At 45.2% G+C, this 288128-nt stretch overlaps 3 protein-coding genes across 7 annotated transcripts; 2 read left to right on the top strand and 1 right to left on the bottom strand.

Moving 5' to 3' along the window:
• Positions 1–23765: 23765 nt before the first annotated feature.
• On the top strand, positions 23766–41688 carry EPCAM (epithelial cell adhesion molecule). The gene is made up of 9 exons (XM_004029200.5): positions 23766–24228; positions 28133–28240; positions 28479–28719; positions 29905–29970; positions 31694–31757; positions 33637–33738; positions 34450–34650; positions 39838–39882; positions 41240–41688. Exons 1-9 carry the CDS (start codon positions 24153–24155, stop codon positions 41279–41281), a joined length of 945 nt encoding a protein of 314 aa, XP_004029249.3. The 5' UTR covers positions 23766–24152; the 3' UTR covers positions 41282–41688.
• Positions 41689–59847: 18159 nt separating this feature from the next.
• Positions 59848–167164, top strand: MSH2 (mutS homolog 2). Of its 5 annotated transcripts, none has more exons than XM_004029201.5 (16): positions 59848–60472; positions 65505–65659; positions 67191–67469; positions 69523–69669; positions 71363–71512; positions 73538–73671; positions 86699–86898; positions 100281–100390; positions 117758–117881; positions 121381–121531; positions 125682–125779; positions 129699–129944; positions 131034–131238; positions 132969–133216; positions 135563–135738; positions 137645–138094. In XM_004029201.5, exons 1-16 carry the CDS (start codon positions 60262–60264, stop codon positions 137813–137815), a joined length of 2805 nt encoding a protein of 934 aa, XP_004029250.1. In that variant the 5' UTR covers positions 59848–60261; the 3' UTR covers positions 137816–138094. The 5 variants fall into 5 exon arrangements, with proteins under 5 accessions (XP_004029250.1, XP_055233817.2, XP_055233818.1 ...); XM_055377842.2 differs by lacking the exon at positions 137645–138094 and adding an exon at positions 167033–167164 and having other exon boundaries at positions 60129–60472; XM_055377843.2 differs by lacking the exons at positions 71363–71512; positions 137645–138094 and adding an exon at positions 167033–167164 and having other exon boundaries at positions 60137–60472.
• On the bottom strand, positions 164019–226409 carry KCNK12 (potassium two pore domain channel subfamily K member 12). The gene is made up of 2 exons (XM_004029202.5): positions 224700–226409; positions 164019–176548 (listed from the first exon to the last, which is right to left on the bottom strand). The coding sequence occupies exons 1-2, from the start codon at positions 225088–225090 to the stop codon at positions 175647–175649; spliced, it is 1293 nt and encodes a 430-aa protein (XP_004029251.1). The 5' UTR covers positions 225091–226409; the 3' UTR covers positions 164019–175646.
• Positions 226410–288128: the final 61719 nt, after the last annotated feature.

Raw genomic sequence — 288128 nt, 5'->3', positions numbered from 1 at the left:
CCGAGCTGTAAAAGGACTAAGTAAGCAAAGGTGCCTGTGAGAACCTCTAAGGCACCTGCTCGTCCAGTCTGCCCTCCACACTGAGAGCAAAGCGTAAAGGGGAAAGGCTTTCACAACCAGCTCAAGCCCCCAGCCCCTCCTTTCGGGGTTCTTCCCTGCCTTTCAGAGTCTCCCCTCCCACTTCTCCTTTGGATCTCTGGGCGAACCTCTTTCCTTTCTGCCTCCATCTTAGCATTTATGCCTTAAGTTGCTATCCCTATGCTGAAATAAATTCATTACAGAAAAGTATGCTCCCTGATAAATGGGTATCACGTAACGACCAATGGTGAGAAGGGAGATAGTTTTTGTTCTTTGATGTTGTTTAAAAAAATTGCAAATGTCATGATAATGAAGCCAGTCAAGAAGACAAGGTGAAAGCCAGACAGAGATTCAGGTCCTTGCATGGCTGTGGAATCCATTTCCTCTGGGTACAGTGAAACTACTTCCCCAGCTTCCATTTATGATGATTTCCATTTGGAACGTTTGTTACTCTTTCTCTCTCTTTCTGTCACACACATGGGTACAGTGAGAGCTAGATGCAGTTTAGAAACCAAATCTCTGTTGAACAGACTGTTAATTTAAATTTTTGAAAAAAAGGAAAAAGGAATAAAAATTCTAGTTCTATAGTTCAGTGTTGAGTTTATTTTCCTTGTCTTTTTATTAGGAGTTTTGCCTTTGTCTCCTACCTGCTTCTGTTCCTCTCTGATTTCTCTTGTGGCTGATAGAGAGGAATTTTGGTATTGCATGTTCTTCTGAGACTCCTGGCGATGCTTTCCCAATTATAGAGCGAAAATTCTCATTATGAGGCCAGTTTTAAAAATGGCCAGCTCGGCAGATATAAGGTTTTTCATGGTTGTTTAATTAATCTGTAATTAGCTCTGAGGGCACCACTTTTCTTTAATTTTGTTTTTGTTTGTTTCTTTGTTTGTTTTTGTAATGGAGATATTTACCTACAATAGGCTGAACACAGTGACTCACACCTGTAATCCTATCACTTTGGGAGGCCAGGCTGGAGAATAGTTTGAAGCCAGGAATTTGGGTCCAGCCTGGGAAACATAGTGAAACCCAAGTCTCAAATAAAAATAAAAATAATAATTTACATACAATAAAATGCACAGCTCTTAGAGGTACAGAGAGTGTTGACAAATGCATACACATGTATAGCCCACACCTCTATCAAAATATAGAACATTTCCATCACCTCCTAAGGATTTCCTCATGCCTTTTCCCAAGGGAGGGGACTCCCAACTCCCTCCCTGTTCCAGGCAACTTTGTTCTGATTTCTGTCACCATAGATTAGCTTTGCTTGTTTTAGAATTCTGTATCAATGGACTAATACAGTGTGTACTCTTTTATATATGGCTTTTATTACTTAGCATAATGCTCTGAGGTTTCTCCGTGTTGTTGCAGATATCCGTAGTTCCTTCTGACCTTCAAAACAAAGGTACCTTTGATGGAAAACCCCCACAATTTATTAAGTGCCCTATGTATAGGATCTGTTCGTAGGCACTGTGCTTGGTGTTGAAGAAGTGCAGTGGCTTTCTTCTGTGTCAACTTAGCTGAGCTGGAACATTTCCCAGAATTCCTGTCCCTGTATATTCTGGGTTAGTGTTGGCTACAAGAGAAATTTGCAGTGTTTGGAAGGTGTAGGAAACAGCAGCCTTTTTTCTTTTTTACTGCTCTGAAGATAAAGCGCAGGCAGCAGGCACTGAGGCAGCTCCCACGCATTGTTCCAGTGATGCTTAGTTCACCAGCATGAGGCTGTATCTGGACCGCGGCTCCTCTAGCCCCATCAGAACTTCATCAGCACTCCTAGCATGTAGGTTCAAAGTGGGGAGAAGTAGACCTGGGTTCCAGTTGTCCTCGTGAGTTTCCATGTGTCCTCACTCTCATTCGAGTCCAGCTTTCTTTTCCGACACCAGTGAGACCACAGAGACTTTAGGCTAAACACTAGATACAGAGGCAGCAGTCTTGTTGTTTTCCACCAGTTCCCACAATTGTGTGATTCTATATCATCGCTATATAAGTCCCTTATTCTCTATCCTTCCTAATGGCTCTGCTTCTCTGATCAAATCCTGACTGATTCAGGAGAGACATCAGCATCCATGTGGACAACACATCCAGCCAAACCAACTTGGCCTCCTGGCTGCTTAGATTTGGAACCCATTCGTGGTTACCTGCTATCCACTTCCGCAGTCCTCTGCTGCAGCCACACACTGGACACTAAGAACCCTTGGAACTGCTCCACCTCTCCATCTCCCTGCTCAAATTTCGGGTTCCTCCCATTTTCTTACTCCCTTTCTCTCACTTACCTGCCCTTGGACCTCATCTAGAATTCCTGCCCTTGGCTTCTCCTTTTTGTCTCAGTCCATCAGCCTCCTCCAGCTTCCTTGTATCTCCTCTCCAATCTATACCTCACTGAATATCACCTTACCCACTTGCCTGCCAGGAGCTTCGGTGCTGTTAAGAAAAATTATTGGCTGGGCACAGCGGCTCATGCCTGTAATCCCAACACTTTGGGAGGCCGAGGCAGGCGGATCACCTGAGGTCAGGCATTCAAGACCAGCCTGGCCAACATGATGAAACCCTGTCTCTACTAAAAGAACGAAAAATTAGCTGGGCTTCGTGGCAGATGCCTGTAATCCCAGCTACTTGAGAGGCTGAGGCAGGAGAATGGCTTGAACCCAGGAGGCGGAGGTTGCAGTGAGCCAAGATCGTACCACTGCACTCCAGCCTGGGAGACAAGAAAAACTGTGTTTAAAAAAAAAAAAAAAAGAGAGAGAGAGGCCGGGCACAGTGGCTCATGCCTGTAATCCCAGCACTTTGGGAGGCCAAGGTGGGTGGATCACCTAAGGTCAGGAGCTCGAGACCAGCTTGACCAGTATGGAGAAACCCCGTCTCTACTAAAAAAATACAAAATTAGTCAGGTGTGCTGGTGGTCGCCTGTAGTCCCAGATACTCAGGAGGCTGAGGCAGGAGAATTGCTTGAACCTGGGAGGTGGAGGTTGTGGTGAGCCGAGATCGTGCCATTGCGCTCCAGGTTGGGCAAGAAGAGTGAAACTCTGTCGCAAAAAAAAAAAAAAAAATTTATCCAAAACTTGGAAACAAGAAAAGAGGATGACTGCATGTCCTTTCAAAGTTGTTTAACGTGGTTTACAGGCTCACTCAAGGATTATTTAATTATTTAGAAGAATAAATCCTCTTAGAACCCTGGGTTTTTAGGCCAAAGTCTCACCTATTTATTTTCTTTTTTTTTTCTTTTCTTTTTTTTTTTTTTGAGGTGGAGTCTCGCTCTGTTGCCCAGTCTGGAGTGCAGTGGCACAATCTCAGCTCACTGCAACCTCTGCCTCCCGGGTTCAAGCAATTCTCCTGCCTCAGCCTCCGGAGTAGCTGGGACTACAGGCACATGCCACCATGCTCGGCTAATGTTTGTATTTTTATTAGATACAGGGTTTCACCATGTTGGCCAGGATGGTCTCAATCTCTTGACTTCGTGATCCAAACACCTCGACCTCCCAAAGTGCTGGGATTACAGGCGTGAGGCACTGCGCCTGGCCAGCCTCACCTATTTCATTATATTCCCTTAAATGTACAGTCATGGGTCACTTCACAATGGGGATACATTCTGAGAAATGTGTTGTTAGGTGATTTTGTGGTTGTGCAAACATCATACAGTGTGCTTACCCAAACTTGGATGGTGTAGCCTGCTACACAACTAGGCTATACGGTGTAGCTTATTGTTCCTAGGCTATAACCTGCATAACATGTTACTGTACTAAGTACTGTAAACAGTTGTAGCACAATGGTAAGTATTTGTGTATCTAAACATACTTCAACAGAAAAGGTACAGTAAAAATATGGTATAACAGATTAAAAATGGTACATCTATATAGGGAAGTTACCATGAATGGAACTTGCAGGACTGGAAGTGAGTGAGTGGGTGAGTGAATGTGAAGTCCTAGGATATGATCGTACACTACTACAGACTTTATAAATGCTGTACACTTAGGCTACATGAAATTAAAAATATATATTTTTCTTGGACAGGCATGGTAGCTCATGTCTGTAATCCCAGCACTTTGGGAGGCCGAGATGGGTGGGTCACTTGAGATCAGCAATTCAAGACCAGCCTGGCCAACATGGTGAAACCCTGTCTCTACCAAAAAATACAAAAATTAGCCACATGTGATGGTGCGTGTATGTAGTCCCAGCTACTCGGGAGGCTGAGGTAGGAGAATCGCTTGAACCTGGGAGGCAGAGGTTGCAGTGAGCAGAGATAGCACCATTGCACCCCAGCCTGAGCAACAGAGTGAGACCCTGTCTCAAAATAAATAAACAAATAAAAATAAAAAGATGTCCAGTGCCTAATCTAATCAACATTGATTGGAAAGGCAGATGATTAAGCACAAATAAAGCCTGTTTAGTCAAGAAATTTACTATTGGATACATAAGATGAATCTATATATAAAAATGAAAAGGCAATGTTAGAGCTATGTAGGAATGAATGCAAATTAATAAAATGTCATTGGAGTAAGAACAGAACTTACTGACAAGACAAGATTTCCATTGAAATCTTAGTGTGTGTGGCTTTTTTTTTTTTAGATGGAGTCTTGCTCCGTTGCCCCGTCTGAAATGCAACGACTCGATCTCTGCTCACTGCAACCTCCACCTCCCGGGCTTAAGCAATTCTCCTGCCTCAGCCTCCTGAGTAGCTGGGATTACAGGCACCCATCACTACATCCGGCTAATTTTTGTATTTTTAGTAGAGACGGGTTTTCACCATGTTGCCCAGGCTGGTCTTAAACTCCTGACTTCAAATGATCCACCAGCCTCAGCCTCCAAAATTGCTGGGATTACAGGCATGAGCCACTGTGCCCAGCCATCCTAGTGATTTTTTTAATCAATATATATATATATATATATTTTTGAGACGGGTCTCGCTCTATCACCCAGGCTGAAGTACAATGGCACAATCATGGCTCATTGCAGCCTCGATCTCCCAAGCTAAAGCGATCCTTCCACCTCAGCGTCCCAAGTAGCTGAGGCTACAGGTGTGTGCCACCATACCCATTTAGTTTTTTTAAATTTATTTTTCTTTTGTAGAGACAGGGTCTCACCATGTTGCCCAGGTTGGTCTTGAAATCCTGGGCTCAAGCGATCCTCCAAGGCCTCCCACCTCAGCCTCCCAAAGTTCTAGGATTATAGGTATGAGCCACTGTGGCCCCTCTAGATTTTTAAATGATGTTATTATTTGCAGTAATTCTTCAATTCATAGGAACTTAATCTCAGGGCACAGCAAGAGATCAGAACTTCAATGCATTTTTTTTTTTTAATTTTTTTTTTGAGAAAGAGTCTCACCCTGTCGCCCAGGCTGGAGTGCAATGGTGCGATCTCAGCTCACTGCAAGCTCCGCCTCCTGGGTTCATACTGTTCTCCTGCCTCAGCCTCCCGAGTAGCTGGGACTACAGGCATCTGCCACAACGACCAGCTAATTTTTTTTTTTTGTATTTTTAGTAGAGACAGGGTTTCACCCTGTTAGCAAGAATGGTCTTGATCTCCTGACCTCGTGATCCACCCACCTCGGCCTCCCAAAGTGCTGGGATTACAGGCATGAGCCACCGCGCCTGGCAATGCATTTTTTAAATAACCATTTTTTCCCATACCGTTGAATGAATTATCCATCTCTTTCCAGGGGAATGAAATTCCCCTGTAAAGATGAGCCCTTAACTCACACCTCTAATCCCAGCACTTTGGGAGGCTAAGGCGGGCGGATCACTGGAGGCCAAGAGTTTGAGACCATCCTGGCCAACATGGTGGAAACCTGTCTCTGCTAAAAATGCAAAAAGCAGTCAGGCATAGCGGCATGCATCTGTAGTCTCAGCTACCCGGGAGGCTGAGGCACTAGAATCACTTGAACCTGGGAGGTAGAGGTTGCAGTGAGCCAAGACAGTGCTACTGCACTCCAATCTAGGTGTGGAGAGACACTCTGTCTCATTTAAAAAAAAAAAAAAAAAAAAAGACGAGCCCTCAATTACAAACTTCTTTTGGAATCAATCAGAAGTTATTAAGTGCTATAGTTTGTCTGATGCAGAAGTAAACATTTAAAGTTTTGACATAAACTTTAGGGTTGGCAAGAGCATTAAGTGAGTTAATGCATACATGTTAGCTATTACATCACAAATTACTGAAATGTTGTAGTTTAATGTCAAATTATTACAAGTTGCTAAAATAGGTTTGCATGGCAATCTAAAGTACAGTAAAAATAATGCTTAATTATTAGCCAAAGTGCTCTCTCAGCTAAAATGTTTACTCATTGGTCTGCCATGAATGCTTTCAAATAACAATCATTCTTTTTGGTGCTCAGGAAAAGATCAGTATCCAGACTTAAATTTGGGAGCTCTGAAAGGAAAGCAATGAACTTTCCCTCCAACACTTTTGGATGTTTTTATGTACTCCCTCAACCCCATGGGCCCCCACGGTACCCTCATGATACTTTTGGGAGCCATGATGTCTCTTTCTTCTGAAAAGCTCAATGCTGCACTCCGGTACTATTGCCTGATATTAATATGTAGTTATTTATTTTTTAACTTTATGTGTATGTCTGATCCCTCCCAAATGGGATGGAAGCTCCTCAAGAACAGGATCTGACTTGGCACAGTGGCTCACGCCTGTCATCCCAGCACTTTGGGAGGCTTAGGCAGGAGGATCACTTGCACTCAGCAGTTTGAGATCTGCCTGGACAACATGACGGAACCATGTCTCCACAAAAAAACACAAAAATTAGCTGGGTGTGGTAGCGCTTGCCTGTAATCCCAGCTACTCAGGAGGCTGAGGTGGGAAGATTGGTTAAGCCTGGGAGGTTGAGGCTGTAGGGAGCCATGATTGTGCCATTGCACTTCCAGCCTGGGCATGACTCTGACTAAAAAAAAAAAAAAAGTAAATAAGTTACAAATTAATACCATATGAGCCTGTGCTTCAGTACAGTGATTAGAAAGGTCCTAAAAGGCCCTGATGCCTGAAATATGTCTCTCAAAGACATGCTTCTGTGCCTTAGAGTCTCCACTATTGCTTACTTCTTTTATTTTTATTTACTTACTTATTTATTTATTTATTTATTTTTGAGACAGAATCTTGCTCTTGTTGCCCAGGCTGGAGTGCAGTGGCGTGATCTCAGCTCACTGCAACCTCTGCCTCCTGGGTTCAAGCAATTCTCCTGCTTCAGCCTCCCAAGTAGCTGGGATTACAGGTGTCTGCCACCATGCCTGGCTAATTTTTTTGTATTTTTAGTAGAGATGGGTTTTCACCAAGTTGGCCAGGCTGGTCTTAAACTCCTGACCTCAGGTGATTGCCCACCTCGGCCTCCCAAAGTGCTGGGATTACAGGTGTGAGCCACCACACCTGGCCATGTATTTATTTTTTTGAGACAAGGTCTCGCTCTCTTGCCCAGGGTGGAGTGCAGTGGTGTGATTATGGTTCATGGCGGCCTCAACCTCCTAGGCTCAAGAGATCCTCCTACCTCAGCCTCCTGAGTAGCTGGGACCACAGGCACCACCACATTAGCCACCACGCCTGGATGATTTTTTATTTTTATTTTTTGAGACAGAGTTTTGCTCTTGTTGCCCAGGCTGGAGTGCAATGGCGTGATCTTGGCTCACTGCAACCTCCACCTCCCGGGTTCAAGCGATTCTCCTGCCTCAGCCACCCTAGTAGCTGGGATTACAGGCATGTGCCACCATGCCCAGCTAATTTTGTATTTTTAATAGAGATGGGGTTTCTCCATGTTGGTCAGGCTGGTCTTAAACTCCCGACCTCAGGTGATTTGCCCACCTCGGCCTCCCAAAGTGCTGGGATTACAGGCGTGAGCCACTGCTCTTGGCTGATTTTTGTATTTTTTGTAGAGATGGGGTTCCACCATGTTGCCCGGGCTTCGCTTGCTTTTTTTAGATAAAATGTTGTCTCCAGGCCAGATGTGGTGGCTCACACTTGTAATCCCAGCGTTTTGAGAGGTCGAGGGGGGAGGATCACTTGAGCCTAGGAGTTTGAGACCAGCCTGGGCAGTATAGTGAGACCCCTGTTTCTACAAAAAATAAAAACTTAGCCAGGCATGGTGTTTCGCACCAGCTACTTGGGAGGCTGAGGCAGGAGGATTGCTTGAGCCCAAGAGGCTGAAGCTGCAGTGAGCTGTGAGTGCACCACTGGACTCTGGCCTGGGCAAGAGAGTGAGACTCTGTCTCAAAAACAAACAAATGTGGCCGGGTGCAGTGGCTCATACCTGTAATCCCGATACTTTGGGATGCTGAGGCGGGCGGATCACTTGAGGCCAGGAGTTCAAGACCAGCCCGGCCAACATGGCGAAACTCCATCTCTACTAAAAATACAAAAATCAGCCAGATGTGGTGGTGTGTGCCTGTAGTCCCAGCTACTCGGGAGGCTGAGGCACGAGAATCACTTGAACCCGATAGGTGGGGGTTGCTGTGAGCCAAGATCATACGAATGTATTCCAGCCTGGGTGATAAGGCAAGATCTTGTCTCAAAACAAAAAACAATAACAACAACAACAACAAAAACACAAAGAACAAAACAAAACAAAACCAAAGAAACACAAACTTTGTCTCCAGAAGGCCTCTATTAGAATCTAAATACCTAACCTTCGAGGTGTAACTCACTAGCACGTTGTCTCTCTAACAGTTTCCTAGCAGACAGTTCAGGTCTAGGATTGTATCCAGGGACAGAGCTAGAGAAGCCGGAGCCCCACTGTGGGGATGCTCATGAGGCAGACCCCTCAGGGAGGCCAGTGAACAGATGAGTCCACTGGGCTGAGCACCTTTGAGATGGGGCAGAGGAACACCCAGATAGGTTAAAGGGCATCTTGACACAACCAGAGTTTATCTGTATCATAGTCTTCACAAACCAAGCCAGAACCCAAGCCAGAACCGCATGAGAGTGAATTCCCATCTGGCTTTGGGGGACAAATGACTCATCCAAGACTACACTCACAGCGCTGAGTGGTGACTGGGAGCCATTGCGCTCTGCTGACTGCTCCACTTTCAGAAATACTTGCAGATCTCAATTATCTAATTGCAATTGCAATGAGAACCAAAGCAGGGGAGCAGAGACAAACAATTTCTGAGGTAACCAGATGGCTTTATTAACTCAAGTTCTCACCTAAAATTGCCCTCAAGAATCCTGTGGGAATGGGTTGCAGTAGTGTGGCCCTGGATTCACAACCGGCACAGCTTCTGAATTCTGAGTGATCTGTACACAAACACACCTCTGCCTGGGTTACACGGTGAGGGCCTCATGTACATAATCGCAGCATGCTTTCCTAGAAATCGCTTGGTAGCGTGATGGGTGGGATTCAGAAGTCAGCAGGAACCCAAAGTGAGTGGAGAGGTCATGGCCATGAGTCAGAGGCCTCTGTCCTTCAGCAGCCTCCAACAGGAAGCAGACAGGGAAGGTTCCTTTAGTTACAAGGGCTTGGCTGGTTTATTACTTTCATTCTAATGGGCGTTTTTATAAGACATAAGCAAAGTACGAAATATTTTATAGCCATTCAGAGAGGAAGTCCGCCACACATTTCAAAGAATGAATGCCCTCTGTAAGGATAAGCAGCTAACTACAAGCTCCTTTTGGAATTGACTAGAAGTTATTAAGTACCAAAGCTTATCTGATACTCAAATAAATATTTCTCTAAGTTTTGACTCCTGAGAGGTAAACTTCAAGGTTGACATCACCGAGGCTATGTGGTATACTAAAAGGGTGTGGGATTTAGAGTCTCACAGACCTAGGATCAAGATTTATGGCCACCATTCACCAACACCAACAATAGGATCTTGGGTTTTACTTAATTTTGGTTAACTAGTTTTCTCATTTGTAAAATAAAAATAAATGATACCTAGCTCACAGTCTCTGTGAAGATTAAGTGAGATAATATGAAAGAAATCACATTGTACTTACCAAATGTTTCGTGTTCTTTTCCTTCATATGTGTTAAGCTGAATTAACAAACTACTAAGGAAGATTTCTTTTTTTTTTTCCCCCTGAGACAGGGTCTTGCTCTGCCGCCCAGGCTGGAGTGCAGTGACATGATCATGGCTCACTACAGCCTTGACCTTCACCCCCCAGGTGCAAGCCATCCTCTCGCCTCAGCCCCTCATGTAGCTGGGACCACAGGCATAAACCACCATGCCTGGCCAATTTTTTTTATTTTTAGTAAAGACAGGGTCTCACTGTATTGCCCAGGCTGGCCTCAAATTCCTGGGCTCTCCAATCACATTTGGGATTAGGTAAAAAATTAAAAACAAAAAAATAAAAAAGAACTTCTGGGCTCAAGTGTTCCTCCCACATCAGCCTCCCAAAGTGCTGGAATTACAGGGATGAGTCACAATGCCTGGCCTAAACCACTTACTCTTTTCTTTTTTTTTTTTTTTTGAGACGGAGTTTTGCTCTTGTTGCCCAGACTGGAGTGCAATGGCACAATCTTGGCTCGCTGCAACCTCCGCCTTCCTAGTTCAAATGATTCTCCTGCCTCAGCCTCCTGAGTAGCTGGGATTACAGGTGTGTGCCATCACGGCCAGCTAATTTTGTATTTTCAGTAGAGACGGGGTTTCTCCATGTTGGTAAGGCTGGTCTCGACTCCTGACCTCAGGTGATCCGCCTGCCTAGGCCTCCCAAAGTGCTGGGATTACAGGCATGAGCCACCATGCCCAGCCTTTTTGTTGTTGTTGTTGTTGTTGTTGTTGTTGTTGTTGTTGTTGTTGTTGTTTTGAGACAGGGTCTTGCTCTGTTGCCCAGGCTGGAGTGCGGTGGTGTGAACTTGGCTCACTGCAACCTCTTCCTCCCAGGTTCAAGCCATTCTCCTGCTTCAGCCTCCCCAGTAGCTGGGACTACATGTGGGCACCACCGCACCTGACTAATTTTTGTGTTTTTAGTAGAGACAGGGTTTTACCATGTTGGCCAGGCTGGTCTCAAACTTCTTCTTTCTTTCTTTCTTTTTTTTTTTTTTTTTTTCCTTGAGACAGAGTCTCACTGTGTCACCCAGGCTGGAGTGCAGTGGCGTGATCTCGGCTCACTGCAACCTCCACCTCCTGGGATCAAGCAATTCTTCTGCCTCAGCCTCCCGAGTAGCTGGGACTATGGGCGCACACCACCACATCCAGCTAATTTTTGTATTTTTAGTAGAGATGGGGTTTCACCATATTGGCTAGGCTGGTCTCGAACTTCTGACCTCAAGTGATCCACCCGCCTCAGCCTCCCAAAGTGCTGGGATTACAGGCATGAGCCACCGAGCCCAGCCCTACTAAGGAAGATTTCTGGCCAGTAGCCAAATAGGACTTTGAAAATCTTTAAGAGTAGGAAGAATCTAAAAAATAATCTTCAAAAAAGAAAGCAGCATGTTTCATGAAAATGTGTACTTATGTAGAACTGGTAGTGGCCAGCCAATGCTAATTCTACTAATTCTGTGTACTAGAGTTATCTATGTGGATATCTAGAAACTCCTCGAAGGAATGTATGAGGATGGAGAATTCATCTTGTTGACCATGAATCTCTACAGAACTAAGTACAGAGCCTTATAGTTTGATAATTCATTAAAACAGAATCATTTTGTATCCCCTTCCCACTAACTGGTTCTGAAATACCATTCTCCTTGGGTAATTTTGTTTTTTTGTTTTTTGTTTGTTTGAGACAGTCTCACTCTGTTGCCCAGGCTGGAGTACAGTGGTGGGCACTATATCGTCTCACTGCAACCTCCACCTCCTGGGTTCAAGTGATGCTCCTGCCTCAGCCAACCGAGTAGCTGGAATTACAGGCATGTGCCACCACGCCCGGCCAATTTTTGTTTTTTTAGTACAGACGAAGTTTCACCATGCTGGGCAAGCTGTTCTTGAACTCCTGGCCTCAAGAGATCTGATTGCTTTGACCTCCCAAAGTGTGAGGATTACAGGCATGAGCCACTGTGCCTGGCCTCTTCAGGTAATTTTGGATCCCCTAGAGGCTCACTCACAGGCCGGCTCTCACATTTTTGCCCACACTTTATGTTCAAAACATGTATCAGTGGTTACCTATGCTTTCGGACAGAATATTCCTACAAGAGTGAGCCAGCTTGCACCACAGACAAGCCAAACTATGCCTGTGTCCTTATCTATAGCTGCATAATCCCAGTGGTTAGTGATCTCCATTCCATGGACCCCGTGCTGTCTCATACAAAGCATTTCGTACTTAAGGATAGAAGCAAACTGCCATGTCCTCTATGCCACGATGCTTACTAATCCTTCACCACTCTGAGATCTTCTTGGAGCTATTTATAGCTGATTTTCCTGGGCTGACTTTTGACCAAAGAGGAGATGGAAACTTTGTTCTTAACAGTGCTCCCACTGTGTGATTCAACTTGGCTGCATTCCAGCAAGTTCTGTGAGTTGTTAATGGAGGTGAGAAAGGAGTGGGGTGGGGAGTCACAGGGATGCTAACTGTAGATCTGCTTTTTCTCTTTTTTTTAAATGTTTGTTTTTAGAGACAGGGTCTTGCTCTGTTGCTGAGCCTGGAGTGTAGTGGCATAATCACGGTTCGTTGAAGCCTCAAACTCCTGGGCTAAAACGATCCTCCCACCTCAGCCTCTCAAGTAGCTGGAACTACAGGTATGCATCACCAGGCCTGGCTAATTAAAAAAAAAAAAATTTATAGAGACAGGGGTCTTGCTATATTCCTCAGGCTGGTCTCAACTCCTGTCCTCAAGCAATCCTCTGACCTTAGCCTCCCAAAGTGCTGGAATTTCATTGTAAGCCACCATGCCCAGCCCTGCAGATTTGCTTTTTTTTTTTTTTTTTTTGAGACGGAGTTTCGCTCTTGTTGTCTAGGCTGGAGTGCAATGGTGTGATCTCTGCTCACCGCAACCTCTGCCTCCGGGGTTCAAGTGATTCTCCTGCCTTAGCCTCCTGAGCAGCTGGGATTACAGGCATGCACCACCACGCTCGGCTAATTTTGTGTTTTTAGTAGAGACGGGGTTTCTCCATGTTGGTCAGGCTGGTCTTGAACTCTCAACCTCAGGTGATCTGCCCACCTCAGCCTCCCAAAGTGCTGGGATTGCAGGCGTGAGTCACAGCGCCCAGCCTAGATTTGCTTTCTATAAGACTTTATATTGTCATCCTCATCACCACTATTTTAACAAGCTCCTAGTTTACCTAATAAATCCTACATGAAACAGAAATGTGGTCATTATTGGCCAGTGCAGTGGCTCACGCCTGTAGTCCCAGCACTTTAGGAGGCCAAAGCGGGTCGATCACAAGGTCAGGAGTTCGAGACCAGCCTGGCCAACATGGTGAAACCTCGTCTCTACTAAAAATACAAAAATTAGCCGGGTGTGGTGGTGCACACCTGCAATCCCAGCTACTGGGGAGGCTGAGGTGGGAGAATTGCTTGAACCCAGGAGGCAGAGGTTGCAGTGAGCTGAGATCGCGCCACTGCACTCCAGCCTAGGGGACAGAGCAAGACTCTGTCTGCGCGGGGGGGAAAAGGAAGAAGTTTGAGACCAGCCTGGCCAACATGGTGAAATGCTGTCCCTGCTAAAAATACAAAAATTAGCCAGGCATAGGCCGGGTGCGGTGGCTCACACCTGTAATCCCAGCACTTTGGGAGGCCAAGGCAGGCGGATCACAAGGTCAGGAGATTGAGACCATCTTGGCTAACACTGTGAAATGCCGTCTCTACTAAAAATACAAAAAAATTAGCCAGGTGTAGCGGCGGGCGCCTGTAGTCCCAGCTGCTGGGGAGGCTGAGGCAGGAGAATGGCGAGAACCCAGGAGGCAGAGCTTGCAATGAGCCAAGATCACGCCACTGCACTCCAGCCTGGGCAACAGAACGAGACTGTCTCAAAAAAAAAAAAAAAAAAATTAGCCAGGCATGGTGGCTGGCAGCTGCAATCCCAATCCCAGCTACTTGGGAGGCTGAGGCAGGAGAATCACTTGAACCCGGGAGGCAGAGGCTGCAGTGAGCCACGATCACACCACTGCGCTCCAGCCTGGGTGACAGAGCAAGACTCCATCTCAAAAAAAAAAAATATGGTTATTACTTTATCTATTCACAACACTTCCCTACAGACTCCTGGAGTTCACCTTCTTTCCGTAAACAGGGAACCAACCAACAGACACGACATGTCCTCCCTCTCCCACTACTCTATCCACATTCTTGGTTTCCTTTTTTCTTTCACTTCCTTCTGGAACTTGAGAGCTTGTTTGGAGGTTCTAGCAGGGGAGCACAGCTACTTGTATACCCTTGACTGAAGACCAGTCCTCTATCGGGGCTGGTCGTCCTCTTCGACCTAGCATGCAGCTTCGGGAGGGACGCACATGGAGCGGTGAGAGAGGAAGGGGACACCTACCTATCCAGCCAGATCAGCTGAATCAACCCTGGCGATCAATGAGGTGACAGATGCCATAGGAACCTTATCAATCCGGGTATTCTGAGTCAGTTTCGTGTACAGTGATGATGATGATTATGTATAGCTCAGCCAGACTATGACACTTGACAACTCCCTCATCCTGAGTAGGAGTACGAATAAAATTAAGTTTGTGACATTCAGTTCATTCTTTTTTTTTTTGAGGTGGAGTCTGGCTCTGTCACCCAGGCTGGAGTACAGTGGTGCAATCTCAGCTCACTGCAACCTCTGCCTACTGGGTTCAAACGATTCTCCTGCCTAGCCTCCCAAGTACCTGGGATTACAGGCACACACCAGTATGCCCGGCTAATTTTTTTTGTATTTTTAGTAGAGACGGGGTTTCGCCATGTTGGCCAGGCTGGTCAAGTGATCCAACTGTCTAGGTCTCCCAAAGTGCTGGGATTACAGGCGTGAGCCACCACGCCAGGCCTGTTTAGTTCATTCTTACTACACACCTTGATTTTCCATGAACATCTCAGGAATCAGAACATACAGATAATTCCAGAAAGGAGAGGAATCTGTGTATTTTTCCTCTTTTGTTTCCTTATTATGCCTTGTGAGAGGCCAATGCATGAGTTTTTAACTAGCTCCATGAGAACCCACAGAGACAGCATCGTTTGACCCAGTCTGGTTATCAGAAGAGGGAAGTTCCTTATAATTGTGTATGTATACCTGGTTGGTTCACAGATGTCCTTAAACATGAGAACGACTATGTCTGAAAAAAACTCTCAAGTTTCACCGGGGCTGTTGCACACCCTATAAATGACCCATCATAAAGACCTCACCCCTCTCTGATAGGATAAGGCAAAGGTTAAGGTCCATCCTGTTAGCCACACTCTATTTTCCTTCTAGCTAGGCCAGAACATAATATCTGGAACCAACTGTTCTCTCTCTCAGCTGGCTGTAAGAATGCTGTATGCTTTTTTTTTTTTTTTTTTTTTTTTTTTTTTTTTTTTGAGACAGGCTCTTGCTCTGTTGCCCAGGCTGGAGTGCAGTGGTGTGATCTCGGCTCACTGCAGCCTCTGCCTCCTGGGTTCAAACGATTCTCCTGCCCCAGCCTCCTGAGTAGCTGGGATTACAGGCACACGCCACCATGCCAGGCTAATTTTTATATTTTTAGTAGAGACAGGGTTTCACCATGTTGGCCAGGCTGGTCTCGAACTCCCAACTTCAGGTGATCTGCCCACCTCGGACTCCCAAAGGGCTGGGGTTACAGGCTGTATGCTTTTTATAGTGTTGGGTGGTTAAGTCTTACACAAAGTAAATGCCCAGTAAATACTTATCACTGGTCATGACTCAACCATTCAGGTTGTTACTAAGCTAAGACCAGTCACCCCATAGTCCCTGCCATACCATATGCTCCCAGAGAGAGCACTTCTGGCCCTCCCTATGATGGCTGCCACCACCACTACTTTGTGGGGAAGAATAGTCATCCTGACGGTTAGTCATCCCTAACCTTTGGTCTAACTATTCACAATTCAGTTTAGGCTGATTTCTCTTTGCGCCTTATATTCCTATGTGCCTCAGTCACTAGAAGAATAAGCCTTCTAGATCATCCAACATGGATAGATCATCAACAGTGGATACTATCCCAGTACCCTGAGTCCACTGCTAATCTGATCAAGCCCCTCTCCCTCTCCTTCCCAAATTCTTCCAATGTGCCTTTGCAACTCCAGATCTGTCGCCATCAAATGTCTTTGTAGCCTCGTCCTCTTCTTTGAATGTTCCCTTCACCACTTGGCAATAAATGAACCTGGCTGTCCCTGAGCACCCCATCTCCTGAGCAGTTCTCTGAGGTAGAAGCTGCTTTACTTTTCCCCTGACATTTCAGGCTCCCAAGGGCCAGGGGGTATAGTAGGTTTCCTACTTGCCATTTCCAAACTATTCCTTGCCTCTCCTCCTTCAGACACCCTGCTTCTTTGAAGCCTCTCTGATGACCTCCTAACCTTCCAGCTCACTTACTCAAGAACTCCCACTGTCTCAGTTCTTCAACTGTGTCTGACACCATTTCTCTCTTCTCTTGTCTTCACTTCCCAACCTCACTTAAGTTCCAGGGCCCAGCATTTTTATTCCACATTTGCAAATACTGTCCACAACAATCTTATCCTTCTCTCTTCTATCATATTTTATTTCTAAACAGAGTCTCGCTCTACAATAGTCACTTTTAAAATTATTTATTAGCCAGGCGAGGTGGCTCATGCCTGTAATCCCAGCATTTTGGGAGGCCGAGGCGGGCAGATCACCTGAGGTCAGGAGTTTGAGACCAGCCTGGCCAACATTGCGAAACCCCATCTCTACCAAAAATACAACAATTAGCCAGGTGTGGTGGCACGTGCCTATAATCCCAGCTACTCTGGAGGCTGAGGCAGGAGAATTGCTTGAACCTGGGAGGCGGAGGTTGCAGTGAGCTGAGATCACCCCACTGCACTCCAGCCTGGGCAACAGAGCGGGACTCTGTCTCAAAAAAAAGACTACCATTCAGACCATTCAGCAAACTCCAGCGCCCAGGCGGCCTGGTCCTCCATCTCACCCTTCGCTCCATCTTGCCCTTAGCCTGAGCTCCCCTGCACCCTGCTCCTTCTCCCCCTGGCCATTTGCGGTCACAGCGTACCAAGAGAAGAGGACGCCACCTTCCCGGTCTCATCCCTACTCAGGTGTGCACCCTTTGCTAGGGCCCATGCCTCCACCCAGGTCAGAGCTTGGAGATTCACCCCCTTGCTTTCACGTTTAAATAAGATGCAAGCAAGGGCCGGGCGCAGTGGCTCACTCCTGTAATCCCAGCACATTAGGAGGCCGAGGCGGGTGGATCACGAGGTCAGGAGATCAAGACCATCCTGGCTAACACGGTGAAACTCCGTCTCTACTAAAAATACAAAAAATTAGATGGGCGTGGTGGTGGGCGCCTGTATATTCCCAGCTACTCAGGAGGCTGAGGCAAGAGAATGGCGTGAACCCAGGAGGCGGAGCTTGCAGTGAGCCGAGATCACGCCACTGCACTCCAGCTTGGGCAACAGAGCCAGACTCCGTCCCAAAAAGAAAAAAAAAAGATGCAGGCAAAAGGCTGCTGTAGAATATGCGCTGCACACTTGCTCATAAGCACTTGGTAGAAGCACATAATAGGTGCTTAATATTTACTGAAAAGTCTAGTACCTAGTAAGTGCCCAAAACCTGGTGAAAGGCCAGGTGTGGTGGCTCACGTCTGTAATCCCAGCACTTTGGGAGGCCAAGGCGGGTGGATCACCTGAGGTCAGGAGTTTGAGACCAGCCTGGCCAACATGGTGAAACCCGTCTCTACTAAACATAAAAAAATTAGCTGGATATGGTGGCAAGCGCCTGTAGTCCCAGCTACTCGGGAGGCTGAAGCAGGAGAATTGCTTGAACCTGGGAGGCGGATGTTGCAGTGAGCCGAGATTGCGCCACTGCACTCCAGCCTGGGTGACAGAGTGAGACTCTGTCTCAAAAAAAAAAAAAAAAAAAAAAAAAACACACAAGCAAAACCTGGTGAAAATAAAGCACCTGTCAACAATGCTTGGTGCCCAATGCCTGGCACTTAATATATGCTCCATGAGTGGCAGTTATAATTGTTGCTATATTCTATCAGCGTTCCAACTAATTGACATAAACTTCACAAATATGCTGAGTTGGCCAGGTGCCGTGGCTCACACCTGTAATCCCAGCACTTTGGGAGGCAGAGGTGGGAGGATTACTTGAGTCCAGAAGTTCAAGACCAACCAGAGCAAGATGGCAAGACCTCCAACTACATTAAAAAAATAAATAAATAAATAACATTCAAACTCCTAACCTTTCCTTAAGGCATTGTATAAGCTCACACCTGTCCTCTCTCAGTCACCACATCTCCTCTCTCAATCACCAAACTCCAGCCCCATTGACCTCCTTTCTGTTCTTCCAGCACACCTTGTCCATCTTATCAATAGCAATATGACACATTAGGTCAAATGTGTTCCTGAAATCAAGGTAGGTTATTATTTAAAGCAGTAGCTCTCAGTCAAAAGTGGTATTGCCATTCTCAGAGGGCTGGGAAATGTGTGGAGGCTTTTTTGAGGACTATCAAAGTGACTAAGGGGATTGAATGGGTAGAGGTTAATCGCCATGAAACGTTATGAAGAATATCCTATCTAAAATTCCAATAGTGCTCCATGTAGAGACATTTAGTGCAAAACATTCTTGTGTCCACAAAAAGACTTGTGTAAGAATGTTCATAACAACTTTATTCATAATAGCCCCAAATTGGAAACATCCTGCATTTTGCTAATTTGCTGCATTACGTCGTCGTCGTTGTTGTTGTTGAGACGGAATTTCGCTCTTGTTGCCCAGGCTGGAGTGCAATGGCAAGATCTCAGCTCACTGCAACCTCTGCCTCCTGGGTTCAAACGATTCTCCTGCCTCAGCCCCCTGAGTAGCTGGGATTACAGGCATGTGCCACCACACCCAGCTAATTTTGTATTTTTAGTAGAGACGGGGTTTCACCATGTTGGTCAGGGTGGTCTCAAACTCCCAACCTCAGGTGATCCACCTGCCTTGGCCTCCCAAAGTGCGGGGATTACAAGTGTGAGCCACTGCACCCGGCCTTGCTTTTAATTGTAATAGATATCACTTAATAAGCGTCTACATGTTAATTAGCTAAACTTTAGTTTAAGTGCTTACTATATAGTGCTTTATATTTTACAAAAGAATTTAAAGTGGAAAAAGATATGAAAAAGGGCTTTTTTCATGGTAAAGGGTTAGAAGTTTGGTTTTTGGAAACAAAGCTAATTTTTAGGCTGGACGTGGTGGCTCACACCTGTAATCCCAGCACTTTGGGAGGCTGAGTCCGGCAGATTACTTGAGGTCAGGAGTTTGAGACCAGGCTGGTCAACATGGCAAAAACCCATCTCTACCAAAAATACAAAAATTAGCTGGGCATGGTGGTGCATGCCTGTAATCCTAGCTACTCAGGAGGCTGAGGCATGAGAATTGCTTGAACCTGGGAGGCGGAGGTTGCAGTGAGCCAAGATCCTGCACTGGACTCCAGCCTGGGTGACAGAGCGAGACTCCATGTCAAAAGAAAAAAAAAGTTGGCCGGACGTGGTGGCTCACGCCTGTAATCCTAGCACTTTGGGAGGCTGAGGTGGGCAGATCACTTGAGGTCAGGGGTTCCAGACCAGCCTGGCCAACCTGGCAAAACTCCCGTCTCTACTAAAAATACAAAAATTAGCTGGGCCTGGTGGCACGTGCCTGTAATCCCAGCTACTTGGGAAGCTGAGGCAGGAGAATCGCTTGAACCCAGGAGGCAGAAGTTGCAGTGAGCCGAGATTGTGCCACAGCACTCCAGCCTGGGTAACAGAGTGACACTTCATCTAAAAAAAAAAAGACAAGTTAATTTTTAATGACAGATACAATGACATGGTAGAAATTCTACATATACATTTACATATTATATATATATTAAGTTGAACTCTGAATGTACAGATGCAAACTATTGTTATAAACTTAAACCAACCAAATATTATCCCCCACTCTGTGGAGTATATCCTATGAACCCAGGTTCTTTGGGATATGTGAGAAAAACTAATGAACAAGTAGCATAAATATAAAACTATTAACAAAGAAGATCTAGAATAGAGAGGGATTTGCTGCATAGTGGTTAAGGACTTTTGCTCTTCATTATATATAAAGGACTTTTGTTTTCTATTCATCTATTACTCATGGGATAACAAAAATTTTTAGAACTGGTAGTCTAATTTTATATATATATATATATTTTTAGACAGAGTTTTGCTCTTGTTGCCCAGGCTGGAGTGCAATGGCATGATTTTGGCTCACCACAACCTCCGCCTCCTGGGTTCAAGTGATTCTCCTGCCTCAGCCTCCCAAGTATCTGGAATTACAGGCATGTGCCACCATGCCCAGCTAATTTTTGTATGTTTAGTAGAGACAGGTTTTTACCATGTTGCCCAGGCTGCTCTCAAACTCCTGACCTCAAGTGATCCACCCGCCTTGGCCTCCCAAAGTGCTGGGATTACAGGCGTGAGCCACTGTGCCTAGCCTGAAAATATTAATAAATGTGCTTAAATATGGCACTAGAACTACAAAAGATTCACAATTAAAACATAAAACGAGTAATTTTGAGCAAAGAATGACAAATTGAGAAGGTGTTAAAGAGGTATTAAAATAAACAATACCAGCTGGCGCTGTGGCTCATGCCTGTAATCCCAGCACTTTGGGAAGCTGAGGCGGGTGGATCACCTGAGGTCAGGAGTTCAAGACCAGCCTGGCCAACGTGGTGAAACCCGGTCTCTACTAAAAATACAAAAACTAGCCGGGCGAGGTGGCAGGCGCCTGTAATCACAGCTACTCGGGAGGCTGAGACAGGAGAATTGCTTGAACCCAGGAGGTGGAGGTTGCAATGAGCTGAGAACACGCCATTGTACTCCAGCCTGGGTAACAAGATTGAAACTCTATTTAAAAAAAAAAAAAAAGGCGGACACGGTGGCTTGCACCTGTAATCCCAGCACTTTGGGAGGCCGAGGCAAGAGGATCACAAAGTCAGGAGATCAAGACCATCCTGGCCAACATGGTGAAACTCTGTCTCAACTAAAAATACAAAAATTAGCCGGGTGTGGTGGTGGGCACCTGTAATCCCAGCTACTCAGGAGGCTGAGGCAGGAGAATTGCTTGAACCCAAGAGGTGGAGGTTGCAGTCAGCCAAGATCATGCCACTGCACTGCAACTTGGGTGACAGAGCAAGACCCCATCTCAAAAAAAAAAAAAGAAAAGAAAAAATACCCTGGATCAGCTGGGTGTGGTGGCTCAAGCCTGTAATCCCAGCACTTTGGGAGGCTGAGGTGGGCAGATCACCTGAGGTCAGGAGTTCAAGACCAGCCTGACCAACATGGAGAAACCCCATCTCTACTAAAAATACAAAAAATTAGCCGGACGTGGTGGCACATGCTTGTAATCCCAGCTACTCAGGAGGCTGAGGCAGGAGAATTGCCTGAATCCGGGAGGCGGAGGTTGTGGTGAGCTGAGATGATGCCATTGCACTCCAGCCTGGGCAACAAGAGCAAAACTCTGCCTCAAAAAAAGAAAGAAGAAAAAAAAAGAAAGAAAAGAAAAAAATACCCTGGATGTATACTCAGATACAATGAGTCAGAGATTAGTCTGTTATTTTGTCATTTATTTAATAATTATGCTTACTCAATTCACTTTATTGTAATTAACAATAAATAGCTGTCCAGTTATAAGAAGATGAAGTTCTCCAGATTAGGTAAACAGATTTAGACCTCAGAATGGAACATTTTGCCTTTAATAAAGCCACAATAACCAGTTAGTTTATTCTTGGGAAAAGTATATGTAATTTGGAGAAAGGCAAACTTCCTGAAAACATCCAAAATTCAGCAGACAACAAAAATCTGGTTAACTTGTTCTTGATTTGTTAGTACTATTCTTTTTTTTTTTTTTTGAGACAGAGTTTTGCTCTTGTTGCCCAGGCTGGAGTGCAATGGCGAAATGTTGGTTCACTGCAACCTCTGCCTCCCAGGTTCAAGTAATTCTCCTGCCTTAGTCTCCTGAGTAGCTGGGATTACAGGCGCCCGCCACCACGCCTGGCTAACTTCTTGTATTTTTAGTAGAGACGAGGTTTCACCATGTTGGCCAGGCTGGTCTCGAACTCCTGACCTTAGGTGATCCGCCCGCCTCGGCCTCCCAAAGTGCTGAGATTACAGGCGTGAGCCACCGTACCTGGCCTAAATAGCTTATTTCATATACCAAGTGAAATTTAAATTATACAAAACAAATTATAGAGGTACTTAGAACAGCATGACTATTTACATTAATCAACTTGCCGGTACTTCAACAGAATACAACATAGAAATGATTGTTTTAATATAAACATAAGCTTTGATTTGACATACACTTGTAGAAATTAATCAGACTTAGCCGAATCTTAAAATTGCTTTTTTACCTTTCCTCTTTTTCATTTTTTGAGATGGAGTCTTGCTCTGTTGCCAGACTGGAGTGCAGCGGTTTGATCTCGGCTCACCGCAACCTCTGACTCTCTGGTTCAAGCGATTCTCCTGCCTCAGCCTCCTGAGTAGCTGGGATTACAGGTGCCTGCCACCACACCTGGCTAATTTTTGTATTTTTAGTTGAGATGGGTTTCACCATGTTGGCCAGGATGGTCTCGAACTCCTGACCTCGTGATCTGCCCACCTGTGCCCCCAACAAGGTGCTGGGATTACAAGCATGAGCCACCGTGCCCAGCCTCCTTTCCTCTTTTTAACTCTTACTTTTATGATTTCTTTAGTGGATAAAAAGCTTTTAAAAAATAGGTTACAATGATATTACAGCTAACAAAAAATAACATTTAAAAACACTAAATAGTATATATATGAAGCATTTATAATTATTTTAATATTGTAATAATATAGTGTGTTGTGATTTGAATTCATTTGCACGGAAATCGATTACTGTCCTTTCTTTCTATTTCCCTATATTTTCTTTCCGAAGGCGTCATCAACATTGTTCTTTAATAGTAACCAAAACCCGAAATCATCTCGGTTCTCAGTATTTGGCTCTGTGGGAACACCTTTTCTTTTCTCTTTTTTTTTTTTTTTGAGACGGAGTCTTGCTCCTGTCACCCAGGCTGGAGTGTAATGGCACGATCTCTACTCACTGCAACCTCAGCCTCCCCAGTAGTTGGGATCACAGGCATGCGCCACCACGCCCGGCTAATTTTGTATTTTTTAGTAGAGACGGGGTTTCTCCATGTTGGTCAGGCTGGTCTCGAACTTCAAACCTCAGGTGATCCGCCCGCCTCGGCCTCCCAAAGTGCTAGGATTACAGGCGTGAGCCACCGCGCTCAGCCTGGGAACACCTTTTCTTACATCTTCAAGTGCCAGAAATGCTTATGAAAACGAAAAAAGAATTATTAAGAGTAATTATAAAGAAACACTCATTTTCTTCCCAAGAGAGCCAAGATTTCTTCTTTCCTCTTCTTTTTTTTTTTTCTAATTTCAAAGGAGTATAATTAAATTGCCAGGTAAAAGCTCAAAGGTCTTTTTTATAGTGTTCTGGAAGGTTCTCTGCTTGTGTTTGTATTTCCTTTAGCCTCCACGTTCCTCTATCCAGTTCCCGCACCCTTTCCCCCAGGCCCGGTTCTTCAAGGCTTCAGAGCAGCGCTCCTCCGGTTAAAAGGAAGTCTCAGCACAGAATCTTCAAACCTCCTCGGAGGCCACCAAAGATCCCTAACGCCGCCATGGAGAGGAAGCACCTGGGGCGGGGCGGAGCGGGGCGCGCGGGCTCACACCTGTGGAGGGGGCCGCGCCCCAACGGCAGCGCCGGGGCTGGGGGAGGGGAGCCTACTCACTCCCCACTCCCGGGCGGTGACTCATCAACGAGCACCAGCGGCCAGAGGTGAGCAGTCCCGGGAAGGGGCCGAGAGGCGGGGCCGCCAGGTCGGGCAGGTGTGCGCTCCGCCCCGCCGCGCGCACAAAGCGCTAGTCCTTCGGCAAGCGAGCACCTTCGACGCGGTCTGGCGACCCTGTCGTCGCTGTCCTCCCGACGCGGACCCGCGCACCCCAGGCCTCGCGCTGCCCGGCCGGCTCCTCGTGTCCCACTCCCGGCGCACGCCCTCCCGCGAGTCCCCGGCCCCTCCCGCGCCCCCTTCTCGGCGCGCGCGCAGCATGGCGCCCCCGCAGGTCCTCGCGTTCGGGCTTCTGCTTGCCGCGGCGACGGCGACTTTTGCCGCAGCTCAGGAAGGTGAGGCGCGGACTTGGAGCAGAGTTGTGGAGCTGGGCTGGGTGGGGGGCAGTGGTCCCCGGCCCTCGGCCCCCGAAACGGGAATAATAGGGAGGGGACCAAGAGGCCGCGCTTTCCAGCCTGGAGACCGGACGGTGCGGCCGTGCTCCGGCCCAGGCCCTCCGCGCGGTAGGAAACGGCGAGGCGGCGCTCACTCGCGCCGTCCCGGGGAGCAGCCTCACTTTGCAGCTTTGCTCGCCTTGGTAGGGAAATGGCCTTGGGCGGAGGCGGGGGACAGGCAGGGAACGGAATGGCCACGTCCAGGTTTCCTGCGGCCACCGAACCGGTGCCTCGCGCCCTGGCGCACCCACGTCCTCGGTTCGGGGTGGACTTGGGGTTCCAAAACAGCCCCAGCCAGTGGCGGAGTCTTTGCGACAGGGACCAGCGGGCTCGCCCTTGTGCTTGCAGCGGGCCCCGGATGTGGGCCTCAGGCGGGGACAGGTGCCCGCAGGGAGGCCTCCAGGGCCGCTATGCACCTGCGCGCGGCAGGCGGCCCGGACTACACAGGGCGTGTGGGTGTTTTCCCTTTTCTAAGGATCATATGAGTAATGCCAAGCTTATTGTAGGGAACGCAGAAATAATAACCGTAAAGAGTAAAAACATATAATCCCAGCATTTTGAGAATCCCATAATTAGTAATTAGGTGTATCTTTCTTTCTTTTTATTTATTTATTTAATTTTTTGAGACTGAGTCTTGCTCTGTCGCCCAAGCTGGAGTGCAATGGCGCGATCTCGGCTCACTGCAACCTCCGCCTCCCGGGTTCAAGTGATTCTCCTGCCTCAGCCTTCTGAGTAGAGTAGCTGGGATTACAGGCGCGCGCCACCACCCCCCGCTAATTTTTGTATTGTTAGTAGAGACGGGGTTTCTCCATGTTGGTCAGGCTGGTCTCTAACTCCTGAGCTCGTGATCCGCCCGCCTCGGCCTCCCAAAGTGCTGTGATTACATGCGTGAGCCACCGTGCCCGGCCTATTTTATTTTTTTATTTGAAACAGCATTGTTCTGTCGCCCAGGCTGGAGTGCAATGGCACGATCTTGACTCATTGTAGACTACGCCTCCCGGCCTCAGACCATCCTTCTGCGTCAGCCTTTATGCCTGGCTAATTTTTGTATTTATTTATTATTATTATTATTATTATTATTATTATTTTTGAGACAGAGTTTCGCTCTTGTCGCCCAGGCTGGAGTACAACGGCGCGATCTCATCTCACTGCAATTCAGGCGATTCTCCTGCCTCAGCCTCCCGAGTAGCTGGGACTACAGGCATGCACCACCACGGTCAGCTGATTTATGTTTTTTGTAGAGAGGGTTTTCGCCATGTTGGCCAGGCTGGTCTCGAACTCCTAACCTCAGGTGATCCACCGACCTTGGCCTCCCAAAGTGCTGGGATTACAGACGTGAGCCACCGTGCCAGCCGAATATTTGTATCTGTAGAGACGACATCTCGCTATGTTGCCCAGGCTGGTCTCGAACTCCTGGGCTCAAGTGATCACTCCGTCTGGGCCTCCCAGAGTGCTGGGATTACAGGCGTGCATCACCACACCTGGCCTTAAAAACAAGATTTAAAATGGTGACTGGTATGTTGCACCGTTATTCAAATGTTAGACATGTAGTTTGATTTCAGTTTCTCTTAACTGTGGAATAAACAACTTGGCTGCCGTCTCTCTCTCTCTCTCTTTTTTGAAAACAGTGTCTCCGTCTGTCGTTCAGCCTGGAGTGCAGTGGCACATTTACATGTCACTGCATCCTCCATTTCCCAGGCTCAAGCGATGCTCTTACTTGGACCTCCCAAAGTGCTGGGATTACAGGCATGAGCCACTGGTCCAGCATCTCTTGGTTTATTTGTAAGATGGTGCCTAGAAGTGGAGTGGCGTTTGCCAAAGCTCTCTGGAAGGGCTTTTACGCTTTCACCAATGGAGTGGCCTAAATTCAGTAATTATACTCTCAAAGTAATGCAGTTTTAGTCAACTCATGTTTTTCTGGCTTCAATCTGGGACTACGTACTTAATGTTAAATTGCTTTAAAGTGGTCATAGCTGCTACAGGTTTGTGCTCAGAAAGTCTGCACCTGACTGGTCTGATTTAAATTTCACGCCCCTTAGGGATGAACAGTGTGTTTTAAACAAGTACAGGATGGGGCTGCAGAAGATTTAAACGCTTGAGAACAAGTGCTGTATTTTCCCCTTTTGTGACCCCAGTATTGAGTTTAGTGTTGGGCAGATTAAAGGTGGTTCATATCGACTATAACTTGAACAGGGAAAAATTGAAATCAACTTAGGGTACTTGGGATACGAAGGGTCAATACAAAAACTCTGGTTTGTCGTGCCAGCTTTTTCTTTTTCTTTCCTCTTCAGTTGAACTGAGGAGATAGTTTTTGTTTTTAATGATTGTGCTCTTTTAACTAGACAAAAGGAATTAGATAGTCTTGCCAATTTGAAGTTAAATGAACTTTTGAGGTTGTTAAGGAGAAAACTATTAAACTGACATCAATAATCCAGAATGGGCTGCTTAGTATCACTTTCCTTATCAGGTACTAGGATTTAATTTAGTTTGGAAACTCACTTACAGGGAGGACTATAACTGCAGTTGAAAGTGTAATTTTTCCAAGATATAAAATGGTTTAAAGATTGAATATATTCCTGTTAAGCCCCAAAGGAAACATCCCTCATTTAAGAAAATGGGGTGGGAGAGCGAGAGAAGGTGAGGATTCACAGATCCTAGAATTGGAATAGTTGATTTTTTTTGTAAAAGAGGCAGTGACAGCCGGGCATGGTGGCTCACATCTGTAATCCCAGCACTTTAGGAGGCCGAGGTGGGTGGATTACCTGAGGTCAGGAGTCCTAGACCAGCCTGACCAACATGGTGAAAACCCGTCTCTACTAAAAATACAAAAAAAAGCTGGGCGCGGTGGCTCACACCTGTAATCCCAGCACTTTGGTAGGCCGAGGCGGACGGATCACGAGGTCAGGAGTTTGAGATCAGCCTGGCCATTATGCTGAAACCCCGTCTCTACTAAAAATACAAAAATTAGCCAGGTGTGGTGGCATACCCCTGTAGTCCCAGCTACTTGGGAGGCTGAGGCAGGAGAATCGCTTGATCCTGGGAGATGGATGTTGCAGTGAGCTGCGATCGTACCACTGCACTCCAGCCTGCACGACAGTGTGAGACTCTGTCTCAAGAAGAAAAACAAAAAAAGGCAGTGACTATCAGGGATGTTACTTAGCAGGACAGGAGTGTGGAAGGAGCTAAGACTGGGAGTTTCACAAAGACAAAGCTAGAAATGATACTTGGAGAGCTATGTTCTTGTTTTAAAAAATTGTAGCAGGAGGCCAGGCACAGTGGCTCATGCCTATAATCCCAGCACTTTGGGAGGCTGAGGCAGGAGGATTGCTTGAGGCCAGGAGTTCAAAACCAGCCTGGGCAACATGGCGAAACCCCGTATCTACAAAAAGTTAAAAATTAGCCGGGCATGGTGGTGCATGGCTGTAGTCCCAGCTACTTGGGAGGCTGAGACAGGAGGATCACTTGAGCCCAGTAGGTCCAGGCTGTAGTAAACCAAGATTGTGCCACTGCATTCCAGCCTGGGCCACAGAGTGAGACCCTATCTAAAAAAAAAAAAAACAAAAACAAACAAAAAAAAACAGGAATGCATGCAGATTAAACTATGTGTCTGTATACAGTATGCAAACTTTAGCAAGTGCCAGGCACTTAGGCAGTAGTCTATAGCTGAAAAATAAAACATTCAGGACCACTTTTTAAGGTTTTGTGTCCTTGTAACTTTAGGCATTATTATTACAATATAACTTAGCTGGGACATGAGAGTTAATAGATCCACATTTTAAAGTAGATTTTTTTTTTAATTTTCTAGAATGTGTCTGTGAAAACTACAAGCTGGCCGTAAACTGCTTTGTGAATAACAATCGTCAATGCCAGTGTACTTCAATTGGTGCACAAAATACTGTCATTTGCTCAAAGCGTGAGTAAAATATCCTAATTACCTGTAAGCTTTATTTTGACTTAATACTTCTTTAATTGATGTGCCTTGAGTTGGAAAGAGTTTTATTGGCTTACATCTGAATCATGTTATAAAGTAAGTGTGGGAACACATACATTTCAACTAATCTTTGACCCTGGAACTTTAGAGTTAATTTTTTTTTTTCCCGTAATTATGAAATCAGTTAGTTTTCAGTTTGGCATTAAGGTTTCTTTTTCAGTGGCTGCCAAATGTTTGGTGATGAAGGCAGAAATGAATGGCTCAAAACTTGGGAGAAGAGCAAAACCTGAAGGGGCCCTCCAGAACAATGATGGGCTTTATGATCCTGACTGCGATGAGAGCGGGCTCTTTAAGGCCAAGCAGTGCAACGGCACCTCCACGTGCTGGTGTGTGAACACTGCTGGGGTCAGAAGAACAGACAAGGACACTGAAATAACCTGCTCTGAGCGAGTGAGAACCTAGTGAGTGGGCCTGCCAATACTACTTGTTTTCATGCTGTTCAGATTCATTTAATTAAATTTATTTTTGATTATGTAATATGATTTCATGGTTTAGAATTCAGAAGATATGAGTGTCCAGTGAAAAGCTTCCTTCTCATTCCATTCCCCCTCGCTACCCAGTGGACCTCCACAGAATTGATGTTATTGATTATTCTATAACCTTCCAGAGATAGTTGATGAATTTGTTATATATCTGTTTTATTATTTTTACATAAATGATAGCATACTAGGTATAATTTTTCTTTTATATCTTTACTTAACATTATTCAGTATTTCATAGTTGCATTAGTAGTAAATGTATGTAATTTAACCTATGTATTTGCTCATTGATTGTGTTTTAAAAGTGAGATATGCTTGTTTTAGGGATTGTTTAATGAAAAGGCACAGAAACCCACTCACGCTAGCTTAAGCAAAAAAAGACTTCATTGGAAGGGACTAGAAACTGGAAAGGATGTCAGGACCAAAGTGGGCACTTTGTTTTTCTGTTTTGGTCTTCTGGAGCCTCGTTGTCAGTTTTCTGTTTGTGCCCTTTCTTTTGTTTTTTCTTTTTTCTTTTCTTTTCTTTTTTTTTTGAGACGGAGTTTCCACTCTTGTTGCCCAGGTTGGAGTGCAGTGGCACAATCTCAGCTCACTGCAACCTCTGCCTCCCGGGTTCAAGCAACTCTCCTGCCTTAGCCTCCTGAGTAGCTGGGACTACAGCTATACCACACCTGACTAATTTTTGTATTTTAGTAGAGATGGGGTTTCACCATGTTGGCCAGGCTGGTCTCCAACTCCTGACCTCAGGCAATCCACCCACCTCCACCTCCCAAAGTGTTAGATTACAGTTGTGAGCCACCATGCCCGGCCCTTTCGTGCCTTTTCATCTTTTCAGTTGAACAGGGCACGACACTGCCAGCTAAACTTTGACTTAATGTGACTTTATGTATTGTGTCCAGAGAACAGAGGGTCAATATTAGAAAGGGTGTTCCCTCCTGGGTGTGTCCTTTATGAAGGATGTGTAAGGGAAGAAATTATAGGAATAGCTACTGCATAAATTTTTTTTCTTTTCGTCCTTATAATTCGAGAATTTTAGGATTAGCTTATGAGGAAAATAGTATGAAAGACTGAGTTACAGTCAACTGACATTGTCTTTTTACTTTATAGCTGGATCATCATTGAACTAAAACACAAAGCAAGAGAAAAACCTTACGATGGTAAAAGTTTGCGGACGTAAGTGCAATTAAATGCATCATTTTATTCTTGCACGATTGGTGACTCAAATCTTCCATCCTACACCATTAGAAAAACCAAGTCTAAATGCTTTTTTATATTTCTGAAAAATAAAGTTACTTGAAATAGAGTTGCAAGAATAGCACAGAGATTCTAGGAATACACTTCACTCAGATTCACCAATTAACATTTTGGCACGTTTGCTTTTTATATGTGTATGTGTGGATGAATATGTGTGTGTGCTTTACATCAGTGTATCTATGCATGTATAACTATTTTTCCCAGAAGCACATGAGAGCAAGTTGTAGACATCAGGCCCCTTTACCCCTAAGTACTTCAGTGTATGTTTTCCTAAGAACAAAAGGCATTCTTTTATATAAACCACTATACAACTATCAAATTTAGGAAAATTTTTATTTTTGTTTTAGACGGAGTCTCGCTCTGTCACCCAGGCTGGCGTACAGTGGCGTGATCTCAGCTCACTGCAACCTCCGCCTGCCGGTTTCAAGCGATTCTCCTGCCTCAGCCTTCCAAGTAGCTGGGACTACAGGTGCCTGCCACCACGCCCTGATAATTTTTGTAGTTTTAGTAGAAACAGGGTTTCACCATATTGGCCAGCCTGGTCTCGAACTCCTGAACTTGTGATCCTCCCGCCTCCGCCTCCCAAAGTGCTGCGATTACAGGTGTGAGCCTCCGTGCCCGGCCAGGAAATTTAACGTTATATCACGTTGTGCCCATTTTCCCAATATTGTCCTTTGTAGTAATTTTTCCCCTCTGATTCAGGACCCAGTCCAAGATCATGTATCACATTTAGTTGTCATGACTCTTTAGTCTCTTTTAATATCGAACAGTTTCTTGGCCTTTCTTTGTCTTCCATGAACTTGCTATTTTTAAAGAGCATGGGCAAGTCATTATACATAATGTCCCTCAAATTTTGATTTGTCTGATGTTTCCTCCTTTTTTTTTTTTTTTTCTTTTTTTTGAGTTGGAGTTTTCCCTTTTGTTGCCCAGGCTGGAGTGCAATGGCGCAATCACGGTTTACCGCAACCTCTGCTTCCCGGATTCAAGCGATTCTCCTGCCTCAGCCTCCCGAGTAGCTGGGATTACAGGCATGCGCCACCATGCCTGGCTAATTTTTTTTTATTTGTAGTAGACACGGGGTTTCTCCATGTTGGTCAGGCTGGTCTCGAACTCCCGACCTCAGGTGATCTGCCCACCTCAGCATCCCAAAGTGCTGGGATTACAGGCATGAGCCACCTCACCCGAGCCTTGATGTTTCCTCTTAACTAAAAACAGGTTATGCATTTTTGACAGGAAAACTACTTAAGCGATCTTTTGTCCTTTATAATACTTCACATTAGGAGTTGCATGATGTCAGCTTGTCCCTTTACTAATAATGTAAACTTTGGTTAAAGTGGTATCCACCAGGTTTTTCCACTGTGAAGTTACCATTCTCCCTTTGTAATCCATAAATAATCTATGGGCAGATACTTGGATACTACGTAAATGTTCTTTTTCTAATTAAACTGGTACCCAGCAGTTTGAATATCAATGGATGATTCTAGCCTGAATCAATTATTATTATGATAGTTGCAAAATGGCAGAAAAATTTTAATTTTAATGACAATTTTAGACCCTGAGCTGTCTGCTTAAAGAGTAGTGCTTCTTACTGTTGTGTGGTACAAACATTTTTTTTTTGATACAGATTTTAAATTCTTTACAGTGCACTTCAGAAGGAGATCACAACGCGTTATCAACTGGATCCAAAATTTATCACGAATATTTTGGTATGATTTTTTAATAAGTGAGCTTTAGCAGACAGTTGGTGAGACAGTATGTTTTGAGTATAAGGACAGCCAGTGATTTAAGTGGTGGTTAAATGCACTTACTGGAGCAACAGTTTTGGATCTGGGTACTTAATGTGAATTTCCTGTTACTGTTTTTTTGTTTGTTTGTTTCTTTAAGACAGCCTATTGCTCTCTTCCCCAGGCTGGAGTGTCGTGGCAAGATCTCGGCTCACTGTAACCTCTGCCTCCAAGGTTCAAGCAATTCTCATGCCTCAGCCTCCCGAGGAGCTGGGACTACAGGCACATGTCACCATGCCCAGCTAATTTTTGTATTTTTAGTGTCGACGGGGTTTTGCTATGTTGGCCAGGCTGGTCTCGAACTCCTGGCCTCAAGTGATCTGCCTGCCTCAGCCTCTCAAAGTGTTGGGATTACAGGTGTGAGCCACCACGCCCAGCCCATTGTTTTTGCTTATCGTTGTTTTCCTTCCATAGCCTTTGAAAAGCCTAGTTTTACTCCTAAAGAAAACGTAGTGTCTCTTAGTATCCCTAAAACATTTGAGTTTTCTTATCCTGGAGAACCTGTCCCTGTGGATGAGCTCCAGTAACATCTTAAAGTAAATATGAACCAAAATTACTTTTGGTAAATATAGTTTTGGTGCATATTTACTTTAGGATGTTACTGGAGCTCCCATCTTCTCTGCTTTAAGGAACTAGTCCTTAACTAGTTAAGCCCTTACTTAACTCTTTAAACTCTGGTTTAAAAAATAAAAAGAAGCTTGAATAGTGTGACGGAACTCTTTAAAGGCAGTATGAATTTATTCAAGAGTCTTTAGAAAGAATATACTTTTTTTTACTCTTTAAAAACAAAATGATGGCCGGGCACGGTGGCTCACGCCTGTAATCCCAGCACTTTGGGAGGCCGAGGCAGGTGGATCACAAGATCAGGAGATCGAGACCATCCTGGCTAACACAGTGAAACCCTGTCTCTACTAAAAACATACAAAATAGCCGAATGTGGTGGTGGGCGCCTGTAGTCCCAGCTACTCGGGAGGCTGAGGCAGGAGAATGGCGTGAACCTGAGAGGCGGAGCTTGCAGTCAGCTGAGATTGTGCCACTGCACTCCAGCCTGGGCGACACAGCGAGACTCCGTCTCAAAAACAAAACAAAAAAACAACATGGAAAATGCATACTGTGTTTTACCTTGCATTTCTTTTTCTTTCTTTCTTTCTTTTTTTTTTTTTTTTTGAGACGGAGTTTCGCTCTTGTTGCCCAGGCTGGAGTGCAATGGTGCCATGTCGGCTCACCACAACTTCTGCCTCCCAGGTTCAAGCGATTCTCCTGCCTCAGCTTCCCTGGTAGCTGGGATTACAGGCAATGTGCCACCACACCTGGCTAATTTTGTATTTTTAGTAGAGATAGGGTTTCTCCATGTTGGTCAGGCTGGTCTCGAACTCCAGACCTCAGGTGATCCGCCCACCTCAGCCTCCCAAAGTGCTGGGATTACAGGCATGAGCCACTGCACCCGGCCTTACCTTGCATTTCTTTAGTAATTTAGTTTTAAAGTAGTTCTAATCCAAATAAAATACTTTCATATCTTATTTAAAAATCTTTTCAATATAAGAAAATTCTGTTAGGAAAAATTGTACATTGTAATTATGTTTGGTTGCATGGCTGTCTTATTTCCCTTTGATAGATTTAGAGACCTCCCAAAGATTTCTTGATTAGTGATAAACTTAGTTATCCACTAATGGAAAGGAACAGTGATGCATGTAGATTATAGAAAATCAAACACTGAATATTCTGATTCTCAATTAATGTTATTTTCAAATGATTTTGATTATATTAGTATTAATTTGTATTATTCAATTTTTTTCCCCAGTATGAGAATAATGTTATCACTATTGATCTGGTTCAAAATTCTTCTCAAAAAACTCAGAATGATGTGGACATAGCTGATGTGGCTTATTATTTTGAAAAAGATGTGAGTATCATCTTCTTTATTCTTGTGTTCAGGGATGTAGTCTATCATGCCTCAATGAATTAAATATATTTCATCACCTTTTTATCCACTTACAGATCAACCAAATGGTTCGCTGCTGCCATTAATTTTGTCCTCCCTGTCACTCACATGCATCTTGCTTGTTTGTATATTTATGCCTCTTATCAAATTGTTCTGCCTAAAATATCTCCCCTCTTTCTTATAATTCTTATTTATTATCTACTTGGTGGTTACTTAGTTTGTGCATATATGCTCCCCTGTGATATTTATAATTTACACAAATAAAAGTCTGTTAAAAAAGACTGTGTAACTGATATGATTAAAATATTTTGTTTAAACTTTAATATAGTGAGGTATTTTCTGCTGAAATATGAGGTTTGCTTCAAAATAATCTGGGCGGGGGTGAAGGGAGAAAAGGAAGAAAAGATGAAGTAAGAGAGGCTATGTGTTGTTGGCCTTGCATCTGGGTGATAGGTACATGGGCGTCATTGCACTACTCTTTCTACTTTCGTGTATGTTGAAAGGTTCCTGTAATAAACAGTTTTTTAAAGTTCCAATAGATTAGATTGTTATCACTAAAACCATAAAGATTCTTGGCAGAGGTTCTTTTGGCATACAATTTGTATGTAATTATATGTGGCCGTGGTTGGTTTTCTTAAATATTTTTAATTCCTTTTCTCCTTTTCAATACAGGTTAAAGGTGAATCCTTGTTTCATTCCAAGAAAATGGACCTGACAGTAAATGGGGAACAACTGGATCTGGATCCTGGTCAAACTTTAATTTATTATGTTGATGAAAAAGCACCTGAATTCTCAATGCAGGGTCTAAAAGCTGGTGTTATTGCTGTTATTGTGGTTGTGGTGATAGCAGTTGTTGCTGGAATTGTTGTGCTGGTGAGTACAGAACAAGTAACATTTCATTTAAGGGTATATTTTTTCGAGAAAAAGTAATAATGGCTGGGCGCGGTGGCTCACACCTGTTATCCCTACACTTTGGGAGGCTGAGACAGGTGGATCACTTGAGCCCAGGAGTTTGAGACCAGACTGGGCAACATGGTGAAACCTTATCTGTACTAAAAATACAAAAATTAGCCAGACGTGATGGCTTGCACCTGTGGTCCCATCTACTTAGGAGGCTGATGTGGGAGTGGTCAGTTGAGCCCAGGAGGTCAAAGCTGCAGTGAGCCATGATCACACCACTGCACTCCAGCCTGGGCAACAGAGCAGGACCCTGTCTCAAAAAAAAAGAAAAAAGGAAATATGAAAAAGTAACATCCATATTCCAAAACATTCAGGGAAAAAATCTTCATTTTTAAATAATTTTTTTATGGTGAATGAATCTATTGTATTTCTGGTCTCTTTTTACAAAAGTCATTTTATGAAGCAAGAAAAGATGCTAATAGTAAAAAGCTTGTGGCTGTGCACCTCACAGGCCAGTTAAATTGCCATCTAGCAGCAAGTGTCTTTCAGTTCTCACTGCAAACAATTCAACACCTAGTGCGAAATACCTGAACCCCCAAACCACTCAATAAGATGAAACAACAGAACACAAAGTTAACGTTGGCCATAGAAAAGAGTTAAAAGTGATATGTGAATCAATACTTCCAAGTAAAGATGAGCAAATTGAATTTAACAGTGCTTCAGCAAAAGAATGTATTGCTTGAAGAAGTAAAAGGTTTATTTTAGGAATGTAAGGATGCTTCGGTATCAAGAAATCTTACTAACACTGGCCAGGTGCGATGGCTCAGGCCTGTAATCCCAGCACTTTGGAAGGCTGAGGCGGGTGGATCACTTGAGATCAGGAGTTCGAGACCAGCCTGGCCAACATGGTGAAACCCTGTCTCTACTGAACATACAAAAAAATTAGCTGGGCGTTGTGGCACATGCCTGTAATCTATTCGGGAGGCTGAGTCAGGAGAATAGCTTGAACCTGGGAAGCAGAGGTTGTAGTGAGCCAAGATCATGCCACTGCACTCTAATCTGGGTGACAGAGCAAGACTCTGTCTCAAAAAAAAAAAAAAAAAAAAAAAAAGGCCAGGCACAGTGGCTCATGCCTGTAATCCCAGCACTTTGGGAGGCTGAGGCGGGTGGATCACCTGAGGTCAGGAGTTCGAGACCAGCCTGACCAACATGGAGAAACCCCATCTCTACTAAAAATACAAAATTATCCGGGCATGGTGGCTCATGCCTGTAATCCCAGCTACTCAGGAGGCTGAGGCAGGAGAATCACTTGAACCCAGGAGGTGGAGGTTGCAGCTGAGATCATGCCATTGCACTCCAGCCTGGGCAACAAGAGTGAAACTCCGTCTCAAAAAAAAAAAGAAATCTTACTAATACAACAGAATTCAGAAAGAGGTTTGAGGGTATTTGGGAACTTAGATTTCCAGTTCAATCAACCATGTTTGGCTATCCATCTGGAACAAAACGGAAGTTGAATTCCTATTTCACTCCACCAGGCTGGCCATATTGCCCAACTGTGTGAGGGTGGCATGTCCAGAGCACAGTAGTAGGAAAGGAGTTGGGCAGTGTATTCATTTTCAAAGACATTTACATATTTAAAAATACAAAAAAGTAAACTCCCAAGAAAATTAATTGAGGGAATGTTTGTACAACCTTGTGATAGGGGAAATTATGTAAGGCAAGAAATCTGGAATCCCTGAAACAAGAGATACATATATGTGTATGTATATTTTGAGAGAGGGTCTTGCTGTGTCACCCAGGCTGGAGTGCAGTGGCATGATCATAGCTCACTGCAACCTCCAATTCCTGGACTTAAGTAATCCTCCTGACCCATCCTCCCAAGTAGCAAGGACTACAGGTATGTGCCACTATACCTGGCTAATTTTTTAATTTTTAGTAGGGACGAGTTCTTGCTATGGCTGCCGAGGCTGGGCTTGAACTCCTAGGCTCAAGCAGTTCTTTTGGCTTAGCCTCCCAAACTGCTGGGATTACAGGCATGAGCCATTGCACCTAGTCCTATATATATATATTTTGGCTTCATTAAAATTAAACATTTTATATGGCAAAGAAACTGTAAAGTAAAAAATATCAATGATGGGCATGAAAAAAATATGGCACATAAAGCAAAAATGGATATTATACATAATATACAAAGAGTTCTTACAAATTGATGAGGAAACCTAAAGAGAGAATGACAACAGGTAGGGATAGACAGTTAATAGAAATTTCAGATGGCAAATGAACACAAGTGGTTAATGCTGGAAGTCTAATTGTTCTGTAGACATAAATGAAAACACAAGTGCAATAAGGAAGCACATTGAGTTATTGTATCATAGCATTGCTTGTAAAGGTGAATCTGGCCAGGGGCGGTGGCTCACGCCTATAATCCCAGCACTTTGGGAGGCTGAGGTGGGCAGATCACCTGAGGTTGGGAGTCCGAGACCAGCCTGACCAACATGGAGAAACCCCGTCTCTACTAAAAATACAAAATTAGCCAGGCATGGTGGTGCATGCCTGTCATTCTGGCTACTCAGGAGGCTGAGGCAGGAGAGTCGCTTGAACCCAGGAGGCGGAGGTTGTAGTGAGCCGAGATCATGTCATTGCACTCCAGCCTGGGCAACGAGAGCAAAACTCTGTCTCAAAAAACGAATAAAAACAACAAAAAAAGTGAATCTGGAAAATAGCCTGAGTGTGTTTCAGTAAGAGAGTAAATTATGTTTATTGTATCTACGATAGGGAATAATGTGAATGGTGAATGAGTTCGATCTTTATCTTTGGATCTGGAATGGTTGCTATGATGTTGATACAGGCTGTGCACAGGTGGTGATGATACTGCATGGTCCCATTTTTAGACCCCAAAACTTAGATGCATGTGTTTATATATGATATTTGTATTAGTGTGGAAAAGGAGGATGTGGAAGAATGCACACCAAACTGTTAAATTTCTTTCTTTTTTTTTTTTTTTGGAATGGAGTCTCGCTGGCCGGACGTGGTGGCTCACTGCTGTAATCCCAGCACTTTGGGAGGCCAAGGCGGCTGGGTCACGAGGTCAGGAGATCGAGACCATCCTGGCTAACACGGTGAAACCCTGTCTCTACTAAAAATACAAAAAATTAGCCAAGCGTGGTGGCGGGTGCCTGTAATCCCAGCTACTTGGGAGGCTGAGGCAGGAGAATGGTGTGAACCTGGGAGGCAGAGCTTGCAGTGAGCCGAGATTGCACCACTGCACTCCAGCCTGGGTGACAGAGCGAGAGTCCATCTCAAAAAAAAAAAAAAAAGAAAAGAGAAGGAGTCTCACTGTGTTGCCCTGGCTGGAGTACAGTGTCATGATCTCGGCTCACTGCAGCCTCCACCTGCCGGGTTCAATTGATTCTCCTGCCTCACCCTCCCGAGTAGCCGGGACTACATGCAGAAGCCACCATGTCCAGCTAATTTTTGTATTTTTTGGTAGAGACAGGGTTTCACCATATTGGCCAGGCTGGTCTTGAACGCATCACCTCGTGATCCGCCTGCCTCGGCCTCTCAAAGTGCTAGGATTACAGGCATGAGCCACTGTGCCCGGCTTCTTCTTCTTCTTCTTTTCTTTTTTTTTTTTTTTTTTTTGAGATGGAGTCTTGCTCTGTTGCCCAGGCTGGAGTGCAGTGGCACGATCTCGGCTCACTGCATCCTCCACCTCCCAGGTTCAAGCCATTTTCCTGCCTCAGCTTCCCAAGTAGCTGGGACTACAGGTGTGCACCACCATACCTGGCTAATTTTTTTGTATTTCTAGTAGAGATAGGGTTTCACCATGTTGGCCAGGCTGATCTTGAAATCCTGATGTCAGGTGATCTGCTCACTTCGGCCTCCCAAAGTGCTGGGATTATAGGCGTGAACCACCATGCCTGGCCTAAACTGTTAAATTTCTTTAAAGATTATTCATTGTTTCCTTTTTTTCTTTCTCTTTCTTTTCTGTTTTCTCATTGGATCCAGCGTTGTTTTTGATTTTGCTTTTTTTGTTTGTTTGTTTGTTTCACTTGTCGTGGTAGACTTTTTTTTGTTTAGTAGTGAAAGTTTTTATTTTATTTTATTTATTTATTGAGACAGAGTCTCCTTCTGTTGCCCAGGCTGGAGTGCAATGGTGCATGATCTTGGCTCACTGCAACCTCTGCCTCCCAGGTTCAAGCTATTCTCCTGCCTCAGCCTCCCGAGTAGATGGGATTACAGGCGCCTGCCACCACGCCTGGCTAATTTTTGTATCTTTAGTAGAGATGGGGGTTTCACAATATTGGCCAGGCTGGTCTTGAACTCCTGACCTAAAGTGATCCACCCACCTCAGCCTCTGAAAGTGGTAAGATTACAGGCATGAGCCACCATGCCTGACCTATTTTATTTTATTTTAATTTTTTTTTAGAGATGGAGTCTCACTCTGTCGCCCAGGCTGGAGTGCAATGGCGCCATCTCGGCTCACTGCAACCTCTGCCTCCCGGGTTCAAGTGATTTTCCTGCTTCAGCCTCCCAAGTAGCTGGGATTACAGGCGACCACCACCGTGCCCGGCTAATTTTTTGTTTTTTTAGTAGAGTCGGGGGGTTTCATCATGTTGGCCAGGCTGGTCTTGACCTCCTGACCTCAAGTGATCTGCCCACCTCGGCCCCACAAAGTACCGGTAAGCCACCATGCCCAGCCCAACTTATTTATTTTTAAGAGACAGGGTCTTACTCTGTAGCCCAGGCTGGAGAGCAGTGATGCCATCTCCACTTACTGCAACCTCTGCCTCCTGGGTTCAAGCAATTCTGGTGCCTTATCCTCCTGAGTAGCTGGGACTACAGGTGCATGCCATGACACCTGGCTAATTTTTGTATTTGTAGTAGAGATGGGGTTTCACCGTGTTGGCTAGGCTGGTCTGAAACTCCTGACCTCAGATGATCCTCCCGCTTTGGCCTCCCAAAGTGCCGGGATTACAGGCATGAGCCACTGCACTGGTGTGAAATTTTTAATTTAAGAAGCAATAAATGTTTATGGATAGATGTTAAAATTAGTTTTTTTCAGATCAAAATTATGTCCATTAAAAGCATATATGTCTGTTTAGATAACCTTTTTTTGAGTAGCAGTCCTAAAACAATAGTTGTCTTTCTTCCACTCAGGTTATTTCCAGAAAGAAGAGAATGGCAAAGTATGAGAAGGCTGAGGTAAATGGATTACTTACCTAAATAGAAAGGCCCTGTTGAATCTCTTACTCCTAATCACTCTACCTTCCTACACACTGATGCATTACAGTTATACTGGAGTCCCTTTATACTGTTGTCTTTAGGGTCTTAGGGACAGTCTTAGAATGTACTCTTACCTAAATCTTCTTGCGTGAGTTCCATGGCAGATCACCATCTGTTTTCTGCCTCATAGAAGAGTGGAATGGGAAGCCTATGGTTTTTATTTTACAAAGCGTCAGCATCTAACAGAATCTTCTAAAGGCATACTCCAGTGGATTCACCTTGGAGAAACTCATTGTGACTGATGATCTGATTTATTATCTCTATGCCAGTGAGATAATCATTTAATATGAACTTAATTTGTCATAATCTATTGTGTACTAACTAGTCTATACTAGTGTGACATCAAAGTGTCAGATTGTTAGTGTGTTTCAGTCCCTTGGAATTGAATATGAACACTTATCCTTGAACCCTATCAATAACATTTTTCATATATCTATGAATTTTTGTGTATCTTTGTAGTTGTATATGGGCCACTTACTAATATTTTAGCAAGTAATAAAAATAGAAATGTAAAGGAATATTGGAAAAAATCTAATAGAACCAGAAAGTTCTAGCATTTTTTTCCCATTCTGTAGTAGGTCATCTGGTTTATTTGGTTTGGTGACCGCAAGTCTAGAAGACTAACCCTGAATTGAATGGTAACAGACAGGCAGAATAACAATGTAGTGTTGCAGTGCAGAGCAGTACAGACCTGGGTTTGGCTGGGCAAAGTTATATAACTTCTTTAAGCCTCCATGTTTCCTCATCTGTAAAATGAGGATAATAGATAGTATGGACCTGTTGCAAGGATTAAACATAATCATTGTAAAGTGTTGGTCCCATGCTTGCCACATAAGAAAATATTTGTCAACAGAGTGGTAGTCGTCATTATCATTGTCTCAGTTTGCCTGTAACTAGTTGTGTGATCTGAGACAAACACTAATTTTGAACTTGAGTTTCCCCACATGTAAAATGAAAGACTGATAATAGAAAGTAAATCAATTTTTTCTAGCATTAAAAATAGTATGCATTTAATAAAAATCTTAATGATCTAGCTTACCTCCAACTTGCCCTAGTCACTTTGGCGATCTTGTCTCTAAATAGAACCTTGAAAACACTTAAATGTGTGTTTCCTTGCAATATAGCTTTTTCTTTTTTTATTTAAATAAGTCTTATAAATGTGGGAAAAAATTATCTTGTGTTCCTTTAATTTCATTTTTATTTAATACTATTTTCAGAATGAACAAAAGATTGAAAAATTATTTAGAATTTTTTTCTGTGCTTTTTCCTGTTTCAGATAAAGGAGATGGGTGAGATGCATAGGGAACTCAATGCATAACTATATAATTTGAAGACTATAGAAGAAGGGAAATAGCAAATGGACGCAAATTACAAATGTGTGTGCGTGGGACGAAGACATCTTTGAAGGTCATGAGTTTGTTAGTTTAACATCATGTATTTGTAATAGTGAAACCTGTACTCAAAATATAAGCAGCTTGAAACTGGCTTTACCAATCTTGAAATTTGACCACAAGTGTCTTATATATGCAGATCTAATGTAAAATCCAGAACTTGGACTCCATAGTTAAAATTATTTATGTGTAACATTCAAATGTGTGCATTAAATATGCTTCCACGGTAAAATTTGAAAAACTGATTTGTGATTGAAAGCTGCCTTTCTATTTACTTGAGTCTTGTACATACATACTTTTTTATGAGCTATGAAATAAAACATTTTAAACTGAATTTCTTAACTTTGACATTTCAAATTTCTTCTTCTTTTTCTTTTCTTTTCTTTTTTTTTTTTTTTTGAGATGGAGTCCCACTCTGTTGCCAGGCTGGAGTGCAGTGGCACAATCTCGGCCCACTGCAACCTCTACCTCCTAGGTTCAAGCGATTCTTCTGCCTCAGCCTCCTGAGTAGCTGACTACAGGCGCCCACCACCATGCCTGGCTAATTTTTGTGTTTTTAGTAGAGATGAAGTTTCACCATATTGGCCACGCTGGTCTGGAACTCCTGACCTCATGATCCACCCACCTCTACCTCCCATAGTGCTGGGGTTACAGGCGTGAGCCACCGCTCCCGGCCTCTTTTTTTGTTTTTGTTTTGTTTTTTCTTTTTTTTTTTTTTTGAGACAGGATCTTGCTCTGTGGCCTAGGCTGGAGTGTAGTGGCGCGATCTCAGCTCACTGCAGGATTCAAGCGATTCTCCTGCCTCAGCCTACCAAGTAGCTAGGATTACAGGCTCCCACTACCATGCCCGGCTAATTTTTTGTATTTTTAGTAGAGAAAAGGTTTCTTTTTTTTTCTTTTTTTTTTTTTTTTGGGGTGAGACAGAACCTCACTCTGTTGCCCAGGCTGGAGTGCAGTGGCACAATCTCAGCTCACTGCAACTTCTGCCTCCCGGGTTCAAGCAATTCTCCTGCCTCAGCTTCCCAAGTAGCTGGGACTGCAGATGTGCACCACCATGCCTGGATTATTTTTGTATTTGTAGTAGAGATGGAGTTTCGCCATGTTGGCCACGCTGATCTCGAACTCCTGACCTCAAGTGATCCACCCATCTTGGTCTCCCAAAGTGCTGGGATTACATGCGTGAGCCACCGTGCCTGGCCCTATTTACTCTTTATTAAGTGGAAGTGGATCATCATAAAGGTCTTGATCCTCATAGTTTTCACTTTGAGTAGGCTGAGGAAGAAAAAGGGTTGGTCTTGCTGTCTCCGGGTGGCAGAGGCAGAAGAGGTGGAGGAGGTAGAAGGGAGGCAGGTGCACACTGGGTGTCAGTTTTATTGAAAAAAAATGTGTTCAAATGTACCCGCACAATTCAAACCCATGTTCAGGGTCAATTGTAGTTGTGACAGACCCAGTGGCCCACAGAGTCTAAAATGTTTATTGGAAATGTTTGCTGACCCCTGCTCTAGGATGCTGGGGGAAAGCTATTCCTAGGTAGGTGTCTCAGCAGACATGGAAAGCAGCCTATAATATTGCTGCAGCAGGTGGGGTATGGAACAGATGCTCAGGGAGGCTGCTGGCTGCTATCCACTGCAGGCCCAGAAGCGTCCTGGAGAAGCCACCCCATGCTGCAAGAGCCAGATGATGGAGCAGCCCTGGATGCTGCAGGAGCCTGTCAAGCCAGGACACCAGAGCTAGGAAACAAAACCTTCCTTTTCAGTGCCTCTCTAGCACCCTCTGCTGACAGAGCTTCAGATCCATTTTCACAGAGAGGTGCAAAGGGTGAATTTGTTTTTTAGGTTTGTGTGTGTGGTTTTGTTTTTTTTTTTTTTGAGACGGAGTTTTCACTCTTGTGTCCCAGGCTGGAGTGCAATGGCACGATCTCAGCTCACTGCAACCTCCACCTCCCAGGTTCAAGTGATTCTCCTGCCTCAGCCTCCCAAGTAGCTGAGATTATAGGCACCCACCACTACACTTGGCTAAAATTTTTTTTTGTATTTTTAGTAGAGGCGGGGTTTCACCTTGTTGGCCCAGGCTGGTCTTGAACTCCTGACCTCAGGTGATTCACCTGGCCTGAATTTGAACTAAGAGGCAATAAGTTAATAACTGGCACACTCTTCAACCCGTTGCCTTCTAGACTCTGTCCTGTCTCTTCTGAAGCTACTTTCGCTAAGGTCAACACTGACCTGCTAATTGCTAGTGATCCTCTTCCCCCAGTGTTGAATCATTTGCTTTCTCTGCAGCCTGTCACCAGGATGTCTTCCCCATTCTCTACCCCAGTGTGTTTTCTTTTTTTTCCTTTGGCTTCACTGGTATAAATCTCTCCTGATTTTTTTCCTCTTCTACTGATTCTGTAATACTGATGTTCCCAGGATTTGTCCTTAGTTCTATTTTTCCTCCCTTTTTCTTCCTGGAGGATTTCATCCATTCTCTTGCCTTTGTTACCTTCTGTGAGGCTCAATGAGAACAGAAGCATCATCTCCATTTCTATTCTTTTTTCCTGAGATCCATAGTAAAGTATGTATATTTCACGTAACTAGTTTTTAATGATTTGATCATCTTCATCCACAAACGTATTTTATAGCTTGTATTCTCAGAATCAATTGATGGCATTGCCATGAACCAAGTCCCAAATTCCTTCTCTTTTACTTCCTCCATTGTTTTAGTCACCAGACCCTGTGATCCTCCCCGAGAAATAAATGCTCCTCTAATCTGCCTTCTCTTACACACTTTCCCTGGTCTCTTTATAAACAATCTACTCCCTCTCCAGCCCAAACCTCATATTGCTCCCAGGATTATTTGCCTAAAGTTGATCACAGCACTTTTTTACAACATAAGATGTACCCCTTTCCCCTGCCAGAGGGGCATATTTAAAGCCTTTCAGTCTGGCCCTGTAGTGTGAACCTTTTCTCCTTTTGTCTGTCTGGCATCCCATTTCCTCTGCAATTTGGGAAGAATTATCTGCATGTTTTGTAAGAGCCAGGTCTCTACCTCCCTCTTTAGAAGTTTAAGGGCAGAGATCCTCTCATGGCTCTCAGCATCCAGGGCACAGGCACACCCACATAGGACTTGGAATCTTGTGATGGAAAGAAGTAAGAACAGTTGAGAAAACACACATGGGCAGTGGTGGCATGTGACCAATGGCAGTTATAGGCATGTTGCAGTGGTGGCATCCCAGCCCTTGGTCATCTCTGCCCTACACGACCCTGTGGCCATCCAGCTGTGGTTGCTCTGCTTGGCCTCCCTTGGCTGCTGATTCCTCTCCCCTCCCATTGCCAATACCCTGCTCCAGAGCTTTATCACATGCCTGGATTAATTTAATTTCTGACTTTCCCAATACCAAATTCTCCCCACTCTCAATCCTTTCCCAACATCATTCCCAGAATAACTAAAATCTAGTCACAATCTACCTTATTTCTCACTGTACCTCCAATACATCAAATTTTCCTGCATTTAAGATTTCCCTTCCCATTCCTCAAATGTTCCTTCCTTCCTTCCTTCCTTCCTTCCTCCCTCCCTCCCTCTCTCCCTCCCTCCCTTTCTTCCCTTCTTTTTTTCTTCTTTTTTCCCCTGGACAGGTCTTGCTCTCTTGCCCAGTCTGGAGTGCAGTGGCACAAACACAGCTCACTGCAACCTCTACCTCCAGGGCTGAAGTGATCCTCCCGCCTCAGCCTTCTGAGTATATATAGGATCACAGGTGTGCACCACCACGCCTGGCTAATTTTTTAAATTATTATTATTTTTTTTTGAGTCAGAGCCTTGCTCTGTAGCCCAGGCTGGAGTGCAGTGGTGCAATCTTGGCTCACTGCAACCTCTGCCTTCTGGGTTCAAGTGATTCTTGAGCCTCAGCCCCCTGAGTAGCTGGGATTACAGGCGCCCGCCACCACACCCAGCTAATTTGTTGTATTTTTAGTAGAGATAGGGTTTCACCATGTTGGCCAGGCTGAAATAATGTTATAATTTTTTTGTAGAGACAGGGTCTCACTGTGTCGCCCAGGAGTCTCGAACTCCTGGACACAAACCATCCTCCTACCTTGGAGGATGCAATACCGAAGTGTTAGGATTACAGGCGTGAGCCACTGTGCCTGGCCCCTCTGTCCTTTTATACCTTGACTTGGGTTCTATCCTGCCTTTGCTTATGTTCTTTCTTAGGCTTGGGAAACCCTCTGCTTAGTCAAGGCCTAGCAGAAGATCTTCTTTTACAAATCCTTTCACCACTTTAACCTCATCTTTTTCTACTATCAACACTCACAGCACTTTTGGTAGATATACTTTCCCAATTCTTTCCTATCATCCTAAGACATGTTCCCCCTCCCTCATTAAAAATTCCCACTGAAGGCTGGGTGCTATGGCTCACGCCTGTAGTCCCAGCACTTTGTAGGCCGAGGCCAGCGGATCACCTGAGGTCGGGAGTTTGAGACCAGCCTGACCAACATGGAGAAACCCCGTCTCTACTAAAAATACAAAAAATTAGCTGGGCATGGTGGTGCATGCCTGTAATCCCAGCTACTCAGGAGGCAGAGGCAGAGGCAGGAGAATTGCTTGAACCTGGGAGGTGGAAGTTGTGATGAGCCAAGATCACGCCATCACACTCCAGCCTGTGCGACAGAGCAAGACTCCGTCTCAAAGAAGAAAAATTCCCACTGAAGGCAGGGTGTGGCAGCTCAAGTCTGTAATCCTAGCACTTTGGGAGGCTGAGGTGAGAGGACTGCTTGAGGCCAGGAGTTCAAGACCACCTGAGCAACATGACAAGATGCACAATCTCTAAAAAAATAAAAATAAAAATTCCCACTGATCTTAACCTTCTAACAAGCTACCATTCCCATCTCTCTTTTTCCTTCTTATCAAACTTTATTTTTTATTTATTTTTGAAATGGGGTCTCAGCCTGTCGCCCAGGCTGGAGTGCAGTGGTGCAATCTTGGCTCATGGCAACCTCCTGAGATGGGATAATTCCCTTGACCTTGACCCCCTTCGTGGGCAGGAACTGGAGTGGCTCCTTTCAGCCCACTGCTGGCCACTTTTTGGAAGAGGAAATGTGTGAGCAAGCAGTGTGGGAAACAGAGTGAACGAACGCTGGAACTGGTTGGTCGGTCCTCTCTGGCGGGAGCAGGCTCTGTACAGCCCTGGCAGCAGCGTCCAAGCCCCTGCCCTCTTGGCACCCGGGTTCTTGTCTGGCGTCCAGGAAGAATCAGGACAAATGAATGGATTGAAGGGGTAGTGTATGTGGAGGATTTTACTGGGTGATGGAAATGGCCCTCAGTGGGATGGCAGCTGGAATGAGGATGGTGCAGGAGGTACCCTCCGAAGTTAGCTGCGTCTGCAGTCTCTGACACTTAGTAGCTTCTCTGCTCGCTGCTCAGGCGCTTATGTTGCTCTGCCAGCTGAAGTCATTATGGGCACAGGATAGGGGCGTGGCAGGCCAAAAAGGTAACATTTGGGCAGAAAAATGGGGTCAGCTGTTTTCACTTAGGGCCATGGTTCCAGGCCTTAGGGGTGGGGTTTGGCCAGTAGCCCAGCCATTCTATATCACTCTGCCTCCCAGGCTTAAGCCACCCTCCTAACTCAGCCTCCCAAGTAACTGGGACTACAGGAACCCACCACCAAGTCTGGCCATTTTTTTTGTATTTTAGTAGGGATGGGGTTTTGCCATGTTGGCCAGGCTGGTCTTGAACTTCTGACCTCAGGTGATCCACCCACCTCGGCCTCCCAAAGAGCTGGGATTACAGGCATGAGCCACTATGCCCGGCCCCTTTCTTATCAAACTTTAAAAGGGAACTAGCCCATTCTGCTTTCAGAATGAACTGTTCAACCTATATAGAGTTTCCGTTCCCCACGTCAACCAACCAAAGAGCTTTCTCAAAAAAAGACTTAATGGCTGGGCGCAGTGGCTCATGCCTGTAATCCCAGAACTTTGGGAGGCCGAGGTGGGTGGATCACCTGAGGTTGGGAGTTCGAGACTAGCCTGACCAACATGGAGAAACCCCGTCTCTACTAAAAATACAAAATTAGCAGGACGTGATGGCACATGCCTGTAATCTCAGCTACTCAGGAGGCTGAGGCAGAAGAATTGCTTGAACCCAGAAGGCAGAGGTTGCAGTGAGCTGAGATTGCCCATTGCACTCCAGCCTGGGCAACAAGAGCGAAACTATATCTCAAAAAAAAAAAAAAGAAAAAAAATTCAGATCCTTTGTCTATTTTTACTTTTTATTTTATTTATTTAGAGACAGGGTCTCGCTCTGTCCACGCTGGAGTGCAGTGGCGCGATCTTGGCTCATTGCATTCTCCTCCTCCTGGGTTCAAGCCATTCTCCTGCCTCAGTCTCCCAAGTAGCTGGGATTACAGGCACCCACCACCACAGCTGGTTAATTTTTTGTGTTTTTTTTTTAGTAGAGGGTGGGGTTTTTACCATGCTGGTCAGGCTGGTCTCAAATGCCTGACCTCCAGTGATCCGCCCGCCTCAGACTCCCAAAGTGCTGGGATTACACGGGTGAGCCACCATGCCCAGCCGCTTTGTCCATTTTTAAATTGAGTTCTTTATCTTCGTATTATTAAGATGTAAGATGTATATGTTCTGGATACACAAGTCTATTATCAAGTATAAGTTTTGAAAATAATTTCTTGGCTGGATGCAGTGGCTCACGCTTGTAATCCCAACACTTTGGGAGGCCAAGGCAGGTGGATCACTTGAGGTCAGGGGTTTGAGACCAGCCTGGCCAACATGGTGAAACCCCGTCTCTCCTAAAATACAAAAATTAGCTGGGCGTGGTGGTACACGCCTGTAATCCTAACTACTCAGGAGGCTGAGGTGGGAGAATCGCTGGAACCCGGAAGGCAGAGGTTGCAGTGAGCCGAGATTGTGCTGCTGCACTCCAGCCTACATAACAGAGCAAGACTCAGTCTCAAAAACAAAACAAAACAAAATTTCTCCGATAAATAAATAAATAAGTAAATAAATCAGTTTCAACACCAGCTGGTGCGGGGGGAGGGCAGAATGAATGGAAATGATTTCTCCAAGAAAATACAGAGAACATAAAAAGATACTCAACATTACTAGTCATTCGGGAAATGCAAATCAAAACACAGTAAGATACCATTTTCCACACACTAGGATAGCAATAATCAAGAACACAATATAATAACAAGCATTGGTGAAACTTTGGAGAAGTTGGAACCCTCATACATTGCTGATGAGAAAGTAAAATGTTGTAATTGTTTTAGAAAATATTTTGGCAGTTACTCAAAATGTTAAACATAATCATATGGGTTGTAGTTTAACATAAGTATTACAGTTAAACATATGTTAAAAGGCTGGGCCTGGTGGCTCACGCCTGTAATCCCAGCACTTTGGGTAGCTGAGGCAGGCGGATCACCTGAGGTCGGGAAGTTCCAGACCAGCCTGACCAACATGGAGAAACTCCATTCTACTAAAAATACAAAATTAGCTGGGCGTGGTGGCACATGCCTGTAATCCCAGCTACTCGGAAGGCTGAGGCAGGAGAATCGCTTGAACCCGGGAGGTGGAAGTTGCGGTGAGCCGAGATCTCGCCATTGCACTCCAGCCTGGGCAACAAGAGTGAAACTCCGTCTAAAAAAAAAAAAAAAGTTAAAACTATGAGCCAGCAATTCCACTTCAAGTTATACATCTAAGGGCAATAAAAACATGTCCACATACAAACTTGTACACAAATGTTCACAGCAGCATTATTCATAATGGCCAAAGAGTGGAAATAACCCAAATGCCTACCAACTGATGAAGAGATAAATAAAATATAATATAGCCATGCAGTGAAATATTTAGTAATAAAAAAATGTGAAGTACTGATACATGCTACAACATGGATGAATGTTAAAAATATGCTAAATGAAAAAAGCCAGTCAATAAAGGCCCTATATTGTATGATTCCATTTATATGAAATGTCCAGAAGAGGCAAATCTATAGAGACAGAAAGTAGATTAGTGGTTGTCAAGGGCTGGGGAGGAGGATATGAAGAGTGACTGCTAATGAGTATGAGGTTTCTTTCTGGAGTGACAAACTTCTAAAATTAGATTGCAGTGATGATCATGCAACCCTATTAATATATTAAAAGCTATTGAATTGTACACTTTAAGTGGGTAGATTGTATGGTATGTGAATTATATCTCCATAAAGCTGGGTTTTGTTTTTTGTTTTTTTGTTTTTGTTTTTGAGACAGAGTCTTGCGCTGTCACCCAGGCTGGAGTTCAGTGGCGCAATCCTGGCTCACTGCAACCTCCGCCTCCTGGGTTCAAGCAATTCTCCTGCCTCAGCCTCCTGAGTAGCTGGGACTACAGGTGAGCACCACCACGCCTGGCTAATTTTTGTATTTTTAGCAGAGATAGGGTTTCACCATGTTGGCCAGCTGGTTTTGAACTTCTGGCTAACATGGTGAAACCCCATTTCTACTAAAAATACAAAAAATTAGCTGGATGTGGTGGCACCCTCCTGTAATCCCAGCTACTCGGGAGGCTGAGGCAGGAGAATAGCTTGAACCTGGGAGGTGGAGGTTGTAGTGAGCCAAGATTGCACCATTGCACTCCAGCTTGGGCAACAAGAGCAAAACTCTTGTCTAAAAAAAAAAAAACCCACACACACACACAAGATTATTTAGGCCAAGTGGGGTTGCGCATGCCTGATGCCTGTAATCCCAGCACTTTGGGAGGCTGAGGCGGGCAGATCACCTGAGGTCAGGATTTCAAGACCAGCCTGGCCAACATGGCAAAACCCCATCTCTACTAAAAAAATACAAAAATAAGCCAGGCATGGTGGTGCAAGCCTGTAGTCCCAGCTACTTGGGAGGCTGAGGCAGGAGAATAGCTTGAACCTGGGAGGCGGAGGTTGCAGTGGACTGAGATTGAGCCACTGCACTCCAGCCTGGGTGACAGAGTGAGATTCCGTCTCAAAAAAAACAAAACAAAACAAAAAAACCCAGCCATGTTGGGGTGATAATTTTACTGGGTTCTATCAATCATGCTATGTCTTCCAGTTATATTTTTGCAAAATTCCTCTTAGTTATTTTCAGAAATTCAGATTCCCATGTGGGAGTGGAAAGTATATAAAATATCTGTAAGACAACTGAGACATGAATAATACAGGGTTGTTGTGGGAGAATAGAAAACTCCAGGCAGGAGGCCGGGCATGGTAGCTCACACCTGTAATCCTGGCTCTTTGGAAGCTGAGGCAGGCAGATCACCTGAGGTCAGGAGTTCGAGATCAGCCTGGCCAACAGGGTGAAACCCTGTCTCTACTGAAAATACAAAGATCAGTCGGGCGTGGTGGTGCACACCTATAATCCCAGCTACTAGGGAGGCTGAGGCAGGAGAATTGCTTGAAACCTGGAGGCGTAGGTTGCAGTGAGCTGAGATTGCACTCCTGCACTCCAGCCTGGGCAACAGGGCGAGACTCTGTCTCAAAAACAAAAAAGAAAAAAGAAAATTCCAGACAGGCATTTCATATGACTAGTAAAAAGGAAACTGTTGAAATAGCTGCATAAGCTAGAGGCTGATTAGACCCTGAGAACCAGGATGTGGGCCAAGCTGGCTAGGTCCCACTGGATGTAACATGACACTGGATTTGACCTAGGTTTCACCTGGAACCTCATTGTTCGCTCATTAACATACTCAGTCACACCCCCTCGGCACCACGACAGTTCTGAGAACACCTGTATTTGGTGTAAAAATGGGTGGCACCACAGTTCAAGAAATCTTCACCTTTTTCCAGAAATCTTCATGAATATTCCACTCCTAGGTAAAAAAAAAAAAAAAAAAAAAAAAAAAACGAAAAAAAAACCCATAAACAAAGAGGCCAAATGCAGTGGTTCATGTCTATAATCCCAGTACTTTGGGAGGCCAAGGTAGGTGGATCGCTTGATCCCTGGCGATCGAGGCTGCATTGAGCCGTGATCGCTCCACTGCAATCCAGCCTAGGCAACAGAAAGATACCCTGTCTCAAAACAAACAAACAAACAAAACAGAAAAACAAAAACCCATAAGGATAGAAACCTCAAACCCCATAGCATGACATTCTTGAGTATGCTCACACTCCCCTTTCTTGAGTGCGTACTTCTCGATTTGCAATAAATCTCTGTACTTTCACTATTTTCCAATTCGTCCCTGAATTCCTTCTCATTTGGTGTCAAGAGCCTGGACACTGGCTGGGGTCAAAGTCCCACTGGAATCGTGGGACCTCCCCTAGTCCCCCGGTATCACAACTGTTTGATATACTTTTTTTTAAAAATATTTATTTATTGGCCAGGCGCGGTGGCTCATGCCTGTAATCCCAGCTCCTTGGGAGGCCGAGGTGGGTGGATCACCTGAGGTCAGGCATTTGATACCAGCCTGGCCAACATGGTGAAACCCCGTCTCTACTGAAAATACAAAAATTAGCCAGGTGTGGTGGCGGGCACCTGTAATCCCAGCTACTCGGGAGGCTGAGGCTGGAGAATCGCTTGAACCCAGGAGGTGGAGATTGCAGTGACTGGAGATCACGCCATTCCACTCCAGCCTGAGTGATAGAAGTGAAACTCTGCCTCGAAAAAAAAAAGACCGGTGTGGTGGTGCATGCCTCTAATCCCAGGTACTCGGGAGGCTGAGGCAGGAGAATTGCTTAAACCCCAGGGGCAGAGGTTGCAGTGAGCCGAGATCACACCATTGCACTCCAGCCTGGACAACAACAGCAAAACTCTGTCTCAAAAAAAATAAAAAAGAAAAAATTATTTATTTATTTTTGAGATGGAGTCTCACTCTGTTCTCAGCTCACTGCAACCTCTGCCTCCTGGGTTCAAGTGATTCTCCTGCCTCAGCCTCCCAAGTAGTTGGGATTACAGGCATGCACCACCACACCAACTAATTTTTTTTTTGAGACCGAGTCTCACTCTGTTGTCCAGGCTGGCGTGCAGTGGAGCAATCTCGGCTCACTGCAACCTCTGCCACCTGGGTTTAAAGCGATTCTCCTGCCTCAGCCTCCCCAGTAGCTGGGATTACAGGCGCCTGCCACTGCATCTGGATAATTTTTGTATTTTTAGTAGAGATAGGGTTTCACCATCTTGGCCAGACTGGTCTTGAACTCCTAACCTCGTGGTCCACCCACCTCAGCCTCCCAAAGTGCTGGGATTACAGGCCTGAGCCACCGCACCCAGCCTAATTTTTGTAATTTCCTTAGAAATGAGGTTTCACCATGTTGGCCAGGCTGGTCTTGAACTCATGACCTCAAATTATCCACCTGCCTTGGCCTCCTAAAGTGCTTGGATTACAGGGATGAGCCACTGTGCCCGGCCCTGGCCTGATCTACTTTGAATAAGAATTTATCAGCCAGGCTCAGTGGCTCACTCCTGTAATCCCACTTTGGAAGGGCCTGGGCAGGTGGATTGCTTGAGCCCAGGAGTTCCAGACCAGTCTTAACATGGTGAAACCCTGTCTCTTCTAAAAATATAAAAATTAGTGGGGCGTGGTGGCCTGCACCTGTAGTTGCAACTACTTGGGAAGCTGAGGTGAAAGAGTCACCTGAGCCTGGGGAAGTGGAGGCTTCAGTGAGCTCTGATCATACCACTGCAATCCAGCCTGGGCGACAGTTAGACCCTGTCTCAAAAAAATAAAAAAATAAATTAAAAAAAATTTATCATGAACAGTTAATACATGCACATGGTTGGAAACAAAGGATACTGTTAAAACAGTTTCAGCTGGGCACAGTGGCTCACACCTGTAATCCCAGCACTTTGGGAGGCCGAGTTGGGTGGATCATGAGGTCAGGAGATCGAGACCATCCTGGCTAACATGGTGAAACCCCATCTCTACTAAAAATACAGAAAAATTAGCCGGGAGTGGTGGCAGGCGCCTGGGAAGGCTGAGGCAGTAGAATGGAGTGAACCCAGGAGGCGGAGCTTGCAGTGAGCCGAGATCACACCACTGGACTCCAGCCTGGGCGACCGAGCGAGACTCCGTCTCAAAAAACAAACAAACAAACAAAAAAAGTTTCTTAGACAAATTGATTACAAGTGCATATCAAATTTTAATTTCAAGCTTATTTCCTTTCCAAGCAGGCTAAATATTCCTCTTAGACATTTTGTAAAAAAGAAGCATATTAGAATCATCAGTATTAGCCTGGAGAAAGCAAACAATGTCTGGAATCATTAGCTATCTTCTAAGTCTAGTTAAAGGTAACTGTCTTGTGCCAAGGCTGACAGTGGGCTAAATGAACTGTTTTTTTTTGAGACAGGATCTTGCTCTGCTGCCCAAGCTGGAGTGCAGTGGTGCTATCATAGCTCAATGCAGCCTTAAACACCTGGACTTAAGGAATTTTTCCACCTCGGCCTCCCAAGGATTACAGGTACATGCCTGGCTGGTTTTTTAAACTTTTTTTTTTTTTTTTTTTTTTTTGAGACAGAATCTTGCTCTGTTGCCCCCACTGGAGTGAAGTAGTGTGATCTTGGCTCACTGCAACCCCCACCTCCCGGGCTCAAGCTATCCTCCTGCCTGAGCCTCCCAAGCAAATAGAACTACAGGCATGTGCCACCAAGCCTGACTAATTTTTGCATTTTTAGTAGAGACAAGGTTTCACCATGCTGCTCAGGCTGGTCTTGAACTCCTGAGCTTAAGCGATCCTCCCACCTCAGCCTACCAAAGTGCTGGTATTACAGGCATGAGTCGCTGTGCCTGCCTTACAGTTTTTTGTAGAGATGAGATCTTGCTATGTTGCCAGGCTGGTCTCCAACTCCTGGGCTCAAGTGCTCCTCTGGCTTCAAGTCTTCTAAAATGTTGGGACTACAGGCATGAGGCACCATGCCTGGCCAACTCATTAAAGTGTATCAGAAATGGTAGTAGCTTCTCTAAAGGGATAGCACATGACATCAGACTATAATACTCAGGTTTGAGGCTGGGTGTGGTGGCTCACACCTGTAATCCCAGCACTTTGGGAGGCCGAGATGGGCAGATCACTTGAGATCAGGAGTTCCAGACCAGCCTGGCCAATGTTATGAAACCCATCTCTACAAAAATTACAAAAATTAGCCAGGTGTGATGGTGTGCACTTGTAGTCCCAGCTATTTGGGAGGCTGAGGCAGGAGAATCACTTGAAACCAGGGAGGGTGGAGGTTGCAGTCAGCCGAGATTGTGCCACTGTACTCCAGCCTGGGAGACAGAGCGAGACTCTGAAAAAAATAAAAATATAAATATAAAATAAATAAAACTCAGGTCAGAAACACATCTTTCTCAGTATACAGTCTTGCTGCAGATTCTGTAAGCACACAGACGGTTAAGCATACAGAATCTGGAAGAAGACTAGATTCTAGTTTTTTTTTTTTTTATTTTTTATTGATCATTCTTGGGTGTTTCTCGGAGAGGGGGATTTGGCAGGGTTACAGGACAATAGGGGAGGGAAGGTCAGCAGATAAACAAGTGAACAAAGTTCTCTGGTTTTACTAGGCAGAGGACCCTGCGGCCCTCCGCAGTGTCTGTGTCCCTGGGTACCTGAGATTAGGGAGTGGTGATGGCTCTTAACGAGCATGCTGCCTTCAAGCATCTGTTTAACAAAGCACATCTTGCACCGCCCTTAATCCATTCAACCCTGAGTGGATACAGCACATGTTTCAGAGAGCACAGGGTTGGGGGTAGGGTCACAGATCAACAGGATCCCAAGGCAGAAGAATTTTTTCTTAGTACAGAGAAAAGTCTCCCATGTCTACCTCCCTCCACACAGACGCGGCAACCATCCGACCTCTCAATCCTTTCCCCACCTTTCCCCCTCTTCCACTCCACAAAACCGCCATTGTCATCATGGCCCGCTCTCAATGAGCTGCTGGGCACACCTCCCAGACGGGGCGGTGGCCGGGCAGAGGGGCTCCCCACCTCCCAGCAGGGGCGGCCGGGCAGAGGCGCCCCCCACCTCCCGGACGGGGCGGCTGGCCGGGCAGGGGGCTGACCCCCCCCACCTCCCTCCTGGACGGGGCGGCTGGCCGGGCAGAGGGGCTCCTCACTTCCCAGTAGGGGCGGCCGGGCAGAGGCGCCCCTCACCTCCCAGATGGTGCGGCTGGCCAGGCGAGGGGCTGACCCCCCCACCTCCCTCCCGGACGGGGCGGCTGGCCGGGCGGGGGGCTGACCCCCCCCACCTCCCTCCCGGACGGGGCGGCTGGCCGGGCGGGGGGCTGACCCCCCACCTCCCTCCCGGACAGGGCGGCTGGCTGGGCTGTGGGCTGACCCCCCCACCTCCCTCCCGGACGGGGCGGCTGGCCGGGCTGAGGGGCTCCTCACTTCCCAGTAGGGGCGGCCAGGCAGAGGCGCCCCTCACCTCCCGGACGGGGCGGCTGGCCAGGTGGGGGGCTAACCCCCCCACCTCCCTCCCGGATGGGGCGGCTGGCCGGGCGGGGGGCTAACCCCCCCACCTCCCTCCCGGACGGGGCGGCTGGCCGGGTGGGGGGCCGACCCCCCCACCTCCTTCCCGGACGGGGCGGCTGGCCGGGCGGGGGGGCTCCTCACTTCCCAGTAGGGGCGGCCAGGCAGAGGCGCCCCTCACCTCCCGGACGGGGCGGCTGGCCAGGTGGAGGGCTAACCCCCCCACCTCCCTCCCGGACGGGGTGGCTGGCCGGGCGGGGGGCTGACCTCCCCACCTCCCTCCCGGACGGGGCGGCTGGGCGGGCAGAGGGGCTCCTCACTTCCCAGTAGGGGCGGCCGGGCACAGGCGCCCCTCACCTCCCGGACCGGGCGGCCGGCCAGGCGGGGGGCCAACCCCCCACCTCCCTCCCGGACGGGGCGGCTGGCTGGGCTGGGGGCTGACCCCCCCACCTCCCTCCCGGACGGAGTGGCTGGCCGGGCAGAGGGGCTCCTCACTTCCCAGTAGGGGCGGCCGGGCAGAGGCGCCCCTCACCTCCCGGACAGGGCGGCTGGCCGGGCGGGGGGCTGACCCTCCCACCTCCCTCCCGGACGAGGTGGCTGCCGGGCGGAGACGCTCCTCACTTCCCAGATGGGGTGGCTGCTGGGCGGAGGGGCTCCTCACTTCTCGGACGGGGCGGCTGCCGGGCGGAGGGGCTCCTCACTTCTCAGACGGGGCGGTTGCCAGGCAGAGGGTCTCCTCACTTCTCAGACGGGGCGGCCGGGCAGAGACGCTCCTCACATCCCGGACGGGGCGGCAGGGCAGAGGTGCTCCCCACATCTCAGACGATGGGCGGCCGGGCAGAGACGCTCCTCACTTCCCAGATGTGATGGCGGCCGGGAAGAGGCACTCCTCGCTTCCTAGATGGGATGGCGGCTGGGCAGAGACGCTCCTCACTTTCCAGACTGGGCAGCCAGGCAGAGGGGCTCCTCACATCCCAGACGATGGGCGGCCAGGCGGAGACGCTCCTCACTTCCCAGACGGGGCGGCGACCGGGCAGAGGCTGCAATCTCGGCACTTTGGGAGGCCAAGGCAGGCGGCTGGGAGGTGGAGGTTATAGCAAGCCGAGATCACGCCACTGCACTCCAGCCTGGGCACCACTGAGCACCGAGTGAACGAGACTCCGTCCGCAATCCCGGCACCTCGGGAGGCCGAGGCTGGCCGATCACTCGCGGTTAGGAGCTGGAGACCAGCCCGGCCAACACAGCGAAACCCCGTCTCCACCAAAAAAATACGAAAACCAGTCAGGCGTGGCGGCACGCGCCTGCAATCGCAGGCACTCGGCAGGCTGAGGCAGGAGAATCAGGCAGGGAGGTTGCAGTGAGCTGAGATGGCAGCAGCAGCTTCGGCTCGGCATCACAGGGAGACCGTGGAAAGAGCGGGAGAGGGAGACCGTGGGGAGAGGGAGAGGGAGAGGGAGAGGGAGAGGGAGAGGGAGAGGGAGAGGGAGAGGGAGAGGGAGAGGGAGAGGGAGAGGGAGAGGGAGAGGGAGAGGGAGAGGGAGAGGGAGAGGGAGAGGGAGAGGGAGAGGGAGAGGGAGAGGGAGAGGGAGAGGGAGAGGGAGAGGGAGAGGGAGAGGGAGAGGGAGAGGGAGAGGGAGAGGGAGAGGGAGAGGGAGAGGGAGAGGGAGAGGGAGAGGGAGAGGGAGAGGGAGAGGGAGAGGGAGAGGGAGAGGGAGAGGGAGAGGGAGAGGGAGAGGCTGGATTCTAGATCTATCACTTACTAGCTCTGTGATCTGGCGCAAGGCCAGGCAATTGAATTTTAACCTGTAGGCCCGAGATTTCTTTCTTTTTTTTTTCTATGGAGACGGAGTCTCGCTCTGTCGCCCAGGCTGGAGTGTAATGGTGTGGTCTCGGCTCACTGCAACCTCCGCCTCCCGGATTCAAGCGATTCTCCTGCCTCAGCCTCCTGAGTAGCTGGGATTACAGGTACCTGCCACCATGCCAGGCTAATTTTTGTATTTTTAGTAGAGATGGGATTTCACCATGTTGGCCAGGCTGATCTTGACCCGCTGACCTCGGCCTCCCAAAGTGCTGGGATTACAGGCGTGAGCCACTGTGCCCACCAGAGATTTCTAAATTGAGCTGATTGTCAGGAGCATCCAGGGAGCTTTCAAAAATGATTCCAGGCTGAGGCTGGGCGGGGTGGCTCATGCCTGTAATCTCAGCACTTGGGGAGGCCGAGGTGGGTGGGTCACCAGAGGTTGGGAGTTTGAGACCAGCCTGACCCACTTGGAGAGACCCCATCTCTACTAAAAATACAAACATTAGCTGGGCGTGGTGGTGCATGCCTGTAATCCCAGCTACTTGGGAGGCTGAGGCAGGAGAATTGCTTGAACCCAGGAAGTGGAGGTTGCAGTGAGCTGAGATTGCGCCATTGCACTCCAGCCTGGGCAACAAGAGCGAAACTCCATCTCAAAAAACAAACAAACAAACAAACAAAAAACAAAACCAAAAAAACAAAAAATGATTCCAAGCTGGGCATGGTGGCTCACACCTGTAATCCCAGCACTTTGGGAGGCCGAGGCAGGCAGAACAGGAGGTCAAGAGATCAAGACGAGACCATCCTGGCCAACACAGTGAAACCCCGTCTCTCCTAAAAATACCAAAATTAGCTGGGGGGGGTGGTGCACACCTGTAGTCATAGCTACTTGGGAAGCTGAGGCAGGAGGATCGCCTGAACCCGGGAGGCAGTGAGCCGAGATTGCGCCACTGCACTCCAGTGTGGTGACAGAGCCAGACTTCCTCTCAAAAAAACAAACAAAGGTTCCAAGGCTCTACTCCAGAAATTAAGACCCATTATGTGTGGGCTGGGCACAGGAATATGTTTAAATCCCCCCCAGGGTGATTCTGCTGCTGAATTAGGTTTTAGAACCACTTCCATGGGGAAAGGGTAAACTAAACTGGAGAATGCAAAAACCTTTTTTTTTTTTTTGAGACAGAGTCTCACCCTGTTGCCCAGGCTGGAGTGCAATGGCGCGATCTCGGCTCACTGCAACCTCCACCTCCCGGGTTCAAGGGATTCTCCTGCCTCAGCCTCCCAAGTAGCTGGGATTACAGGCGCCCACCACTACACCCGGCTAATTTTTTGTGTGTTTTTAGTAGAGACGGAGGTTCACCATGTTAATCAGGCTGGTCTCAAACTCCGGACCTCAGGTGATCCACCCGCGTTGGCCTCCCAATACGCTGGGATTACAGGCGTGAGCCACTGCGCGTGGCTGTTTGCTAACATTTTAAAATTTCAACCTTCCTCTTCCTTAACTGGTCTTCCCCTACCCGCCCTCAAGACGGGGTCTCTCGCTCTGTCGCCCCAACTGCGGTGCAGTGGCGTGAACATAGCTGACGGCAGAAGACCTCCTGGGCTCAAACGATCCTCCTGGCTCGTGCTCCCAAAGTACTGGGATTATGGCGTGTGACACCACGCCTGGCGTCAAACGTTTGTCTTTTTATTTATTTTATTTTGTGTTTTTTGAGACAGGGTCTTCACTCTGTCGCCCACGCTGGAGTGCAGTGGCACAATTTACGCCTCACCGCAGCCTCGACCTCCCGGGCTCAGGTGATCCTTTCGCCTCAGCCCTGCTAATATCTGGGATCACAGACGTGGGTTTTACCATGTTGCCCAGGGTGGTGTCAATCTCCTGGGCTCAAGTGATCCGCCCACCTCGGCCTCCCAAATTGCTGGGATTACAGGCGTGAGCTGCCGCGCCCTGCCACAAACGCTTATCTTCTAACGTACCATTTCATTTACTTGCTATATTCATTATCTGAATCTTCTCATATTGGAATGTAAGCAGAATAAAGGCAGTGATTTTTCTTTTTACTGGCGATCCTCAGAGCCAAGAATAGTCTGGGACATAGGCCATATAAATGTTTTCGAATGAGTGAATCATCAACGAGTGGATGAAACGATAATGTGGCTAACAGGCAGCAGTAAGGAGGCTGTGTAGAATAAACCCGTAATCCCGATGTTGGCAGTTTGTTTAAAAAGAAAAAGGGAGGCAGTCGGAGAGGGGCACACGTTTTAACAAAATACTGGGAGGAGGAGGAAGGTTAGTTTTTTTTTTGTTTTCAAGTTTCCTTCTGATGTTACTCCCATGCTTCCGGGCACATTACGAGCTCAGTACCTGCCGGAAATCTCCCACCTGGTGGCAACCTACCCTTGCATACACCCACCCAGGGGCTCCAAGCCTTGCAGCTGAGTAAACAGAGAACTCAGCTCTACTAAGGATGCGCGTCTGTGGGTTTGCGCGCGACCTAGGCGCAGGCATGCGCAGTAGCTAAAGTCACCAGCGTGCGCGGGAAGCTGGGCCGCGTCTGCTTATGATTGGTTGCCGCGGCAGACTCCCACCCATCGAAACGCAGCCCTGGAAGCTGATTGGGTGTGGTCGCCGTGGCCGGACGCCGCTCGGGGGACGTGGGAGGGGAGGCGGGAAACAGCTTAGTGGGTGTGGGGTCGCGCAGTTCCTTCAACCAGGAGGTGAGGCGGTTTCGACATGGCGGTGCAGCCGAAGGAGACGCTGCAGTTGGAGAGCGCGGCCGAGGTCGGCTTCGTGCGCTTCTTTCAGGGCATGCCGGAGAAGCCGACCACCACAGTGCGCCTTTTCGACCGGGGCGACTTCTATACGGCGCACGGCGAGGACGCGCTGCTGGCCGCCCGGGAGGTGTTCAAGACCCAGGGGGTGATCAAGTACATGGGGCCGGCAGGTGAGGGCGGGGACGGCGCGTGCTGGGGAGGGACCCGGGGCCTTGTGGCGCGGCTCCTTTCGCGCCTCAGAAAGTGGGCGGTGAGCAGCCTCTCCAGCGCGGAGGCACGGGGGCGGAACGTTGGTGCTTGTGGGGATTCCGCCGTCCCCAGGTTCTGCTTGGCTCCGGAGGGACGCCCCCCTCAGCCCTGAAACCCGTGCCTCTCCAGCCGCCCCGGATCTGAACTTGTGATCACGGAGTGTTTACGTCGTGCCAGGCATTTTAATGCATTGTTCTAGTTCATTTTCCAGCAGTCGCATTCCTCGCCTTGGCCCTACATGTAGCGCTCATTACAAACACGGCCAGAATCTCTTATTAACAAACAGCAGCCAGGAGTGAGATTTAAAATAGACTGGGGGTTTAGGAGACCCTTTTATGACACTCACGTAATTCTGCTCCCACGACGCTCCCATTTATACCGCCGGTCCAGCTAAGGGGCTGGTAATGGAGCGCCGTTGAAGAGGAGTATGATGAAGTGGTCAGGACCAACGGACTCTGGAGCTGGGCTGCTTGGGATCAAGTCGCTGCCCCTCTGCTTATTAACGTGTGACCTTGGGCTAGTCATGGACGCTATCTGCTTCAGCTCAGCATTCATTGCTCTCCGTCACCCGACCCCATCTATCCAGGATTATCTCTCTCTGGAAAGCTACAAACGTCTCACCCTATGTGGGCCAAATGTTCTGGATAGGCCTAGTTAACCTCTTCTCTCCCTGTTTTCTTTGCGCTTTCTTGCAGCTATGTAGTTATGCTAATGAAAAGAGCATCCTGGGGGGAGTAGAGTTGTGGATTCTAGTCCTGACTAGAGAACTAGTGCAAATGCGATACTCCTGATGAAAAAATGTTTCATTCGTTAGATATACATGTGTTAGGCAGGGTTATGGACACTAGATGAAAAAAGAAATACCTCTACTTTCGTAGAGATCACTATTGGACAGCAAGGCAGAAATAATTACAATTCAAGTTGGAGGCTTATGGAGGTGAGCTTGTAAGAGGTTACAAGAGGCGCCGAGGCAGGATCGCCAAAGACGGAAGACTTTGGAAGAGTCTCATACAACGGAAGAGGCGTTATATGAGACACCAAAGTCCACGTTGAGTCTTGGTGGACTAGAAGTTTGCTAGGGAGAGGGCTTGAAACGAGGTAGATTGGCGTTGCTGGTGTAGAAAAGGAAGGTGAGGAGACTGGCCCAGGTGGGTGGGGTTAGATGACCAAAGGCTTTTCCTGTGGTGTTGAGCTGTTGGAATTTTATGCTGTAGCCAATGAAAAGTCTGAATTTTTTTTTTTTTTTTTTTTTTCTGAGACAGAGTCTTACTCTGTCGCCCAGGCTGGAGTTCAGTGGTGTAATCCTGGCTCACTGCAACCTCCACCTCCTGGGTTCAAGTGATTCTCCTGCCTCAGCCACCCGAGTAGCTGGGATTACAGGCACGTGCCACCACGCCTAGCTAATTTTTGTATTTTTAGTAGAGATGGGGTTTCACCATGTTGGCCAGGCTGGTCTCAAACTCCTGACCTCAAGTGATCCACCCACCTTGGTCTCCCAATGTGCTGGGATTACAGGTATTAGCCACTGCACCTGACCTACGCAGATTTTACATAAGACTTTAAAACAGGTCGGGCGTAGTGACTCATGCCTGTAATCCCAGCACTTTGGGAGGCCGAGGCGGGCGGATCACAAGGTCAGGAGATCAAGACCATCCTGGTCAGGAGATCAAGACCATCCTGGCTAACACGGTGAAACCCTGTCTACACTAAAAATACAAAAATCCCAGCACTTTGGGAGGCCGAGGTGGGCGGATCACGAGGTCAGGAGATTGAGACCATCCTGGTTAACACGGTGAAACCCTGTCTCTCCTAAAAATACAAAAAATTAGCTGGGTGCGGTGGCAGGTGCCTGTAGTCCCAGCTTCTTGGGAGGCTGAGGCAGGAGAATGGTGTGAACCCGGAAGGCGGAGCTTGCAGTGAGCCAAGATCGTGCCACTGCACTCCAGCCTGGGCAACAGAGCGAGACTCCATCTCAAAAAAAAAAAAAAAAAAAAAAAAAGACTTTAAAACAAATTATAAGAAAGGACAGGCCAAGTGCAGTGGTTCGTTCCAGCACTTAGGGATGCCAAGGTGGGAGGATAGCTTGATGCTAGGAGTTGAAGACGAGCTTGTGTAACATAGCGAGACCCATCTCTACAAAAAAATTAAATAGTTATCTTTAGAACTTATGATTTTTATGTGTAGACTCCATATAAGCAGAGGGTCTATGCTTATTCACTATTTATTACCTTCCATAGTCCCTGCACATATAATAGGTGCTTCATAAACAATTTAATGAATGAATAAATTACTGAGAAAACACTGGAAGTTTTTGGGTTAGCATTGTGTTAGGTGCTTGATATGGTTTGGCTGTGTTCCCACCCTTATCTTATCTTGAATTCCCACGTGTTGTGGGAGGTACCTGGTGGGACATAATTGAATCATGTGGGCGGGTCTTTCCTGTGCTGTTCTCCTGGTAGTGAATAAGCCTCACAAGATCTGATGGTTTTAAAAACGGGAGTTTCCCTGCACAGACTCTCGCTCTTTGCCTGCCGCCATCCATGTAAGATGTAACTTGCTCCTCCTTGCCTTCCTCAATGATTGTGAGTCCTCCTCAGCCATGTGGAACTGGCTGCGGAGTCATTAAACTTCGTTCTTTTGTAAATTGCCCAGTCTCAGGTATGTCTTTTTTTTTTTTTTTTTTGAGACAGAGTCTGGCTCTGTTGCTAGGCTGGAGTACAGTGGTGCAATCTCGACTCACTGCAGCCTCCGCCTCCCGGGTTCAAGCGATTCTCCTGCCTCAGCCTCCCAAGTAGCTGGGACTATAGGCGCATGCCACCATGCCCAGCTAATTTTTGTATTTTTAATAGAGACGGAGTTTCACCATGTTGGCCAGGATGGTCTTGATCTCTTGACCTCGTGATCTTCCTGCCTCGGCCTTCCAAAGAGCTGGGATTACACACCCAGCTGGGTATGTCTTTATTAGCAGCTTGAAAACAGACTAAAACAGTAAACTGATACCAATAGAGTGGGATGCAGCTGAAAAGATACCCGAAAATATGGAAGCAACTTTGGAGCTGGGTAACAGGCAGAGGTCAGAGCAGTTTAGAGGGCCCAGAAGACGACCAGAAAATGTGGGAAAGTTTGGAACTTCCTAGAGACTTGTTCAATGGCTTTGACCAAAATTCTGATAATGATATGGACAATGAAATCCAGGCTAATGTGGTCTCAGATGGAGATGAGGAACTTGTTGGGAAGTGGAGCAAAGGTGACACTTGTTATGTTTTAGTAAAGAGACTGGTGGCATTTTGCCCTGCCCTAGAGATTTGTGGAGCTTTGAACTTGAGAGAAATGATTTTGGGTATCTGGTGGGAGAAATTTCTAAGCAGCAAAGCATTCAAGAGGTGACTTGGGTGCTGTTAAAGGCATTCAGTTTTAAAAGGGAAACAGCATGAAAGTTTGGAAAATTTGCAGCCTGACAATGTGATAGAAAAGAAAATCCCATTTTCTGAGGAGAAATTCAAGCTAGCTACAGAAATTTGCATAAGTAATGAGGATCCCAATGTTAATCCCCAAGACAATGGGAAAAATGTCTCCAGGGCATGTCAGAGGCGTTCATGGCAGCCCCTCTCATCACAAGCCTAGAGGCCTAGGAGAAAAAAGTGATTTCATGGGCCAGCCCAGGGTCCCCATGCTGTGTGCAGCCTAGTGACTTGGTGCCCTGCATCCCAGCTGCCCCAGCTGTGGCTGAAAGGGGCCAACCTAGAGCTCAGGCCATGGCTTCAGAGGGTGCAAGCCTGTAACCTTGACAGCTTCCAGGTGGTGTTGAGCCTGCAGGTGCACAGAAATCAATAATTGAGGTTTGAGAATCTCTGCCTAGGTTTCAAAGATGTATGGAAACGCCTGCATGTCCAGGCGGAAGTTTGCTGCAGGGGTGGGGTGCTCATTGAGTTCCTCTGCTAGGGCAATGTAGAAGGGAAATGTAGGGTCAGGGCCCCCACACAGAGTCCCTACTGGCGCACTGCCTAGTGGAGCTGTGAAAAGAGGGCTACCGTTCTCCAGACCTCAGAATGGTAGAGCCACAGACAGCTTGCACCATGTGCCTGGAAAAGCTGTAGACAACGCCATCTCATGAAAGCAACCAGGCAGGGTGCTGTACCCTGCAAAGCCGCAGGGGCAGAGCTGTCCAAGGCTGTGGTTGCCTAGCTCTTGCGTCCACATGACCTGGACGTGAGACATAAGAGTCAAAGGAGATCATTTTGGATCTTTAAGATTTGACTGCCATGCTGGATTTTGGACTTGCGTGGGGCCTGTAGCCCCTTTGTTTTGGCCAATTTCTCCCATTTGGAATGGCTGTATTTACCCAATTCCTGTACCCCATTGTATCTGGGAAGTAACTAACTTGCTTTTGATTTGACAGGCTCATAGGCAGAAAGGACTTACCTTGTCTTGAATGAGACTTTGGACTGTGGAATTTTGAGTTAATGCTGAAATGAGTTAAGGCTTTGGGGGACTGTTGGGAATGCATGATTGGTTTTGAAATGTGAGGACATGAGATTTGGGAGGGGTCGGGGCAGAATGATATGGTTTGGCTATGTCCCCACCTAAATCCCATCTTGAATTCCCATGTATTGTGGGAGGGACATGGTGGGAGATAATTGAATCATGGGGATGGATCTTTCCCATGCTGTTGTGATAGTGAATAAGCCTCATGAGATCTGATGGTTTTAAAAACGGAAGTCTACCTGCACAAGCTCTTTCTTTGCCTGCTGCCATCCATGTAAGACATGACTTGTTCCTCCTTGCCTTCTGCCATGATTGTGAGACCTCCCCAGCCATGTGGAACTATAAGTCCAGTAAGCCTCTTTTTCTTCCCAGTCTCGGGTATGTCTTTATCAGCAGCATGAAGTCCAGCTAATACAGTGCTTGAACATGTAATATCTCAAATCTGTAATGTACTTTTTTTTTTTTAAGGAGCAAAGAATCTGCAGAGTGTTGTGCTTAGTAAAATGAATTTTGAATCTTTTGTAAAAGATCTTCTACTGGTTCGTCAGTATAGAGTTGAAGTTTATAAGAATAGAGCTGGAAATAAGGCATCCAAGGAGAATGATTGGTATTTGGCATATAAGGTAATTATCTTGCTTTTTAATTTACTTATTTTTTAAGAGTAGAAAAATAAAAATGTGAAGAATTTAATTGTGTTTTAGTATTTTAAGTAGATTGTGATAGTAGAATGGTTTGAGACACTTTAATAGCAATTAGCGTGTGGTTTTTAAAAAGTTGCGGTTTGGCTGGGCGCAGTGGCTCATGCTTGTAATCCCAGTATTTTGGGAGGCTGAGGCAGGTAGGTTGCCTGAGCCCAGGAGTTCAAGACCAGCCTGCCCAACGTGGTAAAGCCCCATCTCTACTGAAGATAAAAAAATTTAAAAAAATTAGCTGGGGCTATTGGCACACACCTGTGGTCCCAGCTAATCAAGAGGATGAGGTGAGAGGATCACTTGAGCCCAGGAGGTTGAGGTTACAGTTTAACTTTCAGAGGCCAAGGCAGGAGGATTGCTTGAGTCCAGGAGTTTGAGACCACCCTGGGGAATGTAGGGAGATCCCATCTCTATAGAGGGATAGATTAGATAGATAATTTCTGAGGGGAGGGGAGGGGAAGAGAAAGGGGGAGGGCCAGGGAAGGGAAGGGAAAGGGGAGGGGAGGGCAGGGCCAGCAGTAAGGTCATAATAGAGACATGTATCTGTAAGATCCTTATAATAGGTGAGGATGGCCACAAATTAGCGCCACAGATTTGTATTTTTAGTAGAGACAAGGTTTTACCATGTTGGCCAGGCTGGTCTTGAACTCCTGACCTCAAGTGATCCACCTGCCTTGGCCTCCCAAAGTGCTGAGATTACAGATGTGAGCCACCATGCCCAACCACAAGCATTTATTTATTTATTTATTTTGAGACAGAGTCTTGCTCTGTTGCCAGGCTGGAGTGTAGTGGCGCCATCTGGGCTCACTGCAAACTCTGACTCCGTGGTTCAAGCTTTTCTCCCGCCTCAGCCTCCCGAGTAGCTGGGATTACAGGTGCGTGCCGCAACACCTGGCTAATTTTTGTATTTTTAGTAGAGATGGGGTTTCACCATGTTGGCCAGGATGGTCTCGATCTCCTGACCTCATGATTCGCCTGCCTTGGCCTCCCAAAGTGTTGGGATTACAGGCGTGAGCCACAGCACTCAGCCAGTTATTTTTTTATAAGAAAACATTTTATTGGCCAGGCGTGGTGGCTCACACCTGTAATCCCAGCACTTTGGGAGGCCGAGGCAGGCGGATCATGAGGTCAGGAGTTCGAGACCAGCCTGGCCAACATGGTGAAACCCCATCTCTACTAAAAATACAAAAATTAGCCAGGCGTGGTGGTGTGCGCCTGTATTCCCAGCTACTGGGGAGGCTGAAGCAGGAGAATCGATTGAACCCTTGAGGCAGAGGTTGCAGTGAGTTGAGATCGCACCATTGCACTCTAGCCTGGGTGACAGAGCAAGACTTCATCTCAAAAAAAAGAGAAAACATTTTATTAATAACGTTCATCGAGTTTGGATTTTTCCTTTTTGCTTATAAAATTTTAAAGTATGTTCAAGAGTTTGTTAAATTTTAAAAATTTTATTTTTACTTAGGCTTCTCCTGGCAATCTCTCTCAGTTTGAAGACATTCTCTTTGGTAACAATGATATGTCAGCTTCCATTGGTGTTGTGGGTGTTAAAATGTCCGCAGTTGATGGCCAGAGACAGGTTGGAGTTGGGTATGTGGATTCCATACAGAGGAAACTAGGACTGTGTGAATTCCCTGATAATGATCAGTTCTCCAATCTTGAGGCTCTCCTCATCCAGATTGGACCAAAGGAATGTGTTTTACCCGGAGGAGAGACTGCTGGAGACATGGGGAAACTGAGACAGGTAAGCAAATTGAGTCTAGTGAGATTCCAGGCCTAGGAAGGGCTCTTTAATTGATATGATACTGTTTTATTTCAGGAAAAATAATAAAAAAACTCTTATTTTTTGTATCTAATTGAAATAATGTTCTGATGTTTACAGAAACTTTGTATATTTAATTGGACATTAGAACAAGCTGTTTGTTGTGTAAGATTTATTTTACCTCAGCTCTTTTCTCCCCCCTTTCCTTTCTGTCTTGTGTTCCAAAAGAGTAATTATTACGGTAAATATTACTGTAATTATGGATTTATCAAATAAGATGCAGTTCTTTAGCATTTTTTGATAGTTCGAGTGGAACTTTAGCCTGTTATTTTACTATTTGTTGTATTTTAACTAAATTCTGATTGTGTCTTTTTTTTTTTTTTTTTTTTGAGACCGAGTCTTGCTCTGTCGCCCAGGCTGGAGTGCAGTGGTGCGATCTCGGCTCACTGCAACCTCCGCCTCCCAGGTTCAAGCAATTCTTCTGCCTCAGCCTCCTGAGTAGCTGGGATTACAGGTGTGTACCAGCACACCCAGCTAATTTTTGTATTTTTAGTAGAGATGAGGTTTCACCATCTTGGCCAGGCTGGTCTTGAACTCCTCACCTCGTGATCCACCCACCTCGGCCTCCCAAAGTGCTGGGATTACAGCCATGAGCCACCATGTTCGGCTTTGATTGTGTCATTTGTATAGGCATGTGGTTTATTATTTAGTTATTTCTTTTTTTTTTTTTTCTTTGAGGTGGAGTATCACTCTTGGTGCCCAGGCTGGAGTGTAATGGCGTGATCTCAGCTCACTGCAACCTCTACCTCCTGGGTTCAAGCAATTCTCCTGCTCTAGCAGGAGTAGCTTGGGATTACAGGCATGCCCCACCACACCTGGCCAATTTTGTGTTTTTAGTAGAGACAGGGTTCCACCATGTTGGTCAGGCTGGTCTTGAACTCCTGACCTCAGGTGATCCGCCCACCTCAGCCTCCCAAAGTGCTGGGATTATAGGCATGAGCCATGGTGCCCAGCCTATTTAGATTTTTTTTTTTTTTTTTGCGACTGAGTCTGACTCTGTCACCCAGGCTAGAGTGCAGTGGCACGATCCACAATCTTGGCTCACTGCAGCCTCCACCTTATGGGTTCAAGCGATTCTTCTGCCTCAGCCTCCCAAGTAGCTGGGACTGCAGGCACATGCCACCACGCCCGGCTAATTTTTGTATTTTTATAGAGACGGGGTTTCATCATATTGGTCAGGCTGGTCTCTAACTCCTGACCTTGTGATCCGCCCGCCTTGGCCTCCCATAGTGCTGGGATTACAGGCGTGAGCCACAGCGCCAGGCCTAGATATTTCTTAAGGTATGTATCTCCCAAAGATTCTTCACTTTTTGTGATCCTCAAGTACCATAACCACCGCTGGAGATAACACATGTGATGGACATTTTTAGCATAGATTGTATCTAAGCAACTTTCCACAAGTAATATTTCTGTTAAGGGTTGTTATTGTGGCCGGGCGTGGTGGCTCACACCTGTAATCCTGGCACTTTGGGAAGCTGAGGCGGGCGGATCACCTGAGGTCAGGGATTCGAGACCAGCCCGTCCAATGTGGTGAAACCCTGTCTCTACTAAAAATGCAAAGGAAAAAAAAATCTAGCCAAGCATGGTGGCTTGCTCCTGTAATCCTAGCTACTTGGGAGGCTGAGGCAGGAGAATTGCTTGAATCTGGGAGGCAGAGGTAGCAGTGAGCCAAGATCGTGTCACCGCATTCCAGCCTGGGCGACAGTGAGACTCTGTCTCAAAACAAAAAAAGAGTTGTTACCGTTGGGACTATTTTTTGAAAGCTTTATGTGAACGTAATTTTATATTTTGATGAAAATTTAGTTTATTGATGTAAAAAGTGTATCAGTACATCATATTATCAGTGTCTTGCACATTGTATAAACATTTAATGTAGGTGAATCTGTTATCACTATAGTTATCAATGTTATAATTTTCATTTTTGCTTTTCTTATTCCTTTTCTCATAGTAGTTTAAACTATTTCTTTCAAAATAGATTATTCAAAGAGGAGGAATTCTGATCACAGAAAGAAAAAAAGCTGACTTTTCCACAAAAGACATTTATCAGGACCTCAACCGGTTGTTGAAAGGCAAAAAGGGAGAGCAGATGAATAGTGCTGTATTGCCAGAAATGGAAAATCAGGTACATGGATTATAAATGTGAATTACAATATATATAATGTAAATATGTAATATATAATAATATGTAAACTATAGTGACTTTTTAGAAGGATATTTCTGTCATATTTATCTCAAAACCTAATCTGTGTATCAATGATATTAAGCTTTTTTTTTTTTTTTTGAGACAGAGTTTCACTTTTGTTGCCCAGGCTGGAGTACAATGGCGCAGTCTTGGCTCACCACAACCTCTGCCTCCCAGGTTCAAGTGATCCTCCTGCCTTGGCCTCCTGAGTAGCTGGGATTACAGGCATGTGCCACCACGCCTGGCTCATCTTTTTTTTGTATTTTTAGTAGAGATGGGGTTTCTCTATGTTGGTCAGGCTGGTCTGAAGCTCCTGAAACTCAGATGATCCGCCCGCCTCGGGCTTCCAAAGCGCTGAGATTATAGGCATGAGCCACTGTGTCCGGCCTGTTTTTATAGTTTATGTACTTGGAATTATATAATATATTCTGCCTAGCTTCTTTCATTCAATATTTGTAAGATTTATCCATATTATTGAGTGTAGTTGTGGATTTTTGCATTCATATTTCATAGCATGAGCATGTCAGAATTTATCCATTTTACTTCCCTTCCGCCCGCTGCTGCTACTCTCCCCATTTTACCTTTTTTTTTGTTTTTTTGAGATGGAGTCTCAGAATCTCGCTCTATCGCCCAGGCTGGAGTGCTGTGGCGCAGTCTCAGCTCACTGCAACTTCTGCCTCTGGGTTCAGCTGCACGCCACCATGCCTGGCTAATTTTTGTATTTTCAGTAGAGGGGATTTTGCTATGTTGGCCAGGCTGGTCTTGAACTCCTGACCTCAGGTGATCCATCCGCCTTGGCCTGCCAGAGTGCTGTGATTACAGGCGTGAACCACCGTGCCCGACCCCCATTTTAATTTTGATGGACATTTGGGTAATTTTCATTTTTGGCTGTTATAAATACTGCTGCAATTACAGTTAATTTTCACAGTTCTTTTTTTTTGAGATGAGTTTCGCTCTTGTTGCTCAGGCTGGAGTGCAATGGTGCGATCTCAGCCCACTGCAACCTTCACCTTCTGGATTCAAGCGATTCTCCTTTCTCATCTCCTGAGTAGCTGGGGTTTACAGGCATGCGCCACCATGCCCAGCTAATTTTTGTATTTTAATTTCACAGTTCTGGAGGCTGGGAAGTTCAGAATTAAGGCACTGGCTGATCTGTTGTCTGGTGAGGGCCCACTTCCTCATAGATAACCATTTTCTCACTCTAACCTCACAAGGTTGAAAGGGCCTAATTTTTGTATTTTTAGTAGAGATGGGGTTTCACTATGTTGGCTAGGCTGGTCTCAAACTCCTAGCCTGGAGTCATCCGCCTGCCTCGTCCTCCCAGAGTGCTTGGATTACAGCATGAGCCACTGCGCCCCCCCCCCCCCCCCATTTTAGTTTTGATGGACATTTGGGTAATTTTCTTTTTTGGCTATTCTAAATAATGCTGTGATTACTGTTAATTTTCACCTTGTAAAAACCATTTTCAAATCTCAAGAGATTAACCTTTAGTTTTCTTGGTTTGTATTGGGAAGGAACACCAAGGAAAATGAGGGACTTCAGAATTTATTTTCATTTTGCATTTGTTTTTTTAAAATCTTTAGAACTGGATCCAGTGGTATAGAAATCTCCGATTTTAAATTCTTAATTTTAGGTTGCAGTTTCATCACTGTCTGCGGTAATCAAGTTTTTAGAACTCTTATCAGATGATTCCAACTTTGGACAGTTTGAACTGACTACTTTTGACTTCAGCCAGTATATGAAATTGGATATTGCAGCAGTCAGAGCCCTTAACCTTTTTCAGGTAAAAAAAAAAAAAAAAAAAAGAAAAAAAAAGTTAAAAATGTTGAATGGTTAAAAAATGTTCTCATTGACATGTACTGAAGAAGCTTATTAAGGAGCTAAAATATTTTGAAATATTATTATACTTGGATTAGATAACTAGCTTTAAATGGCTGTATTTTTCTCTCCCCTCCTCTGCTCCACTCCACTTTTTAACTTTTTTTTTTTTTTTTAAAGTCAGAGTCTCACTTGTCCCCTAGGCCAGAGTGCAGTGGCACAATCTCAGCCCACTGCAACCTCCACCTCCCAAGTAGTTGGGATTACAGTTGCCTGCCACCATGCCTGGTTAATTTTTATATTTTTAGTAGGGATAGGGGGACAGGGTTTCACCATGTTGGCCAGGTTGGTCTCAAACTTCTGACCTTAGGTGATCCTCCCCCGTCGGCTTCCCAAAGTGCTGGGATTACAGGCTTGAGCCATCGTGCCCAGCCTACTTTTTTACTTTTTTAGAGACTGGGCTTTACTCTATCACCCAGGGTGGAGTGAAGTGGCAAGATCATAGCTCACTGCACTCTTGAACTCCTGGGCTCAAGCGATCTTCCTGCTTCAACCTCATGAGTAGCTGGGTCTACAGGCACAAGCCACCATGCTTGCCTAATTTTAAAATTTTTTCAGAGTTGGAATTTCACAGTGTTGCCCAGGATGTTCACTCACTCCTGGCTTCAAGTGATTCTTCTGCCTTAGCCTCTAGAGTGGTAGCTCGGATTACAGGCATGAACCACTATGCTCTGCTGTTTTTTTTTTTTTTTTTTTTTTGAGAGACTGGTGTCGCTATGTATGCTCCCTAGGCTGGAGTGCAGTGGCTATTCACAGGAAGTGCCATCAGAGTGTACTACAGCTTCAAACTCCTGGGCTCAAGCACTTCTATCATAGTCTCCAAAGTAGCTGGGACTATGGGTGTGTCTCATTGTGCCTTGCTCTCGAATTGCTTTTTTTTTTTTTTTCTAGTTTCAAGCTGTCTATGTAGTATTAGTCCTCACTTTATGAATAATTTTGTATACTACTAATAGCAATTTTTTTTTTTTTTTCCGTCTCATTCTTGTCGCCCAGGCTGGAGTGCAGTGCTGTGATCTCAGCTCACTGCAACCTCTGCCTCTCTGGTTTGGGCAATTAGCTGGGATTAGAGGCGCCCGCCACCATGCCCAGCTAATTTTTGTATTTTTAGTAGACACGGGGTTTCATCTTGTTGGCTAGGCTGGTCTTGAACTCCTGACCTCAGGTGATCCACCCGCCTCAGCTTCCCAAAGTGCTGGGATTACAGGCGTGAGCCACCTCGCCTGGCCCACATCTTCTTCAATTATTTTGTTGTTGTTGTTGTTGTTTTGTTTGTTTGTTTGTTTGTTGTTTGTTAGAACTCCAGGTGATCTGCCTGTCTCGGCCTCCCAAATTGATGGGATTACAGGTGTAAACCACTGGGCCTGGCCTAGCAATTTAAAATGACATTCTAAGAAGTTTTATGTCTAAATCTGCAGTAAGTGGCTGGGTGATGTGGCTCATGCCTGTAATCCCAACGCTTTGGGAGTCCAGGGTGGGAGGATGACTTGAGGCCAGGAGTTGAGACCAGCCTGGGCAACATAATGAGACTCTGTCTCTACAAAAGAAAATATTAGCGGGGCTTAGTGGCGTGCGCCTGTAGTCTCAGCTACTCGAAAGGCTGAAATGGGAGGATTCCTTGAGCCCCAAGAGTTCTGGCTTGCCATGAGCCAGGATGGCACCACTGCACTCCAGTCTGGGCAATAGAGTGAGACCCTGTCTCAACAAATAAAATAAAACTGTAGTAATTATAAAGTGGTTTTGGCTGGGGGAGAAATGTACAGTTGAACATACGGATTAAGAGGTTGAAAGTTGGTCTTAGGAAGAGGAACTTTTTGTGGAAATTTCTTAATATTTGAAGAATATTATGTTATTGTTCCTCTGTTTTTCATGGTGTAGTAAGGTTTTCACTAATGAGCTTGCCATTCTTTCTATTTTATTTTTTGTTTACTAGGGTTCTGTTGAAGATACCTCTGGCTCTCAGTCTCTGGCTGCCTTGCTGAATAAGTGTAAAACCCCTCAAGGACAAAGACTTGTTAACCAGTGGATTAAGCAGCCTCTCATGGATAAGAACAGAATAGAGGAGAGGTATGTTATTAGTTTATACTTTTGTTAGTTTTATGTAACCTGCAGTTACCCACATGATTATACCACTTATTGTAATATGCAGTTTTGCAAGTATATCTTACCATTTAACTGTACAGAGTACATAGTAATAGAGTGGTAATTATTTAGATTGATTAAAGAACTCATTTTTTTAATTAAGTTTTTTTCACTATAAAAGTTTATTTAATTTGAGATGGTATGGTATCGAACATGTTCATATTGTGTGTAATCTTGGGTAAATTACTCAACCTTTATGTCATAGTTTCTTCACCTTTAAAATGACATTAATAAAAGAGCTACTTAATAGGATTATAAACATGAGATGATTTAATATACATAAAATATTTACAGTCTGATATATAGGAAGCACTTAACTCTTTATTCTAGAAAAGATTTAAGGTGACCTAAACATATATGACAGAAAATCTTTAAAATTGTGGAAATAAAAGGTTGTATAATTCTGCTATCCTAAAATTACTAGTATTTCAATATATTTTATTTTAGTCTTTTCTTTTAGATACAAGTTTTAAAACTTTTAAGTGAAGTGTAATATACATAAGTACTGCTTGATGAATTTAAGGTGATTTCTAAAGCCAGGTTTGTTGGGGAAGAGGAGTGGGATTTAGTGATTTAGAACCAGAAATTGGGGCTGGGTGCAATGGCTCATGCCTATAATTCCAGCACTTTGGGAGGCCGTAGTGGGAAAATTGTTTGTGCCCCGGAGTTCAAGACCAGCCTGGGCAACTCAGTGAGACACCATCTCTACAAAAGAAAAAAAAAATTAGCTCAGTGTGGTGACATGTACCTGTAGCCCGAGCTACTCGGGAGGCTGAGGTGGGAATATCACCCTGGCCCAGAAGTTTGAGGCTGCAGTGGGCTATGATTGTGCCACTGAACTCCAGCCTGGGCGATGGAGTGAAACCCTGTCTCAAAAAACAACAAAAAAAAAGAAATTGAGGCTGGGCACGGTGGCTCACACATAAAATCCAGCACTTGGGGAGGTTGACGCAGGATAATTGCTTGAGCCCAAGAGTTTGAGACCAGTCTGGGCAACAAAATGACACCCCATTTCTACCATAAAAAAATTGTTTAAAATTAGCTGGGCATGGTGGCATGTGCCTGTGGTCCCAGCTACATGGGAGGCTAAGGCTGGAGGATTGTTTGAGCCCAGGAGGTTGAGGCTGCAGTGAGCCATATTCATGTCCCTGCACTCCAGCCTGGGTGACATAGTGAGACGCTGTCTCAAAACAAAAATCAACAGGCCAGATGTGGTGGCTCACCCCTGTAATCCCAACACTTTGGGAGGCCGAGGCGGGTGGATTACTTGAGGTCAAGAGTTCGAGACCAGCCCGGCCAACATGGCGAAACCCCATCTCTACTAAAAATACAAAATTAGATGGGCATGGTGGTGTGTGCCTGTAATCCCAGCTACTCTTGAGGCTGAGGCATGAGAATCGCTTGAGTTGGGAGGCAAAGGTTGCAGTGAGCCAAGATTGTGCCACTGCACTCTACCCTGGGTGACAAACGAGATTTTGTATCAAACAAACAAACAAACAAACAAAAAAAGACACCCAAAATCAACAACAACAAAAATGATATTGGAATGATTGGATCCCCAAAGATAAATGTTTGAGGTGATGGATATCTCAGTTACCCTGATTTGAGTATTATACATTGTATACATGTATTAAAATATTACAAACCCCCAAATGTGTACAATTATGAGGTATCAATAAAAAAGAGATTGGAAGGACTGGGTAATTTGCAAGTAATTAATGCAATTTACAATTTTTAATTTTTATTTGTGAATAAGTAGTTATATTTATACGTGTCAAAATTCAAAAAGGACAGGTGGATATACAGTGATAAGTCATCCCCCCTTCTCTGTCAGCTCCATAAAGAGCCCCTGTCTTGCATGGCTCCAGGGTCACATTTCCTATTGTATTTTGCCACCACCTGCCCTGGGAGCAACAGTGTTAGTTTCTTGAACATCCTTCGAAGCAGAATCTGGGCCTACACAAGCAAAACAAGTATGTCTATTCTCTCTCCTCTTTAATTTTTTTAAAGGAAGTGATTGATAATTTAACACTCAAGCTATAGGTCATTGGTTATATTTTTAATTTCCAATTTATGGGAATAGAGGAAGTGTCAGTGATCCCCTTCTGGTTTAAGAACTGGAGGATGCATGTGTTTAGACCCTTTAGAAACCTGAAATGTCACCTAATATAATTATCAGAGTAACACTTTTTAGTAAGCAAGCTATCTATCAAAAGTAGGTTTTTGAAGAAGAGGGTGAGGAAAGGTTACTTTCATGGGACATAGCAATAATTTCTAAAATCTAATGGTTTTATAAGACTTGTTCATTAGAAGTAACATCTGTGAGGATGGCTTTATGAGTCAAAATATTATCTGCTTAATACCCCACCTGTAGGGTAAGAAGAAATATTTTTTTCTTGGTGACAATAATTTTTAGCAGCAAGTGGGGAGGGCCTGTGGCTTCCAAGGCCAAACGTTGAAATACCACAGACTAGGAAGAAAAAGATACACTCCTTATACAGGATTTGTTTGTTTCTTCTTTTTTCTTCATTTTTGTAGAGACAAGGTCTCACTATGTTGCCCAGGCTGGTCTCTCTTTTTTTTTTTGAGCCCGAGTTTCACTCTTGACACCCAGGCTGGAGTGCAGTGGTGTGATTTTGGCTCACCGCAACCTCTGCCTCCCGGGTTCAAGCGATTCTCCTGCCTCAGCCTTCCTGAGTAGCTGGGATTACAGGCATGCGCCACCATGCCCGGCTAATTTTGTATTTTTAGTAGAGACGGGTTTCTCCATGTGGGTCAGGCTGCTCTCGAACTCCCGGCCTCAGATGATCCACTTGCCTCGGCCTCCCACAGTGCTGGGATTACAGGCATGAGCCACTGAGCCCAGCCATGCTGGTCTCAAGCAATCCCCACCCACCTCAGCTTCCTAAAGTGCTGGCATTACAGGTGTGAGCCCCCATGCCCAGCCTGTTTCTTATAATTATTCCTCTTTCTCAACTCTGTCTGCTGTGGTACCTCATGCTTCCTAGTTTAAGCCTTCTTGGGAGTTCTCAGGAGAAATCTGTTATCTCCCTTACTAAGCATTTCGGATTGATCTTCCTTCCAGGTTACATATAAAACCAAGTTTTTTTGGTTCTTTTTTTTTTTTCTTTTCAATGAGATTTTGTCATGTTTAGCCTGGTTTCAAACTCCCAAGCTCAAGTAATGCACCTTCCTTTGCCTCCCAAAGTGCTAGGATTACAGGCATGAAGCACTGCACCCGATCTGTACTGTTCATCTTTCCATTCACTAAAACCTACTTGCAACTATGAGCATATGTTATTGCCATGTAGGAATGAGTTTCTAGGGATTTGTTCCTTTTTGTACTTTATTTAAACAGTCGAATTAGAAATTATTATTATCATTATTTATTTTTTGAGATGGAGTCTTGCTTTGTTGCCCAGGTTGGAGTGCAGTGGCGTGATCTCGGCTCACTGCAACCTCCACCTCCTGGGTTCAAGTGATTCTCCTGTCTCAGCCTCCCGAGTAGCTGGGACTACAGGCGTGTACCACCACACCTGGCTAATTTTTATATTCTTAGTAGAGACAGGGTTTCACTATTTTGGCCAGGCTGGTCTCGAACTCCTGACCTCAGATGATCCACTCACCTTGGCCTCCCAAAGTACTGGAATTATAGGCGTAAGCCACCGTGCCCGGCCGAAATTATTTATAATAAGCAAGGCATGGTGGCTTGTGCCTGAAGTCCCAGCTACTTGGGAAGCTGAGGCAGGAGGATCACAGGTTCAAGTCCACCCTGGGAAAATAGTGAGAACCTTCCCTATCCCCAGTCTTCAAAAAAGAAAAAAATTTGCTGGAGAAGGTCACACAATGCTGATAGGTCCCATTCTGCTTTCATGCTTTCTAGTTTTCAGTGATAACTGGATGTTACTTTTATTGTCTGACTCATTATAGTGACCAACTCCCAATTTTTTACTTTCCCTTAAGCCTTCAGCTATCTCCTACCTCTAAGCAGATGATTTCTTCCTTAACCCTTAAAACCTCAAAATTTATCTGTACTTCCACTCTTTTACCCTCTGGCTCTTTCTCAGAAGAAGAAATAACACTTTTATTTCTTTTCAAAGCCAACCTTTCCATACTTTACTTGGAGACATATTTCTTTTTTTTGTTTTGTTTTTGAGTGGAGTCTCACTCTGTCGCCTGGTCTGGAGTGCAATGGCGCAATCTCCACTCAGTGCAACCTCTGCCTCTCAGGTTCAAGCGATTCTCCTGCCTCAGCCTGCTGAGTACCTGGGATTATAGGTTAGCACACCACACCCGGCCAAGTTTTGGGTTTTTAGTAGAGACAGGGTTTTGCCATGTTGGCCAGGCTGGTCTCTAACTCCTGACCTCGCGATCCGCCCCCCTCAGGTGCAAGCCACCACGCCCAGCCCTAATGTAGCAATCTTAATTAGAAATATGTCTCTGGCTGGGCGCGGTGGCTCATGCCTATAATCCCAGCACTTTGGGAGGCCAAGGCGGGCAGATCACCTGAGGTCAGGGGTTCAAGACCAGCCTGACCAACATGGAGAAACCCTGTCTCTATTAAAAATACAAAATTAGCTGGGTGTGGTGGCATATGCCTGTAATCCTAGCTACTCAGGAGGCTGAGGCAGGAGAATCGCTTGAACCTGGGAGGCGGAGGTTGCGGTGAGCCAAGATCTCACCATTGCACTCCAGCCTAGGCAACGAGCAATACTCCATCTCAAAAAAAAAAAAAAAAGATTGCTATGTTAATCTTATTTTATTTATTTATTTATTTTTTTGAGACAGAGTCTCACACTATTGCTAGGGCTGGAGTGCAATGGCATAATGTTAGCTCACTGCAACCTCCGCCTCCCGGGTTCAGGTGATTCTCCTGCCTCAGCCTCCCGAGTAGCTGGGATTACAGGTGCCCGCCACCACGCCTGGCTTATTTTTTGTATTTTTTAGTAGAGACGGGGTTTCACTACGTTGGCCAGGCTGTTCTTGAACTCCTGACCCTGTGATTCGCCCACCTGAGCCTCCCAAAGTGCTGGGATTATAGACGTGAGCCACCGTGCCTGGCTTATGTTAATCTTATTTTATATAAGAAGAAATAATATTAAACTAGAAGGCAATAAAAATGCCAGATTCAATACACAAATTATTTTGTCAGCATTTCCACAAGAATAAACTATTTTATATGCTAACATATGTTCAATGTTCCTTACAGAATTCTGACATTAAAAATGAAAAATTACCAAAGCTTCAGATGAATCAATAAATGGACAAAAGAAAAAGCTTAAAAGGATAAAGAGCAACACTCCAAGTGCATGTATAAACATAAGGACTCTTGGGACTTAACCTTTTTAAAAATCTTTAGGCCTAGCACAGTATTTGCTATTTAATGTATCAAATGGGTGGTTTTGACTTCATTAATCCATGTATAGGACAGATGAAAAAAAGAATTATAAACTTGTAATTACAGTTCTTTAGGAACCATATTTGCTCTCAGCCTTTTAAATATGCTGTCAGGCAATTCCAGTCAGCACTTTTGAAAAAAACCTACCTACCTACCTACCTACCTATCTATCTATCTATCTATCTAGAGACTGAGTTATAAGACTAGCTAGTTTTTGTATTTTTGGTAGAGACAGGATTTCATCATGTTTTCTAGGCTGTTCTTGAACTCCTGGGCTCAAGCCATCCACCCACCTCAGCCTCCCAAAGTGTTGGGATTACAGGTGTGAGCTCAGGAGTTCGAGACCAGCCTGGGCAACACGGTGAAACCCCTTCTCTAGTAAAATACAAAAAATTAGCTGCGTGTGGCGGTGTGCACCTGTGGTCCCAGTTACTTGGGAGGCTGAGGCAGGAGAATTGCTTGAATCTGGGAGGCAGAGGTTGCAGTGAGCTGAGATTGCACCACTGCACTCCAGCCTGGGCAACAGAGTGAGACTCTGTCTCCAAAAAAAAAAAAAAAAAAACCCAAGAATTTGATTAATTCTGTTGGAATTTTAAGGGTTAAGTGATCCCCAAAATGACTCAGCTGTATGCAAATTAATACAATATTAATTCGCATGTTGACTCAGCATTGCATGCAGCTGAGTCATTTTATTGAGTAGGATTGATAAGTATACTATGTTATGCCAACAGTAACTGTGATACTTCTAAAATTGTGATTTTTAAATTGGCATTGTCACGGAAACAGCAGAGTAGTTGTTTTTTTCTTTAAGCTTCTTTTAGCCAGAAACATAAACTGAAACTGTAATTATTACTGAAATCATATGTTGAATAGACTTGTGAAACTAGCAATTTATTAGGCTTTTAATGATATCTGGACCAAAGGCTGAGGGAGCTGTGCTTGTGTGTATGTTGCTTTGTGCTTTGTTTTTTAGAAGCTTGTCGTTTCTTTGCCGTTTTACTTCTTTCTTTTTTTTTTGAGACGGAGTCTTGCTCTTTCCCCCAGGCTGGAGTGCAGTGGCGCAGTTTCCGCTCACTGCAAGCTCCGCCTCCTGGGTTCACTCCATTCTCCTGCTTCAGCCTCCCAAGTAGCTGGGACTACAGGCGCCCACCACCACGCCTGGCTAATTTTCTGTATTTTTTGGTAGAGATGGGGTTTCACCATGTTACCCAGGATGGTCTTGATCTTCTGACCTTGTGATCCGCCCGCCTCGGCCTCCCAAAGTGCTGGGATTACAGGCGTGAGCCACCACGCCTGGCCCATTACCCATTACTTCTTTCTTAATGTTACATTATGTCTCCCTCTTTTTTTTTTCTTTTTTTTTTTTTTTTGAGACGGAGTTTCGCTCTTGTCGCCCAGGCTGGAGTGCAATGGTGCCATTTTGGCCCACTGCAACCTCTGCCTCCCAGGATCAAATGATTCTCCAGCCTCAGCCTCCCAAGTAGCTAGGATTACAGGCACCTGCCACCACGCCCAGCTAATTTTTGTATTTTTAGTAGAGATGGGGCTTTGCCATGTTGGCCAGGCTGGTCTTGAACTTCTGACCTCAGGTGATCTGCCTGCCTCAGCCTCCCAAAGTGCTGGGATTACAGGTGTGAGCCACTGCACCCAGTCCTTAATGCTACTTTATAGGTGAAAATTGTGAAATAACTTAAATTTCATTTTAATTAAAGTTAATTTTTGGGAAATTAATGAAAGGTTGACATTTTATTCTTTTGAATATTGCAGTTGTTATTTGGGTTTAAATTGGGGGGCTTAGGAAGGAAAGAAGCCTGATGGTTGTTTCTGAATTTTCTGAAAATTATGTTTGATACGCTGTATATGAAATCCAGCTTGGAGAGAATATGTCCATTGTTAAGGAAAAATTAATAAAGATTTGATCTAGATAAGGCATTCCAATCATTTGGAAGTGGTTTGAGTATCTTTTTTTTTTTTTAATTTGAGACAGAGTCTTGCTCTGTGGAGTGTAGTGGCGCAATCTTGGCTCACTGCATCCTCCACCTCCCGGGTTCAATCAAGCAATTCTCCTGCTTCAGCCTCCCGAGTAGCTGGGATTACAGGTATGGACTACCATCCCCAGCTAATTTTTTTTTTGGATGGAATATTGCTCCCATCGTGCAGGCTGGAGTGCAGTGGTGTGATCTCAGCTCACTGCAACCTCCACCTCCCATTTTCAAGTGATTAAGTGATTCTCTTTCCTCAGCCTCCCGAGTAGCTGGGATTACAGGCGTGTGCCACCACGTCGCCACCACGTCTGGCTAATTTTTGTATTTTTAGTAGAGACAGGGTTTCACCATGTTGGCCAGGCTGGTCACGAACTCCTGACCTCAGGTGATCCACCTGCTTGGATCCTCCCAAAGTGCTAGGATTACAGGTGTGAGCCACTGTGCCTGGCTTAAGTTTTGTATTTTTAGTAGAGATGGTGTTTCACCATGTTGGTCAGGCTGGTGTCAAACTCCTGACCACGCGATCCGCCTGCCTCGGCCTCCCAAAGTGCTGAGATTACAGGCGAGAGCCACCGTGCCCGGCCTGTTTGAGTATCTTTTAAAACCAGTAAGGACAAACTAGAGGTGTCAGCTCTCTTCATGGGGTTTGGAGAAACAAGACAAAAAGGAAAGAGATGTTTTGCCGGGCGCGGTGGCTCACTCCTGTAATCCCAGCACTTTGGGAGGCTGAGGACAGCAGATCACCCGAGGTCAGGAGTCAAGACCAGAGCCATTGCACTCCAGCCTGGGCAACAAGAGCACAACTTTATCTCAAAAAAAAAAACAAACAAAACAAAACTAAGGAAAGAGATGTTTTGATTTTTTAAGTCTAGGGTGTTCTGTTCTTACTCTACAGCACTTAGCAGTAGTGCATCTATCCACCTTGTTTGTTCTTTACAACAAAACCCCATTGGTTCTCTCTTACCAAGTTTGCTTTATTCTTGGTTTATCCTTTGTAAGATGTGAAAGGGATATGAAGAGCAAATAGGAAGTGTTACTGTTGCTGCTTGAGAGAAAGCTGTTTTACAGTTTGTTGGCAAACAATTTGTAAAAGTACAACAAAAGTGTGCATTTTTGGCTTCTTATTTATGTTTTATCATTGCTATATCTCATAATTTGTGTTTTTTAAAAATAACTTAACTTTTTATTTGAAAAGCACTGCAGGGTCACGTCATGTTTTTAAAAAATAAATTAAGAAGGTAAACACCCCTACTTCTACTTTACCTCTAGTCCTAGTCTATGGTGGTAATCAGTGTTAACAGTTTAGTTTGTGTTCTTACCCTTCCAGGGGTTTTTTTTTCTCTATGTATACAGATATATACATTTTTAAAAACATAGTTAACACTTAAAAACAATATGGGATCGTATTAGGAATAGAATTTGTATTCCTTCCCAACAGTATTTACAGTTTTTTTCCATTTCACTATGTATCTATTTATAAATTTTTTATTTCTAATAATTTCTCTTGAATAGGTGAGACATCATATAGTATAAAATTCAGTAGAAAATCAGTTTTTCAGAGGTACAAAATTGGCTGACTTTGCACAGACTCCTTTCAGTTCACAGGTAGGGATGCACAGCCACCTCTTCTACCGAGGACAGGAAAGGATATGTGTGCCTGTGGGCTCTTCAACTGTGTGGATTACTTATGATTTATTTTCTGGTCAATTTGAGAGGAAACAGTGATAAAATACTGGGAACAGGGAAGAAGCATAAGATTATTATTATTATTATTTTTTTTGAGACGGAGCCTTGCTCAGTTGCCCAGGCTGGAGTGTAGTGGCGAGATCTTCGCTTACTGCAAGCTCCGCCTCCCGGGTTCATGCCATTCTCCTGCCTCCGCCTCCCGGGTAGCTGGGACTACAGGCGCCCGCCACCACGCCCTGCTAATTTTTTTTTTGTATTTTTAGTAGAGACAGGGTTTCACCATGTTAGCCAGGATGGTCTCGATTTCCTGACCTCGTGATCCGCCCGCCTCGGCCTCCCAAAGTGCTGGGATTATAGGCGTGAGCCACCGCGCCCAGCTTTAAACTTTTTTTTTTTTTTTTTGAGACGGAGTCTTGCTCTGTCGCCCAGGCTGGAGTGCAGTGGTGCGATCTCGGCTCGCTGCAAGCTCCGCCTCCCAGGTTCACGCCATTCTCCTGCCTCAGCCTCCTGAGTAGCTGGGATTACAGGCACCCGCCACCATGCCCAGCTAATTACGGGACCTCGCTCTGTTGACCGGTCTGGAGTGCAGTGGCACAATCTCGCGCACTGCAATCTGCGCCTCCCAGGGCAAGTGATTCTCCTGCGTCAGCCTCCAGAGTAGCTGGGACTACAGGTGTGCGCCACTACGCCCAGGTAATTTTTGTATTTTTAGTAGAGATAGGGTTTCACCATGTTGGTTGGCCAAGATGGTCTCGATCTCTTGACCTCGTGATCCGCCCTCCTTGGCCTCCCAAAGTGCTGGGATTACTGGTATGAGCCACCGCACATGGCCTTCCTGCTTTATTAAGATAACTAAGGGATTTCTGTGATTGTTAGGATTCAAATTTCTGTGAGCATAAGAATCAAGCTGTGTGCATGATAATTGCATAGGATTTCACAGCTGGGCCCCATTCCCAGGGATTTTGTATTATCTACCTCCAAGTGATTTTGATGCTGGTGATCCTTGGACCAGACTTGGTGAAGCTCAATGCTTAGCTAGGAAAGCCCCAAAAATTTGCTTTATTGGATTGTGTAATTTGACTACATCCATTGTTTCTTTTTTCAAATGTAGAGTTATATGCCACAAAAATATTTTCTGTAGCAGTAGGCATCCTAATTAATCTCGATGTTTGTTTATAGCCCCATTGATGGGGCTATAAACTTGGCAGCAAATTGTTTTCCCACTAATTTGGCATTTTCCAGAAAAAACACGTATCTGTTGTTAGCTGCCTAGACATTAGCTGGACATGGTTTAGGTTACTTTTCTCTTAAAAAGTAAATTTTAATTCAAGTTCCTTTAAGCCAGCAGTCTCAACCTGGGGCAGTTTTTCCCTCCAGGGGACATTCAGCAGTGTCTAGAGACATTTTTGGTTGTCATGCTGAGGAAGAGAGTGTATAGTGGGTAGAATCCAGGGATGCTGTTAAGCATGGAACAGCCCCTTACAACAAAAAATTATGTAGCCTAAAATGGCAGTGTTGCCAAGATTGAGAAATTATGCTTTAAATGTGTTTTTATATATGGCCATTTTGTGTTTACTCTGGAGATAACATGCTTTTCCTCATATAACATGCTCGATAAACATTTTGGTAACACAGGAATTGTAAATGCTGATGATGTCAGTAAATAGTTAAGAAATTTAGGGCTGTGCGCGGTGGCTCACGCCTGTAATCCCAGCACTTTGGGAGGCCGAGGCGGGCGGATCCCGAGGTCAGGAGCTCGAGACCATCCTGGCTAACATGGTGAAACCCCGTCTCTACTAAAAATACAAAAAAATTAGCCAGGTGTGGTGGCAGCACCTGTAGTCCCAGCTACTCAATTTAGAAAGCAGATTTGTTTCCTTTCTATACCTGTGTAATTTGAGGTTTAGTTTACTGTCACATCGTTTATAAACATAAGGAAGATCATTGCTCATCTGATAGCATTCCAAACCTTGAGTCATCTGTAATGCCTATGGCCTCCAGAAAAGCTTCTCTAAAACTGTACTTAGAGATGTGTAAAATATGTAGGAACATTTTCCCACCTCTGATTGTTAGTTTACCTTTCAGCTTCAGTAATTTACCTTTCAGCTATTACTTTAGAAACATCTTCAACATTGTTTTTCAAACTGCAAGGTGTGACCCAGTAGTGGGTCGTTAAATTAGTAGGTGACAAAGAGCATTTTTGAAGAATTAAATACAATAGAAAATAGCAGAGTGGGCTCACGCCTGTAATCCCAGCACTTTGGGAGGCGAGGCTGGCGGGTCACGAGGTCAGAAGATCGAGACCTTCCTGGCTCTAACATGGTGAAACCCCATCTCTACTAATAATACAAAAAATTAGCGGAGTGTGGTGGTATGCGTCTCTAGTCCCAGCTACTCAGGAGGCTGAGGCACGACAATCACTTGAACCCAGGAGCTGGAGGTTGCAGTGAGCCGAGATTGCACCACTGCACTCCAGCCTGGGCGACAGAGCAAGACTATTTCAAAAAAAAAAGAAAAAAAGAAAATAGAGTGTATCACATAATTAGAGTAGTAAGTATTGATTTGTGAAACCTATTTTAATCATAGATCTATGTATGTATGTGCTGGATTGTGATGTAAAGACATTTCTTGCTGTGGTTACACTGAAAAAAATGAAAAGTCACTGATTTCCAATAACTTACAGAAGCAGTATGAACTACATATTCTGTCGTTCTTGAAACAAGCTGAGATTTTATTGACTTTGGGAAGCAGTAAAATTATTTTAGTTTTTTAATTAACAGTTTTTGGCTTTGTACTGTCAAGAGGTAATTTTAGAAAGCATTCTAAAAATGTATAAGAGATACACTAAGTACTGGATTTGGCAACATTCTTGAACTGTAATTCTGTTTCGTTAAACATCACTATTTACATGTGCAACAGTGTGTCTGTAACAATGTCCCAGTAATGAAATTCTTTCTCCTATTTAAGGCATGTCTGTTTGATGAAAGTCAAACAGAATTGGGTATATGTCAGTGTCTTATGATACTGCTTAATTAAACATTAATTTGACTCTTAGCTAATCAGGAAATTTTTGCCTCACAGTCTTACAGAGCTTTCCACCTTCTAAAAAAGCTAACGTTTCAGAATAGATTCAGGATTCAAGCTTCTTTCTGTCTTTTTTTTTTTGTTTGAGACAGAGTCTCGCTCTGTTGCCCAGGCAGGAGTACAGTGGCGCTATCTCTGCTCACTGCAACCTCCGCCTCTTGTGTTCAAGCAATTCTCCTGCCTCAGCCTCCCGAGTAGCCGGGGTTACAGGCATGCGCCACCATGCCCAGCTAATTTTTTTGTATTTTTAGTAGAGACAGGGTTTCACCATGCTGGCCAGGCTGGTCTCAAACTTCTGACCTTGAGATCTGCCCACCTTGGCTTCCCAAAGTGCTGGGATTATAGGCGTGAGCCACCACACCTAGCCTAGATTCAGGCTGGTGCTTTTTTTTTTTTTTTGAGATGGAGTCTTGCTCTTGTTGCCCAGGCTGGAGTGCAATGGCACGATCTCAGTGCACCACAACCTCTGCTTCCCGGGTTTAAGCGATTCTCCTGCCTCAGCCTCCCGAGTAGCTGGGATCACAGGCATGAGCCACCATGCCCATCTAATTTTGTATTTTTTGTACAGACGGGGTTTCTCTATGTTGGTCAGGCCAGTCTCGAACTCCCTACCTCAGGTGATCTGCCTGCCTTGGCCTCTCAAAGTGCTGGGATTACAGGTGTGAGCCACCGCGCTCAGCAGATTCAAGCTTCTTAAATGGAATTTTGAGCTGATTTTAGTTGAGACTTATGTGCTTAGTTGACAAATTTTAATTTTATACTAAAATATTTTACATTAATTCAAGTTAATTTATTTCAGATTGAATTTAGTGGAAGCTTTTGTAGAAGATGCAGAATTGAGGCAGACTTTACAAGAAGATTTACTTCGTCGATTCCCAGATCTTAACCGACTTGCCAAGAAGTTTCAAAGACAAGCAGCAAACTTACAAGATTGTTACCGACTCTATCAGGGTATAAATCAACTACCTAATGTTATACAGGCTCTGGAAAAACATGAAGGTAACAAATGATTTTGTTTTTTTGTTTTCCTTCAACTCATACAATATATACTTGGCAATGTGCTGTCCTCATAAAGTTGGTGGTGGTGACTCACTCTTAGGACACATTCAGATTTCTTTTTTTTCTTTTTGAGAAGGAGTCTTGCTCCGTTGCCAGGGCTAGAGTGCAGTGGCACAATGTCAGCTCACTGCAACCTCTGCATCCTGGGTTCAAGCGATTCTCCTTCCTCAGCTTCCTGAGTGGCTGGGATTACAGGCATGTGCCACCATGCCCGGCTAATTTTTGTACTTTTAGTTTTACCATGTTGGCCAGGTTCGTCTCGAACTCCCAATCTCAGGTGATCCACCTGCCTCGGCCTCCCAAAGTGCTGGGAGTACAGGCTTGAGCCACAGAGCCTGGCCATGTTCAGACTTCTAATAACAGGTTTGTATTGACTCTTAGCTTCATGGCAGAAGCCAAGAGACATGAGACAGCTTAGAAATTTTTGCTTTTTGGAAATGAATGTTAGAGTTACTGGTTTGTGATTAAGGCCTATTGCACTGACAGAGGTAGTGAAAAAGGGTTTGATTGCCAAGGAAGACTCATAGGGCCTAGAATGGCAATGGTTATGCATCTACACTTTATTACAGGAGAAGGGTACAATCCAGTAGCAGGATTATGGTAAGGATATGCATCACAGTCAAAGGCTGTCGTAGCAAGTCATCCAGAGAGTTCGGGTGCAAGTTCCAGTTTTCCTTTGTTGTGTAAAGTCTGTGGTGGGGTCCATTTTCTCTCTCAGATTAGGATGTATGCACAGGACACCTTGGAACCTAGGAGCCCAAAATAGAGTCTTCACTGGACTTTTTAATATTTTTCTTGTCAAGCGGACGTGTTCCGGTTCTCTAGCCTCTTCAGTGGAGGTCAGAGGAAGAGCCTCATTGAGACCAAGTGCAACTCATCAATCACATTAAACAATGCTGATAAATAAACCACCTAAATATCCCCTGACCCACAAATACAAAACAACACCATTCAATCAGTATTTTTCATGCCTTGATCAGGGGTCATTGCCATGCAGGAACTTTAACAAAACAGTACAGGCTAATAATAGAATTGTTGCAATTAACTCACACAGTACACCTATGAGAGAGAGTTAAGATAGAGGGTCTTGGTGGTCTCTAACAGTTGAATTCAAAGTGAAGTTACCAGAGTAAAGTGAGCAAAGACACATATTAGTACAATATTGGTAGATAAAATCACCTTGCTCTAATAAGCATAGTTTTAAACTTTAATCATGTTTCTCCAGTAATTTTAGTAATTATATTGTTATGTCTAATACATAAAGCATTTTTTACTTTTTAAAAAAATTTTTAGGCAATGTGGGGTCCAAAGTAATTTAAAAAAAATTTTTTTAACATAAAGCATCTTAAAATTTTACTTAATCATGATCACTTAGAACTATTTAAACATACCTTTTGATATTATGGGGAAGCTTTGTTGTTCCTTTGTAGACAGACTTAAAGAAATACAACTTTATGATGACAAGATATAAGATAATTATAGATTTAAATTTTATAGAAACCTTTTCCCTTATCTAGTGCAAGAGGTAGCTAAGTGCTTATTTTCTCAAAGTACTGTGTTATAAAAAGTATTCCTAGTGTAGTCAAAGCTTCTCTTTAGACTGATAAAACTTAGAGCACCTGCATTTACTTCCACCAAAGCAGAATTAAAGAAAATGAGACTTGGCCGGGCACGTTTGTAATCCCAGCACTTTGGGAGGCCGAGGCAGGCGGATCATGAGGTTAGGAGATCAAGACCATTCTGGCTAACATGGTGAAACCCTGTCTCTACTAAAAATACAAAAAATTAGCTGACATGGTGGTGCGCACCTGTAGTCCCATCTTCTCAGGCGGCTGAGGCAGGAGAATCGCTTGAACCCGGGAGGTGGAGGTTGCAGTGAGCTGAGATCACACCACTGCGCTCCAGCTTGGGCAACAAAAAAAAAAAAAAGAAAAAAGAAAATGAGTCTTTACTGGCTGGGCACAGTGGCTCACGCCTGTAATCCCAGCACTTTGGGAGGCCGAGACGGGCAGATCACCTGAGGTCGGGCATTTGAGACCAGCCTGACCAATATGGAGAAACCCCATTTGTACTAAAAATACAAAATTAGCGGGGCGTGGTTGCGCACGCCTGTAATCCCAGCTATTCGGGAGGCTGAAGCAGGAGAATTGCCTGAACCCGGGAGGCAGAGGTTGCGGTGAGCAGAGATCGTGCCGTTGCACTCCAGTCTGGGCAACAAGAGCGAAACTCTCCGTCTCAAAAAAAAGAAAATGAGTCTTTATACTTTGCTGTTTTCATACTCTTTTAGTGTGGTGTAGGCAGCCATGTATCCCCCTTGTGCCTCTATTTCTCCATTCTGTGAATGAGTGTCTTCCACTGCTGTGCTTTGCTGATTCTGTAACCTCTTGTTTTATTCCAGTAGGACCAGCTAGAAACAGAAGGTGATTGACCAGTATTAGGGATGGAATCAGGGTACAATTATGGAGATAGGCTATCTGAACAATTCACTCTCACCATTTAAATCAGCTGTTTGATTTTTTTTCCATATATCTTTACCATCGCATAGTAAATAATATCCTTCTTATTTTCAAGAGGGAGTATTGGCCTTAAGTTAGGAACTCTCTTAATTTTTTTCCCCCATCATCCCACCCGCACTTCTTACTCCTTACTTTCTACTTGCTTTTATTCTTTACTGGCTCTTTACCACTGCGTATTTTTAGATGCATACATCTATTTTTAAAAAAAGCACCCTTGTTCCTGGGTCCTCTTCCAGTACCATCTATTAATATATCTCTCTCCCTCTTTCCATTCCCAGCGGAGTTTCTGAAAGCCTGCACTTCCCATCTTCCATTCATTCATCTGGTTTCCAGCCCTGACCACAGTACTGAAATGGCATTTGCTAGGTGACCTTTATTTTTTGCTAAATCCAGTGAATGCGGTATAGTCCCCCTGCTTTTTTCTTTCTTTCTTTTTTTTTGTTTTTTTGTTTTTTTGTTTTTTTTGAGACAGAGTTTTGCCCTTGTTGCCCAGGCTGGAGTACAATGGCGTGATATTGGCTCACCACAACCTATGCCTCCCAGGTTCAAGCGATTCTCCTGCTTCAGCCTCCCAAGTAGCTGGATTACAGCACCTGCCACCACGCCTGGCTAATTTTGTATTTTTAGTAGAGATGGGTTTTCTCGATGTTGATCAGACTGGTCTCGAACTCCCGACCTGAGGTGATCCACACACCTCTGCCTCCCAAAGTGCTGGGATTACAGGTGCGAGCCACTGCGCCCAGCCTTGGTATAGTCTTTAACGAAAGTTCACTGATGATGAAAATTTTGATCTTGAAACTCTTTTTTTTTTTTTTTTTTTTTTGAGATGGAGTCTTGCTCTGTCACCCAGGCTGGAGTGCAGTGGCACAATCTCGGCTCACTGCAACCTCTACCTCCCAGGTTCAAGTGATTCTCCTGCCTCAGCCTACCGAGTAGCTAGGATTACAGGTGCCCACCACCCTGCCTGGCTAATTTTTTGTATTTTTTTAGTAGAGATGGGGTTTCACTACGTTGGCCAGGCTGGTCTTGAACTCCTGACCTCATGATCCACCCGCCTCGGACCTCCCAAAGTGCTAGGATTACAGGCGTGAGCCACCATGCCCAGCCTTGAAGCTCTCCTAAGGTTATGTTAAACATTTTTGTATTCTTAGTTTTCTTTTTGTTCCATGGGTTATTTCTCTTTATCCTTGTTTTTAGCTTTCTTAAGTGTTCCTTTACCTTATCAAATTCTATTTTTGGCTCCCATTTCACTTAATAACAGGAAAAGCTGGGATTTTTTTTTTCTTTTGTGGAGACAGAGTCTCACTTTGTTGCCCAGGCTGGAGTGCAGTGGCGCGACCTTAGCTCACTCCAACCTCCGCCTTCTGGGTTCAAGCGATTCTTGTGCCTCAGCCTCCCGTGTAGCTGGGATTGCAGGCGTGTGCCACCACGCCTGGCTAATTTTTGTATTTTTAGTAGAGATGGGGGTTTCACCATGTTGGCCAGGCTGGTCTTGAACTCTTGACTTCCAAGTGATCTGCCTGCCTGGGCCTCCCAAAGTGCTGGGATAGATTTGAGCCATTGTGCCCGGCTAAGCTGGGATTCTTTGAATGAGTTCTTAGAGGCTTCCTGAAACTTTGTGCAACATTTTGTGTATGTGTATATTTTCTGGGGAAAGGATTTGTAACTTTCTATTTTTTGAGAGGGAGTCTCTGTGGCTCAGGGTGGAGTGCAGTGGTGTGATCTCGGCTCACTGTAACTTCTGCCTCCTGGTTCAAGTGATTCTCCTGCCTCAGGCTCCCAAGTACCTGGAATTACAGGCATGTGCTACCACACCTGGCTAATTTTTGTATTTTTAGTAGAGACAGGGTTTCATTATGTTGGCCAGGCTGGGAATTTGTAACTTTCATCAGATATCCCAAGGGATATATGTCTTTCCTGGTAGAGAGGGAAGAAACAAAAAACATATGTAAATACCCTCCTCTCCCCCTAGAAGGTAAGAAGTACTGCTCTACACATTCCTTGGGTGATCTTTCTCACTCCCTGGGATAATTAAGGAAGTTAGGGATTGGGGTTGAGGGTAACTTGGCATCCTTCCCCAACCTCCCTGTATAGGCACAGTCTAATATACTTGGTGACAGTTTGCAACAAGTCAACAATTTCCTACTTTTCTGGTGTTAAGTTTAAGTTATATAGACCTATGGTGATCATAACATTATCTAAATCAGATGCTTCACATTATAGGTCTTGCAGCTGATGTCCAGTTTAGGTATTTGAAGTGGCTTAGCCTGGAAAATGTTACAGGGGAAAATCTGTTTTCCATGTGTTATGCTCAGAGCTGTGTTCTTTTCTTTTACACAAAATGTTTGAAATTTGGTGAATTTTAGGTGTACCCTGGTCATTAGGAACTCCCTAAAGGATCTCTGTGAGGTTTTAAAAAAACAAAACAAAACAAAAAAACAGTGGCATTTTGCAGAACTCAGTATAGCTCTTTAGCATACTGACTGCAAGGAGAAAGTAAAAAGTGAGACTCATTTTACAATTAGTCTCCCAAGTTTCTTTACTAGAAAATAGAGCAAAGGTACTATGTTTAAAAGCAAAATCATGGCTTAAAAGTTTTTCTTTTTCTTAATATATTAATATATTGCTATAAATTAAGTGTGCTCTCTTGCTATCTTGTGATTTTTTTGGTTTTTGATTAACTCTAAGCTTAATGTTATTCCTGACAAATAAATAAATAAATAAATAAAGTGAATTCAGAGAGACAGTAGAGGGCAGCAGCCGTTTAGAAAGTAGATTCACATTGAGTGATTACAGCTCTTTTAAATCTTTCTCCACTAAGAGATAGCTAATTTCCGAAAAGGTATACTTGGCCTCCCATATTCCTTATGTCTCTTAAAACTAAAAAAGCTGGGACAAAACTTAAAATAACAATATTCTACGGTTAGGGCAAATTTCTGATAGTGCTTAAAACAATTTACCGAGGTATCTTTATTTTTTTTTGAGACAGGGTTTCACTCTGTCACCCAGGCTGGAGTGCTGGAGCCTTGACCTCCTGGGCTCAGCTCAAGTGATCCTCTCACCTTAGTCTCCCAAGTAGCTGGGACTACAGGCATGCACCGTCATGCCCAACTAATTTTTTAAAATTTTTTGTAGAGATGGGGGTTTCATCATGTTGCCAGGCTGGTCTCGAACTCTTGGGCTCAAGCAATCTGCCCACCTCGTCCTCCTGAAGTACAAGGTTATAGGCATGAGCCACTGCTCCCAGCCTCAGATTTTTTTATTGATGAATTTTATTATAACAGCTACAATACTGAGATGCATAACCCTTCCCTTTCCTGATACCCAGTTATCATCTGTTTCTGTTTAATACACTCCTTAAGTACCTCACATTTGCTATTCCCCTGCCCCCCATGGTCTATGCGTCTTCTTCATTGAGCTGGTAGTAGTCTTTGTTAGCTCATCTGATCATGTCATCAATTCAGAGCACATTACCTCTTTAGTTCAGAACACACTAATTGCTTCCCATAATCTTCAGGACACGGCCCCATTTCTTCACGTGGCTTGGCCATTGCTTCCCTGTTCAGCTTCCCCCACACTCCCTCACCTACACCTTCTGTCTCAGTATAGTACTGCTAGTCTCCAGACATGTCATGCCTTTTTATGCTTCTATGCATGTTTTCCTGTCTTTAATGTCCTTGTCCATGTGATGAACCCCTACTCGTTTTTCCAAGATTGAACTCAAATGTCACCTTTTCTGTGAGCTTCTCTGTTCTTCTCATGCAGAGCAGAAGTGTTTATCTCCATTGCCCTTGACCCTAAATAACATAGTACATTAGTATAATAATCACATTTTTTACCTGATTATGTAGTTTCCTTCTAAATGGAGAATAAGAAAAAAAAAGTGATTTATTTGGCATTTCTGCAAAGGGAGATGATAAAAAGAATCTGCGTTACTTAGCCTTTTTAAAAAACCCTTAGCCTATGAAGGCTACTATTTAAGGTTTGGTTGGATTTTGTATGTTGGAAATATGTTCTTTAAATCTCATCTTCTTCAGTTTATAAAAGCAATGTAAGTTTTTTGTAGATCATTATCATGCCATCCAGATGTAGTCATTATTGTTTTGATATAGGTTGTTTCAGTCTTTAAACCAAATTATACACAGTCAGTTCCGCTGTAACACTTGTTTTGAAAACAGATTTGTTCCAATGTGGGTGGTATATGAGGGAACAATTTGAGCATAATGTAAATTTTGAGTTTGCTTATGCACAAATCCCTAGGAAACACTAGGTGAATGCAGAAAAATGCATCCAGCTGAACTCAGCAGTGTAGATATATACAAAAGATACACATACACATGCTCTTCAAATACCTACCTTATTTTCCTGTATGTGTTATGAACCATACCCATTCACATCTGGTATTACAACTTTGCCACCCATTTCAGACAGTATTCCTTTGACCATTCTGCAGTAACTCAGAAGCTGCAGCCCTTTAGAAGTCTACTCCACTGTGGCTCATGCCTGTCATCCCAGCACTTTGGGAGGCCGAGGCGGGTGGATCATGAGGTCAGGAGATCAAGACCATCCTGGCTAACACAGTGAAACCCCATCTCTACTAAAAAAAAAAAAGAAAAAACTAGCCGGGCGTGGTGGTGGGCATTTGTGGTCCCAGCTACTCGGGAGGCCGAGGCAGGAGAGTGGCGTGAACCCGGGAGGCAGAGCTTGCAGTGAGCCAAGATTGCGCCACCGCACTCCAGCCTGGGCGACAGAGCGAGACACCGTCTCAAAAAAAAAAAAAAAAAAAAGAAAAAAAAAAGGCCACTCCGCAAGCAAACCGCAGATGTTTTGCAAGGTGACTTATTTATTGTAATAGTTATGTATTTCTTAACCATTTCACATGTATAAAACTGTGCTACTACTTTTATGAGGTTCCTGTCTTTATTTTTTTTAACATGTCACTGGTGAAGGTTCTGAGAGTTGTGGCTTGAACTCCAGTTTTCTCATGAGCACGGTTTTTTGTTGTTTTTTTGAAATGGTCTCGCTGTGTTCCCCAGGCTAGAGTGCAGTGGTGTGGTCTCGGCTTTCTGCAGCCTTGGCCTCCCAGCTTAAGCTATCCTCCCACCTCAAGCTATCCTCCCACCTCAGCCTCGCAAGTAGCTGGGACTGCAGGCGTGAGCCTTTGCCCACCTAATTTTTATACTTTTGTAGAGACAGTTTTTCCATGTTGCCAGGCTGCTTTGGAACTCCTTAGCTCAAGCAATCAGCCCGCCTTCACCTCCCAAAGTGCTGGGATTACAGGTGTGTCCCACCACACCCAGACGGCTCTGGTTTTTACTGCATAGTGTTCTGATTTTTAGGAATACATACGTTGCATTATATAGCAGAACTGGCTGTATTCAAAAGTCTAATAGAAAATATTGATAGGGTGATAATGTATATAGTACTAATTGTCAGTTGCCATAATTTAACTAATATTGTTTGACTTTTTACTTTTTTTTTTTTGAGATGGGGCCTTGCTATATTACCTAGGCTGGTCTTGAACTCCTGGGCTCAAGCAGTCCTCTTGCCTCAACCTCCTGAGGATGTCTGACATTTTTTAACTTTTTTTTTTTTTTTTGAGATGGAGTCTTGCTCTGTCTCCCAGGCTGGAGTGCAGTGGCATGATCTTGGCTCACTGCAACCTCCACCTCCCGGGTTCAAGGGTTCAAGCACTTATGCCTCAGCCTCCTGAGTAGCTAGGATTACAGGTGTGCGCCACCACGCACGGCTGATTTTTGTATTTTTAGTAGAGATGGGGTTTCACCATGTTGGTCAGGCTGGTCTTGAACTCCTGACCTCGTGATCCTCCTGTGTCAGCCTCCCAAAGTGCTGTGGGTACAGGCGTGAGCCTCCATGCCGGCCGGCTTTTTGACAATTTAAATAGTTACAGTTACCTGTTATAATTGATATTTAGCTAACATCTATTGTTATTTTAACATTCCAGGAAATTATTATGCAGAAACTTTAAAGGTCTGTGTACTTCTCTGGTGTTTTGATTTTTTTTTTTCTTTTTCTGTGAGTAATTTTCTAAAACTGGTTTCTAGGCCAGGCTATTTATGTCTTGCTTTTTATTTTTTTGGCAACAGAGTCTCGCTTTGTTGCCCAGGCTGGAGTGCAGTGGCGCTATCTCAGCTTGCTGCAACCTCTGCCTCCTGGGTTCAAGCAGTTATTCTGCCTCAGCCTCCCGAGTAGCTGGGACTACAGGCACATGCCACCACGCCTGGCTAGTTTTTTGTATTTTTAGTAGAGATGGAGTTTCACCGTGTTGCCCAGGCTGGTCTGGAACTTCTGAGCTCAGGCAGTCCGCCTGCCTTGGCCTCCCAAAGTGCTAGGATTACAGGTGTAAGCCACTGCTCCCAGCCTTATTATTTTATTTTTATAGATTCGGGGTGTATGTGCAGGTTTGTCCCATGGATATATTGTGTAATGGTGAGTTTTGGACTTCTGTTGTGCCCATGAACATTGTACCCAATAGGTGGTAATTTTTCAGTTCTCATCCCTCTCTCTGCCTCTGCCCTTTTGGAGTTCCCAGTATCTGTTAATTCTCTCTGTGTGTCCATGTGTACCCATTGTTTAGCTCCTCTATTTTTTATTTTATTTTATTTTATTTTTGAGACAAGAGTCTTGCTGTATCACCCAGGCTGGAGTGCAGTGGTGCAATCTCAGTTCACTGCAACCTTGGTCTCTGGGTTCAGATGATTCTCGTGCCTTAGCCTCCCGAGTAGCTGGAATTACAGGTCTGTGCCACGATGCCCAGCTAATTTTTGTATTTTCAGTAGAGGTGGAGTTTCGCCATGTTGGGCAGGCTGGCCTCAAACTCTTGGCCTGAAGCGATCTGCCTGCCTTGGCCTCCCAAAGTGCTGGGATTATGGTGTGAGCCACTGCTCCTGGCCCCATATTTTTTCTTTTAATTATAAAGGTAATAATGTAAAAAGAAGTCAACTCCCAGTTTAACTCTAGCAGAGTAACCAGTGTTAATTTTTTTTTTTTTTTTGAGACGGAGTCTTGCTCTATTTCCCAGGCTGGAGTGCAGTGATGCCATCTTGGCTCACTACAACTTCTGCCTCCTGGGTTCAAGCCATTCTCCTGCCTCAGCTTCCTGAGTAGCTGAGATTATAGGCACCCAATGCCACGCCTGGCTAATTTTTGTATTTTTAGTAGAGATGGGGTTCCACCATGTTGGCTAGGCTGGTGTTGAACTCCTGACCTCGTGATCCACCCGCCTCGATGCTGGGATTACAGGCGTGAGCCACTGAGCCTGACCAATCCATTCCTTTTTATGGCTGAGTAGTATTCCATTGTGTGTGTATATATATACACACATATATACACACACATATACATATATACACGTATATATGTATGTAGGTGTATATATGTATATGTGTGTATATATACACACATATACATATACACATATATATGTGGTATGTGTATATATATGTGGTATGTATATATATGTGGTATATATATGTGGTGTGTATATATATGTATATATACGTATATATGTATATATGTGTGTATATATATGTGGTATGTATATATATGTATATATGTGTGTCTGCATATATGTGTGTGTGTATATACACACGTATATATGTATATACATGTATGTATGTGTATATATACACATACATGTATATATACACACATATACATATATGTATATATACACACACATATATACACATATGCAGACACACACATATATATACACATATATATACACATACCACAGTTTCTTTATCCACTTGTTGATTCATGGGCATTTGGGTTGGTTCCACGTTTTTGCAATTGTGAATTGTGCTGCTATAAACATGCGTGTGCAAGTATCTTTTTTGTATAATGATATCTTTTCCCCTGGGTAGATACCCAGTAGTGGGATTGCTGGATCAACTGGTAGTTCTACTTTTAAGGAATCTCCACACTGTTTTCCTTAGTGGTTATACTGGTTTACATTCCCACCAGAAGTGTAGAAGTGTTCCCTGTTCACTGCATCCACACCAACATCTATTTTTGATTTTTTGATTATGGCCATTCTTGCAGGAGTAAGATGGTATCGCATTGTGGTTTTGATTTGCATTTCCCTGATCATTAGTGATGTTGAGCTTTTTTTTATGTTTGTTTGCCATTTGTATATCTTCTTGAGAATTGTCTATTCATGTCCTTAGCCCATTTTTTGATAGGATTGTTTGTTTTTTTTCTTGCTAGTTTGTTTGAGCTCGTTGTAGATTCTAGTTATTAGTCCTTTGTCAGATTTATAGATTGTGAAGATTTTTTTCCCACTCTGGATTGTCTGTTTTTGTCTGTTTCCTTCTGCTGACTGTTCCTTTTGCCATGCAAAAGCTCTTTTTTTTTTGAGACAGAATCTCGCTCTGTCGGCCAGGCTGGTAACAAAGACACAGGTACTGGTAATAACTGCCATGGCTTATTGCTTACATTAATAATGAAAGCAAATGCTAAATTTCAGCTAGAGGCTAGAGAAAATAAAACTGGAATTTTCTTCTATGTTTATATACTACTATGAATACCAGGAGTCCTTGGGTTAAGACTGTAGGGCTTTCTAAAACCTGTGATCACTAGTGGAGAATGTAGCTTTACAAAGTCTAGTTGGAAATTGGCAACTGGGGGTTAATACAAGTTACAAGGAAGGGATGGAATTTAAGATGCTAGTGAAAGCTTGGAGGATAAGGGAGCAGGTGAACTCATAAGGAAGTTTATAAACTGAGAAGGGCTGCAGCAAAGTGGGCTCATGTGCTTGAGGAGCCAGAGGACATGTTGAGGGTGACGTAGGTTCTGAAGTTCGTACAGATATTTATGCAGTATGGATTCTTGGAAAACCTTCTTCAGTCATGTGATAGAAAAATAACAGCTTATGGAAAAAACAGGGTTGAGGCAGACCTGAAAATACATGAATTTTTAAAAACCGCTTCTAACAGAAGCATAACAGACTGTAATAAAAACTGTGGCCTTCCTGGCATTTGCACCCAAACACCAGCATTAGCCAACTCTTTGAAGCCTTAGATCTGTGGCTCTTGTTTTCTCCTTTGAGATGTAGGTCCTTGAGGGCATTTGCTTCTAAAAGAGGCTAGTTTCATCAGAATTAAAAATCTGAACCATGGTATGAAATTCAATTCGTTTGTTTTTTTTTTTTCTTTTTTGAAAACACTGGCAAATGTTTTGTATCCTTGAGCTTTCCCACATATCTTAACATAGTGAGTGGAAAGTACAGTGGCTGTTAAGCCAACTACTCTGAGGTCTTCACTGCTAAGGCTTACTCTTAATTGTGTGAGAGCTTAACCTTGATCCCTTTAAAACATTAATGGGCTAGAAAAAAAACCATTCATAAACCAATGCCACCTCTGAATTTTGCTACCACAATTCCCTTATTTACCAATAGTGCATGAGCTAATTTGGAATAAAGAACTAGGCATTGTAGCACAACAGACATTATGTGGGCAAAGTGTTGTTTATATTCTGTCTAAATAGTGCTTCACACGTATGTACTATTTTCTAAATATGTATAGATGCTTTTGTGATTAATAATAAAACATGAATTCTTAAAACAATTTTGCTGACTTCATAGTAGCTTTTCACCGTTTTTTCAGTAGCTGCTAAAATTTCTGGAGAAGTTTGGGAAGTATTGTTTTGGAGTGAAATGCAGTGTGTTAGATATCACTTGCAGAATTCTTCTAAGGGAATTTATTGGCGATTAGAAAAAAAAATCCTTGTGTTATACCAGTAGTAATACAAAGTAATTGTTCAGCTTCTGTTAAGTGTCAAGGACTATACAAGTATTGTGTATAGTTATCTCATTTATTATTTTCTGGGTAGCTATTGTTATTATTCCTTCGTACAAAAAGGGAAAAGGAGGCTCAAAGTATCGTGCTCTAGATAACAGAGCCAGTAGGTAGCAGAGCTGGGATTGCTACCCAGGTCTCTAGTCCTGCTTTTTCACACTATATACTCATTGCTTCACTTACTCCTTCATATATGATTCCCCAGCATGTACTCTTTTTTTTTTTTTTTTTGGAGATAGAATCTCGCTCTCTGTTGCCCAGGCTGGCGGACAGTAGTGTGATCTTGGGCTAACTGCAACCTCCACCTCCTGCGTTCAAGCAATTCTCCTGCTTCAACCTCCTGAGTAGCTGAGATTATAAGCCTATGCTACCACGCCTGGCTAATTTTTGTATTTTTAGCAGAGATGAGGTTTCACCTTGTTGGCCAGGCTGGTCTCAAACTCCTGAACTCAAGTGATCTGCCCACCTCAGCCTCCCAAAGTGCTGGGATTATAGGCATGAGCCATCACGTCTGGCCTCCCCATCATGTACCCTTAAATACCATCAAGCACAGTTCCATTGTGTAAAAACTTGGCTTGATTTAACCTGTTAATTGGAACACTGTCATTAATGGAAATTAGGAATATGAGGTAAGCTAGAGGTTTTATTTTAATGACTTTGGGTTATTAAATCTATAAGAAATGAAATTCATTTAGTCATAATTAATGTCATGTTTCTGCATCTATATTACTTGTTGGGTTTACAGACGAGGTAATGTATTATTAGTGGGAAGCTTTGAGTGCTACATCATCTCCCTTTCTATAAAATAAATTGAGTACGAAACAATTTGAATTAAAACACCTGAGTAAATAGTAACTTTGGAGACCTACTGTACTATTTGTACCTTTTGGATCAAATGTTGCTTGTTTATCTCAGTCAAATTTTTATGATTTGTATTCTGTAAAATGAGATCTTTTTATTTGTTTGTTTTACTACTTTCTTTTAGGAAAACACCAGAAATTATTGTTGGCAGTTTTTGTGACTCCCCTTACTGATCTTCGTTCTGACTTCTCCAAGTTTCAGGAAATGATAGAAACAACTTTAGATATGGATCAGGTATGCAATATACTTTTTAATTTAAGCAGTAGATATTTTTAAAAAAAGCAAAGGCCACATTAAGAAAGTTTGTAGATTTTTCTTTTTAGTATCTAATTGTAGCACCTTTGTGGACAGCGGATGTAATATTAAGTGACAGATGGGAAAAGGATTTTTAAAAAAATAGCAACTGTTTCAGTGGATGAAATAAAGATTATTAGCAGAGAAAATGAATATTGGGCATAACTGTCCTGGTTAAAGACAATCTCATAAATGAACAATTTCATAATTTCGTAAATGCAACTGCGTTTTATTTTCAAAGAGAAGGAAAATTATAGTCACTGGAAACGGAAAGAGAAGTTAGAGGTAAACATAGGACACACAAGAAAACTTTCATTTTGTTTATTTTCTTGTTTTTCTTTTGAGACAGGGTTTCCCTCTGTTACCCAGGCTTAAGTGCAGTGACACTATCATAGTTCACTAACCCCTCAAATTCCTGGGTTCAAGTAATCCTCCTGCCTTAGCCTTAGTAGGTGTAAATACAGGTGTGTACCACCATGCCTGGCTAATTTTAAAAAAACTTTTTTATAGAGATGAGCTCTCGCCGTGTTGCCCAAGCTGGTCTTAAAACGCTGGCCTCAAGCTATCCTCCGGCCTCAGTCTTAGCCTCCCAAAATGCTGGGGTTTCAGTATAAGCCACCATGCCGGGCCACTTCTGTTTCTTTTCCATGTAGAGAGTTCTTTGCAGGAGGAGGTTAGAATAGGTGTGCATCTCCTCAATAGTTGTCAAATATAACTAAAAAGTTAACCAGGACTCTAAATACTATTTACTTCTAAAATTTCTTGTTAATTGGGAACATTTAGGGTTTAACTGATCTATATCTCACGTCTTTAACAATTTTGAATGATAATTATATGTAAAGTAAGAACAGTTTGTGAAATAGTTGAAAATATCCTTACATGAAAGTGAATTTTAAAGCACAGTTTATGTAATGTTAATGTTTTGTTTTGTATCTGTTAAAAATTTGTTTATATGAACAAGTTCACAGGTTTACTGTGGTGAGCCCGTTGAATATAGTGGGTTTTTTTTGTTTGCTTTGTTTTTGTTTTTGAGATGAAATCTCACTCTTGTCCCCAGGCTGATGTGCAATGGCGCGATCTTGGCTCACTGCAACCTCTGCCTCCTGGATTCAAGCGATTCTCCTGCCTTAGCCTCCCGAGTAGCTGGGATTATAGGCACCTGCCACCAAACCCGGCTAAGTTTTGTATTTTTGGTAGAGACGGGATTTCACCATGTTGGCCAGGCTGGTCTCGAACTCCTGACCTCAGGTGATCCGACTGCCTCGGCCTCCCAAGTGCTGGGATTACAGGTGTGCGCCACCATGCCCAGCCTGAATATAGTGTTTTTAAGTTGCAGGACTTCAAAAATAATATTTTGAAATTTTTCTAAGTTAAATTCCCTGTTAAAATGGTCATGCAGGAATATACGCTTGCATTATTCATATTAGGGTAACTGTTTGGTTTGCTAGTTAGATTCTTTGCATTCCTTTTTTTTTTTTTTTTTTTTTTTGAGACGGAGTTTCAGTCTTTTTGACAAGGCTGTAGTGCAATGGCGCTATCTCGGCTCACCTCAACCTCCGCCTCCTGGGTTCAAGCGATTCTCCTGCCTCAGCCTCCCAAGTAGCTGGAATTACAGGAATACACCACCAAGCCCGGCTAATTTTGTATTTTTAGTAGAGATGGGGTTTCTCCATGTTGGTCAGGCTGGTCTCAAACTCCCAACCTCAGGTGATCAGCCCACCTCGGCCTCCCAAAGTGCTGGGATTACAGGAGTAAGCCACCACGCCCGCTCCCCCACCCTTTTAAAAAAATGAGACAGAGTTTTATTCTGTCACCCAGGGTGGAGTGCAGTGGTGCGATCATGGTTCACTGCAGCCTTGAATCTGGGCTCAAGTGATCCTCCCACTTCAGCCTCCCAAGTAGTTGGAACCATAGGTGTGCATCACCACACCTGGCTGATTTTTAAATTATTTGTAGAGATGAGGTCTTGCTTGTTGTCTAGGCTGGTCTTAAACTTCTGGGCTTAAGCAGTCCTCCTGCCTCAGCCTCCCAAAGTGCTGAGATTATAGACATGGGCCACTGCCCCTGGCCGCATTTTTCTTTTCCTTTCTTTTTTTTTTTTTTTTTTTTTTTTTGAGACGGAGTTTTGCCATTGTCGCCCAGGCTGGAGTGCAGTGGCGCGATCTCTGCTCACTGCAACCTCTGCCTCCCGAGTTCAAGCCATTCTTCTGCCTCAGCCTCCCAGTTATCTGGGATTACAGTCATGTGCCACCATGCCCAGCTAATTTTTGTATTTTTAGTAGAGACAGGGTTTCTCTGTGTTGGTCAGGCTTGTCCCAAACTCCTGACCTCAGATGATCCGCCTGCGTCTGCCTCCCAAAGTGCTGGGATTATAGGCGTGAGCCACCATGCCCGGCCCTAACTGCATTTTTCTTAGTATTTGTGGTTTGAGTTAATACTTGCCCTATGTGATGTTGATTTATTTTTACTGGATCATTAACTGAGGTTTAAAGAAGCTAAATCCCATTTGCTCTATGCCCTCTGGATTTTAAAAGTGCATGGGTGTGCACGTGTGTAGGTATAAATGTTTCCATATTCTAGTATATTCTGTGTCAGTGATAGAGCAGTCTTAGAGCTGTCTTTTCCATTTACTTGTAGGTTAAGAAGCCAAAAAAAGTTGTGTCATCATCCCGTTTAGGAAAACCTGCATTTTGGCTATTGTTTACTCTGTAGTGCTGCTATTAGTGGAATGATTTTAGGTGTTCAACTTTCAGATCAATGGGAGACAGAAATATTGTTCTGAGACATCTGGAAGCCGAATGTGTTTTATTCCTGCCTGTCTGAGGATGTGGTCTTGCCTTTGATAGGGCAGAGTTATTTGTAAACATTGCTTTAAATAGAAACATGTAAAGGTGTTTTTGATGGTTAACAAAAACTGAGTATAATAGAGCCTAGTCCCTATTAGGGACTGGTATTGATCTGGTGTGGGAAGAGTATTGAGCTTTTCAGTGTCACCTACCTGTATTCCCTTGAAGGGACCCAGAGCCCAGGCAAAGCTCTGCTGAGGTCGGGCGTGGTGGTTCACGCCTGTAATCCTAGCATTTTAGGAGACCAAGGTGGGTGGATCACCTGAGGTCAGGAGTTCAAGACCAGCCTAGCCAACATGGTGAAACCCTGTGTCTACTAAAAATACAAAAATTAGCTGGGTGTGGTGGTGCATGCCTGTAATCCTAGCTATTTGGGAGGCTGAGGCAAGAGAATTGCTTGAACCCAGGAGACGGAGGTTGCAGTGAACCGAGATCATGCCACTGCACTGTAGCTGGGTCACTGAGTGAGACTCCATCTCAGAAAAACCAAAAAACCTCTGCTGAAATGCTGCAGTTAATTTTGCCGTTTGTGGTCAGCATTCTTCTTCTAAATTGCTATAATCTTGCCTTCATATTATGTGTCTCAAATTTAAGCAGATATCAGAATGTCCACGGGAACAAATTGCCATGGCTCTAAGCCCAGAGTCAGATTCTTCAGATCTGGAGTAGGGCTGGGGAATTTGCATTTCTCACACTCAAGTTTGTTGATGCTGTTTGTCTGGGGTCTACGCTTGCCTAACTTCTGATGTGATTTATTTCTACCAGTTTCTTTTTTTGTTGTTGTTTTATTTTTTTGAGATGGAGTCTCGCTCTGTCACTCAGGCTAGGGTGCAGTGGCATGATATTGGTTCACTGCAACCCCTGCCTCCTGGGTTCAAGCGATTCTTCTGCCTCAGCCTCCTGAGTAGCTGGGATTATAGGCACACTGCACCACACCCAGCTAATTTTTGTATTTTTCGTAGAGACTGGGTTTCACCATGTTGGCCAGGCTGGTCTTGAACTCCTGACTTCAGGTGATCCATTGGCCTCGGCCTCCCAAAGTGCTCAGAGTACAGGTGTGAGCCACCTACCATGCCTGGCCCTTCCTACCAATCTCTATCCTCCCTGAAATGCTGCACACGTAGGCAGTCACTGGGCAATATCTGCCCCAAAATTGGTTTGTATAATTGAGAATATTTAAGAGGTTGTTAAAATTTGAACCACTTTCTATTCTTCTATTAAGTGTACACATCTATTAAAGATCCCCTTGTAGCTCTTTTTGTCTGGGCCATCACATTTCTGCCCAGCAGATGCAGAGGCCCTGTCCTCTCTCCCACCTCCCCCATTACCTCTCCTTCCCTACTTTTGGACTGTAAAAGCTGTCTTTCTGCAGTTGATTGTTTTATTCTTTGTAGGTTCTACTCGTTGATAATGTTATCTACTGCTATAATAATTACAGACGGCAACAGGATGATCAAATCTTGGATATTTTAAATTTACATTATGCCTTTTTTATTTTATTTTTTTAAAGTCTCTGCTTGACAGCAAATAAGCCTAACGTTCCCTAACAAATGATGATGTCCCATTAATGATTTGATGACTTCCTGTTTGTAGTTTTTATTTAGAGTGCTTGTGGGTAGTTTTTCAAAATGACTTTTAAAAATCAGGATATAAATAATTTTTTAAGTATTTTTTTTAGGCGGGGCACAGTGGCTCACACCTGTAATTCCAGCATTTTGGGAGGCTGAGGTGGGCAGATCTTGTGAGGTCAGGAGTTCAACACCAGCCTGGCCAACAGGGCGACACCCCGTTTCTACTAAAAATACAAAAATTAGGCCGGGTGCGGTGGCTCACACCTGTAATCCCAGCACTTTGGGAGGCCGAGGCAGGCAGATCACAAGGTCAGGAGATCGAGACCATCCTGGCTAACACGGTGAAACCCCGTCTCTACCAAAAATACAAAAAATTAGCCGGGCGTGGTGGCAGGCGCCTATAGTCCCAGCTACTCGGAAGGCTGAGGCAGGAGAATGGCTTGAACCCAGGAGGCGGAGCTTGCAGTGAGCCGAGATGGTGCTGCTGCACTCCATCCTGGGCGAGAGTGCGAGACTCTGTCTCAAAAAAATAAACAAAAAAAAAAATTAAAAAATTAACCAGGCATGGTGGCGCATGCCTGTAGTCCCAGCTACTTGGGAGGCTGGGACAGTAGAATCGCTTGAACCCGGGAGGCGGAGGTTGCAGTGAGCTGAGATCACCCACTGAACTCCAGCCTGGGCAACAGAGCACGACTCTGTCTCCAAAAAAAAAAAAAATGTATTTTTCTTTGAAGCTTTTCTACTTTCAAATGTAATGTATAGTATTATAACAAGTGAACAAAATGATACAAAGAAGTATAGCAGGAAAGATGTGGTAGAGATGGGAAAACATATTTCCTCCAGCCTCTTAGGTTCATTGGAGGAGCTTGGGAATTCAACTGACACACGACAGATTTACAGGAGAAAAGTTTTATTTCAAGTACACATGAGAGCTTCATAGAAAAGAAGTGAAGACCTAAAGAAACAGACTGGAGAGTTCATATGCCATTTTAATAAAGGATAATGTATTTGTCTGTTCTCATGCTGCTAATAAATACATACCCAAGACTGGGTAATTTATAAAGAAAAAGAGGTTTAATCGACTCACAATTGCACATGGCTGGGGAGGCCTTACAATCATGGCAGAAGGTAAAGGAGGAGCAAAGGCACATATTACATGGTGTCAGGCAAGAGAGTGTGTGCAGGGGAACTGCCCTTTATAAAACCATCAGATCTCAAGAGACTTATTCACCATCACGAGAACGGCATGGGAAAAACCTGCCTCCGTGATTCAATTACCTCCCACCGGGTCCCTCCCATGACACATGGGGATTATGGGAGCTACAACTCAAGATGAGATTTGAGTGGGGACACAGCCAAGCCATATCAGATAATAAATTGTGGAGAGGCAGCAAGATTGAAGAAAAGAGGTTTGAGCTTCGAGGGGTGGTAAATTGTGGGAAGGTAGTTATTTGGGGCAAACTAATGGCACATAAGGATTGTTTTAGTAAGGCTTGTTATGCATACCCAAAACAAGGTGCCATCTCCAGTGATTTAAGAGTCTATGGTGATCAAGAGTAGTTCTCCTCTTCCTGCTAGAAGAGGGGTGGGAGAGAACACCTTCACAAAGGGAAATTTATATACTGCCTTCATGCAGAAAGGGGGCGAGCAGAGAGTTCCTGTGTATACTGTTTCTTCATTATCTTCCTTTCAAAAGAATACTTATGCTAAAGTGGCATGATTTGGGGTGACATTCTGATCCTCTTCAGTGACAATCCTTGATATTTTTCCTTCTTTCTCTCCAGGTAAACAATGTTAACATCCTGGTATGCTTCCCCCAGTTCCATTATACTAACTCTGTATTGTGGGTTAAAGATTTTTTACTTTGATCAGCAATATTTGAAACATACCTGTTATACTAGATGTAGTCTGACTGTAAAATAGTGGTCAGTGTTACTTCTTTAATGATGCTGTGGGATTAAAGGATTTTACTATAAATGCCTGGGAAGAGCCTGGATTTGAGGAAGGTAAGCAGTGCAGTTAGGTGGATGTAGACTAGAAGAGGTCATTTGTTCTCATTTCATTGTTGCCCCTATGACATGCCCGTTTCTTTCTTTTTTTTTTTTTTTTTTTTTTTTTTTTTGAGACGGTGTCTCGCTCTGTCGCCCAGGCTGGAGTGCAGTGGTGCGATCTCACCTTACTGCAAGCTCCGCCCCCCGGGTTCATGCCATTCTTCTGCCTCAGCCTCCCGAGTAGCTGGGACTACAGGCGCCTGCCACCATGCCCAGCTAATTTTTTGTATTTTCAGTAGAGACGGAGTTTCACCATGTTGGCCAGGATGGTCTCAATCTCCTCACCTCATGATCTGCCCGCCTCGGCCTCCCAAAGTGCTGTGATTACAGGTGTAAGCCACTGCGCCCAGCCTACATGCCCATTTCTTAAAGTAGAAAATTTAGTAGTTGATGATGTCAGGGAAGAAAAGCTTTTTCTCTGCCTTATGTTAAGTAGTTGGGGGCAAATTAAATTAATAAAAGACAGATTAGTGAGAGAAAAGGCTGTAAGAATTTGGACTTTATATACCATCGTAATAGAGGAAGTAAAGGGAGATGAAGGGCACTTAAGGGAAAACAGATGACTTAGGAAAGATAAATGAACCCTTAAGAGAATAGATGAGAAATATGAAGGTTTTGTGACAATGTCTGTTTAGGTGGTTACTTCTCTTCTGGTTATGAGAGTCAGTCTTCTGGTTGCTGGAAACTGCTAGGAGATTTATAACAATTGGGCTCTTTCGAGAGACTCTTCTTTTAAGCAGATAAGGGAGTTCACAAAAAAGCCTGTTCTCAAATGATTTCAGCACACACACATACACACACAGACACACACACACACTTACGACACGGTTAAGTACTGTGCCAGTAAGATGTGAGTTGTGCATTTCTTTTTTTTTTCTCTGAGTAGACTATTTGAGGTTATTTATATCAGGAGTTGTTATGCAGGTAACTGAAAACTCAACATAATCTAGGTTATGTAGTTAAAAGTATGGAGAGAAGGTAGGCTTTATTTAGAGTTGCCTGATCCTGTAGATCTCTTCTACCTTTTGTAATTTTAATTTCAACCAAGGATGGTTCCGTTTTTGGCCCTAGGACCAGTTAGCAGTTGGGGCAACATTCCAAGCAAGAGTCCTGCAGTTTGTAGTGATGGGACCATTTAAACAGTGATTGTGACCAGGGACATAGAATGGGATGATTGGCCCGAGGTAACCATGGTTGGGTATGGAGTCAGCTTCCCTGTAGGAAGAGATACACAAAGTCTGAGCACTCCTGGGAAGGAGGAGGAAGGGAATAACTGTTGTGTAAATCATCAACAGTGTCTACTAAGATACCATTTGTAACCATAGGCTTCTATGTTTTATAATATAATACTGTCTTTTAAATAAATCAGATTCCCTGTTAAAGATCTGTTCTAGATTCCCTAGGGGGTTGACCTCATATAGTATCTTCTTTTTCTTCAGTTACAAACTTTTAAACTTGTCTGAGGTTATAAGGTGAATTCAACTGTCCGCTGTCAATGTAGATATTTTTAATGGATTTAGGGATTTAAATTACATGATTCAGAACCACTTTGAGGAAATCTCTAGGGAATATCAGTTGTTTCTGTATAATTTCTGAAAGCTTCACTGTTTTCTAGGTGTGCACTTAATTCATGTGATGAAGGGAACAGTATTTACATGAGTGGTTTGGTTAATTTTTCCCCTCCTAAGCTTAGCTTTGTGTATCGTGCTTCCAGTGTTTTTGTGGCTGCTTTACATAAGTCTTTTAGAAGTATTTTCTGTTTTTGAAGTAAATGTGGATCAAAACCACCCCAAGACAGGATTAAAAAAAAAGACAGTTTTTCACAAGAAAGTAAATAATTTTATTTAGCTTGGGACTTTAAATGATATGTCTTAAATGTAAACATTTCTATACTGCATTTTGGCCATCTTTTGATACTAGTTTTCAGATGCATATTGTTATTTCATTTATTATTGGAAAAGTAGTAACTTTAAACAAATTTTTATTGAAAATGCTGACAGAGGCCGAGTGTAGTGGCTCACACCTGTAATCTTAGCACTTTGGGAGGCCGAGGCGGGTGGATCACGAGCTCAGGATATCAAGACCATCCTGGCTAACACGGTGAAACCCCGTCTCTACTAAAAATACAAAAAAATTAGCCGAGCATGGTGGCAGGTCGCTGTAGTCCCAGCTACTCAGGAGGCTGAGGCAGGAGCATGGCATGAACCTGGGAGGCGGAGCTTGCAGTGAGCCAAGATCACGCTACTGCACTCCAGCCTGGGCAACAGAGCGAGACTCCATCTCAAAAAAAAAAAAAAAGAAAGAAAGAAAATGCTGACCAAAAAAAATGAAATAGTTTTAAAGAAGCCATAGTTGCATGATCCTGATACAACTATATCATTATTTTATGAGTATGTATGAGTTATAAAAATAGTATATGTAAATGCTTTATAATTTTTATTATTAGAAATGAAAAAGTATAACAAGGGGGTATTCATATTCTCTCCACTTAGAATTAACCCTCTCAACATGTTGACATCTTTGTTTATAGTAATCCTTTTTGTTTTTTTTGTTTTTGTTTTTTATTATACTTTAAGTTCTAGGGTACATGTGCACAATGTGCAGGTTTGTTACATATGTATACATGTGCCATGTTGGTGTGTTGCACCCATTAACTCGTCATTTACATTAGGTATATCTCCTGATGCTATCCCTCCCCCCTCCCCCCACCCCTCAACAGGTGTGTGATGTTCCCCTTCCTGTGTCCAAGTGTCCTCATTGTTCAGTTCCCACCTATGAGTGAGAACATGCGGTGTTTGGTTTTTTGTCCTTGCGATAGTTTGCTGAGAATGATGGTTTCCAGCTTCATCCATGTCCCTACAAAGGACATGAACTCATCATTTTTTATGGCTGCATAGTATTCCATGGTGTATATGTGCCACATTTTCTTAATCTAGTCTGTCATTGTTGGACATTTGGGTTGGTTCCAAGTGTTTGCTGTTGTGAATAGTGCCGCAATAAACACACGTGTGCATGAGCCTTTATAGCAGCATGATTTATAATCCTTTGGGTATATACCCAGTAATGGGATGGCTGGGTCCAATGGTAGTTCTAGTTCTAGATCCCTGAGGAATCGCCACAGTCTTCCACAATGGTTGAACTAGTTTACAGTCCCACCAACAGTGTAAAAGTGTTCCTATTTCTCCACATCCTCTCCAGCACCTGTTGTTTCCTGACTTTTTAATGATCACCATTCTAACTGGTGTGAGATGGTATCTCATTGTGGTTTTGATTTGCATTTCTCTGATGGTCAGTGATGATGAGCTATAGAAATCCTTTTTAGAAACAACAGAGCCTTGTTGTAACATTTCTCTGATGGCCAGTGATGATGAGCTATAGAAATCCTTTTTAGAAACAACAGAGCCTTGTTGTAAAACAGGTAAATGTATGTGAGGGCTTCAAAAAGTTTGTAGAAAAGTGGAATTAAAAGATAAAATTTAAAAATACATTTTAAATTTATTTCCCAACATAAGCTCCTCAAGTTCAAGACACTTTTATAAATGATGATCTCAGCTGTTTAGTTCATCCGTAAAGAACTGAGGGTACTAGAAATTTTACCATGTCAGTGCAGTCTCTTTACATTACTAACTAAAGAAAAATAGGTGCTCTTTAAAGATCTTTTAAGATTAGGAACAAAAAGAAGTCAGAAGAAGCCAATTCAAGGTGGATGCTTAACGACTTCCCATAGAAACTTACAAAATTGGCCTTGTTTGATGAGAAGAGTGTTCAGGAACGTTGTCATGGTGGAAAAGGACTTTGATGATGCTTTCCCTGGCATTTTTCTGCAAAAACTTGGGATAACTTTCTCAAAACACTCTAATAATAAGCAGAGCTTATGTTCTTTATCCCCCCAGAACATCAGCAAGCAAAATGCCTGAACATTCCAAAAAACTGTTGCCATGACCTTTGCCTTTGACTGGTCCACTTTTGCTTCGACTGGACCACTTCCATTTTTGGTAGCCATTGCTTTGATTGTGCTTTGTCTTCAGGATGGTATTGGTAAAGCCATGTTTCGGCTCCTGTTACAGTTCTTTGAAGAAATGCTTCAGGATCTTGATCCCTTGTTTAAATTTCTATGGAAAGCTCTGCTCCTGTCTGCAGTTAATCTGGGTGCAACAGTTTTGTCACCCATCAAGTGAAAAGTTTGTTCAGCTTTAATTTTTCAGTCAGAATTGTGTAAACTGGACCAATTGTTGAGATGCCTGTGGTGTTGGCTATTGTTTCTGCTGTTAGTCATTAGTTCTCTTCAATTAGGGAATGAACAAAATTAATTTTTCCTGAAAAATTGATGCGGATGGTCTGCCGCTGTGGGCTTCATCTTTGACATGGTCTCATCCCTTGTTAGAACAAGTTATCCGTTTGTAAACTGCTGATTTCCTAGGAGCATTGACCCCATAAAATTTTCATAAAGCATCAGTTATTTCATTATTCTTCCATGCAGACTTCACTATAAATTTGCTGTTTGGTCTTACTTCAATCTTAGCAGAACTCATACTGCTCTGATAGGGGCTCTTTTTAAACTGATGTCTTAGCCTTCGTAGTGTCTCTGACTATATCCTATTCAGACATGTTATAGCAAATTAGTACAAGTTTATTTTGGTGCCAAAAACTTTTGAATCCATGCATAGTTTTTTCACAACACATTTTCCATGAACTTTTTGAAGACCCTTCATATATTATAAGAAGAAAGTTAAAAATATCCCCTGCATTTACTACTCAGAAATAACCACTGTTAACATTAAGTCTGTTCACAACTCTAGGCATTATTGAGGGTTTTGAGGACAGGTCTTGAAAATTTCTATGGCTACCTTTTACTGGGTGGAGACTAGGCATGTACAGTTGACTGCATAGGTTAATCCCTCCACTCAAAAAGCCACAATTTTAAAGTGTAGTATTGACTAGCATTTAGTATATTCACAGTGTTGTGAAATGACCACCAGCATCTAGTTTGAAAATATTTCATCACAACCAAAAGAAAACCTCATATCTATTAGCGGTCTCTCCTGTTTCCCCAGACACCGGCAACCACTAATGTACTTTTTGTCTCTGTGGACTTGTCAGTTCTGGACATTTTATATAAATGGAATCATGTGACCTTTTATGATTGACCTCTTTCACTTAGTATAATGTTTTAAAGGCTCTTCCACGTTGTAGCATGTGTCAGTACTTCATTTCCTTGTGTATTGGTCCGTTCTTGTACTGCTATAAAGAAATAGCTGAGACTGAGTAATTTATAAAGAAAAGAGGTTTAATTGGCTCATGGTTCTGCAGGCCGTACAGGAAGCATGATGATGGCACCTGCCCAGCTTCTGGGGAGGCCTCAGGAAATTTAAAATCATGGCAGAAAGGGAAGTGCGGCATCTTACATGGTGGAGCAGGAGCAAGAGAGAGAAGGGGGAGGTGCTCCACACTTTTAAACAACTAGATCTCAGGACAAGTCAGTCACTGTAATGAGAACAGCACCCAGGGGAAACCGCCCTCACGATCCAGTCACCTCTCATCAGGCTCCACCTCCAGCACTGGGGATTCCAGTTCCAATTCAACATGATACTTGGGTGGGGGCACATATCCAGACCATATCTCCTCGTATAGCTGAATAGTATTCCCTTATATGGACATACCACGTTAATTATTAATTTATTGATTGATTGACAGGATCCTGCTCTGTTGTCCGGGCTGGAGTGCAGTGGTTTGATCATAGCTCACTGCAGGTCTTGAATTCCTGGGCTCCAGTGATCCTCCCACCTCAGCCTCCTGAGTACCTGAGATTATAGGTGTGTGCCACCACACCTGGCTAATTTTTTTATTTTTTAGCAGAGCCAGGGTTTTTGCTATGTTGCCCAGGCTGGCCTTGAACTCCTGGGCTCAAGCAATCCTCCTGCCTTGGCTTCCCGAAGTTGTAGGATTACAAGTGTGAGTTTAGAGAGGTATAATTTCTTACTCAACTTCAAGTATTTTATTTCTATTATCATTTGTTCTTTGGTTTGTTAATTATTTGGAAGTATATTTTTAAATTTCCAAGCTTAGTGTGTGTCAGTTTCATAAAAGTTCCCCATGTATTTAAAAATTGGATGTGTACTCTAATTTTGGGATTGTTTTTTCATTGTCTATATATGCTTGCTAATTTGTGATCTGCTGGGTTACTGAGAAAGATGTGGGTTTCTCCATCTAGTTCTATTTTTGGTTAATATGTTAGGCACAGAGCTGTTGTTTTTTTGTGGTGAATTGAATCTTCATCATTCTTTAGGGACTCTGTCCTTAATAATGCTTTTTTGCCTTACATTTTGTTTCATTGTAAGAGAGCTATGTCAGAGTACTTTTTAAAACACTTTTTAATATGGTATATATTTTTTTCTTTTTTTATGATTTTTTTTAACCGTAAGTTTAAGCAATATAAAGCTTAATAACTGGATTTTATTTACTTTTAAATTTAATTTGACTTTTTTTTTTTTTTTTTTGAGACTAAGTCTCACTCTGTCGCCCAGACTGGGGTGCAGTGGTGCGATCTCGGCTTACTGCAGCCCCCGCCTCCCGGGTTTAAGTGATTCTGCTGCCTTAGCCTCCCTAGGAGCTGGGATTACAGGCGTGCGCCACCACGCCTGGCTAATTTTTGTATTTTTAGTAGAGGCGGGGTTTCACCATGTTGGCCAGTCTGGTCTCGAACTCCTGACCTCAGGTGATCCACCTGCCTCAGCCTCCCAAAGTGCTGGGATTACAGGCATGAGCCAACACTCCTGGCTAATTTAATTCGATTTTTTTAGTAGCAGTTTTAGTCTATTATGTTTGTTGTAGTTACTAGTATCTTTGGATTTATTTCTACCTAATTATTTGGTGATTCCTCTTTTTCCTGGTTCCACTTACACATTAAAAAAAAAACAAAAAAAACTTAGAATAGAGATGGTGTCTCACTATGTTGTTCAGGCTGCTCTCAAACTCCTGGGCTCAAGTTATCCTCCTGCCTTGGCCTCCCAAAGTGCTGGGATTACAGGTATGAGCCACCATACATGGCCCCCCTTGCCCATTCTGTTTTACTTTTATATTGCTTGGGTTTCTAAAATTCCGTTTTATCCTCTCCCTTTGCTCTTCCCCAATCCTATCTCATCACACACTGGTTTGGAAGTTAGCCACCTTTTTTTTCCAATGTGTTTACTTATCTTATCAAAGTCAAAAGCCTATCAGTATCTTCTCAGATATCCCAAAAAATACTAGGACCTTAAGACACCTAAAATCAGGTTACATTTCTTCATAATTGTCTAGTATTCTAGTTCTATCAGTTTTACCTCTCAGATTTCCGTTCTGTAAGTCAATGTTAAGTTTAGATTTGTCCATATGCATACTAGTTTCTTTGGTATTCAATCCTTCCTGTATATTTTTAAGAAGTTCCCTTGTTGGAGGTCTGTTAGGTTTTATTTGTTTGAAAATGTCTATATTTCACCCTTGTTCTTGAAGGATGGTTTTTCTAGGTATACAGTTCTTTTTTTTTTTTCTTTGATACAGAGTTTTGCTCTTGTTGCCCAGGCTGGAGTGCAATGGTGTGATCTCGACTCACTGCAGCCTCCACCTCCCAGGTTCAAGTGATTCTCCTGCCTCAGCCTCTCGAGTAGCTGGGATTACAGGTGCCCACCACCACACCCGGCTAATTTTTGGTATTTTTAGTAGACGGGGTTTCACCATGCTGGCCAGGCTAGTCTTGAACTCCTGACCTCAGGTGATCCACCTACCTTGGCCTCCCAAAGTGCTAGGATTACAGGCGTGAGCCACCGTGCCTGACAAAGGCCTAACTTTCCTTCCTCATTCTTTTCATCTTGTTTCTTGGTTTCATCATCCCATTTTTTAGTTTCTTTTCAGTCTCCTTTTGTGTAGCCTGAAGCAATAACTGTGTTTCTGATGCCTAGGTAAGTATACTGTAGGTAGGCTGATACTGTTCAGCTAGTACATAGTAGAAGTCAGATGTCACATTTTTAGAATACTCCAGTTCTAGATAAGAATACCTTGTTGGGTGATATATTTTATTATCCTGGATTGTTTGGCGGATGTGATGGATTGCTGAAGATGCCCAGTTTCGTGTGTGGCCCTTGAGTATTTATTTTAGTAAGTTAGAGGCTAGTTATTCACTTTTCCCTTGTTTAACTGGGGACTCCTCAGCAGCCCTTTCAAAACAGTGTAACCTCATCTGAGAAAGGAAAATGTAAGGATATTCATTAAGTTTTCTTCTCTCCAGATTTGGGATTATTTGTAGGAATTCTCAAGAGTTTTGTTGACTTACCAACTAGGTTTCTTGAAGATGGTGAGTGAGGATAGGAACTTGGCCTGGCTTGGCTCACCTCTCAGATTCATTGGAAGAGGCAAGTTCATTAGCACAGTTTCAGTGCACCATTATAGCATTTTTTTCCTGAATTATTATAAGTCTTAGTCCATATTTCCAGATAATCATCATTACCTGTTTAAATTACTGCACAGTATTCTATTTTACTGATGTACCATTGTGCAAATACTATGATGTTTTATTATTTTTAAGTTTTGCTATAACAGATAAGTCTGCAGAGATTTTATTCAGCTCTGTATTGTTTTGCTTCTGTTGCATTATTTCCTCAGATCGAATTTCTAGGAGTAGAATTGCTATGTCAAAGAGAATAACAAGTATCTCTGAGCCTTGCCGCATACTGCTTTTTCATTTTTAAAGGTTATACCAAGTTAGATTCTCACTAGAACTGAATGAGTGTACTAATTTTACTGTAGCTAGTTTCTTTTTCTTAAAAAAAAAAAAAAGCTGTAGAATAATCTCAAGGTTGCTTAAATATTTCTGTCTTTTATTCTTATAGCATTTCCTGTGGATTAGTTCACTACTTATTTTCTTATCTGTGAGTTTTTAGTGCTTACACATGCCCACTTGATGACCTTGATGTTTTCTTATACATGGAAGCAAGTGCTTTTTATAAAAGAATATATTAACCTTTATCTTTTTACATTTTGTGAAGCTTTTTTTTAAATGTTTCATCTTTTAAAAATTAGGTTTATTCAGAATTTTTAATTTTAATATTATATTGAATTTCTTTTGGTTGGTTTAAGTTGAGAAAGTTATTTTATGTATATTCTCTTTTTTGCTAGCTTTCTGTAATTTGATTTTAATTCCTTATTCCTTGCATAGTTTGCTTCTGGTATGTTAAAGTGTGCTCTCTCTAAGTGGATAGTAATTAGGAACAATTTATCTCAACCTCATTTATTGAATGTTTTAAATCAAGAGAACGGACTCACTCTGTTATATTAAGCTTCCATATATAATTGTCTGTTTCACTGTAATGCCTAGTAAGGATACACTTCATTCTTTTTTTAGATGTTCTTTCACAATTTCATGTAAATTTTAGTTGTTTTGTTTCAAAAAAGAATTCCTATTGAACAATCTCTAGGAATAAATAGCTTAATAATAATATTAGATCTAGTTTTCTCTTTTCATAGTTTACCTCTTCTTTCTTTTTTTTTTTTTTTTTTTTGAGATGGAGTCTCGCTGTGTCGCCCAGGCTGGAGTGCAGTGGTGCGATCTCTGCTCACAGCAAGCTCCGCCTCCTGGGTTCGCGCCATTCTCCTGCCTCAGCCTCCCAAGTAGCTGGGACTACAGGTGCCCACCACCACTCCCGGCTAATTTTTTTTGTGTGTGTTTTTAGTAGAGGCAGGGTTTCATTGTGTTAGCCAGGATGGTCTCAATCTCCTGACCTCGTGATCTGCCCGCCTCGGCCTCCCAAAGGAGATTACAGGCGTGAGCCACCGTGCCCGGCCTCTCTCTCTCTTTTCTTTTTTTTCTTTTCTTTCTTTTCTTCTCTCTTCTCTTCTCTTCTCTTTTCTGTCTTTCTTTGACGAGTCTCGGTCTGTCACCTAGGCTGGAGTACAGTTGCACGATGTTGGCTCATTGCAACCTCCGCCTCCCTTGTTCAAGTGATTGTCCTGCCTCAGCCTGCCAAATAGCTGGGACTACAGGTGCGCACTGCTACGCCTGGCTAATTTTGTATTTTTAGTAGAGATGGGGTTTCACCATGTTGGCCAAGCTGGTCTCAAACTCCTGACCTCAAGAGATCCACCTGCCTCGGCCTCCCAAAGTGCTGGGATTACAAGCAGGAGCCACGGTGCCAGTCCAATTCTTGTGTAGTTTTTTAATCAGCTGAATTTAACATTCAAATTCTTCTTTTAAATCTTCCAATAGGCAGTTATCTTTATAAAGGTCCTATATAATCAAGATTGTTTCTGAATATTTTATGTATGTTTTTGCTATTGTAAATGAGATCTGTTTCTCGTTGTGGTTTCTTGCTGTTATTACTGGTAAGAATTTAGTGAAACAAAGTACTTAAGAGTATGTCTTTAAATTGAGATTTTGATGAACTTTTAAGAAATAAAATTCTTTAGTTTCTTAGAGCTTTTTGAGATTTCTAAGGTAGATCCTTGGTTTGGGCAATATATAACTATTACAAGTTTTGCACATTGAACGTTATTTGGTAATTTTTAGGGAGGACATTTTAAATGTTTAGGAAAAATATAAATAAAATGTAGAATACTATTGGGGACATATACATCATCAGCACTGTAACTGTTTCATATGAATCATTTTTGTACATATAGAACTCTAAAGTCCTAATGAACAGAATTTTACATTTCTATAAATAGAAACTCCTTAATAGTTGTGACTGAATAACTTATGGATAGTAAATTATTTAACTGAAAACAGTAAAATTTAAGTGGGAGGAAATATTTGCTTTATAATTTGTCTTTACCCATTATTTATGGGATTTTGTCACTTTGTTCTGTTTGCAGGTGGAAAACCATGAATTCCTTGTAAAACCTTCATTTGATCCTAATCTTAGTGAATTAAGAGAAATAATGAATGACTTGGAAAAGAAGATGCAGTCAACATTAATAAGTGCAGCCAGAGATCTTGGTAAGAATGGGTCATTGGAGGTTGGAATAATTCTTTTGTCTATACACTGTATAGACAAAATATTGATGCCAGAATTATAAGTTCCCTGTCCCCAAGATGATGACTCCACATCCCTGTCAAACAGAAATCGCCCAACAGGCCCTTGTATGATGTCATTTAAACAAGCCCTATTTTAAATGTCACCTCCACTGGTAACAGGATACTCCTAGGAGGATCACCAAGCCCAATTCTTCTAGGAGTAGTGCACTGATTAGGCTTTGGGGTTTCCAAGCAGTTCATTAATGTCACTTTTGGAAGAAGTCTGTCTTCCATACCAGCTTATTAATTCCCTGTGGGTTCACATGGTTTTTTTTCCTGGATTTTCATCAAACATGTGTAAGATACTCAGTACAAAGAAGTTTAGAAATCCAGAACAAAACAGTGTATTTAAGCAGTAGTAAACTTCCAGATAATCTGATGCCCATACCTACATATATAAAAAATTTGCAAATAGTTCTGTAGAGAGTCCAGACATGGAGTAGATCCCTAATTAAGAACCTTTGCATTAAAGTCCACCTTCCTCATTTCATAGCTAAGGATATTGAGGCTCAGAGAGTTTATATGTCTGGAGTTAAAGTTATTTTGTGTTTCCTTAATTTTTGACTTACTAGAAAGTTAAAGTACCTACAGATTTCTGTGTTTCACTATATGTTAACTTGCTTGGCTGGAAGTTTTTCTGCTGATAATTGGTTTTATGAAGGAAGAATCCTGTTAAGAATGCATCATTGGACTGGGTGTGGTGGCTCACGCCTGTAGTGATCCTAGCAGTTTGAGAGACCGAGGTGGGCAGATTGCTTGAGTCCAGGAGTTTGACACTAACCTGGGCAACATGATGAAACCCTGTCTCTACAACAGATACAAAAATTAGCCAGACATGGTGGCACGCACCTGTGGTCCCAGCTACTCAGGAGGCCGAGGTGACAGGATTACTTGAGCTAGGGAGGTTGAGGCTACAATGAGCCATAATTGCACTACTGCACTCCAGCCTGGGTGACAGGGTGAGATCCTATCTCAAAATAAGAAAAGAGAATGCATCATTGGCCAGGCACAGTGACTCATGCCAATAATCCCAATACTTTAGGAGGATCACTTCAGCCCAGGAGTTCAAGACTAGCCTGTGCAACATAGACCACATTTCTACCAAAAATCAAAAGGAAAAAAACTTGCTGGGTGTGGTGATGCACACCTGTGGTCCCAGCTACTCGGGAGGCTGAGGTGGGAGGATTGCTTTAGCTTAGGAGGTTGAGGCTGCAGTGAGCCATGATAGCACCACTGCATTCCATCTAGCCTGAGGGACAGAGTGAGAGCAACACCTTGTCTTTAAAAAAAAAACAGAGGAATGCATCATAGTATATATTAAATTATTGCCTATTTTTTGATCTATTTTATTGAGTGCTAATGAGAAAATTAATGGCAAAAACTTTTAACAGTATAAATTAAGTTTAATTTCATTTTAAAATTAAGTAAATTTGTTTTATTAAAAAGTATGTTGAAAGCAACATAAATAGCACTCAAATTGAGACAGAAACTGTAACTGTAGTATAAGAAGCATTAGGCTGGGAATTGGGAAACACGAGTTCTAGTTGCAGCTTGGAAACTTTTTCTGAAGCTCTTTACAAATTACTTAATTTCTCTGGTTTTCACCACATTCTTCTATAGCATTAACATGTTGGATTCATTGCTTTAATTCTTAGACCTACGTGTCATCAGAAATGCCATTACACTTTGAGGATATGAGCCTTATTTTAAATAAACTTGTGATCCTCATGGCAGCCTAGGTTTACATGTGTTAAATAAACAGTATTCTATAAATACCATTGTCTTTCATGTTTAGTGATGTTGCTGTTGTTAATACTGCAGTGAAATGCATATATAAGCAAACTGCATTACATACTCATGAACATGGTCCTTTGTTTTGAAACTTTGATCACTGATTGTTTGCAGTCTTTCATTGTGGAACTACTCTTTCACTTTGAATGTTTTGAGAGGTTCCTTTGTTCAGATCAGTCCGATTTCATTTCTGGATGGGTCTCTACTTTCCCTTTTCTCACTGGTCAAGCGAGGTCTGTCTTTAATTGTTTGCTACTACTAACATTTGATGGCCACGCTTCAGCAAGTACATTTGTAGATTCTCTCTCTCTGTCTCTCTTAGTTTGTGGTCTAGAGATCATATTGGTTAATGAAATTATGAAGAGGGAATGTATTTATAAAAACTCAAATTCTTGATGCAGAAGGTCTAGCTGATTGTGTACCCAAAATATCCGAGACAGGTCTCAACCAATTTAGAAACTTTATTTTGCCGAGGTTAAGGATGCATCCATGACATAGTCTCACAAGGTTCTGATGACACATGCGCAAGGTGGTTAGGGTACAGCTTGCTTTTATACATTTTAGGGAGACATAAGACATCAGTCAACATGTGTAAGATGTACATTGATTCTATCCAGAAAGGCAGGACAACTCGAAGCAAGGGGCTTTCAGGTAATAAGTAGAGATAAGAGACAAAAGGTTGCATTCTTTTGAGTCCTTGATCAGCCTTTCACTGAATAAACAAGCTTAGTCTGGCTCAGTGAATCTGCGTTTTTACATAAACAGTAGGTCAGAGGAAGCAGTCAGAAATGCATTTGTGTCAGGTGAGCCGAGGGATGACTTTCTGTCCCTCACCTGTGAAGATAAGCTATCAGTTTACATTGCTAGGGTGAAATTCAACAGAATTGTTTGAGAGTGAACATCTGGAGGCCCACAAGGACTTTCTTTGTGGAGGGAAAGTATGTAGTGAGGGAAGTATGTAGTTTTTAAATCTTTGTCGCTATCTTATTTAGAAATAAGATGGAAGGCAGGTTTGTCTGACATAGTTCCCAGCTTGACTTTTCCCTCGGCTTAGTGATTTTGGGGTTCCGAGATTTATTTTCCTTTCACATATCAATCAGATCATTTGGTTTGTGAAGTTTCCTGTGCTTAACAGAAAATATGTGCACTAGTTTTCCTAGAGTTTCATTGTCAGAGTCTCAAGTTTTTGTTTGGAAATTGTATTTGGTCACATTAATTATACTCTATATTAGTTCCAAAGAAATAACTTCAGTTAAGAAAAGAATTCTCATGCATAACTCCTCGAGGGTGGGGTTACACCTTAATCCATCCTCATGTGCTTATGGTAATTGGGGCAAATATGTTGCCCAGTGCTGGTGCTCTCCAACCTTGGATGGGTTTACCCAGAAAGCAGCTTTCAAGTCAGAAACTAACATTCATAAGGGAGTTGAGGATTTTATAAATAGATATCCATAATTCATGTAGTTTTCAAGTAAGTAGTATTTGAATCTTTTCTGGTTAGATAATAATTGTGAGTATGTTGTCATATAATAACAATATGTTTTTCACTATTTAAATAATTTTAGAATTACATTGAAAAATGGCAGTAGGTATTTATGGAATACTTTTTCTTTTCTTCTTGATTATCAAGGCTTGGACCCTGGCAAACAGATTAAACTGGATTCCAGTGCACAGTTTGGATATTACTTTCGTGTAACCTGTAAGGAAGAAAAAGTCCTTCGTAACAATAAAAACTTTAGTACTGTAGATATCCAGAAGAATGGTGTTAAATTTACCAACAGGTTTGCAAGTCGTTATTATATTTTTAACCCTTTATTAATTCCCTAAATGGTCTAACATGATGTGAATGTTCTATGATAAGTTTTACTAATGTAGTCATCAGGTAAGAGTCAAGCTTTCTTCCAAATAGCAGTCAGCTGTCGCAACACCATTTGTTAAATAATCCGTCTGTTCTCCATTGACTGAAGTGGTACTTTGGGTCTATTTTAAAGACTCTACTTTTACCTCGTCTCACCATTCTTTTGTCTACACAAAATATATTTTATTGCTTATTCTGTGTTACCATATCTATTAGAGCTAGTTCCCCCTCATATCTCTGCTTTAGTTATTTTCACATGTTTCTTTTATCTTTTTTTTTTTTTGGAGATGGAGTCTCGCTCTGTTGCCCAGGCTGGAGTGCAGTGGCGTGATCTCGGCTCACTGCAAGCTCCGCCTTCCGGGTTCACGCCATTCTCCTGCCTCAGCCTCCCGAGTAGCTGGGACTACAGGTGCCCACCACTGCGCCCAGCTAATTTTTTGTATTTTTAGTAGAGATGGGGTTTCACCGTGGTCTCGATCTCCTGACCTCGTGATCCGCCCGCCTCTCCCTCCCAAAGTGCTGGGATTACAGGTGTGAGCCACCGCGCCCGGCCTTATCTTTTTTTTTTTCCCCCCCTGAGACAGAGTCTTGCTGTGTCGCCCAGGCTGGAGTGCAGTGACGCACAGTCTTTACTCACTGCAGCCTCCACCTCCCGGATTCAAGCGATTCTCATGCTTCAGCTTCCTGAGTAGCTAGGATTATAGGCATGCACCACCACGCCTAGTTCATTTTTGTATTTTTAGTAGAGATGGGTTTTCACCATGTTGGACAGGCTGGTCTCGGACTCCTGGCCTCAAGTGATCCACCTGCCTCAGCTTCCCAAAGTGCTGAGATTACAGGTGTGAGCCACTGTGCCTGACCCACATGTTTATTTTTTCTAAGAAAATTTTACTATCATTTATCAAGTTAAAAAAATTATTCTGGTATTTCAGTTGGGTGTTTAAATTAGTTGAGGGAAATATGAGGCCATTCACTAGATGGGTTTTTTTTGTTTTAATCATGTTTCATGTTGAAACAAAAAAGTTTTTTCCTGCCAGTTTTCTGGCTAATCTCAGGAAGTCCCTGAAACAAATTATTGATAAGTAAAAAAAATTATTTAAAAAATTTTAAATTATATTTAAAATCTTCTGTGACTTATGGTGGGGGGAGGCTAAAGCCTTTCTCCTTCTGTACTGTTCTGGAAACTATGGCCTGTTCTACTCCCTCCCCTCCTGAATTTTCCCAGAACTTTACAGGTAGCTTTTATATATATGATCCCCTATCATCTGTTTAACAAGTACTTTGAGTGTCTATTATATGCAGACATTCTAGGTGTTCAGACACCCTAGTAATTAGTTTGTTCCTCATAATTCTCAGTAAAGAAGACATGTATATTTCTCATTTTATAGGTGAAGAAGCTAAGACTTTACTTTTCCTCAGTTAGACGGCTAGTGCTGGTGGGTGCCTAAACTTAGATCTTCTGTTGCCAAATCTAGGTGTGTTGTTCTTCCAGCACACTAGAATCCTCCTGGTTCAAGAAATATATATATTTTAGCTTGGATAAGATACAACTTTTGGAGTGTTCTAATCATCTTCAAGTTTTTTGTGGGTTAGTTATAACATATGAAAAAAGATAGGACTGAATGGGCCACATGATGCCAAAAGTGAAAAAGTCACTCACTAGATTATGACCTGCAGAATCTGGTCCTTGCCTGCCTCTGCTTTTATATTTTGCAGCTTGTCCCTTCACACAGTGGTCTCACTTTTATAATGTCTTTCCCTCATGCATTTCTTTAATTCTTTTTATTTGCCTGTTTCATAGTAGTCTGTTTGTGCTGCTACTTGCCCTGTACTGTTCTTGAGCTATACATGTCTGCTGTGCCATTGAGTGATTCCATCAAGGCCACAATTATCATCTTGATGAACTGATTTTCTCCCACTGCTGATAATTACTTCTCTCTCCTTTCTGTCTCCTTTACATCACCTCTTTTTGTTCTTAATTTCATTCCCTCCTTGATGCCAGTGAATATTTTTTTCTTATTTTATTCTCATCTTCCTTGAGTATTGTTTATTTCAACCTCTTTTTATTTTTGGAGAAGGGTTTGGCTTTGTCGCTCAGGCTGGAGTGCAGTGGCACAATTTTGGCCCACTGCAACCTCTACCTCCTGGGCTCAAGCCATCCCACCTCAGCCACCCAAGTAGCTGGGACTACAGTTGTGCCCCACTACTTTGTATTTTTAATAGACACAGGATTTCCCCATGTTGCTCAGGCTGGTCTCGAACTCCTGGGCTCAAGCAGTCCACCTGCCTTGCCCTCCCAAAGTGCTGGGATTACAGGATTACAGATGCTGTGCCCGGCCCAACCTCTAATTTTAATTTTCTCTTCAAATTGTTCAATAAGATTTAGTTTCAAAACATTTTCCTGGCCGGGCATGGTGGCTTACGCCTATAATTCCAACACTTTGGGAGGCCGAGGCAGGTGGATCACTTGAGGTCAAGAGTTCAAGACCAGCCTGGCCAGCGTGGTGAAACCCCATCTCTACTAAAAAATACAAAAATTAGCCGGGTGTGGTGGTACATGCCTGTAATCTTAGCTACTGTGGAGGCCAAGGCATGAGAATCGCTTGAGCCCGGGAAGCAGAGGTTGCAGTGAGTTGAGATCACACCACTGAAATCCAGCCTGGGCAACAGAGTCAGACTACGTCTCAAAAAAAACAAAACAAGCCGGGCGCCGTGGCTCACGCCTGTAATCCCAGCACTTTGGGAGGCCGAGGCCGGCAGATCATGAGGTCAGGAGATCGAGACCATCCTGGCTAACACGGTGGTGAAACCCCATCTCTAGTAAAAATATAAAACATTCGCCGGGCATAGTGGTTGGTGCCTGTAGTCCCAGCTACTCAGGAGGCTGAGGCAGGAGAATGGCGTGAAGCTGGGAGGCAGAGGTTGCAGTGAGCCAAGATTGCGCCACTGCACTCTAGCCTGGGTGACAGAACAAGACTCCGTCTCAAAAAAAAAAAAAAAAAAAAAAACCATTTTTCTTATTTTGAAAACTTTTGGTATTGAAAGATATTTATACTACAGTAATGAGAAATACTGTGTGTGTGTATATATGTTTGTGGTTTTTTTTTTTTCTTTCTCTCTGTCTCTCTCTTTTTTTTTTTTTTTGACAGAGTTTTGCTCCTGTTGTCCAGGCTGGAGTGCAGTGGTGCTATCTCAGCTCACCACAACCTCCGCCTCCCGGGTTCAAGTGATTCTCCTCCCTCAGCCTCCTGAATAGCTGGGATTACAGGAATGTGCCACCACACCTAACTTGTATTTTTAGTAGAGATGGGTTTTCCCCATGTTGGTCAGGCTGGTCTTGAACTCCTGACCTCAGGTGATCCACCTGCCTCGGCCTCCCAAAGTGCTCGGATTACAGCCACTCTGCCTGTGTTTGTGTTTTAAAAGGGGTAATAGCTTCAATCTTTTTTTTTCTTTCTCTGAGACGGAGTTTTAGTCTTGTTGCCCAGGCTGGAATGCAATGGTGTGTTCTTGGCTCACCACAACCTCCATTTCCTGGGTTCAAGCGATTCTCCTGCCTCAGCCTCCTTAGTAGCTGGGATTACAGGCACGCTCCACCATGCTGGGCTAATTTTTGTATTTTTGGTAGAGACGGTTTCTCCATGTTGGTCAGGCTGGTCTCGAACTCCTGACCTCAGGCAGTCCACCGACCTCAGGTGATCCACCCGCCTCAGCCTCCCAAAGTTCTGGGGTTACAGGCGTGAGCCACCACGCCCGGCTGGCTTCAATCTTAAATAAGGATTCCATTTAAATATTTTGTAAAAGGACACAGATCACAGTTTTACTCGGGGGAATATAATTGTTATAGCAGGAATTGTGCCATTGCGCTATTCCAAACAGTGTAAAAGAACATTAATAAATTGAATTTTAACTACATTTGTCCATAAGGAGTTGTTCGTTTTCCACTTGTATTTCCATTTTAATTATCATTATTTGGATGTTTCATAGGATACTTTGGATATGTTTCATGTAGTACACATTGCTTCCAGTACACATTTTAATATTTTTAATAAAACTGTTATTTCAATTTGCAGCAAATTGACTTCTTTAAATGAAGAGTATACCAAAAATAAAACAGAATATGAAGAAGCCCAGGATGCCATTGTTAAAGAAATTGTCAATATTTCTTCAGGTAAACTTAATAGCACTAATAATGTTCTGAATGTCACCTGGCTTTTGGTAATAGAAAAAAAAATCATGATATTTGAAGTGTGTTTTGTTATTTTCAAAAGCCATTACATTCTGACTATTTAATACGTTAGGTTTCCTGTATAAAATAAGGCATGGTATGTTACGGTAGGACACATAACTGGAAATTACTCTTGCACATAGAAACAAAAAATGGCAGAAAAGCACAAAACTTACTATAGTTGTAACAAGGAAAGGAAACACTAGGGCCTACAACATACTAATGTCTTGGGTCATCTATGGGCTCATGAGGCTCTAGGTTATGGAAGTAAATACCACTGAAAAGCAAATATTAATTACACATGAGGCAAGCCTTTTTGAGTTCTGTATGTCATTTTGTAGATTTTGAGTTCATTCTAGTGGCACCATTTGAGATCATTTTCATGTAATTAAAGGAACACAGCAACCTGGCACTGTGTTATTGCCCTTAGAATGGAATGAATATATGTTTAGCACAAGGTAGGAAGTGATGCGTTAAGTTGGAAGGCTTTGCCGATCATGGCGTATATGTTGACTGTAACCTTTATTGTGCCTTTAAAAAATATACTCAAGAACTACCTTAACCAAGTAATGAAAGTTAAGATTACCAATCGTGGGACAAATGACATGTACTTCCTGGTGTGATATAGAAGGAAGGACACAGTATCACCTATATAGTATTCTTGACCAGAATATTTAACCTGATTTTAAACAAGAGGTAAAAATTCAAATAAATTTAGATTGTGGTGCATTCAAGGCCTGACCTTTAATAAATGTCCATGTCACGGCAGCAAAAAAGAAATCAACAGGTCTTAAAGAGACAGGGCAACCAAACGCAGTAGACAGTAGTTGATTAGATCCCAATTGAGAGGTTGGAGTTGGGGAATAGCTATAGAGGACACTATTGGGGCAAACTGAGAAAGTTTAATATGAGACAGTATGGTGTTAGTGTCAGATTTCTTGTGTGAAATGGTAGTGTTATGATTAGGAGAATGTCCTTGTTCTCAGGATATGCATGCTAAATTAAGGATAAATTTTTTTTAAAAGGTTATGTGCATGAGTAATTCTATAAATTGTGTTGCTATTATGAATTGTCATGGTAAATCAAAAGGAAACAAAACTCAAAAGATTTTATTTTAATACACTTTATGTATTGAAATGAATGGAATTGATTTGTAAAGATTACATTTTTGCTTGTTGGTATCAGATACCATTTATTTGAACTGTGGATCTTCCTTAAAAAATAATATTTATTAAGCACCTAGCAGGGTAAAGTTTTTAGATTTTAACATTTAAATTGAAGGTTTTATATTAGAAGTCAACCTGAATTTAAATGAAACTTCTTCTTGGTCTGATATTACATATTATGAGCTATTTTTATTTAAAAATGTAATGGCGGCCAGACATGGTGGTTCACACCTGTAATCCCAGCACTTTGGGAGGCTGAGCTGGGAGGATTGCTTGAGCCCAGAAGTTTGAGACCAGCCTAGCCAACATAGGGGGACCCCAACTCTACAAAAAAATCCAAAAAATATTAGCCGGCTGTGGTGGTACATGCCTGTAGTCCCAGCTACTCAGGAGGCTGAGGCAGGAGAATCACTTGAACCCAGGAGGTCGAGGCTGTGGTGAGCCATAATTATGCTACTGTACTTCAGCCTGGGCAACAGAGCAAGACTCCCATCTCAAAAAGTGTAATGGATCACTTTAATAATTTTCTATCATACAATTAAGTCATAAAAGGTCATGCTATTAAGAGCCAGTTATGTGACATGCCAAGTATAGACTCTTAATTAAGATGCTTTGGTTTGCTTTTGGGTTTTATTTATTTATTTATGTTTCAGATGGGGTCTTACCATGTTGCCCAGGCTTTAGTGCAGTGGTGCGATCATGACTCACTGCAGCCTCAACCTCCTAGGTTCAAGCAATTCTCCCCACTCAGCCTCCCAAGTAGCTTGGGACTACAGGCATGTGCCACCACACCTGGTTAATTTTTTTTAAATTATCTTTTGTGGAGATGAAGTCTCGCTCTGTTGCCCAGGCCAGACTCAAGCAGTCTTCCTGCCTTGGCCTCCCAAAGTATTGGGATTACAGGTGTGAGCCACCCTGCCCAGCCTAGTTTTCTTTTTTTACTATAAACTTATTCTTGTCAGTATGCTAGCAATTTTACAAGTTTTAAAGTAGTTATAGCAAGTACTTCACTCATGTTTAATTCTTAAAGGCTTCTATTGCTATATAATAGGGTAGTGTGAATTCTTCCTTTCTTTTTCTTTAGAAGACATATTAGGTAAAAGTAATAAATTTCAAAAGTGTAGTGAGGCCAGGTGCAGTGGCTCACACCTATAATCCCAGCATTTTGGGAGGCCGAGGCGGGTGGATCACCTGAGGTCAGGAGTTCGAGACTGGCCTAACCAACATGTTGAAACCCTGTCTTTACTAAAAGTACAAAAATTAGCGGGGTATGGTGGCAGGTGCCTGTAATCCCAGCTACTTAGGAGGCTGAGGCAGGAGAATCGCTTGAACCCAGGAGGCGGAGGTTGCAGTGAGCCAAGATCACACCATTGCACTCCAGCCTGGGCGACAGAGCAAGACTCTGTCTCCAAAAAAAAAAAAAACAAAGTATACTGAAACAGAGGAAGATAATTATGTCTGCTTGGCCATTGTTAAGTTGATTTTTATTTTCAAAACATTTGATCACTGTTGTGGGGAACAAGGGAATAAAAAATAAGTTAAATATCCAGCCCCTAGATTAAACTAATAATTTTTGGTTTTCCTAGAATTAAATGCTTTTATCTTGAATGTTCTGTGAAGCTTTTGACATGATTGATAGCTGTATGATAGTCGGAATGACATGTGGGTCATGCACCAGCCCCTCCAACCTGTTAACATTTAGAATCTATTCAGAAAAATTTAAGCATTGTTAATTTCCTTCATGTTTTTTGTCTATCATGTGTCAGATATTTTTTAATGTATCTATTAATAGCTTTTAGTTTTAATACTCTAGAACAGTAGAATCTTGAAAATGTTTTAAGTGACAATTAGAGATTTAAATTTATGCTGACATTCTCTGCATGTGATACTGATGAGGAAAGAAAGCCAAACTGTCTTACGGTCAGTTCGTACAATATACCAGGCCTTGATGGTCACATTTCAACTTGCTACCTTTTTGCTTACATTTTTCTTATGATGATTTTGAGGAGTCATTCTGGTTTCTCAGATACTTAAAATATAGGAAAAGGTGTGTCTTAAAATTGAGAGAATGTCTTGGATAAACAGCTGTGTAGTTTTATATTTTGCTGATAAGGGAAGGTACTCTATTTTTGGTTTTTGTGTGTTTTTGTTTGTTTTTGAGACAGAATTGCCCAGGCTGGAGTGCTGTGGTGCAATCTCAGCTTATTGCAACTTCCACCTTCCGGGTTCATGCAATTCTGGTGCCTCAGCCTCCCAAGTATCTGGGTTTACAGACGTGCACCACCATACCTGGCTAATTTTTGTATTTTTGGTAGAGATGGGGTTTCGCCATGTTACCAGGCTGGTCTTGAATTCCTGGCCCCATGTGATCCCCCGGCTTCATGCGATCTGCCCGCCTCAGCCTCCCTAAGTGCTGGGATTATAGGCGTGAGCCGCTCAACCCAGCCAGTACTCTGTTTTTGATAGCTATTCACAATGGGAAAGGATGTAACAACACATTTTAAACCTATGTTGAGTTTTAGGTGGGTTCCTTTCAAATTTTGTTAAGGCTAACTTTTGTTAATTTTTTTAAAAAAGTGTAAATTAGGAAATGGGTTTTCAATTTCCAAATGGGGGGATTAAATGTATTTTTACGGCTTATATCTGTTTATTATTCAGTATTCCTGTATACATTTTCTGTTTTTATTTTTATACAGGCTATGTAGAACCAATGCAAACACTCAATGATGTGTTAGCTCAGCTAGATGCTGTTGTCAGCTTTGCTCATGTGTCAAATGGAGCACCTGTTCCATATGTACGACCAGCTATTTTGGAGAAAGGACAAGGAAGAATTATATTAAAAGCATCCAGGCATGCTTGTGTTGAAGTTCAAGATGAAATTGCATTTATTCCTAATGACGTATACTTTGAAAAAGATAAACAGATGTTCCACATCATTACTGGTAAAAAACCTGGTTTTTGGGCTTTGTGGGGGTAACGTTTTGTTTTTTTTTTTTTAATCTTGGAGTAGAAATATATTTAAAATTGATGGAGAAAATTCCCAGTTCTTAACATTAGAAAGGGAACATATTATTCTTACCAGTTAGTAATCTATTCACATTTGGATTAGAGGGAAGATTTAGAAGGTGAGATAAAAGCTTATGAGAGAATAGTGTATTCATGTGAAACTTGTTCCATGGGTTCAGAGCATTTAGAAACAAACATCCCTTCACACTCAAAGCTTACCTTTGAGCCAGTCCTCCAATAGTGAGGTCTTTGAAGGTCAGGCCAAATTGGCTGTGGGAGGACCTCAGGTTAGAAATAGGAATTATTTTAAGATATGGCACTATATTCATGTGAAACTCGAAAAAACTAGCCTTGCATATAGGCTCATGTATCATGTCTCAGCTGAGATGTTTGAGAGATCTTAACTAGATTCTAGAAAACAAAAAAGGAAGTAGTTTTGGGGCAAATATATTTGGAAAACAGTTTATTGTATTTCCTTTCCCCAAATGGATTTTCAAGTTGTTCATATAATCTAACCCCAACAAATAAATTGCCTGTTTTTCAAAAGAAAGATCATGTCTTCAGGTTTTTGTGTGGGGTTTAAATGATTCGAAAGATTTGACCATACTGATACATTCACTAGTAACCTCATTTACTAATGAGTAACGGTTTTGAATTAATCAGTTAGGCCTGAACTACTTTTCTGGAAGTTAGTAAATTATCTCACAGGCAGCCCTGTGAGCCATGGGAAAATGTGTATATGGTCTTTCTAGGCCACAGCCAGATTACAGGTATATTTGTCATGGCTTCTCTTGATGAAAGGCCCAGTATCAGTTTGTCTGAAGATACAATAGCATTGCTTTTGGGGGTAATATGGGCAGTAACTCTGTCCACATCTTTGGGCAGCCTGTGGTTCTGCTTTTATATGCTATGTCAGTGTAAACCTACGCGATTAATCATCAGTGTACAGTTTAGGACTAACAATCCATTTATTAGTAGCAGAAAGAAGTTTAAAATCTTGCTTTCTGATATAATTTGTTTTGTAGGCCCCAATATGGGAGGTAAATCAACATATATTCGACAAACTGGGGTGATAGTACTCATGGCCCAAATTGGGTGTTTTGTGCCATGTGAGTCAGCAGAAGTGTCCATTGTGGACTGCATCTTAGCCCGGGTAGGGGCTGGTGACAGTCAATTGAAAGGAGTCTCCACGTTCATGGCTGAAATGTTGGAAACTGCTTCTATCCTCAGGTAAGTGCATCTCCTAGTCCCTTGAAGATACAAATGTATGTCTCTGTCCTGTGAGAAGGAAAAGTATATTTGCAGATTCTCATGTAAAAACATCTGAGAATGTTTGTCTTAGTTTAATAGTTGTTTTCCTGTGGACTTTATATACTTTGTATTGTCTTAAAAGAGTGATTGATGGTAGCTACGGAAAACTTTGATTTTTAAAATTGTCTCTTTAAGTAGACAATTTATAAGCTACTGGTACGAGTTCACCTTATAAATCTCCACTACCATGTTTTCGCTTGGACTGTTCACACTTCCTGGAATGGTCCTTCTTGCCCTTTATCCAACTTCTTTCTAATTTTTAAGTCCCTAATGATGGGAATTCTACTTCTGTAGTGATTTTTCTGGTCATACGACCCTAAGGTCATGGGTGTTTTTCTCTGAATTCCTCTTGAGATGCCTGTAACTTGAACCACGTTTTTATTTTAGACATTACTGAAATGTTTTGTCTTTATTTCACTTTTTAGGAGCTTCCTTGAAGGTAGGGACTATACCTTCTATTTCTTGGTATCTTTTTCTTTCTTTTTTTAAAAGTTTTTTAGAGAGACAGGGTCTCACTCTTTTGCCCAGGCTGGTCTCGAACTCCTGGGCTCAGGTGATCTTCCTGCCTTGGCTTCCCAAAGTGCTGGGATTACAGGCATGAACCACCGTGATCCTCCTTATTTCTTAGTACCTTCTAAAGAACATTGAATATAGTAGGTGCCTAGTAAATTATGTATTGATTTAACTTCTTTGAGGTTCTGTTGTTTGTGAAGAATTATAAAAGCAATACAAATGTTTGTATAGTAATTAAGCAACAGGTTAATATTCATGACTTAAAAGATTAAAGAAATAAGCAAAACATGTTAGCTGGCAACTCACAGAAAAAGAATTAAATTGCCAATGAGCACACGAGCACATGAAAAATTAGCAAAAGTGTCACCCCTTTACATATATTTGGTTAAAATTGAGAAAAGAATAGTAATGGATGGTATTGGTAGGACTGTGGCAGGCACACAATTTACATGACCACCAAAAGTGTATGCAAGTGTCCATGTCACCACACCCTGGTCTCATCTTCATTCAGTTTTATTTATTTTTTTTAATCTCGGCCTATTTGATTGGCACGAAATGAATGATAGCTGCCTTATTTGGAATTCCTTTGATTACTACTAGTGTGCTTGATAATGTAAAGCAATATTTATTCAAAATCTATTTTTCCTTTCATCCATTGTTTGTTCATGTTCATGCCCTTTTTTTTTTCCTATTCTCCTTCCTCCCTCCATTCCTCCCTCCCTCCCTTCCTTCCTCCCTCCCTTCCTTCCTTCCTTCCTTCCTTCCCTCCTTCCCTCCCTCCCACACAAAGGTGTGTGCTACCATACCTGGCTAGTTTTTAATTTTTTTTTTTAATTTTTTTTTTTTTTTAGAGGCAGGGTCTCACTATGTTGCTCAGGCTGGTCTGGGCTCAAGTGATCCTCCCACCTCGGCCTTCCAAAGTGCTGGGATTACAGACGTGAGCCATCATGCCTGGCCCTTGCCCATTTTTCTATTGAAGTTTTAGTGCTTTTTATTGACTTTGTTTATATATTAAGATAATTAATCCATTATGTTTGTGGCATATCCTTCCCAATGTATTGTCTTAATTTTGTTTTTGTATGTGTATGTTACCACATTTTATGTGATGGGAAATTTCATGTAATTATGTGCTTCAGGTCTGCAACCAAAGATTCATTAATAATCATAGATGAATTGGGAAGAGGAACTTCTACCTACGATGGATTTGGGTTAGCATGGGCTATATCAGAATACATTGCAACAAAGATTGGTGCTTTTTGCATGTTTGCAACCCATTTTCATGAACTTACTGCCTTGGCCAATCAGATACCAACTGTTAATAATCTACATGTTACAGCACTCACCACTGAAGAGACCTTAACTATGCTTTATCAGGTGAAGAAAGGTATGTACTATTGGAGTACTCTAAATTCAGAACTTGGTAATGGGAAACTTACTACCCTTGAAATCATCAGTAATTGCCTTATTCTAAGTTAGTATAAATTATTGATGTTGTTATAGAACCCATTTACCCCTTAATTCACAGTCTGGGGGTAGGAACATGTACATCATATTTCTGTATCTCATAGTAGGACCACTCATTCTAAAGCATTCACAGAAAGAATTATCTGTACTCTTTTTGGGACAGAATCTCGTTCTGTTGCCCAGGCTGGAGTGCGATCTCGGCTCACTGCAACCTCCGCCTCCTGGGTTCAAGCAATTCTCCTGCCTCAGCTTCTCGAGTAGCTGGGATTACAGGCGCCTGCCACCACGCCTGGCTAATTTTTATATTTTTAGTAGAGACGGGGTTTCACCATGCTGGCCAGGCTGGTCTCGAACTCCTGACCTCAGGCAATCCACCCGTCTCGGCCTCCCAAAGTGCTGGGATTACAGGTGTGAGCCACCACGCCCGGCCAGAATTATCTGTACTCTTGAACATCACCATGGAGGCATTTTCTGCTACCTCCCATGGCAGTATGTTTTCTTGTCGAATTAGGATAACAAACACTATGCTTTCAAGTTCCAAAGTTCTAGCTGTTATTGTTTAACAAAATCTTCATTATAATTAGCTTATTTTGTGTTTAAGAGTGTGTTATAGAAACAGGTTCATTTAAAGCTGGGGGTTCCAGAAATCTTGAAATAGTAGTTATCACATGCAGAGTGACATATCTGTTGTTGTTTCATCCTTTCAGGAAAGTTTGTCATTCATGGGCTTGGGATCTAGTCAGATCCCTGTATTGATGAGATTAACATGTTATAAGGCTTTCAAAGGTTTTAAAAATCATACTATAAGGATTGATTTCACTAGTCACCAGAATAACTTTTTCAGATAGCGCTCTGATTTTCCACGAACACGGTTTTCTGCATCAGTTGGTTGCACATGAGTGAGATAATCTTGGTTCTTTATCCTTTGTTATTTATACTTCATTGGGAATCCTTCTGAGTTACTATATTTGAGTCATTGTTATTATTGCTGTAGAATTCAGGAACTTTTAGTAGATCTGGCAGTTAGCATAAAATTTTGCTTTTAAATCATTGTTTGTGTTTTGTATGCTATAGAAATGGGTTCAGAATATTTTTTAAAAGGCCAGATGAAGTGTGAAGTTAGAAAAACTTCATCCTTCACTGTGAATGTTTAACAAACATTTGCTTCTACTTTATTTTTGTTTGCTTCCTTTAGTTGTGCAAAGTATTCAGTTCTAGAATGCATGAGATATATGACAAAGCCAAAAAATTCTTTATAGTTGATAAATAATTGTGGCAAAAACAGCTGTATAGTAACTTTGCAAGCATCATTTGATTAAATGCTTAAAAAGTCTTGACTCAGTTTTAACTATTTCCTGCAAATAATCAATATTTAATTAAAGCTACTCCAAATTAGTGACACTTTAGGTGTCTTTCTTTCTCCCTCCCCTTCTCCCTTCTCCCTTCCCCCCTTCTCCCATTCTCCCTTCTCCCTTCCCTCTTCTTCCTTCCCTCTTCCCTTCCCCTTTCCCTTCCTCCTTCCCTTCCCCTTCCTCCTTCCCTTCCCCTTTCCCTTCCCCCTTCCCTTCCCCTTTCCCTTCCGCCTTCCCTCTTCTCTTCCCCCTTCTCTTCCTCTCCCCCTTCCCTTCCCCCATCCCTTCCCTTCCCCCATCCCTTTCCTTTCCCCTTCCCTTCCCTTTCCCCTTCCCTTCCCTCCTCTTCCTCCTTCCCTTCCCCCTTCCTCCTTCCCTTCCCCCTTTCTTCTTCCCTTCCCCCTTTCTCCTCCCTTTCCCCTTCCCTTTCCCCTTCCCTTCCCCCTTCCCTTTCTCTTCCCTTCCCCCTTTGCTTTCCCCTTCCCTTCCCCCTTCCCTTCCCTCTTCCCTTCCCCTTCCCTTTCCCTTCCCCTTTCCCCTCCCCCTCTCCTCCCCTCCCTTCCCTTCCCCTGAAATGAGAAAGCCTCAGAGATAGTGGCTTGATTAATTTTTCTTTAGATTAAGATATTTGTCTAAGCCTTTAAGGTTTATCTATTGAGCTTTTTTGTCTCCTATTTTTATTTTTCCTACTATGTTTGTCAAGGATAAAATACAGCACTGTGTGCCAAGTCATAATCACTTTTCATTTGAGACTTAATTAAAATTCCTTTATTTTAATGATATATTTGGCTAATGTATTTGAAGTAATCCGAAATTAAGTTTTCTAATGACAAGGTGAGAAGGATAAATTCCATTTACATAAATTGCTGTCTCTTCTCATGCTGTCACCTCACGCTTCCCCAAATTTCTTATAGGTGTCTGTGATCAAAGTTTTGGGATTCATGTTGCAGAGCTTGCTAATTTCCCTAAGCATGTAATAGAGTGTGCTAAACAGAAAGCCCTGGAACTTGAGGAGTTTCAGTATATTGGAGAATCGCAAGGATATGATATCATGGAACCAGCAGCAAAGAAGTGCTATCTGGAAAGAGAGGTTTGTCAGTTTGTTTTCATAGTTTAACTTAGCTTCTGTATTATTACATAAATAGGACAGTAAGATGAAGGTTTTTTGTTGTTGTTTGTTTTCCTCTGTGTTTCCAGTGCTTATTTTTAATCAGTTTTTTTGATGGCAAAGAATCTATCTCTGTGTTACTTTGATTTCTGCAGTATATACATCTGCATGATCAATATTCGATTTCAAGTACCAAAGTAGGAGTAAAGGAATATTAACCTAGGTTTAAAATTAGTCATTTCGCTAAAATTAGTTATTATGGACGATAGATGTCTAGGTATATCTTTGTTCATAAACAAATATATCAAGTTCAGTTATTAAATTACACATTAGGTAAGAAAAGGACAAAGAAATAAAAAAGCATGATTCATAATTCCTGCCCTCTGTTTGTCTAGAATTTAGTTGGGAAGATAAGAATAACGAACGTGACACAGAGAATAAAGTGGCATATGACAAATATTTATTCAAGAAAGCTATATGTGGATGGGATGTTTCAGTTCTCATGGGAGAAGTGGATTTTATGGTGCCTTTGAGTAATGGGTCATATTTGGGCGTTCACACAGAAAGACCCAAGCACATGCCTAATTTTTTATTATTATTATTTTTTATTTATTTATTTATTTTTTAGACAGAGTCTTGCTCTGTCGCCCAGGCTGGAGTGCAGGGGCGCGCGATCTCGGCTCACTGCAAACTCTGCCTCCTGGGTTCACACCATTCTCCTGCCTCAGGCTCCCGAGCAGCTGGGACTACAGGCGCCTGCCACCACGCCCGGCTAAATTTTTTGTATTTTTTAGTAGAGATGGGGTTTCACCGTGTTAGCCAGGATGGTCTCAATCTCCTGACCTCATGATCTGCCTGCCTTGGCCTCCCAAAGTGCCGGGATTACAGGCGTGAGCCACTGTGCCCAGCCCTTTTTTTTTTTTTTTTTTTTTAATTAGAGGATTACTAGTTCTCTTCAATTATAAAAATAAAAGAATCTTACTTCACTGCCTGGTCCTGGAAACATGTACTGCAATATACATTGTGACAACTTTTTACCTGTCATGTTTTTAGCTTTTACCTGTGAATTTCTTATCATTGTTCTTATGTGAAGGATAGATAGTTGCTACAATAATAATAGATGATGTGTATGGTTTTTGAGCCTAAAAAGTGTAGTTTTATACGTTGTACCTATACAAGCAGGAGAAATATAACTTGTTAATAATTTTAGGTATGGCAGGCTGCCATCCCAAATATGAAGTGGTCTTTGTATTTGCACTTTAATGTGTTGAAATCATAGCTTTCAGTGATCCAGGATTAGGCAGACTCTTTTATGTAATCCCTTGTTTCCAGTTAGAATAGAAGTCATGTGCTTTTGATAACATTAATTATAATATATTTTGAGCCCTGTGAGGTTGGTAACATTATTCCCATTTTATGAATGAGGAGTGTGTGTTAAGGAATTTGCCCAAGAGTCACATAGCAAGTCATAGTCATGCTCTCTGAAGCAGCAATAACTTGGCAATAAAATAAAAATGAAGCATCTTCTGTATGTGTTAACTTTTCAGTGACTGTTTATGCCTTCCAGTATTCTTTGTAAACCTTGAATTCTTTTTTTCACAGATGATTAAAGTTTATCAATTATAAAGGTGGAGAAATTTGGGAACTAGACAGTGCACACATAAATAATAAATATGTTCTTCAAATATTGGGTGGGCTAATGTGGGAGGAGTTTGAGACCAGCCTGGGCAACATAGTGAGACCCTCGTCTCTAAAAATATGAAAAATAAAAAAAAATTTTTTTTAATGGGTGATATGTTTAGATGGAAATGAAACAATTTGTCACTGTCTAACATGACTTTTAGAAAAGATATTTTAATTACTAATGGGACATTCACATGTGTTTCAGCAAGGTGAAAAAATTATTCAGGAGTTCCTGTCCAAGGTGAAACAAATGCCCTTTACTGAAATGTCAGAAGAAAACATCACAATAAAGTTAAAACAGCTAAAAGCTGAAGTAATAGCAAAGAATAATAGCTTTGTAAATGAAATCATTTCACGAATAAAAGTTACTACGTGAAAAATCCCAGTAATGGAATGAAGGTAATATTGATAAGCTATTGTCTGTAATACTTTTATATTGTTGTATATTAACCCTTTTTCCGTAGTGTTAACTGTCAATGCCCATGGGCTATCAACTTAATAAGATATTTAGTAATATTTTACTCTGAGGACGTTTTCAAAGATTTTTATTTTGAAAAATGAGAGCTGTAACTGAGGACTGTTTGCAATTGACATAGGCAATAATAAGTGATGTGCTGAATTTTATAAATAAAATCATGTAGTTTGTGGAATTTGAGATGCATTGTAGTTCTTTGCAGTGTGACTTCAAATATTTTGGAAGAAACAAATAGCTCAGAGACCTCGTAAAATATCTTAAACTGGAGGGCTCCATGGAGATCATTGCGAGTGACTCCCCCAGAATGTCCATCTGTTGACAGGAGCCAGGCTGGCTGCATACGAATTAGCTAAGGAGCTTATTATATATCCAGAGTCCTACCGTGAGCCTCCATCCCGTCTGCCATTCTCCCATCCCTGGTCTATGATAAGACTTAGAAATCTGGATTTTAACAAAACCTTTCAGATTGAGAACCTTGATTTAGTCTACTTCTCCTATTTTACAATAAAGAGATGAAGCGGTTAAGAATTAGCAGCTAATCCTACGCAACGTGAGGGAAAAAGGACAGTCTTTTTAATAAATGCGGTGGGCTGGTGGGGTATCCATATAGGAAGAAATGAAATTGGACCCCTACTCCATGTCATATATAAAAACCTCCACTTTGGGAGGCGAAGCAGGCAATCACTTGAACTCAGGAGATCAAGACCAGCCTGGACAACATGACGAAACCACATCTCTACAAAAATAAATGCAAAAATTAGACGGGCATAGTGGTGCTTGCCTGTAGTCCCAGCTACTCAGGAGGCTGAGGTGGGAGGATCACCTGAGCTGGGAGAGGTTGAGGTTGCAGTGAGCTGCACTCCATCCTGGGTAGTACAGTGATAACTGTGTCTCAAACAAAACAAAACAAAACAAATCACCTTCAGTGATTTTTAGGCCAAATGTACAAGGTAACACTCTCAAGGTTTTAATGTTTTATAGTTCTGCAGAAGATAACATAGGAAAATATTTTTATGTCCTTGGCTTTGGGAAGAATTTAAGTCACAGAAAAACACCATCCATAAAGTTTGACTTATTTAGCTAATTGAAATTAACAACTTCTATTAAAAGGCACCACAAGTGAAAAGACATGATTCATAATGGAAGAACATACTGGTACCTTATAAAATATCAAAGAGTTGGGCATGGTGTCCCATGCTTGTAGTCCCAGCTACTCAGGAGGCTGAGGCAGGAGGATCACTTGAGCCCAGCAGTTCAAGTCTCAGCAGTTCAAGTCCAGCCTGGGCAATATAGCAAGACTGCATTTGTTTTCTTCTTCTTTTTTAATACCTGGAATAAAGAACTCCTATAAAATCACTAAGAAAAGGGGTCACTTAAGAATCTCATTAACAAAAAGAATTTGAATATTTTTCCAAGGAAGATATGCAAATGGACTGTAAGCACATGAAAAGATGCAGATCAGGGAAATGCAAGTCAAAACCACAATGAGCTACAACTTCACACTGATTAGGATAGTTAAAATCAAAAAGTCAGATGGTAAGTACTGGCAAGGAAGTGGAGAAATTGAAACTGTCATGCGCTGTTGGTGCGAATGTAAAATGGTGCAGCTGCTTTGGAAAACAGTCTGGCAGTTCCTCAGACAATTCCACTCCAGCGTATATCCAAGTGGAATCAAAACATATGTCCCCACAAACTTGTACATAAATGTTTATAGCAGGATTATTCATAATAGCCAAAAGGTGGAAACAACCCGAATGTCCATCAGCAGATGAATGCATAAATGAAACGTGGTCTATCCATACAATGGAGTATATTATTGAGTCATTAAAGGAATGAAGTACTGGTACATGGTGCAGCTTAGATGAACCTTGAAAACATTGTGCTAAATGAAAGAAGCTGGTTACAAGAGTCAACACGTACGATTTCATTCATGTGAAAGTTCAGAATAGAGACAGCAGTAGAGACAAAGTAGCAGTTCAGGGTTGGTGCCAGGGAATAGTGGGTAGGTGGGGTGAAAGCTAAAGGATATGGTGTTTCTTTGTGAGATGGAAGTTCTAAAATAGGTGATGTTTATGCATGTCTGTGAATATACTAAAAACCATTGAATTGTACACATTAAATGGATGAATTGTATAGGAATTATATTTTAATAAAGCTATTTAAAAAAATTCAGACACTTTACGCAAGAGGAAATCTAAGTGGTCCATAAACATGAAAAGGTCTTTAATCACCAGTCAGAAAAATGAAAATGAAAACCATGCCAGGCCACCTCCCACCACCATAGTGACAAGCATTTCAAGTGTGGCGGTTCCAGCTGTTGTTGAGGATGTGGAATAACACTGGTAGGGGTGTTAAGATTATCTGGTGAAATTGAAAAGACGCATACGATCCAGCAATTCTGCTCTTAGGTGCATACTCTACAGATGCTTTTGCCCATTGTGCTGCGAGATGTATACAAGAATGTTCCTAATACCTCCACACTGGAAACAACTCAGCAGTGAAAATGAACTACAGCTACACAAAATGACATAGATGGAATCTTAAAACGTTTAGTAAAAGAAATGATACAAAAGGATACAGTTTTTTTTTTTTTTCATTTATGTGAAGTTTAAGAATAGGTGGTATTGTTTAGGGATGCAGTCTTTGGGATGGCAACTGTGAAGAAAAAGTGATTGTGTTAATCAGAGTGATTGTCTTTAGGGAAGTGGGGTGCTGATGGGGAGGGGACACATTAGGGCTTCTGGAGGGCCACAGTTCTGGTTTTTAACCTGAGTGGTGGTTTTGCACGTGCTTGCTTTATAGTTAACTGCAATTTTTTTTTTTAATGCAGTTAAAGTTTGGTATGAGAACAAATGTATGACCGATGAGTCGTTTCAGTTTACCAAGTTCTTTTTCGTCATCGTTAATTTAGAGTGGGTTACATCAGTTTTTCTTTTCTGGCTGCCAAAAGCTTAGGAAAAAGGCAAACTGACAGAGGAAGATTTTAAATGTAGAAATATTTATTGGTTTACAAATCCTTTTAATCACTTATACATGAAAAGCTTTCATATAATTCAAAAAGCAAATTTTAAATTCCAATGAAATATGTCATCCCGTGGTTGTGAAAGAGTGTTTTTAGATTGCTGCACAGAAGCATGTTTAACATGGAAATCAGCTCATGGTTTTAGTTGTTAGGGCTACAAGAAATTGGGGGAGACTTCATTCCAAGAAAACATGTAGTCTATCAGGCTGTTTTTATTCCTCTAAAAGAGACAGTGTTCTAAGATGTTTTTGAAAATGAGAAAATACGTAATAGATCTGCTTAAGAAGTTTAAAACTTAATCTGTGCTTATTACATGAATATGCTAATGTAAAACCAGGCCTTCAGTTAGTGTTTCCTTCCTTTTAGAATGGTGTATGTAAAGCAAAATATAAACTAATTTCTGACCTGTCAAAGGTTTTTTTCTTAAAATTTAAATTTATAATGTGGTTTGGTTTTTCTTTCCCACTCAAACATGAATTTGGGTAATACCAGAATAAAGCTGGATATATAAATTTTATCCAAAATTTAGAACTCTGTTGTTAAGAAATCTGTTGACCACATAACCATGTTTCTGAGAAAATACATGATTTTTTGCATCTTTAAAAAAATTAGCACTAAGAAGCTAAGATGAAGCTGTTTTTGTAATTTGATTTTTTTTTCCTTAAAATACTGTTTTGGAGTTAAAAGTTGTAGCAAAACTGGTATAAGAAAGATGTTTTAGGGTAGATATATTTAAGTCTTGTCTCATACTCTATTGACTAAGCTAGCCCGGTGACTAGGGTAGATGTATTTAAAGAATAACTTTTCCCCCTTAAAATCTCAATATTCCACATCCTGTTAGACTTCTTGAGTATTAAATACATCTTCTATCCTTGGTCTTTCTGCATTTAGCTTTTTTGGGAAGTATGTTTTTACCCAAGCATATGGTATGAGCTGCTGATTCAGTATTGAGTGGCTCTTTAAGCTTGTTAGTTACATTCTGCTGATTAAAATGGTGTACAGAATAGTCAGGAAAAACCAGTCCCTGGTCTGAAATAAACAATGTTAATTAGCTTATGGGGAAGAACAAATGAGTAAGGAGAATTTTCATATACAAAGGAAATCTCTGTGATTGTCTTTCTGGACTCAGTGTGTTTGGGTTAAGGAGATAGGGTGCGGCTGGAGAAAATGATGAAAATGTTCAGAATGTTACATGTATTTTTACACTGAAACCGGAAGTGGAAGCCCAATGTAATAGTTTTCTGCCCGATGTTGCCCTGTCTTCATACCCACACCACTTATCTTGATTGATAGAGCTACTACTTCCTCTTATACTGCTTCAGAAGTTAACCTCTATGGTGCAGTGCTAGGATATCACAGAGGAAATAATCCCTTGTAGACAGTGTCTTGTTGCTGGGAGTTATCAGTGCCTCCTGTTCTCTCTAAGGAGGGCAATGGGAAGCCCTTGCCTTGCATTGGTACAGCCGTTTCCTTGACCTCCCTGGAAGAACAGTATTTCATGGTGTCAGACAACATTCAGAACATGCTCAAATTAAATGTATGTCAGTATGCATTTGCTTTGGTGTGTGGTTTGTCCAAACCAAAGTGCCCATACATGTCTCTGGTCCAGCCATGGGGGAAATTCAGCAGTGGGGTGAACCATATGGAAATGGCAGGTGTTGGGCAGCCTTGACTGGACTGCCCTGGTCTTACTTCTGGACTTGGTGAGTAGAAGATCACACTGTTGCTTGCTGCCCTGGGTTCACCTCAAAGAGGGAAAGAATTAAAAACTTAAATGGTTAAATTTAGAAACAAGAAAAAGTTGTGTCAGTGGGCAGTTTTTTACGTCTAACAAAGAAAACAACAGCAGTAAATTCCTTTGTATTCAGAATCAACCAGTAAACACAACCTTAGCAATTAACCTATCACTATCACAATTGTTTATTTACTGGAATTTTGTTGACAGAATTAGTCCAATAAATGTTATGAATAATAATTTTATGAATAGAGATAGGTTAATGCCAAGTTAAGTATAATTGAATCTGAGACATTAATGCAACTGTTTTAAATTCAACCACTGACCTGCAATTTTAATATGCCTTGTCCATCCAGCAAGATACATTTTGTCCATTTTTTCATGTTTAAAATTTAATATTTATTGTCAATTCCAGTGTGTTTCATTGCTAAACATCAGGCTCAGCCAAATGAATCACGAAAATGACTCCACGTTGAATCTTTAACATCACAATGTGGATTAACAATTTGGCAACATTTGGCTGGGTGCGGTGGCTCACGCCTGTAATCCCAGCACTTTGGGAGGCCGAGGCAGGTGGATCACGAGGTCAGGAGATCGAGACCATCCTGGCTAACACGGTGAAAACCCGTCTCTACTGAAAATACAAAAAGCCGTGCGTGGTGGTGGGTGCCTGTAGTCCCAGCTACTTGGGTGGCTGAGGCAGGAGAATGGCATGAACCTGGGAGGCGGAGCTTGCAGTGAGCTGAGATCGCGCCACTCCAGCCTGGGCAACAACAACAACAACAAAATTGGCAACATTAAATACTTTGTCAGTATCTGAAAAGTGCAAAGTACTGTGCTTGGCTCCCCAAAGGCTCCTCTTAATCCTGAAAGGCAGGTGCTTTTATTATCTTTTATCTTATTATCTACATTTTCCAAATGAGGAAACCTAGGTACAGAGGTTTAGTAACTTGCCCAGGTCACATAGCCAGTAAGTGGCAGAGCTGGGATTTGAACCCCAGTACGCTATCTCCAATGAATCTGAGATGTACATGTGATAAATTTAATCTTTCTCAATAAATTATTAAGTGTCAAAGCAAGTGGTATGGGCAATGCACCAGGATTAAGAAAAACAGAGTGTGGTAAAGATGTAAAATATTTCTAATTCTGTTGTGGGCTGTGGCACTCCTGTGGAAGGCTTGCCACAGACACAGCCAGAGGCATCCACGTGGGCCCCTGCTGCACACCTGGTTTGCTGCTACCAAGGCTGCTCTCCCGCGGCTTGTTCACACAAAGGAAAGTGAGCAGCTAGGAAGCTTCATATTTGAAAGTTGACTAGTCACCAAATGCTGGCATCCAACCAAGTGATTGCATTGTACCCTGTTTGGATGAAAGATTGTGTTTAAATGAAAAGAGAGATGATGAGCCAGGAGTGTGGCAAATGAGTTAGAATAAAACGTCAGCAGTGTTTGAAGCAGGTTGCTGAGGGCTGGTGCCCTGAAATCTTGTCACTTGGAGGATGTATATGTTCCATCAGGGGCCGGAAATGTTTTATCCAAGCTTTAGGGAATAACCCTGGAGATTCTCTTTGTTACTCTACTGTTAAGTATGTGCTTACGGAGTAAACTTTGCATGACTAAGGTTTACAGGCCTGAATGTGCAACTGAGTTCAAGTAAGCAGCAATGTGGTGTATTAGGAAGACTGCTTGACTTGGGTTCTAATCCTTGCTTCACCACCTAGCTGTGTGACTTTAAATATCACTGTTTTTCCTCCTGCCTCCCTTCTGTAACTTAAGGGGGTTGGATTGTTAGAGGTCTCAAATGCCATACCTTCAAGGCCAGGTGCAGGATGCAGAGAATAGTGGGTTAAAGTGAACACCTCAATGTAAAATCATTCAAAAATTTAAAAACATCACGGACCAAACAAATATGTCTTTAAATCTGAATTTGGTTAAGGGTCACAAGTTTATGCCCTTTGGGGTACTCTCTAACATTTTCATGATGATATGAAAGGATTTTTCCATACATACTCAAAAGGCGCTCACGCCTCTGTTGCGGTCAGTCTGGCCACTTCCAAATAGCCACCCCATGTTGGTCTCCACTTCTTCCCTCCCTCTTTAAGTGCCATGTTAATAATCTAGCTTATAATTCTCTAATCAGCAGTAGAGCACTTTGCTACTTTATTTTTTATCGTTAGGGGTGATCTTAGTAGCCCAAGTATGCTAAGTTTTAGAAATATTCATCAATGATGTTTTTCCCTGAAGCTCGTTTGGTGACCGCTAAACTAGAACCAGAATCGGAGAAAAACAACCCTGTGGATTCCAAGCCAACAAAGCCGGGGAAGAGGCATTGAACAACCTGTGGTTGCCTGAGAAACAAAAGGCAAGGTGGTTGGATGAAAGCAACACTTCCAAGCCTTTTCCAGCTTAACGAACATAAGTCTAGGTTTTGGGGAGAGCCTATCTTAGTGAGAGTGAACAAATAAAGTAGGCTGTATCTTTCAGAATTGGGTATGACTCAAATAACTTTTTTTTTTTTTTTTTTTTTTTTTTGAGACAGTCTCACTCTGTTGCCTAGGCTGGAGTGCAGTGGCATGATCTCAGCTCACTGCAACCTCCACCTCCTGGGTTCAAGTGATTCTCCGGCCTCAGCCTCCCGACTAACTGGGATTATAGGCGCCCACCAGCATGCCCAGCTAATTTTTGTAGTTTTAGTAGAGACGGAGCTTTACCGTGTTGGCCAGGCTGGTCTGGAACTCCTGACCTCAGGTGATCCACCCGCCTCGGCCTCCCAAAGTGCTGGGATTACAGGCGTGAGTCACTGTGCCTGGCCTCAAATAACTTTCAAGATTGAATAATAGTAGCTTGAAGCAAGTCTAGAGACCAGCCAGTTGGAGGACAGGGCCAGCAGAAAGGAGGTATGCAAGGAAAAACCTGCAATGAATGGACCTACTGTGTTTGAGGGTACTGAGAGGAGTTTGGGGTTGAATTAATAATAACTACAAAACATCCACAAAGCAATTGGGAAGAAAGGGTAGGGGGACTATTAGGCCTAGTAATATCAAACTTTTTTTTTTTAAAAAAAGAGTAAATGTCATGATAGTATACTGCCAACCTCAATTGTAAAATTTTATTTTATTTAATTTAGTTTTTAGATGGAGCCTCGCACTGTCGCCCGGGCTGGAGTGCAATGGTGTGATCTTGGCTCACTGCAACCTCCGCCTCCTGGGTTCAAGCAATTCTACTGCCTCAGCCTCCCAAGTAGCTGGCATTGCAGGCACCCGCCACCACGCCTAGCTAGTTTTTTTGTGTTTTTAGTAGAGACAGGGTTTCACTGTGTTGGCCAGGCTGGTCTCGAACTCCTGACCTCGTGATCCACCCACCTTGGCCTCCCAAAGTGCTGGGATTACAGGCGTGAGCTACTACACCCAGACAATTGTAAATTTTATTCATTTAAACACCAACAAGTGATGTAAGAAAAATAATAAAATAGCTGGTATGATGGCTCATGCCTGTAATCCCTGCTACTCAGGAGGCTGAGGTGAGAATTGCTGAGGCCAGGAGTTCAAGACCAGCCTAGGCAACATAGTGAAACCCCCCCGCCCCCGTCTCTAAAAAAATAATTAAAAAAAAATAACTGGGCATGGTGGTGCACACCTGTAGTCCCAGCTACTTGGGAGGCTGAGGTGGGGAGGTTCACTTGAGCCCAAGAGTTAAGGCTACAGTGAGCTGTGATCACTGCACTCCAGCCTGGGTGACAGAGCAAGACCCTGCTTCTAAAAAATAAAAATTATATTGGGATGATGGAAAGGTATAAATCTGCTCTTTCTGTAAGATGATGTCTAAAATTGGAAAATAAATAGTGGTATAAGCGTGTTATTTAAAAATTTAGAGGTAAGTGATAGAAGATTCTGAAAGTGGCTACCTCTGGGACAGTGAAGAGGGCAGCATTGAGAAGGGAGCTGTCATTTTTCATCATAAGCCTCATGATGATCCTATTTGATTTTTTTTAAAGATTTGTGTTCATAAAAATCAATGTTGAAAGTGAATGCAGGAAAAAAACTGTCTAAAAGTATATTTAAACAGTGACATTCACTTTGCACATTGACACCTTAAGATAAATCCAATGCAATGTCGTACTCTTACCCCAAATAAGTTGCATTGTAGTGTAAGGTCATTCTCTTGGGGAGAATCTAAACTGACAGAAAAATCTGTCTTAAGGAGTACCTGTGATCACAAAGTACTTCAAGCGCCCTTTAAATTGTGATTAAAGATAATTTATTGTTTAGAAATATATATACCTAGGTCTGGGGAGGAATAGAAGGGAAATGGAGAGTGACTGTTAAGGTTTCTTTGAGGAATGATGAAAACGTTCTAAAATTAAGTTGTGATAATTGCAAAACTATAAATATATTAGAAACCACTGAATTGCACATTTAAGTGGGCAGACTATTATGGTATATCAATTATATCCCAGTAAAGCTGTTTAAAAAATAGTAGCATAAATAAGATGTAATAATAGCCAACATTTTTGGGAGCCAAAAGCCTGAGTGACCAGCTCAGCATTCCTGATGACCACCCCCTTCTCCCTATCTCCTTTACTCAATAAATATGAAGGGCTCTAGAAGCTCAGGGCCCTTGTTCCCTAGAAGCAAGGAGCCCCCGACCCCTTCTTCCAAACACACTCTTTTGTCTTTGTCTTTATTCCCATGTTCATCCTCCTTTGTTCAGTCCAGCATGGTCTGTGGCAAACATTCAGCAATCTCTAAGGTAGATAATATTATCCCATTTTATAAATGAAACGGGCATAGAGGAGCTAAGTGACTTTCTTAAGACCATCAGACATGAATAGATTAGAAATTATTTTTCTTTCATGTAAAAGAAGTCTGGAGGTAGGCTGTCTAGGGCTAGTAAGGTGGCTCCACGATTATGCAGCAGAGACCCTGGAACCTTTGAGTTGGTTTCTCCACTGTACATGGCTTCTCTCAAGGTCACCTCATGGCCCAAGATGACTGCCAGGGCTTCAACCAATGCATCCACATTTTAGGCAGCAAGAACGATGAGAGTGCAAAGATGCTTATCCCACCTTTAAAGAAACAAAAGTACACAGCTTCCACTTGCATCTTCCATGGGAGAACTGAGTCACACATCTATGCTGTTGGAGCCTAGGAAATGGAGTCTTCACTCCCAAAACTCATTTTGAAAAGCATTCGCATTTTGTGAATGGCAAGGAGTTTCCAGTTTGGTGCTTGGTAAATGCTTTGAGATGATGATGTCTCTTCTGCCCACCATCTTCACAGCCTCACCTAGTCTTTCATATTTATTTCTGCTCAAAGCTTCATTTGGCCTCTGGTCTTCCTTCTCTTTCTCTCACAGCTTTTTTGGACTCTATTCTGTAATCGCTGTTCCACTGAATCCAACTAAACACTCAGTACCTTGTCTGTTTCGTTCATCGTGCTAGGCACAGTGCTAGGCTCTCAGGAAACATGCATGGAGTGTAGGTTCCTTGGGGGATGTGAATTATCAACACCCTTGAGCAGGGACTCTGCTGTGCCCAAATGTGCCTACTCTCCCCCTATATGTAATGAAGGGTAGTGGAGCACTCGAACGTTGGCATGGCTGGAACCAAATGCCCCTCCCGACGACAGACAGGTAGAGCCAGAGTGCAGGGCAGTCTCCCAGCTGGCTGGAGGCAGAGCTGGCCTGGAGCCTGGCCTCCTGACCCTCAGGTGCCTCCTCTCACCCTGAGCTTCCCAAACACCGATTTCCAGGCAAAGCCTCATCACACAACGATATTAAGTAAAATAGGAACGGATAATAAATTTTTATGTATGCGGAAATTGTTTCTCTCCTCCCTTCCTCTTGGGGTTGATTAACTTAGCTGGAAGTAATGAACCTGAACTGATTTTTTGAGCACCAGATCTAAGTGGTAATTACTGAGTTGGTACCTTGTTTATAGACTTTTGGAAGACCGTAATACTTACTAAGAGAATCCTTTTCTCCTCTACTCCCACCAGTTTCTCCCTTGGCATGAGAACTGACAAACCAGAACATAAATGAGCTGGAGGAGAGAGCTCTTTCTTTTTTTCTAGGAGTTGTGTCATATTTCTAAAGGGCAGCACTGTAAGTACTCTGCTGCCTTCAGGGAAGAAATTGTGCTTCCAGGACCCCTCACTGAGAGCAACACCAGGGAAAGAATGGCCGGCTCAGGACTTCCATCGCGGTCATTGGCCAAACTCCTTCCTTCCAAGAATCTTACTGACAGAGGCCCCAGGGTCATCTCATGGGGCTTTCTGAGGCCAGTACCGCTTTCTTCTGACTTTCCTCAGTAGACACCTATGGCTCTTTTAATGACATTCTCTCTCCAACCTGCTTGGACTCCATCCACATCTTTCTTTGGGTTCCTCCTTCTATGAAGGAGACTCCTGTTTGTCCTCAACTGGCCTCTCCTGGGGTTCAAAGGCAGCCCTTCCTTGGAGTCTCTCCTGGGTTCGTGAGCACTCTACCTGCATGTTTTTGGGTACTTGGTAAGCCCGGCATCACAATCTCCCCTGGAGCTAGTCCCATGGTGACACCTGCCCAGATTCTGTGGTCACCAGAGGTTTCAGGTGATGGTTCAGAGAGGGCACCGTTTCCTGGGAGCTTTGGGGACTTGGCAATTCATGGGCTTTATATTCTCTTGTATATCCCACCTGGGCCCTGGAAGCCCAGTAGCTAAGTGAGGAGAGGCACAACCTCCTGGCCTGAAGGTGAGTTGCTTCTATTCCACATACAGGCTTTCCTCTCCCTGGTAGCTCTCCTGGAGCTTCCAGATCCCTGCCACCCTGTCCCCCTATTCACCCCAATGATACAGGCAGCCCGAGGGCTGAGTTCTGTGACAGCACCCTCACCACTTCAAATATGCTGACATCGGTTCTTCAGGCCTGGGCCACTCACTGAGCAATTTGATCTTCCGTTTATGCCTCTGCCCAGCTGTGTCCTGATCGGTGGCTCTGGCCTGCTCTCTTCTTGTCCTGGCTTCAGCTCTTCCCCCTGCCTCTGGCCAGCCGAGCTTCAACAGCCAGAGCACCAGCTCCTGCACAGGTTGAGGCTCAAGCCGTGGCAGGGCCCCTTCCCCAAGCAGTCTTCATCTCATGTAGCTGTGACAGTCCTTGGATGATCCGAGCTGGGAGGGGCTTCAAACAACTGTATCAAGTTCAAACCCTTGATTTAAATGTGAGGAAACCACCAACCCAAAGCCACACAGGTAGTGTGAGGTGGCCATTGCCAGGAAAGGAGGGATGAGCAGTTGTGTGCCCCATCCTGAGTGTCTCTGGCAGCTGGACTGGATGACCACCACTAAGCCTTCCACAAACTCAAATCTGCTTTGACAGTGAGGAGATACCTGATGTCTTGTTTGTTCCCCAGTCCCTCCCTGTCTTTGCTGGTTGCTGCTGCTACCAATCACGTGGCCCGTTGTCCTGGCCACAGAAGTGGACCAATGACCCAAGCCATGTCATCAGCTTTAGATTCTGGGAACGAGAAGCTCTCCTTCCTCCATGATTATTGAGCTTGTATGTTGCTATAGCCGTCTGTGGGCATACCCCACCTCTACTTCTCATCTTTGTGTACCCCACCCAGTCATCCCAGGGAGCCTATCAGCAGTGGGAAAGAATGAGATCAACATAGACGAACTATTCCATGTTGATGGGGAAAGGGGCATGGTGGAGCAAAAGTGAGCTGAGCACATTATTGGAGTCCTTGGGCTACGTCAGGGAGTCTCTAGGTCACTAAGCAAACCAGTTCCTTTTTGGCTTAAGCTGCTCTCTTATTCTCCTACACCAACTGGGTATCCAACAATGCAACCCAATCCTGACAATAACTATCTGGACAGCATAGGTTAAGGGCTTGGTCCCACAAGACTGTCCCCACTTCAGACATCAGCTGCAAAGAAGGTGCCCAGGCTACCCACATTTCTGCCCAATTGACTATAAATTTGGGGGTTCCCACCAGCCCTCTTCATGTTTGATAATTTGCTAGAACAACTCACCAAACTCAGGAAAGCACTTTACTTTTATTGGTTTATTATAAAGGCTAAAACTCAGGAACAGCCAAATGGAAGAGTTGCATAGGGCAAGGTATGGGGGTGGGAGTAGGGGTGGGTCAGAACTACCATGTCTTCTTGGGATGCATCACCCTCCCAGCACCTTGACATGCTCAGCAACCTGTAAGCTCCCTGAAACTCTTTGCTTGGGATTTTTTTTTTTTTTTTTTAGATTCCATTAAGTAGGCATGATTGATGAAATCACTGGCCATTAGTGATTGAACTCACACTCCAGGCTAGGTGTGGTGGCTCCCACGTGTAATCCCAGAACTTTGGGAGGCTAAGGCAGGAGGATTGCTTGAGGTCAGGAGTTTGAGACCAGGCTAGCCAACATAGCAAGACCTGATCTTGACAAAAAAAAAAAAAAAAAAAAATTAACCAGTCATGGTGATGCAAACCTGTGGTCTCAGCTACCTGGGAGGCGGAGGTGGGAGGAGCCAAGGAGGTTGTTCTCTCTTGAGATTGGAGGGTGGGGCTGAAAATTCCAGCCCTCTACACGTAGGGTTAGTTCTGGCTACCAAACCCTGTCTTGAAGCTATCTAGGGTCACCTCATTAGCATAAACTCAAGTATAGTTGAAAGGGGCTCATTATAAATAAGAAAATACACTTCCATCATTCAGGAAATTCTCAGGGTTTTAGGAGGTCTGTGCTAGGAAATGGAGACCAACACCAAACAAATTTTATATACCAGAAATACTATAAGTGCAGTTTCTGTTGCCTGTGACCAAAGGGTCCCTGGATGGTTCAGGCACTGATGGAGCCAGAATGAAAACCCATGACAACCAACTCCTAATGGGCCTCATGTTCTGTGAACTACTCAGATTCCAAATGCATCAAAGACACCACTGTTGAAGGCAAGTCTGATTGTTTTGTGGGCTCATGCAGACCATAAATGTAGCCTTGCACGCGTGGGTTTGATCGAAGTGAGGTTCTATCAGTAACATGCGACTATGCCTCTTTCACAGGTTGTTGCTTCAAAGAGAAAAATAACCACTTCTGTGCTGTTCTGTGTGTATGGCATCCAGCATGGGTGCTCAAGTAGAATGAAATAAATTCACCCAAGGGTCCCTACTCTGCCTCTGCACCTCAGACCTTTAACCTCATTTGTAGAAGGAGGGTGACAATCAAATCGATGTAATTTACCTATCTACTAATAATCAGAACTCTTGCTTTCAGGTGAGAGAAATGCAACCCATACCACCTTCTACCCTAAGAACCATCTGAGGTTAGGGGTGCTGATCCCAGGCCCAGCTGGGTTCTAAAACTGGAGGGGGGCATGTGGCCTCATCCTCCCTGGCTTCCTCTCTCATCCTGAGTGTCATCTTTGTCTTTCGGTTCCTTCATGTGACAGGGGACGTGGCCACTGAAAGCAATAGGGTCAGATCCTTGCAGTATTTTCTTTTTCTTTTCTTTTTTTTCTTTTTTTTTTTTTGAGATGGAGTCTCACACTGTCACCTGGGCTGGAGTGCAGTGGCACGATCTCGGCTCACTGCAACCTCCGCCTCCCGAGTTCACATGATTCTCCTGCCTCAGCCTCCCGAGTAGCTGGGATTACAGGCACACACCACCACGCCCGGCTAATTTTTTTTTTTTTTTTTGGTTTTTTTTTCTGGGACAGTCTTGCTCTGTAGCCTCGGCTGGAGTGCAGTGGTGCGATCTTGGCTCACTGCAACCTCTGCCTCCCGGGTTCAAATAATTCTCCTGCCTCAGCCTCCTGAGTAGCTGGGATTACATGCGACTGCCACCATGCCTGGCTAATTTTTGTACTTTTAGTAGAGACGGGGTTTCGCCATGTTGGCCAGGATGGTCTCAAACTCCTGACCTCAGGTGATCTGCCCACCTTGGCCTTTCAAAGTGCTGGGATTACAGGCATGAGCCCCTGCGTCTGGCCCTTACAGTATTTTCTCAGAGGGAAAGAAGGCCTCTGTCTTCAGGGGCCGCCTTAGATCCCAGAAGGATTCTGACACCTGGACCAGAAGCAGAGACCGCCAGGGCAACTCTACCCGAACCAAGAGGAAGTGGGGACAGATACTCTCCTTTGACCAAAACTTTAATGAGGCTCGTCTGAGACCTTCCTGACCAGGCCCAGCCTATGTCCTTGCAGAATTCAGTTTGAGCAAGAATCCTGCCAAGTCAGGGTAGGGAAACGCCCCCAGCCTTGGTATCTGACCACTGTCTACATCTTATCAGCCTGATCTGCCTTCAGCAAGAGTCATATTGGGTTGGTCTAACAGGATTCCCCTCTCCCCGATGTTTTCTCTGTTATTTTCCATTCACTGACCTCCACCCTGCTCCATGGCTGCAAGTCCCCACTTGCCCATGCTGTAGTCAGAATCGAGTGCAATCTCTCCCCACAACTGCAAGACCACACTGCAGTGCAGCTTGTTCCTCTGACCATGGCTCCCCTTGTGTAGTCTGCCTTACTATCCATAACAAGTGTCATGAATAATTTTTTCTTTAACAATACCCCCCTCCCCCCTGGGCACAGTGGCTCACACCTGTAATCCCAGAACTTTGGGAGACTGAGGCAGGAAGATCACTTGAGCCCAGGAGCTCAAGAACAGCCCAGGCAACATAGTGAAACCCTCTACAAAAAATGCAAAAATTAATGGGGTGTGGTGGTGTGTACCTGTAGTCCCAGCTACTCGGGAGGCTGAGGTAGGAGGATCACCTAAGCCCAGAAATTTGAGGCTGCAGTGAGCTGTGATCATGCCACTGCACTCCAGCCTGGGTGACAGAGTGAGACCCTGTCTCAAACAAAAACAATAAAATAAAATATCCCCCTCCAAAAAAGTGAAGGGTTGACAGTCTGAGGAAAACAGCTTGTGTCTGCACATATATATTTTTTTTAGGTAGAGTCTCACTCTGTTGCCCAGGCTGGAGGGCAATGGCATGATCTTGGCTCACTGCAACCTTTGCCTCCTGGTTCAAGTGATTCTCCTGCCTCAGCTTCCCAAGTAGCTGGAACTACGGGGTACATGCCACCACACTGGCTAATTTTTGTATTTTTAGTAGAGATGGGATTTCACCATGTTGGCCAGGCTGGTCTTGAACTCCTGACCTCAGGTGATCCACCCATCTCAGCCTCCCAAAGTGCTGGGGTTACAGGTATGAGCCACCACACTCAGCCATCTGCACATTTCTTTATAGGAGACTTGTGAGGATTCTAGGAGAGAGGGCATGAGGAAAGCTGAGCACAGTGTCCGGCTCCCAGCAAATCCTCAACCAATGTCAGTTGCTGCCACAATGATGATGGCAGTGGTGATGAGGAGGGGAGGTGGGATGGGGAGTCGGGAGTTAATGTGCCCTGTGCTTTGATGAGGGCGGCCAGCGTGTAGCCCAGTGGAACTGCACTCCGGCCTGCAAGCTGCTACATGCCAGGGTGTGTGTGGTTTGTCTGCTCAGAGGGGTGCCTTGTTCTACTTCATGCTAAGGCACTGCAGGAGCTCTCAATGGTCCTGGGAAAAAGAGGATCTCCTTGTACTAAGGTATGAAGAGCTAAGTTCTTTTGCTCATCAAAGGCCAGAAGTGGGGAAATGATTTTAATGTCTTGTAAGAGATTGCTGAATTGGAGCACAATTTGCAACTGATGGTGTAGTGAAATGAGAAAGGTTTTGGAAAATCATTTCCAAGGCCCCAGAAGCTGCTGAGCCTGGATGACTTTCAAACTGGCCCAATTGTCCTATAGAACTGATGTTTACTGTTTTTTTGTTTTTGTGTTTGTTTTTTTTTGGGTAGACGTAGAAATGGAGCCTCCTGCTCTGAAAGGTTGAAACTTAACATTTGTCTTATCTGAGTTCCTTCCTCAGGAAACTGACCCTCAGGCCTGGCAGATGTTATTAGGAACTGAAACTTACCAGATCACCACATCAGGGCAATGAGATGCCAGACCCCTCACGCATCATGATTGCCTAAGCAACCATCTGTTGTTTGACCAACTCGTTTTCCTTACTTCTCCCTAATTCCTGTTTTCCCACATGTAGTTACAATTCTTCCCTGCCATATGAACTCCTAAATTCAGCTGGTCCAGCTGATCAATTTGAGACTGATCTCCCATCTCCTCGGCTGCAGCACCCAAATAAAGCCTTCTTCCCTAGCAATGTTCCTTGTCTCAGAGATCAGCTTTCTGTGGGGTGAGCAGCAGGACCTAGACTGAAACCTTGGTGTTTCGGCAACAGAATCAGCCCCAGGCATCAGAGGCAGTGGGCGCCTAACAATATTCTGTTGTTTTGAGCTTGGGGATCCAGGCAGATCCTTTGCCTCCTGAACTCGGCTGAGGGAGGCTCTGCTGAGTGAGGATGGCAAACATCTCTCAGAAGGGAACTAAAATCTATTGCACACTTGGTTTGTGGTCTACACTCTGCATGGATGATCTAATTTCATCTGTACACAACCGGTAATGCTCACAGACAAGAACAAGGAGGCTAAGAAAAGGAAAGTTATTCACTCAAGGACACTGAGTGGATGGAAGGAAGGAGGACTGGCTTCCACTGTGCCTCCTCACCTCCTGGGAGTGGCTCACAGAACAGTCACGATCACTGTCACTCTGGCACTCAGACAAGCTGGTTGTGTAGGCAAGGTGTGTAAAGTCCTCACTTACAGCCAAGTAAGATAATACACAGAGATGTATGTATGTATGTATTTATTTATTTATTTTGAGACAGTCTCCTCTGTCATCCAGGCTGGAGTGCAGTGGTGCAGTCATGGCTCACTGCAGCCTCGTCCTCCCAGGCCCGAGCAATCCTCCTGCGTCATCCCCCCAAGTAGCTCGGACTACAGGCACATGCCACCATATCCAGCTAATTTTTTATTTTTCATTTTTAACTTTTTTTTCGGAGATGGAGTCTTGCTCTGTCACCAGACTGGAGTGCAGTGGTGTGATCTCAGCTCACTGCAACCTCCACCTCCCGGGTTCAAGCAATTCTCCTGCCTCAGCCTCCCAAGTAGCTGGGACTACAGGCGTGCACCACCTTGCCTGGCTAATTTTTGTATTTTTAGTAGAGATCGGGTTTCACTGTGTTAGCCAGGCTGGTCTCAAACTCCTGACCTCAGGCAATCCACCTGCCTCAACCTCCCAAAGTGCTGGAATTACAGGCATAAGCCACTGTGCCCGGCCTATTTTTCTATTTTTATTTCTTTTGAGATGGAGTCTTGCTCTGTTGCCCAGGCTGTTTGCTCTGTTGCCCAGGCTGGAGTGCAGTGGCACGGTCTCGACTCACTGCCACCTCTGCCTCCTGGGTTCATGTGATTCTCCTGCCTCAGCCTCCTGAATAGCTGGGCCTACAGGCATGTGCCACCATGCCTGTCTAATTTTTGTATTTTTCATAGAGACGGGGTTTTGCCATGTTGGCCAGGCTGGTCTCAAACTCCTGGACTCAAGTGATCCTCCTACCTTGACCTCCCAAAGTTCAGGGAGTACAGGTGTGAGCCACTGTGCCCTGCCTACACAGAGATTTAGAAAGCTAAAGGGACTCACCCAAACTCACACACTTGAGAAGTGGCAGAGTTGGGTCTTCTGTCTCTAAATCTACTACACCAAACAACTCAACTGGCAGCATTTTCTCAGCAACATCTTTGCAGGAACCTTGTGGTCAATTCCTCCTTGCAGGGGTGAGTGGCAGCCTGCAGAGAGTTCTGTGAGTCAAGTGTTTCAACATATGGATGGATTGTTGTTGTTTACTGTGGCAACAAAAGGTGTGAGATTTTTGTCTTTCATCAGCTACAAACTACACTGTTGGTCAGGCACTTTTACTGGGAGATGTTTTTCCCCCGATTCTTCCTGGGGTGACTTGAAATGTGGGCAGGATCCAGGAGGTGGAGAGAGAGGGGTCTTTGAAGGGGTGGAGGTGGGCTGCTGACACTGAAGAGCTCTCAGCTGATTGACTCACCTGCACATGACTGTGTAGGGAATGTCTGGCCCAAGGAGGCTTCCTGTAATGTATCTATCATCTCTTCATTTAGCTCATTTTTTGGGTTTCAGAATCCCTCATGGAAGGTCCAGTTAAAATCTTGGAAGAAACCTGGGCTCTGCAGATTGTCCTCAGTGGAGCAACTAAGAGCTGAATACAGTAAAATGAAAGGCAAGACAAAGTCATTTCCTGGGTTAGGATAATTAGAATTTGAGTCACCTTCCTGTGTAAAAGGAAACAAACATTCTGATGGTCTTCATCAGGGAAAGAGAAATGTTTTATCAAATAAAGTGTAATCCTGGCAGTTGGCTTCAACTGAGGCTTGAAGAGTGTCCCGGGGTGTTTAATCTTCTGACATTTTCCCTGTACCTCTTTTATGACACTTTTCACTTTTTGCCAGGTTATTTATATCATAGCCTTTATAGTTAATTTTTGCTTCTAGATTATATATTTCCACTTCTGTGGACAACTTGCAGCAGTTTGTGCATAGTATGTATTCAAAAAATGAAAAAATATAAATACATGGATGAATTACTGAATGGATGGATAGGTGAGTGAATGGATGGATGAGTGGATGGATGGATGGATAAATGGATGGATGGATGGATGAGTGGATGGATGGATGGATGAGTGGATGGATGGATGGATGGATGGATGGATGGATGGATGAATGGATGGATGGATGGATGGATGGATGGATAAATGGATGGATGGATGGATGGATGAGTGGATGGGTGGATGGATGGACGGATGAGTGGATGGATGGACAGATGGATGGATGGGCCCTGGTAGTCATGTTCACATAAGAAAGGTTGAACTTGTGGGAGAGGAGGCAAAAAGAGGAAGTGATAGTCATTGAATGTGTGTGCTAGACAGTATGTCTGGCACTTTATAATCATTTTAGTTAATCCTCACAACAATGCAATAAGGTAGATTGCTTGTTTCCCCATTTCAAGATGTTGAAACTGATTCTCAGAGAGGTTAAAGAATTTGCTTAATGGGACCCTCATCTGGATCAGTCTGAAAAGAAAGAACTACCAGACTCTTAAAGTCAGCCTAGCACCAAGTAGACACTAAAACATTGATTTTTGTGATGTTGTTTCCCAGAAACATTGAGGCAGAAAGCATGTGGATGCAGGATTAAAGTGGAACAGGCTTGGCCATGACTGAGCATCTGCAGGAGGAGCTGAGGAAAGAGCTGGCCGCCTCAAGGCCTGGGTGACTCAACTGTCAGCCTCCAAAGCTCATTCCCCTCCCTCATTGGAGAGGAGTTTGAGGACAGTTGTGGTTGAACCCCCAGCAAAACTATTACAAAACGCCGTGTGCTGGGGCAGGTGGGGCCTAGGCCAAGGCCATTTGGCCCTGCCTGCTGTGGCCCTTCTCCCCTCCCATGTCTTCCAGCCTTGCCTCCCCCACAGGCTGCAGATGACACCCTTCACAATGCTTATTCTGGAGTGTAAGAGCTGAGAGCAGGAGCTACCTGGGGGTTGAGGGGTGGGCAGGCTTTAGAGAAGGGGAGAGAAGAGGCCTCATTGTGGGAGCTGGGGGCTCCCAGGAGCCACATTTGCCAGGCTTGGCTTCAAGCTGACATCACTATCAGAGAAGACAGGTCTGGGGAATGAGAGGGCCCAGGAGTTCAGGAGCCCAAACTGTCATTCAGTTTTGGAAGCCGAATCCCCAGCACAATTGTGGTCCACCTTGCTGGCAGCATCCTGGTTCCCAAAGCCTGTCAGCCCAGGGCTGCGGGCCTCTCTCTCACAAAGCCTTGTCTAGGTGACTTGGGAGGTGAGGCCCCTGTTGGTCAGCCCTGTTCCTGATGGAACAAGCCACCCTAACTGCTCTGTCCTCTCAGGTCAGGCTTCTGACAAGCCACAATGTGGGTGAGCCTTTGTGCACTGCCTGCCCACCTCTCACCAGGAGCCCTCTCTCCCCATGGCCTCGAGGTACCAGTGAGGCTTATTTCTGTCTCAGCCTGGCCATAAGCAGCCCTCTGCAAGAGTTCCGTTACCAGTCATTTGCATTGTAGTATAAGTGGAAACCACAGAATCGCCTTCCTCCCCAGTTATTTATACTTCAAGTCATATTGTAGAGAGAAAATTTCTGTCAGCAAAAATCTCAGGAATCCTCCTCATTTCTATTTGTATGGCTTTCAATCGTTGACATGATTTTTTCACATATGTCATCTTCTGGGGATGGATTCGTATAACCCTGCTTCACTTGCTTCCCTGTGGGAGGCTCACTTGCTTCTCGACAGGCTCTGGAAGAACTAGGCAGTCTGATACCTGGTTGTGCAAGAACCCTTGAGGGGGCCTTGGAGTGGGTGCTTGGGCCCTGGAACTCATGCCTAAGATGGAGGGCTGAGATTGCCCCTTCCCATCCACCAGGGAGTTGACAAAGTGGAGAAGAAACTTCTTGTGAGCTTGCGATGACTTGTGGCACTTGCATCGGACCTTGAAGTTCCCTGGGGAGAGGCACTCTTGGGTATGACACTGTATAGTGCCACCTGATTGCCATTTGACCCAGTTTGGCCCTGGATCCTTGAGCAAGAGGGCTGGAAAGAAAGACAGCCAGGCCCACTTTTTGGGACACTATTAGGGGCTGTAGCAGTGGTGGGGAGAGAATTCCCTCAACCCCCAAAAGAGCTGAAAATGAGACACGCGTGGAGGGGTGAAAGTGGAGTGTGGTCAACAGTGTGGTTACAGAGATGTGTGCCGGGGCCACTCCCACTCACCAGGGAGACTCATGAAGCAGAAGGGATGGGGCACAATGTGGCTTCCATAGGCACACCAAGCCACCTGGAGAGCGCATCAGCCCCTTGGGTACCCCCAAGAGGAAGGAGGTTGGGTCTTTGGGTCTGGGAACTTTGGTGCTTGTTCTGCTAGGAAGGGCAGGGAGTCAAGACCAGCTGTGTCTTCCACTGCTCTTCTTGTCCACTTTGGTTACTGGCCTCTGTTGGCATGAACTGGGGAGGCAGAGGCTACCTACAGACGAGGAACTGTGTGGAGTGTGAGTGTATGCAGTAAAGGGTTAGCTTAGCTGACTTGAGGTACTCACACCCGTATTCCGAAGAAAAGACTGGCCCTCAGCCTGAGCCTCAGAAATAATCTCTAAGCCCTTAGAATACCCTGCTTTGTATTCAAAGAGTATCTTTGAATGCTGAACTTAGAACCACTCTAGAAAATGTATGCTAACAATGTGATTTATGATGAACACTTGTCTTTGTTCCCCTAGGGCCCTGGGCCACATTGTATCAGTTTGAGCCCTAGAGGGACAGAGAATGAGAAACTAAGATCAGTCATGCAGGTGCTCCAGGCCTATGTGACCAACCACCAATAAAAACCCTGAACATCAAGGCTCAAGTGAGCAATACAGCTGGTCCCAACTTACAATGGTTCAACTTGTGAGTTTTGCACTCTACAATGGGTTTATTGGGACATAACCCAGTGGAGGAGGATCTGTACTTCATTCACATGTGTTGTCACATCATTACTGGGAGAATTAAGCACTGTCCATGTGAATCCACTGGGAGAGGATAACTGGAAGCTTGCACCTGGCTTCTCCTGGATTCTGCTCTGTACGCCTTTTTCCCTTGTTAATTTTAATCTGTATTCTTTCACTGTAGTAATCTACAACTATAAGCAGAATAGCTTTTCTGAGTTCTGTGAGTCTTTCTAGTGAATCATTGAATCCAAGGTGGTCTTGGGGACCTCTAACAAAAGATGTCTGGACCTGAACTTCCTGTTGTTTCAAAGATCCTACAGCAGGCTGTCTTACCAACTTTCAGCATCAAGAAGCTGGTGGGGAGTGGGTTAGTTTAAAAATGAAACTGGGGAGAGAGATGAAGCGGAGGGAAGATGCCCTGAAGTCTCACCTTATAGGCAGCCTCCGATTCACTTGAGGGTTTTTCCTTGAATACTTTCTGGGTACAAGTATTTGAGACAGGTGATGTGCTGGTCACTTTATTCTCAGCTGCCTGTGGCCTAGCCCTAACATGGGCACTGGAAACAATGGGGGTAGGGGTTGATGATGGAGAAATGGGGAGTAAAGGGATTTAAAACTTTAAAAAACTGAGCTGTTTCCATGATTTGTCTCTTGATTCTCACAAAACCTTTATGAAATATGTGCTGACATTTTAAGCTCCACTTATAGTAAGAAAAGCAATCTTCAACAAGGTGATGACTTGTCCAAGGGAAGACATGGTCGCCCTTGTTCTTTGGGAGATTTTGTGCTCCCAGGGGAAAGCATAAGCCCTCAGGAGGCATGATGAGAACAGCTATAGAGCAGCAAGTGAACAGCTGTGTATCAGTCAGGATAGGCAAGGCTAAGCTGCAGTAATAAATAATCCCCGGATCTCAGTGGTGGAACATTGAGGAGGTTTATTTCTTCTTTATACAAATATACTGTGGATCAGGATGACTCTCCAGGCAACTGTCTGTGGGACTGTCCAGGTGGGCTTGGATCACCTGGTGTTGGGCCTTGAAGTCGGTAATGGAGAGGACATGTTAGAAGAGAAGGAACTTACAAGCAGTGGGAGTGCAGCGCCCTTTTGTGGGTAGGGGTCAAGGCAATGCTTTCCATGGCTATGACTTGGCGTAGTGGAAAAAGTCAAGCAGTCTTCACTTTTTGCTGTGGTCCCAGCAAATCTGCTTCCAATCCAGGCTTCTCCCATATAAAAAGCCTCCTTTGTGTACAGTGAGTGAACTAGAACAGGGAGGAGATGCCAGTGGAGCTTGGCTTGTTCCTTCTGTGGCCAGCTGGCTTGTTTTACCACTGCCTTTGGGGGACAGTGGCAGCTGTGGCAAATCTCTCTGGAGTTTTTCTAGTGGGAGCGAAGCACCTAAAGCACATGGGTGCAGGAGCAGCCAGGCCTGCACCCATAGACATGGTACAGAGAGGAGCAGGGGAAGCCCACTGCCTGCAGACTTCAGGAGGAGAGAGGTAGGGGTGGTGCAGGGGAGAGGGCCTTAATGCCTTCAGGGAAAGGAGTCAAAGAGGAATACCCAGGAGACAACTAGACTTTAGAATTCTTGGGGCCAGAAACTTGATTACACCTCTAGTGCTTTCTTTTAGATTTCTTTCTCTCTTTTTCTTTCTTTCTTTCTTTTTCTTTCTTTCTTTCTTTTCTTTTCTTTCTTTCTTTCTTTCTTTCCTTTCTTTCTGTCTGTCTGTCTGTCTGTCTTTCTTTTCTTTATTCTTTCTTTCTTTCTCTCTCTCTGTCTCTTTCTTTTCTTTTCTTTTCTTAAGACTGGGTCTCGCAGCTGGGCACAGTGGCTCATACCTGTAATCCCAGCACTTTAGGAGGCTGAGGTGGGTGGATCACATGAGGCCAGGAGTTCAAGACCAGGCTGGGCAACACTGTGAAACCCATCTCTACTAAAAACACAAAAATTAGCCAGGCATGGTGGCAGATGCCTGTAATCCCAGCTACTCAGGAGGCTGAGGCAGGAGAATCGCTTGAACCCCGCAGGTGGAGGTTGCAGTGAGCCGAGATTGCACTACTGCACTCTAGCCTGGGTAACAGAACAAGACTCTATCTCAAAAAGAAAAAAAAAAAAAAAAAGATACCGGGTCTTGCTCTGTGTCCTAGGCTGGAGTACCATGGTGTGATCATGGCTCACTGCAGCCTCCACCTCCCGGGTTCAAGCAATTCTCCTGTCTCAGCCTCCCAAGTGAGTACCTGGGACCACAGGCATGTGCCACCATGCCTGGCTAATTTTTAAATTTTTTGTAGAGATGAGGTCTTGATACGTTGTCCAGGCTGGTCTTGAACTCCTGGGCCCAAGCAGTCCTCCCACTTCGGCCTCCTGAAGTGCTGGGGGTACAGGCGTGAGCCTCTGCCTGGCCAGCCTCCAGTGCTTTTGCATCCTTCCTGTTAACTTGTGTAGGAATAAAACATTGTCAGAATAAGATTTTTTTCCTTTTTATTGTTTCGATTTTTTAGCCAATGAGAAGGAAAATTCCTTATTAGGGAGGGCGAGGGTGAGGGTATGTGGGGTGGGGAGAAGCGAACGTTCCAAGTTTCTAAAACAGCGACTCTCTCTTGGACTCTCTAGCCAGTAGAAACCTCCCTCCCACTCTCTTGCCCCAAGATCTGGTGCTTAGAAGAGAATCAAGGGAAGTTGGAACCCAGAAGAGGGAGACAGATTGAGGGACTGCTGTGAAATGTTGGGGTGTTTGGTGAATAATATTAGAAGTTGGGCTGGCAGAGGCCCTGTCACATAAACATTAAATCAACACTGGAGACTGAGCATTTGTTGGAAATGTAAGCGGGAATGGCAGAAAACTTGTTTTTAAGGGAAAGCATGTTACGGCTTATGTTCAGCCTCCATCCTCTGAAGGCAAAAGTTAGCAAAGTTGATGTATGGCGTTGCTTTTTCTGGGAACTTTATCTCGTTTAGTGGGGTTCCCATCTCTGTCTCCCAGGAGCCAAGACTTTCCCCTCCCTCTGCTCCAGCAGAAGCCAGTCTCAGGCAAGGCTCACTGTACCTCATTTACACTTTGGTGTGAATATGTTATTGTACCCTCTCTCCTGGAGGTGTCTGCATTCCAAGACTGAACTTTTCTGTGAAAGTTACTGTCACTGTGAAAGGCAGTTCAGCCCCCAGGAATTGAAAAAGGAAATCATTTTGGGTAAAGGGACAGTTAGTCCAGATTTTTTCAGTTGCAAGTAAACCTAACTCAGCCAGTAGGCAAAGGGGGAAATTGCTGGTTTGAACTGGTGGGAAGAAAGCTGAGGAAACTCCTACACTTGGGGGAAGAACTGCAGGTGCCTGGCTGCAGGGAACGCAGCGGGGGCTCAGGACCAGGCAGATGCCCTGCCTCTGCTTCCCTTGGCACAGTGGCCTCCTTCTCCCTTCAAGTAGGCAGATGCTGCCTGTGGCAGAGGACAGCAGCTGATTGGCAGCCCAGCAGGGAGGATGTGGTAGACAGGCACTGAGCATCTCTTCTACCCTCCTTCTAGAGGGCTATCCTGTACTGTTGAGGCTAAAAGACTGAAAACCACATTTCCCAGCCTCTCTTGCAGCTACCAATCTGGATGAGATTTAGATTCTACACATTAGATGCACTTTAGCAAGATTTTCAAAAGCAGATTGGAGAAGGAGCCCATGCTTCTGCTGGTTTTTTTTGCTGGCAAGTGAGGGGTTCTGTTTTTCCTGGAGTGACTTTATCATGGTGGCATCTGAAAAAGGCTATTTCTTGATCAGAGAGACAGCAACCCCCTCAGTGACCTAGTTCTGTGGGTGTGTCTCTCCTGAGAGTCAATCCCAGAGCTCAAATTAGAGCTCAACCCTAGAGTCTCTTCAGGCTTCCCAGGGGTGGGGGTGCATTTAACAGTCCAAGTTAAAGAGAAAATAAAGGCCATTAAAGACCAAACATTGAGCACTGAGTGAAAAAGTTTTATTGCCAAACAGGAAACCTGATTCAGGCCAGGGTCTTGGAAGGTTGTTCAGGATGAGATGGGGGAGGAGAAATGGGGTAGGTCTTTGAAAACCAACAGATTGCAAATTCTCTGTCCCATAGCAGGAAACCACAGTCTCTGAGTGATGTCAGCTGGCTGCCAACACGTCAGTTGTATCAGCATTAGCTGCCTGGAGGTGGCCTGCTGTGTGCAGATGGTACCTGGTGCAGGATTGCGGTGTCCAGGTGTCTCTCCTTAGCACATAAGACCCTGTCCGAGGACTGTGGCATGACGTGCTGGAGTCACGATTCTGTCACCCAGTCAGGTCGTGTCAGAGAGCTAGGTGGCCAGGTTGGAGTTGATTGCCAATGATAGGTCTTTTTCTGCTTAAATCAGCTGGACTGGATTCTATTGCATTAACTTGACCCTGACTCATGCCGCCAGGCCTAATTTATAAACCAAGACAAGAAAGGGCTACTCCACCCCCTCCAATCTGTGTAAGGCCAGGGGACTTCCCCCCCACTCCCCAACCTGAGGCATGCACCCTCCCTTAGATCAATGGCTGTATCTCTGAGAATGCGGAACCATGATTAATCCAGCCTTGATGGGGAGGCAGCAGGAACTGTAGGCATTCTCACTTCACACCCATCCCAATCCCCTCCCCCTTGCTGTCCTCTTGTACAGAGGACTGAAAGCACAACACTGTCTCCCTCCCTCCCTTATAGGTGGTGACAATCATGTGACTCTCTTCTGGTCAATGAGATGCAGCAGAAAAGTCCTAGGGAGGTCTAGGAAAAGTCCTGTTGGGAGAGAACATTTTTTACCTTCTCCCTGCTACTTCTTGCTACTAGTAACATGGTTGTGAGCCTTGGAGGGGTAGCTACCATCTGGCACCTGGGGTGGCAAGCCAACATGGAAAGGATGGCAGAGCGGGAAGGAGGAGCCAGCCTTACCGATGGCATCACTGTCACTGCGCTAGCCCCAGACCACCTGCTCCAGAGTTCTGGTTATGGTAATGAAATAAACCTTGATTTTTATTCCTTAAAAGTACCCTTCAATGGGTTTTCTGTTCATTACAGTTGAATGCTTTCATAACTGATACAGGAGGGACCCTGTGATTGGCAGTTCCACTAGACTGCATGGAGATGGGTGGAGTTATCTAAAAGAACAGAGATAGTGTCCCTAGAAGAAGGGGACAGGAAAGCATCCTGGGTACACAAAAGTCAAGGCTCCAGTATCTGCCTTGGGGGCCATCTCAACACCCCTACACTCTCACCGCACGTAGTTGGTCAGCTATGAATATGACCAACTCTCGTCGTTTATCTCTATTCAGTGGAACACAGCAGCACTGTGACCTGCCCACGAGAAGAAGGATTTTTAGAACTTATCTTAGAGCAATTTTAGGTAGAGGAGCAGACAAGATGGCGTACGGGAGAAACAGATCTATTAACCCTGGTATTAATATTAACTGGCTGCCCAGAATAAATGAAGAATAGCTTGTTCTTTGCCAGGCTGAAGATAGAAAAGGAATGAAGGGCCGGAGAAGTAGAGCTGGGTGAAGCACAGAGCAGCCTAGTGCTTGGCATGGGACTCAGATCTGAAGCAGCCTCTCCAGGACTTCTCTGAGCCTGCTCCTGGTGGTATGACTGTGATATCCCTGCTTCTATAGTTGCCAACCAACATGTCCTAGCTCCTAGACCATAGAGGGCCGGATTCATGTCTCATTGACTGTGTAATCTCTGTGTGGCCCAGTACAGAGCATGCACACAGTAGGTTCTCACATATGTTTGTTGAGTGAATGAACACAATACCAAACGAATGGACAGGACAGAGCTGTGGGCTAGCAGGAAGGACATCTGGCTTTTGCTTGAATTAGCTAGTGAATTGCTGTGTGGCCTCCTTACTGAGCCTCATTTCCCTCTGTCTGCAGAGTCAAGCAAATCTTCCATTTTTTGTTCCCCTGCTGCCAGAGCATGGCAGAGTAAATGTGTGAGTTGAAGGGAGCAACCTCATGAGGTGTTGCTTTGTGTCTTAATTACAGCCATTTGTGGAATTAGGCTTTTAATATAAATATGTGTGTGCCTGCGCCTGCATATATGTATTTGGACCAATGCTCTCATGTGTGCAAATACATGTCTTCCAAAGAAATCTGTCCAGAGCCCCAGCATCTGTGGTGTCTGTGGTGGGAGGGGCTTCCCTATTACAGAGAGATGCCCACAGTGCATGACGTTACCCGCACAGGTGTGACATCACAGGGTAACCAAATGCTTTTGCCCTGGGGGTGGGAGAGGGATGGGTGCACGGTGAACAGCAGGTGGGGGTCTTTCCATAGGGGATGAGGAAGACAAGGCCACTTGGAGGCAGAGGAGACCACAGTGGGGCATGATGGTTGGGGAAGGCCTTTTACTTCTGCCCCTTAAGGATGCCCTGGAGTTCAGGCTTTGGGATCCCAGAGCTCTCATTAGAGCAGCCCTGTGTTGTAGACTTTTCTGCAGTGACAGAAATGTTCTATATCTGTGCTATCCAATATGGTAGCCACAAGTTACATGTGGCTATTGAACACTTGAAATGGGGTTAGTGCAATTGACGAGCTGAAAATTTAATTTAAATTCACTTACATTTAAATAGCTGTGTGTGGCTTGTGGCTGCCTATTGGACTGTGCAGTTCTGGAGAATGGTACTTTACTTGTCCTTGGGGAAGCAGAAACAAATGAAAACGAGGATCTGGAGCTCATGAAGGTTCTCATGGGGTGGGGTATGTGTGTTGAAGCTGCACCTTCAGCAGGAACCTGGCCAGTCCTTAGTGGAGGACATTTCTTTCCATCCTGCATCCAGATGGCTGGGCCTGCTCCTCCCAGTCCATGGAGAAAAAAGAATTGAACAAACTGTCTAAGCTGGGTCAGGTACTCTGCAGATGTTTGCTGAGTATCGTTCTTGATGGAAATCCCCGTGGAACTTCTACATTTTCTCCTCTCTTCTCCTTCCTTTCAGAACCTCAGAGTGACAGAGCCAAAAGACCAGTGCCTCATTTTGCTGACATGGAAAAGGAAACTTCGTGGGGGAAAGAGATCTGCTTGCAGTCGGCCAGAGAGACAGAACCGGGGCAGCGGTGAGCTCTCATGACCTGGTGTCTGTTGCCTTCTGGTTAAGTTTTTCATTTGTAATTCTACAAACATCCCTTCTGTAAACATTTCCCTCAAAATGGAGTAGGAAGCTCTCAAAAATGGACCAGAAAGGGGTCAGGAATATAACTTTCTCTGCCCAGATTCCAGGACTTACAGTGAGAAAGTGCCTTCTGGGAACTTCACAATGGCTAAAGTGTGCTAATGGGATGATGTACCCTTGTACACCCACTGCCTCTGAACTCTGCTCTGCATTGCTGAGCAAACTACATTTTCCAGAACTCCTTGTTGGATTCCTTCCAAACAGGTTTACCACTGGGAGAGCCTGTTGGTGGGGGAGGGCAGGAAGAGGGAGGAAAGAGGAAGGAACTCACTTCCTGTTTCCAGCTGAAGTCTAAATCAATCCACTATCAACAGGTAGCTATCATACTACCCTCATTGTCACCCCTCAGAGGTCCCACTGCAGCTGCATAATGTCCCCTCAGTGGCCTGAACATGAGATGAACAACACTCTTCTTGGGAGTACCAGCCTTGCTTGGTACATGGCCACTTTTCCTGATTATCTTGCAGCTATATTAGGTCATGTGACAAAGTTCTGGCCAGTGGCAAGGGAACACAAGTGATATGTACAGATAGAAGTGCCTGATACTACATAGATTATGCTTGCACTCACTCTTAAGAGAGAGACATGAACTTTTACCGACGGAAGCCAGTATTATTTTGAACCTCTGTTAGAGTGGCTTGAATCTGTATCCTAACTTGTATCCCTAATGTGTGACCCATGAAAATTAGCCAGGCAGCACCAGTTCCAAAGAAGCTCACACTCCCCTGTGGCTGCTTCTGCCAAGGTCACTGATATTTCCCTTTGCTAAATCTTGTGGGTGTTTTCTTCAGTCCTTGTCTTAATCACTCAGTGGCACTTGGCACTCATTCCTTCTTGAAACCCTTGTTTCCCTTGGCTTTGTGGCATCCCATGCTCTTGGTTTTCTCCCACATCTCTGATCCTCTTTCCTTAGTCTTTTTTCTTCTTCCTCCTGTCCCTTAAATGCTGGTTGTGATCCTCTTTTTATCTCATTCTACACACTCACAGCCTGAGTAATTCACACCGTCTTGATGCTGAGAACTTCCAAAATGTTGGTCTAGCCTGGGTCATTGTTATGAGCTCTAGACTCACAAGGGCAATTGCTTGGTGGGAGCCCCTCCCCCATGGTTATCTCATGGGTCCCTCAAGTCCAACTTCTCCTTCACTGAACTCATGACCTCTTCTGTTCCTCCTCCTGGGTTCCCAGGCTCAGTGGTGGCACCACTGTCTACCTGGCTGCTTAGCCTGAGACCTGGCTCCATCCCAATTCCTCTCTCTCAGTCTTATCATCCCCATCCAGGCAAATCATTGATTCTGTGGACCTACTCTTTCGGGTGTCCCTCAAATCTCTGCACGTCTCTCTGTTCTCACTAGCACTACCTTGGTCCACCCTGCCATCTGCTTTCCTCCTCCACTCCTGCATTCTGAGTCATTTTCGGCAGCACACGCATCCTTAAAACCCCTCCACTGGCTTGCCAGTGTCCTCAGGATTAGGCGAAAAGTCTTTGCTTTGTTTTACAAGGCCCTTCGCTATCTGGCCCCCCCATTACCTCCCTTGCTCTGCATGCTCCAGTCCTGCAGAACTACACACAGTTCCCCCAACAAGCCCCTGCTCTGTTCTTCCCACACACTGCTCCTCTGCCTGGGCCACTCTTCCTGCTCCTTGTCAGCAGGCTTGCTGCTCTCAGGCTCAGCATGGACAGCTGCTTCTGAGAGCCTTCTCTGCCTACCCAGGCTGGGTGGCTGCCTCTCTTTGGTGTGCCCATGGCAGCCCAGAATGCCTGGTGGACAGGGAGCCCTCAGCAGGCCATACTGCAGCGCCCTGCCCCCATCAGCCTCCAGGAGCCTGGAGTCCAGGGACATCAAGGGCGGTCCTGTCTTTCTCACCCTTGTCTCTCCAGCCCCTAACACAGGGGATGCCTGACCCCAAACTAGACGAGTTGCTTGACCTCTCTGACCCAAGACAAAATGGGAGGAAAGTGCTAAATTTCCAAGATTGGCCAGGGGATTAAATAAGATAAATATGCAAGTCTCTTATCTGGGGGTCTGGCTTGGTAAATATAAAGTTCTTTTTTCTTTTCTTCCTTTTTCTTTTTTTTTTTCTTTCTTTTTGAGACAGGGTCTTACTCTGTCATCAAGGCTAGAGTGCAGTGGCATGTTCATGGCTCAATGAAACATCGACTTCCTGGGCTCAGGCGATCCTCCCACCTCAGCCCCCTGAGTCTCTTGGACTACAGGCGTGCACCACCATGACTGGCTAATTTTTTGTATTTTTAGTAAAGACAGGGTTTCGACATATTGCCTAGGCTGGTCTCGAACTCCTAGGCTAAAGTGATCCACTTGTCTCAGCCTCCCAAAGTGCTGGGATTATAGACATGAGCCACCATGCCCAGCTGAAAGTTCCTTTTTAAAATCTGCTTGTTAGATACACTCATAGAAAGGTAACTGGCCACAGAAGGGAGAGGAATGGCAGTCCATCCAGGGATCACTGGAGTGTCATATGAAATGTTATAAGAATCACAAGCCTTAGAACTTGAAAGGAACCCAAGGATCATCTAGGCTACTTCATGCAGGTAAAACAGCCACCTGTGCCCATCGCATAGCTGGGGCACAGCTGGAGACCCCAACAGAGAGGAGAGCTGATGGGTGACCAGAAATCAGGCCTCTCCACCACGGCAGCCTAGCTAATGGGTCTTGGCTGGAAGCTAACAGGAAGGCCTCTTTCCAGAAACACTGTAAGCCAGTGTTTCTCAGATTGCTGGGTGTAATTCATAGGCAGATCATGAAATCAGTTTAATAGCTTTGACCAGCATTAACCCATTTATGCCTAGCGTTCCCTTATTGGAACACTAAGTCTGTGAGAGTTATTTACATCCTACTGCTTAAGGTCATCGCCAAGATCTGATTTTTTACACAAAAAATTTGCAACCTCCAGCATAAATGGGTTAAAACAAGACAAAACAAAACAATACCAGAATGAAAAATAGTGCATGATCTGTACAGTATAGTTGTAGAAAACTTCTTGTTTTATCATTTGATGTCATGAAAGCCCCTGCTGTAGTTAAAAGATGGAGCTTGTGCTTCTGAGTGGTCATGCTCAACAGGGTGGGGAGCCCAGGGGAGTGGGGAGTGATCGTATAGACAGAGGTGGGTGGGGCCAGTGTGAGCCTGATGGTCAGTTACTTCTCATTTCTAGGGAAAATTGAAGGAAAAGAAGGAGGGGGATGTAGAGGGGAGAGAAGGCCTCAGTAGAGTTTGCACTATTATTAGGGCAAGTAAGCTGCTTCTGAAAAGAAGGGGTTTGCAAAGCCAACCCGGGCAAAAGCAATCTGCTGGAAGAACTTCATCCCCAGCTGACACTGTGGGAAGGACCCCATGCAGAAGCAATAGGGCAGCCTGGTCCCATATCCTCATGAAATGCCTCTTATAATTGTGACATCTTGCAATTGTGGAGGACTTTACACTTTTCGGAGTTCCTAGCCCCTCATTTATTTCTCGTAAGACCGCTGGGAGGTGGGGGGATGGTATCATCATCCCACTTTAGAGATGGGGAAACAGGATCAGAGTGAGCTAAATGACTGCCAGATCCAAAACTAGAATTCAGACCTCCTAGTTTCTAAGTGGACGCTTTTTCTACACCACCATAATGTGAGTGTTCTGTGTTTACAGGGTGTATTCAAGTCCATGACTGCTCATTAGAATCCCCCCAAAAAATTCCAGGGCTGGCCTGAGTTGCTCCTTAGACCAATGAAATCAGACTCCTGGGAGTACGGCCCGGGCCTCGGGATCCTTTAAAGCTCCATTTGGAGAGCCTCGGGCACAGCCAGGTTGGGTCCATCTCCCAGTCCCCCAGCCTTGGCCCAGCCTGGCCAAGCTGCCCAGGAGGTCCCTTGGTGCCCTGGGCTCTGTTTCACTGTTGTTTTGTAGAGCAACTTCCCAGTGATGCTGCCACTGGGCCCCATCCTAACAGCTGAAGTCCCCCGGGCCCTCCTGAGAGGAGGTGTGAACTGGAAGATGGGGAGGCAGGCGGCTCTGACAGACAGAAAGCAAACAGCTCAGAGGGGTGGCAGGCTGCATTTTATTCATCATTAATTTAAACACCCTTCAAGTCCTCTCTTGGAATGCTGCTCAGAAAAATAGATGTATTGTTTGAGAAACCCTGCAGGCTTGTCCCGCATGCTCTAGCCCCCTCCTGAGAGAACAGATAGCATAAAAAATGATTTGTAAAGCAAGGGGGAGCTTCCTTAGGGAAGAAGGGGAAGGGGAAGAGGGTTTGGGGCCAGGTCCGAGTGCAGAAATCCTCAATGCATGAGACTAGCGTGGAAGGTGTAGCAATTGTGCTCTGGGGTGCCTGAAAGTGCCAGAGCTGCTTCAGGGGCAAGAGTCCAGGCCCCAAGTCCATGCTGATGAGCCCACCCTGGGGGTCAGGAATGGCCTTAGCAGGCCCTTCCTCCCTCCCTCTCCACCCTACAAAGTGAGGAGCCTTCAGAGTCACCACGAGCACATTATACAACAATACAAGAACCCTGCAACAGATAAAGCCCCAGCGCCTCTTCTGGACTCAGAAGTGCCCTAGGCTGGCTGTCTGGCTGAGCTTTCCAGACAGTGTGCATGTGGAATTGTGCTTTTTGTTTTTTAAGAATGTAAAAAGTTACAGTAAGATCGAACCACAGGGCCCATCGCTCCTATGGTCTCTGCCTGACTGGGCTGCCGTCTGCCTCAGTTCCCCAGAAGCTTCTCCTTTGGCCATGAGGGCTCAGTCACCCCTCACCCCAGAGCCCACAGGAAGAGGGGGTCTGCTGGGAGGCCTGTCTGAAGGACGGAGGATCCTGGGTCAATTTAGCAGCTATTTTTCCAGGGTTTGGCTTGGGTTTGGATGCTGGCTTCTGTGTGAAACCTGAATACATGCAAATTGTACATAAAACTCCCCCAAGGCAGAGAGGGATTTTTCCAGGCCCTGGTACATCTCTAGAGAGTTAAAAATGGGAAATCTTCTTAAAGTGGCCCAGACTGAGACTTTTCCTTGGGGAAAAGGGTTAGTAGCTCTTTGTAAGGCTGGTGTGTATGTGTGTGTGTATATATATATATACATATATGCATGATGCTGTGCAAATGCCCAGGGCTGTCTGGCATTTTCCACAAAATGAGAGCCTGAGATTGCCTAAGCCTTCTGATGCCTTCTCCAGGCCTGGAGGCACTGCTTCATTCAGAGGACACAAAGGCCTGACCACCTGGCTTTAGCAAGCTAGGACACCCAGGGTGGCTTCTTTACCTTTCTGCTCAGCTCTGAGAAGGCTGCTAGCCAAGACTCTGGATTCTCTGTGGCCACAGCCATATGGTGAGGGCCTCTTGGAGTTCATTCAAACTTTAAGGGAGCCCCACAGCACCGGCATGATGGGTAAGTCCAGGCCTAAGGTTAGGAAGCAACTCCTGGAGCGTGAGGAAATTGTAGGCTACAGTGAGCTACCAGTGGTGGGCAAACTGGAGACCCCCAAGACAGTGAGAGAGGCCACAGCATCTGAGGGAATGGAGCTCTTTCTTGGCCTGAGGTTCAGAAGAACCTGCACCAAAGAAAGGCATCCCTATCAATGTCACTGTTCCTGAAATGATGGGAGAACCACATCCCTGCTTCAGGGAAGCAGTCCCTGGCGTCTGGGGCGCTAAGCCCTTTGGCCTGAGATGAAGGATGATGGTGTGATGTATCATGGCAGTGTGACTGAGACTGGATTGGGGGATGGGGACAGGGGAACATAGGCAAAAATACACATGTGCCACTGGATCCTGAGCTGCCATTGTACCTTGGAGGACTGGCGTTTCTCTGGGAAGTTGGGAGGTGGGAAGAGGAAGGGTCTTATTTTCCTGCCCCTTGAAACCGTGCTTACGATTCCTTTAGAAGATTGCTCAAGCTGCCTCTAATTGCCTCTTTCCAAAACCAAAGCATAGGAAAACAAGTAAAAACAGCTGAGGCTGCAGCATAAGCAACTTAGGATAGAGTCTAGGAAGCACCGCCAACAGAGAAGACTGCCAAGAAACGTTTTGAGTTTTTCTTCTCTGGAGGTGGGTCCTGGTTCCTCCCATGGAGACCAGGATTCTGTGTAGTCCTGCATGCTGGGCGGGGGATTGCCTGGAGGTTTCTTTAGACCTGTCTAGCTCACACAGTCTTGATGCCTGGGTTTTAGGCTGCTGTACTGTTGCTGGGGCTCACTTCCTGTGGGTAGGCTGTTATTTTGCCCGCAGATCAAGTCCTCACTGTCTAGATGCCTCTATCATGGGGATCTCTTCTTCCCTCTCTGGATGGCTCTGATCCCCAGGTTATTTCCTGTTGCCTAGGTAACACCTCTAATTGGATGCCTTTTAATCGTTCACTTTTTTAAAGGGATAAATGTGGATTTTATTTCCAGGTCCTGTCAGAGGGCCCTGCCCTAGAGAACACGTGCGCCCCTGCGTGGGCAATCCCTTCACTGTGACCGCAACCATGGCTTGGATGGGGGGCACTCACTGGGCTGGCCTGACAGTCACAGTGAATCCTGAAAGCATGGTTTTCACAGGAACCCACCTTCAGGATTAGCAAGACTGACCTCTCTCCTGGCCAGCGCTGCTTCACTGGCTTCACCCCAGATTAGGGCCTGTGTTTAAAAACCAATCCCAACTCAAATCAGTAATTACCCAAAATAGCTGGAGAGTCACTGAGATCTCAGGTAAGCTTTCCCTTCCTGCCATGAACTAGAAGGGGAAAGAAGAGTTTGACATTCAAGTTTGACTCTAATGCTGGGTGCGTGAGCGCATGCGTGCATGTTTGTGTGTGTGTGTGTGTTCCAGGCACATTTGCCAGGGAGAGAGATTTCACAGCATGGCTCGAGCTGGAGGCGGTGAGGCGGTGCTTTTCTAAGACTTCCTATCAGAAGCTGTGCATACTGGTGGGTCACGCCGTGCCTGTATAAACTCTGGCACCTGTCCTTGCCCTCATCATATATGAGAAAAATGGGCAGAGAGAGTGTTCGTTTACACCCCCAGACCACCATCCTTTCAATGAAGCCTGGGTATCTGGCCTTCCTCCAGGTCAGGGACCCCCTATGCTGCAGAAGGCAAGTCTGGGAGAATCTGTCCCTCAGCCTGAGAGCAAAACTGTAATCCTAACATTACTTCCATCCACCAGTTTCACCAGCTACCTCCCTCCTGCCTTCCTCTGCCTCCAATAGGCTGTGCATGGAGAAGACAAATCCTCTTGATAAACAATATTTAGAAAGGGATTCTATCTTTCCTGACCCCAAACACATCATGGCCTCTGGAGCCAAATACCCTGACATTTGCAAGATGGCTTCTTTTGGGTTCCTGGTGCTGCAGGCCCTGGTTCCCAAGGACGCAGCTGGCAGAGGTGCCTCCTTCAGAGGAGGAGGAGGAGAAGCTGGAGGGCTGCGCCCGGCAACCCCATGATCTCTTAAAGGGGGAAAAGTTGAACTGATCAACAGTAGTTAAGAAAAAAAAAAAATCCACACCAACAAATAAATATCTTGTCTGAGAAGACTCAGATATTCCTGGTTAATATTGAAAAGCACTGCTGTGGATGAGCTTGTGAAAGAAAGGACGGTTGGGGGATTCAAGATCTGCCGATCCGAGCCTGGAGATCAGCCAGCTAAAAGCCCAGCAGGGCTCCTGCAGCCTCAGCGCTCCTCTCCTCACAGGTGCCCTGGACCGCCCACCATTAGAAGTAGCTGCCCTGTGCCCTGTGCTAAATGGACTAACTCTGAGCTGAGAAAGGCCGGCTAAGCCCCTCACCACTGCAATTTCCAAATCTGGGGGAAATGCCACAGTCCGCAAGTTGGTGCTATGTTTCATCTCATTGCATAATACTACACCATTCTGTGTGTAGTGGCTGTTCTATATATATACATCGGGAGGCAACATATGGCTGTCCCAACCCCCACCTGTCAAAACTGTGACTATATCACTTCTGACGACCAGAAGGAAGCTGCTAGGCTGGGCCAGGATTCTAAATGCTGAGGAGGTAATTCAGAGCCACGAAAAGTTGCACCATATGCTTTGGGGTTGCCGGCTGCTTCTGTGCATGGGGACGGGGTTTAGTGCCAGTCTGCAAAACCCTCCTCGCTGCGGTATGCCCTGGGTGTGGGCCTGGGGGGCCACGTTTTCTCTCCCTGAAGGAGAATCTGCTGGGGGCCACGGTTCTCCAAGAGGGGACTCACAAGGAACACAGGCGTCCCCAAAACCTGCCCTTGATAACATCAGGCCTGGCCAAATAGTATTTCTTTAAAAAAATTTTTTTTGTTTCATTTTATTGGATAAAGATTAAGAAAGCGCCAGCAGTGACTGAGAGAAGAGAAGCAAACCACGCCCGGCGGCCCCGCGGCCTGGAGAGGGTCCCCGGCGCGGGCGGACGGGCGGTCTACCTGGAGGCGCTGGTCTCGGCCAGCCGGTTGTTCATGATGCCCAGCGCGCCCACGCCGCCCGAGAAGCCGTTCTGGCGCGTGTTGACGCACACGCTGCGCGGGTAGCCGTTGGCCGTCTCCGACAGCTGCTTCTGCAGCAGCGCCAGCGACACCTTGTTGGAGGCCGTGAGGTCGCGCATGGAGATGAGCTCGCCCGAGAGGCGGCGGCCCTCGGCGTCGCTGTCGCGGGCCGCGGGGTCGGCGCCGAGCGCGGCCAGGCGGCGGCGCAGCCGGGAGCCCGGGGTGATGGCATTGCGCCGGGCCAGGGGCGCGCCAGGAGCCGGGCAGCAGCGCGCGCAGCAGCGGCAGCTCAGCTTGCGCAGCATCCAGTTGAGCACCTGCTTGATGAGGATGGAGATGACGTTGAAGAGCGAGTAAATGCAGCACACGCCGAGCAGGATGAAGAGGAAGTTGCCCAGGCGGTAGAGCCCCTGGTTCCGGTAGGCGGCGTGCTGGCTGCTCACCAGGTCCCCGAAGCCGATGGTGCTGAAGGTGACGAAGCAGAAGTAGAGCGAGTCCACGTAGTCCCAGCCCTCCACGCTGGTGTACATGGCCGAGGCGCAGCAGGACAGCAGCACGGCGAACAGGCCCAGGATGAGCAGCACGTGGTACACCGAGGGCTTCCAGCCCGCTAGGCTGTCGGCCTCCGAGAGCGCGGAGCCGCGGCGGAAGGTGGCGGGCAGCAGGCCGCTGCGGCGCAGCTGGCGCTCCCGGCAGGCGCGCATGATGAAGGCCAGCAGCGAGATGATGCGCTCCAGGAAGAGGTTGAAGAACAGGATGGTCCCAGCGCAGCCGAACAGCCCGTAGGCGATGAGGAAGGCCTTCCCGCCCACCGTCGCGGGGGTGGTCATGCCGAAACCTGTGGAGACAGGGCAGGGTCAGCGCGGTCCTGGCCGCGCAGGTGGTCCTCACTGGGCGAGGGTGGGGGGTGTGGGGGCGGGGGCATGCAGGTGCTTGCGCGGCTCCTATCTCGAGTGGCACCACTCAGGTGGAGGAAAAACAGCACTTAGTCATTTATCTCCCTTGGTGGCACTTAATAGGGTTCCTGATCTTGGCAGCCCCTAAACTGATGGAGGAGACATGGCCCTTCATCTTGGGGACCTATAAACCCAAGTGGTTGGGGCAGGTAGTCACTAGGAAGGACCCATCATGACACAAAAAAATAGAAACCACTGCTGCACAGGTGCAAACCACTGAGCTAACCACAAAGCCAACAAGGGACACCTGCTCTCCCACTCCTCCAAATTTTTTTTTAAAAACTGTCATCTTTATTTTAGTTCATAAATACATTAATATACTAGTCTAGGTGAGTTTTGTTGGGTGAATTACAAATATTTACATTAGAAATCAAAACCAACATAGATCTTTTCAAAGATATCTAGCTTCTTATGTGCTTGTGCACTTTTTATACCCGTCTTGTTACTTGGAAACTCCACTGCCTACTTGAGAATGGTGAAAAAAGCCAAGTAATCTTAGTGCTGTGACTAATTTTCACTTTACAGGCACTTCGAAAAGGCCTTTGGTCAAACGATCATATTTTCTTTTTTGGGGGGATAGGTTCTTTGTCACCCAGGCTGGATGCAGTGGTACAATCATAGCTCACTGCAGCTTTAAACTCCTGGGCTCAAGTGATCCTTCCACCTCAGCCTCCCAAGTGATAGGACTGCAGGTGTATGCCACCATGTCCGGTGAATTCTTTGTTATTTTTTCTAGCGGCAGAGAAAAGACCATATTTTCTTAGTCTGCCAACATTTCATGCCTCTGGAATTGGGCCTAAGGCCAAGTGGGTAGTCCGTCACTTCCCTAGTTCTTACAGTGTGAATATGGGGTGACAAGAGAATGTGCGTTTCAAATCAATTCCCAGATGACTCCAAAGTCTTACATACTAGAATAGCAGACTTTTCTGTTTAAAGGGCAGTTTTTAAAGAGTTGTCATATGTGCCCAATTTTTTTTCCCAAGTGTGCCATAGATTTTCGGTCTCTCCCTGTTATTAAAAAAAAAAAATCAGTTTACCAACTGTGCCTACTAACTAAAGGACCCCAAAATTAAGTGTCAGTGCTCAAAAGTCAACTGCAGCTCCTCTTCTTTCCTCAAGTTATTTGGAATTGTGAATGAATCCGAGCTGAACAACTGTTGACTCCGAGTTTTTCTCCAAAAGCCTGGTTTTTAAATGTAACCTGTAGTACACCTGGGCAGACAGCCTTGTTAGGGAAGCATTCCATAGGGCTTTGCCTTAATTGGGATTGTTCACTCTGGGACCAGGTAGAGTGTAACCAGGTAGCTAGAGTTAATGGTCTCTGAAAAGAGCTTTGTGAGGCTGACAAAAGGATTGTTTGAGAGTAGTCCACCCACACCCTTCAGAGACTGAGCATGGCTCTGCCATTGGGTGCCGGCTCCTTCTCAACCAAGGATCACCATCAATCATCCTTGCTCACACTTGTGGCCAAAGAAAGGCTCTGGCCCAGCTGGGTCCTGTGCTGCTGGTATATCTAAAATTGCTTTGTTCTGGGAGGTCTACCCAACTGCGTATTGCTTCAGGCCCTTATTGTTGTTAACTTACCACTTGTTCAAAGCACAGGCTTTAAGGGTGTCTTTATCAATTGATTTCTGCAGAAGGTGTGGCTGCCTGCCAGTGTGCTCGCCCATGCCATCCAGGGCAGTGCAGAGTGGCAGCTCTGCCTCTCAACTGAGCTCCCTGCCCAGTGCTGGCTGTGGTCTGTGGGACCCGTGGTTGCCTGACTCTGGTTATGGGAGGGGGTTTCATCTCTTGGTGGAAAGATTCACTTACTGCTTGGAGTCTGAGCTGAAAAAATGGATCATTTGTCTGAGCAGCACCATGATACCGTTCAGCAACTCTGGAAGCGATCAGGGGCATCCCTGTTTAATTTGTGCCCTATGGCAGAAGGGCTACCTGTGCCCTGCCAGTGGGGTGGGGCCAGCCCTGGGAAAGTGGAGAAGAGTTTGTCCTATGTGGCTTACTAGTTTCCTAAACAGACTATAGAAAATATTTCTTGTAATACTTTCAGAGTACATTCCTTAAGGCTATGTGCTAACAATCATTTTCTAGACTGTCTGAAGGAAGTGCCCAGTTGCCCGAGTGTGGTGTTGATCTTACGCTTAATGACTCAGGTTAGGGGAAAATATTATGATGTTACCCACGTTGAGGAAGATGGATTATGTCCCTAGATTTACAGAAAGTGAAAAAAACCAAAATAGCTGTGTAACCAAGAACTTGATAGAGGGATTTTGCTACATTTTAAAGCCACACTCAAGTTCTTGAGTTTATAAAGAAATCAGCTCTGAATTTACATGGCTATAAGTGGAGTGGGAGTATATGTGTATATTTATAAAACGTTTTAGACCAGTAACCTAAATGTCTAACAACACAACTAAATGATTGTCTATTCATAAAAAGGAAAACTATACAGCAATTAAAAAGCATGAACCATAGCTACTTGAAACAACATGGATAAATCTCACAAAAAGAATGTGGAACAAAATAAGCTGGACACAAAATAATACATTCTGCCTTATTCCATTAACATAAAATTCAAAATCAGGCCAAACTACAGCCTTTTTTAGGGATGCATGCATGGTTGGTAAAATTATAAGGGAAAGCAAGGAAGTAATTTTGATAAAAGTCAGAATTGGGATTTCCTCTAGAGCATGGCAGGGGGTAGTAGCTGAGAGGGGACATAGGGGACCTCTGGGGTGCTAGAAATGTTTTTGTTGACCTGGGTGGTATTTACATGTGTGTTAGCTGTATAATAATTTGTTAAATTGTATGTTTTGTGAGATTTTTTGTACTCATAGTGAGAAAAAAAATTTAAATTTCTAGACTGTTAGAACTTTCAGATACCCAATTCTGACGTACCCATCACTGTATAGGTGAGGGAGTAGGGGCTGAGGGGCTGTGACCTGCATGTTGGGGACAGACTCCCACCTCTTAGTCCTGGCTTCAAGCGTAGTGCATAGACCAGTATACAGAACACTGCATCTACTCACTGAGGGAAAACAAAGTCTCTTATAGAAGGATAACTCTGTTAAATTCCTAAGGTAATTGAAAATCCTGGGCCTGGAAAACCAGTACTTTGTCTAAGTAAGAAAATGTTGAATTGGATTTTTCAGCTAAAGCCTCAAAGCTGAGAACAGTATGTGTACATTTCTCCCCATTCTAAAGAGAAGTTCCAGACACATCCATGCTGGACTTAATAAAACAGCAAAACAGGTCTGGGGCTAGCAACCCCCCACACCCGCACCTCCAGGCTGTACGGAAAGGCTGGGGATTGATGGGATCTTCCATCAGTTGGGAAGTTGTTATGGGTAGTTGTTGTGGCAGTGGAGAGTGCTGTGGATTCTTTCACTCACCCCCAGGCCAGGGGATGGTTGGAGCAGGGAAGGTCAAGAGGACTTATGGAGTGTCAGCAAGAGAAGAGCCTGGCAGCTCACTTCCTAGCTGGCTGGGCACAGCCGCTCACAGGCCCACCCAGAGTGGAGCATGGTGAGGGTTCTGGGAGAACCCGGCAGTGTCCCCTGGAGTCCAGAGCTGTGCTGGAGAGTTCTCTGGGTGGGAGGCTGACTGGGGCAGCCCCTACAGGCAGGGGAGGAAGAGGGCAGTCACGGGGGCCATCTGTACTTCGAGGGCTTGCTGCATCAGGAGATATGAGGGTAACATGGGTCACCAGAGGGTGACAAGTGGATACTGAAAGGAAGAGATCTGAAGAGACTGCTCAAGAGGGCTGCCTGCTGGAGCAAGGGGGCCCTAGGAAGAAGAGGCTGAGGGGCAGAGGGCTGGGGACAGCATGAGAGGGAGTCACAGGAGGAGGGATGGAGAGGGCAGTGCCCACTCAGGGAATGGGGCAGGGAGTGGTCCCTGTGCAGGGCTCCCAAGGACACATAAATAGATGCCATGAAAGCACATATGCCTGTTCTAACAGGGAGCCTTGCAGCCCCACCAGCAAAAGTTAAGAAGGAATGATAGTGGCTCCAGTGATGTAAGATCACCCCCATGCCCGATCCACTGCGGGTCCCCTGAGCCATGTGTCAGCCCAGAGCTAGAGGGGGAGGCTAAATAAGCTCTGATTAGAAGTGAATTTGAAGATTTGATTAAACAACTGAGAACGAGTCTCAGTCTTAAAACTGGTACTTAATTAACAACAACAACAAAAGAGGCCGGGCGTGATGGCTCATGCCTGTAATCCCAGCACTTTGGGAGGCCGAGGTGGGCAGGTCACTTGAGGTCAGGAGTTCGAGACCAGCCTGACCAATATGCAAAAACCCTGTCTCTCCTAAAAACACACACACACACACAAATTAGCCAGGTGTGGTGGCGGGTGCCTGTAGTCCCAGCTACTCTGGAGGCTGAGGCAGGAGAATGGCGTGAACCCAGGAGGCGGAGCTTGCAGTGAGCCGAGATTGCGCCACTGCACTCCAGCCTGGGCAACAGAGTGAGACTCCCTCAAAAAAAAAAAAAAAAGAAAGAAAGAAAGAAAAGAAACAGAAACTGGCTGAGACTGGTGGCTCACGCCTGTAATCCCCAGCACTTTGGGAGGCCAAGGTGGGTGCATCACTTGAGGCCAGGAGTTCGAGACCAGCCTGGGCAACTTGGCGAAACTCCGTCTATACTAAAAATACAAAAATTAGCTGGGCATAGTGGAGTGCACTTGTAATCCCAGCTACTTGGGAGGCTGAGGCAGGAGAATCGCTTGAATCCGGGAGGCAGAGGTTGCAGTGAGCCAAGATCGTGCCACTGCCTTCCAGCCTGGGCGACAGAGCGAAACTCCGTCTCAAAAACAAACAAAAACCCCAAAACACAAAAAGACATAAAAACTATTTGGAAAACTCTATCATCTACCCAAGATGTTAAGGAATCTAAAAGGGAGTTCTTAAAGACAATAGATGAGACAAAGCCATTTCCAGTGTCGGCCCATTTAATAAACTGGTTCCACCTGGATTTTCTCTTCATTGTGGTGAAAGCCACCACCTAACAGTGCTGGCCCTGCCTGCATCATCGCATGTCATCATGACAACCTATGGGGGAGAACAGCTCCATTCAACAGATGCAGAAACTGCAGGTTAAAGGGTGAAAAGCAGTTAAGAACTCCCCACAGCTTGGAAATGGTGGAGCCGAGACTGAAACCCAGGTGTGCTAGCATCTGAAGTTCATGCTCTTTCCACCACATTAGACTGTATTCTGAGGGCACCAAGGAAGCTCCATTTTTCTTAAGAAACCAAATTGCAGTCCTCCAGGGCCACAGCCAGGGGACCATCTTCGTGGGAGAGTGGCTGCTGCTCAGAGTTGTGACTCCCATCCTTAAGAGTCCTCTGTCCTCTCTGGCCCCCTTTCTACTGATCATTGCTGCCCCCTTCACAGGGGAGAGGGGCCATGGCCTATCCCCTAAAGAGTCTGCCAAGGTAGACTCATAACCTCCCCGTGGCACAGCTCAGACAAGCTGGGCTATTTACATAAGACTTGACCCAGGGCTTGAGGACAGTGCGAAGAATGAGGTGCAGAGGAGACTGCTGCTTCTGGGTGACAGTCTGCCTGGCTGACCACAGCTGGGGTACTCATTGGCCTCTTGAGGCCCCCCACAGGCCTGCCCTGCCTGACCTACTTTCGTGAGGCCAAGGCCATCTCCTCCACTCTCTGGGGGCCTCTTCTGACTCCTCCAAACTCTTCCATGTCTGGACTCCTGGCTTCTGCCCAAGGCCATCTATTGGAGTTTGGGTTTCCAGTTGAGGATCTGCCTTTTTCCTGGATGACCAAACCTAGAATGGGACCGGCCTCATGCTCCCTCCTCACAAGGGTGTGGCTTTATCCGAGGGCCTCAGCAAGGCAACCAACACCAGACATGAAGCTGGTAAGACCAACATCCACCTATTCATTCCTTCAGCAAACATTTACTGTGGACAGCATCAGGTTGGCAGTATCATGCAAGGCTCAGGAATATGGTGGAAAACCAGACAGATGCAGTTCCTGTCCTCAGTCTCTAGGCTGCCTTCCTAGAGGCCCCTCACTGGGTTTCTTAGCAGTTTTGTACAGATCCTGCCCCCTTGGCTGCCAGCAGGCTCACCTCTGGGACAGGGCACATATAGTCTGGGCCAGAACCTGTCCTGGGGTCTTCTTACGGCCCTGGTTCAGCTTGCATTCAGCATAACAACTTAGCTAGGGAGTGCTGCAGGCCCCAAATGATGCTAAATACTAGACTAGCTGTGTAACACCATCTGCCCAGAATGAAGGGACAGGTGAGGCAGAAGGGTCTCCGACAGCGCACAGGGCAACCAGTGAAAGCGTCCTTACTGTCCTGTTCCTGAGGTCTCTCTGTGCCTGCTTTACTGCCCTTCGCTTTCCTACAGAGCACACTCAGCTCAGCCTGGGAGACAAGGTGGGGGTGGAGGATGGTCCATCCTTCTTCCGCATCAATGTCAGTAGGTTCAGAGCTCTGGGGGGTGCTGAGACCCTGGGACAGGCTTCCTGCTGAGGGCACTGGGGCCTATGCTTGTGCCACTGCCTAGCCAGTTGCCTCCCAGAGTAGAGAAGCAGTCTCCCAAGCTCTTGCAATTTGTGGGGAGCCAAGCTGCTCTGGAGAGGGGCCTCAAAGCTTCAGCCAGAGAAAAGGCAAACCCAGCCACCCTGAGAATCTCCTCCTCCCCCTCAATCACACCCTGCAGAGGCGTGATCTGTCCCTGGGTTCGCACCAAGCCTGCTATTTTGTTTATGCCACAATTGATCTGCCATCCCAGTTTGCAAAGAGCAGACACTTGGGGGCTTTATTATGCCACTTTGACAAAAGCTGTGAAGCTCGTTCCCACAGCCTGTCTGGTGCCGCCTTCGCAAATGGGGCCCTGGTGATGGGGCCTTCGGAGTTCAGCTCAGAGAGCATGGAAGTGAGATGGAGAGGCCAGCACTGATCTGTATTGTGCAGCCCTGGGCGGCAGCCTCGGTTGGGCCCTTGACACACTCCTCCCATCCATGCCCCCAGCCACCCTGTGAGGGAGGCACTATTACGCCCATAAATGCAGGCAAGGAAATGGGCTGAGGGAGGGGAAGCATTCACTGAAGTTAGTTTGTACATGGCTGAGCTGGCCCTGAAGCCCATGCCCTTTCCACTTGCCAGACAGATGGGAAGTCTTGACTCATTACCCGCTGGAAACTTTTCCTGCTGGGCTCTGCACTGTCAACTGTGAGAGAGGGAAATAAAACGTACTGTACAGTCCAATCTGGGATACTTCTGAGAGTGAAAGTGGCTCTACTAGTAATTACCCCAGGACAGCATGTATAAACCAGGGCTGTTCCAAGCAACTGGGACACATGATTAAAATGCAGATTCCATGGCAGGTCCCGCTCAGAGGTTTATTTAGTGGGTCAGAAAATGGGCCCAGGAATTTCATTTTAACAAATGTCTCCAGATAAATCTGATGTAAATGGAATATTCCTTTAAGAATGTCATTCCTTTAAGAAATAATGTTAATAAGGTATTCCAGATGACCCTATTGGTTGGAATCTGTCCAGCTACAAATATTTTGATTTAAATTTCCATTGACCTAAAATTTTTGTGGTGGGCACTGCAGGTCTCTCCTTACCAATCATTCTCCCAACCTGTACTATATTGAGTAGCAGCCAGGCTACTTGGAGAACAGACCGAACTCCAGGAATGGGCTCTATTAGTCTAGGCCAATCAGGATAATCCAGTTCCTTACCATGACTGGCTCAAGAATGGGTAGACCTAAGTCAATCAGTGCAGAGCATTTTCATGACTACAGAGAAACCATGGGAAGCTGAGGCATGGACTCAGTGGGCAGGGATGGAAAAAGACTCAGAAATACTGGGCATGGCCCATGGCTCATTAGGGTTGCCAGGTAAAATACAGAACACCCAGTTAAATATGACTTGGGTAAACAAGAAATCATTTTTTAAGTATAAGTATGTCCCAAATATTGCATAGGACATACTTATACTAAAATATAGTTGATTATCTGAAATTCAAATTTCACTGGGCATGCTGTCTTTTTATTTCCTAAACCTGGCAACCCTACTCATGACCCCACTTGTCAGCTTGGTACACTCCTCTGAGAAGCTTCTCCCAATATTCCCATCTCATTTGATCCTTCCTGACTGGCCAGTGTTGGGATTAAGAGCCTCACTTTAATCAAGGAACCCAAGGCTCACACAAGGCTGAGCCCTGCCCAGCCAGGCCAGCGACCAGGCCTCCCCATGTCCCTCTCTCGCCGAACAGGGAGGAGTGGGAGATGGGGGAGGGCTGTGGGATGGAGGGCGGGGCTGCCAACAGCCTGCTCTGTGGCTGGAACTGCGACATCGCCTCTCTGGGAGTAGGAGGGGGCTTCTGGCCAGACTCAATGGGGCAGGACTGGACACTTGAGAGGGCACTGGGCCAGAGACTTCCCTGGGACATGTGCCCCAGCCCTGGTACCTCAGGGCTGCACATGTCAGCCTTCTCCATGTCACACCCCCGGGGAGGACAACCGACCACCGTGGACAAGCCGTGAACCTTTTGGGAGAGCTGGTGCTAAACGAATGGCTAGAGAAGTCACTAGTGAGGACTGAAAATGCGGAGGGTATAATAACTGCTGCTGTGTATCGAGCCTCACTAGTTCCATGCACCGTGCCAAGTGCTGCACGCGTATCAATTCATTTAATCCTCACAACAACTGCATGAGGTTCCATGTTTTCATTGATTCCAAGTCACAGCTTTTTTCCTCTCATGTTAACATCTCTAAAATCGTGCATCTTACAGTCAATGGCCTGATAGTTTATTTGGCAGTATTTTAAATTCCTAATGGTACGTACCAGGATGGTGTGTTCATAACCAATAGTGTCTTAGATTTATTTGATGAACTATAGTGGGGATGATTATTGTCCCCAGTTGTGAGATTAGTAAACTGAGTTGCATTTAACAGATAAAGACATTGAAGTTCAGTAACTTGCCCAAGATCACAAAGCAAGCACATGGCAGAGATTTGAAACTAGAGGAAGGAGCTTGCAGTGTGATAAAGCAGCAAATGTACAAGAGTTTGGAAGAAGGAGAGGTAGGTTGCTTTTGGCAAGAGCAGCAATTCTCAATTCTGGCTGCACAATAGAATCACCTGGGGAACTGAAAATAATCCCCAATCCCTGGGTGCATCCAGACCAGTTTAGGTCAACATCAGAGCTGAGGCCTTCCTGGTGGAATGATTAGGAAAGACATATGGAAGAAGAGATATTTGTGTTCAGTCTTAACAATTGGGTGGGGCCGGGCACGGTGGCTCACACCTGTAATCCCAGCACTTTAGGAGGCTGAGGCGGTTGGATCGCTTGAGCCCAGGAGTTCAAGACCAGCCTGGGCAACATAGTGGGACCCCATTTCTACAAAAAATTTGAAAATCAGCTGGGCGTGGTGGCGTGTGCCTGTGGTCCTAGCTACTCAGGAGGCTGAAGTGAGAGGATGGCTTGAGCCCTGGAGGTCAAGGCTGCAGTGAGCCATGACTGCACCCTTGCACTCCAGCCTGGGTGACAGAGCAAGACCCTGTTTAAAAAAAAAAAAAAGATTAGGTGGGATTTCAAGAGATTGACAGGGAGCAGAGGCCTAGGCTTGGGAAAGGCATCCCCTGCTGGGACAGTGCAGTGCCCAGGGCCACTGGGCAGGGTGAGGGGGTTCAGCCTGCTGGTGAAGCCTGGCCCATAGGAAACGTCCAGTGACTCTGGCTGATGGAGCAGGGGAATCTGTGGAAGGCAAGGGACAATGCTGGTGAGGCAGGAGAATAGGGAATTGGGGTAACCAAAGGTTAAGGCATAAGAACAGTGGGTGCAGCCAGTTCTAGGCAAGATTAGGCAGCACATAGGCCACATCCTCACTCCTGTGATAAGACAGAAGTTTCCACTTCAGCCTCTGATTGATTGTGGGCCAAGCTGTCACTTCAGCCTCTGATTGGTCACGGGCCAGTCCTTCATGGGGTATAACTAACCCTAGGCCTCTAAAGGGCACCTAGGGGTGCTAGCAAATTCTTTTAGCTTTATAAAAACCCTGGGGAGAGGCGGAGGTTGCAGTGAGCTGAGATCACGTCACTGCATTCCAGCCTGGGTGACAAAGCGAGACTCCGTCTCAAAAAAAACCCCAAAAAACAAAAAACAATATTCATTCATTCAACAAACATTTATTTGCACACGATGTAGCAGGCTGTCATAGGCATTAGGGATACAGCTTTAAACAAAACAGACAACATTGACTATCCTGGAGCACACATTCTAGTAACAATAAGCAAACAAATTTGTAAATAGCATTAAAAAAAAAAAAACCCTGGGGAGCACTGCAGTAGAGAGGCTCTTGGGCCACCTGCTTGAGTCTGCTCCCACTTTGTGGAATGTACTTTTGCCTCAATAAATCTGTACTTTTATTACTGCTTTTTTTTTTTTTTTAAAGTTTATTCTTTGAGATAGGATCTTGCTCTGTCACCCACGCTGGAGTGCAGTGGTATGATCTTAGTTCACTGCAACCTCTGCCCCCTGGGCTCAAGTGATCCTCCTGCCTCAGCCTCCAGAGTAGCTGGGACTACAGGCACCCACCACCACACCTGGCAACCGTTCTTTTGTTGCTTTGTCTTTCATTGCTTTATTCTTTTGTTGCTTTGTAAGGGTTTTTCTATTCTTTGTTTAATGTGCCAAGAACCTGGACAACTCACAGTCAAGGCCTTCCATCTGGTAACATTGGGAGCACCTCCTAGCCACCTGGGACTCAGGTTGACCCTACAGGAGCTTTGTGAAGTGAGCATTGCCTGGCACTTTTAGGTGCCAGCATCCAAGCCTAGCACTTGGCATTGTGCCCTGTTCTGTAGAAACTTCTAGGATCTGGTAAGCCTCATGTTCAGAAGACAAACTCAGCAAGTCTTAACTCCTGCAGGCTTGGGAAGGGCCTCCCTCGGAGAGCTGAGAGCAGAACTAGGAACAGGGACGGTGGTTTCAGGCTCTGGCGCCTCCACCTGCTAAGGAGGTGACATGGACACATTCCTTACCTTCTCGGACCCTCGCTTCTCCCTCTAAAAATGGCCCAATGCCCTATTTATTTATTTATTTTTTATTTTTTTGAGACAGTCTCACTCTGTCGCCCAGGCTGGAGTGCAGTGGTGCGATCTTGGCTCACTGCAACCTCCACCTCCCAGGTTCAAGCCATTCTCCTGCCACAGCCTCCCAAGTAGCTGGGACTACAGGTGCGTGCCACCACATCTGGCTAATTTTTGTATTTTTAGTAGAGACGGGGTTTTACCATGTTGGCCAGGCTGGTCTCCAACTCCTGACCTCAGGTGATCTGCCCACCTTGGCCTCCCAAAGTGCTGGGATTACATGAGTGCGCCACTGTGCCCAGCCCACTGCCCTACCTCTGTCACTGTGAAGATTAAATGAGGATGTAGTTCCCACATGCATCCCACAGTGCCCGGGACATAGTAAGCTCCCCAAAAGCACCAAGCTTAGCTGGGAAGCACGATGGGTGAGGCATGGACCTTATTTCACAGCAAAGTGGCTCAGGTGAGGCAGGCAAGGAATGGGCAAATCACGACATGACATATGGATTTCCATGGCAGGGAAATGCCCCCGTAGGCACACTCAAGCCTGGCTCTACCATTGGCTCGCCGTTCTCCTACCTCGCTGGGCCTCCATCTCCCCACCTCTGGGCTCACTTCCTGCTTTGGCCCCTACGCTGGGTAGGAGGCCCGGCTAGAGGTTAGGCACCATCTTTTCCAGTCCCCAAAGTGAGAGTGTGTGTGTGTGGGAGGGATATTTTAAAATGGGGCTGTTGTGGAAAAGCTGAGACCGTGGGCTGCTCTATTTGTTGGCGCTTGCTGGTTTGTCTGATTTGCAGAGCTGGATGGACTGCTCCCTGAGGACAGAAGCTCTTGGTTTTCTTCCCTCCAAAGCCAGGTGTGCGGTGGGAGCATCCAGTGCACCCCTCTTGCATTGGGTGCGCAGTGATCCGGACAGAGAGGCTCCAGTCAGCCAGGCACAGAGAAAATGGCCCTCTGCCCCTGTTCTGCTTGTTTTTGTCTTGTTCTCTGGGGGCCTTTGAGGTGACTTTCTTCATTTGATGACAACAAGATGGGAGGCGGGGACAGCTGAGGTGGCAGGAATAGGGGAGCTAGGGACAGAGGATGAACCCCACAGGCTCAGGCCAGTGACTTCTAACATTAGAGAGGTTTTGGTTAAGTGTGAGCAAATGCAAGTGACTTCTTTGAATCGACTCTGCACCTCGGCACAGCTTTCCTTGCTAGCAGGGCTGACTTCAACCACCCCCCACTCTGTGCTTTATCTCTGGGATTAAGGTTTTCTCTCCTCACCAGAAATCATTCAGCAAAATGAGTTATTAAAAGCCGTTTAACCACTCCTGCCTCCGGGTAGCTCCCGTTTAACAGCCTCTCCTGGGGAGCAGCTGTCAAGCTCGGCCCCGAGCTGGCGGGAAGATGACTCATTTACATATAGCCCGTCTCCAGCCTCCCCCTGCCCTCCCCGCCCCAAGATCTGTCCCTGTCTCCCTGATGACTAATCCTTTCAGGGATGAGATCACTGCCCCTTCTAACCCCCACCCCGCCCCCCCCGCCCCACACACACACAGAAAGAGCAGAGCCCTCATCTCAGCCCAGAATTTTGGCAGAAGACTAAATCCAAGACCAAGGGAGGCCTTTGATGGGACAAAGACGTGACTGATGAACCGGGAGTGAGGAGCAATGAGATGAACAAAGCTCTGCCCACCTACCCCGTCCCTCACTCCTCCCTCCCACCTCAGGGCGCTCATGTGGGGCTTGTGTGGGGTACAGCTCCAGGGTCATACCACCTCTCAGAAGGGAGACAGACCAGCCAGCCGTGAGGTGACAGACCAGCCGGCAGCTCAGAGCAGCAAGACAATGTCAATTCAATCACTTTACCTCAATTCCTCTATCACACAGGAGGAGATTTTAAAAGGAAGTCTCTGGTGGTTTGTAAAGCAACAAATCCTGCTCTCAAGTGGATAGTTCCAAGCCCTCTCAATGAATTCAGTTTTATACACCTGGAGAAGCACAGCCTCGTCCTTTCCATGGAGCTACAAGCCACATCTGGCGGCGCTCAGTGCCCAGGCTGAGGGGGCACGCAGAGCCCTCGGGGACGACTCAATGCACAGAGGCCACTCCTTAAGGGCCCGGCTCCCTCAAACTGAGGTGTCCCCATGCTTGGTCTTCCCACAGAAGCCAGCCTGGTTGGCTGCTTCAAAGGAGGAATAAAGATGAGCCATGATGAAAACAAACCCACACCTTTCAGCTGCAGCCAGGGAGGTGCTCTAGAGGCCCACGGGGAGGTGTGTGTCTGCTCTGCTAGCCCCTGACATGCACTTGCCCTATGGGCTGGTAAAGGGGCTGCCCACAGCACCTCAGCACATGTCTCTCTCTCTCTTTTCATCCAGCCCAAAATGTCAAAGCACAAGGGTCTCTGTCAGGGCCTGGCTGTGGTCACTGGACTGCAGCTGAGGGGTAAGGTGCACCCCTCCTCTAATGGGGGCGCACCCCTCCTCTAATGGGGGTGGGGCTGGAACTAATGGCACATTCCACTCTCAGCTGCCACAGACAGATGGGGAGGTTGATAGCCCGCACACAGGAAGTGAGGGATGGTGGGGACTGAATTTATGGAGCCCCTATCCCAGACCAAGCACTCTGCTGGTACTTTCACAGATGTAATCCCCAGAACAGCTCCTGGGGGAGGTGTCATTATGCCGGTGAGGAAACCAAGGCTCAGAGAAGTAAGGCAGCACAGGTCCCAGCCCCATGCCCACAGCTCTTTCCACTCCACCTCTTGAGGCCTGACTCAGCCTTAGGTTCAGAGAATGCAACTGTGATTTTTCCCTGAGATAAGCATTCAATCATACTGCGCCAGGGTACTTGCTGTGGCCAAAACGCCTGCCCTGGATCTGTGGCATGACTTTGTGTCAGACCCTGTGCGATAGAAGGAGATGGAAGCTGAGGTTCAGAGACGTTAATGACCTTGAAGGTCAGGTTCACAGAAAATGGCACAACCGGGATTGCAACTCAGTTCTGCCCAATTTCAAATCTACCTTCCTGCCACCTCCTTGCCTTGCCTATTGTCCCCCTCCCTTCATATGACCTGGGACCCAGACTCCCTGGTTTTCTGGAAATATTCTCTCTCCTTCTGGCTCATTCTGTGCACTGTCCCAGTTGGTGGTATTGAGGCACAGCTCTGCCCAGATCACTCTCCAGCTCAGCTGCCCTGAGCTCCCCAGCCCCACCTTTCAAGGTCAGGAATGACTTATTTCCTTTTCTCTTCACCTGTCTGAATCCTCTCCATCATCTGACAGCACTTTCAGCTCACCAGGCATTTAACTGTGTGCTGTCTTGTGACAGCCCCTGTCCTGACCATTGTCCCAGAGATTTAACCCTTTGTGTTTTTCTGTGTTAGCTTGCCAATGAGGACATGGCCCATGTCTTGGACTTCTTGCCACCCTCCAGAATGCAGGTCCTCAGGGAGCAGCTGCTAAATTCCCGACAGAACTGGCAGTTTGTCCAGTGATCACCAGCAGACACTGTACCAGAAACATTGTCTCCATCTTAGTTTCAGTTAACTCAACATGTTTTTGAGACCTGCTGTGTGCCAGGCATGAGGGCAGGGGAAGGAAGACTATGGTGAATAAGATTGCCCACAGACCTCCAGGAACACACCTGTAGTCAAACACAATTGAGCTTACTGGCCCACTGCAATGAGGAAGCTTGGCCACCATGGATTCTGGGGCATCTCAGTCAGAGGGTATCAAAGAGGGCTAATTCTAGGAGTTGGGCTTGAGTTCTTGAGTTAGGTGATTTACGGAGGGCTTAAGGAAGCAGGCTTCGCTCTGGATGGGATGCTGCCAAAGAGCGGAAGTACTTCTATGACTGGGCCTCTTAATTCTTAGCTGGAAGATGGGAACGACATAGCGAGGCCAAGCTGTGATTGGCCAAGAAGCAGCAGTTGCTCATACTAACCAGATGAGGGATGTTTGGTCTTTTTTGTGGTTTGGACGATGTTCTTGTTTTGGTCTGTTTGGACATGATTATGGGGTGAATGGTCTTGTTTTTCTCTCACTCCATCTTGGTCATAAGGCGGCCTTGCCTGATCAGGGGTTCTGTGAAATGCTTATGCTCCATGGCAGATCCTCCCGGCCCCACTGTGAGTGCCAGGCCAGCTCTCGGCGCTCAGGGGCTGCCTTCATCTTTCTCAAAATGCTGCTGTGCTTTCCAGCCCATAATAGCATTTTACTGGATGCCATTCATTATTTTTTGTAAGTGAAATTCTTTCCAAGTGTTCCAATTTACTTGGCTATATATGTGCATGTGTGCACACACGCGTACTTAATTCTGTACATGGAGCACACTGCTCAGTTGTGAAAATATGGGTGATTTTCTTTTTTTTTTTTGAGATGGCATCTTGCTCTGTCGCCCAGGCTGGAGTGCAGTGGCGCGATCTCAGCTCACTGCAACCTCCGCCTCCCGGGTTCAAGCGATTCTCCTGCCTCAGCCTCCCGAGTAGCTGGGATTGCAGGCGCCCACCACCACGCCCAGCTAATTTTTATATTTTTAATAGAGACGGGGTTTCACCATGTTGACCAGGATGGTCTCAATCTCTTGACCTCGTGATCCACCCGCCTAGGCCTCCCAAAGTGCTGGGATTACAGGCGTGAGCCACCGCGCCCAGCTGTGATTTTCATTTTAAGTTTCTTCTATTTGCTTTTATAAATATTTCACATTTTCTGTGGTGCAAATAGGATAGTTGCTACTTTTGAAACCGTAAGTTCACTCCCAACAAGCACTGTTAAGTTTATAAATAAAAATGAATAAGATATGATCCCTGTCCTCATACACAATTACCACAATGCCCTATGAAAATGACAGTGAGGGAGATGTCAGGGGATTCCGGGAAGCAAGAGAAGAGGTTTGGGAGGGTGCCCCAGAGCAGGTGCCATTGGAACTGAGTAGTGAAGATGCCTTAGCCAGGAGATGAGGTAGTTGGGCACGAGGTCTGCAAGGTCCAGGTTGGCATTCAAGGGTTCAGGTGTCATGTGGATAAGACTTTCCAGGGAGCACGTGTGGTATGAGAATGAAGGCCCCTGAGGAACTTCAGTATCTAAAGGGCAGAAAAGGAGTCTATGAAGGAGACCACATTCATTCAACAAACATTTATTGAGGGCCTACTATGGCCAGGAACTGTGCTAGGCCCTTGGGATTCAACAGTGATCTAAAAGACAAAGTCCCCTACCCTCAAGAAGCTTATATTTCAGTATGGGAGACGGAATAATAAACTACAAACAATTATGTGGCCTGTGAGAAAGTGGCAAGTGCTACAAAAAATAAAAAATAGAGCAGGCTAAGAGGGTGAGGAGTGTGCGGGCAGGGAGGAGGCAGGTCATGGTTTTAAGTGGGGTGGGTCCAGGGAGGCCTCGTTAAGGAACGGATGTTTGATAAAGGACTAGGGTAAGAGTGTTTCAGGCTAGTCAACAGCACGAGCAAAGGCCTTGAGGCAGAGGGGCTGGAAACAGAGAAGAAAAGAGTGAAAAAGGACTGGGCATGGTGGCTCATGTCTGTAATCCCAGCACTTTGGGAGGCTGAGACAGGTGGATCACTTGAGGTCAGGAGTTTGAGACCAGCCTGGCCAACATGGTGAAACCCCGTCTCTACTAAAAATACAAAAATTAGCCAGGCATGGTGGTGCATGCCTGTAATCCCAGTTACTTGGGAGGCTGAGGCAGGAGAATCATTTGAACCCAGGAGGCAGAGGCTGCAGTGAGCCTAGACTGCACCACTGCACTCTAGCCTGGGTGACAGAGAAAACACTGGACAAAGAGATTAGCCAGCAAATCCCTCCTGCACACTTTCAGGGCAAAGTTTAGGTGATATAAATGACCCTGAAATGAGAAAAACCATGACTTTCATTTGATTTTAATGTGAGGGAGAAACATAAACTAGTAGTTTTACAAAAAGAAAAAGAAATATAATATTCAAGTAGATTTCAAGCAACAGCAGATACGCTGAATATATTTGATAACTGTCTTCTTTTTCTCTGTCAGCAGAGTCTCAGGCAATTTTAAAAGGAAATTCGATTAAGCGAACACCCATCAACATCTTTAATAGCTGCAAGCAATGTGGAGCAAATTTTTTGTCTTATTTAATGTGGTCATCACCATAACCCAGTAAAGACAATATCATCATTGCTCCCATTTTGTAGACAGGGAAACTGAATCCAGGATAAATAATGTAGCTTGCATGACACCAATCTTCCTGAAGTCTGAGCCAGAATTTATATCTCCCATTTCTCAGCCTCATCTCTCAAGCCTATAATCTTTCAGTTATAAGAAGGGAAACACTTGAGGGTGTATCAGTTTGTGTTTTGTTCATAGTGTTTATATGCTCTCAATCAAGGACTGTTTATTAACAAATTTTAGGAGGTGGTAGTCAAAAAAAAAGTGTCTCTGGCTGCAGTACTGGGGACAGACTGCAGGGGTGAGTTCAGCGAGTCTAGTTCAGAGGCTGTGGATCAAACAGGTGGGGTGGCCCAGACCAGGAGAGTAGCCAAAAGGGGACTAAGGAAGGGAGGCCAAAGGGAGGCCACAAACGCAGGAGAGGATGAAGTTGCTGAAGCTAGAGGCCATTCAGGAAGGAAGGAATGACGGGGCAAGGGGCCAGAAATTTCTAGAAGAATCTAGTAAGATGGAAACCTAACAGTTCTACTGGGATTTGGCAACTGGGAGGAAGCTGGCTCTGTGCAGGAAAGAAGGGGGCACCGCTGTGCAGATGCCAGACTGCGAAGGGCTGCAGAAGGAGCCAAAAGGGGAAGAAACGGACGCAGGCAGCGGAGGCTGCTGTTAAAGCCGCTTCCCAGGGAGGCCAAGGACATCCACAGCTGAAGTGCTCAAGACCATCCACAGCTGAAGTGCTCAGACACTGCGTTTTCTTTATCTCAGAGAGGCTGTGTGACTTGCCCATGTATGAGTACAGTGGCTAAATCACAAGCCCTGGAGTCAAGGGTTTAGGTTGATCCAGCCCCCACTACTCACTGGTGGCTGTCAGCAAGCTACTCGCTGTGCCTCAGTTTCCCCATCTATCAAGTAGACAGCACTGCCTTACAGATGGTTGTGAGGATCAGAGGGGAGGGGACAGTTGGTGGATTTAGCAGAGTGCGTGGCACAGAGGAAACAGTAAATATGCTTCTTCAGCTCCTTATCAAGGTTAGGCCTCCACAAAGGGTGGAGCAGGGAAGAGAAGGCCTCACCGGGCAGACCTATCTTGGAGAAGATACAAGCAATGGTGCTAAAGTTTCACAACAGTGTCAACCCCCTCCCTCATGTGTGTACTCACAGCTACTCACTTTCCTACTCTGTGCCAGCCATGAGGTGTAGTCACTGTGCCAGGGGGCTGAGTGTCCGGCCTGGGACGTGAGAGGGCATGGGCTCACCTGCTCAGGGTTTGAATGAGACCCCGGTAACCACAGCAGTAAAGACCCCTCAAATGCCATCTCTAAATTAAAATGGGTGATCAGAAAATAGCAGGTGAATGATAGTGCCCTCACTGCCCACAGAAGTGCCTTCAGTCAGATTTAGCGCTCCATCTTCTGCCTTTCTGAAGGGACAGTGGAAGCATCCATTTGAAGACTCTTCCTGTGTCTTCTGCAAAACCAAAGAAAAACCATCACTGCCGATGTCTCTCTTTAAAGATCTGTTAGGCTAGGCACGGTGGCTCATGCCTGTCATCCCAGCACTTTGGGAGGCCAAGGCACGGGGATTGCTTGAGGCCAGGAGTTTGGGACCAGCCTGGGCAACATGGTGAGACTCCATCCCTAGAAACAATTAAAAACAAACAAACAAACAAACAAAAAAAAAGCAAGCTAGGCATGGTGGCTCACACCTGTAGTTCCAGCTACTCAGGAGGCTGAGGCAGGATTGTTTGAGCCCAGGAGGTCAAGGCTGGAGTGAGCTGTGATTCTACCACTGCACTCCAGCCTGGGCAACAGAGTGAGACCCTGTCTCTACATAAATCAGTAAGATCCATCTGTGCAATTCCTTCCTCCTAGAATTCAGAATCTGAGGTGCTGGTTTCCTGAGGACACTTGCGACTTGCTGCCTTCTATTGAACCCTGAGTGCCCTATTGCCCAGTTTGAGTGTTCCAATGGGAAGTGCAGAGCCACTGTGGCCATTCATTGCTGTACAGCTGCGCCCCAGTACCTGATACATCCCTCACCCTTTTCCAATTGATTTTTAGCTTCCTTCATCCCTCCCTCTTTCCCTTGTCCTCTTCGTGTCCACAGGAAGCCTGTTGGGAGCCTGCTATGGCAAGCGCTGTGCTAGGACACAGTCCTGCACTCTTACAGTTTGTGGTTCAGTTATTCCAGTTTCAGCACTTACATTCATTCAAATGCTTTGTGGAAGCAAGCTGGCTTTTAGTCACCAGCAATAGCAATTTCTGAAAATCACCAAGCCACACCAAATATATGAAATATCTTTCTCTAAGGCGGTCTTTAAAATTTGGGCTGACTCTCCTCCCTCTAGGAATGTTCTGATGAGTTTCCGTCTGAAGGCAGGGAGATGGTCTCGGTGACCTCCTGGGCCCCTGTTCTGGGCTGAACTGTATGCCCATACATTCATAGGTTGAGATCGTAACACTCCAGTACCTCAGAATGTTACTGCATTGGTAGAAAGGCTTTTTAAAAAAGGGAATCAAGGTAAAACGAGGCCATTAGGGTGAGCCCTGATCCAATATGGCTGGTGTCCTCACAGGAAGAGTGTATTAAGACACAGACATACACAAGGAAAACCACGTGAAGATATGGAGAAGGTGGTTGTCTGCAAGCCAAGGAGAGAGTCCTCAGAAGAAACCAACCCTGCCAGCCCCTTGATCTTAGACTTCTGGCCTCCAGCATTGTGAGAAAATACATTTCCATTGTTTAAGTCCCCCAGTCCATGGTACTTTGTTATGGCAGCCGGAGGAGACTGGGGCCGCCTGTTTGCTTGGCTGCAGAAGCCCCACGTGGCTGCACCCTGGCTCATTCTGTTTTCTGTAGCAGCAGCAGCAGCAGCAGCGGCAGCAGGGAGCCCAGGATGCAAAGCTTGGTTTCTGAGCCCTGATCAGGAGGCTGTGTTTATATTTATCCTGCTAACTGCAGGGGACTGTTTATTCCCAGAGAAATAACCTCCTGGGCAGGATAGGGGCAGCCAAGGAACCAGCTGCTTCCATCAGGCCTGCTGGGCTCCTCCAGGTTCTCATCACACCACTTCTGTCGAGGCTCTCTCTGACGCAGCTCTCCTCACTCCACAGCAGGCTTGGGCCCAGGGGCACAGCCTGGTCTTCCTGAGGATGCTCAGACGCAGAGACCGACTGCTCCTCACAAGCACCCTGGCACATGCACAGCCCAGGGACTGGAGCCTTCGCAAACAAGTCACAGTCCTAGTCTGAGATTCAGTGCAACACTAGGTGCTTAGTAGATGCTCAGTAAACAGAACAACAAGGATTTTTTTTTTTTAGTTTTAAAACATTAGTCTACCCATGCCTTGATAAACTGTAAAATGCCTCTGCCACCCATTCTCCCTTCTTGCTCCCTCTCATGGGAGCTCTGAGGGGAAGGTCTCTGGGGTGGTTTCCAGCAACCCTGGGCCTGTTCTGGGGTCCTGCAGCCAGGCTGGGCTTTCAGGAGCCTATATTTCATCTGGGCCCCAGTCACACTACATAGATTTTTGTTTTATCAGAGAAATCATTGCCACACTGTGACCCTTAAGGTCCTCAGCAGGGATGTCACGAGGTGAGAGTATCAAAGCCAGGTGAGAGCACTCAGATGGCTTCTACCTTTGAGCATGTGAGAAGCTCGCTCATGCACAGCGACAAGCAAGAAAGACATGGGAAACTGACAGGTTTTCATCACTGGCTAGTGAAAACACATTTTATACTTCTGGGCCAACAAATACCTGGGTCAATTCACACATTGGCTTGAGAATGAGTTCTTTTTCTTTTTCTTTATTTAGAGATGGGGTCTCACTGTGTTGCCAAGCCTGGAGTGCAGTGGCTACTCACAGGCACAATCATAACGCACTACAGCCTCAAACCGCTGAGCTCAAGAGATCCTCCCACCTCAGCCTCCGAGTAGCTGGGACTGTAGGTGTGCACTACTGTGCTTGGCCAACGTGTTCTTTTTTGAGGTGGGAACTTTAATTTACTTGAGCAGATGTATCAACGTAGCTGTGAATAAGGAGCTACCAGGGCATTAGACTGCAGACTCTGACACAACCATCATCACCACAATAAATAGCAACAACCACCACCACAACAAGCACAGACACCTACTTTTTTTTTTTTTTTTCTTTTTTTTTTTAGCTCTGATTACTACACTGTGTTGCTTTCCTCACTGAGGCTTATGTGGGGTTTTCTGGTTTTAGGAATCATTTTCACACACGGTTTATTTACATTTCTTCACAACCACCTAGCGAGGTAAGCATTGTCCTCGGTTTTTAGATGCACAATCTGAGGCTCAGAAAAGTGCAGTGTGAGGTCACTTTGTGAATAAGTCATAGAGGTAATGTCAGAATTTGGGTCAGAGACTCCACAAGGGCTGACCCTCCTTGCGGGTCTCTGAAGACACTGTAGAAACCCGTGGGAAGCTCTGCTGTATTGCTGGGTGCTCCTGTTCTGTGGCAAGACAACCTAGAAGGTGATAGGGGGTCTTCTCCAAGACATGTGCTCTGTTGGCTCTTTGGGAGAAAGGGCAGAGTCGGGGATCAGGACGGTCATGCAGGCTGGCACTGCCCAGGGGCTGATCTTCCAGGAGCTGGGCTAGCAAGCCCGGGATGGGGGATGGGTCATTCCCTCCTTCTCCCCACTGTCACTATAATTCTGGAGATCTGTAAAAGGATGTTTAACATGTTTAAAATCTTTGTTTCCCATCCTTCTGCCAAGGATTGAGACATCGCCCACCCAGCTTCAATCCTCATAGCTACTTCTGCCACTGATGGGAGGAGGATTGAGGTTCTTTCTACCAAGGAGCCAGGAGGATGGCTGTCACTGCTCCTGGAAGCAGGGACTCCCAGATGTGGGGATAAGTACCCAGGGCCTGCCTTCCCTCCACTCTTGGTGGCTTCCAAAGGCCAACATTCTAGAAAGCCAACCACCCATGTCTCCTCTTTCTATTGGAGTGACTCTGCTGCTTCAACAGAGTATTAAAAACAAAGACAGCCTTCCACCCTGACGTCAGACACACAGACACACGAGCACGAGCATCTTGTACTACCCTGTGCCCCCATTCCCCATCAACATACACGTGGTGTTTCGGGGATAAAGCTACACCAAAGGAACCCTCCCATACAGGCTTGGTACAGTCTCAGCCTGTAACGCTTCCCTTTCGAAGAGCTGTCCCTCCAGCAAGGCCTCATAACCCAGGGAACCCCTGGCATCTCTGCCGAGGGCATAAACCATATTAGCTCTGAATTATAAAGAATGTTTACTGAGAACCACATTTGGGAAGACCTTTCTCTTTCAAACCCTTTCTTCCCAGGCCCCAGTGATGGCTAACACCATTGTTCGCAGCGTTCCTACTGAAACACATTGGTCGTGTGTACTTTCTTGTCTAACTCATAGATTGCAAAAGCTATAATTTCATGGGATTTGTTTTAAGTGCCCTTTTCTGGCAGATGTAGGCTCAGTATGAGCACTCTGTAATTTTCCAGCCTCCTAAATGGCCCCCTGGCAGCTTACATACCACATGGTGTAACCCACCCTTTTCCTATCCTGCAGACAACCCAATTACTCACACAGTCTTCACCAGGTCCCTCCTAGGTGGGTCCCCCAGCCTAGGTCCTGTGGGGGATGCAGTTGCACTTATAACAAACCATGGCACATCCTTTCTGAGGAATACTATGCATCCAACAAGAGGGATGCTTAGAAAGTTGATTTTGACATCACATACAAATACACAAAAACAAAACCCAAAATTCAACCAGAAAATAGACTCAAGGACAAAAAAATCTCTGGAGTACTATTTTAGTGGTGAAGCTAAAGGCTTTTTTTCCTTCTCACTTTTTTTGCGCTTCTCTCTTTTTCAAATGTTCTATAAGAAGTATCTATTATTCAAGTGAATTAAAGACCACTCGTTTTGTCATTATTTTTAAAGGCAGAGTCTCACCGTCTGGGTGGGGAGGGAAGTCATACACAAGAGAGGAGATGGCAAGGTGCTAGGAGGTTAGATCATCACTGGCAGAAGGCAAATGAAGGAGGAGGCTCCATGAAGCCTGGATGATGAAGATGGGCTCCGAAGAGGGAGTGGGCCTTAGATACATGAAGGGTAAAGGACAGGCGGGGATGCTCCAGGCAGGGAGAATGCTATGAATGAAGACTGGAGGGACAGTTCAGGGTCTTGCTGACTAGTCTGGCTGGAGGAAAGGCTGCAGTGAGGGTAGCATTAGCCACACTTGGGCTTGGAAAGGCTGGGGACCACCGAAATGCAAAGTAGCTTCCCCTGAAAGAAACCAGGGAGGCTGCTGTCAGAGAGTGGACCCTTTGGGAAGCCTGGATACAGATGGATGTCTTTTCCCAATTCAGTCATTTATAAGTAGCTCATATGTCTCTCAATTCCTCATCATTTTCGCAGCACCAACTTTGTGGGGAGTAGGGGGACTAGCTGTGGAGTCAGGGACACCTGGGCTAAAATCTCAGCTCTGTCACTTGCTGGCTCTTTGATCTGAGAAAGCCACTTAACCTCTTTTTGCCTCAATTTCCTCATCTGTAAATGAGATGTGAGCTGTGCTCACCTCCACAGGATGCTGATGAGGATTAAATGAGAAGAAGTGTGTAAAATGCTCAGCGTAGTGCTAATAGCATGACCACCTCAAAATGCAAGCCATTTGTGCTAACTGATGGACAGCAAGGAACAGAATTTCTAAAGAGAGTAGATAAGAAAAAAATAGAGAAGAGGAGGTCATGGAATATAAAGCCGAGACTGAATTGCACTTAACTTCTTTTTTTTTTTTTCTCAAATAATTTGCTCAGGGCTGGGGCAGCCAGTATCATCTACATGCTCTCTCCCTCAGGGAGGAACCCATCCAACACTAAACTTCCAGAAAGAGGCAACTATGGACAGGGAAAAGCTGTAAATGAAGTAAGTGTCATAAGTTCTTCAGTAACACCCTCTCTCTTATTCAGAAACTTCCAGTGGCTTCCTAGGGTCTAGAACTGTGAGTCTCAATGATCAGGCTTGGAATCCTTTGGGAACTCTGCAGTTATTGCAAAGGCATATCAATCTACTTGGTCACCAATTGTTGTTTGCAGCCTTAACTTTCTCCTACATGGTTATGCTGTTACTTTCCAAAAATATGTAAATGGTTTTCTGATGAAGATGCACTTAAAAGTGCTACTGAATTAATTCAGAGGACTTTGTGTGTCAATATGCATTTTCCCTATTAATTAATGGATACTGAAAGTACATGTAACTTCCATCATATGGGTGCTGTGAAACTATTCCTCGCATTTAAAGCGATCCTCATGTTTAAAAAGTTGGAAGCAGCCTAAGCAAAATGGCAAAACCCCGTCTCTACGAAAACTACAAAAATTAGACAGGTGTGGTAGCGAGCACCTATAGTCCCAGATACTGGGGAGGCTGAGGTGGGAGGATCTTTTGAGCCAGGGAGGTTGAGGCTGCAGTAAGCTGTGATCATGCCACTGCACTCCAGCCTGGGTGACAGAGAGAGACTCTCAGTGTAAAAAAAATAGTTGGGAGACTTCTGGTTCAAGATGATTATTTAATTACCTCAATTTATCTACTCTCCCTCTTAAGATCCTATTTAAATGATGGTAAAAGGACATAAAGGTGTAAACTAGCAATAACACAGGGAATGGGCAGAGGGTTTACAGTGCAAGGGCCCGAGAAGTTTCAACATGCTTGTGCAAGATGGACAGCTTGAGAGAGCTGTAACTGATGAAGGCAGGTGGAGAAACCCACAGCTCAGAGGGAGTACAGCTGAGAAGGGGAGGGAGGGAGGGGAACTGCCCTGAAGAACCCTGGAGAGACTTGGGTGTGGGAAAGGCCATATAGATAATGGGTAGCTGCCCACCCTCTGCCCCAAAAAGAAAGCCCGCAGTCCACAAGCCCCACCTATGCACACCGAGTTTCCAGTCCAATTTTCTATTTTTAATTCTTAAATGTGAGTGGACAGCCACAGTTCAGACATTTGAGGAAAGCCTGTAAGCCCTCTCTTGCAGCTCCTCCTAGCTTAGCCTCCTTCATCTTCAAGGGCACTGTGGCTCAATCTTCAGATCTCTTCTTTTCTGGCTCCCACGATCACGCCCTGGGACTCTGTGGTTCTAACCTTGACAGCAATTGAAATTACTCTCATGAGGAGTTTTACAAAATGCTCATTCATAAGCCCCCACTTCCAGAGAGAATGATACAGTTGGTTAGGGCACAACCTGGGCATCAAGGCTTAAAAACTCCCAGGTAATTTTAATATGCAGCCAGGGTTGAGAACCACTCTCCTAGGTGATCTTTTCTTTTTTTTTTTGCGTCTGGGTCTGGCTCTATTGCCCAGGCTGGAGTGCAATGGCATGATCATAGTTCACTGCAACCTTGAATTCCTGGCCTCAAGTGATCTTCCTACCTCAGCTTCCAGAGCCCCGTAGCTGATATTGGCAGGGCTTTATTTATTTATTTGTTTATTTATTTATTTACTTTTGAGATGGAGTCTCAATCTGTCACCCAGGCTGGAGTGCAGTACCATGATCTTGACTCACAGCAACCTCTGCCTCCCTGTTTCAAGCGAGTCTCCTGCCTCAGCCTCCCAAATAGCTGGGATTACAGGAATCTGCCACCATACTTGGCGAATTTTTATATTTTTAGTAGAGATGGGGTTTCACCGTGTTGGCCAGGCTGGTCTCAAACTCCTAACACATATAAGTGGTTCTCACTCCTGGCTACATATTAGAGTTGATATGGTTTGGATTTGTGTCCCTGCCCAAATCTCATGTTGAATTATAATCCCCAATGTTGGAGGAGGGGCCTGGTGGGAAGTGATTGGAATGTGGGGGTGGATTTCCCCCTTGCTGTTCTCATGATAGTAAGTTCTCATGAGATCTGGTTGTTTAAAAGTGTGTAGCACCTTCCCCTTTGCTCTCTTCCTCCTGCTCCAGCCATGAAGGACGTGTCTGCTTCCTCTTTGCCTTCTGACATGATTGTAAGCTCCCTGAGGCCTCTCCTGCCAAGCTTCCTGTAGCTTGCAGAACCGTAAGCCAATTAATCTTCTTTTCTTTATAAATTACCCACTCTCAGGTATCTTCTTCAGTGATGATAACACTGCTTTAGCCAGAGTTAAGAACCAGTGGTCTATAGGCTGGCAAATCCCAAATTTGTATCTCAAACCCACCCTGTCCCTTGAGTTCTAGACTTGCCTATCCACTATCTAACTGGCACCCGGCTTGGAAGTGGAAAAGTCATTTCAAAATTAACATTTCCAAAACCAAGCTCTTGATTCTCCCTCCCAACCAGCCCCTCCTTGATTCTACTTCAGCCTTCCCTATCTCAGTAAATGGCAAATCCATCCTTGCAGTTGCTAAGGGCAAAAGTCTTAGAGTCCTTTTTTATTCTTTTGCTTTCTCTCACACCCTACATCTGATCCAGGAACAAATCATGCCACCCTACTGTCAACACTTATCCAGATTCTACCCACTGACTTTCGCTTCAGGCCACGAGGGCATAGCTGAATCCAGACTTCCCTCCCACCGTAATCAACCAGGAAACCGGAAAAAGTCTATGAGATAATTATTTTCAGACATTGGAAAAAAGGTAGTTCAGGATTATGGTCCCTGAGAGAAGGGAAACAAACAAGGTGAGCCCTTCAAAAGCCCTAGTTTTTGCCTGGTGGCAGTTTTCAGACAGCCATGGGAGTGGAGAGATCCAGACAGAGCCCAGAACTCTTGCTGAATTGAGGGGAGAAATTCAAGTTCAGGGAGGATAAAGCAGCTGTCACTGCTTAACTGCTATAACTACTGTGGAGCACTGGAGAGGAAGGAACCATCAAGAAAAAGGACTCCAGAAATCTAGTAGGGGTCCCTCTTTGTTATCCGCAAAGGTCTAAATAACAATCTGTGCAGGTATAGGGTAAAACCTAGAAAAAAATAAGACCAAGGAAAACAACTTCCAGGAAATAACAATTTCCAGAGAGCTGTAAACCAAACAATTTCCAGAGCCCTCACAAAGCCAGGAATCACCTGAGTTCCTATCAGTCAAAGGTGGAAAGGTTTCACTGAATCCACAAGGCATTCAGTAGAGACCCCAAAAAGGTTATTCTTTAATAGTGTGGCTCATCTAGTCCCAGAGAAAAGACTCCTTTAGACCTGCCTTTAAAAAGCTTAAAAACAAGTCTGGAAAATATCAACTGATCTATAAAGAACTGTCTGGCAGAACAAAGTCCAACCCTGCTTGAAAGAGTACAAAACAATCAAGCATCAACAATGTAAAATTCATGATGTTCTGATCTCTAATAAAAAATCAGATATGCAAAGAAGCAGGAAGATGTGACCCACAAATAAGAGAAAAATAGTCAATAGAAACAGACCCAGAAATGCCAGAGATTATGGAATTAGCAAAGGCATTTAAATACCTGTTAAAATATGTAAAATATGCTCAAGATTTAAAGGAGAAACATAATAATGAGAAAAATGGGAAATTTTTTTTTAAAACCAAGTAGAATTTCTAGAGATGAAAAATATAGGAGGCTGGGTGCAGTGGCTCACTCCTGTAATCCTAGCACTTTGGGAAGCCAAGATGGGCGGATCACGAGGTCAGGAGTTCGAGACCAGCCTGGCCAACATGGTGAAACCCCATCTCTACTAAAAATACAAAAATTAGCCAGGCGCAGTGGTGGGCGCCTGTAATCCTAGCTACTCAGGAGGCTGAGGCAGGAGAATTGCTTGAACCCAGGAGGCAGAGGTTGCAGTGAGCCGAGATCGCACCACTGCACTCCAGCCTGGGTGACTGAGCAAGACTCCACCTCGAAAAAAAAAAAAAGGAAAAATATAATGTCTGAAATGAAAAATTCACTGAATAGAGTTAACAACATACTAAAGACTGCTGAAAAAGGTTGAACTTGAAGACATAGCAATAGAACTATTCAAAATAAAGCACTGTAACCAAAAAAAGACTGAAAAGAGCCTCAGCTACCTGCAGAACAATGTAAATTAAGACTAACATATGTGCAGTTGGAGTTCAAAAAGAGAGGATAGGGTAGCAAAAATAATATTTGAAGCAATAATGTCAATCTTTCCAAATTTGAGAGAATTTATAAACACACAGATCCAAGGAGCTCTATAAACACAAAGGAAACTACACAAAGGCACATCAAAATCAACTTGTTGAAAGTCAGGAATGAAGAGAAATCTTAACAGCAGCCAAAGAAAGGAGGCACAATTACTTACAGATAGAGAAAAATATTCACAGACTTCTTTTTTTTTTTTTTTTTTGAGATGGAGTCTTGCTCTGTCACCCAGGCTGGAGTGCAGTGGCACGATCTTGGCTCTCTGCAACCTCTGCCTCCCGGGTTCAAGTGATTCTCCTGCCTCAGCCTCCCGAGTAGCTGGGATTACAAGCGTGTACCACCATGCCCGGCTAATTTTTGTACTTTTAGTAGAGACAGGGTTTCACCATGCTGGCCAGGCTGGTCTCAAATTCCTGACCTCAAGTGACCCACCCGCCTCAGCCTCCCAAAGTGTTGGGATTACAGGTGTGAGCCACCACACCTGGCCACAGACGTCTTATCAGAAACTATGCAAGCCAGAAAACAATCTTTAAGGTGCTAAAAGAAACAGGAAAACAAAACAATGAAAAAAACCCCACACTTCAGTAAATATGCATTTCTTTTCTGAAAGATATAATCACTTCTCACTGGCTCCCCCAAACATGCCCTGGTCCAAATCATCATCATCTCTCACCTGGAATATTTCAAAAGCCTGCTAATGAGTCCCCACACTTCTATATTTCCCCCGTACAGTTTTTTTTGAACAGCAATGAGTGATCTTATAAATCAGATCATGTTATGCCTCTTTTGTCTCCCCGCTTTTTTTAACCTAAGTTTTGCCTCAGGATCTAATCATGCTTCTTCTCAAAATCCTCCCGTGGCTCCCCATTTCACTCAGAGTAAAACCCAAAGTTCTTGCCGTGGCCTGGAGACCCTGCATGACCTAGTCTCTGGCTACTGCTCTGAGCTCACATTCTAACTCCCACTTGCCCCTCCTCCAGACACTATTCCAGACACACTGGCTTCCTTGCGGCTCCTCCAACAAACCCTGCAAGCTCCTCCTAAGGGACCTTGGCACTGGCTGGAGCCCTCTTCCTCCAGGCAGCCACATGGCTCACTCCCTTACTTCATTCCAAGCCTCCACTCAGGGGTCACATCATCCAAGAGACCCTTTCAGACCACCCTACTTCCATCACTTTATTCTTACCCTGGTTTTGTTCTTTTTGCAGCATTTACCACCACCTGACATTTATTTGTATGTTTATTGTCTATCTCCCCCAACTAGAATGTTAGCTCCATAAGCTAGGGACTTTGTCTGCTTGTTCACTGCTGTATCCCTGGGGATTTTAAGTTGCTGGCACATAGTGGGGCACTCAAGAAATATTTGTTGAATAAATGGATCAATGGGAATCATGTTTTCTGGATGCCAAATTAGAATACAGGGCCTGCTAACTGTTCTGGAAAATATGACGTGTGAAATCAGTATTACCCCCTACCCCACACGGCACCATATTTTTCTGGAGCTCTCCAGTTCTAGACTCGTTGACACATAAAAATATTTTGGTGCTAGTCCTGGGGAAGGCAGATTATTGGTTTAAGATTCAGTTCTAGCCACAGGCTGCACTGTGCATAAATCTAGGGGACTACATGGAGTTCTGAATGACATGTGTCTCACTACAGTGGCATTACAGAGAAAGCCTGGAAACGTTACAAGGGAGTAGAGCCAGGGCCTTGTAGATACTGGCTCATTCAATCCTGCAACCCAGAGGAGCTGGGCCTCCTCCTGAAGGGCCTGCATTACCTCCTTCCTTCTTGTTTGGCCCTGGGGACGACCGGTGGTGGGGAGGCGGGGGGAAGGTCAGGAACTGAGATAGAATTTATCAGCGTACTGGCTCCGAGTCTGCAGCTAGGATGCCCTTGAGCCATAAACAGCTATAAAAGAATAAGTTTTATGGAAAAACATTAAAAAAGAAATAAAGCAAGAATGTAGATGGAAGTGAAGGGGACTCTAGGGACAAAAATGCTATGAATTAAGGTCATTGCTACACACCAACCTCTGCTGCACCCCCGCCTCCACCAATGGTAGTGCCTTTCCCAGCTGCAGGGCACAGGGGGCTGCCCTCAGCAATCTCTGAGCAGTGAGGGGAGGGCTGCCCTGCTGAGCCCAGCTTTGGAGGAGGGGTATCCTCCTCCAGCCTCAGCCTGCTTCATTCCCCACTTCCTGTGTGGCTGCAGCATATTCAACTGCCTTCCCCACATTATGAGACATGCCCACAAATCTCCAGAGGCATTGTTAGAAACCCTGGGGCCCTGTAGAGCATGGTGGCTCATGCCTGTAATCCCAACACTTTGGGAGGCTGAGGTGGGCAGATTACTTGAGTCCAAGAGTTCGAGACCATCCTGGCCAACATGGTGAAACCCCATCTCTACTAAAAATACAAAAATTAGCTGGGCATGGTGGTGCATGTCTGTAATCCCAGCTACTCAGGAGGCTGAGGCACAAGAACCACTTGAACCCAGGAGGCAGAGGTTGCAGTGAGCAGGGATCGCACCACTTCACTCCAGCCTGGATGACAGAGTGAGACTCTGGCTCCAAAAAAAAGAAAAAAAAAGGAAAGAAATCCCCAGGCCCACAGTCAGCCCCTTTGCCTAGATCTTCCTGTGTGGGCATGATGTCAAAAAATGAGGGGGGAATGGAGAGCAAGAAGACCCAAGATCAGCAGAGGTCTTGTTGAGTCTTGTTGAGTGTCGATAACCAAATTCTGTCTTTGGCTCCTGAAAATATCTCTTACCCCTTTTCTTTTGCTCCTTTCCAAAGGCCACACGATCCCCCATTTCCTATCCCTAGTCCCCTCTACCCAATTCATCCTGCCACAAATATTCAGCATCCTGGGCTGCCATATAAACAAATGAACAAACATTTACTGGTTCTCAGGCTATGCAAGGGTCCTCCCCATGACCCTGTGAGGTAGACCTCATTGCAAGAGTATATAGCTCTTCAGTCTAATGTAACGAATTCTGCTCTTTGTTTAAAGTGTGAACACCAGTAGCTATAAAATAAAATTATAACTCATAGATTATGAACCACTTAGAGCGCATAAAGAAACAATTCATGTTGGCAGCCCTCTTGAATAAGTTTGGAATCATATAGCAGTTCAGAGCTGAATATACAAACTAAACACATATTCCTCAGTGATTTATCACTGATAGAGATATATAAGCTGTTTTTTTTTGGTGGGGGGGGGGCACCCAGGATCTTGCTCTGTCACCCAGGCAGAAGTACAGTGGTAAGCTCTTGATAAAGTGAGGGGACAGTTGATAATGGCCTGATTTCATGTTTGAGGTGAACAACCAAAACAAGGGACTTCACAATTATCTGGTTGTTTGAAGGCAGTTCTAGAGACTAACAGTTTAGACTAACGAGGTTGCCTGACCTAATGGCGTAACTATATAGTGGCTAAAGTGCCAGAATCTTCTTCTAAAATAGTCATGATCACATTACACCCCTGTTCAAGAACTCCAGTGGTTTCCTGTTGCCCCCATACCAAGTCTAAATGTTTCCACCTGGCTTTCAAAGCCCTCCAATATGACCTTAACCTATTGAAGAAGTTTCACCTGTCATTGTTCCTTAACTTGCTTAAGGTAGGCTGATCCTGACCTCACTCACACTGTTCTTTCAAACCTGCCTACCCTGCAACCTGAGAGGTGGCATCAGACATACTGGAAAGAACAAAAGATCTGGGGTCACAGAACTCAGCTCAGGGTTTAGCTTTGCCACTTACATGTGAACTCAGCCAGATTATCTATTAATAAAAATATAAGCCCACATTAAAGTGCTTATGAAATACCGGGGCCAGACTAAGTACCTGCATTCATTGTCTCATATAATTCTCCCAACCACCACATGATACAGGTGTTATTATGATTCCCATTTTATAAATGTTAAAATGGAAGCTTTGGAAGTTCATCTATTCAACAAACACAAGGTACTGTGCTAGGCAATGGGAATATAATAGTGGACAAGAGAGACAAGAACCCTGTTCTCATGGAGCAGGGAGTGAGCAGAGGTCAGGGAACAAACAAACACATAAACACATTATTTGTTCATGAACAGGATGATTTCCAAAAACGGTACATGTTCTAAGGACAATAAGGCAGAATAGTGTGAGGGACAGTGACTAGGGGTTAGTGGGGGACACTACTATAATCGGGGGACCAGGGAACGCTCCTCAAGGGTGACATTTTAGCTTTAGATATGAGGCTTGAATGTGGTTAAGAGAAGTCAGCCATGCTGTGACTCACAGAGCAGTGCGCCAGGCAGCAGGAACAGCAAGTGTAAATGCCCAGAAGTCTGATCTGGGTAAGTCCAGTGTGGCTGTAGTGCATTGAGTGAAGGGGAAAGCAGTGCCAGTGAGGCTAAGAGGGGTCAGGGCCAGATTATGCAGGGCCTTGAGTGTCATGGTGAAGAGTCAGATTTTGTGCAACAGGAAGTCACTGAAGGATTTCAAACAAGCAAAGGACTTGGCCTGACTTCCACTTTTAAAGATCTCTTTGGCTGTGTGTGAAGAACAGGCTGTCAAGGAGCATAGAGAAAGCTGGGGGATTGGTTAGAATGCTAACTTAGTTGCCCCAGCAAGAAATGATGGTGACAGTTGGAGTAGACTGGTCGTGATGGGCAGGGAGACAAGTGGATGGAATCAGAATGTATTATGCGGATTGAGCTGACAAGAGTTGATGATGAATTGGATATGAAAGTTTAGGAAAAAAAGAGGAATCAGGACAACTCTTTATATGGATGACATTTATTGATATGAAGACTCATGGAGCAGTGTACCAAGGAGCAGGAACAGCTTGTGAGGGGAACAGTCAAGAGTGGGATATAGCAGGAATCAGGAGTTCTATTTTGGGCTTTTAAAAGTTTTGATACATATTGAATATCCATGTGGAGATGTCAAGTGGGCAGTTGGACCCATGGTTCTGAAGCTTAGTGTAGAAGATGGGTTATTCATCAATAGATAAATGGGTTTAAAGCCAAAGGGTGTGAAGGGGATCAGAGTATGCCATCCCCAAATATGTCACTTTAGCACAAGGATTGTTTTGAGCTGCAGGCAATTTGGAGGCAGCAGATGCAAAGAAAGCTCCTTATCCTCCCCTATCTGCCTAAAGGCAGGACATAAATTTCCCTTTGCCAAGGTGTCCTCCTTACCCTCTCTGTACTCTTAATCACTGGGGACCCCATTATCACTCTAGAGATTGTACAAGATTGAGTCTGCATAACAAACCTTACTAAAATCAAAGCTTATTCTCCATTAGTTTCCCCCCTATATTTATCTTCCCATAATTTACCACTTCTAGAAGTCCAAACTCCTTTTATCTCATCATTACTTCACAATTTATCACTCTTTGTTAAAATGGTATACAACTTCTTTTTAGGTAATTACTTTTCCATGAAGGCCTCCATATGTATATGCAATAAATCTTTTCTCCTATTAATCTGTTTTTTAATTCAGGGCCCTAGCTGCTGAAAATAAGAAAATGTAGGGGAAAAGCTTTTCCTCTACAGGTGAGAGATTGTTTGGAGACAGTCCAGAGTAAGGACTGAGCATGGGGCCCTGTCATATTGAAAGGTCACATAGAGATCCAGCAAAAAGGACCAAGGAAAGCAGCCAGTGAGGATCAAGGACAGCATGATGTTCTGGAAGCCAAGAGAAAAGAGGAGTTTGAGGATAAATGGTCAGCCATGTCAAATGTTGCTGAGATGCTGAGGACAGGCAAGTCATCACTGGATTTTTTAGGAAGGGGGCCACTAGGGACCTTACAATAACGTAGTCACTGGAAAGGTGGGGCTGGACTCCTGATTGAGGTGGATCCAGGGGAGAAGGGCAGGTGAGGGAGAGGTTGACTACTCTTCTCAGAAGCTTTCCTGTAAAGGAGGGCAGAGAAATGGGAAAGTAGCAGGAGGGTGATGCAGGGTCTATTAAGAAGGAAGAATATACATGTTTGCATACCGATGGAGTATAAATTAACAATGCATGGGGAGTGGGTAATGACAGGAACTAAGCCGTGGAGGAAGTTAGAGGAAGTGAGACCCAGTGAAGCTGGCATTTGTAAGTGGGCACTTCATCCACTGCCACAGGAGAGAAAGCAGCTCCACATGGTGGGTGGATTTAGGGGTGTGAAGATAAGGAAGTCCCCTTCTGATTACTTTTATTACCTCAATGGAGTGTGAAAAAAAGGTAGTTAGCAGAGAGTGAGGGGAATGGGAGGCTAAAGATGGGAGAGGGAGGATAAGTGGTGGACACAGTAGGAAGTACAGTGGGATGTGGGGGGTGCTGCCAGTGTGGAGTGTCCAGCTGGTACTCAGGGTCACCAATTTAAAGTTGGACCAGTCAGCGTCTCTGCATAGTTCGTTAGCCATATTCAGCTGCTTGAGGGCAGATGAAGAATACGTGGGAAGTTGGTATTTTGATAGGGGTACAACATAGGGAGAGAGGGGCAAGGAAGTTAAGGGTCTCTGAAAAGGGAATGAATCCAAGCTGAGTTAAAAAAGAAATGCAGGCTCAAAGAAGATGGTGGAAAAATAAGAGTGGGAGTGTAAAGGACCTGTAGGTCTTACAGCCAAAGGATTATGATCTCACCCAAACAGGGTGATATCAAAGGATGGGAGCTGGAAGCATGGGAGGTGGTGGTCAGAGGTGAGATGTTTAGAGTCAAAAACTTTGAAGGTAATGCAGTTACTAGTAATAGCAAGGACATACATAGATAGAACCAAATGACCTGCTGGGGTGGGATGGAAAGAAATATGGTTATAGATGAGATGGTTAAGGAGCCCAGTTCTTGGATGCATCATCTGTGGGAGGCTGGAGAAGGTTGGAGAGGAACTCAGTGAGGCAGACTTCAGTGAATGGGCAGGAGATGCATGCTGGCAACCCCAATGACAGAGCTTGCTATGGTTTGAATGTCTCCTCCAAAACTTACGTTGAAATCCAATGGCTATTGTAAGACTTTTAAGAGGTGAGAACTTTAAGAGGTGATTGGGTCATGTGGGTTCTGTTCTCATGAATGGATTAATGTCATCATCACTGGAGTGGGTTGGTTATTGCGGGAGTGGGCTCCTGATAAAAGGATGAGTTTGGGCTGATTCTGTCCTGCACTTGCTCACCATGTGATGCCTTCCACATGGATGACTCTTGCCAGATGCCAGAGCCCTCTATCATAAACTTCCCAGCCTCCAGAATGGTGAGTTAAATCAACTTGTTTTTTTTTTTGTTTGTTTTTTTAATAAATTACCCAGTCTGTGATATTCTGTTATGGAAGCAGAAAACAGACCAAGACAAGCTAAAATTCATACCCAAAACCAGGGCCCCCAGCATTCTCTCCCTAACCACTACATTGTACTGCAAATTGTCACTTGGCAATGCAGATTTCTTCATTCTTAAAATGGATACATGAATAATGCATACCTGCCCGGCTGAACAATGCACATCAAGGAGCTTTGTGAGGCAATTTCCGTATGTTAGGCATACAATCCAATCTCTGCTTGACTGCACCAAGAGGCCCGAACAACTCCAATCAGTACAGGTGTATGACCCACTTCAGCTCTTGTTATATACTCTTCTGAACTGCCTTCTGGGTCATGTATATTGCTCACTAATTTGATGTTAAGGACTGAGATGCCTTAGGGATTTGGGGACTGTGAAGGTAGAAATGGCAGTAAGGTGGACTTCATGCAGCTGCTGGGTTCCTGACATTGGTTACAAGTTACATCTCTCTTTAAATATAATGGGGTATGTTTCTGCTTACAGAAGCTTTGGAATGAATCCCTTTGAGAATCAAAGCCTTCTTTTACAAAGCAGGTCATCATCTGATCATCATATTTTACTTTTTATAAAACAGGTGCCTAGGTAGAGTTGGGAATCTTGGAAACAGCCATTCATTCAAATTTACATTGATTCCGAAAATATTTCTGTAGCCCCTCCCATGTGCCATGCCCTGTGCCAGGCGTTGGAGACATGGAGGGGAATGGAGGAGATAGAGTTCTCATCTTCCAGGAACCCAGAATCTGGCAAGAGAAGCAGATGCTAAGCACACAGTCACACAAGTGATTCCATGCCAAACCAGCAGGAAGTGTGGGGAGTGACAAAGAGGGTGCTGGCAGGGGCAGGCCCTGCAGTCCCACTTCTGCACTGACACAGGCAAGGACCTCTTCCCTGCCTGCCACTGAGGCTGCCAGACCTTCAGAATTAGCTCCCATGCAATCTCAGCTTTCTTTCCCGACCTTCCATTTTAGAAGAGAACCCAACAATCCAAACCTGCATGGCCTCCAAAATGCACCCCGCCCCTAGGAAATGCCAACACACTCAGCACAGGCAGAGGCCCGTGCCTACCTTTCCCTCTCGCACCTGGGCTGTCCCTGCAGCATTCCTGGCAGGTCCTGTTGTTAGCAGCTAAACAGGCTCACACGAGGCGCTCAGAATTCAGAACACTTGGCAGCAGGGAAGAGGATCATGGCCATTTGGAAAGGATTAGAGAGGAGTCACGCGGAGTGCGATTCGGAGTTTGCGTTTATCTCAACTGAAACTTTCCAGAAAGCTAGGACAACTGATTCCAATAAAAGCTTCCCCAAGTATTTTTGGAGGCATTGTGATGGTGCTGGGCCGTGTGGGTGGGGGTGGCTTTTCCTGGTTTGTGGAATTGCATTTCATTACTGATTAAACTTCCGTCAAATGTGTGAAGCAACCTCCAGTTTCTAAGGAATGTGTCCTGGGCAGGTGAAGAGAAAAGGCAGAACCACTGGACTGAGAGGTGGAATTGAGCAGGGCCTCTTTATGGCTAAGAGATGTGGCCAAGGCCAGGGCCAGATAGGAAATCTGAGTCAGTGGGAAAACTAGGACCAGAAGCCCTCCTAGTTCAGAACTGAACTTTTCCTACTGCTTTCTGAGGGTAACAAGGGCTGAGGCTTAGAATTGTCTAGTTTGGTTTCAGTCCAGGGCAGGGTCAGGATAAGGACCCAGCTGACTCAGAGAGCCATGGAAACAGCACTGCCAGGGAGGGGAGCTCCAGAATGAGCTGGCTGCCCTGCTGCACACCTGCCAGCCACTGAGAGAGCATTAAAGCAACGGCCCAGCAGAGGGGCTCATGCACAGCCAGCCCCTCCAGCTGTAGGAGTGGGGAGCCCGGCAGGGAGGCCCTGGGAGGTTCTGGAAACCTGGCCTGGGCCCAGCTTGCTCAGTTTTTATTTTTTGTTGTTAATTTCCAGCAGTCCAGGGTTTTCAGTTACTCATTCATTCCATCCACTCAACATGTTGATTAATCACCTACTTTGTGCCAAGTATTATGCTCCATGATTGACAGAAATTACCTCTTTGCTGCACTTCAAAGTAGTCATTCAATGCATAGCTGCTGCCATCATGGTTATTACCATGTTATTAATTGTAACAGTGACAAGCACTACTAAGATGTAGCTTCTGAGGTGGAGAAAGAAGAAACTAAGTTTTCTGCCTACCTACTATGTGCTGGGCCCTTGGCCAGCTTTAGACACATCTTAACCCACTGAACGGTGGCTTACTTCGCAGATGGGGAAGCTGGCATAGAAACAAATGATTGTCACAGGTCTGAGGGCAGTAAGAGGGACTTCACAGTAGGTCCCTCTCTAGTGGCACCATTTGAGCTGGATCTTGAAGACTGATTTCACCTGGTAGAAAACAGGGAGGAAGGGAAGGGCATTCCAGGTGGAGAGTACAGCATATGTAACAGCCTAGAGGCTTAAAGTGCAAGGTAAGGGGGACAGAAGTTAAGGGTGGCTAGAGAAGAGAGTAGCACTGGCAGGTGCTTGGTGCAAGGTCTAGGCAGGGTCTGTTTCAGGACATGACCTTAAGCAGAGTCTCCCTCAAGCCAACCAGCCTTCAGGAGGCGAGTTCTGAGCTGGCCATGTCCCCAGGCTTTCCTTGCTGGTGTGCTTAAGGGAGGCCCTCCTGTTTTTTCGGTTTTCTGTCCGGCCTGTCCATGCCCACTGCAGCTGTTTCCAGTGCAAGGCTGAGGGTTCTCAGGTCTGGGCGGGAGCTCGGTCCTCTTCAACAAGTTCCCAGAGTTCTGGTGAGCTCTGTGGGAAGCACGTGCTCTACCCTCTCCGATCTGGTTGGCAGCCTCCTTCACAGAGAGGTACTAGGTGGCGAAGGATGGGAAGCAGGCAGCCCTCGCTTTAGTGTAGCCACTGACACTGCCAGAAGCACAGCACAGCCAAATCCCAGAGTCCCCAAACTGTGCTTCAGCTCTCGCTGATGCCTCCTCATCCTCCTCCTCCACCCACACAACCCTGCAGACCCCAGACTGGGCTATGGTTCTTCCTCCTCTGTGGAACTGCACAATTCAGAGACAGCAGAGATCTTGAGCAGTCAGGAGCCCTGGATCCTCTATTCTGCCATTGACTGACTTGCTGTGTGATGCCAAGAAAGTTGCTTAACCTCTCTGAGCCTGTCATCTGTGAAATGGGATATAATTTTCTTTGCTGTCCTAGGATTTTTGGGAGCTTACTGAGTAAATGCAGATAAAAACACAGTGAACTGGCAAACATGCCATGTGGCAGGGAGGGGAGTCAATCAGGGAGACCAACAATGCCTCAGTTATCCCCCTCACTCCCCAGAACAAAGGCATTGGCTGCTGGCATGATGGAGAGTTTGGAAAGGGGAGATACTGGTGGGCTCTGCGGCCTCCCCTGGCCCCAGATCCTGTCCTGCTCCAGGAGGCTTCGGCCTGGGAAGGGGGTCCCGGTGCTTCCTCCACCCACCAGGGAGTCATGGTAGCCCCGGGGTGCAGGGAGCAGCAGCCTGGCACCCACACATGGGGCTATTTGCTGCAGTGCCTTCCTTCAGCGACCTTCACCCAGCAGCCATGACACTGGACCCACCTCAGAGAAGTGTGGCGGGACCTGGCCTCAGCCAGCATCTGGCTTCCCTGCTACTCTTCAACTCCACAACCTCCTCCTCAGCCTAAGCACTGCCAAGAGGCCTCAGCACACCTGGAAACAAGGAGGGTGGCCAGGAGTGTGGCTGCCCAGGGCTCTGCTCTGGGTGTGGGGGGCAGAGAAGCACTGGATGTCACTGGTCTAACTCACCACTCAATCATTCATTCAGTTATCCACCAATTACGTCCTTGACAATGATTAAAGAGCACTGCGCCTATGAGGGATGATTAAGATATTCTAGTTGAGGACCCAAAGAAAAATGCATTTTCAAAAGTACCCTTCCAGGCCGGTTATGTAACAGCATAGGACACAACACACCCGAGAGGCAGTGACCAACCAGAGTGCAGCAGGTGCCACACAGCAGGGGGGCTGAGGCCCAGAGGACTGGACCATGCACAGGGTGGTGTGGCCGGGTGAGCTACAGGGAAGGAAATGTGCCTTGGCCTCCCCTCCTTCACAGAGAGGCAGGGCAGGGCTCACCAACAGGGTTGCCGAGATCTGGGGAGCAGATGCTACTCAGGGTTACCAGGCACTGCACCCATGGGTTAGAGCCTTCAGTCTTTAAAGTAACCCCATGGGGTAAGAACCATCATGGTCTTCACTTTAGAGAGGAGGCAACTGAGGCAAGGAGAAGTATATCCACTCACCAAAACCACACAGTTTGAATACTTAAGAATTAGGACGTGAATCCAGGCAAGCAGGCTGGCTGCAGTGCTGGTGTGTTTAGAGTCGACACTAAACTATACTGGAAGGAAGGATATGAGCCAATAGTCTTCCCAGATATAAGAACATCTGAGCTAAGAAGGGGCTCAAAGGACCTTGGGCATTCCCTTCTTTTAGTAAGGGAGAAACTGAGGCACTGAATGGTGATATGTCCTGCCTAAAGCCACGCAGCCAGTTAGTGGCAGAGCCAGGTCTAGACTCCTAGTGCCTGACTCACCGCTGTTCTCTCTACCCTAGCGACTCCAAGTGCATCAGCATAGGCATTGCCAGGAGATCATGAGGAATGCAGACTGTCAGGTCCCACCCCAGACCTACTCAACAGAAACTACTTGGTAGGCAGATTCCCAGGTGGTTCCAGGCACCTTACAGTTTGAGAAGCACTGCTGCATGCTATCCTACCTTCCTGGTCTGTAACATCTGTTGCTGTTGAGTATAAAGACGCTGTGAACATTGTAAAATCTGCAATTACAAGATTCTGGATGCTTCATCCTGAGGTCACCTTGGAATGAGATCCTCTGGGATCTTGAGGAAGCAGATGGAGGAGAAACCCCAGGGCTCAATTTTTCTAAGGGCCCAGTCACACCAGTTACCACTGACCTGCTAGTAAGCCAGGAACTTAGCCCCGAGCTGGGGGTTGGCCAAGCGCAGGGAGGAGGCAGCACTCACAAGACAGAGTCCAGAGCATTCTCCACCATAGCCAGTGGCCACTTGGAGAGGGGACCTAGAGTCTCCTGGTAGGTGGCTAGGGAATGGCACGGTTTGGGGTAGAACTTCCTGGGGCCAGAGTCTCATAGCAGTGGTGGCAGCCAAGAGTTGGCTTAGGGTGAGAGCCAAGGGGCTTCAGTACCCTTCTTCATTCTCTACCAGCACCTCCCCAACCTCCTGGAAAGTGCTGTGCTTCCTGCAGTTTCAAGCCCCTCCACCCCCTGTTCCTCACCAACTCTCCCTGTGTAGAAACTCTGCAGAGAGTATAACCGTGTCTCTTAAAAAAACTTTGGTGAGGATCAGAGGCTGGGCTCTGCCCAAAGCACCCACCTTGGGCTCCACACACTTTCCGGATTGCTGGCTGGTGGCCCCATGCAGAACCCCAGACCCCGGAAAGTCAGTGGAACTGGACGGAAAAAATGGAAGGGCTAGAAAACTTGGGGAGGACTCCAGAGCTGGGGGTGACACAGGAATAGACCAACGGCCCTTTGTTGTTTCCAAGATCATCTGAATCTGAGGCAGCCAAACAAGGCAAGGGAGTGCTGCTCCAGGTGTCAGGGATGGGGACACTTACTGAATACTTACCCAAGGCTACCACCACCATCTCCAGATCAAGCAGGAGTTTTTACCCAAAGCCCCCTCACAAGTCACTCAGCCTGCCTTCTGCTCCTCAGATACCCACCCTTCTCTCCAGCTCCTCCCCTCTGTGCATAGCGCAACACTCACCCCTTCTGGGAAGCCTTGGTGCCCTCTCAGAACTGTGCTGGATTCTCTACTTGTCTATGTGAGCAGTGTGTGTGTGTGTCTGTGTGTGCTGTTTGTGTGAGAATTATGTGTGTAAGAAAGGGTGTGGGAGAGTGAGAGAGATACACCTACCTTTGGCAATATTGATGTAACTCTTCTAGGGAGGATGAGAGCTCAAGCTCTCAGCGAATCCCCCTTTGACTTGCTGGGTAACTTGGGCAACCTCTCCTCCTCTCTGAGCCTTGTGTAAAATGAGGAACGAGGGTAAATTCACCCTCTTTGGGCTGGTCTTGGAGATGCTCTAGGGCTCCTCAGAGAAGACTTCAGGGAGCGGGTGGCAACTGAGGAAAGGCCCACTGGTCCGGACTCCGGCCCCCACCCGCAATTACAGCAGCTCTGCTCCTATTTGCTATAATGGGCTGATTGTTGGCCTTTGTTGACAAAATGGTCTACATGCCTGGGGAAAGTTATGAAGGATCTTTGTGGTGCTTCCAGCTAGAATACTCTAGGAGTGTACCTTTGCTCCATTCGGCACAATTCTGAGCTGTTTGACGCGGGGGCCCTTGGGCATAGTCAAGACTGAGTGGAAATATGTTCTCTCTCAGCTGGCTTGGCCCAGGAATAGTGGCAGACCATTCCTGGGAGTCCAGGGGAGAGCAGGGGGATCCAGGTACCTTTCTTGTCTCAGTTTTTGATGGCCTGGCAGTGCCCCCACCTGTTTTTTCTTCTTACCTTTCTCCACTCTCCCAGAACTTCCCAAAGGAAGCTGCTCTCATTAAAACAAGGGAGGTTGAAGATCCTAATGCCACAGCCTTGTTTGGGAGGCAGCTCACCTCCTGGAACTGAGTGCAGTCCTGGAGAAAACCAAGTGGATGTGCGGCCCCTTTCCATGGAGAAATTAGCTGGATAACTGTCCAGTCGCTCCTAGGCTTTGTAGAGGCATAGGCTCAGATACAAAGAGACCAGACAGTCTCTCGCTCCAAAGAGGCGGGCCACAAGCACCATGAAGACAGCAGTACCCACTGACTCAGCAATTTCACCAGCTGGAAGTCATCCCAAGGAGATATCACAGAAAGAAAAGGCCATCTTGCATAAAGATGATCACTGTGGCATTACTCAAAATAGCCCCAAACTGGGAAACACCCAGCTATCCAGCAATAGGGGTAGTGAATTACAGAACATCAACTAGATGGAATATTATGCACCCACTAAAATTAGACTACGTGAAAACACAGAAACAACATCAGTAATAAAATGTTAATAAAACAGAAGCAGCTCAGTACACATCAGTTAGTTTCCTTTCTTTTTCCTACAAAAGGCATGACAAGGAACTGCAGGGGAATGTGCAGACACGAAGAGTTGTGTTAGTGCAGTGGTATCATGAATGACTTGTTCTCTTATTCATATAATAAATAATTATTGTTTACTATGGGCTAGGTCTGATGCTGGGTGCTGAGGATGGAGCAGTGAACGGTAACACATTTCCTGCTCTCCACCCAGAGTTTCAAATTTAAGGAGATATTTTCTTCCTAAATGTCCTTCAAAGCTGTCACAGCATCATCTTTGAATAAAAAATAGTTGATGAGACTGGGCATGGTGGCTGGTGGCTCCCGGCTGTAATCCCAGCATGCTGAAAGGCTGGGGTAGCAGGATTGCTTGAGCCCGGGAGTTTGACATCAGCCTGGGCAATGTAGCGAGGCTCTGTCTCTTAAAAAAAAAAAAAAAAAAATTAGCCAGGTGTGGTGATGTGTGCCTGTGATCCCAGCTTTTTGGGAGGCTGCGGTGGAAAGATTGCTTGTGCCCAGGAGGTTGAGGCTATGGTAAGCTGTGTTTGCACCACTGTACTCCAGCCTGGGCAATGGAGTAAGACTGTGTCTCTTTAAAAAAAAAAGTTGATGAGAGAAATACGCAAGGAAGGATGCGCCTCTCCTTCTGGATAATGTATTTCATTCCAGATATCAAAACTATCTCCAGCTGGATTACATACATGTTAGAAGAAAGTTGAATGTAAATGTGGTAGTGACATTTTGGGCTTATAATGTCTTAGTTTCCTTTGTAGCAAAAAGAGTTTTAAAAAATCCATGTTGAAAAAGAGGGAAAAAGTTAGGACTTGTTACTAATCTCGTGGCTGAATAATTAAGTGTGCCTAATTCTGAAAGTAGCAAGTTAAATTATGCAGTGCCAAAAGTGACAACTCTTATACCTACACCATCCCGTCTACAGCGGCATGATTTTAGCTTTATAGCTAAAAAACGCTGCCAGAAAACCTAATAAAAGGAAGCAAAAATATTTCTGTTTATATCAAGCTGCCATTTGAGAAAGATTTTAAAATATGTTCTTTCCTATGTGTAAATCTGACAGCAGATGCATAATTAAAACCCCAGTGGAGAGTTTCCATTTAATCTTTTCAAAGTTACTGATAAACATCCTTTAGGATGTGAAGTGATGGGTTAATTCTGTTTGGATTGTTTGGAATATCTTTGAGCTGGAATACCGTCTTCAAGAATATTCTTTCGTGCTAAAAGAACACAAGACAGTATCTTTATCTTTAGGAGTTCATACAATCACAGGAAGTGCAGACAACATGCCAAAGGCCACACATGCATCTATGATGAGTGATGCTTGTCTTAGATGTTTGTTAATTGGCGGAATGAATGAATGGATACATTCACATTAAAACAAACTTGATTTCAACCCCTAGGGAATATGTCACATAGCATAAACGGGAGAAATAATAATTACCCAGGATTTCAGTTCAGTGTAAGCAATCGGTATGAATAATTTAGACTACAAAGTGGATTTTTATTTCACTTGAGCTATTCAGATTAACTTTCTTCACAGCCTGAACGGCTGCTGAATAATCACAGGCAAAATTTTCCACTGGTACCGCACTGTGTAGACACACATGTATCTACACGATTGCAAACTGCCCAGCTGTGGATACGGGGCCCTGTTCAAACCAAATATCAGGACAAACATTCTACTTCATTGTGGTGTTCCATGTAACCTTGAGTACATACAGCCATACCTGAACCTTTCATTACGTCTTCCACCAGGTGAAAGCCCATTCCTGCCCCTTCTTCCCCTCCTCTATACACATGTGCTCTCAAGAGTGTGTGTGTGCACACACACATACACACACTGGTGCAAAAAAGGGCAGAAAGCAAGTGACTTCTGTCCTTAGACCACAGTTTGCCAGAAGTTCTCCTACTTGCTAGTACCCCATCTCTGCCCTTTAGGCTGGCTTTTGCCTGTCTAGCTAACTAAGACCTGCCAGATGCTTCTAACTTGTCTGGCCTGTAAATCTGTCTTGTCCTTCAAGTTTTCTCTGGACTTAATCAGTTGATGACGTGACCAATAGACCAGCAGACCAGTCCCTGCCCTGGTTACACACACATACACTCTCTCTCACACTCAGACAGACAGACATTATTAAATATTGCAATCTCAAACAAGAACGTTCCCACCAATTATATGCATGAAATTGGTGGATATTGCACAACTTGGTTTCTGGACCTAGCTGAACCCCTCATTAACTGTGTGACCACTGACAAGTCCCCTAACCCTGTGCCACATGAGATTGGACCAAAAAGGTCCCCTTCTTGTTCTAATCATCTTCAGTGAGGATGGCCAAGATATGTTGCTCATAAATGCTGTGATCCAGCTGCCCATGTTGGAATATGCCTTAATCTCTGCCATGCGGAGTAAGCTTTAACCTTTCAAAATACAGCCTGATACATACGATCATGTTATGGAATGAATGGAAGGAAAGATTTCCAATACTAAAGTCTAGATGAATCATATATCTGGGTCTACACCACACACACACACATACGTATGTCCTTTTGATTAGGCAGTATAAATAGTGAATCAAATCATTTTGTTCCCTGGAATTCCACAGCACTGTATGAACCATATACACTGTGATGCTCACTCATCAAATAAAACTGGGTATGTGCTAATTTTCCTCTTCATTGGATAAAGAGTCAGATAAAGAATCCTGACTGCCCATTTTTTGTGGACTGAGCTTTTGCTCCCTGATCTGTTGAACCCATACAAGCATCAGTAATAATAATAATTGTCTTTGAAGATTCAGGCCATTTAAGAGAAAGGAACTATGTAAGCAGAAGAGAAACTGACCTGTGGAGATCTTTACTTAAACCTCATCCAAATGCATTTTGCAAAGAGAAAGCTGAAATGCCAATTATGCTACTTGGGGATTCAGCAGAACTTATCTGACTGATGGAAGTGACCAATTTGAACCACTGACCCCAGAATATCCCAGCAGGGGCAATAATCAGCAGAGACCCTGCTACTTTTGTGGCTGTCTTGGCATCCTCACAGAGGGCTGGTTCAACCCTGAGCTGTACACAGGCTGGTTTAAATGTTTCCCCGCAGATTTTGGAAGCAACGTGCTGGGTCACTCGTAATATAACCACATGCTTCAGTGTAGCCCTCCTACATTGCTTGCCTACATCTGAAAACACGAATCAAGAAAGAGAATATAGCTCCTTTCCACTTGACTAAAGAACAGTCAATCCTGCCAGTAGACTAAAGGCTGGGGCATGGAACAATTTCCCAACACACTGACTTGATTTTGTGTAAATTGCTGAAACAGAAGCTTTAGAAGCTGTGGCTGGGCTCAGAATCAGTGCCTCCAAAGGAGCACCGAACGACAGATTGATGGAGCTCATCAGACAGGCACAGAGACCACAGGCCATTGGAATGGGGCCTTATTTGGATGGACTCATGGCCCAAAAAGGAAAGGGACACTGCCAACAGCTTCCCCTTTAGCCTGTGGGTTCCATTAGGAAGCCAGAACATGTCACTGGGAAAAAGTGCTATGACCACCCAATATGTGCACAGGTGCCTCTAGGTGGAAGAAAGGGAAAGGGCATGTTTACAAGAAGAAGAGCACAAGTCAACAATGAGCTATGGATGCATGATGTCATCCTCTAGGACTAAGCATCCTTAGTACTTTTAAAGCACTTAAAAAAAAAAACTCTAGTTGCTATAGCAACTTGATGCAGCTCTTAAAAGGGGATTTTTTTTGAGGGGGTCATTTTATATCTTCTATCACCATAACAACATGATATAGCTTTTTAAAGGGTATTTTTATCCAATTTGTGTGTGCCTTGGACTTGGGCCATATTTGCCTTTTCTATTTAAAATAATCAGATCAAGCATGACACATGAAAAATCATTGAAGGCAAGGAAGTGCTTTCATAGACTATACATATACACTTAGAGAGACATCTCTAGCTGCTCATATGCTGCACATGGAGGCAGCCTCTCTCCCTGCCTCCAACCAGCCATCTGCTGTGGCTTATCCTGGGCAGTTACAGTCCATGCCTCTGTATCTGAACTGGCATAGCAAACCACTCCAGAAGGTGTGTCTATGAAATCCCTCACTTCTCAAGCCCAGCAAATCCAGCCCCCTCCTCCAAAACTGCACAGGAGAGAGTGCCTTAGGGTGACTAGAGGTGTGACCAGCCAAGTGCCTTCTTCCATCCTGGGATTCAAAGCAGGAGTGGGGGACACACACAGCCTTGTCAAGGTGATAAGCATGCATTTCTGCTGCACTCTATACAGGTGAGTAACCGAGGGTGGGGGCTTTGTTTCACATGACACCCAGGGCCCAGGGAAAGTGGGGGATGGGAAAAGTGAGTGAGAGGAGAGGAAGAAAGAGGAATGAAGGGGTGGATGGAGAGCAGGGGTGGCTCCAGAATTTCTCCACAGGAGCTCAGAGGCAGCAATCTGGCCACAGAGAGAGGGGTGGGGGCCTGAAGGACTATTGACACAGCATTCTTCATAAGGTTGAGAAAACGTGAACTGTTTATATCCAAAGAAAGAAGAGATGATGGAAAGAATAGGGGAACTATCCCTGCTCCCAGCTACCCCTTGGTACCACTAATGGTTGGAAAAAGTGGCAAGGGAACAAAAAAAGGGTCAAGAAATTGGAGAAGGGGCTGGGAGTTGGGGGAGAACACAAGGAAGGGAGGCAGAACAACAGCAGCTGAAGTCCTGGCCTCAGGCTAACGGGCTTTACTTTGGGGGGCGGTATAGATTGTAGGAGAAGCAGGTGGGAAGGAGATCTAGGGAAAGTGATTCTGGGGCAAGTGGTCACCCTCTCCAGGGTAAAGGAGTTAGAGGCCACTGAGGGGGAAAACAGGGTAAAAGAAGAAAGCGGGGGAGACTATGAAAAGAAAGAAAAGCGCTGAGGGTGGAGGGAGAAGGGGCTTTTGAGATCATCCTGGAGAGGAAACTGAGGCCTGGGGGTTGTGGGTGGAAAACAGGAAGGAACCGGTAGCTCTTGGCACGTATTCTTAGAGGAGAAAACGGAGGCTCACAAAGGTCAGGTCACAGAGCCTGCCAGTGTTGGAGCACAGGCGGCCCGGGGTGAGCGCCAGAGGTGGGCTTTCCTCCCTCACTGAAAGCCGGGAGGGCGAGAGAGAGAGAGAACGGGGGCCGGCGGAGAAGAGGGCGAGACGAAAGTAAGCAAAGGGACATTAGAAGGGAAGGGAGAGCGGAAGGACGCGGACCGAGCGGCCGAGCAGTGGAAAGGGCGGCAGGTGAAAGGCACAGAGAAGAAAGATGCGCGGGGGACGCGCCGCTCACCTATGGTTGACACCACGGTGCCCACGAAGTAGAAGGCGCCGGGGAAGTCCCAGCGCGGGCGCAGCGCGTCGGCGCGGACGCCCGCGGCCAGCGCGGCCTCGTAGTGCCGGAGGAAGGCGCGCAGCTCCGGCTCGGCCACGCCGTGCGCAGCGCTGAAGTTGCGCAGCGTGGCGCCCCAGCGCGCCCGCGCCTCCGCCTCGCCGGGGCTCTCGAGCGCCGAGAAGACTGTGGCACCCGCCACCAGGTAGAGGCCGATGAGCGCCGCCAGCAGCACGAAGCGGCCGGTGTCCTCGTTGAGGTGCGAACGGCGGCAGCAGCAGCAGCAGCAGGAGGGGCGCGGCAGGCGGCGGCGGCTACGGCGGGGCGGGGGCCGGGGGCTGCGGGAGGACATGGTCCGGAGCTCAGCCCCGGGGCCGGGGCGGCGCTCGGGGCCCGGGCCACGACATCCCCCCGGCGGGAGCAGGAGCGTGAGGATGGTGGCCAGGGGTCCGGGGCCGCCGCGGAGCCCCTCGCCGCCTTCGCAGAGCCCCTCGTTGCCTTCCCAGAGCCCGGACAGAGGGGCGCCTCCGCCTCCTCCCCGGCGCTCAGGCCACACGCGAGTCCCGTGGCCCAGCGGGTGCCCGGGCAGGGGCGCTCCTCTGCGCGCCCCGACGCCTCGCCGGCTCCCGCGGCTCCTTACCCGCCGCTCTCGGGCGCGGGGCTCCGCAGCTAGGCCCCTGCCGCCCGGTGGCCGGCGTCCGCGGGGCCCCGGGCCTCATACTCCTCTCCAGACAGGCCGCGGGCTGCGGGCGGGGTGGGCCGTGGATCCCGGGCGCCTAGGACCGGGACGCGGCAGCAAGGCGTGGAGAGAGCCCCCGGGGGCGTCCCATGAGGCGTTCGGGCTCGGCGCCTCCTAGGTGCGGGCTGTGCGGGCAGTCCTGCTCCCGCCCCCGGGGCTGAGCTGGCGGCGTCGGCTTCGGAGCCTCGGAGCCGAGCTGAGTCCGGGGAAGCGCTCCTTTCTCAGCTCCAGCCGAAGAGCCGCCCGGCAGGGAGAGGCGGAGTCACTGGCGCCCGGGGCGGGGTGTTGGGGAGGGGTGAGTAGGGACAGGAGGGAGGGGGTGGAGAGTTGGGCTGCTGCGACGCCTCCCGGTGGCTCTGGCGGCACCAATGCGGGGCACCGGAGCAGGTGTCCGACTGCGGTGCGGGCTACCACTCCGCCGAGGAACCTCGTCTTGCTCCTCCCTGCGCTTCGCCTCTGGAATCTCTCCCTTATCTCATGCCGCGGTGAAACTTTGCTCAAGTTGATGGTGCTCTGAGGTCTCCAGGGCTGGAGGCCGCGCGACGCGAATCGCCGACACTGGATTCTCGGGCGTTAGTCCGAAGTTTAAGTTCCCTTCGTTCACTCCTTTGCCCTGGATCGAACCGCAGCCCCAGGACGCAGCGGGTTCCACTGGAAACGGGGAATCGGGGAGAGGCGGTCGCTGGGCTCCGGGCGACCTGGGAACGAGGGCGTTTGCTCCCCCTCCCGACCGAGCGGGCGGCCGGCGTCAGCACCGCGGACAGCGCATCGGTGCCGCAGCCGCGGGCGGGCGCCGCTAGGGCTGCAGGGGTCCGAGGCGCGGGCAAGGCTGCTCACCCCGCTGCGCTGTGCACCCCAAACCCTCCCTGTTTTCCTTTCTACCTCCCGTGTGCACCCCCCTACCCGCCACCCGAGGCAGGTGCGGTCGCTGAAGCAGGCTGCTGACAGGGCGGGGACGCTGCGGAATAGAGACGGGGGAGGAGTCAAGCGCGGGTAGGGGGCCAAGGTGCCACCGGGAGAAAGAGCCCAGGCCCGGCGGACTGCCGGGCTCCTCGCGCCACCCCAGCTCACCGACCCCTCTAGCCCGGGGCGGGGAATAAGACCCTGGCTGCGGTAGAGAGTAGAGGAATAGAGGAGGTGTAGGGGAAGCTCACTAGCATCTCCCCTGAGGCCGGCGGGGGGAACGGTGTGCTATGGAACGCCCCTGGGAAATGGTCGCCCCCCCTACGCCCCACCGCGGCAGGAAAAGACGACAGATGCCCCGCGCAGCTGCGGGTGCTCCTCTGCTGGACACAAGCCGGCTTTGCCGGGGCCACAAAAGTTCTGGCGAGGAACACCCTCGGTACAGGCGGAAAATCATCCTCTTCAGGCAGCCAGCTCCTTCCCTGTCCTCCCCCTTACTATGGACTGCGGGAAGCAAGACCCTGGTGATGATATGATGGCAGAAAATAAAAATAATAATGGTGACTGTACTTAGATATCCCAGGTGAGTGAGCGGTGGCAAAAAGCAGACCCCTGCCCCTGCCCTACCGCCCATTTCCAATCCCGGGCTAAGGTCAACCCAAAGTGGTGGCAGCAGCGTCAGTCAATTACGGGTCATAGTGCTAAAAGTGTTCCCTCCACTACTCACTGAACGTTTCCCGCCTTCGAAACTAGGGCCGGTCGCAGAATGAAAGGTGGACTGCAGACAGGAGAGCTGCTGAAAGCTGAAAGGCATCTGACTTGGGGTGTTGATTGTCCCAAACCAGGGTGCTCTGGAGATTTGGTTCTTCCCAGATATGCTGCCTCAGTTTATAGATGGAGCCAAGTACACTTCCCTCTGTGGTAGGGACAGATGGGTGGAAACTCCACCACCACCATTTCAGAACTAGGCTTCCTGGCACTGGATGGCATGTGGCTAGTTTTGCAGGGCTCTTCTTACAATGGGCCTAGGGTATCTTTGTGTGAGGGGGAGAATATCTTATCCACCAAGAAAGTTGAACCTCCCTCTTTTCTGGAGCACAGTAGAAGGTGTATACTAACACAAATTTTTGTTATTGCAGACTATTGTTATTATTGCCAAAACAGTCAACTCTTTCTCCAAGGCTTTGGCTCCCCTGGACTCTCCACAGATGCTGCCCTAGGACCTGTTCCCCCAGTACCCCCACTCTTAACAGCTTCAGCACACAGTGAGGACAGCCCTGTCATGGACCTCTGAGGCTGGATTCCGCTTGGCTGGTCAGCTCTTGACAGAAGCCCTGAGGCGTGTCATTCTAGGAGTTGCCCTGGAGACTCCAGATGTAACTGAAGGGCATTGCCAGGCCTCTCAGAGGCTATCTTTGCCCAGACTTCCCAAGCAAACACAGGGTGCTTCGCTGCAGTATTCTCTGCCTCTGGGACCAGTTCCTTGCCCAGTTGGCAGAAGGCCTGTCTTGTCCTCCAACTTGCTATTCTAGCTTGATTAGCAGCAAATCTCTGGCATCAATCTCGGCTCCGAATGACCTAATCAATTTATGTAATAGGGAAATGATGAGTTCCCTGCACATAGGCACAGGATTTTTAGGGAACCAGCCCCGTGATAAATGCGGCTTTTGCCCACTAAATCAATATTTAAGCTACTGACTTCCAGCTGGCTATGCTCAGAGCCTTTACCTCAGCCCTGAATTGCTGCAATAGACTCCTAAGGACAAGGGCTTGCTTAGTGTCTCCCCGCTTAGGTCCATCCTGCCTGCACCTGCCAGTCATCGCTGTGATCATGCCCATCTGATATGATCATGTGATTGATGTATCTAAACCACAGTCTCCAATGGCTCCCCTAAAGCTATAAAAATGTAGTCTTTAAACCCTTGAGGCTGCCATTCAAAGACCTTGATGAGGTGATTCCTAACAAATCATTCCAGCCTTTCCTTCTACTAACTTTTACTTATTCCCCAAGTACTCTATATCCAGCCCAATCACCAGGCCTTTACTTGTGCTGTGGCCCCTACTACAGCACTATCTTCTCTCTTCTTCTCTCCAGCTCTTTACAAAAACCAGCTCAACTCAAGTTAGACATTTTTTCCAGAAAGTTTTTCCTTTGTAGGATGTTTTGAGCCAATCACTTTGATGCCATCTTTTCAACTCCATGATTATTGAATCTGCTATGCATGCAAAAATTTCAGATAAGACACGCAAATAGGTACGGCCTCTCTTTCTCTTTTCTGTCTCTCTCTGTGTGTCTTTCTGCCATACACACACACGCACACACACACACACACACATAAACACAATATAGGAGTGTTAACCAAGAAAATTAGGTAAGGTCAAATGGAACCAGTTGGCAAGTCCACTCCTAGGTATATACCCAAGGAGATAAACAAAAATGTACCTTCACAAAAACTTGTACATGAATATTCATAGCAGCAGCATTCATAATAGCCAAAAAGTAGAAAGTGATGAATCTGTAAGTCCATTAATTGATTAATAATAAATAAAATGTAGTATATTTATACGATGACATATTTGGCAATAAGAAGGAATGAAGTACTAATATATACTACAATGTGCATAAATCTTGAAAACATACTAAATGAAAGAAGCCAGTCACAAAGGACCACATATTGTATGATTCCGTTTATATAAAATATCCAGAATAGACAAATCTATAAAGACAAAACACTTAGTGGTTGCTTAGGGGTGGGGGGTTCAGGAGAATGGTAGTGTCTGCTAATGGGGATGGGTTTTCTTTTGGAAGTGATAAAAATGTTCTAAAGTTGATTGTGGTGATGATTGCACAGCTCTGTAAATATACTAAAAAGCATTGAATTGTACACTTTAAATGAATGAAGTGTATGTTATGTGAGTTACATCTCAGCAAAGCTGTTAAAAAACAAATACAATGGACCAGGCGCGGTGGCTCATGCCTCCAATCCCAGCACTTTGGGAGGCTGAGGCGGGTGGATCACGAGGTCAGGAGATCGAGACCATCCTGGCTAATACAGTGAAACCCTGTCTCTACTAAAAATACAAAAAAATTAGCTGGACATGGTGGCAGGCACCTGTAATCCCAGCTGCTCGGGAGACTGAGGCAGAGGAATTGCTTGAACCCGGGAGTCAAAGGTTGCAGTGAGCCGAGATCGCACCACTGCACCACTGTACTCCAGCCTGGGTGACGGAGAAAGACTCTGTCTCAAAAAAAAAAAAAAAAAAAGATATGAATTGAGATAATCTTTATCCAAAAAATGGAAACAGAAATTTATCCCAAGGAGGCCGGGTGCAGTGGCTCACGCCTGTAATCCCAGCACTTTGGGAGGCCGAGGCGGGCGGATCACGAGGTCAGGAGATTGAGACCATCCTGGCTAACACGGTGAAACCCCGTCTCTACTAAAAATACAAAAAATTAGCCGGGTGCAGTGGCGGGCGCCTGTAGTCCCAGCGACTCGGGAGGCTGAGGCAGGAGAATGGCGTGAACCCGGGAGGCGGAGCTTATAGTGAGCCGAGATCAGGCCACTGCACTCCAGCCTGGGCGACAGAGTGAGACTCCATCTCAAAAAAAAAAAAAAAAAAAGAAATTTATCCCAAGGAAAATAATTGCTTTTAGAAATGAGAAAATTTGAAACAATTTAGTTGTGTTACAGAGAAAATTATGAAATTAAATTTGAATAAAGGAGTTTGCTCCAAAATACTTTCTCTTAAAAATTAACCTGTGATGGTAAAATTTTGGTGACAAGTTTTGCATTCCAAGTAGTAGCAGATTCAAAATGTTCTGGTTGTCTTCAAACCTCTTTGATCTTCTTGTTCTCAGAACTCCTCTAGTACTCATTGTCTGCATTACTTATTGGCAATTAGCTGTGTAATGGGATACTTTTTCTTTTAAAATATGGAGAAGATGGTTATCGCTATCCTGTGAAGGGTCAGTTGCGTTGCCTTCTTAGTAGTATAGATGCAGCAGCTCTCCTCCCCCCATTCTCCTGGAATTAGGTTTTTATAAAACCTTTTATGTTTTAAGTCATTTGGCAAATGTTTCCTCACACCATGTTTCACAGAGCTGGTAACTGGGAAGAAGTGAACCAGTTTTACCCAGGGCCTTCCAGAATGGAAGGGAAAGACATCTGATTTGTCTTCTGTGAATTTAAGATTAAGGGGTCTTGTTGAGAAAAGCATGGGGAGAGTCTGGTCACAGCCCAGGAGCTGGGAGAAAGGCCCCTTGAAATAAAATGATTCTGGGGAAGCAGGAGTCTGACTGGAGGCTTAGACAAGGGTCTAAGTGCTTTGGTGACACAGGATGTAACTGATGCTGGCTGCCCTGTAGTTCAATCTCCCTAGAACTGTATGGGATTTGAAGACAAGGGTTGAATCTGGACTTGTGACCTGAGAAGACAGTAGCCTTGGTGCCTGAAGTGGTTCCTTATGATAAAGTGCATCTTGAGTGGCGATAGGCAAGAAATGTCTCAAATGGTGCAGCAGCACTTAACAATAACATTTGTAATAGCACTTACAATACTGTCCTCCTTTTCTTTCCATTGGCATTTGGAGGACAGGGTTCCTGTTGGACTGAAAAAAAACATGGGTAACATGCCTCTATTTTCATATTGCTCTTATGTCTAGATGTTCTATCCATTATTGAAGGTGAAATATTGAGGTCTGCAACTACAAGAGTAAAACTATCTAGTTCTCCCTTCAATTATGTCAATGCTGGTGTCACATATTTTGAGGCTCTGTTGTTTGCTGCATATATGTTACAGTTGTTATAGCTTCTTGATGGATTTACCCTTTTGTTAATAGAGATGGTGTCTGATTTACAATGGTTTGACTTACAATTTTTTGGTTTTACAATGGTGTTAAACCATTGCACTTTTGACTTAATGTGTAGTAGTCAATAAATTACATAAGATACTCAACACTTTATTATACAATAAGCTTTGTGTTAGATTATTTTGCCCAATTGTAAGCTAATATACATTTTGGACTTAGGATATTTTCAATTAATGATGGAAATATAAAAGAATTTATCCCAAGGAAAATAATTTCTTTAAAATAAAAAAAGGGAAAATTGGAAACAATTTAACTGTTCTATAGAGAAAATAATGAAATTAAATTTGGATGTAACCCTATCATAATTTGAGGAGCATCTGTATATGATGTCCTTTTTTGGTCTCTTATAATAAATTTTCTTTTTGAGACAGGGTCTCACTCCATTGCCCAGACAGAAGTGCAGTGGCACAATTATAGCTCACTGCAACCTAAAACTCCTGGGCTTAAGCAATCCTCCCACCTCATCCTCCCAAGAAGCTGGGACTATAGGCATGTACCACCATGCCTGGCTAATTTTCTTATTTTTTGTAGAGATAGGGTCTCACTATGTTGTCCAGACTTGGTCTCTCAAAGTGCTAGGATTACAAGCATGAGCCACCACAACTGGCCTACAACAATTTTTGGCTTACAGTCCATTTTTTCTAATATTTTTATAGCCACCCAGTTCTCTTTTGGTTACTGTTTGCATGGAATATCTTTTTCCATTCTTTCATTTTCAACCTATTTGTCCTTAGATCTTCAGTTAGTTTCTTGTAAATAGCATATAGTTGGGTCATGAGACTATCTTATAACTCAACTTGTTAAAAATTTGTGACTGTTCAGCTGCTCTCTGGTTATTTCCAAATAACTGATGAACAGATATTTATTGAGAACCTACCAGGTATAAAGCAGTGTACTATAAACTGTGTGTGTGTGTGTGTGTGTGTGTGTGTGTGTGTGTGTGTGTGTGTGATGAACCTTACTCTCCCTTCAAGAGCTTAGAGTCTGGCTGGGGTGATAAGATGCACATGTATGAAGCAGTAAGGACTATGATATAGCAGATACAGTTAGGAGCTGACTGTATGGTGCTGGTCACGGGAGGTCAGAAAATGGAGCCTGTAACAAGGGCTGCAGGAGTCAGAGGAAGCTTTGGATAACAGGAAGAATGGGGGCAAGGCCTAACAGATGGGTAAGGTTTGGATTGACTGAAAGAGAGGGAACATCCCAACCAGGAGTATTGACCTGGGTGCAAGTATAGAAGCAAGAAAAAACATATTGCATTCAAGGAACTATGGTGGGCTCGTGTTGAGTATGGGTGAGAGGAGAGGGAAGAGTCTGTTTCTTATAATCTAGGATCTCCATTGGTGGCCTCTCAGCCTCTCAATACAACTTTAGGGCATAGATTAACTGACCCTGTGAAACCCAAAGTTGAGTTTTTTCCTTCTAAAATGAGAGTCAGATATATAATATATGTGGACTCTGGCTTGATGAAGCCAATTTTATGGCAAACTTTGTTCTCCCACAAACATGGCCATACTGAAAGGCACAAGCTATGTCTGCAGGGGAAAAGGAAGACAAATTGGGAACATACTGGGTGCAAAGTTGGGGGCTCTGGTATTAAAACCTCCTTGGGCTCAGTTGCCATATCTGTCTTTGTGAAGAATGCACTATGTCATCTTTAAGTCACCATAATATTTGAGGATTAATGAAGCTGATTGCTGCCTGTTGATAGGGAGTTTTGAAATGAAGACAAGAATCCCAGAGTGAAGAGGAGCCTTAAAGCTTTGAGGGCAACTCCTTATTTCCTAATCCTCTTGTGTAGAAAGTTGTGGGTTCCTTGTCTGAATGTCTTTATGGAGTCCTGTCTTCTAATGCTGAATCACTCTTTATTAAGAAGTGATTTTTTAAAAATGATTTTTAAATATCTATTTCAACTCTTTCTTATTTTAAAATCTAATCCAGATTTTTTTGTTCTCTAGGTAAGGCCATACATGTATTGATTTTTGTCTCAAATGGATTTTGATATAACTTTTTAAGACTGTATAAGTAATGCATAATTAAATTCTGATATGACTTTTAAAAACTATATAAAGTAATGCATAATTAACTTAGAATAATTGGAAAATTCAGGAAAGCTAAAAATAAGAAAATAAGAATTACCCCCAATTCTATCACATTATGCAGAGAAAATTACTGTTATCAATCATTTTAGTGATCTTACTGCCTGGTTGGTTGGCTCTATCTATCTATCTATCTATCTATCTATCTATCTATCTATCTATCTATCTACATATACATACACATATTTGATTTTAGTAAAGTTATAGGATATTTTACTTACTACTTTAAACTTACTTTTTAATTTAACATCATACATCATTCAAGACATCTTTTGATTTAAACATATTTGTTGAGCACCTACTATGTGCCAAGCACTGTTCAAGGTACCTGAGATTGCTCAGTGGACATGGAGTTTATATTACTTTCATGTCAATAAATACATATGAAGTATCATTTGTTGGCATAGTGTACTCTAAAATAAAGTTTTAGCTGAATTTCACATTGGTAGGTATTGCTGGATTCTTAAGATTTCCTACTCTTCTTCCCTCTTCTCTGTCTTTAGTTCATCACTCTCTTTTTTCCCCTATTAAAATATCAGCAAATGTTTGAGTTTGGCTTCTCAGTGAGACTTCTAGTTCCCACCCAAATCTCTGTTCAACCTCTTTTTTAGCAATAGAACTCCCATTTTATTTGAGATGTCACTGTGACCAGTTAAAAGACCCTATTTTCCATTCTCCCTTTTAAGGTGAAACTGTATTTTTTAATTCTAGCAAAATATTATGTGGGACTTCCAGGAAGGCTGCATAAAAGAAAGCTAATTCCACAGGAAGGGGGGCCCTTTTGCCCTTCTGCCATTTCTCCTTCCTCAGTCATGCTTCCTAGAATATAGATGTGATGACTGGGACCCCAGCTGCCATCTTGAATCATGAGGTGACTTTGAGGATGGAAGCCACAGTGTGAAGGAGCAAGTTCCTGCATGAATGAGTCTGAGATTGGAATTTAAACCTTCAAATGCGGTGAGACCATCAACAGGCCTGACCTTCATTTGCTTCAATTTTTTCCTCTTATCTCCCAATCTCCCCTCTTCTCTCAGGTATTTGTACCTTGTGTTCTCATCATGGTTGACTTTCCTGTGGGATTTTTCCCTCCACTTGGTTCCTGTATATTCTTGCAATTGGGAGAAATGAAATGTCAATAACTTTTCCAATCCAAAACCAATAGGCTGTCAGAACCAAGAGCAAAAAGAAAGCAAGGGAAGAAGGCTTAGGAGAAAGATGCTAGAGGGTTGCCATAGCTAATATTTCATCATTTGAATGAGTCAGGAATCTATGAATATTGAACTGATCGTTTTAGAGAGTTAGAATATTTGTTTTAGCTAGGCAACTCTAAAAAGGGGATGAGACTCAGAGGAGGAAAGAATGGAAGGTGGCATTGGAAGTAGATAGATTATGGAAGCAATGATTTTTATAATGAAACATTCTCATTTATTAACTTGTCTGTGGGTTGTGAAACATGCAAAGATGAGATTTGTTCATTAGACATTAATTAAAACTGCAATGCTGAAAATGGATCACAGCATAGAACATGATGTTTGATGTAAATAAATGCATGGGAAACTGGGGGTAACTGTTTTACTTGCTAATAGCCCAGAAATGAGCATTGGTGAGTGGGGAAATTGGAGGAGGGGTGTGTAGTAGGGGATGATGTGTGGAGGGGTAGCATTGGTGCAGTTAGGTGTGGGGATGGGTTGGGGAGAAGAGTATTGGGGATGCCTTTCCAGGTATTACATGGTCAATAGGGCTTCTAGGGGGAGGAATGTTTCTTGTGAATAGAAGGTCTTCTTTATAGTTGAGCACATGAGTGTGGTCAGTCAGCTTCCCTTTTTCTCCCTCCCTCCCTCCCTTTCTTCCTTCCTTCCTCCTATATAACAATTTTTTTTTTTTTGAGACAGAGTCTCACTCTGTCGCCCAGGCTGGAGTGCAGTGGTGCAATCTCGGCTCACTGCAAGCTCTGCATCCCAGGTTCACGCCATTCTCCTGCCTCAGCCTCCCAAGTAGCTAGGACTACAGGTGCCCACCACCACGCCTGGCTAATTTTTTGTATTTTTTAGTAGAGACGGGGTTTCACTGTGCTGGCCAGGATGGTCTCCATCTCCTGACGTCGTGATCCACCCATGTCAGCTTTTAAACCTCTACTCTGTGCCAGGCACTGTGCTATTAAGGATCCTAACTCACTTAAAATTGCCTTTATATTAATGACTGGGTAGGAGGGAGGATGGGAGTACCATTAGGGGCTGTTGGAATAGCAGATAAAGAAGCTAAGGCCCAGAAGGGCAGTCAGAGGTACTCACTTAGTAGTGCATTTGCAGTCTCCATCAACCCAACAATCCCCTGGGCTGGCTGGCCTTGAAGTGGATGGTATTCTACCTCCTTATAGTATTGGACCCTCCTGCATGCAAGTTCCTTGGGGCTCTTATTGAATATGCAGGCCTTTCTGTTCAGCATATTCAGCAACTCAGAGCCTCATAGTAGAACAATTGGAGGAGAATTGTCAGATGCAGATGAGGGAGAATGAAAGGGGAGACAGAAGACAAAAGCTGGAGAAGAGAACAGCTTGAGAAAGGTTTCCTGGAAAGTTGAAATCTTTGCATGCATATTGAGCAGGAGGAAAAGTGCTAAATAAATGTATTCTCAGACATTGATTACAGTCTGGGTGGGGTTGTCTCACTGTATGAGCCCTCATTATGTTATACTTAAAAAGCATAATATACTGTAACCTGAGGGTAATAAGCCAGCCAAAGCACTTGCAGGATTCACCCTGGGAGCTATAGCCACCCTTAGCATTCTTCATAAGCAGATTTTATCAGGAGAAAACCTCAGGCTGGGGTAAAGGAGGCCCCACTGAGTGAAAATGCCAGGATTCGAGTGACTCTCTCCCCTCTTCCCAGTTCTCTTAACAGAAGCTATATCACAAAGGGCCCCAGGCTCATTGGAAGGATCCCAGTTTGGTTTGCTCATTTCTTTCTCCATCAAGTATTATGGAACACCAATTAAATACTAGATATGTGGCTAGATGCTGGATATAAGAGCCAAAATTGACTTGGTTTCTGCCTCATTCAGCTTCAGGATCAAAAGTTACACAAGTCAATGAAAAATGACCATGGTGACAATGGCTATGAAGAAAGACTATGTTGTTTTAGGAGATGCATATAGGGATATTTGACTTAGGCAGGGCTGAGACAGGAAGGCATTGACCAGGAAGAGGGTGAGTGAATGACAGAGGGCAGCTGTGCAGCTTGGAATGGCATGCCAAGTCTGTTGGCAGGAGGAGAGAACTATGGAAGACCACTGTGAGGGCATTTGGGGCTGGGCAGAGGCCTGATCCTACAGGGCTTTGGAAGCCCTGTTACTGGAAAGGGGTCCCAGTCCAGACCCCAGGAGAAGGTTCTTGGATCTCGCACAAGAAAGAATTCAGGGCGAGTTCCTAGACTAAAGCGAAAGTAAGTTTATTAAGAAAGTAAAGGAATAAAGAATGGCTACTCCATAGACAGAGCAGCCCTGGGGGCTGCTGGTTGCCCATTTTTATGGTTATTTCTTGATTGTATGCTAAACAAGGGGTGAATTATTCATGCCTTCCCTTTTAGACCATATAGGGTAACTTCCTGATGTTGCCATGGCATTTGTAAACTGTCAGGGCGTTGGTAGGAATGTAGCAGTGAGGATGACTGGAGGTCACTGTTGTCGCCATCTTGGTTTTGGTGGGTTTTAGCCAGCTTCTTTACTGCAAGCTGTTTTACCAGCAAGGTCTTTATGACCTGTATCTTGTGCCGATCTCCTATCTCAACTTGTGACTTAGAATGCCTAACTGTCTGGGAATGTAGCCCACTAGGATTCAGCCTCATTTTATGCAGCTCCTATTCAAGATGGAGTTGCTCTGGTTCCAACACCTCTGACAGCCCCATAAGAATTCCTAAGAAAAAGGGGAAGCCATGGTGTTCTAAGCAGAGGGTGATGGACTCACCAGCTACTTCTGCCTCACCCAAGGTCTCACTGTGCATCAGGAGAAGGGTGTTCAGAGCCTTGACTCCCTCTCTCTTGCACTTGCCCCATATGGGGATACCCAACTGCTGTTTGTCATGCGCATCTGTGTGAAGAGACTGCCAAACAGGCTTTCTGTGAGCAATAAAGCTTTTTAATCACCTGGGTGCAGGCAGGCTGAGTCTGAAAAGAGAGTCAGCAAAAGGTGGTGGGATTGTCATTAGTTCTTACGGGTTTGGGATAGGTGGTGGAGTTGGGAGCAATGTTTTGTGGGCAGGGGGTGGATCTTACAAAGTGCATTCTTAAGAGTCGGGAGAATATTACAAAGTACCTTCTTAAGGGTGGGGAAATATCACAAAGCACATTATCACAGGGACCAGGGAGGATATTACAAAGCACCTTCTCAAGGGTGGGGAGGGTATATTGTCAAAAAGTCAATTGATCAGTTACGATGGGACTGGAACAAATCACAATGGTGGAATGTCATCAGTTAAGGCAGGAACTGGCTATTTTCACTTCTTTTCTGGATCTTCAGTTGCTTCAGGCCATCTGCATGTATATGTGCAGGTCACAGGGTATATGATGGCTTAGCTTGGGCTCAGAGGCCTGACATTCCTGTCTTCTTATATTAATAAGAAAAACAAAACAAAATAGTGGTGAAGTGTTGGGGCAGCAAAAATGTTGGGGGGGTGCTATGGAGTTATAATGGGCGATGTTTCTCAGGGCTGCTTCGAGCGGGATTAGGGGTGGCGTGGGAACCTAGAGTGGGAGAGATTAAACTGAAGAAAGATTTTGGGATAAGGGGTGATATTGTAGGGTTGTTACAAGGAGTATTTGTTGTATAGAATGATTGGTGATGGCCTGGATGCGGTTTTGTATGAATTGAGAAACTAAATGGAACACACAAGGTCCAAATAAAAGAAGAAGAAAAATAGGTATTAAAGGGCTAAGAAGTGGGAGTACCCAGGACATCCAATTAGAGAGTGTCCAAGGGGGTTCAGCATAATTATTTGCTTGGTTGGTGAGTTTTTGGGCTCTATCCTTGAGTTTTTTTTTATGTTGTCATGTACCAGGCCAGATTGATTTAGGTAAAAACAACACTCTTCATTTAAAAATATACAGAGTCCTCCTTTTTCAGCAGTGAGTAAATCAAGGCCTTGGCAGTTCTGGAGGACAACTGCAGCTAAAGAGTCAATCTGGGCTTGGAGGACAGATAAAGTTTGTGATATATCTGTAATGCTAGCAGAAAAGTCATTAGAGAGGCTGTGGAATGTTGTGACAGAGGTTGATATGCCTGCTATTCCAGTTCCAAGAGCAATAGTAGAGGCAGAAAGTCCTAGACCTACAAGTGTAGGGATTAGTGGGATGACTCTTTTTTGTTGTGTTGGTGTCATGAGAGGGACAAGCAGTTGTTCATTCCCATCTGCAAACTGGATTTTGGGGGTAAGGAAGACTAGAGTACATGTGCCCATCCATTTGGCAGGTAGGCACATGTAGGTGGAAGAGCCACATAAAAAGAAGAGACCTTGTGTCAGGCAGAACTGGAAATGTAAAGTGAAAAAGTGAGAGGGTGTACTGAAAGAGGAGTCCTGCACCCGAAATCCTAGAGATCCAGCAAGGGCAGCAGCCATTAGAGGTTATAATGGGGATTGATGGTGCAACTGCATAGCGGGAGAGGTTTGGTTTTCGTGGTATATGAGAAAGTGCATAGTGTCTATGACTAACCTTTCACTGCTATTCATGGGGCTTGGTATAAGCAAGCAAGAGGAGGGCCTAGGAGGAGATTCAGACAAGCAGGGGGAGGGTAGCCAAGGATGGAGTGAGATGCAGGGTAGGTGTCTTCCTTAACAATAGTGACTGCCAATGTTTTTTAGTTTGTTAATAATGATAGAGGGCTTATCAGTAATGTGAAGTTGGAATGCTCCCATCTGTTTGATAATGTGTGTGGCTGGGTTCTGGAGATAAAGAGTAAAGGAACGTTTGGACGGTGGAAGGTTGCCTAAAGGGATTCCAGTAGGCTGTTGTCGGGAGATGCATAAAGGAGCGGCAACAGGGATAGTTGTTTGTGTGGTTAGAGGTCCAAATATGGCGGGGTGGGGGGGGGGGCGGAATTGACATAAGGAGAAAGGTGCCGTAAATAGATGTGGAGAAGTGTGGCAGCTTGTTGGTGCGAAGTGTCTGGGGAGTTCTCACCAAATCTGTCTAGAAAGTGAAGAAGTTCCTCAGGTGGGTAAAGATGAGGGCTATTAAAGGAGGTTCGGAGGTACAGGGAGACAGGAGAGGTAGCCCAGTCAGCCTGTAGAGCAGGGACGGCTGTGTAAGAGTGGGAAGAAAGGGAAATGCATAGCCAACAATTATTTGCTAGAGAAGGATTGGAGGCAGTGAGGAGAGAGTGGGTGAGATTGATAGTGTGCTGGAGGTAACTAGGGAGAGGTAGAGAGTGACTGGAGAATGGGGACAAGGATAAGAGTGAGTAGAAAAGTAAAAAAAAAAAAAAAAAAGGCCTTCATCAGGATAGAAGAATTGGAGTGTACCTTGCCGCTGAAGATCTTCTATCCACTTCAAGAGAGACTTAGGGGTGGCGGTTTGAGGTAAAACCAGGAGATATCAGTTATGATGGTTTGGAGGAAAAGTGTGGCATTTACGATTAGTTGAGAATGGTGAATAGGAGTATGACTAGACAGAAGATAGTAGGGATGACAAGTTTTTGGGGTGCAGTCCAAGTAGTGGGAGTGACTGTGTAAAGCCCTGTTGCAAAAAGTAGGGTAAGGATGAATAGACCTAACAGAATGAAGGGATGTATTAGGCTCATAAGGGTTATTACTGCTCTTCAGAAATGCGAGTGAGTTTAAGGGAAGTAGGGGAGAGTACTTGCAATTTCCAGGAGGGAGAGGAGAGATCAGGCTGGCTGTCTGATGGGCACAGCTTTATTCTGGAATGGTGAACCCAATGGGGAGGGTCCTGCAGGAGGACGGCAGTTGGGGTACTATAGATGACTAAGTAGGGTCTGGTCCATCGAGGTTGTAGAGTTTGAGGGGTCAGATTCTTAACAAGAACTGATCATCCAGCTAGGGTGTCTTCATATGGCTGGGAATCTGGAGTAGGCAAGAGAAGATTAGCAGCCTGGTGAATTTCCTGTCTAGCCTGATGGAGGACTGGAAGATAGTCGCATAGAAGGCTGGTGGTGTCTGGGATGAAGTTGGGGCCGAGCAAGAAAGTGCGTCCGTATAAAAGTTCAAATGGACTATACCCTGTAGCATCTCGAGGACAAGCTCTAATTCTGAGAAGGGCAAGAGGTAAAAGTACTGCCCAGTCCTTCTTAAATTGGAGGCTGAGCTTGGTGAGGTGTGTCTTTAAAAGACCGTTAGTCTATTCTACCTTTCCTGAAGATTGAGGACAGTAAGGGGTATGAAGATTCCACTGAATACCAAGAGCCTGAGAAACTGCTTGGGTGATTTGACTAATAAAGGCCGGTCCGTTATTGGACTGTATAGAGGTGGGAAGTCCAAACCAAGGAATTATGTCTTACAGAAGGGAAGAAATTACCATGGTGGCCTTCTCAGACCCTGTGGGAAAGACCTCTACCCATCCAGTGAAAGTGTCTACCCAGACCAAGAGGTATTTTAGTTTCCTGACTCGGGGCATGTGAGTAAAGTCAATTTGCCAATCCTGGGCTTGATGTGTAGGGAAGCAGGTGGGGGCGGGGAGGGGAGCCTGAACAATCCTTGAGGAGTAGTAGAATAGCAGATGGAACACTGAGAAGTGATTTCCTTGAGGATAGATTTCCATGAAAGAAAGGAAATGAGATGTTCTAAGAGGTGGGCTAGCGGCTTGTAACCTACATGGAAGAGGTTATGAAATGATGGCAGAATAAAATGGGCCTGTGAGGCTGGAAGGAGATATTTTCCTTGGTCCAAGAACCATTTGCCTTGTGTGAGAAGAGATGGATAGATGGAGATTTTAGTGGGAGAGTAGGTGGGAGTTACCAATGAGAAGGAGAAAAACTGGCCGTGAGGGACAGAAGTGGGAATTCTAGCTGCTTCTTTAGCTACCTTATCAGCATAAGCGTTGCCCTGAGCGATGGGATCTGATGCCTTTTGATGGCCCTTGCAGTGAATGACTCCAGCTTCCTTTGGAAGTAAAGTGGCCTTGAGAAGAGTTTTTATTAAAGTGGCATTAATGATGGAGGACCCTTGCGTAGGGAGGAAACCTCTTTCAGCCCATATAACAGCATGGTGGTGCAGGATACAGAAGGCATATTTAGAGTCAGTATAAATATTGATGCGTAGTCCCTTTGCAAGAGTGAGGGCCCGAGTTAAGGCAATGAGTTCGGCTTGCTGAGAGGTAGTGGAGGGGGGCAGAGTGGCAGCCTCAATGATAGATGGAAGGTACTATAGCATAGCCTGCCTTTGCTGGTTAGTGGCGATTAGGCCTGGTGAAACTGCTGTCAATAAACCAAGTGTGATCAGGGTGAGGAACAAGAAAGAAGGAAATATGGGGAAATGGAGTGAATGGCAGGTGGATCAGAGAGATACAGTCATGGGGGTCAGATGTGGTATCCGGAATAATGTGGGAGGCCAGATTGAAGTCCAGGCCAGGAACAATGGTAATTGTGGGAGACTCAACAAAGAGTGAGTATAGCTGAAGGAGCCAGGGAGCAGAAACTATACATGTCAGGTGTGAGGAAGAAAATAGATTTTGGAAGTTATGAGAACTGTAGAGAGTGAGTTGAGCATAGTTTGTGATTTTGAGGGCCTCTAAAAGTATTAGGGCGGCGGCAGCTACTGCACGGAGACATGATGGCCAGCCTAAAACAGTAAAGTCAAGTTGTTTGGATGAAAGACTACAGGGCATGGTCCCAGTCCTTGTGTAAGAATCCCGACTGCACAGCCCTGCACTTCTGCTGTGTGTAATGAAAAGGGTTGGGATGAGTCAGGGAGAGCTAGTGTGGGGGCAGCATCTAAAGCTGTCTTCAAGGAACGGAAAGAGGAGTGGGAAAAGGATTTAGGATCTATGGGGTCCCTTTGTGAGTTTATATAATGGTTTCCCTTTGTGAGTTTATATAATGGTTTTGTTAGGATGGCAAAACCAGGTATCCAAAGGTGAAAGTATCCAACCATGCCCAGGAAGGAAAGGAGTTGTTGTTTTGTAGAAGGGGTTGGAGTTTGAGAGATCAGCCAGACATGACCGGCAGGGAGAGCATGTGTGTTTTCATGAAGAATTATGCCGAGGTAGGTAACGGATGGAGAAGAAATTTGAGCTTTGGAGGGGGATACCTAATATCCCTTGGAGAATAAATGTTAAAGGAACAGGAGGGTGTCTTGTTGAGAAGATTCAAAGGAGGGGCTACAAAGTAGAAGGTCATCAACATATTGAATAAGATGAGAAGTGGAGGCATGGAAAGAAAGTAAGTCATGAGAAAGAGCTTGGCTAAAGTAATGAGGGCTGTCCCTGAAGCCTTGTGGCAGTACAGCCCAGGTAAGCTGCTGGGACTGATGGGTGTCAGGGTCAGTCCAGGTAAAAGCAAAGAGAGGCTGGGATGAGGGTTGCAGGGGAATAGTGAAAAAAGCGTCTTTAACATCAAGAACAGAATAGTGAGTTGTGGAGGAAGGTATTGAGGACAAAAGAATGTATGGGTTGGGCACCACAAAGTGGATAGGCAAAACAATTTGGTTGATAAGGCACAGATCCTGAACTAACCCGTAAGACTTGTCCGGTTTTTGGACAGGTAAAATGGGGGAATTGTAAGGAGAGTTTATAGGCTTTAGAAGCCCATGCTGTAGCAGGCAAGTGATAACAGGCTTCAATCCCCTTAAAGCCTGTTGTGGGATGGGATACTGGCGTTAAAGCAGGGTAAGGGTGATTAGGTTTTAATGGGATAATAATGGGTGTGTGATTGGTTGCCAGGGAGGGAGTAGAGGTGTCCCATACTTGTGGGTTAAGGTGGGGGGATACAAGAGAAAGACGCAAAGGAAGCTTTGGGTTGGGGAGAAGGGCAGCAATGAGATGTGGTTGTAGTCCAGGGATAGTCAGGGAGCAGATAATTTTGTTAAAATGTCTCGACCTAATAAGGGAACTGGGCAGGTGGGGATAACTAAAAAGGAGTGCATAAAAGAATGTTGTCCAAGTTGGCACCAAAGTTTGGGAGTTTTAAGAGGTTTAGAAGCCTGGCCGTTAATAGCCACAACAGTTATGGGGGCAAGGGAAACAGGCCCTTGAAAAGAAGGTAATGTGGAGTGGGTAGCCCCCGTATCAATTAAAAAGGGGATGGACTTACACTCCACTGTGAGTTACCCGAAGCACGGCGTCTATGATGGTCTAGGGGGCCTCTGAGGCAATCAGGCAGCGTCAGTCTTCAGCCGCTAAGCTGAGCAGATCTGGGAAGGAATCAGTCAGAGAGCCTTGGGCCAGAGCTCTAGGGGCTCTGGGAGTGGCTGCCGGGTGAGTTGGACAGTCCAATTTCCCGTGGGGTCCTGCACAGATGGGACACAGCTTAGGAGGAATCCCGGGCTGTGGGCATTTCTTGCACCAGTGACCAGATTTCTGGCACTTGAAGCAACATCCTGGGGGAGGAGGCCCTGGAGGAATGCCTGGCCACTGCAATTTAGGCGTTTTGAAGTTCTTCTGCGGTGGAGATGTGGCTGGGGTTTCTCTCACAGTGAAGGCAAGTAATTGCAATTCAGAAATACCTTGCTGCTTGGCTGTCTCTTCTCTATTATTGTACACCTTGAAGGCAAGGTTAATTAAGTCCTGTTGTGGGGTTTGAGGGCCGGAGCCTAGCTTTTGGAGTTTCTTCCTAATGTCAGGAGCGGATTGAGTGATAAAATGCATATCGAGAATAAGACGGCCTTCTAGCCCTGCTGGGTCCAAGGCTGTAAAGCATCTCAGGGTTGCTGCTAAACAAGCCATGAACTGGGCTGGGTTTTCATCCTTTCCTTGGGTAGTTTCTTTAAGTTTGTCATAATTAACAGATTTGTATGCTGCCTTTTTAAGCCCTTCAACTAGGCAAGCAGTCATATAATCTCGCCTAGCTATACCTGGGGGAATCTGCCTGATAGTTCCATTGGGGATCCTCTCGGGGAACTGCTCTAATGCCTTCCTGGAGGCCTGGCCCATGAAGCCGGTGGTTGTCAGTGTGAGATTGGGCTAGAGAAAAAACTCTTTCCTGTTCATCTGGGGAGAGAGTAGAAGTTAGGATGACATTTAAATCACTCCAGGTTAAATTGTAGGACAGAGTTAGATATTGGAATTCCTGTATATATTTAATGGGATCTGATGAGAAAGAGCCTAAATGCTGGCTGATTTCAGAAAGCATTCAGAGAAAAAGGCACATGTACCCTGACTATACCTTCAGCTCCAGCCACCTCTCTAAGAGGAAATTTTTGGGCAGGTGGGGAAGAGCTAGTTATGGAACGAAACTGTAAGCCAGACCAGGTGTGAGGAGGAGAGGTGATAGAAGGGTTGCAGGGTGGGGGAGCAGAGGCTGAAGAAGAGTTGGAACCTGATTCAGCCTGGCAGGGAGCAACCTGAGGAGGAGCAGTCTGGGGAGGAGGGGAGAGGTCAGATGGGTTGGTAGAAAAGGAAGATTCAGAAGACTCAGCGATGCTTGGGGTTGGTACTGAAGGGACAGGCGGGAGGGAAAGAAGGAGGATTTGGGACGAGTTGCATTGGGAACAGACACTAGGGAGGGAACAAAGTGTGAAAAATGCCTGGACATAAGGCACCTCAGACCACTTGTCCATTTTTTGACAAAAATTATCTAGGTCTTGTAGGATGGAGAAATCAAAAATGCCATTTTCTGGCCATTTAGAGCCATTATCAAGTTTGTGCTGGGGCCAAGCGGTATTGCAGAAGAAAATAACATGCTTAGGTTTTAGGTCAGACGAGAGTTGAAGAGGTTTTAAATTCTTGAGAACACAGGCTAAGGGAGAAGAAGGAGGAATGTAGGGTGGAAGGTTGCCCATAGTGAGGGAGGCAAGCCCAGAGAAAAGAGAGGATAGAGACACAGAGAGGGGGGTGGTACTTGCCACCCAGGGGAGGTGGTGCTTGCTACCCCAGGGAGGTGGTACTTGCCACCAAGGTGAAGGATCAAGGCAGGCGTCCCCATGGTGATCAGACACCTCTGAAATGTGGGTGAATAATCAGGCAGGCATCCCCACAGTGATTAAACACCAAGGTAAGACTGTTTTCCTGAGTCCGTGACCAGGACCAGAGTTTTGGGTTCATGGATAAAACACATCTCCTCTGTCTCTACCAGAAAAAGAAAGGAACCGAAATTAAGGAAGAAAGAGATTGAAGGGTGGAGGGATGGTGAGAGAGATTGGAGAAGAGAATGAAAAGACCACTTACCCGATTTGAAATTGGTGAGATGTTCCTTGGGCTGGCTGGTCTGAGGACCTGAGGTCATAGGTGGATCTTCTCACAGAGTGAGGGCGAGGACAGGGGACTGGTCTCCCAAAGGAGTCCTCCTGTCCCAGGTCTTTGGCACCAAATGTCATGCACGTCCGTGTGAAGAGACCACCAAACAGGCTTTGTGTGAGCAATAAAGCTTTTTAATCACCTGGGTGCAGGCGGGCTAAGTCCGAAAAGAGAGTCAGCAAAAGGTGGTGGGATTATCATTAGTTCTTATAGGTTTGGGATGGGTGGTGGAATTAGGAGCAATGTTTTTCAGGCAGGGTGTGGATCTTCAAAGTACATTCTTAAGGGCGGGGAGAATATTACAAAGTACCTTCTTAAGGGTGGGGGAATATCACAAAGTACATTATCACAAGGGTGGGGGAGGATATTAAAAAGTACCTTGTTAAGGTTGGGGGAATTTCACAAAGTACATTATCGCAAGGGTGGGGGAGGATATTACAAAGTACCTTCTCAAGGGTGGGGAGAGTGTGTTGTCAAAAAGTCAATTGATCAGTTAGGGTGGGGCAAGAACAAATCACAATGGTGGAATGTCATCAGTTAAGGCAGGAACTGGCTATTTTCACTTCTTTGGATCTTCAGTTGCTTCAGGCCATCTGGATGTATACGTGCAGGTCACAGGGTATATGATGGCTTAGCTTGGGCTCAGAGGCCTGACACTGTTTATTCAGCCTTAGAAATTCCTCTAAAATGGATGTTTCCTTCTTCCTGAGCCCACTGCCTCTGCAAGAGTGGGAGGCCTAGCCTTTCCAAACCTGGACTGTTGCATCCTCCTGTTCCTCCACTTGACAGTCTTCCTCTGCAACCCACCGTCCATGGCTGGTTTCCTTCCTAAAACACATGCTGACCTTTGCCTGGCTCCCCAGAGCCTAGAGGAGCAATCCCAGTCTCATTTAAGGAGCCCTCAAGGCTCTGCTTTTTCTGACCTAACTTACCTGTTGCCTTGTCTCCGTTTTCCCCGAAATCTTCCTACCTTCCCTGTACATCTGATGCTTTAGCCCCAAGGACCTTCTTGGCCTTCCCCAAACAACACACCATCTCTGCTATTCTCTCTTCCTGGAATCCCCTTCCCTCTTTTTACTGGAAAACTGTAACCATAATAGGTCCATTGTCTGTTGTGTACAGCAAATCAATACACCAAGATACTGGGATGCAGCAGAGACAAGAGATTTAATCATAGAGTTGCCCAGAAAAGAGATGAGAGGGAACCTCAAAGGGGAGTTTGGGGCTAGGGTTTTTAAGGGTTTTGGAGTGGGCCAAAGTTTGGAGACCATTGATTGGTCAAATAGTGCAGGGCGAAGTCATGGGACAGGGAACTGAAGAAACTGTATTCTTATGCTAATTCCATTTCTTTGTGGGAGTCTTCAAACTGGCTGGCATCAGCTATTTTGCTGGAATTTGGGATCTGAAAAACATCTTAAGCTATCCTTAAAAAAAAGCCTTAATAATGCAAATGTCAGAAATCCTCTTTATAGAAACAATGGGTATGCAAGTGGTCAGGTGTCTTGTGCTAGGAGACTTACAGCAACAAGGAAGTGGGTCAAAGTGCAGCCTAATTAACACTTAGTTATAACAATATTTCTGTACAGAATTCTTGTTAACCATGTGAGGATGGCTTCAACTCCTTTTCCTCTGTCAACATAGCAAAGGAAATGCCAGAACACTATTGGCTGTCCCAGGCAGGATAATTCTGCTGCTGCAGGTCCTTTTCCCTGGCTGGACTGAACCTCTTGAGGGCAGATAGTCACATAGTACCTGGCCCATGGTGGATGCTCAAGGGATGATGAAAGGAGAGGTCACATGTTATATGCTCCCATTTTTGTGAAATTTCCAGAATAAACAAATGTGTAGAGACAGAAAATAGATTAGTGGTTGCCAGGGGATAGGGGGAGGAGGGAACTGGAAGGTATGAGGTTTCTTTCTGGGGTAATGAAAATAGTCTGGAATTAGATAGTGGCGATGGTTGCCCAATATTGTGAATATACTAAAAACATTGGAATTGTGTACTTTAAAATGGTTACAATGGTGAATTTTGTGGTAGATGAATTTTATCTGAATGTTTTTATTTTAAAAATGTTAAATAAAATTTATAGGAGGCCATTGATTGAGACTGAGCTCCTGCACTAGGCCCCTGTAGGCCAAGCCAAAATGGAATCCCTTGTGCTAAAGTCTCACATCACCAAACTGAAACTAAATTGTTTATCTTACCTTGCAAGGAATCAGGAGAGAGAGAGAGATAACAAGCAAATCCCCAAACAAGCCAGTGTTATTCCTCACGATAAGGAAGTCCCCTCTTCTTTAACCCTGAGGAAAGGAACCTAAAGTAACTTGATGCTAACCAATCCACTTTTTGTTCCCAGTTTCTGATTTTCTCAGCCTTTTCTGCCTGTAAAACCAACCTCCTCGGCTCAGCTCATCATAGGAATTTTCTAAATTATTGGAGGAGATGTCACCCCAATTCATGAATTGTAAACAAAAGCAAATTCGATCATTTAACTAAATTTGTTGTCATTTTGAATTTTGTCTTTTGACAGAAATGATGAAAAGATGAAGGAATAATAAAATACTTTTTCTTATTTTCTAATTTGCTTTTATCCCAGACCCTTTTTGTCATTCTTCAGCTACTCCCCCATGTGGAACTATTATAATCTAAATGAAAGTGTTTACTCAATCACAGACCACATCTGAATTATAATCAAATACCAATTAGCAGTCTTGTATTGATGGTGTCTGTTACTTTTGCTGTTTGTCCTTTTCCTGCTGAAGTAGAAACTCTGCAGGGAGAGAAGCTGTGTAGACCTGGCGGGTGTCATCTCTAACACATCCATCTGTCTACCTTGGTAGAGAACAAACTTGGACTAATCCCTGCAAAAGAAAAACAAGCAAGGAGAAAAGGCACCATTAGGAATGTAGTTTGTGACAAAAATAGCTCTTCAGAGCTTTTCACACACACACACGGGTTCATTTATTCATCATGAAAACCAGTGCGGGGCAGGGGGGTACCTTTTGATGGGGAAAAAAAGCTTCTGACCTGCCCTCACTAGTGAGTGGGCTGAGGGGGTGAGCTAGGCTCTTCTGACCTGTTGGTTATTTCTGCAGGATAAGGAGAGAGAATGTGTTGAGCTTTCTCTGAGTGAGGCTTGTACCTGTTACTCTCATTATTTCATGAGTAGAGCCCAGTCTGCCTGGAACATTGGAAAACAATAGGACATACAAGCATTGAAGGCCCCACTGTGGCCACTTCAGGAGAAAATGGCAAAGACAAGTCCTGATTAATGAAGTCAGCTATGACAACTCCACTTCAGACAATTAACTCAAGTTCCCATCTTCAGCTCCCAGAGAACTGAGACACATCATTAACTGTAAATTATAGTGACTCCTCCACCCTGAGGTGTCCTAAACATTCTTGTGACCAGAGAATTTTCAGCTGATAAACTTAAGATATGATAGAAAAAAATGGAGTTGGGGAACCTGTTACTCTATGAAAACTTTTGTAAGTAGTTTCCCATGGATTAATAAGAAAATCTCCACTCATATTACACAAAGATAATTTTAACCCCATTATAGACACATGATGTTATTATTTGTGGTAAGCCAACATTTTCATAGCACATGCGATGTTGCCAGTGACAGAGCAGGAGCATTGCCATCTTGGACAAGCACTGCCATTTTAAAGTTCCCCTTGATCAAAAACTGCCTAAATCCAACCCAAAGGGCATCAGCCTAATGGCTAATGTCAGTATGACCATAAACCACAACTGACATCTCTGACCAGAAACATTCCAACCCTAAGATAAACCCTTCCCCAACCAAAGACATGCCAGCGCCAAGATAACCTCCCCTTTGACCGGAGAAATGTCAGCCCCAAGACAATCTCCTCTCCAGCCAGAGACATTCCAACCCCACGATAAGCTTCTCCTCCACACAGAAACATTCCAAGCCTGTGATAAGCTCCCTCTCCCTGAACCCTTAAATATTCTTAGTCTGTCAGAGAGAGTGCTCCTGACCAAAATCAGCCAGAAGCCCCTCTCAGGTTTATTCTCCGAAATAAACCTATCTTTGACTGTTGAGCTGCTTTTTTTGTATTTCTTCTCTTCTTTCTTTAACTCTTACAGCAAGCACTATTTTAAGTGCTGTTGGTAAACTAACCCATTTAGTCTACACAGCAACCCTATAAGTAGATTACTGTTATCCCTTTTTACATATGAGGAAATCGAGGCACAGGTAATTTGCCCAAGGTTACACAACTAGCAAATGGCAGAGCTGGAATTTGAACTCAGGCCACCTGGGTCCAGAGTCCATTCAACAAACAGAGCTCACAGGGTTGTGTGGTTAGTGAGATGGGCAATCCATGCAAGCATGCAATTTGGGCCAAAAGGCTCCCAGTGCAGGACACAGCACACAGAAGTAAATCTGTGTTTAGTAGGATTTCACAGAAGAGTTATTTGTGATTGTGAAAAGCTTTCTGTTGTGCAGTTTTTGTTTTTGTTTTTTCCCCAGAGAGGAAACAGATTACATGGACTATTTTCATATGTTTGTGAACTGGCCATTTGGGCCAGATTAAGGGGTCAGGCACTGGTGGGGAAGGGAGTGGAAGAGGTGGGGTCAGCCTCATTATCCAGCCCTTCCATCCTACAGAGCACTCCCCAAGGCTGCATTCTTCATTTGAATGCATTTCAAAGTGCAGCCTGGTGAGTGCTTAATTATAACAATATTTCTGTCCAGAATTCTTGTTAACCCTATGAGGATGGCTTCAACTACTCTTCCTTTGTCAACATCGTGAAGGAAATGCCAGAACACCATTGGCTCTCCCAGGCAGAGTGATTCTGCTGCTGCAGGTCCTATTCCCTGGCTGGACTGAACCCCTGGAGGCAGACACTCACACAGTGCTCAGCGCATTCTTCAAATGAAGCATTCTTCATCTGCCTCCTGTGCCTTCCCCTGGCACACTGGATTCCTTTCACATTCAAAAAGACCTCACATCACCTCCCTGTTCTCTAGAGAGAAGTGCCCTGTTTCTTAAGCAAAGTGCTAAACAGAGATAGTTAAATAAATTTTCAAGTAAGTAAGAGAGGGCTTCGGTAGTTCCCTAATGTAGGGGCAAGCCCAAATTATTTTAAAATTGCATTGGAGAGACTCAGCAAATTCTGAGTACAAGTTGGATGCCTGCTGACTTGGGCCCAGACAAAAGACCTACTACCCACCTTCTCCCTGCCCCACCCCACTCCCACCTCCTGGCTTCCCGAGAAGCTCAGCAGCTGTGCTAGTTCATCCAGGCCCAGGAACTGAGTGGAGATGGGGGCTGGGGTCCCTGGGATGGGTCATTCCCAACTGCAGAGGACAGAAGCCTTCTGGAATAAAAGCCTTCTGCCAGGCATACCCCTTTGGTCAATCCATCACCAAGTCTATAATCAACACTAAAGTGGTCCTAATTGTGTGGGCTCAGGGAGTGCTGGGAAGGGAGACCTGGTGTGGGCACAGTGATCATGGAGGGAGGTCTTAGAAAGAGGGTTTGGATTCAAGTGTGAGAGAAATGGCAGCTCCCCATGAGGGAAGGGGCATGTTTTCTCTTTCTTACCAGCTCTATTCTGATCCAAAATCATTATTCATCATCAAAATAAAATTCCAGAGGGCCAGCTTGTTCCGGCATGGCAAGGACAGTTAGATGACCTGAGGGGGCATAATGAGGGGAAGGATCATACAGTTAGTGGGGCTGAGACACTGGTGGCATTGGGACAGATGAGTGGAGATCAGGGCTATGCCAAGGAACTCATCTTCCTCTTGTGCTGCAGCCTTCAAAAGTATCTCAGCACAAGAAGAGGGAAGGAGAAAGAAAAGCTACACTTTCGAGAGTCCTGGAGTGGACATTGGCTATTTCTTCCCACCCAGATTCCATTGCCTTTGAGGAACACCTCCTCCCCTTTCTCAGCCCCTCTGGTTTGGATGAGGCAGATCCTATGATGCTCACCCCCAACCCTTGCCACAGGGTCAGACCAGGACCCACCCTGGCCAGTTAGAGCATTTTACCTGCCTGGCCTCAGGGACTGGCTCAGGCAAATGAGACTCAAATTAGGGGCTTTTGATGAATCCACTGGGAAAAGTGAAGCTTTCCTTCAGTGGGGATCACTAGCTCTAGGGATAATGTCTGATGGAAGGTCCAGAAACCAGCATGTGGCCAAGCCTGCCAAGGGAGCAGCATTGAAGGATGGAGGGAGAGAGACCAAATCCTGATGAGATCCTTCAAGTGCCTAGATTTGGGGGGCATGGAAGCCCACAAATTCATTTTTTTAAAATTAACCATCTTAAAGTGAACAAATCTATGATACCTAGTACATTCACAATGTTGTACAAACACCACCTCTAGCTCCAAAACACTTTCATCACCCCAGAATAAAACCCTGTGCTCGTTTAGCAGTTACTCCCTATTCTGCCTCCCCCCAACCCTGGCAACCACCAGTCTACTTTCTACTTCTATGAGTTTACCTATTCTGGATATTTCACATAAACGGAATCATACAACATGTGATCTTTTGTGACTGGCTTCTTTCACTTAGCATAATGTTTTAGAGGTTCATCCACCTTATAGCATGGGTCAGTACTTCATTTGCTTGTATGGTGTATTAGTCCCTTCTTGGGTTGCTATAAAGAAATACCCAAGACTGGGTAATTTATAAAGAAAAGAGGTTTAAGTGGCTCACGGTTCCACAGGCTGTACAGAAAACATGATGCTGGCATCTGCTTGGCTTCCGGGGAGGCCTCAGGAAACTTACAGTCATGGCAGAAGGTGAAGGGGGAACCAACACTTCATGTGGCCGAGCAGGAGCCAGAGAGAGTGAGGGGGAGGTGCTATATACTTTTAAACAACCAGATTTCATGAGAACTCACTCACTACTGTGAGGGCAGTACCAAGGAGATGGTACTAAATCATTCATGAGAAATCCACCCGCATGACTCAACCACCTCCCACCAGGCTCCACCTCCAATATTGGGGATTACAGTTTGACATGAGATTTGGCAAGGACACAGATCCAAACCGTATCATATGGCTTAATATTATTCCTTTGTGTGGACGTACCACATTATTTACTTATTTAGACACAGGGTCTCACTCTCACCCAGGCTGGAGCGCAGTGGGGTGATCATAGCTTGCCTAATTAAAAAAAATTTTTCTTTGTAGAGACAAGGGTCTTGCTATGTTGCCCAGGCTGGTCTTGAACTCCTGGCCTCAAGCAGTCCTCCTGCTTTGGGCTCCCAAACTGCTGGGATTACAAGAATAAGCCACTACGCCTTGCCAACATACCACATTTTGTTTATTCATTCATCTGTTGATGGACGTTTATGTTGTTTCCACCTCTGGGCTATTGTGAACAGCACTGCTATTAGAATTCATATACGAGTATTTGTCTGAACACCTGTTTTCACTTTTGGGGGGTATATATCTAGGAATGGAATTTCTGGATCACATGGTAATTCTGTGTTTAACTTTTTGAAGAACTGCCAGACTCTCACAGCATCTGAGCACAAATTCCTTTTTTATTGTCCCATTTGACTGAACAAGATCTCGTACATGCCAAGACGGAAACCTTTACTGTCCCCAGGGCCTCCAGCAGAATGTCCCTCACTAGTTTGGAATTGTTCCTGGGCTGGTGACTGCGATGGTGCAATCCATAGCCAAGGAATGACCACAGCTAAGAAGCCTTGCCCCAAAACAGCCCCTTTTCTGCCGCTGGGGGAGGCCTGTCTGGCCAGTGACTGTCAGTCATTCTGTCTGTGCCTTCTGCCTGGATGGCCTCCCACAGAGCAGTGCTGAGAGGTCACTGGCTGGTTTGGGCTGAATTTCGGGTAGGGGCAAGGCTGTGGGATGGTCTGTCTCTCCACAGATCCAGGCCTTTGGATGGCCTTTTCCACCCATCAGCAGGTATGGGAATGCCAAGTATAGGTGCTATGCTCTGAATGTTTGTGTCCCTCGAAATTCATGTGTTGATATCCTAACCCCCAAGCTGATAGTATTAGGAGGTGGGGTCTTTGGGAGGTCATTAAGTCATGAGGGTGGAGACCTCCTGAATGGGACTAGTGCCCTTATAAAAGAGGCCCCAGAGAGTGACCTTGCCTCTTCCACCATGTGAGAAGGTGCCACCTATGACAATGGGATCCCTCACCAGATACCAAATCTGCCAGTGCCTTGATCTTGGACTTCCCAGCCTCCAGGATGGTATAAGAAGTAAATTTCAGTTGTGTATAAGCTGCCCAGTTTATGGTATTTTGTTATGGCAGCCTGAATAGACTAAGACAGTGGGGGGGTAACCATGGAAAGAGAACCAAGGCCAGGACACTTGTACTTCACCTACCACCTATCCAGTATGTGGCATTGAGGAAGTCACTTTCTGTCTCTGGGTTTCAGTTTCTCAAGTGACAAATGAGAGGGACCTATTAAATGATGACATTGACAGTCTCTGGTCCTGGGTGCATCTCACTGCATCCTGCTCTCCAGCTTTCGCCATCTCTCTGAATCTTCATAAAAGTCTAGGATTTTGCAGCTGGCAGAGGCCATGGAGATAATCCGGACCACCTGCCCTGGTGTCTCTTCTCATCTCTCAGAGCTCGCATGCTGGCCGCTGTGTGCCAGGCAGCTCCTGGAGGGCATTCATGATCAGCACCAGCATCTTCCTGTGGCTGTCCCAGCAGATAAAGCAGTTATTACTGATGGAGGGACAATGAGGTGTGCTCGCCACAACTGGCCCTTAATGATGTTGGACTCCGCAGGATTGCCTTGGCTAGGCAGCTTCCTGTTTAAGTGCAGGGCCTGGAGACACCAATTTCATCTACACCAACAGCAGCATTGTAAGTGCCCTCAATGCCTGTTGCAGCAGCTGTGGAGTGCTGAGCAACATTTGGGGTGCCTTTTCTGTGTCTTTCTTGTACACACACACACACACACACACACACACACACACACACACAGAGCTATCATGAGGCTTGCCCTCTATCTACTACATACACCTAAGAGTGCCCCTCTGTAATATTTCATCATTTTAATCAAATGTTCAGTCTTTCACAACATGTATAAGTGTACTTGGTATACCAAAAAATGCTATCACAGAGTAAGGTGCTTTGTTATTATTGCTATTATAATTGCCCAATCCTTATAAATCCAAAAGATACAAATGACAACCTCCTAATTGCAATTTCAAGAGGAGTCTCAGTACCCAAACTTTGATGTTCATTCACATGGGAAATCTAATGCTCTTGGACTGGTATTTTAAATACGACATGATAGAGGCCAACACTTGGGCCCTTTCTGTGGGAGTGGGGCAGGCTGTGGTTTGAAGAACATCCTGTTCATGTCATGGACCCCTGCTTTTTGAAGGGCCACTCAATTGCCTTATTGAAAGATGGGTGCTGTATGATCCCTGGGGCTCCATGCCCCATCCCTAGGTGTCCTCTCAAGGAGCCGAGATTACCATGGCTATTGGTGGGCTGAGGGGACTTGACGACAGGCAGCACCAAGGGGGCCTGGGTAATGAAGGACAGTGAGGGGGTCAAGGCCCTGTGTGGAGAAGACTTGGGCAGTGGCGTTCCTGCTTTTTAAGTGCTGCTGATGTTGGCAAGGGGAGGAAGGCAACGGATGAGGATGGGGTAGGGGCAGGATGCGATGAAACAACCCCTAAGTAGTTCCTATCCCGAGATCCAGGGTCTGTGAGTAAAGCTCTGCAGCCCCTGAGGATTTAGGCCATATGGTTTCACCCTGCCCTGGGAGGCACCCTTAGGCCCTCATCTCTCAAGCCATCTGCATCTCCCCAGCCAGGACAGGGTATGTGGTCTTCTCTGTAGAAGGTGGCACAAAGCAGGCACACAGTGCCACAAAAAGGCCTCGCTCTTGATTGACTCATCAGTGCTGTGTGGCATGTGAGGAGTGGGGATGTGTGCAGGAGACCCCTGCCCCCAGCACTGTGCTTACCCCACTGGCCCCCAGGCATTCTGCCAGCTGGGCAGAGCAGGACAGAGGCACAGAGAAGGTGAGGCGCTGTGTGTGTGGCTGTGTGCATTTGGGGACATCCATCCATCAATCCAGTCAGACCAGGGCAGGCTCTTCCTTGGGCCCCTTCTGTTCTGTCCCTTAGGCCAGGAATATAGAATGGCCAGGAATGTAGACTGGCCAGGGCCACCGGAATCTGTGCTAACGGGAAAGAGCTAACAGAGCCTGACAGTGAGCCAGAGGTCTGCACAATGGAGAACTCTCCACTGGTGCTGACCAGGAACCTGTGTTGCCCTTTGGCCGAGGCAAAATAGACAGCTGCCTGTGTGGTAGATAGTGAAAATCAGAAAAGACTCCAGTGCCCCCTCAATGTAGTTCTCCTTTGTGCCTGATATCCCCTCATCAGCAGTTCTCACCTTTGAGTTTTAATGGATTCAAATGGATATGTTTCTGGAGAGGGGGAGGGTACCACACGTGAAGACCCTTCTCTTCAGCACTGTATTTCTCCCATGATAGAAGGGCCCTTAGCCCCCACCCCTGCTGCCCCCAAGGCCTAGAGCGTGGTGGGGGCAGGGTCCCTCAGTGGGACAGATGTGTAGAAGTCCAACCTTCTTGGCTTCCTTGCTTTGCTGTGAGCATCACAGCAGTGCGCGAAGGAGGGGGCAGGCAGGGGAAAGGGGTAGGCTTGTGTGAATGGCTGCTGTGAATTTTAATTCAATTCAGTCTGGCTGGCTTACTGAATCAATGTTGGGAAAACATAGCGCTCTCCTGGGAGGAGAGGTGTTTGGTATAAATAGAAGGTATTATCATTAAGAGGCAATTAGGGGATGTCATGTCGCTCAATACAGCGCAAGGCAGCAGCCAGAGCCCCAGCCGTGGGCTGCAGAGCTACAAGGAACTGCTTTCATTTACTTGTGCCTGGAGAAAAAGACTTTCCTCCATTCCAGGGCTCTCTCTGGTCCCTTAGCCCCTTCTCTGCTGGATAAATTGAGCCACCTTATTCTCAGGGGGTGCTCGATGGGGTCATAACCACACCAGTGAACTAACCATAGAAAGGGGTTACCATTCTCCACTCAAACTCTGAGCAAGAGCCTTGCCTTCCCTCACATACCACCTTACTCTTTCTAAACAGCTTTATTGAGGTACAACTTACATAGCATACAATTTACCCATTTAAAGTATATGATTTGTCCAGGGGCGGTGACTCGCGCCTGTAATTTCAGCACTTTGGGAGGCTGAGGCAGGCAGATCACCTGAGGTCAGAAGTTTAAGACCAGCCTGGCCAACATGGTGAAACCGTGTCTCTACTAAAAATACAAAAACTTAGCCGGGAGTGGTGGCAGGTGCCTATAATCCCAGCTACTTGGGAGGCTGAGACAGGAGAATTACTTGAACCCGGGAGGTGGAGGTTGCAGTGAGCCGAAGTCATGCCATTGCACTCTAGCCTAGGCAACAATAGTGAAACTCTGCCTCAAAAAATAATAATAATAAATAAAAAATAAAGTGTATGATTCGCTGGTTTCTAGTATATTCACAGATATATGCAACCATCACCACAATTTTAGAACATTATCACCCCCAAAAAGAAATTTTATATCTTTAGCTGTCACCTGTCCATCTCCCCAACACATGCCAGTCCTAAGCAAAAACTAATCTACTTTCTGTCCCTACAGAGACTTATTCTGGACATTTTATGTAAATGGAATCATATCATATGTGGCCTTTATGACTGCCTTCTTTCACTTAAACATAATGTTTTCAAGGTTCATTTATGTTTTGGCATGTATCGTTAATTCCTTTTTATGGCTGAATAATATTCCACTGTATGGATATACTACGTTTTGTTTATCGGTTCATCAGTTAATGGGCAGGCATGTGGGTTATTTCTACCTTTTGACTACCATGAGCAAGTTTTTGTGTGGGTGTATTTTTCCTTTCCCTTGGGAACATACCCAGGCGTGGAATTGCTGGGTCGTATGGTAACTCCATGTTTAATCATCTGAGGAGTTCCTTCTTGCTCTTTTTAAAAAAGTTATTATTTTTTTTTCCAGGACACACAGATGCCAGAGAAATGGGGTCAGTTCTTCCTTCTCCTTGTTCTTAACAACACTTATTAAATAACTACTACTATTAACTGGGGACCTGCTGGGCAATCATTTAGCAAGTACCTGTTTAGCCCTTTTTATGTTCCAGGCACTGTTCTGGAAGCTGGGGGACAGCAGAATGGTGAATGGTGAGTCAGCGATGTTGCTTCACCACTATGAGGACTTTGGCTTTTACCCTGAATAGGATGCAAATAACTTTGAGATTTGTTTTTTCTGTACAGGTTTATTGAGATATAATTGACAAACAAAACTCAATAAACTACACACAAAGTGTACAATTTCATGAGTTTTGGTGTGTGTATATATACCCACGAAACCATCACCACCATCAAGATAATGAATATCTTCCCCCAGAATCTTCCTTGTCCTGCTTGGCAATTCCTCCCTCCTGCCTGCCTGTCCCTATCCACCTGAGTCAACCACTGAGCAAACTACAGATTAGTTGCATTTTCTAGAATGGAATAGTATGTGGTCTTTTTTAGTGTCACTTTTAAAATTTGGCATAATTGTTTTGAGGTTTATCCATATTGTTGCTTATATTAGTAGTTCATTTCTTTTTATTGTTGACTAGTAGTTCATTCTATGGATGTGCCGCAATTTGTCTATCCATTCCCCAGTTGATGGACATTAGGGTTCTTCCATGTGGGATCTTATGGCAGATGTATGTTTAACTTTATAAGAAACTATCAAACTGTTTTCCTAAGCGATTGTATTATTTTATACTCCCACCAGCAGTATATAAAAGTACTAGTCGATTGCAGTTTTTTTCCAACACTAGGAATGGCCCATCTTTTAAATTGTAACCATTCTAATAGGTATGTAATGATATCTCATCATGATTTAAATTTGCATTTCTCAATGACTGGTGAGGCTGAGCATCTTCTGATATGTTTGTTTGCCATCTGTTTATCTTCTTTAAAGAAGTGTCTGTCTAAATCTTCTGCTCTTTTTTTTTTAAGTTGGGTTTCATGTTTTCTTATTATCGAATTCAGAGAGTTCTTTATTAAGAGTCCTCTCAACAATGTTTTGTAGTTTCCAGCATGCATCTCTATAGGATATCTGTGCTCCCACATACCCTGGTGTGGAATCACCACCTCCTGGGTGGGCTCAAGGCATATTGCAATGGTTACCCGCCAGGCACAGTGGCTCACGCCTGTAATCCCAGCACTTTGGGAGGCCAAGGCGGGAGGATCACCTGAGGTCAGGAGTTAAAGACCAGCCTGACCAACATGGAGAAACTTCGTCTCTACTGAAAATACAAAATTAGCCAGGTGTGGTGGCGCATGCTTGTAATCCCAGCTACTCAGGAGGCTGAGGCAGGAGAATCGCTTGAACCCGGGAGGCAGAGTTTGTGGTGAGCCGAGATCATGCCATTGCACTCTAGCCTAGGTAACAAGAGTGAAACTCTGTCTCAAAAAAAAAAAAAAAAAAAAAAAGTTACCCAATTGACTGATACAGCAAGAATTTTCTCCTGGGGCCACTTACTGGGATCATGGAGATCCTTATTAATACATGGTATCAGCAGCTGCCTACTCTCCCTGCCAGGGAGTACCCTGTGGCCACCACAGGGAATGATGAGCCTTTCTGGCTGCCATCCTACAGACCTGCAAGAGCAGCCCAAGTGCCTTGGAGCTTTATGGCATCCAATTCCAAGAAGCAAGGTTAACCCTATAGGAGAGGAATAGCTTTTCCTCACCCATTGCTAGGTTCACAGCTGAGGTCCCTATAACAAAAGATAGATCAACAAGAGATCTATCAGATCAACAAGAGAAAAGATCAACAAGAGAAAAGCATAAAAGTATTTAGTAAGTTTTTTTTTTTTTTTTGAGACAGAGTCTTGCTTTGTCGCCCAGGCTGGAGTGCAGTGGCGCGATCTCGGCTCACTGCAAGCTCCACCTCCCGGGTTCACGCCATTCTCCTGCCTCAGCCTCCCGAGTAGCTGGGACTACAGGCGCCCACTACCACGCCCGGCTAATTTTTTGTATTTTTAGTAGAGATGGGGTTTCACCGTGTTAGCCAGGATCGTCTCGATCTCCTGACCTCGTGATCCGCCCGCCTCGGCCTCCCAAAGTGCTGGGATTACAGGCGTGAGCCACCGTGCCCGGCCTATTTAGTAAGTTTTATGTGAAACCGATTACAGTTTATAAGGAAATGAAGACACAAAGAAACAGTAAAACCTGTGGATTTTTAATGCTAGGTTTGATGAAGAAGTGAATGACGGCGGTGAAGTATGATTGGATTAGAAGTATGATCTAATGCTAACAAACTAGGGGAGCTTAGCAAGGCCCATTTGTTCGGATCCCCTCTGTGACCCTTTGTCTTCAGAGATGAGAATGTTCCTTACCTCTCACACGAGGGTCTTCTGATCCGCTGTAGGGGAGGGCAGAAAAATCCTTCCTAGATCAGATGGCCTGCTTCAGGGTAGAAGAGGGGAAGGTGAAAGTGATCTTCCTACTTCCACTGTTTTGCAAATGCCAAGATACCGTATTTGGGGGTAGCATGCCCTGAACCCCATCAAGCCAATCTTGCAGAGAGCCAGCTCCTTCCTCCCACACGGCATTGTGCTTCCTGACATGGGCTTGTCAATGCAGCTCTGCTTGTGTCCCCTGAATCATTTTCTTGGCTACTACTATAACTTTTTCCAGGAACACACCCACAGATGAGAAATAGCTAGACCAATGTTGTTGATGCCAAAAGCCAAGAAGTAGTGGTGGCAGGGTGAATCTGGAGCCCAGAAGAACTTCTGTGAATCTTCCACGGGGTGTTTCTAAGATTGGTCTACTCCCCTCCCCCATGCCCCATTATCTCATGCTGGGTTAAAGCCATAGATGCCAGGCTCATCTCCTTGCCTCTAGACTCTTAACTTTAAGCATTGCTGCACAGTATGGGCCAGATTCATTCTCTTCTGTTACAATAACCATCATCTTGCTTCCCTGTTCAGGAACCATCCATGGCTGGGGACAGCGGCTCACACCTGTAATCCTAGCACTTTGGGAGTTTGAGGCAGGTGGATCACTTGAGGTTTGGAGTTGGAAACGAGCTGACCAACATGGTGAAACCCTGCCTCTACTAAAAATACAAAAAAATTAACCAGGCATGGTGGCAGGCACCTGTAATCCCAGCTACTTGGGAGGCTGCGGTAGGAGAATTGCATGAACCTGGGAGGTGGAGGTTGCAGTGAGCTGAGATTGCACCATTACACTCCAGCCTGGGCAACAGAGTAAGACTCCATCTCGGAAAAAAAAAAAAAAAAAAAAAAAGAACCATCCATGACTCCTCTGTGCCCTCAGGATGAGTTCTAAACTCTTGGCCTCATGTTCAAGAAAGCCCAACACCTGGTCCTTTCCTGTGTGTCCCAAATACTCTGCTCCAGCCAGCCCAGTTTTCTTGCAGGCCCCAGCATGCTCCTACCTCTAAGCATTTCTCATGTATGCCCTGTCCTGTCCCTCCCCACACCCACCTGCCCAAATCTCACCTCTCCTTAAAGGTCAGTGCGAATCCTAGTTTTCTATGGAGTGTTACCAACAATTATGGCCGACTTCACCATCTTCTGTTCCTTAGGGTTAAACAGAGGTTTTATTTTAGAACTTGCTTTCACTTTTATTAGTTCTATTAGTTCTTTATTAGTTATTAGTTCTATTTATCAGTTCTATTAGCTCCCTTTTAGTGAGGCTATGCTAGACACGACACATATACACACACACTTGTACTTTTTTTGCTTGCTTTATACATGTTGGTTCCTCATAAGAGTTGTTCTAACTGAAACAGCAAAAGTCTGGACTCCCAGAAACTCTGTTTGTAGATGCCAACATGGGGATTCAGAGAGCCCAGGTAACTTGCTCACGTCCTACAATGAGTGAGTGTTGTGGGTGGGCTTTGAGCCCATGCCCACCCCCTTCCTGCTCTCACATGACCTCCCATGGCCCTGGAGGACAGGCAGGGCTGAGAGCCTCGAGCTGCAGGGGAAGAGAACTGAAGCACAGAGAGGTTGCTCCCTTCAAGGACACACAGGAGCAAATGGCAACCAAACATGGAAAGTGGGTCTTTCCATTTTTAAAAAAAGTATAGAAAAACACTACATAAAATTTACTATTTTAACCTTTTTAAGTGAATAATTTGGTGGCAATAAGTATACTCCCAATGTCGTACAACATCCTCACTATCTAATTCCAAAACATTTTCATCGCTCCGAAAGGAAACGTTGTACCCATTAAGCAGTCCCTCCCTGTTACCTCCTCCCCCAGCCCCTCATAACCATGAATCTGCCTGTGTCTCTGTGTATGTGCCCATTCTGGACATCTCAAAGAAGTGAAATCATATGATATGTGGCCTTGTGTTTCTAGGCTTTTTCACTGAGCCCTTTCATTTTAATGCTGCACTTGAGATAGCTCATCTGGGTTGTAGTGTAAAATTATGTGTTAAGTGGCTGTATCAAAATAGAATGAACCTTTTCTCTTGCTGATCTCTGTTTTGTTATAGAGACCTCAGCTGTGATGTTGCTCAGCCTGGAATCTAGGTTTTCTGATGCCTATTGGTGAAGAAAATGCATCCCACTGCCTGCCCCAGTGCTTTAAGTTTGACCCCTAGCCTTGAATTGCCTCTATTTCATGAGGTCTATCTGTCTTCTTGCTTTTCTTCCAGACCCTACTCCCACCTGAAACACACAGCCCCTGACACAGAGCTGGGCATGTGCGGGCTCTCACTAGCGCTGGCTGAACTGCCTGCACCGGCAGGGCATCTGGCCTCCTTCAGTGGAGAGGGCCCAGCAGGCAGGACTCCGACCGCCTCCACTACTCCAGCTGAATTCCAGCCCCTGCTCGCCCGTCTCCAGGTCAGAACATCAGCATTTGAACTTGAGTACTTCCCCCATGCCTGTCCTGCAGGACTTGGGGCTTGTACTCCCTCTGAGGTTGGACCACCCTGAATTGGGGTTTTCCAGCCAGAAGAATCCCTCCACAGAAGCTTGAATTTTCCTTCTGTTCTCTCCTTTGCTCTGTACTTCTCAGCAAAAAGCATCACCTATAAATGTGAAGGCTGATTAATTCTAAGTCTGGGGCTAGTGTCAATACAGACACAGCTGGCGAGATACAGAATTAAATAAACACAAGGTCCTCTGCTGACTCAGCAGTTGGTGGAACAGGGGATAAGCCCTTGGGCATTCTAGAAAGTCCTGCCTGCCCAGTGGTAATTTTCCCTTTCAGGTTTCTTACCTGGAAAGAAATTCCCAGCCACTCTTGCCAGCCTGTCTATTTCACTAAGCCAGAGAACATATTTTGTTGTAAGAGATTTGAACGTTACTTTCTGCTCTCAAGGGACCCCCCTCTATCAAGTCCAATTTTCTGTCCCCGCCTTTACCATTAGAGAGTCTCTTTGGTGGAGCAAGGCACTACCCTCTCTATGCTTTTTTAGTGTCTGGTAGAGGCAGTGCCAAGGGGTGGCTGGGAGGATGGTTAGCTACCAGCTCCATTTCTTTTTTTTTTTTCTTTTTTTGAGAGAGAGTCTCACTCTTTTGCCCAGGCTGTAGTGCAGTGGCACAATCTCGGCTCACTGCAACCTCCGCTGCCCGTGTTCAAGCGATTCTCCTGCCTCAGCCTCCCAGGTAGCTGGGATCACAGGCACCTGCCACCGTGCCTGGCTAATTTTTGTAGTTTTTAGTAGAGATGGGGTTTCACCATCTTGGCCAAGCTGGTCTTGAACTCCTGACCTCGTGATCCACGTGCCTCAGCCTCCCAAAGTGCTGGGATTACAGGCATGAGCCACAGCGCCCAGCCGCCATTTCAAAATAAAAACACTGCACTTTATAATGCTAGCACTCTTTCCACCCAAATCTGCCATCGTCCTTCTTCCAACCAATTGCCCTCCCTAAATCCTTTCTAGATAGACATTCCATAGTCACACCACCCCTCGTATGAATGAGTTGATCAGGCCTTTCCCTTTGCGGGAGGCACAGCTTGCAGGCCCATTTTAGTTGCTGGGTCTCTGCATCTCAAATTCTGGGCACGAATATGGGTAAATTTTTCATCTGTGTCCTACATGCCTCTGTGCACATGCAACGTGCAGACTGTTCACCCCTTCCAGGCAGCTTTCAGACTTTGCTTCACTGTGGTCAGCAGTGGGTATAAGGGATGGTGTGCATGTACAGATCCCAAGTACAGCATTGGCTTGGGGTCTCATGCCCCCTGGCTTGTTCCTTAGGCTTTCATAGGCCTACATAAGTGACTGATGTATTTCCTCTCTTTTTTTTTTTTTCGGGGTCTTGCTCTATTATCCAGGCTGGAGTGCACTGGCACCATTATAGCTCACTCCAGCCTTGAATTCCTGGGCTCAAGCTCCTCCTGCCTCAGCTTCCTGAGTAGTTGGGACTACAGGTGCCTGGCACCAAGGCCACCTTGTATTTCCCCTTTTGCCACCTTACCCTGAATGTGATCTGAGATCCAACAGTTTCTTTCCTGGCCATTTTATTTGTTTCAAATTGTTAGGCTGTTACAAATGATGCTACAATGATCATCTTTGTGCCTTCCATCTGTCATTGAAGTAACCTCAATGGGAGCCATGCAGACAGGGAAGGATGTTCAGAATCCAGTTGGATTTAAATATATTCAAGAGGTGTGGCCCCGACAGATTGGAAGAGCATAAAAAGAATTCAGAATAGTGTTAAGCAGTCAATAAAGGACTTTTAATGCAGAGGGGAAGGATCTGGGTTGCTGGTGAGGGGCTGGTTTTGTAAAATCAAATCAGGCTTGATAATTGGGGAAGGTATAGAAAGTAAGGAAGATATAACCGAGAGCACAGGCTGTGAGACCACCCCATTTGGAGGGTTTGAACTGGGAATCACAAAGTTTAGGCACAACTTCTACATAATCGGGCTCAAGTTATTTGTTGTTGTCGTGAGAATAATTTTCCTGGGTGTCTATAGCTCCAGATCTCATGACCCAGCCAAAAATACGGTCTATGAGCAACCCAGCCTAACAAGAGGGTCATCCAATTTGCTTGGAATGTTAATCCCAATTTCTTGCAATGGTAAAAATATTTTTTTTTCTTAGTGAATTCGAGTCTTTAACCCAGAGGAAGTTTACACTTAATTGTGGATATAGGCCAGGCTTGGTGGCTCATGCCTGTAATCCCAGCCCTTTGGAAGGCTAAGACAGGTGGATCGCTTGAGGCCAGGAGTTCAAGACTAGCCTGGCCAACATGGTGAAACCCCTGTCTCAACTAAAAATACAAAAATTAGCCGGGCATGGCGGCATGTTCCTGTAATCCCAGCTACTCAGGAGGCTGAGGCAGGAGAATTGCCTGAACCCAGGAGGTAGAGGTTGCAGTGGGCTGAGATTGAGCCACTGCACTCCAGCCTGGGTGACAGAGCAAGACTCCATCTCAAAACAAAACAAAAAAGAATTAATTATGGATATAAAAATGCAAATCAAAATCATAATATTACTAGTTTTTTAAAAATTAAGTTTAGGAATAATCCATGTATATTTGGTGTTTTTAAAGTGCTTGTTAAGAGTAATTAATAAGTTAGCCTCATGAGATGGTCTTTTCCTACCCCTCCCCTACAGTGCTTAAAACAATAACACCATTAATTTTGCTCTCTTTATGTAGCAAAATTGAGGCCTGCCCAATTTCAAGGGGAAGAGAAATAAAGCCCCACTTCTTCTTAGGGGGCAGGCAATATTGTAGTGGTCCTCCAGGGCCATCGGCTTCCCCTGACATTCCCCTTGAGTCCCTTTAGGTTTTCATTAACCCCTTCATCAAGGTGCTTCCAGCCTCCATTGCCACTTAGTCCCAAGTTGCATTCTTTGGGTTTCATTATGGTAGTATCCCACTTCCAGGTATCTATGTCAAGTATTAATTGCTGAGCAATAAACCATCCCCAAACATAGTAGCTCAAAACAACTAATTTTTCTCATGGGTCTTCAATTTGGGGGGGACTTGGTGGGGATGGCTTATCTCTGCCCCACACCATACTAACTGGAGCAGCTTGAAGGCAGGGGCCTGGGTCCTCTGGAGGCACAATCACTTACCGGTCCGGCAGCTGGTCCTGGCTGTGGACTGGAGCCTTAGCTGGGGCCCTTAGCCAGCAAATCTATACATACCTTCCCCATGTGGCCTGGGCTTCCTCACACCATGGTGGCTGGGTTCCAAGGGCATGCTTTCTGAGAGAGGCAGGTATAAGCAATATCTCCTGTTATGGCCTAGAGTCATGAACTACACAGCATTGCTTCCAGCACATTCTGCACAGAAGTAGTCACGAAGGCCCATCCAATTTCAAAAGGAGGGAAAATAGACTCTGCCTTTTGGTTGGGAAGCAGCAGTGTTCTAGAAGAACACGTGGGACCAAGATGTGGCCATTTTGAGAAATTGTAATCTGTCACAATTTTGTACTGGTCTGTCATTGGCTATGACCTACCCTGGGGTGGAGGGTGGTAGGGGGTGAATACAAACACCCAGGTGCTTTCGGCTGAGAAAAGGATCTCCAGTAACTGAAAGGTTATCTTCTTAAGATAGTCACTGGTATGGGGTGTTCATAATAAAGGCATATAGAAGTTGAGGAAGAGATGCTCAGAAATACTCAAGGGTAGGTTTAGGGCTTATGGGAAACATCACCAGTGTCTGTTACAGGATAGTAAAACAAAATACTAGGCCCAGCATGGTGGCTCATGCCTGTAATCCCAGCACTTTGGGAGGCCGAGGAAGGCAGATCACTTGAGGTCAGGAGTTCCAGACCAGCCTGGCCAACATGGCGGAACCCCGTCTCTACTAAAATTACAAAAATTAGCCAGGCATGGTGGTGGGCACCTGTAGTCCCAGCTACTCAGGGGGCTGAGGCAGGAGAATAGCTTGAACCCAGAAGGTGGAGGTTGCAGTGAGCTGAGATCGCGCCACTGCACTCCAGCCTGGAAGACAGAGTGAGACTCCATCTCAAAAAAAAAAAAAAAAAAATACTGATGGTTCAGAAGTCAGGCCCAGCTGTAGTGGTTCACATCTGTAATTCCAGCTCTTTGGGAGGCAGAGGCAAGAGATCACTTTAGGCCAGGAGTTCAAGACCTTGCTATGCACAACATAGCAAGACCCAGTCTCTATGAAAAAGTTTTAAAAATTAGCCAGGTGGTATGCGCCTGAAGGCTAAGATGAGAGAATTGCTTGATCTCAGGAGTCTGAGGCTGCAGAGAGCTATGATCATACCATTGTACTCTAGCCTGGATGACAGAGTGAGAGCTTGATTCTACAAAAAAAAAAAAAAAAAAAAAGTCAGGGTGAATTATATTCCCTCATGTGATCACAGAAGGCAGAGAAGAGGGAACCCTACATCTCAGTCTTTCAGGAAACGTTAAGTGACAGAAAATGTGAACCTGAGATCGGCTTGGTGCCCTGCTATAACTGATAGCTGGCCTGACCCCGTGTGTCCATCTCTCAAATCTTTCTGGTCTCCTCCCACTGAAGGGATGGACCAGTGGCTCTCCACTAAATCATGCCATCATTTTGTCATAACTTGTTTTGATCCAACATAGAGTGTAAATCAATCATTTTGTTTTTACACGTGGTCCCGTATGCACGCAAAATAAGGAAGTCTTTATCCACTGAACATATTGTTTAAATAACAGCTACCAAAATACATTTAAAGATCTTTATTGGGATACTAAGACTGTAGCATTGTGGGTATGGTGAACTAGCTTCTCTGAGAAAACAATAGGCAAGATCTTTTTTCTAAGGGTGAGTGGGTGGAAGGACGGAAGGTGGGCATGAAGTAGCTAAAGAGCACATACCCCAGCTGTTAAAGCCAGGGTTTTTAATGTATTAGGTAAGACGGTGCCATGGAATAGAATTTTCCACTATAAAATTTTTCACTGTATACCAAACCTAGAAGTTTTTCTCTTACTGCCAAAACCTCACAGTAAGGTGAGGATAGACCCCTCCACCATCACAGTGTGGCTTTGAGGAAGGAAGTGAGGCCTCACAGAGGGCAGGGAAGGAGTGGGAGCCATTTCTAGACACAGAAGACATCCTTTATTCTAAAAAGTGGTCTCCTAAGGAGTCTGCCACCTCCAGTTCTGACATCACAGGGAGATGAGCCTGCCAAGCTGCCTCAGTTTCCTCAATGCAATGGTGACGTGACTGGTCTGAAGAGACACTTAGTGGGGAAGGAACACTCAAGGGTCACTTGTGCTTGGCTGTTTAATAGGCGAACCACACCTCCCAGCCCTTGCCAGGAGGACTGGACAGGCCATGGCGCTCACATGATCTGACAGAAATATCCAGTGGGCATTTCTAGAGGTGGTCAGGCTCCAGCCTCTTTAAGTGCCCAGGTCTGTGGCTGTGACCTCCATGGCTAGATGCTGCCTATTTCTCTTCTAGATCAAGGCTTTCTTCTCCTGGTCCATCTCAGAATCTTTAATGGAGATAATGTAATATACAAAGTACCTTCTTTGAGAAAATTGCTCATGTAATTCCTGGCCTCTGTCTCCTTGGAAAAATAATGAATGGTCCCAAACCATAAGAGAAAGCCATTGTACAACCTCAACACGCATGTCTGGGCAGCCCTAAGGAGAAGGACTGCCAACGCCGGAGAAATACAGCGACTTTCCATTGGATTTCAGGGTCATACTTGGCCCAGCTGCTCTCTCTTTTTTCTTCTCTGGTGGAGGCCAAGGGACCCTTCAGATGGACTCTGGGCTTTGTTGCTACAGCTGTCTCCTAGAGCAATGGAAAATGAACCAGATTTGGAAATGCAAGACCTGGGGGACAGGCCCCAACTCCCCTCTTACTAGCTATGTAACTGGGGCAAATCCCTTAGCCTCTCTAAGCCTGCCTACCTATCCTCACAGGCTGGAGGTGGACCAAATGAGATGGCATGAGAAAGAGCCTGCTGGGTTCTAAAACTCTCTGTCTGGGCTGGGCGTGGTGGCTCACAGCTGTAATCCCAGCACTTTGGGAGGCCAAGCTGGATGGATTGCTTGAGGCCAGGAGTTTGAGACCATCCTGGCCAACATGGCGAAACCGTGTCTCTACTAAAAATACAAAAGTTAGCCGGGCATGGTGGCACATGCCTGTGATCCCAGCTACTTGGGAGGCTGAGGCATGAGAGTCACTTGAACCCAAAAGGAGGAGGTTCCTCCTGGACAAAATAAAACTTTCTGTCCATATATAGAAGATCGTAAGTGGCACTGGCTCAGCTCAAGGCTTCAGGTTCCTCAATTTGGAACATTGAACAGATCAGGTTCTGAGTCCTCTGCAGGATCTTAAAGACAGAATTGACTATTCTCAGTTGACCCCTGGGCTTCCCTCGGGACAGGCTTTATAGCCTCACCCGCTTAATGCATCCCTCAAGCCTCTCAGGCACACAGCATCTCACAGCAGTGCTATTGAGGGTGGACTGTCTGTGGGTATGGGAATTCCATATGGGTGGGTATGATGGATCCCTCCTGTAACTGGCCACTAACACAGAATATAGAGAGCTGGCTTATGGCATTAACGAAGACCTCATAGAAAAGTGAAAATTGGGATGAAATGCCAACATAGCGCTGGGTGCTGAGATACGATCAGTGAACTCAAATTTGTGGCTGGTTTGAGCTGGGCACTCTCCCTCTTCATCTGCCCAGAGCTCCCACCTACCAGAACCCACTCTCAGGAAAGGCCTGCTGTCAGCCAGTAACTTCCATCTTTGATGTCAGTGGAAGTTACTTGACCCTTCTCCTGTGGGTGTCTGCACTCCCAATGCAGAATGGAAGGCATTGGTCCCAAGTTGAGGACCATCAGCCCTCAACTAGCATGTTAGGGATAATCTTTTGGGGCAGGAGGATTGCCCTGGTGTCCTTAAAATTCTTCCCTTTCTCTGTCTGAGTCAGGCTGGACTTGGAGAACCCTGAGATCTGGGCTGTGAAACGTCTCAGGGATTACTTTCCACTTTCGGGTGAAAGAAACAAATATAGAGAAGTGTCACCTCCTCCACCCCTATAAAAATGGGGAGCCACCCAGCCCCCCCAGGGCTCATCTGACAGCTGTAAATACCACCAGCTGAAACCCAGGTGGTGTGCTCAGCTTTCTGTTGAAAGAGGCACTTTAGAATGAGACCTTCTCAAGGTCAAAGGCCTTGAGTCCAGACTGGGAAAGAGCCCAATGTGCAGTGTGATTTCAGGGGCTGGGAAGGAAGCCTCCTCTCCCCACCACCAAACTTAAAAAAAAAATAGTTCTAATCTGATCCCTGGGCCGTGTTTAAAATGCAAATTCCCCTGGGAGGGTCACAGTACTTTAAGTTTCTGGTGATTTACCTTGCAGTGTGAATGAGTCCCAGACCTATTCTTGGAAGTTTTTATTGGAATAACCAGGTGAGCTCTGAAGGATATTCAAGGACAGAGTTAGCTACGATAATGGAGTGCTGCTGGGGGCCGGGTAGGATTAGACACTAAAGTATATTTTCTCATGTTGGTCTCACAATAACTATGTAGAGTTGGCCTTATCCTTATTGTATAAACGAGGAAACTGAGGCACAGACAAGCAAATTATCTAAGAGCAGTCAGCCAGGAGTAGACACAGCTGGGACTGGAAGCCAGGTCTGCTTGGCCCCAAAGCAGTGAGGATCTCATGGGCCTACACTCCTCTAAGGCAGAGGAGAGGAGGGTGCTGATAGTATCAGAAGGGAAGAATGGGATCCAAACAGCAGATGAAACATCATCAGGCTGTGAGCCTCCTAATGCACAGCTCCAGGGCTTCAAGGAGAGGCTGTTCCAAACCACCCTCAAGGCCACCATGTGCCCTGCACTGTGGGTGGTGCTCTGAGTCTAGAAAGGAGAAAACCTAGAGCAGTGGTTCTCAATCTTGGGTGTTGTCAGGGAGCTTGTGGACACACACATTGCTGGGCCCCATCCCCAGAATTTCTGACTCAGTAGGTCCAAAGGGAAGGGTCAAATTTGCAATTTACACAATTTCATAGGCGATGCTAACCCTGCTGATCTGGGGACCACACTTTACAAACCACCTGAGTTAGTGCCCATCTCAAGGAGTTTCTCTCTGTTGAGGTCAAGATATGTACCGGTAACCAGCAGAGAGGTTTAGTAGATGGGAGTGGGGGAAGCTGCTGTAATAAAGAGACCCTACAATAAATCAGTGGCTTAAAGAAGATCAAAGTTTCTCCCTTAGGTGACAGTCTGCAGTGGATGTTGTGGTGCACCACCCAGACCCTTTCTTCATCCATTTCCCCAGCTGCTGGGCGCATTGGTTGTTGAGGGCTCTTAGCTTAGTCCCTCTCTGGGAATTACCCTTGGAAAAAGGGGGCTGCCTCACCCAAGTTGTGCCCCTTTTGGGAGCAGCCTTCATCCAAAAAGGACTAGTAGGTATGGCGTAAAAAGTTTCCATCCCCTTGCCTCAGTCTAGGACATCTTGGAAGGGCCATCCCAGGTCTAGAGCTCCCCACTGGATCAGTGCAGGGCTCTAGCCCACCTTCACTGTGGTTCAGTTTCTCCTGCCCTGCCACTTACAGGTGCTGCTCCTGAGAGCTTTCCCCAGCAAACCTCTTGGGGAGTCTGTTCCTAGTCAACTGATCTAAGATACAGTCAAAGTGAGCATTACTGGTTGGCAGGTAGCTTTGCTGCCCTTGATCATTGAGGGACCCAAGTTTTTTCCATCTTGTTCTTTATCCCTTCAGCTTTGTCCCAGGTTGAAGCCAGGTTGCAGGCCCCTCTGTGCTCCAGTTTGTGGGAAATGGAAAGAGAATGTAGAGGAAACACACTGTGCCTTAAGACATCGGCCTGGAAGTGGCACACATCGCTTCTACCACTTCACTGTTTCTTAAAACATAGTCACGGGGCTCCACACAAGGAGGCTAGGAAGCACCCAGCAACTGGGCAGCCTGGTAGGCTACACCTGCTACTTTGGAAGAAGAGTAAAAGAGAGGGTGGTGGGTGGCCAGGAGTCTCCATGGCAACCTCTGAATAAGAATTTGTGTAGCCCTGAGAATCTGTGTACCACAAAGCTCGTTAGATAGGGCCGCAGGTGTGAGCCATTTACTGGGCACAAAGACCCCTACAGCACTGTCATTCATGTGGACAAAAATTTCTAGAGCTACTTAGGCATTGCTCACTAGGGACTCTCCATAAAAAGCAGCACTGCAGATTTTGCACAATACTCTTGTGCTGGCCATGACTTGTCATTTCTTCTCCATTCAAGACAGCTTAGCTGGACGTAAGTGAGACAAAGTAACACGACAGAGATAACCTTCAACAGACTCAGTCAAAGAAAATGATTCCCAAGCTTCAATTTTTTTTATTATTAATCACAAATTACTTGTAAAAGTCTTCCACCTGATCAAGACAGGTGGTTGCCTGATTTTGCTTGTGCCCTCACCACTTGAGAGCGGGGCAAGCAGTGTGGGTTTGACAGTGCCGAGGGGGAGGGCTGGCTTATTGCACCCGGATAGGGCAGACAATCCTTGGCTGTCACGGAAGTCTTGTCAAAGGCCCAAGCAAAGGGTCACATCATACTGACCCTACCATCCCCCTGGCTTAGAGTTCACAGTCCGTCTTTGTTATAACTTTGCTGCAAACACCCTCAACTTGTTTGCCTCCCTCCCACTCTGACAAGCCTTGTCTCCTCCATTCTGTGCCTGAGAGGCCAAACATTGCTGGAGAGAATCTTATATTTGGGCCAATTCACTTAATGTTTATTACCCTAAACCTCAAATGTGCAGGCAACACCATGGGGCAGTTTTTGCCTTGCATGCCTTCTCAGGAAATTCCTGCACAGCTTCCCACTCAGCCCCCACATCCACTTTCCCTCTCCATTCCAGCCCTTTGCAGGCGCCTTGTTCTTCGTGGAGAAAATAGAAAGCATTAGAGGAGACTCCTTCTCCAATCTCTCACCAATACCACCAGTGCCCACTGCACCTCACCCCAGTCTCTAGTTTCTGTCTAAGGCCAACCCCTCCTCTTGGTCTATAAATCTTATCCCCAAGTCCTGAGTTTACATTGGCAGCCCTGCCGGCAGACTCAATACTGAGCTGTCTGCTCAGCATCCGCACTGGGTGTCCAGTGGCAGAGGGAAAGCAAGGGCTGTGCTGGGGAGACGAGTGATGGGGAAAAGCTGTGGGAGGCCACCTCCACCAGGAGGGAGTGACCCAATGTCTCCCAAATACCTCTGATGGGAGGGTTAGGCAAAGCCCCCTTCAATTCTACTCCCAACAGGCCACAGTCTTTGGCCTTGGAGCCGATGGCCTCCCTAGAGGTGACTTCTAAGACTGGCTCTATTCCTGAGCGGGTGGGAGAGTTGGGGCTAGGCTTCGGTGCTTGTCCTTCTCTATCTCAGGGGGTGCCAAATTGCCTGAGGCCCAAGCTGTGCCAGGGAAAATTTGCTGACAGGCCTGTGTCCTGGTGCTGCTTCTGGGGAAGGGAAGGGAGGCACCACTGGGTGAGGAGGGAGTGCTCTTGCAGAGGAGACCCTCCCGCTTGCCCTGCCTTGGGGGCGCCAAGAGCTCCAGGTTCTAGATCAGCAGCAGAGGCATCTCATTAAGAAGCTGCCTGGTGCCGGGTGAGGGGCAGTCTCTTTACTCACCCTGCTCCTGGCCTGTCCTCTCTCCGACTCCCCACACTGTCCAACTGGTTTGTTCCTTGGCCAGCATCTGGGAGCCAATTTGTTCAGGCCCTGAGGTTTGTTTTGTTAAGGACTTTAAAATGTATTAAGAAATGCGCGAAGAGCTTTGTCATCACTTTTCCCTTTCTAACGTACCTGAGCAATTGGATCAGGAAGTCCTTGCCTGCCTGTCCTGGCAGACCACCAGAGCTAGCCGAAGTCCCAAAATGGGGCAAGAAGGTAGGGCTGTGTCCCCTTCAAGCCATTCCTCTGGCCAAATAGCCTGGGCTGTAGCAATCTGAGCCAGGAGGGGTGTTCATGGAGGAGGGTGTGATGGCTCGTGGCTGTAATCCCAGCACTTTGGGAGGCCAAGGTGGGTGGATCACCTGAGGTCAGGAGTTTGAGACCAGCTTGGCCACCATGCCGAAACCCCATCTCTACTAAAAATACAAAAATTACCTGGACATGGTGGTGCATGCGTGTAATCCCAGCTACTCAGTAGGCTGTGGCAGGAGAATCGCTTGAACCTGGAGGGCATAGACAAGAGGTGGGCCCAGGTCTCTCTTAGGAGTTCTCCCTGTGGCTGTGGAGAGAATGCCTGATGTTTCTCTCATCTTAGCCCAGGCACTGAAGAGAGAATGCTTGTCTCAAAATGACTGCAGAGGCTTTTATGGATTCAGTTGTATCTCCCTCCAAAAAGGTATGTTGAAGTCCTAACCCCTGGTACCTCAGAATGTGACCTCACTTGGAAATAGCATTGTCATGGATATAATTAGTTAAGATGAAGTCACATTGGAGGAAGGGTCCCTAATTTAATGTGAGTGGTATCTATTTTTTTTTTTTTTTTTTTTGGCATGGTCTCACCCTGTCACCCAGGCTGGAGTGTAGTAGTGTGATCATAGCTCACTGCAGCCTTGAACTCCTGGGCTCAAGGGATCCTCCCATCTCAGCCTCCTGAGTAGCTGGGACTGTTGTGACATACCATGATGACTGGCTAATTTTAAAACAATATTTTTTAGAGATGGGGTCTTGCTATGTTGTCCAGGCTGGTCTCAAATTCCTGGCTCAAGCAGTCCTCCACCTTGGCCTCCCAAAGTGCTGGGATTACAGATGTGAGCTACTGTGCCCAGCCTAATGTGACTTTTAAAATGGTATTTTTAAAAGAAGAGGTCAGGCTGGGCATGATGGCTTATGGCCGTAATCCCAGAACTTTGGGAGGCCAAGGTGGGTGGATCACCTGAGGTCAGGAGTTTGAGACCAGCCTGGCCACTATGCCGAAACCCCATCTCTACTAAAAATACAAAAATTAACCGGGCATGGTGGTGCATGCCTGTAATCCCAACTACTCAGGAAGCTGAGGCAAGAGAATCGCTTGAACCTGGGGGGCGGAGGTTGCAGTGAGCCAAGATCGTGCCATTGCACTCCAGCCTGGGCAACAGAGCGAGACTCTGTCTCAAAAAATAAATAAATAAATAGATAAATAAATAAATAAATAAATAAAACAAAATAAAATAAAATAAAAGAAGAGGTCAGAGTCATGCAGGCTAAAGCCAGCAATTTGACAGTGGAGGCAGAGATGGCAGCAACACATCTCTCTGTAAGCCAAGGAATGCCAAAGGCACCAGAAGCCAGAGAGGCAAAGGAGGATTCTCCCTACAGGTTTCTGAGGGAGCATGGCCCTGTCAACACCGTGACTTCAGATTTCTAGCCTCCAGAACTGGGAGATGATATATTTTTGTTGTTCTAAGCCACCCAGTTATGGTGCTTTGTTACAGTGGCCCTAGAAAACTAATACAGAGTTGAAAGCAGCTTCACTCCGCAGCACCCATTTAAACAGGATTTATGTCGTCTGTGCACAGCCAGTTGATGGTCCAACACATCCTGGAGGTTCATCAGTCACTCCAGTCCTGAAAAGCCCTCGATGGAACCTAGTCACTATCAGGACAAGGAGGGTACCTGTGTGTCGAGCCCCACTAGGATCTTGGGCAGAGATCAGGCCTCTGGGGTCAGGGTGGTTAATAGACCTGGACCCTAATCCAGGCTTTCAATATGTCTTCTGCAAAGCCACATTAAGGGCCAACCCTGGGAAATCTATAAGATGCACTGTCTTACTCAAAGTTAATGTGCTTCAGATTAATGTCTCAGCAAAACAGCAGGTTATTATTAAAGGTCACAAACCTTTAAATAAAAGGCTCACAAACCTTCAGAGTTGACTAGAGAATATCTGACTCTATGAATGTTACATCTGTGAATGCTGAGGCTATGGCAATGAATGAGGTATCCTGATACATTCCAGCACATCTGCATCCTACCCTAAATGCCCTGGTTGGTCCTGGATGTGCAGACCTGTCCTCCTTTTCCATGCGTCATGCTTGGGGGCTCTGCTGCACAGCTCTCATGCACACCACCAACCCCATGAAAACTCAGCTCTCCCAAAACCACACTTGGCTAATCTGAGAAACAAATTCAAGTCCTCAGTAATAGTCACACGCCCCATTTGTTCACCTCCTATACCCTGCTCCAGGCAGCATTCCATTTTATCCTCACAATAACTCTGTGAAGTGGCCTGTTATCTCCTTCTTACAGATGAAAACACAGCAGCTCAGAGAGGTTGAGGAGTTGACCCAAGGTCACACAGCTGGGGATGGGCAGAGCTGGAACCAGCCCCAGTCCATGTGACTCCAAAGCTGCAGCTGTCTCCACTCTGTCCTGATGGGAGGGTCACTCTGCCCTCCTCCCAGGAGAGCTGCCTACTTCCCGACAGAGGCCTTTTACAAAATCATAATCCTTGAGAATTTTAGGCAGTGTGACGTGCCATGGTTGGAAACCATTGGAGAGGCAAGTCCTTCTGGGGCAGTATTTGTGCCTATGAATTCAGGAAAGTCTCAGTGCTCAGTTCTGGGTCTATTTTTAGCTCCTCTCCATCTTGCCACTGGCCCAGGAGTGGCCTGAAACTCTGTTGGCCTCCTAGGGCAGCACTGCTGAGCAGATTGGGCTCCATCTATTGAAATGCTCATGGCATTTGAGATGAGGTGCTTTTCCCAATTAATTCTAACCTGTCAGTTTTGATTTTTTTCCTTTGAAGCCCAAATAACAACGTGTCACCTTTCTCGACAAAAAGCCAGCATTGGCATTGACTTTTCTCTTTGGGCTAGACTCATGGAAGGTGCCAGAATCAGGGAACTGGAGCTTGTTTTTGTGTATATAGGGGAAAAAATCTTGGAGTTACATAAATCATGCAGGATCTATTCCATGGAAAGTAATGCAGCTATTACAATGCCAACATATTTATTAACATGAAAAGGTGTTTATACTACATTGTGGAGTAACAAAAACTGTGTGTAGTATAATCCATTTTGTATTTCTTTTATCTACTTATCTTTTTTTTTAATCCCAACTTTTCTCGCAAATTAAACATGTATATCAGCTCTTCAAGTGGGGGAAATTTTTAAAAAAAGAAAAGGAAAAGGAAAGAAATACATACATGTTTAAATTTATAAATAAATTTAAATACTACAGCAAATTTACTGTTAAGTGTGGAGCTGTAACAGCAAACCCTGGCCCTGAATTTCAGTGGATACTGGTCTCTCAATCAGTTACTATAAACTTAACATTTGAATAAATTTCTGTGCAGACCCATATTCTATTTATTTAAGCTTTTTTTTTTTTTTTTTTTTTTCCCTGAGACAGTCTTGCTCTGTCGCCCAGGCTGGAGTGCAGTGGCTCGATCTTGGCCCACTGCAACCTCTGTCTCCCGGGTTCAAGGGGTTTTCCTGCCTCAGCCTCCCAAGTAGCTGGGATTACAGGCACCTGCCACCACACCTAGCTAATTTTCTGTATTTTTAATAGAGACGGAGTTTCGCCATGTTGGCCTGGCTGATCTCAAACTCCTGACCTTATCTGGAACTCTAATCTGCCCGCCTTAGCCTCCCAAAGTGCTGGGATTACAGACATGAGCCACTGCGCCAGGACTCATTTAAACATTTAAAAATTTTATTTTTATTGACATATAATAATTGTACATATTTATGGGGTACAATGTGATGTTCTAATACATGTATACATTGTGTAAAATTCAAATCAGGGTAATTAGCGTATCCTTCACTTCATACATTTATCATTTCTTTGTGGTACGAACATTTGAGATCTTTCTAGCTATTTTGAGATATACAATATTGTTAACCATAGTCACCCTACTGTGCAATAGAACGCCAGAACTTATTTCTTCTATTTAATTAGTTGTTTAAATTTTTAAATTTTGAATTTTTTGGGTATATAATATGTGTATATATTTATGGGGTACATAAGATATTTTGATACAGACATGCAATGCATTATAATCATATCATGGGAAATGGGGTATCCATCAACTCAAGCATTTATGCTTTGTGTTACATACAATCCAATTATACTTTTAGTTATTTCTAAATGTACAATTAAATTGTTATCGACTATAGTTGCACTGTTTTGCTGTCAATTACTAGGTCTTATTCATTCTAAGTATTTTTTTCTGTACCCATTAATCATCCTGATCTATCCCCTATACCCCCTCCACTAGCCTTCCCAGCCTCTAGTAACCATCCTTCCCTTCTCTGTATCCATGAGTTCAATTGTTTTGATTTTTAGATCCCACAAATGAGTGAGAACATGCAATGCTTTTTTTTTCCTGTACTTGGAGGGCTTATTTCACTTAACATAATAATCTCCAATTCCATGCATATTGTTGCAAATGACAGGATTAATTCTTTTTTATGACTGAATAGTACTCCACTGTGTATATGTAGCACGTTTTCTTTATCTATTCATCTGTTGATGGACACCAAGGGTACTTCCAAATCTTGACTATTGTGAACAGTGCAGCAACAAATATGGGAGTGCAGGTATCTCTTTGATATACTGATTTCCTTTTCATTGGGTATATACCCAGCAATGGGATTGCTGTATTGTATGGTAACTCTATTTTTAGTTTTTGGGAGAACCTCCAAACTGTTCTCCATAGTGGTCGTACTAATTTACATTTCCACCAACAGTGCATGAGGCTTCCCTTTTCTCCACTTCCTCTCCAGCATGTATTACTGCCTGTCTTTTGGATAAAAGCTATTTTAACTGGTGTGAGATGATATCTCATTGTAGTTTTTTTGTTTTGTTTTGTTTTGAGACAGAGTCTTACTCTGTTGCCCAGGCTGGAGTGCAGTGGCACAATCTCAGCCCACTGCAACCTCCACCTCCTGGGTTCAATGATTCTCCTGCCTCAGCCTCCCAAGTAGCTGGGATTATAGGTGCCCACTACGCCCAGCTAATTTTTGTATTTTTAGTAGAGACAGGGTTTCACCATGTTGGTCTTGAACTCCTGACCTCAAGTGATCCGTCTGCCTCAGCCTCCCAAAGTGCTGGGTTTATAGGTGTGAGCCACTGCGTCCAGCCTCACTGTAGCTTTGATTTGCATTTCTCTGATGATCAGTGATGGGGAGCACCTTTTCATATGCCTGTTTGCCATTGTATGTCTTCTTTTGAGAAATGTCTATTCAAATCTTTGGCTCATTTTTTTAGTCAGATTATTAGTTTTTTTTCCTATGAAGCTGTTTAAGCTCCTTACATACTCTGGTAATTAATACTTGTCAGATGAGTCGTTTGCAAATATTTTCCCCCATTGTGTGGGTTGTCTCTTCACTTTGTTGATTGTTTCCTTCACTATGCAGAAGCTTTTTAACTTGATGTGATCCCATTTGTCCATTTTTGATTTGGTTGCCTATGCTTGTGGGGTATTACTCAAGAAATTTTTGCCCAGACCAATGTCCTGGAGAGTTTCCCCAATGTTTTCTTGTAGTAGTTTTATAGTTTGAGGTCTTAGATTTAAGTCTTTAATTCATTTTGATTTAATTTTTGTATATGGCAAGAGACTGGGGTTGAGTTTCAGTCTTCTGCATATAGATATTCAGTTTTCCCAGCACCATTTGTTGAAGAGACTGTCTTTTCCCCAGTATATGTTCTTGGCACCTTTGTTGAAAATGAGTTCACTGTGGGTGTGTGGATTTGTTTCTGGGTTCTCTATTCTGTTTCATTGGTCTATATGTTTGTTTTTATGCCAGTACCATGCTGGTTAACAAAACTCTGTAGTATAGTTTAAAGTCAGGTAATGTGATTCCCCCGGATTTTTGGGTTTGTTTTTGTTTTTGTTTTTTGCTTAAGATAGCTTTGGCTATTCTGGGTCTTTTGTGTGTTTTTTTTTTTCTATTTCTGTGAAGAATGTCAGTATTTTAATAGGGATTGCATTGAATCTGTAGAGTGCTTTGGGTAGTATGGACATTTTAACAATATTGATTCTTTCAATTCATGAACATGAAATAGCTTTACTTTTTTTGGTGTTCTTTTCCATTTCTTTCATCAGTGTTTTATAGTTTTCATTGTAGAGATTTTTCATTTCTTTGGTTAATTCCTAGCTACTTAATTTTATTTGTGGCTATTTTAATGGAATTATTTTTTTCATTTCTTTTTCAGATTGTTCATTGTTGGCATATAGAAATGCTACTGATTTTTGTATGTTGATTTTGTATCCTGCAAATTTACTGAATTTGTTCACAAGTTTTAATAGTTTTTTGGCAGAGTCTTTAGGTTTTTCCAAATATAAGATCCTATCATCTGCAAATAAGGATAGTTTGACTTCTTCCTTTCCAGCCTGGGTGCCCTTTATTTCTTCCTCTTATCTGATTGCTCTAGCTAGGACTTCCAGTATTATGTTGAATAACAGTGGTGAAAGTGGGCATCCTTGTCATGTTCCAGATCTTAGAGGAAAGGCTTTCAGTTTTTCCCCATTCAGTATGTTATCAGCTGTGAGCCTGTCCCTTCTCTCTAATTGTAACTTTGTGCTCACTGACCAACTTTTCCCTGCCCCTGCCTCCCTCATCCCCTCCCAAACTTCTAGTGGTCACTATTCTACTGTCTACTTCTATGAGATCAACTTCTTTAGATTCCAAATCTGAGTGAGATCATGTGATATGTGTCTTTCTGTGCATGGCTTATTTCACTTAACATAATGCCCTCTAGGTTCATCCTTGTTGCCATGAATGACAGGATTTCTTTCTTTTCTAAGGCTGAAGAGTATTTCATTGTGTATATGTATCACATTTTCTTCACCCATTTATCCATTGATGGACACTTAGCTTGGTTCCATATCTTGGCTATTGCGAGTAGAGCTGCAGTGAACTTGGGAGCACAGATAACTCTTTGACACACTGACTTCCTTTCCTTTGGATATATACCCAATAGTGGGATTGCTGGATCATATGGTAGTTCTATTTTTAATTTTTTTGAGAAACCTCCATACCGTTTTCCATAATGGCTGTACTAATTAACATTCCCACCAACAGCATAGGAGGGTTCCCCTTTCTCCACATTTGTATCATTTGCTGTCTTGTTTTCTGATAGCAGCCATTTTAACAAGTGAGAGATAATACCTCACTGTGATTTTGATATGAATTTCCCCAATGATTAGTGATGTCCAGCAATTTTTCCTATAACTTTTGGCCATTTGTATGTCTTCCTTTGAGAAATATCTATTCAAATCTTTTACCCTATTTCTAATTGGAATCTATTCATTTTTTTTACTTGATTTTCTCTTTTGAAAAACTTAAAACCCACAGAAAAATTGCAAGAATGGTGTACCATTACAATCAACACCCAAATTTCTTTCACCTAGTTGGATTAACTAGGATTATTTTGCCACATGTGCTGTCTCCATGTGGTTCTATATATGTCACCCCTCATCACCTAACACTGTGCTGAATAAATGAATGGCTGGAGTGGCAGAAAGGCCAGTCCTTAAAGGGCAAGGGGGGGCCATACAGTGGGCACTATCTGAGGTCCAGTGGGTGGCTGGAGGAGAACCAGAAGCAGACAGACATCACAGGCAGAGACCAGTGTAAGCAAAGGCTCAGAGGGTGGCCAGCACAGAACTTCAAGGAGGATATAGATCTGGCCAACAGGATGTGGGAGGGAAGGTGGAGATGAGCCCGGAACTGGGGAGATTCCCAAAAGTCTCAGCTACAACCCAAAAGTGACAAAGTGTAAGGGGAGTGATATGGTTTAGATCTGTGTCTCCACGAAATCTCATGTTGAGTTATAATCCCCAGTTGGAGGTGGGACCTTGTGGGAGGTGAATGGATCACGGGGGCAGAGTTCTGATAAAGGGGTTGGCACCATCCTCTTGGTGCTGTTCTTATAATAGTGAGTTCTTGTGAGATCTGGTTGTTTAAAAGTGTGTGGCACCTCTCTGCCCCCCTCTCTTCCTCTCGCTCTGGCCATGTGAACTGCTGGCTTCCCCTTCCCCTTCTGCCATGATTGTATGTTTCCTGAGGCCTCCCCAGAATCCCAGCAGATGCTACCATGTTTCCTGTATAGCTTATGGAACTGTGAACCAATTAAACCTCTTTTCTTTGTAAATTACCCAGTCTCAGGTATTTCCTTATAGCAGTGCGAGAACAGACTAATAATACAGGGAGCCACTGAAAGGAGTAACGTGAGCAGTTTTGTGCATTTTATTTTATTTTGAGACAGAGTCTCGCTCTATTGCCCAGGCTGGAGTGCAGAGGCGTGATCTTGGCTTATTGCAGCCTCCGCCTCTGGGGGTTCAAGCAATTCTCATGCTTCAGCCTCCCTAGCAGCTGGGATCACAGGCAAATGTAACCATGCCCAGCTAATTTTTGTGTAGAGATGGGGTCTCAGCATGTTGGCCAGGCTGGTCTTGAACTCCTGGCTTCAAGTGATCTGCCCACCTCGGCCTCCCAACGTGCTAGGATTACAGGTGTGAGCCACCATGCCCGTCCAGCTGTGTGCATTTTAAAGATCTCTCTGCTACCATGATGAAGAGGGACTTTCAAGGTGCAGTTGGAGGGATGGAAGAGAAGACAAGTTATGGTCCAGGACAAAGACAAGGAGGCCTGAACAGGTGAGAGGGGCCAAAAGGATGTAGAATGAGTAGCTCTTGGAGTGACTGCCTGGGTGTGGTGAGGTGGGGAGGATTCAGGACAACTCCCAGGGTCTGGCCAGGAACACGTGACAAGAGGCCAGTGCTGTTTCTCCAGATGGGCAATACAGAGGAGAAGCCAGTGGTGAGGGAGTGGGGAGTGAAGGAGGCACTCACTGACTTCAGTTTTTGATGCATGGAAGCTGAGTGGCCTATAAGACATTTAAATGGAATACCCAGCAGGCAGTTGAATCTGAATCTGGATCTTGGGGCCAAGACTGGTCTGGGGATGGAAATGTTGGAATCATAAGAGACTTATGGATAGGATGACCGCCATCCTGGATGGCAGGTGCAGCCCCTGTTCATGCCTGTGTTCCAGCATATTTATTAATTGTTCCCTCTTTCACTTTTCCAGTTTGAGCAATATTTTGTTTTGTTTTGTAGAGATGGGGTCTCACTGTGTTGCCCAGGCTAGTCTTGAACTCACGGCCACCTTGGCCTCCCAAAGTGGTAGGATTACAGGCATGAGCCACCGTGCCTTGCCAAGTTTGAACAATAATTAATACAGTCACCCTAAAAAGGGTAGATCAGTCACTCCCTGTATTCACCTAACGCTTGCCACCCCTGGCCTGGCATGGTTCTGTGGGTGTTTCATGTATGTGGGTAATCACTAGAGGTCTGTGGCCTCTGTTCTTGCGTATCTCCCACCGTTCTTCCCTTGCTATCTTTCAGGTAGATGGTGCCTAAGAAATATTTACCTGTCCCGTGGTTGAGAGATTCATAGGCCCCAACCTACTGAGGGGAGAGAAGGTGGGAGAAGCTCTATAAGTTATCTTACTGGAGGCTGATGGATTAAGGGGCACCCTTGGACCAAGTCCCTACTACATATGGGATTTAGGAAATGTAGAGAGAAACAGGGAATCTAAAACATTCCCTGTTTTCATAACTGGCCTGCGCTGCTCCACTTCCTTCACCCCTTGCGTGGGCTGTGACAGCTGGAGTGAGTTTGCAGGCCTCTCCCTTTCAGTGCCTCCTCAGAGGCAGTGTGGCTGCCTGGCTCTAAGTGAGACCTTTTGGAACCCACCCTGCTGACAAGAGCCACACCCTGACTGTCCTTGGACAAGCCCTGTCCACCTCCACCTTCTGCTGTTCCCCTCCATGTGCTCCAGCCACATTCTGAACATATCCTGACCATGTTTGCCTTTGGGACCAGTAAAGCCCTTTTTCCGTACCCTCATTCCCCCTACTCCTATGTTTATTAAAATCTACCCACTTGGCTGGGCATGGTGGTGAGCCACCAGCGCATGGAGCACCTGTAATCCCAGCACTTTGGGAGGCTGAGGTGGATCACAAGGTCAGAAGATCGAGAACATCTTGGCCAACATGGTGAAACCCCATCTCTGCTAAAAATACAAAAATTAGTCGGGTGTGGTGGTGCATGCCTGTAATCCCAGCTACTTGGGAGGCTGAGGCAGGGAGAATCGCTTGAACCCGGGAGGCGGAGGTTGTAGTGAGCTGAGATTGCACCACTGCACTCCAGCCTGGGCAACAAAAGCAAGACTCCATCTTAAAAAAAAAAAAAAAAATCTACCCACTCTTCAGAGCTGACTCAAACATGACCTGGTGCCTAGGAGACTGTCCTGGATTCTCCCTGCTGGAGGCAAGGCTCCCTTCATCCAGAACGCCACTGTGGTCCCCACTGCCTCCTTCATGGTTTCATCTGAGTTCTTGCCTTACTTACTGTTTGGAACTCAGGGTGGAGACGCTTTCTTTTACATTTTTGCATTTCTCCATAATGCCAAACATGGGGGTGATTATGGTGTGTACAGACAACATATGGAATGAACTGCCACAGATTTTGTCTCCAGGTAAGAGGGCAGCATTAAGGGTTATGGAGCAGGAGGTAGCAGGGTGAAGGAATTTGCATTCATTCATTCATTCATTCAGCAAATATTTATTGACAGCTTCTGTGTACTAGACACTATGTTCCATGGTACATTTAGAGAAATAAATCTTCAAGGACCTCATTATCTAAAGGAGAACAAAAAGGAGACATGTAAACAGAGTCACCAAACAATGCAATAAGCAGCATAAAACAGCAAGGCCAAGTGCACAGATGGAGGAACCCATTCTGTCTCATCGAGTCTGGTAGTGTTTCACCAGGAAAGTAACATTTAAGCTGGGTCTTGAGGCATGCCTAGGAGTTCGCCAGGTATCAAGGAAAGGGTACTTTTTACTGTAGAGGGAACAATAAAAGCAAAAGCACTGAGCCCCAGAGAGGCTTGTGTAGTGGACTGGAAGGCATTCACTGGGGAAGAGGAGAAGACAATAAGCATGAGGGTAGGGGAGGCAAGGGAATGCCAGGAGATGAAGCAAGGGAGGGAGAAAGGAGCCTGACAGTGTAGGCAGAGGGCAAGTTTTAAGGTGAGTGAAGTCCTGGTGACCACAGCAGCATTACAGGCATTACGGGCAAGTTTTCAGGTGAGTGAAGTCCTGGTGACCACAGCGGATTACAGGCATGAGCCACTGTGCCTTGCCAAGTTTGAACAATAATTAATACAGTCACCCTAAAAAGGGTAGATCAGTCACTCCCTGTATTCACCTAACACTTACACAGAGTGGAAGAGAGATACGGTCTTGAGCACACAGCTGCTCCCCACCCACATTTACCTGGGGCTGCCCTGAATTGTCAGTCATGACTGCCTTGCTTTGGATTGCAGCTCCCTGCAGGGAGCTGCCCACCTTACACCACTGAGTTGCTGGCAGCTGCCACAGAGGCCAGCCACCTCCTCACCTACTCTCCTGGATAAGCACTTCTGAGGACAGAGTCCTTGTCAGGGCTGGTTTCTTGGCTGAACCCTCCTTTGCCACCAACAGAGAGATGCCTGCACCCCTCGAGGGCAGGCAGATGGCTAGGCCTGCCCTCCCAGCTGGGCAGCACACTGGACTGGCCGTGCCCTTTCAAGAGTGCAGGAGTTGGCAGGAGCCTGCAAGCCAGTATCCACCCTCCCAGGTATCCACGCTTGGCAGCCTCACTTGTCTCCAGCCTGTGTTCTTGCAGATGAAACTAGCAGAAGGAAGGAGCTTGCTGCCAGTTGGCTCCCTAATTTTTTTAAAATCACAACTTTGATGTTTCCTAGTCTGCTGGGTGACACCAGTTGTCCTTGTTTATTACTGCTTAGTGCTCCCAAATGGTGTTGGTCAGCATGGAGTGCAGGGATTGTCTCCTTCTTCAGACCCTACCACTTACCAGTCCCTGGTCCTCGCTGGCCTGCCTGGAGGCCTGTCTCGTTGTGAATGTTTACACAAATGGAAAATGTCAGTGTTTAATCTGTAAAGGGAGCCCAGATTGCAAAGCTCCAAAAGGAAACATCTAAAGGTGAGCATCCTTCCTCTAGGTGTGGGACATTACAATGTCACATCAACTCACATCTCCACATTCACTTAGCACCTCTGTGGGCAAGAGGATGGGGAAGGCTCCCTGAACTTCCAGAGCTTCCTAAAGAAAAGGACAAATTTACAACTTGTAAAATCCCAGAGTCAGTGTCACAGTGCTGTGGCTAACTGAACTGTCAAGCAGATGTAACTTGCCCCAGGCATGGACAAAAAAGGTTTAGTGGGCTGGGCACAGTGGTTCACGCCTGTAATCCTAGCACTATGAGAGGCCAAGGCGGGTGGATCACCTGAGGTCAGGAGTTGGAGACCAGCCTGGCCAACACGGTGAGACCCCCATCTCTACTAAAAATACAAAAATTAGCCAGGCCTGGTGGTGCATGCCTATAATCCCAGATACTTGGGAGGCTAAAGCAGGGAGAATCGCTTGAACCTGGGAGGCAGAGATTGCAGTGAGCTGAGATCGCATCACTGCACTTCAGCCTGGGCGACAGAGCGAGACTCAGTCTTAAAAAAAAAAAAAAAAAAAAAAGTTCCCGGTGAGTTAGGCTGGGAACTGGGGATGGATAGAGATGGGGAATGGATGGAGATGCTTCCAGGAGGAAAAGGACCTGAGAGGTGGTGAGGAAATTTCATGCTGGAGTAATGATAGAACCAGAAGGCTGAGGGGAGAGCTCAGGAACATAGATGATGAGCAAGCCTGACGGGGTGAGGAGACTTGAATACCTGTCCAGTGAGTTAAGCCCTTCTGTGCTCAAAAGAAGGGAGGCAGGCACACCCAGTCCTGGCTTTGCCACTAATCAGCCTGAGCCTTGGGCAAGATACTTCTCCCTCTGGGTCAGATGAGAGGGGTGGACCACAGCAAAGGTTCCCAACCAGGAGGACAGGGGTGCTTTACACATGCGCGTGCACACACACACACACACACATACACACACGCATGCATCTAGAGCTAGTTCTGGGGTATCTCTGGGGATGTTCCCTGGACATGTCTGGGTGTTTAAAGATGCTTGGTGCTTCTGGTGTGGATCACTGGCTGAAGTCATTTCTAAGATCCTGTTAGCTCTAAAATGACCATGTTTCTGAGGCATGAGTAGTTGGTGACATGGCCGGTGTGAAGAAATCACTGGCCAGCCCAGCACTGGCCTTCAAAACCAGAGGCTGTGGATTCACCTCATGTGTAGACAGTGCGTCGGAATCACCGGGGTGATGCGGATAATTTCAGAACAAAGCTGGTGCTGGGGGGGCTGGGGGTGGAGAGAGCCTTTGGGCCTGAATGATCCAGATAATTGCAGTGCTGGTGATGCCCTCTCAGCATGCCCCAGGGTGGGTGGTGGGAGCCCATTAGTCATGGGGTGGGCTGAGGCGAGGTGGCTGAGGAACAGGGAATAAATAAAAGGAGTGAGCAGTCATGTCTCAAGCAGGCCTGCAAGGGCGGGGGTGGCTGCCAGTGTCCCAGGCAGGGTGGCTGAGACATGAGTCACACCCGGAGACGCTGACCTGGCAGCACCCAGCCTCTCTAGGAGAGGGAAGGAGGAGGCGGGCGCTGGGAGTTCTGAATGTCAGGATTGCCTCTTGCTGTATCCTTGGGCTTGAGATCTTTGTCATCCCTTGTCACCACCCTTTGCAAAGCTACATGCTGGAGACGCCTCTGTTCATAGCTCTTCTGCCACTCTTTATCCTTAGGCTATCAAAAGCTCTACTTCTACCTTAAGGGCCATAGCCACTCCGTTATCATTCTGGGCCGTAGTAACCAGAGCGTTCTGACCTTTAGAGCTGCCCTATGTGACCATTCTCTGTTTTAGACAGCCGGCCTGGTGTGTGAATGGGAGGGAGGAATGAGCTTTGTTACTACCTTCTCAGCAACCTGCTTCTCCCCAAGGCCTCAGTTTGTTCTTGCTCCCCTTCAAGTGTAACCCATGGCCCATACAGGAGATCGTCTTCCCAGAGACGAAGGCTTTCCTAATGTTCAGAGAAGATCCAGACCCCCAACCCCTGGACAACATAGACAGCTCTTCAGGACGCCTGAAAAGCCAGCTATTGACAAATCTGCCTAACACTCTCGCAAACCCCATTTTCTACAGGGTGAGATGCAAACATCTTTCCGTGACACCTGTGGATGCTCTACAATCTGGCCCAGGCTGACCATATCCTGCCTGGAGGGCCAGGTAAGGGGGGCACTCAGGCTTAGAACAGCCACATGCCTTCCCCTCCCTGTGGGACCCACTTTCAAGGGAGCCAGCCTGAGGCTTGCATCACTGTTTGGTCTCCTCCTACCCTTCCAGATCTTCCTGGTGCTGGAGTTAGTGCCCCCCTTTTTTCTCAGCTGAGTCATGACCCTCACCCAGCCCAGCCCAGCCCCCTACCCTAGATCTGCTCCTACACCTGAT

The sequence above is a fragment of the Gorilla gorilla genome, chromosome 12, assembly GCF_029281585.2.
Source record: "Gorilla gorilla gorilla isolate KB3781 chromosome 12, NHGRI_mGorGor1-v2.1_pri, whole genome shotgun sequence".
Taxonomy (NCBI): domain Eukaryota; kingdom Metazoa; phylum Chordata; class Mammalia; order Primates; family Hominidae; genus Gorilla; species Gorilla gorilla.
Note: the sequence above shows the minus strand (reverse complement) of the source record. Positions and strands in the feature narration are given on the sequence as shown.

What these genes read in the sequence shown, in the direction of transcription:
- EPCAM (XM_004029200.5), top strand. Translation starts at nt 24,153, where the DNA reads ATGGCGCCCCCGCAGGTCCTCGCGTTCGGGCTTCTGCTTGCCGCGGCG. An exon ending in CTTATTATTTTGAAAAAGAT is followed by an intron (nt 33,739 to 34,449) that starts GTGAGTATCATC and finishes TTTTCAATACAG; the next exon opens with GTTAAAGGTGAATCCTTGTT. An exon ending in CAAAGTATGAGAAGGCTGAG is followed by an intron (nt 39,883 to 41,239) that starts GTAAATGGATTA and finishes TTCCTGTTTCAG; the next exon opens with ATAAAGGAGATGGGTGAGAT.
- MSH2 (XM_004029201.5), top strand. Translation starts at nt 60,262, where the DNA reads ATGGCGGTGCAGCCGAAGGAGACGCTGCAGTTGGAGAGCGCGGCCGAG. An exon ending in GGCTCTGGAAAAACATGAAG is followed by an intron (nt 86,899 to 100,280) that starts GTAACAAATGAT and finishes ACTTTCTTTTAG; the next exon opens with GAAAACACCAGAAATTATTG. An exon ending in AAGTGCAGCCAGAGATCTTG is followed by an intron (nt 117,882 to 121,380) that starts GTAAGAATGGGT and finishes TTGATTATCAAG; the next exon opens with GCTTGGACCCTGGCAAACAG.
- KCNK12 (XM_004029202.5), bottom strand. Translation starts at nt 225,090, where the DNA reads ATGTCCTCCCGCAGCCCCCGGCCCCCGCCCCGCCGTAGCCGCCGCCGC. An exon ending in CACCGTGGTGTCAACCATAG is followed by an intron (nt 176,549 to 224,699) that starts GTGAGCGGCGCG and finishes CTGTCTCCACAG; the next exon opens with GTTTCGGCATGACCACCCCC.